Here is a 226908-nt window from a genome sequence, read left to right on the forward strand (position 1 = left end):
TATAGTCCTGATGCAAATATAATACTGTAGAGACAGCCACGTGCTTGCAAAGCATCTCTAAATTTACATTAACAGCAAAACATCATCCTGGTTCTTCAACCTACTGTTTTCTGTTCTTTTTGGCAGTCCCTTTGTCCTGGTTGTTCTGGACTTTTCAGGCTATACCCATGGGACAAATTCTCCAGTAACTTAGCGTCAGATTCTGATGCCCTTACTCATGTTGCTTCTTTCAATAAGATTTCATGAGTAGCAAGCTATTTTGCTACCTGTTTGAGTGAGAGTATATGAATCTGGCTCTTAGACCACAGACAATCTATTGCCAGACTGTAAATCAGCACATAGTTGGCTCTGTAATGCTGCTGTTCCCCAAGATTTATTGTTGAAGGTGGTAAGAGTGGTAGTGACGTTGGTTTGTGTCCCAGGATTTGAATCTGAATTCCCCCTACCACAACATTAAAAGGCGGTTCACATTAAAGATACTGATGTTGGCCCATCTCTTGTTCTGTCAGTAAAACTGTTACAATTTGTAAGGGCACAAGCAAGGTTAAGAACACTCAGTCACAGATTCCTACATGGCAATAAACATATTCATTTACAGGGAGATGTCAAAAGTTTGGATCCAAACATGGGTCACTAGACTTTCCTGAAAGGTGAGCAAAATCCCAACTCAAACGAAAAGATTCTTTAATTTATAATCGATAATTCCCAGCATTCCTCCCCTCTAAAGCCAGAGCTCGTATTTCAGTTCACAAGTTTCTAACTATGCATGGATTTCCAGATGTTACACTTTTAATATGCATACTGCACATGTATTAATATTTTCATTCACTACACAGGGATGCTTGGCCTTCAGTGAATTTATAATGAATTCATAGCCAAAGATGGAACTAGAATCTGGGGCTAACCTTCTCTCTCAGACCAGTATATAAATCCTGGTCAATGTATATGGTTGCTCTAGTTTTGCATTGATGTAAGCATGCAAGAAGAATTGGGCCCTGGACTACAGATTTCCTAGATAAATGCTCCATCAATTGAAAAAAGGAACAGTTAGTCTAACTCGGATAGGTTCAAGAGCAGTTGTCTAATACCAGATTTTGTCCCTCATTTGATTTAGGTCCACGGCAGCACCTGTCGCTGCAGTATGTGAATCTTGGCATTTAATCTGCTTCTCAAATGTCTTATTTATTTGAGGACTCCTTAGAAACATGTTTCAGTAAAAGCTATTCAATTTTGCAAGCTTCTAAAATGTTTTCCCCTCTTTTCTTTAGTGCCTTGTTATCAATTTTCGTCCCCTATCCTTACAAAACCATTGCTTTGTGGACCCAATCCTACTCCCATTGATTCCAATTTCAGCTGGCTGGAGCCCTGAATAGTAAACAACTTGCTTTTAGAAAAATATATAAAAAACATTAGCCCTACCCCATCTTAATACAGTACTATCTTTTTACCTTATTCCTTAGGAAACCATCTGGTCTTCTGTGTTGTGTCTAAATTGTCAAATACTAAAACAGCTGATACCAGCCTAAACCAATACTCAGATCTGCTTTGTCTTTGTCTGAGATCCGGGCACTCCATGAATTTTAGATTTCTGACTTTGTTTTCCATAAAGAGATATTTCTTAGATTGTAAATTGTAGTCTCATAGCCTGCTTCATAGCAGGTATATTAAACTAGGCTCTTCTGTCACCCACTCTTCTCTTCCTTCTTTCCCTCACTTCTTTGGTTCCCCACATCATCCCTATGTCCGATGAAGAGCTCATTGTTGAGAGGAGTGATTGTGACATCACCCTCAGGGGGTCCATATCATCATCAAAAATATTGTAAGTCAGAGTGAAAGGGGGGGAGGAGAAGAGCGAAGATAAAAAGGGAAAAAGAGAAGAACATTTTATCAAATTAAAAATTGTAGTTACTTTCCCAGGAGCTGTTAAAATTGAAGTTAGCCACATGACCAGAGCAAGATAACGTGTACATAACAAAATGCTCCCCTACAGTGATACTAAACTTATCTCATTTCACTCCCATGTGGCTCATATTTCAGAACAATATATGTTTTAGCACAGTCAAATGTAAAGTCATACATCTAGGAACTGAGAATGTAGCCCATATATAGAGGATGGGGGACATTATCCTGGGAAACAGTAACTCTAAAAAAGATTTGGGAGTCGTGGTGGATAATCAGCTGAACGTGAACTCCCAGTGTGACACTGTGACCAAAAGGACTAATGCAAACCGTGAATGCATAAAGTGGGGAATCTCGAGTAGAGGGTATTTGTATTTGGCACTGGTGCTACTGCTGCTGGCATATTATGTCCAGTTTTGAAGTCCACAATTCAAGAAATATGTTGAAAAATTGGAGATGGTTGAGAGAAGAGTCACGGGAGTGGTAAAGGATTAGAAAACATGCTTTATAGTGATAGAATTAAGGAGCTCAATCTATGTGGCTTAACCAAGAGAATGTTAAGGGATGAGTTGATCACAGTTTAAAATTACCTATATAGAAAACAAATATTTGATAATAGCTTTTTCAATCTAGCAGATAAAAGTGTAACAAGATCCAGTGACGGCAAATTGAAGCTAAACAAATTCAGATTGGAAATAGGGTATATATTTTAACAGTGCAGGTAATTAATCATTGGAAAAATTTACCGAGGGTTGTGGTGGATTCTGTATCACTAATAATTTTTAAATTAAGATTGGATGTATTTCTAAAAGATATGCTGTAACTCAAAGAGAAATTATTTCAAGGAAGTTCTGTGGCTTGTGTTACACAGGAGGTCAGGCTAGACAATCACAGTGGTCTTCTGGCCTTAGAATCTAGGATAACCAGATTTGATTTAGTACTGTATGATGAGGGATTTTCCTTTCCTTTCTTTGCCTTTGCAAAATAGTTCCACAAAAATTATCTATAAGGAAGCTAATGGGCTACTTGAGAAGTTACCTGCTCAGAAAGTTACATGACTTGAAGTTACGGGTTCTCAAAGGAAAGATTCTGAATCTTCCCCCAGCTCTGCCACTCAGCTTAGAATGTAATGCAAACCTCATTGAATCATTTATCTCTAGCATCCTGAAGGAGGTTTCACATCAAGAAATGTCTTTAAAAACATTGTGCTCCAGCATATTTGATTGCTGGAACAGGAAAATATAGTCAAATTTTTACTTCTGTGGTCCACAAATGACCAAAGGGAATGTTTAAATTAGAGATGAAAAATCAACACTGATGTAATTCCACTTGCATCAGTGGAGTTGCACCACGGATTAACTGAGTCTCAGCACTGTAAGTAATAATGGCCAAGTTACACAAGTGGAAGCTGAACACTTACAAATGCTTTCTGAGACTTGATAAAAGTCAAAGCATTGCATTGCTCTGCATTGTTCTCTTCAACCATAGCCCAATATTCCTGAGCTCATAATTCCAGTGGTATGCCTGCTCAGACAAAACACCTATTGACATCTACAGAGGTTTTCAAGAAAGCAAGATCAGATTCACTGGGTATATATCTAACAATGTCATCTCAGTCCTCTTTTAGGAAACAATGTGGCATCTTCAACAAATGCTATCCTGGCCAAACAAAGTAAAGAAAGTTTCTTTCACAGGTGTTAACCCCACGCATGAAAAGTGAAGCATATGCCTGGATATACTACATTTTGAAAGCACAGCATAGCAAATCAAAAGTAAAACAACATTTATACTGTTCATTAAACAAGCTACAAGAAAACAGTACAAACCTTTGTTTGTGGGCCTTCAGGATTAGACAAAGAGCCACTATACTTCGAGGAGTATAATATTTGCTTTACTCTTCCCATGTCTCCTCCCAACTCTTGAATAGTGGGTTTAATCCTGGAGGGCAAGTAACATTTGTTAACTGACTCCCCTGAGAACCTTGCTGCTTTTATCTCTCTCATGCCCACAATTTCACTGGGCAGCTCTGCGACTGGCACTGAATTAGCCTACCCAGCCGCTTCTAATATTTTGTTTAGCTGACTGACAAATAGTTTCTGGACTTGTGCATGGTTTGTTCACTATTTTAAATCATCATTATGTAAAACAATACCCCTTTTCAACACATTTTAGTAGTAGGCAAGAGTTTAACAGCAGTAGCCAATTTAAGATAACACGTAGGTCTTTTGTATATTCAACCTTTTCTGTTGCAATCGGCTGTGCATTCTTAAGGATCTAGTAGTGCTCCCGCTGAAGTCAATGGTAAAACTCCGATGGGACTTTCAAATGACGTCTCTGAGTTTTACAATGTAAGACTCCGAGCCTGTTGTGCCTTTTGCTCTAACACTAGTATCATAGAATCATAGAATCATAGAATATCAGGGTTGGAAGGGACCCCAGAAGGTCATCTAGTCCAACCCCCTGCTCAAAGCAGGACCAAGTCCCAGTTAAATCATCCCAGCCAGGGCTTTGTCAAGCCTGACCTTAAAAACCTCTAAGGAAGGAGATTCTACCACCTCCCTAGGTAACGCATTCCAGTGTTTCACCACCCTCTTAGTGAAAAAGTTTTTCCTAATATCCAATCTAAACCTCCCCCATTGCAACTTGAGACCATTACTCCTCGTTCTGTCATCTGCTACCATTGAGAACAGTCTAGAGCCATCCTCTTTGAAACCCCCTTTCAGGTAGTTGAAAGCAGCTATCAAATCCCCCCTCATTCTTCTCTTCTGCAGACTAAACAATCCCAGCTCCCTCAGCCTCTCCTCATAAGTCATGTGCTCTAGACCCCTAATCATTTTTGTTGCCCTTCGTTGTACTCTTTCCAATTTATCCACATCCTTCCTGTAGTGTGGGGCCCAAAACTGGACACAGTACTCCAGATGAGGCCTCACCAGTGTCGAATAGAGGGGAACGATCACGTCCCTCGATCTGCTCGCTATGCCCCTACTTATACAACCCAAAATGCCATTGGCCTTCTTGGCAACAAGGGCACACTGCTGACTCATATCCAGCTTCTCGTCCACTGTCACCCCTAGGTCCTTTTCCGCAGAACTGCTGCCGAGCCATTCGGTCCCTAGTCTGTAGCGGTGCATTGGATTCTTCCATCCTAAGTGCAGGACCCTGCATTTATCCTTATTGAACCTCATTAGATTTCTTTTGGCCCAATCTTCCAATTTGTCTAGGTCCTTCTGTATCCTATCCCTCCCCTCCAGCGTATCTACCACTCCTCCCAGTTTAGTATCATCCGCAAATTTGCTGAGAGTGCAATCCACACCATCCTCCAGATCATTTATGAAGATATTGAACAAAACGGGCCCCAGGACCGACCCCTGGGGCACTCCACTTGACACCGGCTGCCAACTAGACATGGAGCCATTGATCACTACCCGTTGAGCCCGACAATCTAGCCAGCTTTCTACCCACCTTATAGTGCATTCATCCAGCCCATACTTCCTTAACTTGCTGACAAGAATGCTGTGGGAGACCGTGTCAAAAGCTTTGCTAAAGTCAAGAAACAATACATCCACTGCTTTCCCTTCATCCACAGAACCAGTAATCTCATCATAAAAGGCGATTAGATTAGTCAGGCATGACCTTCCCTTGGTGAATCCATGCTGACTGTTCCTGATCACTTTCCTCTCCTCTAAGTGCTTCAGGATTGATTCTTTGAGGACCTGCTCCATGATTTTTCCAGGGACTGAGGTGAGGCTGACCGGCCTGTAGTTCCCAGGATCCTCCTTCTTCCCTTTTTTAAAGATGGGCACTACATTAGCCTTTTTCCAGTCATCCGGGACTTCCCCCGTTCGCCACGAGTTTTCAAAGATAATGGCCAAGGGCTCTGCAATCACAGCCGCCAATTCCCTCAGCACTCTCGGATGCAATTCGTCCGGCCCCATGGACTTGTGCACGTCCAGCTTTTCTAAATAGTCCCTAACCACCTCTATCTCTACAGAGGGCTGGCCATCTCTTCCCCATTTTGTGTTGCCCAGCACAGCAGTCTGGGAGCTGACCTTGTTAGTGAAAACAGAGGCAAAAAAAGCATTGAGTACATTAGCTTTTTCCACATCCTCTGTCACTAGCTTGCCTCCCTCATTCAGTAAGGGGCCCACATTTTCCTTGGCTTTCTTCTTGTTGCCAACATACCTGAAGAAACCCTTCTTGTTACTCTTGACATCTCTTGCTAGCTGCAGCTCCAGGTGCGATTTGGCCCTCCTGATATCTTTCCTACATGCCCGAGCAATATTTTTATACTCTTCCCTGGTCATATGTCCAACCTTCCACTTCTTGTAAGCTTCTTTTTTATGTTTAAGATCCGCTAGGATTTCACCATTAAGCCAAGCTGGTCGCCTGCCATATTTACTATTCTTTCGACTCATCGGGATGGTTTGTCCCTGTAACCTCAACAGGGATTCCTTGAAATACAGCCAGCTCTCCTGGACTCCCTTCCCTTTCATGTTAGTCCCCCAGGGGATCCTGGCCATCTGTTCCCTGAGGGAGTCAAAGTCTGCTTTCCTGAAGTCCAGGGTCCGTATCCTGCTGCTTACCTTTCTTCCCTGCGTCAGGATCCTGAACTCAACCAACTCATGGTCACTGCCTCCCAGATTCCCATCCACTTTTGCTTCCCCCACTAATTCTACCCGGTTTGTGAGCAGCAGGTCAAGAAAAGCGCTCCCCCTAGTTGGCTCCCCTAGCACTTGCACCAGGAAATTGTCCCCTACGCTTTCCAAAAACTTCCTGGATTGTCTATGCACCGCTGTATTGCTCTCCCAGCAGATATCAGGAAAATTAAAGTCACCCATGAGAATCAGGGCATGCGATCTAGTAGCTTCCGTGAGTTGCCGGAAGAAAGCCTCATCCACCTCATCCCCCTGGTCCGGTGGTCTATAGCAGACTCCCACCATGACATCACTCTTGACAATACTCTAAGTATTCCTTAGCTTCTTAATACAATCGAGAACACAGACATGCATGCTAAGTGTAGTAGTATCTAGGAAAGTGACTTAGCTCTGTCCATTGCTTGCCCATGTCTGGGTGAAGCAGGCTTTCTTCTTTTACAAGAGACATCTAATGAGCTTGTCAGGTATATTGCACAGGAGCTACTTGTGGTAGGATCGGTAGTGTAGACAGGACACAGGTGCTTTTACCATCCTGCCGTCTAAGGGGTAGGAAAGGGCAGCAGGATTACTGGGCCTCTTGAAGATTCCTAGGGTTTGTGAAGAGACCTGAGGGAGGGATGACAAACCCTTGTCCAGGGAAGAATTTAGAGATGTGACTTTCATACAGTTTTCCTCAACCTCAGCCCTCTTTTACGACTTTTACTGTGAGAATGGGGGCAGTCTGGCCCTCTGTCAGTTATGCATGGTTTCACCTTTCCCTCACTCAAAAACATCTGAAGAAATTTTGCTCAATCAAAAATAAATAAATAAATAAATAGCCGTGCATACCCCTCAGGTCATGAGACTAAACATGAGAGATTTCAACTCCAAAGAAAAGTCTGCTTCATCCCTGCCCCAGCACAGGGGGAAAGATTAGGTAGCTTGAAGCATCCTTCTTCAGAGAATGTGGGGATCAATGCACCCACTGGTATAGGCTAGAGCAATCCTCACCCTTGCTTCAGTGGGGGTTTGCAGAGGCACAGAATATCCAGGTTGCAGGTCTGCTCTGGCCACAGCCTCTCCTACCCCACATCTCCTATAGTCTGGCACCATTCCCATATTTTTCCCCTAAGCCCAGGGATGATATGGAGGTTGTACTGAGCTGTCAGAACTGGCTTTTGCAGCTGGGTATAGATTAAAAGTTATTCTAGTCCAATATCTTGTCATTGACAGTGTCAGAACCAGATGTTTCAGACACTGGTGCAAGAAACCCTGCATTAGAGAGTTTGGGGATACCGTAGAACCCCTATTTTACAAACTAATTGGGGTTTGAGGAGTTTATAAAAATCAAAAATTTCATAATGCTGAACATCTCAAAATTACAGCAGTTCTGGTACATAAATTGCCGGATGGTGAACGTTATTGCTTTCTTTTTGTCCTTCAAACCATTGCCAAGCGATTTCCAAAGCACTGAGGGTATCAGAATGTGTAGGTATGTAGACTTCTTCTTTATCAATCTCACTTTCTTTGTGTGATCTTTTTTTCCCAATTGGGAAAAATGGTTCGTATAACTGGTTGTTCGTAAGACTTGTGTCTGTAAAATCAAGATTGCTCTGTAATTTGCCTCAGTGAAATCCGGCAGCAGTGTGTTCTACAGGCTACTTATAGATTGATAGATTCATAGATACTAAGGTCAGACGGGACCATTCTGATCATCTAGTCTGACCTCCTGCACAACGCAGGCCACAGAATCTCACCCACCCACTCCTACGAAAAACCTCACCTATGTCTGAGCTATTGAAGTCCTCAAATCGTGGTTTAAAGACTTCAAGGAGCAGAGAAGCCTCTCTCAAGTGACCCGTGCTACAGAGGAAGGTGAAAAACCTCCAGGGCCTCTTCCAATCTGCCTTGGAGGAAAATTCCTTCCCGACCCCAAATATGGTGATCAGCGAAACCCTGAGCATATGGGCAAGATTCACCAGCCAGATACTACAGAAAATTCTTTCCTGGGTAACTTAGATCCCATCCATCTAATATCCCATCTCAGGGGATTAGGCCTATTTACCCTGAATATTTAAAGATCAATTAATTACCAAAATCACATTATCCCATCATACCATCTCCTCCATAAACTTATCGAGTAGAATCTTAAAGCCAGATAGATCTTTTGCCCCCACTGCTTCCCTGGGAAGGCTATTCCAAAACTTCACTCCTCTGATGGTTAGAAACCTTTGTCTAATTTCAAGTCTAAACTTCCTGGTGACCAGTTTATACCCATTTGTTCTTGTGTCCACATTGGTGCTGAGCTTAAATAATTCCTCTCCCTCTCCGGTATTTATCCCTCTGATATATTTATAGAGAGCAATCAAATCTCCCCTCAACCTTCTTTTAGTTAGGCTAAACAAGCCAAGCTCCTTAAGTCTCCTTTCATAAGACAAGTTTTCCATTCCTCGGATCATCCTAGTAGCCCTTCTCTGTACCTGCTCCAGTTTGAATTCATCCTTTTTAAACATGGGAGACCAGAACTGCACACAGTATTCCAGGTGAGGTCTCACTAGTGCCTTGTATAACGGTACTAAAACCTCCTTATCCCTACTGGAAATACCTCTCCTGATGCATCCCAAAAAAGCATTAGCTTTTTTCACAGCCATATCACATTGGCAGCTCATAGTCATCCTATGATCAACCAATACTCCAAGATCCTTCTCCTCTTCCGTTACTTCTAATTGATGCATCCCCAACTTATAACTAAAATTCTTGTTATTAATCCATAAATGCATAACCTTACACTTCTCACTATTAAATTTCATCCTATTACTATTACTCCAGTTTACAAGGTTATCCAGATCCTCCTGTATAATATCCCGATCCTTCTCTGAATTGGCAATACCTCCCAGCTTTGTATCATCTGCAAACTTTATTAGCACACTCCCACTTTTTGTGCCGAGGTCAGTAATAAAAAGATTAAATAAGATTGGTCGCAAAACTGATCCCTGAGGAACTCCACTGGTAACCTCCCTCCAGCCTGATAGTTCGCCTTTCAGTAGGACCCGTTGTAGTCTTCCCTTTAACCAATTCCTTATCCACCTTTTGATGTTCATATTGATCCCCATCTTTTCCAAGTTAACTAATAATTCCCCATGTGGCATGGTATCAAACGCCTTACTGAAATCTAGGTAAATTAGATCCACTGCGTTTCCTTTGTCTAAAAAATCTGTTACTTTCTCAAAGAAGGATATCAGGTTGGTTTGGCACGATCTACCTTTTGTAAAATCATGTTGTATTTTGTCCCATTTACCATTGACTTCAATGTCCTTAACTAATTTCTCCTTCAAAATTTTTTCCAGGACCTTGCATACTACAGATGTCAAACTAACTGGCCTGTAGTTACCCGGATCACTTTTTTTTCCTTTCTTAAAAATAGGAACTATATTAGCAATTCTCCAATCATTCGGTACAACTCCTGAGTTTACAGATTCATTAAAAATTCTTGCTAATGGGCTTGCAATTTCAGGTGCCAATTGTGTGAAAATGTATTAGCATGAAAAAGGATCTTAGGCCTAAATATTTGATCTTCTCTTTTTGGTCCTGCCTGAGATCAAACCTAGCTTTATCTTACTGTTACTGAGGTCATATGTTTTAGAAAACCTATGATTATTGAATAAGATAATTATCAGAATTATGCTGCACTCCTAGAAACAAGTCTACACATGGTTCAGACACAGAATTAGGTCATCCAAATCTCAGACATGGAACAATAGGAGGAGTCAACAGCTCTTCACCAATTCTGAGGAATCAACTAAAAGACAACTAAAGACCTTTTCTAATTTGTTCTCGTCCAGACATGTTTAATCTCCCTCTTTAGCTTGGAGAGTTGCTTAGTTTCTAATAGTCACTGGTGACTTCAAGTTATATCTACAGAACAAAGTTCCCTGAATTTACCCATGCAGTTCAGCAACTGGAGAAAAGGTGATTGGATAGAATGTACTGGGACACTGTCTACCTACTCTATCTAGTCTAAAAAGCAGAGATGGGGCAAGCCAGACTTGGCTTTGTAATTGCAGAAAAGCCATTGTCATGTTTTGATTTTGGAAATCCAACTGTTGATGCTAGACCCACAGATTATAGGAATATAGAGAACTTTACCCTTTCATAGTTTTTCTTGTTCACATGTGACTAGAATTGAGCTTGCTGGGGCATGAGGGATTTTCATCCCACTGGAAATTCCAAAATTTCAGCATTTGAATTGGGACAAAGTTGAAATATCAAGTTTTTTTTCACAGAACAAAACTTTCAGAAAAATTTTAATTTGGAAATATTTGATGCACTATGCCTCTAGGTCAGGGTGGGAGACTGTGTTGCACCATACGAAATGTAATCTGGCCAGGAAGCCTGGCCCACAGGAAAGAAGGGGCCATTGTATATTCAAACAACTCCTATAAGGCAATGTGCCGCCATAGAGAAATGCATTTTAATGCTGAACGGATTCTAAGTGAAATGTTTTGGGTCAGTTCAGCAAACTGAAATATTTCAATTAGGTCAAACTGACCCAAAACAAAATATGCTATATCAGTTTTCCCAGGGGAAATTTAAAAAAAAAAACCTGCAACATACAATTTTTTTCGTAGAAAATTTCAATTTTGCAGAAACTGCATTTTCCATCAAAAAATAATTCTAATGAAAAATTCCCAACCAGCTCTATCTGTGATCATAATATTGATACAATACCTCCTCTTTGTAATACTTGCCCATCTCCTAGGAACGTGATAAAAATAAGATTAAAAACACATAAGCCCCATCATTCACATTCTGACTATGCCTGTGAGAGCAAAGAGCCAACTACACTCACCACAGACAAAGACATAACTGCACCCAGAACCCTAAGATCAATATTGCAAACAACTCAGTAACAGCTGGCAGTAAACCAGCACCAGCATTCTAAACATGTACACAGGGCAGAGTGATTGGGGAAACTCAGTTGCTTTGATGTGGATAAGCTTTAGACAATTAGCCCACTAGTCCTTGCAGCCCTTCATCCAAACAAAATCCCCTTCATCTCCAACCTGCTCCATAACAGATCCATCTTCTCTCCTCAGCAAGCTCCTGTCCCCTCTAGTTCATTGGCATAAACAGCAAATCTGCTCCTTCATTGGGAAACTTTTAGGGACATATCACCTCTTGCCAAGAGGGCCTCTTGATCTTTTTTCTGTCTCACAACAAATAATTCCCCACTCATCCAGCTAGCTCTCAGGCCCCCAACTTCCTAGAGCCCTGTCCAGAGTCTCCAAAGTCAGAATGGGAGAAGAGAAACCTCTCTTAAAAGACCCCATCTCCTCAGGTGAGAGGGAAGAAGAGGTCTTCACAGCTGGGGACACATCCTGAGGGAGAGAGGAAGAAAGAAAAGAAAGCCCAGCCCAGAGACCTTATCTCCAGGTTATGATGGGAGAAAAGAGTGGAAGAGGACTTAGACTCTCAATCCCACAGTGTATTAATTTAGTGGGAGTGGGAGGCACTAGGAGCAGAGTGGGGGAGCTGATGGGGAGCTGCTGACATATTACATTGGTAAATTCTGGCTCCTTCTTAGGCTCAGGCCACCCCTCATTTACCCTATGAAATAATTGGAAGCTTATCAGAGACTTGTTTCCATTCCTGCTGCCCTTCCCTTGGTTCACATGTAAATCTACCAGCTAGGAACAAGCTTAAGCTTTGTCCTTAAGCACCTTGATTTTAGTTATAGAAGAAAGATAAACTTGTTTTAATATTACTTGCTTAGTACTGCCAGTGTGATCAGCACTGTACATCACATATAAATAAAGTTAGTCTCTATCCTGAAGAGCTAACAATCTAAAAATGTTTGAGCCAGATTCTTAGTTCATGCAAATCAGCATAGCTCCACTGACACAAGTGGAGTTCTGCTGATTTACATCAGCTGAGGATCTGGCCCATTATTTTGAATATTTTGTACAGGTTATTTTAAAAATGCATGTTTCTGTATTTAACACCACATAGATAAAACAATAGAAAAACAAGAAACAGATGCAGAAGTATCTAGCTCTAGAGCACCAGAATAACACAAAGGCCTTCTCAGAAAACAGAGAAAGAAAATACAATTAATAGAATAAACAAACAAAATCCTATCCACAGGTCGCTCAGAATCATGTCAGCATACATGACTGCCTCTGAGCTACACTTTCTGGACATCCAGGTTTTCCCCATCACACTCACAATCTGCAATATGGTCATAACAAAACAAAGCTTCCTAGGTACTCAGAATGGTGATAGCAGATGTCAGTCCCCTACAACCATAGATGACAGCCCAGCTCCTTCTCAGAGTTTTCATTGAAATATTCTCTGGTGTGGATGGAATCATGTAATCCAATGACTGCACAGGGACCTGGGCCAAATTACAATTTGACTCATTTAGTTCTGTTTACCTTAACTCCCCTTATAAATCCAATTGTATATTGTGTTCTTCCCTTCCTGTTCCAAGACATTGGGTAGGGTTGTGGTGTGCTTTTAAGCAGATGACATGTCTCATTCCAGAAGCAGAATACTTTAATGTACAGAGTGATTTTTATGTGTCAAATGTTTTGAGATCCTCTGTTTCCTAGAGCAGAGTGAGGTTTCCTAATCTCCTATGATTTCATTTTAATGCAACATTTAGAAGACAGCTATTCTTAAAAGACCACTGCTTCCCTTCTGTTCCATTTTTCTATATATGTCCAGTAGTACACAGGACAAAAGGTGAGGAATCTAGCTATATGGAACAACAATGATACCAAAGAAAGAGGAAATCAAAATCTAACTCAGACAAACCATACATTCAAAATGTGTTCCAATACTACATAATTATAGAAAAGTAGGGCTGGAACAGACCTCAAGAAGTCATCAAGTTCAGCCCCCTGTGCTAAGGCAGGAACAATTAAACTTTGACCATCCCTGACAGATGTTTGTCCAGCCTGTTCTTAAACACCTCCAACAACGAGGATTCCACAATCTCCCTTGGAAGCCTATTCCGGAGTTTATCTACATTTATAGTTAGGAAGTTTTTCTAACCAAATCTCCCTTGCTGCAGATTAAACCCATTACTTCCTATCCTACCTACAGTGGACATGGAGAACAATTAATCAGCCCTTCGCATATTTGAAGACTATTATCAGGTATGCCCGCCTGCAGTCTTCTTTTCTCAAGACTAAACATGCCCAGGTTTTTTTAACCTTTTATCATTTTTGTAGCTCTCCTCTCCAGTTTGTGAACACAGTAGTCCATTTGAGGCCTCACCGGTGCCGAGTAGAGCAGGACAATTCCCTCCTGTGTCTTACCTACAACACTCTGTTAATACACTCCAGAATGATGATAGCCGTTTTTGCAACAGCATCATATTGTTGACTGATCTTCAATTTGTGATCCACTGTAACCCCTAGATCCTTTTCTGTGGTACTACAACCTAGCTAGTTATTCCCTATTTTGTAGTTGCATTTGATTTTTCCTTTCTAAGTAAAGTACTTTGCATTTGTCTTTATTGAATTTATCTTGTTGAATTCAAACCAATTCTCCAATTTACCAGGGTCATTTTTAATTCTAATCCTGTCCTGCAAAGTGCTTGCAACCCCTCCCAGCTTTATGTCATCTGCATATTTTATGCTTTGCACTCCATTATCCAAGTCAATAATGAAAATATTGAATAGTACTGGAGCCAGGACTGACCCCTGTGGGACCTCACTAGATATTCTCTCCCAGTTTGACAGCAAACCATTGATAACTACACTTGGAGTACTGTATTTGAGTGTGCATAATAGCAGAAATAAATTCTCCACTCTTATAGAACAAACAAATATGGGCAGTGATGAGCTGCTAAAAGCTGAAGAACCGGTTCCTTCAGTCACTCCTGGTCTTCATCAGCACTTCGGCTGCAGGTCTTTCAGTCGCTCCAGCTCTTCGGCGGCACTGAAGGACCCGCCACCGAAGTGCCGCCAAAGACCCGGAGCGAGTGAAGGACCTGCCGCCAAAGACTCGGAGCGCCGCCGGGTGAGTAAAAATTTAAAAGGGATTCTCAGGGGAGCCTCCTCAGCTGAGAGCTCAGGCGGGCCGGACAGCACGGTCCTGCGGGCCAGAGTTTGCCCACTCCTTTAACAACCATTTCTAAACCGGCTTCAAAATTTAACAACTGGTTCACGCGGACTGGTGCAAACCGGCTCCAGCTCACCACTGAATATGGGTACATATCACAAATGCAGGTGAGATTGTGTTGGAAAGTTTGGAATCTTATCTGGCTGCAGAGCCACATTTTTCCAGAAACTTACTTCACTTTTGGGGTGAAGAGGTTAGATCTGGAGCATTGATTCAGACTTTCTTTAGTTACCTGTAAACTGATTTCCAGAAGCTACAGTATCGTCTGAGCTTCTGTCTAGCATCTGAGCTCTTTTCCTGACTTGTTCTGCAGGAGTTTTGGATTTCCAGGTCATTGCTTTGTTTACCTAGCTCATCCACTGAGATAAAGGTCCAAATCTAACCCATTCCAGCTGGGTCCACCTTCAGCTCTCTTTCTGTCTGTTCCAGTCATCAACCTGTCAACAGCATCTTCATTCCATTGTCAATCCCAGATTAAACATATAGGGCTAAATCATCAACTGGTGTAAATTGGCATCACTCCATTGAAATCCTGACCCCAATCTGTCCTGTCTAAACAAAAAGGCTGCTGGGCTGTACAAGCCATCTGGTCTGCACAGAAGGTGCATCGTGAGACAAAGATGAGTCAGCCACAACACCCGAGAGCAGAGTTGTTCCCTAGTAGGTCTGGGTCATGACCAGATTTCAGACAGTCCTGCCTCTAAGCTTCCTGCCCCTCCACCACAGTGAGAGTGTTTCCCAGCAGCATTTTATTTTTCTTAAGAAATATATTCTAAAGACACTGACAGAATTCTTCCGTTGTTGCCTCAATCTTCCTCTTTTAACGCATCGCTCCTTGTAATGGCAATGCAATGGTGGCCCTAACCACGTCTGTGAAGTGGAACTCTCCCCACATCATCCCTGTTCAATGGTTCTTGTGTCTGATTCTATTCTCCTCTCTCAAGGCAAGTTCTTCAAAGTTTCCCTGCTGCTGCCATTTTCCCCTCCCCTGCTAGTGCAACCACATTAGGGGGTCACCCATTTCTGCACAACCTCACCAACCAGCAGGGAGGTGTTGGTATCTCCTGCAGACAGCTATGTTGAGATATGGGGTATTGGGATAATGGAAGCTGGAGCAGGAGCTGAAAGTGGCCCTGTGCATCTTACCGCAGATTGAGCCACACAAGGCCCAACGCCAGCCCCACCTGTAGGTACTACAGTTAAAATAAATACCGGTAACAACTGAAATCACACTCACGTTCAAGTTACGAGTCCAGACGTTTCGGATCCAGCCAGGATCCCTCATCAGTGGAATCTAAAAGAAAATAAACAAAGAGAAATGGTGAGAAATAAAACTTAACAATTAAAATGGGTTGGCACATCCGTGCATTAACGAACTCCCTTTGGAGTCTCTCTGTTGTAATATACATCTCCTCTTGCTTCTTTCATGGGGTGTAAGACACTTATCTTGCCATCATGTCCATTATAACCTTTTAGCTACATTGAAAACAAGTTTCAAAAACTTCTGCTTTTTTCCCTAGCTCTAGAAGTCCATTTTTGCAACCAGTGTACAATGTCACTGTGCCACGCAAGTCAGAGTGCCTGGGAGCACTGGACTTCTGGCCTGATCAGACACCCTACTCTTTTGTAGGGTGCCCTGGCCAGTGCAAAGGGTAGAGGCTGGACTGTGAACCCATATGCTTTGCTTTTCCATCCCGTTTGAGGACAATAGGGAACAGATTCGTTCCTCCAGCCCAGCCCACATTCACTGCCCTGGTGGAATATAGGGGCCACTAATGCACCCCAAGGGGCCAAGGAAGAATTCCCCCAAAGCAGGCACAGCATAGGACTGCCATAGGTATTTCAGTCCCCTTGGAGCAGCCCAGAAACCAGAGGGTGCAAAGGTGATGTAAAGCCATCTCTGTCCCTCTTTCCCCCAGAGTTGCACCTTGTGTTCTGGGCCTCCAGGAGGCGCAGCATAGAATTGAACCTTAGGACTGTGTCTAGCCCCAGCACGGGAATACAAGAGAGTGGGAAAGGTTCCTGGCACCCTATCTCACCACCCCCACTCCCACACACACCATCTAGGCATCCATCCATGGCATTTAGCCCTACACGTCCTAAAGATCAAATGCAAAAATGTTGTTAATGTTTATTCAGCTGGTGTGCTGGATTGCGACTTATTCCACAGTTCATAGTTTTCTACCTGTCTTGGTCCACTGTTCATTGTCTTGGCAGGTTGGCACATGTAATAAAAAAAAAAACCAAGGAAAGAACTCACATATAGTCCTTCAGGGCTCTGATCAGCGTAAACATTAGAGTGGTTCCATAAACTTAGCCCCTGATCCTACAAGGATTGATGTATTCACTTAACTTTATGGACTGTGGGTGACATCCTGACCCCATTGGTGGCAGTGGCAAAACTATGATGGCACGTCTCATACTGTGTAAAGTTAAGCAGATATGGTAGCATTTGCAGACTCAGAGTCTTAGGGCTGCAAACAGCACCTGTAGCTTGGGCTTCTTCTGCAGGAGTAATATTTTTATATTAGTGTAGAAAATAATAATTTCATGCATAAAGCAAACTACAGCAAAACATGATCAAATGAATTAATACATAGTCAAAATATTTAAAAGCCTCCCATTTTGAAAGAGATTAATAGAAATGAGGGAATCCACTAAAAAAAGAAGGGAAAAGGGACTGGAAGGAAAGGCACTAATCATATGGGATCCATAAATATGGTGTTAACTAAAGCTGAGCAAATCCTTAAAAAGATTTTCCATCAATATTAATTCAAAATCAAACATAGCTGAGTTTGCAGCCTTTGTGTGTTCTGCAAACATTCAAATTCGCAAGCTTCCGAGGCATGAATGCTTACAAAAAAAATTAATATTACCCTTTAGTAACATTATCTCTTTATACAACACCCAAAAGTGTGCTAGGAACCTTCCAGAGCAAATAAAAAGGCATGATGTGATTCCTGTCCTAAAGAACCTAATTTGGACATGCCTACGCAAGTAAAAACAACAATAGGGGGAATCAGAGACAGAAGAACAAGAGTCATAGTAAAAGTTTACCCAATTCTGGGTAGGTGCCATTCTTAAAGATTCCATTAAACATGTATGTGTATTACAAACACATTATAGATAGATACATATATTTGGATAACACAGCCTGTGGGTGACCGGGAGCAGGGGAAGTGAAGCAGAAGCTGTTGGAAGGGAGGTAGTCCATTTGCAGTTTCTGGGGACACTGAGCAAAGGGGAAGGGTTTGGGCTGTGGGTAAGACCCTAACCAGGAGAGCAGGGGACCTGACACTTCCCCTCCCCCACTCCCTGCTGTGGGGGATGGTGGCTACAACAATGCCCCAAACTGAAGGTGGGGGGTGGGGCGGAGGAAGAGGCCCAGGGACAGCTGATCAGGTGCACCAGAAAGAGGCATCTGAGACACACCATGCCCTCTCCCCCTTGGGCCCTCAGCTGGGACCTGATGGAGTGGTAGAGTCTGGATCCCTCTTCCTTCCCCTCCCCCTCCATTTGGGGAACAACGGACTGCAGTTTGACTGCTGGGCCCACTGATCATCAGGCAAGCCCATCCCAGGATTTTGTGGGTGGAAAGACAAGCCACGGCCTGCCCACTAGACCTGCTGGCCTCCAGGTGAACCCTGCTCCACATAGAAAGTGAGTTTTAGAAGTGATCTGAGTGATGAGAAGGTGGTGGCTTGGCAAATAGCTCTTTGGTTTGTATAATACTACCTTGCACTTCCAGAGGAACCGTTTATTTAAGGATTACAACATGATGTTCACACATCAATGTACTGAACCCCAGAACATGTGCGTGAGGTCAGTAAGTAGTATTAACCTCATTTTCCATGTGATGAAACTGAAGCACAGAGAGATTAAGTAATTTACCCAAGGCTACAAAGAAAGTCTGTTTCAGAACTAGAAGCAGATCTCTCAACAACCAGTCCCTGCACCTTAACTATAAAGCCTGCCTTCTCTTCCTGATGCTGTGAAAAACACTATACAAGATGATAGGAAAGAGATGTTTTTTTAAACAGCATGTAAAGATTAAAAGACCCAGCACAGCATCTAATACAAAAGTCAGGAAATTAAAAAAAACATGTATTATAGACAATAGAAGACGAAGCTATAAATCCCATTCTTGATTTGGCTGATGATGCTTTTGAATGAATGGAGAATACTAATATAAGTAGTTTTAGTGAACTTCATAATTGCCCCCTGTGAGAGGGGGAGTTCAGACTTGGTCTGGTGGAGCTCTGTCTCTCTTTGAGAGGTATTGGCAGGGAGGCCATGCCCTGTGTCCTTCTACTGCCTTTTCTGGACAAAGTTTCTGCCATCTCTCTTAATGTTCTTTCCCTCCCCTTTGCTACAGTTCTTTTTTCCTTCTCAAGCTTTTTCTTTTCTGGGTTTTTTAAGTGATTTTGGGATGTTACTTTCTTTTCACTCTTGTTTCGTAGCTCTCCCTGCCCTATTTCCCCACGCTCCAGAAGGTTACATGCTATGCGAGGTTGTGGATCAGTTTGTGCCTACATAGGGCTAGGCTACAAGGCTCATGCCACTGAACTGAGTTCTGCAAAAGCTGAGAAGTTTTGGGGTGACAGATTGCCACCTACACATGTATTCCACTCCAGAGAAGTTGCTTGCACGACTGAGTGCATTGGGGCTCGGGTGAGATCAGGGAGGGAAGGCCGGTGGCTTGCACAGGGCTGCTTGCTTCTTGACCGAGAACCCAGGAACATGTATACAAGGGTTGTTTCCTGAGTCATGCATATTTATCCACCCCTACTGTCCTCTTTCTCTGCCCTGAAGCTACTGGACTAGTCTGGGGCCTAAATAGCTTAAAAACACTGTTCAGTTGAGTATAATTATTTTTAAAATAAGAAAATGTCTGTACTTATTAATGGGTTAGCACTTTTTACCAGCAGTAATGTTAAAAAAATTGTTCTTAATAAGTTAGACAAGCCATGAAATAAACACATTTCAGAACCCCTGTAGCAGGAATTGCCACTGGCAAACATAATTGTTCATTAGTAGAAGCCAACAGTATGTTGCAATCAAGTGAGGTAATTATACAATAGTACCAACTGCCTTCCAATTCAAATCCTATGAAAAACATGAAGTAGGCACAGTCCTGAAAACATTCTGTGTATACAGATGTATCAATCACGTGGCAGTCTGGAATCCCCGCCTCTAGTTTAAGGGCACAGTTCAATACCAGATGACAATCCATTTAAAAGTCCAAGCAAATAATGTAACTTTCAGATATGAAGATCATGTAGCTTAATATTGTGGTGGAGTATTATTTGATATCTAGGACCAAAGATTTAATCAAACATAGAAAATGCTTGGCTTATATCCCAACCAACTTACATTTCAAAAGCAACACTAAAGCAAAGATTTTTTTTTTAATTATTATTATTCAGCACCACCACTAGTGGGGAAATTTCACATCTGCGAAGTGGAATCTTGTTGGCTCCCCTCTTTGTCAAGATATAAACCCACCACCTAGCTTTCAATAGGCTGAGAAAATGAAATAGATAGAAGTAAGAATGATTTTAAAAAAGATATGATGCATCAGATTCTGTCTTCAGCTACACCAGAGTAAATCCATGGTAATTCTCTTGATTTCAGACAAGAAAGAGTGATTTTGTGCTTAAGGCAGCAAAATGGGACACAAGAGATCAGGGTTCTGTTTCCAGCTCCTCCTCTGAATTCCTCTGTGACCAGGGGCTTGCCACAATCTCTCCATTTTTCAGTTCCCGACCTGTGAAATGGCAATAACTCTCCCCTATCAATTGGTATGTTGTGAGGATAAATTGATTAATGGACATGAGAGAAATCTATAAATAAATTCTGTGGAGTATGAGAGGTGTGACAAAGCAGAATTTGTCCTGGTGGCCCTCATCCTGCCATACACTACAACGGTGCAGCTGAATGGCTTTAACACCCAGTCCTATGTAAAGAATATTGCAGTAATCCAATCTCCAGGTGCCAAAGTCAAGGATAACTGTAGTGCAGTCCTTGTTCAAAAGGAAAGTCTACAGATAGGCAGATATGGTGGTGTGGGGCAGGAACCCTTGACCTCTGTTCTTCCATGGGGATCCAACAACATTCCTTCTAGTCATTGTTTTCAAAGCAGATTTACATCAGAAGAGTGTTATAGGAGGGGGAAAATAAGAGTAGGAAGGATGCTATATGTAACATAGGTGATGTCCTGCTAATGCCATATAGCGTGCAGGAAACTACCAATATTTAATACATCCCTACATATTTTCATAGCAATAAAATCAGATACCTAGTTCTTTTAAGTGTGTCCATCTACTAGTAGTTCCCTGCCCTTAGGCCAGATTTTAATTCATTTTGTCAACCTTCCTCCTCTTTCATGAATCACTCATATAGAAAATGATCAAATGGCTCGCTAAAACGTCCGTGAATGACACATCTGTTCGTGTGTGATAGTCAGCATTTCCTCATCCTCCCCAAGTCATTTTGGTTATACAGTGATTTTGAAGATGTAGCTAAATTGTCAGGCTTAACACCTTCCCTGCTACGTCCATCTGCTTGTTTCTTGGCTGCCATTTTAAACAGTGGTGTCAATAGAATGCTACTACATACCAGGTATACAGGGCAGCACAGGAAATGAGTGAGCCGGATGTACTGTACAAATACCTGGTACTATAGCATTTAAAATCTTTATAAACCTTTTGCCCATGGCACACCTGTCTGTCAATAACTTTAAAAACAATTTTACAACTTTCCAGCTCTCAGGGATCCTTCCCCCCCTCCCCCCAACATGCGCACACTCATACGCCTCCATTCACACACATGTACACAAAATGCAGCTATCCCTTCCTGGAAACTTTGGGGAGTACAGAGAAGAAAGAGCTGCAGAGCCACTGGCAAGAGTGAGGATTAGCCAGTGGAAGGCAGGAAGAACTCCCACAGCAGAGCCGATCTGAGGAAGAGAGACATAGCAACCTTGGTGAGGTGGAGTAGGGTGAAAATGACAATAACTACATGAAACAGATCATCTCAGAAAAGGTTATTTTCTTCAAGTCAGTTGGTGCAAATAAGTGAACAGGGCTGTTTCTAAACACAGTAATCGTCAAACCTTTTATATACAGGTTCTGGACTAGAACCTCCACAGGTGTAAGTTGGTGTAACACTACTGAAGTCAACAGAACCATACCAATTTACACCAGCAGAGGATCTGACCTTATGTAGCCAATCTGGAGAATACATTTATTTTCCCTGTGCTATTTTATAAACAGTGTGGACCAAATTCATCCCTGCTGCAATTCCCCTGGCATCAGTGCAGTTGCACCAGGGGGTGAATTTAAGCCAGTGCCTTTAAGATTGTAGAAGGAAAAAAAGACATATTGAGAAATATCAGGTGACTTAGGGACATACACTCTGGTCAAACAGACCAAACAGCTGAGCTAAACCTTGATCAGTGTTTATGTTTACAAGCTTGAGAGGTTTGTGACATCCCCAACCACCATAGCATCCTGATGTAACAAAAGAATTCATCACTGTAATGCCGATACTTAGTTGTACTCTTCTTGAAATAACACAGTGCACTGTTTGTTTATATATTCAGTCTCTAGTAAATTTTATCATAGGCAAACCACAAATGCCTTATTGACGCTTGCTGGGGCATGTAAAATAAGAAAAGGGGCATTTCTCTATATCCATCTGTTTTTCATGTAAATCTGGGCACGGGTTTTAGCGCTTGCTGAGTCTGTGCATGGGGTTGGGAGCAAAACAGCAGGAGGCTTTGTTTCACACAAGGGAAACATGAACAAGCCTTTAACTTTGTGAATGGAGCCCTTTGCCATTTTGTCGATTGCACCTGTTTCCATAGTGCTGTATAAACATTCTGGAGGCACGTATGAGGTAATGGGCCAGATTTGAGATAGGAATAATGGGGGTGGGACAAGCTGCTGGAACACTTTGTCTGTTTGCTGGTTGAATTTTAAAAAGACAGTTTTCCTATTTGTTTTCTATTCACTTTGGTCTGGTAGTGATGTTCCCTCTGGCCTGTCAGTAGAGCACCTGTTTAGCTGGCCCCGGATATGACAGTTCATACGGTATAATAGTAACCACAGTTTCTTATGCCTCCCCACCTCCCAACCAGGGAATGGATGCAGTAGATCGTAGGTTGTAGACATCCTGCCATGCCCCTTCCCTCCTGGCCCGTCTATAGACCCTTAATAGTGTTCCCATGTATCTCACACTCTTGTCCTGTTTCTCCCAAGACTACAGCAAATCCCTACTTGGTGTCCTAATTGCAGTTTATCATCTTCATGTTTGCAACAAACCATTTATAGGGTATGTATTTCTCAACTGACTATAGTTTGTTCCATTCAGTAGAGGACAGTGGTTCACATAAGCTATCCAGCCACACTGTAGTCCTCTGTCCACACAAAACTGCATGAGGGATTTTGAGACCACAGAATGTAGTTACCCAAATTAGAATCTAGCTAAGAAACCAAATGTCAAAGTGTTAAGCAATTCCCAATTATCATTCACATTTTTCTGGTTAAATTCTTCTTCCCATTTGATTTGGCTCACAATTATTTTCAGCTTTGTGAAAGTGGCCCCTTTTTAAAACACTGAGTATGTATGTAACTTGTATGGAATTTATTATGTTTGCACATTATAAATGTGATCAAGACTCAAGCCATTATTTTTTAGTTCTCTAATCAGTTCCTCTTTATCTGTTGCGACAAGATCTAACATAAAATTCCCCCACGTTGGATGCAACACCTTCTGAGTTGGGAAATTCTCATCTACAATATTTAGAAATTCCAAGGATGTTTTAGTGCTGGCAGCATGAGACCACCAGCCTATGTCATTCAAATATAAATTCCCCTTGATCATGAAGCTTCTTTTCCTACACATTATAGATAGGTGTACAAGGACCCCATCATCTGGTTCTGAGTGTGATTTGGTGATCTAGTGAAGTGTGTAAAAGAAGGTGAATATTTACTGAGGGTAGCATGAGCAGATGTAGTTTGGAGCTAGGGAGCAATATTTTATAAGGAAACATACATGATTTTTTTTTCTTAACAAAATCTCAGACTAGGAAATCTCAGATTGAAAAATATTCTTTCGGGAGATGTGGTGAAAACCCTACCAGCTAAAACATTTAAAATTAGACTAGAGAAAGTATGTACATATACTGTAGGAAATAATGCTGCACTAGCCAGGGGATGGGCTAAATGACCTAATAGGCCTTTCCAGCCTTAATTTCTGATTCAACTGTTTCAGATATCAGTGCAATGTAGTGACTGTATGATGTCTCTGGATACTGACACTGAGTAATTCAGTACTTTTCTGACAACAGATGCAATAAACAAAATGATTCATTCATGAAATAATCAGGTCATTTAAAACTATGCTAATAATTAATCCCTCCCTATTTATTTAGGAACAAAGGGTGCAGCTCTCAAGTCCTTCTGCTTTTCCATTGATGCCATCTGGGACAACCTTCCTTTCCTTCTTTCACTCCCACCTCCACTGCCTTTCCCATGCCACCCCTTATTCACAGACTGTTAGATTCAGAAGAACTCAGGAAACGGATGCATATTTTCAGGAAACATCAGGCATCCGATGAAGTGAGCTGTAGCTCACGAAAGCTTATGCTCAAAGAAATTTGTTAGTCTGTAAGGTGCCACAAGTACTCCTTTTCTTTTTGCGAATACAGACTAACGTGGCTGCTACTCTAAAACCTATCAGGCAAGAAGCTACATGCTATTAGTAGTTCCCTGCCTTTAGTGCAGATTTTAATTCGTTTTGCCATGTCATGGAGCTTTCTCAACCATCTATTGTGTGATGCAAGCTTTGTAAAGCACTTGCCACTGCATCAAACCGCAAGCCTAATTTTTGTTAATATCTTTTTTCATTTGGAATTAACCTGTTTGTTTCACTAGCTTTTGATTTCTGAGCTATTTAACTGTATCGAAAATCTAAAGTTTTACAATCAAGCTTTTGGTAATTAGAGAAATTTAAAATATTAGCCACTTTGAACAATTTAAGTGTCATATTTAAGCGACTGTGACTAAAAATTGTTTGATCAACTGTCTTCAAACTTTCCAATGCCCTCTGTCCCGCAAATGTTTAGTATAACTTGAAAGTAATCACAAAAATACCTATTCCATGCAAAGTTAGCATGGTAATGAATATAGGGCTTTTATTGGAACTCTGGGAGCAAACTTAACTATGGAATTGTTACTGAGTGGTCCATATTCACGGTAATTTTTATTGCTCTATAACTCAAAATTAGCTTGAACAATTTTCTATAGACTTTTCTGAAAAAAATCACAGTTGAGGTACCATTCTGAGAAAAATCCATTGGTACAAACACAGGCAGACTAACTGAATAAATCAAACAAACATGCAAATTTGGACTTAGAATCCTCTACATAGTGTAGAGCTAAGAAAAAACATTGTCACGATGGTGAAGTTTAGGACTCTTATGTTCTCACTATGCTGCAACTAGACACCAGAAGGCAAACTGCTTATAAGTACAGTATAACTGCTGTAAATAGATACATTAATTGTTAATTACTTTGCTTAATTAATCCTATTTTTCTGCAATAGAGTGTGTGCAGAAGTATTTAGAACTTGACTGTGTGGAAAGTTTGGAAGGGTAGGAACAAGCCATTTTTGGAGCTAGAGAGAAACAAAAAAATGTTAGACGCGTGAAAGTATCAAATCAGAGTGGTAGCATTAAAATGAGTTTATTAATGTTTGCAAGGTGCTTTGAGTTCCTTGGATGAAAGGTACTATAGAGATGTAAGTATTGTTCATTATTTAAATACTCTATAAATAATACTAGATTATTAAAATCAAATCTCAACATTTTGAAAAGGAGAGTACAAGAGTTATAAAAAATATGGGGTGAGAACCTAGGAAAACTTAAAAACTTGAAAATAAACCCAGCCAAAGTCAAGAAGCAGGGACGAGGAGGAAGCCCACAGTCTAATGAGAGTTCCAGCTCATGTGATGTATTTCTTTCACTACAGTTGTGCACTGTGCAGTGCTATTTCTGAGAAAAGGGAGGTGATCGATATGATCCAATCAAAATACACTACAGCTCTGCTGACTATTAAAACATACATTCACAACAACAGGAAGACCTCTGCCCTCGTTTGCTAAAGTTTTCAGCCAACAGTATTTCAGCTCATTGACGAGTGGTGACACAAATTTAGTATTTGCACACATGAATATGTTTTGGAAATCTTTAAAAACATGTCAATAAAATGACTGTTTGGGGAAGAATATAATAAGTGAAGCAAAAGAAAAACAGGTGCAAATTCTGTGGTCTTTACTTGCTTAGTGTGTGTGTGTGTATGTATCAAAAAATCTAATTGTAAATTAGGCAAAAAAAAAAACAGGCTACGTCTACACTGCACTGCAGGACAGATCATGGGGGTTTGGAAAGGAGTGCATACAGAAATGCTTGTCTGTAACTCCCAGGTGTGGACACTGCAGGTGTGAACTAAAAGATTCCTAGTTCCTGTTAATATAGTTCTACTTGAAGAGGACTATGGTGCCACAAATTAAGATGCTTTTAGTTGACTCCCTCATTGTCCACATGGGGGAGTTACAGAACAGCACTTTGGTGTACACTGCTATTTACACCCCCGGTAGTCTGAACTGTCGGGCAGTGTAGACAAGCCCATAGAGTTTTATTTGTTGTTCAAGTGCCTAGTCTAGTCTATTTTAAATGATCGACCTCCTATCATTTCTCTTGTCAGGCTTTTCCACACTTTCCAGCCCAATATTTTCCTTCAGTAACCTGAGTCCCCTGCATCATGGGTCATTGGTCGGTCCATATCACTTACACTGGTATTCATCTTTGACATCAATCACCATCTAGTGTTGTGTCCACACTTGTCTTTTGGGGAAATATCCCACCATTGATTTACCAGAGTTGCAGCTCCACAGGTGGTCATGCCAGCAGGAGATTTTGAGAACAGCAGCATTGACAATTTGGTATTTCTACCACCTTGCTACCTACAGCTGTTCAATGTGGGCTTAGTAGTAACAAAAAACAAAACAAAACACAATGCTGAGTGGTACCTTGTCTACTCTAGAGCTCCTGTTGCTGATTGAGCCACAACAAAGGTGGTGAAACAGTGCCAGAGTTTAAATAGTTGGTGTACTTAAGGCCAAATTGTGTCACATGGGATATCTGGCTTTAGGAATGTCTTTTGGCTTTTCATTCCCTAGGCTTGGCTGCACCATGGAAATGAAAGGTCTGGACTCCTGAACTGGAAGTGTATTGTAGCTACCGGTGAAGTGGCTTTGATGACAAGACCAGAGACCTACCTTCTTTGCCAGAGGACACTGCCACAACTTCCACTGTGGGTGTGGGGGGAGAAAGCGGGGGGGTTTGCATGCATAATGAAGTCACAAAGGCCTTCAGGACTCCTTCTGAATCAGCTTTCATTGAGGGATTTGCAATTTAAGGGAACACCCATTCTCAGAGGAATACAGGAGTAAACAGCTCAGTGAAAAAACAAACACTTCTTAATACTCAAGCAAATATGATCTATTTTAAAACTAGCTCGGAGGACCAAGAGGCTTAAAAAAAGGAGCCTGCACAGTGACAGCAAAAATATTTGCTTAATCCAAGCTGTAGCATATTTTTCTCATTTTGCTCTTTCCTTGTGTAATGCCTGTAATGTAATCCTCCTATGTGAAGAAATTCCCGCAGAAGGCAAACACAGAGATCGAGTGGCTCACGGCTTTATTTCCAACTGACAAAAGAGGACCATACTTTTGCACCCCTTATTATTATGATGATTCCAAAGATTTCATGATGTTGACCAAAAGTGCTATCAATTCAGTGGAAACGGACAAAATGTTTCAACTGTGCTGAAATTTGTTATTGTTGAAACAAGTCTGACCATTCACAATGTCACTAGTGCTCATAATACAAAATATCCAATGTATTTTTGTAAAGAATTGAACATAAAGAGCTTGATTCTCTGCTTCTACCAGTGTATAGCTCCAATTCAGTGAGGTGCCCAACTTTAACTATATTGGTAGTCCTATTAACTTCAACAGGGGTATTCATATGCTTAAAGTATAAGGAGGTAGCCGTGTTAGTCTGTATTCACAAAAACAACAAGGAATCCAGTGGCACCTTAAAGACTGACAGATTTATTTGGGCATAAGCTTTCGCGGGTAATAAACCACTTCTTCGGATGCATCTAAAGTAGTGGCTTTTTTACCCATGAAAGCTTATGCCCAAATATATCTGTCAGTCTTTAAGGTGCCACCGGATTCCTTGTTGTTCATGTGCTTAAAGTCAGGCACACATTTAAGCACCTTGCTGAAGCAGAGTTTAAGCAGAAGTAACTCCATTACAGGCAATGGAATGACACTGGCGTAAAAGTGGTATAAGTGAGCAGAGCATCAGAGCTGGAGATTGGCTTCAGTGCTTTGGCCAATGAAGGAACCATCGAAGACTAAGCTGCAGTAGAGATGTGTAGAAACACTGATTGTGGAACATCTGATGGGGCTTTGTCCGAAGTGGTCTCCCAGGATTCAGGAAGGCAGAATACTCAATCCACACAACAGCCTCAGAGCACCAGTCATCCCCATCGACACTGTATCCACCCACCCAAGCCCTGTGGGGGCATGAGGTGTCAGCCTCGGTCTTGGATCAACCAGCTCAGCTTTTCCCTCCCTCAGTCCTCCCTTCACAGTCATATTCATGGTCCCTTAGCCCCTAGAGGAGGGGTGTCCTTCCATGAAGACTCCCTACATTTCCCACTCAGGTCAGGGCAGGCTCTTCCAGGCCTGTGGAGGTGTGGCAGGATTAAGTGAATCAGAATGGGGATTTATACACTATTACATGAATACCGGTGCCACCCATAACACTGCCTGAGCAATCTGTGACAGACATACTTCTGGCCCAGCTTGTGACATGTCTTTTGTAATATCCCACTACTTCCTTTTCCGGAAGTTATGTCCCCTTTGCATTTCCCTGCTCTGCATGTCTCCTCCTAGGCCAATGCACACTCCCAAGGTGTGGGAGTGCTGCCCGTATGACACCGAGCCGGCCCCCTCTGAATAGCACTACAGCATGGAGTGGCGTGAAGGTGACAAACCGGGCAAACACAACATGAAAGTCAGTGCAGATAGTCAAAATGCAGTTGGTTTATCCTAATTATTAGAGCGCATCATTAGTGTGTTGCTTACAGAAGAAAAAAACAACCAGTGAGGCTTATGTTCTATTTTATTGTTATTTATTATTTGTATTACCATAGCTCCTACGAGCCCCAGTCAGGGGCCAGGAGCCAGTGGGATAGGCACAGAACAAAGAGACTGTCCCTAGATCTCCCTTCTGTGTAAGTGTACGGTTCCCACTGTCCAAGGAAGCTGGACAGACACACTGAGAGATGTTAGCACCCAAATGACTGCTGCTGGTCAAGCGATTCACTGGCCGCACTGAGTCAGCAGTTTTACTAGCCAACTCCAGGGATCCCTGGTGTGATAAGAATTGGGCAGTCATTCAGTTACACAGCCTGACCCCTGAGATACGTAGAGTGCTGAAGTTGAAAAGTTCACTTGATCCCGTGTGTTCATGCCTGGAATGTACTGTCCCCTTGCAGTGAGTCAGTGAAGCTGTCAGGTGACATGTGCTCACTGGCACTGGGTGGGTTCTGGTTACACTCAGGCTGATTCAAATGAGAAAATAAGTCCACCTTCAAAAACAGAAAACAAACCACCCACATTACTGAGCAAGTCGTGTCTGTGTTTCTCAATAGTTATAAACTGACATCATCAGTTTAAAGAGAGTAACAGCTCCACTGATGCGAAAGAACATTGCAATAGGGTTCTAACGAGTTAACTTCATTTAGTGCCCGGGCAGGTGGTGCCACTTTAATAGCACATGATGCTGCTTCAGAAGATTAAAGTAGATGCCTTGGTGTTGACAAAAAATGAGGGGATGGGGATGGGGGTCATCATTAAACTCATTGGGCCAGAACAAAGGGTGCCCTGGGATAGTGCAGCACATCTTTGGTGGAAAAAAAGATGTGGTTTTCCATCACCTTTCTGCCCCCCAGTTCCTACAACTATCAGGAGATGGTTCAGTCCAGGGCACACCTTAGAGCATCCTCAGGAACCTTCTAAATTACACTGGCTTGTAATGGCCCCTGAGGAGCCATTATGCTGGGAGGGTTCACCGGAGCACAGCAAGTGTACTCTAGCCACCTCCAACACCTCCCTTACACCTGGGAGGTTTGGGCAGGTTTAGCAAAGACCCAGCTAAGCCAGCTTTGTGTCACTCATGGATTCTTCCATGCCAGGAGAAGCTCCAGCTGCCCATTTAGGACTGGCATGAAAGGATGATCAGGCCAAAGATCAGACCCATTACTAAAGCTGATAAACATGACAAATGATTTACAGGAAATCAGACATGCACAGTACAGCTGAATAGAACATAGCAAAGGGGCTGATAAAAAGCTATTTTGTAAGGGCAGGGGGAGGTATGTGAGAGCAAATACTCCCTTCTGCTTCCTCAGCAAACAGGAGCACAAAAGCACTAGGCGCATGCTAGTAGTCTTAGACCTTGTCTACACTACAAAGTTTTGTCAGCAAAAGCTGCCTTTTGCAGACAAAACTGCGGAGGTATACACACTAGAAAGCTACTTTTAGTGGCAAAACTCAGCTGTTTTACCAACAAAATAAAGCCACCTCAACGAGAGGCATAAAGTTAAAGCGACAAAGCGTCAGTTTAGAAACACTGCTGTTTGTTTTGTCAATAGAACTGGCTTCCCCCACAATGCCCGCCGTGACCACTCTGCTCACTGTTTTGATCTCTGCTGCCCTGCAAGCATGCGCCCCTCCCCATCAAAGCCCCGGGAATTGTCTGACAGCTGAGCCTGCTGTTCCGTTTGGAGAACAAAGGGCAACTCATTGGAAAGCTCCTGTTCTGCCCTGCACTAGGAACACTGGGGCAAGCAGACTGCCGCTGCAAGGAGCAGCGTGTGCATGTTGGGGTGGCTGGGGGATGACACTCTGTGCTGCTTTGACATTCCTCAGCATGGAGAGCTCAGAGCTGCTCCCCACAGCTGAGGAGGCTGTGGGAGAACTCGCAGGGAATCACAGAACCATAGGCAGGCAGGCAGAGTAGGCTGCTTTGGGAGAGACTGCTGTGCCAAGCAGAGCCGGGGGCTGATGTGGGGGGATGTCCCCCTTCCCCTGCCTCAAGATAGGTCAGTCAACCTGCTGTCTCCCCAGAACCAGACACACCACTCGCCTCTCCCTCACACACTTGAGTTAAAAAAAGGGGCTGGCAATCTACTAGGATGTCCCTGGAATGATGGGATTGAGAAACCTGCATCATGTGATGCTGTACCTGCCCCATGAGGCATTGCAAACCCTTCCCAAAGCACCCTGCAGCCAGTTGCGTAGTGGGATAGCTACCACAGTGTACTGCTCTCTGTGTCGCTGCAAGAGCTGCTAGTGTAGATGCGCTCTACCAACACAAGGAACTAGTGTGGACATGCAATAGCGGTTTTTATTAAAGCGCTTTCATTGAAGTGGCATAACTTTTACCAACAAAACTTGTAGTGTAGACAAGGCTTTACTCTAAATCCCACACAAACAACCACAATAACAAGTGCAATATCTGAATAATAGAGTAGACTAGATACTGGGCTCTGTGGTTGGGGAATTGGTACAAGGGATGGCTGCATTGACTGTATCAACTTCTGCAACTCCTCGGGGATATATTGATAACTGATTTCAGTTAGAACTGGCTTCACCAGCTTAATTTATTTCATTTCCCCAACTGCATCATAAAAAACCCATTTAGGGCCCTATCCAATTCACATTGCTTTGAATAGGAGTTGGATCAGACTCCTTACAGGGGATCACTGGGACTAACCACAGCTGGGGAAAGCAGGGGAGAATGGCTCTTTCCAGACCCAAGCTGCCATGTGAGCCAGGCATCAGGTCCTGTCTCTGACCTTTGGCAGATCACTGATAAAGTTTGCAAATGACACAAAAATTGGGGGAGTGGTAAATAGTGAAGAGGACAGGTCACTGACACAGAGCAATCTGGATCTCTTGATAAACTGGGTGCAAGCAAAAGCTGTGCATTGTAATATGGTGAACTGTAAATGTATACATCTGGGAACAAAGCACATAGGCCATACTTATAAGATGGGGCAAGCAATGACTCAGAAAAGGATTTGAGGGCCATGGTGGATAATCAACTGAACATGAGCTTCCAGTGCAACACTGTGGCCAAAAAAGGTAATGCCATCCTGGGATGCATCAGCTGGAGAAGCTTGAGTAGGAGTAGAAAGGTTATATATCTCTGTATTTGGCATTGGTGCAATCACTACTGGAATACTGTCTCCAGTTCTGATGTCCACAATTCAACAGTGATGTTGATAAACTGGAGAGGATTCAGAGAAGAGCCATGTGAATGATTAAAGGGTTAGAAAACATGCCTTATATGATTGATTCAAGGAGATCAATCTATATAGTTTAACAGGGAGAAGGTTAATGGGGGACTTGATTGCAGGCTATACATACCTACATGGGGAACATATACTTGATAATGGGCTCTTCAATTTAGCAGGGAAAGGTATAACGTGATCCAATGGCTGGAACTTGAAGTTAGACAAATTCAGACTGGGAATAAGGCATAATTTTTAACAGTGAGGGTAATTAACCATTTGAATAATTTATCAAGGGTCATGATGGATTCTCCATCACTAACCATTTTAAAAGATCTGTTCTAGGAATTTTGGTGGGGGGTGCGAGGTGTGGGGGAGTCCTATGGCCTGTGTTACACAGGAGGTCAGACCAGATAATCACAATGGTCCCTACTGGCCTTGAAATCTGTGACTCTTGAGATCCACAGGTTTCCGGGACACAGCAGCATTCCACTTCTGACAAAAGCCAGGCTAAAGGAACATGTCACCTACAAACTCTTTTCCGCTTTGTTTCAAGTTGCCCAGCCAATCTCTGCATGCCACAGCCAGCATGAAACATGATCCTGTGGAGAATGGAGGTGATGTGTAGGGACAGTAAGTGACATTACTAACATAGTGTGCCCATAGTCAAAGTACTCCTGGGGGAATTCTATACCACTGCACACATGTAGAAATCATGTTTCAGAGTAGCAGCCGTGTTAGTCTGTATTCGCAAAAAAGAAAAGGAGTACTTGTGGCACTTTAGCGACTAACAAATCTCACAAAAGCTTATGCTCAAATAAATTTGTTAGTCTCTATGTAGAAATCATGTCCCCTTTCTGAGCGGGGAACAAAGGGAAGCTGCAAGAGCAGTCACACACCCCTCCCCAGTGGTGTGGGTGTGTAGTTTTGGGCACCCAAAGCAGCTGGCAGAGAGGTAAATCAGTGGTGGGGGGCTGGGGATGCCCCAGCCAATGCCAGGTCAGACCCACCCTCCCCATCTGCCTAACTCCTGTGCATCCCCCCAAAGCACACCTCTTTGCACCCAGAACTCCCAACCAAGTTCCATGCACCCAGGTCCCACCACCAAACCACCGAAAATAAATACAAATTGGGAAACATATCAAAACCTATTTACCAGATTCTTAATGGGCTTTATCAGTTTCATGCTACTGCAGGGCTTCATGACAGCTGAGATGCATGATATGGCGCGTGGCTGGTACACCACGACAGAACAGAAACAAATAATCAAATAGCAGATTGTGACCTTTCCCAGCAACCTAAACATTCTAGATCATGAATCTAATTGGAGAACAGAAAGAAACACTCTTATGAACAAGTGGCCAATGTACTGTATGACCAAACCCAGAAAATGTGCTAGAAATATGACTATTGCATAACAATATGTGGTTAAATGACTTGGGCCCTGATCTAGCAAAGCAATTTAGCATGTGCTTAACTTTAAGCATGTGAGCAGTCCCATTGACTTGAACAGGCCTACTTAGATGCTTAAAAGGTAAGCAGATGCTTAAGTGTTTGTGGAATTAAGACTCAAGTCACTGAATCATGTACTGTGTAAGGACTGCAGAATTTACTAGTTCTCTTCTGTATATTTGTAACCTGCTTTTCTCTCCCCTTTCCGAAAAAAAAAAAAAAAAAGGAAAACAGGAAAATATAAAAACACTCTTTGGCATTAATGGGACCAGGATTTGCCTCTCCATGCACACAAACAGCTCCAAGCCTTTTCATTTGTAAATTTATCTCAGTCACCAGCACTGCTATGAAATTCTTTCCTGAGTAGGCCGTGACCACATGTCCACCTTTCCCTGTCCATACTAGGCTACGCTTTCCATGGGAGTGTACGCATTCACCCCTCTGCAGAGGACTAGCGCAAGGCCAATGCACTAGTTAAGTGCTCCTCAATCGTATTTTGAGGGCTTAATTGGGAGTCAAATGTTCCACAGATCTTATCTGGGCCCTTAGCGACATGTTCCTGATCTGTCTCTCCACCCACCCTCAAATCCACTCACTGGCTTCTTCTCTTTTTCTGCTTCAGATTCAAGGTCCCCATCATCACTTTTTAAGCCTCTATTCTACACTGTCCCTGCCTGCATTTCCTCCTATACCTTCTCTCAGACTCTACCTTCTGTCCGAAGCCTCCATCTTTAACACTGCTTTTCTCCCAGAAACACAGTTAGGCTCCTATTCAGCAAAGCATGAGCTCACCTTTAAACATGTGAGTTGTCCCATTGACTCCAGTGGGATTACCAAGTCTCAGAGTCAAACACTTGCTTAAGTACTTTGTTAAACTGGGTCCTCAGTCCACAAACCTGACCAGGCTCAGTGTGCCTGTAAAAATGTTCCTTTCTCCTAAAGCTGCCCCCCTGCATAAAACACTGAATATCTAAAACTGACTATTCTGTTCCCCTTCTCTGTTAACCTATCACCCATTGGGCAAGTGGTGTCAGCCAGAAATTAGAAACCTGATCTAGTCTTCTTCTTGCAGTCATAAATATTGGTACAGTATGTCTGCCAAACTTCTATTAATAAACCACCTCTCTCTCTCTCTCTCTCTCTGCCACTGGGTTATTCTATGATAAAAGGCCAGCCCCCTCCTCCTCCTCTTCCTTCTTCTTTATACTTCACAGATTCTCAGGGACTGCTTTCAACACTCTGCTAGCTCCTAATCTATTGAAATGTGTCCATCATACCCACTCTCTAAACCAATATACATCAGAGGAGGAGAAATGTTGAAATCAAGGGCATTACTCACATGAATAAGGGTTACGGGATCAAGCTCCTTTGAAATGTAATGCTGTGGGCAGAATATGTACAAACAAGCAAAAACATTGTAAGATTTGATATCAACAGGAATTGACCTATGTACACACAACAACAGAAAGAAGGTGACGGTGTATATTACAGGAAAAATACATCAACAGTAAATTGTTAATCAAATAATTCCTAATCTAAGTCAGCTATTATAAAAAGACTTACCAAGATCTCACAGAAACTTAGAACCCTCTGGAAATTTCTTCTAGGTTTCTTTCAAGCTCAATGTGCGAGAATGTTCTATGCTCTCCTTTTAATCTTCCAAGTACTCTCAAGGAGAGACTTCAAAAACAGAATAATCAAGTTGTCCCTTTTCACTCCTGTCACCGCTCACCAAGTCTTAGCACCAATAACCTTCTCAGTGAGTCCCCAGCTCCACATTGAACTTGAGAGCAGTTAGACTCGCAAATGAGTAAAGCATGCAGTACACACACACACGCGCGCGCGCGTGTGTGCTGCTGCAGAGATGCTTTGTGGACATCTCTTCAGGTTCTATTCTACCAGCTGTAGTGTTCCTACATCACAAATCTAACACAGGAGTGCTGGATGAAAGCAGAGTGGGCAGTGAATTTGAAAATAAGATAATTTCTTTTTCACTCTTCCTTTTGCTTTATCCTAATGTTATTTTTTATACTTTTCCAAAGGGGATGGGAGTTATTTTGCAATATACAGTATATTTAATCATCATCATCCATAGCTCTTATATAGCTCTTTGCATCGGTAGGTCTCAAAGCACCTTACAAAGGAGGGCAGCATCATTATCCCCATTTTACAGATGGGGAAACTGAGGCAAGAGAGATAGCTGACCTGACCAAGTTCAACCAATGGTTGAACCAGAATAGAACCCAGGTCTCCTGAAACCCAGTCCAGCATGATGCCCACTAGGCCACATTGCTATTGTTTACGTATCTGTGGTACCTGAAAAGCATCTCTCTAATATACACACAAATGAAAAGCTTTAAAAAAAAAAGCTTTGTAAGTGCTCGGTCATTTTTTGTCCAAACAAAAATGTTCCATGAATAACAAGTAGAACTGACTTTCCAGGAAAGATCCAGGCGGACATCCTTAAGACAGGATGACTTGAAAGCAGAAGTTGGCAGAGCAAGAGTGAGTTAAAAGTTTACCTGAAGTGAGAGCCCCTCACTGTCTAGCTAGCTATCTTAGCTACTTACATGGCTCCCATCACTGTTGCATCAAGTGTCTCACAATTTTTAATGTGCTTATCTGCACCACATACCTGTAAGGTAGAGGAGTGCTATTATTCTGTTTTACAGATGAGGAACTGCTGTACAGAGAGACTAAGGGCCAGACTTTCAAAGACCCGTAGGTGGGATTCACAAAGGTATTTTGACACCTAATTCTCATTGAAATCAAGGCTAGTTTAGTTGCCCAACCTGCTTAGATGATTTGAAAATCCCACTAGGTGGCTAACTACATATTTAGTTGTCTAGGGACCTTTAAAAATCTTGCCCTAAGTGACTATTAGTTCCTGCAGAGAATTTTCCCAAATAATAATAAGATATTAGTAATAAATAATAAGGTATTAATAAAATTAAATATACAGGAGAAGGCAGGAAAAGTGGCAATACTTTTATTTTATAGTTTTATTACTGTTTTGACAAAAACTTCACAATTGGAGCTTGAATTTGTGTGTACAAATTCATCTTTAGAACCCTGCATCTGATTCTTGACAGCATAACTTCTCAGAAATTATTACTTAACAGGGTATTTCACAACCTGTAGTAGCTTGCTACTTCAGCAAGTGCAAGGTTTTACTACACAGAGTTAGCAAACTAGGCCTCAATCCCGCAAAGAGAACAGTGTAGAGGGAACCTGGCATCTGTGCAGAGTCCCACTGATTTCAGTGTGGCTCTCTTTCTGGTCACACGTCTGTCCCCATAATTCACCTAACAGGATCAGAGCTCAAGTGTGGAAGTTGTATATCTGTTATATAGAGACACTGATATTAAGACTTGGTGAGATTGTTTTGTACCCTCAGTGTTTTTACTATGAATGAAACACTCATATCCCAAAACATAAATGGGATTCTACTCTGCCTATCTTCTAACATGGTTAGAAGCTGTGCTCCATGGGGGGGGTCTGCAGATTTTGTCTAAGATTTCCAAAGGTGTCTGCACCTCCGTTCAAAAATGTTTAGGGTCCGCAAATGAAAAAAGGTTGAAAACCACTGTACTAACAAAAAAGAAGATAAATTGACATCAGCCAGAAATCATACATGTAGCCACTGGAGGTCACTTTTGTTTCAGCTATATCGAGCTTTAGAGCACTTGTTTTATCAAAAGAGAATTAAAAAGTCAGAAGGGTGCATATGGAACTTTATCAGGCAACGTTCATTTAATTCCAGGCCATTTTGTGAACCACACATTTGGTTTCTTGTGAATCATTTTTATAAAAAGGCTATTTTCATCAAAACCATTCCAGATTTCAGAGGTTTGAAACATAAATTAATTTTTGCTTGAAAGCCATTTTGAAATTTAAAAAATTAATAAATCATATTTTAAATTCAAACATAGGAACAGTTTAGATAAGTGGTTTTCAACTTTTTTCATTTGTGGACCCCCTAAAAATGTCAAATTGTGGTGTGGACACCTTTGGAAGTCTGCAGACCCCTAGAGGAGTCCATACTCTACAGTTTGAAAGCCACTGTTTTATGGTAACAACAACCTTTTGCAGATCCCATACACATAGTCTGCAGCCCCCCAGGGGTCTGCGGACCACAGGTTGAAAACCACTGGTTTAGAGTGAAAATGAATCTATGTAAAAATTGCTATGTGCTTTTCATGAAACTGGATCATTATTGAAAATCATTAACAAAATATTAAAATCTCATGCTTGGTTTGTGCATCAAATATTGTGTGCACATCTACCATTTAACTCAAAGGCTACAAGTGCAAGACTGATGCTGCAAATGGGGAAGAGAGGAGAAAAAGTAAAACAGTAACACAGTGTCTACCAAAATAAGGGTCAGATCCTGCAAAATCATACCCCTACCAGTAGTCATTATTCATGTGATGAGTCTAATTGACTTCAAGGAGATTACTCACATGAGTAAAGTTCTGCTGGACCAGTCTCTACCATTTGGTTCTTTTTCTCTTCTTTGATTTTTATTTATTCAGGACCTCATGAATAAACAATATCTCCACTACAAAAAAAAAAACGAGGGGCCCTTGTGGCACCTTAGAGACTTAGGCCTTGTCTACACTACGAAATTAGGTCGATTTTATAGAAGTCAATTTTTAGAAACCAATTTTATACAGTCGATTTCGTATGTCCACACTAAGCACATTAAGTCGGCGGAGTGTGTCCTCACTACCATGGCTAGCATCGACTTACAGAGCGGTGTACTGTGGGTAGCTATCCGACAGTTCCCACAGTCTCCGCTGCCCATTGGAATTCTGGGTTAAGCTCCCAATGCCTGATGGGGCAAAAACATTGTCGCGTGTGGTTTGGGGTACATGTCATCAGGCCCCTCTCCCTCTCTCCCTCCGTGAACTGCAACTTCAGACAATCGTTTTGTGCCTTTTTTCCGGGGTTACCCGTGTAGACGCCATACCACGGCAAGCCTGGAGCCTGCTTATTTCACCATCATCGTACATCTTCTGGGTGCTGCTGGCAGACGCAGTACTGCATTGCTACACAGCAGCAGCTCCTTGCCTTTTCAGAAGATGGTGCAGTAGGACTGACAGCCATCATATGTCTCCTCGGTGCTCCTGGAAGACCTCAGTGAGGTCGATCGGGGCGCCTGGACAGACATGGCTATCCTCCTCTTAGAGCACTGAATGGGAGCCAGAGACTCCAGGTCATTCTCTTTTTTAAGTTTCGTCTCATGGAGATTCAGTCCTGCTTGGAATGTCATGCGAGCTTCTGCCTCAGGCTGCTCTCCCAGCTGGCAGCGCCACATGGTCGCACCTACCCCAGCCAACCCCTTGCTCCCATGGCTCATGAAGCCTGGACAGTAGTAAGGAGCAGTTCAGCTATAGGCTGAGCAAGTGCAGAATGGTGGCAGTATGTGCCTTTGGACGTTTAAAAGTTCACTGGTACTGTTTGCTGACTACATCAGACCTCAGTGCAACCAACATTCCCATTGTTTTGCTGCTTGCTGTGTGCTCCATAATATCTGTGAGAGTAAGAGGGAGACATTTCTGGTAGGGTGGGAGGTTGAGGCAAATCACCTAGCGTCTGATTTTGAGCAGCCAGACACCAGGGCGATTAGAAGAGCACAGCAAGGCGCGCTGCGCATCAGAGAAGCTTTGAAAACCAGTTTCATGACTGGCCAGGCTTCGGTGTGACAGTTGTGTGTGTTTCTCCTTGATGCAAACCCACCCCCTTTGTTGATTTTAATTTCCTATAAGCCAACCACCCTTTGAAATAAATTAACTATTGTTTTGAAACCAGGCATTCTTTCTTTATTAATTGAAAAAAAGGGAGATAACTGACAAAGTAACCTGGGTGGGGTGGGGGAGGAAGGAAGGACAAGGCCACATTGCTTATTGTAGTCACATTACAAATCAAACTGTATGACAGCCTTCTGTTGCTTGGGCCATCCTCTGGAGTGGAGTGGCTGGGTGCCCGGAGCCCTCCCCCTCCCCACTGCGTTCTTGGACATCTGGGTGAGGAGACTACGGAACATGGGGAGGAGGATAGGCAGTTATATAGCGGATGCAGAGGGGGTCTGTGCTCTTGTTGGCTTTCCTGCAGCTCCAACAGACACTTCATCATGTCCGTTTGCTCCCCCATTAGCCTCAGCATCATATCCTGCCTCCGCTCTTCATGCTCGCTTAATTCTTTCCTGGCCTCTGCCACTGAATACCTCCATGCATTAAGCTGTGCCCTATCAGTGCAGGAGGACTGCATGATTTCGGAAAACATGTCATCACGAGCGTGTTTTTTTCACCTTCTAATCTGCGATAACCTCAGGGACAGAGATGATAGGGAGAGCATAGAAACATTCTACACTCTACGATTCTGGGGGGCTGCATGGTCACCTGTGCTGCTGAGTGCTGCTGAATTCGCCACGCTGATCAAACAGAAAATGAAATTCAAGAGTTCCCAGGGCTTTTCTTATGTACTGGCTAGTGCATCGAAGTTCAAAGTGCTGTCCAGAGCGGTCACAATGGAGCACTCTGGGATAGCTCCTGGAAGCCAATACCGTCTATTTGCCTCCACACTACCCCAAATTGACCTAGCAAGGTCAAGTTTAGTGCTACTTCCCTCATCAGGGAGGAGTACAAAAGTTGATTTTAAGAGCCTTTTAGGTCGACAGAATGGGGTTGGTTGTGTGGATGCAGTCATTTTTAAAGCAACCTAACGTGGCTAAATTCGACCTAACTCCGTAGTGTAGACCAGGCCTAACAAATTTATTTGGGCATAAGCTTTCATGGGCTATAACCCACTTCATCAAATGCATGGAGTGGAGAATACAGTAGGCAGGTATAAATACACAGCACCTGAAAAGATGGGAATTGCCTTTCTGAGTGGGGGGGTCAGTGGAGGACCGGCTTAAGCCCCCACCCAGTAAACTGGGAAAATTACACACCATCCCTGGGCACCTCTGAGAAGCAATACTTCCCCACTCACAAACATAGAGTCTGAGTATATAAAAAAATTTTAATAAAAGGAGGGAAGTAACTCAGCGTTAATTTGGGAAAACCCACAAACAGGGTTCATAAACATAAACCATGAGCAAAAACCCACCCCCAAGTAAGTTGGGCAGTGTCTTTTTCCCTCAGGTTCTTAAGTTCAGCAACCCAAAAGTCCCTTTAACATACCCGTCCCTTCTCTGCACCCCATTCATAATTGCTGTCCTTGGTCAGTGCAGACCCAGAGTTAAGAGGTGCATCTGCAGAGCTCACCTCCCACCCTGGGTAGAGGTAAGGAGGCACCTTACTTGCTCCACTGACTGGGCACTCGACTGCTGGCTACTCGCTGTGCCTCTCCACCAGCCACCCTGCTGGCCGCTCCCTGAGCCTCTCCAGCCACTGCTGTGACCTCTGCTCATCAGTCTCTTAGTGATTTACAGCTCTTTTTTTTTGTTGTTGTTGCGACGGTTGGGTAGGGGCCCCATACTCCCCGCTCCGGGGAGCGGGCCAGCAGCCCCCCCCAAGGGGCTGCAGTTGGAGCAGCAGCAGCACCCAAGCCGGGGGAGTCCAGCAGCTAGCCAGCAACCAGGTAGCAGAAAAGGGGGGGGATGGTGTCTGGCCCAGCCAGGGGAGCAGCTAGAGCAGCAACAGCAGTAGCCATATTGGGATCCAGGAAGTGGGCGGGCGAAGCCCGTCCACTGCTAAAGGATCCTGCCCCCCAGCCTAAGAGGGGGGTCCACAGGACCTAGAAAGCCAAATAATTATGGGGGACAACTAATGAACAATGGGGATAGGGGTGCGGTTAAAGAGTCAAACGAAGGGAACCGGATGGGGACACCGAGCAGAGAACCGCGGACAGCGCCCACTGCTCCTCGAAGGTGTCAAGGGAGTCAGCAGACGCCGCCCAGAGGAACTCTGCCCGGATGCGTGAACAGACGGAGGATCGGAAATAGGCCCCACAGTCACAGGAGACTCCATCGGCCAACCTCCTCACTCTGGTTTTGTAGATGGCCATTTTAGCCAGGGCCAGGAGGAGGTTGACCAGGAGGTCCCGTGACTTGGTGGGGCCACGGACAGGGAGTGCGTAGATAAGAAGGTGAGGGGAAAAGTGCAACCAAAATCTTAACAAAATATTCGTGAGGAGCCAGAATAGGGGCTACAGCCTGGCGCACTCTAGGTAAATGTGCGCTAGGGTTTCCCTCACGCCGCAAAAGGAGCAGGTGTCCGGGATCGGGGTGAACCGTGCCAAGTACACACCCGTGCTCACGGCCCCGTGAAGGAGACACCAACTGATATCCCTGGCGGGTCTCGGGACCAAGGTGGAATAGAGGCTGGCCAACCGGGACTCCTCACTCTCTAGGAGTGGCAGGAGGTCCCGCCACTTTGTGTCAGGGCGGGACGCGAGGGTGAGGACGTGAAGAGTGTGGAGCACGAGCGTGTATAGATGTTTCCTTGGCACGGTCTGAAAATGGACCGGCTGCAGCTCATGTAGCCGGCTCACGGTGAAGGGGCGGGAGGACTAGTCGGGTCCATGGAGCAGGGGCCCTGATGAAAAGGTCCAGAGGGCCTGGCATGGACGGTGGGTGGGGCATGCTCTTTGCAGGCTGAAACACTGCCCCATCTCAAGTGATTTCAGCTCTGATTGAACAACAAAATTAAAACAACAAAAGAAGCTCCTAATGAAGCCTATTTAGCTCTTTCTTTGATCATTAAGGAGAAACAAATTAAACCAGACCAGGGAAGGGAGGGTTTGCAATCCTCCTGGTTGGGACACCTGTCCCCACCCCTCTTACCTTCACTGGCTTAACGAGGTCTTTTCAGCTGAAAGTGACACCCCCTCATTTGGGACAGGTTAAGCACAGTCTTGCTTCCCTGTATTCCTACAATAATTACAACATTTTGGTAACAGTATTTCACTACCCCTGCATTCAGTACTAAAGTGATTTGTAACCCAGCACCAGACAAAGTTGATTACTTTGAGCAAAACACTGCTCTATTTGCTGGATATTTAAGCATAGCAGGAGCAAATTGTATTTACATAAACACACCCAAAGTCTCTCTCTCTCTCAGCTAGCTGTCAGGGAAAAATTCATTCCCTGCTTACAGAGATAAAACTTTCTCCGATTCTCTAAAAGTTTCATTGATATGTTGGAAAAAAAGTGCCAGGGGAAAATTGACAAGGGTAGCAGATATACCTCTCAGAAGGAGTGTGTGTCGAATCCCTGCCACTTCCTTTCTCTTTCTTCATTTTGTAGATGTGTTGCATGTAGACTGTAAGCTCTTTGAGACAGAGAATAGATCTATTTGTATCTCTGTAAAATCCCAATCCAGTGGAAACCATTGCATTGACTACAATGTGGAAAAGACCCTAAAGCAGCATGCAAAGTTTTGGTGCTCTATAAATACTGATTAAAACATCACGTTGCAAGGCCTTCCTGAAAGCAGATGTCTCTATAAACATCTAAATAAATGCATCTATAAAATACTTCCTTGCCTTCCTCACAGAGTCCTGAGATTGTGCTTGTAAAATGCTTGTGTGGTATACTCAGCTATTGCTAGTGATCAAATCTACCTCCAGTGCCCAGCTACAGTGACTATAACCTCCTGCTACTCAGTAACCACTGAAAAGGTTCTCCTTTAGCTCAAGGGGTAATAAAGGCCTGTGGTTTGGTAATGAACATTCTTGCACCACTGCCAGCCAAGGTGGCTTTACAGATAAAGCTGCAGTTTGTTAAGCTGTTTGTTACGCAGTGATGACTCAAAGTGTGGTAACTGGGTTCTTTAGTAAAGTATTATGAAAGTATTATGAAAGAGACTGACACAACTTTGACACCCGTTCTGCCCCAACACCTTATGAGCCAAACAAAGAAAAAATTAATAAAATATAAAAACAAAACCAACCCCACTGCCCCACCCCCAAACAGAGCTTTTACCCATCAAAGAGCCAGAGACTCTGGGACATCCACTAGGGACTGTGCTGTTGATTTTATGTGCAGGGTGCTCAGATACTACAGTGATGGGCAACAGGATAAAACCCTGAAGCCAGATCTACACTACACACTTATATTGGTAGAACTACATCGCTCATGGGTATGAAAAATCCACCCCCGTGAGCGACACAGTGAGACCGATTGAACCCCCGTTGTAGAGAGCTCTATGTCAATGGGAGAGCTTCTCCCACTGACATAGCTACTGCTTCTCATGCAGGTGATTAACTACGCTGACCCGAGAGGCTCTCCTCTCAGGATAGGTGCATCTTCACTTAAACACTGCATTGGCACAGCTGCATCGATGCAGCTTCACTGAGGCACCATTTTAAGTGTAGACCTGCCCTAAGAGAGTCAGAGAATTACATTAAGGTTTGTAAAAAGAAAAGGAGTACTTGTGGCACCTTAGAGACTAACAAATTTATTAGAGCATAAGCTTTCGTGAGCTACAGCTCACTTCATCGGATGCATTTGGTGGAAAAACAGAGGGGAGATTGATATACACACACAGAGAACATGAAACAATGGGTTTATCATACACACTGTAAGGAGAGTGATCACTTAAGATAAGCCATCACCAGCAGCGGGGGGGGGGAAGGAGGAAAACCTTTCATGGTGACAAGCAAGGTAGGCTATTTCCAGCAGTTAACAAGAATATCTGAGGAACAGTGGGGGGGTGGGATGGGGTGGGGTGGGGGGGAAATAACATGGGGAAATAGTTTTACTTTGTGTAATGATTCATCCATTCTCAGTCTCTATTCAAACCTAAGTTAATTGTATCCAGTTTGCAAATTAATTCCAATTCAGCAGTCTCTCCTTGGAGTCTGTTTTTGAACCTTTTTTGTTGAAGGATAGCCATTCTTAGGTCTGTAATCGAGTGACCAGAGAGATTGAAGTGTTCTCCAACTGGTTTTTGAATGTTATAATTCTTGACGTCTGATTTGTGTCCATTCATTCTTTTACGTAGAGACTGTCCAGTTTGACCAATGTACATGGCAGAGGGGCATTGCTGGCACATGATGGCATATATCACATTGGTAGATGCGCAGGTGAACGAGCCTCTGATAGTGTGGCTGATGTGATTAGGCCCTATGATGGTGTCCCCTGAATAGATATGTGGACACAGTTGCCAACGGGCTTTGTTGCAAGGATAGGTTCCTGGGTTGGTGGTTCTGTTGTGTGGTTGCTGGTGAGTATTTGCTTCAGGTTGGGGGGCTATCTGTAAGCAAGAACTGGCCTGTCTCCCAAGATCTGTGAGAGTGATGAGTCGTCCTTCAGGACAGGTTGTAGATCCTTGATGATGCGTTGGAGAGGTTTTAGTTGGGGGCTGAAGGTGATGGCTAGTGGCGTTCTGTTATTTATTTATTCTGTTATTAAGGTTTGTATTGCATAGGAAATGGAAATGAATAGCTTCAATTTTCAAAGATATGCAAACAGTTACATTAAATGAAAGAGAAAATTTTCTACATGCATTTCTTTCACACCTGCACCCGTAAGTATTATATGTTGATCTTCACAAAAGTTATAGGCAATTCACTTCTGAAGATTGGTTGTTGCTACCAAAATCCCTTTGACAAATCTAGGCCTTTAACACTTCATGTTTTGAGCAGAACTCTCAAATGTGACAACTGTTCATGTCCTTGGTGTTTCAGAAACTGGCCAGGAGGTTCATGTTGCACTGAAGGCACTTATGACATTCAGTGCCTTGCAAAAGACATCTTCTTTACCTCCAAGATGCTTGTAGATTACAGTGATTTTTTGTAAGAGAAAACCTGGTACATTTCCATCCCCTTGCAGTTCTCTCTTTTCCTATTCAAGTTTTGATCACTTCTCAGCCAAGCAATTCATTTTTCCACAGCTTTCATCTTCATTTGCAATATATTTTATAAAGTTTCCTATACCTCAGCCCAAGAAAATCACAGGGACAACACAGAAATCTACAGAGCCTGAATTCAGTGCCTAGGCTCCTATCCAAAGAATGGGGAGAGATAGGTGCCTTCAACTACGACAAACTAAGCATGCCAGACAGGGAGCCACCTAATCTAGCCAATAGGAGATGCTGACCAGACAAGTAAATATTACTTTATTTAGGTCACAGATTAAAACCAAACCAAATCAGTAATGATCAAAAATGGTCATATGGTGGTTGTTCACTGGAGTGAGAGCGGTATGGTATCCTTCCAGTTTGCAAGTTTGGTCAGGTGCCCACATCACGGAAAACACCACCAATTGGCACTAAGGGCTTGTCTACATGGGGAAGTATTCCAAAATAGCGATTGCTGCATAGCTATTCCACACTAACTCCTCATATGGACACTGTTAATGCAGAATAAGAATGTCCGGAGTACCTTTACTGAGCTTTACATTCACAGCCTAGCTTAAGTCCCAGTAGCTTCCCCAGGTAGACAAATCCCAACACCCTTGAGGCCAATTTCAACAGGTGCTCAGATGCCATAGGAAAGAGCATATTATAAAAATCCTAAATAGAATAGGCAAGAGGCTAGCTATTGACTGGGTGTAGAGATTAACTAACCTAGACACCTGGGAAGTGTAGGAATCTTACACTGCCTTTCCCCATGTTCTGTCCATACTGCAGATAGATAGAGAATTTCAGTCCCTACTGCCATCTGTCTGGCATCATTCCCTTGAGAGTTTCCACCCAATTCAGAAGAAAAGATTTTTTTGTGGTGGATGGGTTTCATTTCTGAAGTTCAGATTTTGACTCAGCTGTGTCCAAACTGTGCATTCCCTCTTCTCTCAGACCTCACAGAGCAGCAGCAGGGCTACCCCCAAACCCTAGTCCAGCAGAGCTAAGGACAGAAAGGTGACACAGACAGAAGTTCTATTACTTTTCTCTACCCCTTCCAACTCTGTGGGTGGTTGGTCCTGGGGTCAGCTGCTGGCTGCAGAGATCTGGTAGCACAGCTGCAGCAAATCCTTCCTTATGGTCAGGAGTTGAGGGCAGTGGGAAGGATGTCAGCAGACACCATTAGGGACCTCGTAATGATTTCCTCCCCTGTCCACAGGAGGAAGGGAATGGTTGACCCTATATCAGTTTTTTCCCTCTCTCTACACTATGCGCATTTTGCAGTTCAACATATAGTCGTCTGCTGCATTATAAACCCAAATCCAAAGGCCTGTTAATGGCCATGTAAACACAGCTGTTGGACTTACCTGGGGTTTTATTAAAAAAATGTAAGATATGCCAGAATCATAGGCTGAATAATTGTGTTGCAACTTAGTCTTCTAGTTCTATTGCCACTGAGTCTGAATTTGAGTAGTTTGAAAGCAGGGATCCTTGATTAATCAGGGAGCCCATATAATACATTAGCATAAAGGCAAACATCATTTAGGATTTTCTCCTGAAACAATGTTCGTTGTAACTGATACAAAATAATCAAAGAGGGCAAAGAGACAGAACTAGTTATGCAAGATTCTAATCCATAGTCCATCCTTCCTACTTATCCTATTACTGAACAACAATGGTGGTTTGTTAAGCTCTTAACTAGATTTCCATTATAAAAATGAGTGATGGTTCTATTTCAATTCCTAGACTATGCTCAGAGACATGTTATATGCGCTCCTTCCATTGATGCATTAAGGGACATAATTTGTCTCTGTTTTATGAGATTATTTCTCCATTCCTCTCCCCCAAAAGGAAAATTATGTATTACCTCGCTCTACATTCCTCAGGTAAAAATAATCCCTTTGCATGAAATTTTATGTGTGTGATCTCTGCAGTGAATCAGAGGAAGCATTTTTGAGGGTATTTCTAAAAGGGAGAGAATTTTCACTTTTGGGAGATTATTTTTATAAAATACTATATTTCAAAATAAAAAATAACTTGTCCTAGACACACCAAATGTGCATTATTATTCTGTCCTCTGTTAGAATGAGCATCTTTCAATATTTGGGGGAAGGTTTGATCATGGAGTTATTTACTGTGAACTTCTGAATCTTTCAAATACATGAGTTCTCTTATGGATGCTAAGGTCTCTATAGTCTTCGGCATCTCCTAAGAGATCTCTACAGTTAAACTAGTCACCATACTCCTATTGAGTGTAAGCACTTCAATAAATTAGTGGAGGCAAAATTCCTGCACTCTTTAAAGTTCTCAGTAGAACTTCAGGTTTAAGAACTTCAAGAAGGCAACAGTAGTTCCTTTGAATGAACTACAGTGCATCTGTTGCAAGCAGAAGTTCAAAATATGCACAGTTGTCAACTCGGTGCAGAATAAACAGTTCCGTGTAGCAATATTTGTGATATTTTTCCTTGACAATTAAGAAAATGCGAAGGAAATTCCAAGACAATAACTTTATCTTAAGTTAAGTTTGTAAATACATACCATTTCAGAAATCAGCCTTGGTAGAACATTGGCGTTATACATTAAAATTAAAAGCCAGGACATTTTTAAATTTAAAGATTAACAAAATTAACCCTTCTTTAAAATCTGGAAATTCAGAGTTATGTTTCTACAAAAAAGTTGAAACTGACTTTAGAGCATTGACCATCTTCTCATTATACAACAACCAGCAATGCTTTATTCAGCCAACAGGTTCTCAAAGTGAACAGTACATGCACAGCATTGCTTGCCCTGAAGTCTCCAATGTGTGGATCCGCAGCATGATTAAGCAACACACCCTCCCCCCTTTTCAAATATGTTTGTAAATGTTTGTAGGTGGAAATAGAAATGAAAATCAAATCATCACTTAAATACTTACACTACTGTAGAAAAGTGGAGTAGATGCTCGTTCTACTCTGTCTGCTATTTGGGGTTTTATACCATAGTTAGTAAAACTCTTCTACTGCTTTAAAATGTTGTGTATGTAGACTTATATCATAAGGCCTTACCCAAGACCAGGAAGATTCTGCAGGGGTTCCTCTGTGTCCTGCGTCGCTGGACGACATCTTGAGATAATCATTTTCCTCCATTCCCAGGGAATTCTTTACCCAGGAGTGCTAAAACTGGGATTTGCTTTGGTCATAAACAAAAATGCTGCGTTCAAGTAATAGTTGTTGACAACAAAGATCCAGAGAAAATAATTTCTCAGTGCTCATGTTTGCTTGCTAATTTTACCTGCTCAAGTTCTTGGAACCGCAGCCAGAGCAAGAAACATGAGCCCAATAAGCTAGTGTACATTTTCCTTTCAACTGACTCCTCAAGTATTCCAATTAAGTCACAAGCTTCAGTGGAACGAAGGCGGCTTTACAGACACAAAACACCTTCCAGCTGGATGGTTTCTTTCTTATTTTGAAAGGGTTTTTTCTGGGCAGGCAATTTTCTGAGCTCCTCTAACTGTGAACAAAACTCCATGCAATTTGCATTCTGCAGGCATTTTAATGCATTAGACATGTCTTTAAAATTGGCTCTTACCGGCATAACCCAATCATGCCCTCCTACACAACCCCAGAACTCCACAGCTTAAATGTGGTTAGATGGGTGTAACTGAAGATAGACTTTGGACCTTAATGCATGCCTGTCTATTTGATTTTGTTGAGTGGATGCACAAGTGTTTCTTTGTCAGAGCTAAGTTTAAAGAGAAATACAACTTCTTAAACCACTGGTTTTGAGTATGCCCAGCTGGGGAGTGTGCATTTTCACAAACACTTAATGTAGTCCTCCTTTTGAATCCAGATAGCCTTTCTCCTGTCTTACAGCTTCAAACTCTGCTACTTCCAGTCCAGCAGCTGAACTCTTTTGCAAGTCCTACCACTCAGAAACTTGATAGCAAATTAAAGATCTCTCCTGGTTTCATGCCAATAGTTTCAGTGTAATTTATAAAAATATCTTCCAACTACAATATGCAACCACTGAACCAAGCACTAAGCTTCTATTGTAGAAGCACCAAACCAATCAGGAGTAGAAAAATGTTAAACTCAATTTTCTCAGCTATAGAAGTAGTAATAAGAAGGACATAAGTACTTCAAGTACAGCAGCTTTTCCTAGCTTTGGTGATTCATAATATCAGACCCTAGAATCACATTGTTCAGATTACACTCTTGCATTTCTATTATATTCTGTGTTTAAAAAAGGCCTAAAAGGATTTTCTCCAAAGAAAGTTTTTTCCTGTTTGCGCTTTACTTGAGAAATATCAGGAATGTCACTTCAAGTTTTGCTGGTGCTCTGAATGTTGATTGTGAGCTTTCTTAATTGAAGATGCAATGGTGTTTCTAATCTTTAGCAAACACAATGTTTCTGTCAAGAGTTTCAGAGATTTGAGATAAATAGCTGTTAAAAACAAAAAGTTCAACAGTTTGAATAAAAATAATTTACACTCTTAATTACGTTTCATTTGTTTGATGTCTCTGATGTTTTAAAACTACTAGTTCCCCATATAGAGCCTCATTTTCTGCTCCCTTGTACCTTGGGTTATCATTTGCATTTGTGAAGAGGGATACAGTATACTTCCATTCTGATTTGATACCATTTTGTACCCACTGTTCAGAGCTGGAAAAGAGCAAGGCCCTTTTTATCAGGAAAAGCAGCATAGTCAAGGCCTGAATTCCTAATATTAAAAACTAACGGGGTTGGGGGGAAGGAGCTATATTTAGTTCTTCTTTATACATGAATTTATAATTATTGCAAATCCATTGTTGTTCTTTCATAGATATCTTTAAGAGTGTGACCTAAATCAAATGACTATCAGACTCAGCCTGTCTAACTTAAGACAAAATTCTCCAAGATTTCGGGGAGATATTACCTATGTATGGGTGACTAGAGGCCAAAGCTAACCTACTCCCATTGAAATAAAGGGAAGTTCTGCCACTGACTTCAAGAGGAACAGGATCGGTCTCTTGGCCCTTTACGTTTATTCGACACAGTGACAGCTGGAATTCCTTGTCTCACAAGCTCAGCGGCTGTCTGTTGAGTGAAGCATGCTAAGATGATTTTTGGGTATGTCATGAGGGCTGCTTTTAAATCTGCTAGTCTGACCCCTTCTGGTTTGAGCTTTATTAATGTCACTGTATAAAGTGAAATAAAATCGTGATTGAATTAACTGAGCCCAGGATCGATGCATTGGCGACTTCATTTATCTTTCCATTCAGTTGTATAAGTTCACTTGCTAGTTATAGCAAGCTATTACAAGATACTCCTAGAGTCAATCATGAACAAACTACCGGCACCACCAGGGAAATGCTAAATGCAATGACAGCCTCAGCTCTCTGGATGGAGAGGGCACGGAACTTCCCAACTTCTCCATAGCAAGCATTTCTCTGTAGATTATAGCCCTAGGGTGAGGTAGCTCCTTTCACTAACCAAATACTCTCTGTGACTGTTGCTTGGGCTTTGCTCAAGAGAGCGTCCAAAGGAGTGGATTCCACCTCCAAAGAGTTCTTGTAAGATCCAACCCTTGAGGAGGACCAACAAGATACAACCTGAGTCTCTCTGCTGCAGTCCTCCCAACTTTGCCCATCATCCTGGAAGATCGGTAGGGGGCAGATACCCACCTCTCCTCCAATGCCCTACACCCTGATCTTCCTGCTGGGACAGTCCGCTGTCCATCCACAGGTGCTGAAGAGCCTCCTGCATGGCACCATGAACTACCACCTGGTCAGCTGTCCAATATCCTCCTGCTGAGGATCAGCAGCCCCACACTGCTCTATAACTCTGTGTCCACTACCCTGGGTTTATAGAGACCTGGTCTGCCATTTTCTCCAGGACATCTGTTCCTATGCCACAATGCTGAACACCGCCAGCCTGAACTATGAGAGATACTGTCCATCTGCTGTCCCATTTGGACCAGGAATATCATGTCTAGAAAGAGGACCAAAAGGCTGTTCTGGCTCTCCTCTCTGGGCTTAGCCCTCCCCCTGTGGCTTTCATAATGGGAGAAAGACACAAATGGTAGAGTCTGTGCCCTCCTCGCTAGTGTGAACTGCTCTGGTACCCAACACCATTCTGAAAAACTTCATCCAGACCTGGGACACACTATTTGCATAGTGGTAGTACCTAGAGTCCCCAGCTGAAACTAGGGTCTCATTGTGCTCTCCATGCACACAGTCCCTACCACAATCTAAGTCGATAAGACAGACAAAGGGTGGAAGAGGAAATGGGGTGAAGTGACTTGCTCAAAGTGATAGAACACATCAGTGGTAGAGTCAGGAATAAAACCTAGGTCACCAGGCCACACTGCCTCACAGGCCATACATGCAGTGATCCCTCCCTCACTACATTACAGGGATGGGGGGTACTCAGCATAGACCTAGTGCCTGCCTGTACAAGACAGCATTGCTACAGTCTACACCAGCTTTAACTCTGTGTTCCAAAGGACAGTCCAAAGCATCAGGCTCTACCCTCTAATTGTTAACCTTTGTGTATAAATCTGTTGTTTCTATGGCATTGGCTGTGTTGGCAAGATTGTGTAGCTGGTTATGTGTAAATAGGTATGCTGCATAGTGTCCTCAAGTGTTCCCTTCAATAATAAATCAGGAGCAGCGGCACAGATGCAGTGGCACAGGAACCAGCAAACAGAGCTGAAAATAGACAGCTTGAGGGAAGAGTGTGTGCGTGTTCTGGTGCTCGTTTGGTTTTGGTTTTGCTTGCTAGTGTAGATGGGAAGGCTATGACAGATACTATGGCAGTGGTGGGAGTAAACCAAGGAATGGAAGGGACAATGAAGATGACTGGATGTGGAACCTGAAAAGAACTTCATTTGAATGAAGTGCCACCTGATGGAGCAGATGGAAGAAAAGATCTGAGGTTTAGAGATGCAGGTGGAAACTATGGTTGAGTTTCGAAAGGGATTTGAGCTGATCATGGAGGGAAGGGAAGAAGAAGCTGAAGGGAAAAGTCAAGACTTTCAGATGGAAGCTGTAGTGAAGAACTCAGAGGGGAAACTGCTGGGTGAGGAAAGTGGCCAGTAGACACATCTGACTATGAGAACCAGGCAGAGGAAAAGACGGGCTAATGAAGTAGAAAGAGCTCAGGAACAGGTTTGCTGAAAATGAAGGAGGGGTACAGCAGGCAGTTCCTGAAGGTGGGAGGACAAGAGAGAAGAGCAGCTAGTCCTTAAGAAGAAGGGAAGAGTCAGTGGAGGTACCCAGAGTTCAGAACCGCAGGAGAATGCAGAATGACTCTCAGGAGATGGTAAAGGAGAACAAAAGACTAGAGGACTTGCAGCCAGAAAGAACAAGAGGAAGGCCAGAGAATCACACCAACACCAAGAGAAAAGGCAGAACTGTGTGATTGATGACTCCCCACTAAGAAGCACAGACAGGCCTGTCACAAGAGCTGATCCGGTGAACAGAAGGGTCTGGGAGCTAAAATACGGGATGTGGACCTGAGGCTGAAGAGGATCCTAATGGGAGCATGAAATAATCTACTGATTGTCCTTCACATCGGAACAAATGATACAGCTAGATTCTCTGGAATGTATCAAGGGAGACTATGCCAGGCTGGGGAAGATGCTTAAGGAAATGGAGACTCAGATGATCTTCAGTGGGTTCTACCTGTCCCTACACAGGGAGAATGAAGGCGAGACAAGATTATGATGACCAACAGATGGCTCAGGCTCTGGTGCTATAAAGAAGGCTTTGGGATGTTGGACCACTGGGAGGCATTCATGGACAGAGGACAGTTCTCATGGGATGGCCTCCACCTGAGTAGGGAGGAAAACAGCCATCTGCGATGGAGAAGAGTTGATTAAAAGAGCTTTAAATAGGAACTCGGGGGAGACGGTTGGGAGATGCTCATGTAACCACCACCCCTGATTCTAACACTGAGTAGGAGAAAAATCAAGAAGGAGGATACAGCAATGGAGAAAGAAACAACAGTGGGTAGGAGAATGGCTAATGTCAAGCAGGTATTTGAACTTGGGTCTCCCTGCCTCGGAGGTTGCCCTAACCACTAGGGTAGTCTCAGTTTCTCAAGTTGAAGCTGTTCCACTGGGTTTAAATACTAACCATTGGGCTAGAGAGTGAATGAGTCTACTGCCAGCCCATTACAGCACTAACCCAGTGTTCCAGACCCATTGCTCCAGTGATGAAGCATGCTAGCTTTTGTGGATCCCATTCTTAGGTGTCTAACTCTCCCCAAGCATTGTGAGGTGAGCCTGGGGGCCTAACTCAGAGCTGTGGATTCCATTGGGCAGCAGGGCACCTAAAGTTAGGCATAGAAACATGGAGTATTGAAGCACCTATTATCCCCTGGGGAATCTCACCCATAGTGATCAGATACAGGAACACCATAAACTTCCTCTTCATCACACAGGCCAAACAATCCTGTCCTTCATGAGCTCCTGCCCTCTTTTCAGGGTCTCGCCCCTTTCTTTCTTTCTGCAGGGGCTTTCAATAGCCATTTCCTCCTAATGCAGAGAGGTATTAGCTGATGACACCCAAGGGACCCAACTGAGGTGTAGGGGAACCTGACCCCTCCAGTGTCCAGGCCACACAGCAGAGCAGCCATCAGCTCCATTAGTCCACTCCACTGTTTGCCCAGGTGCTTCTGCATATCCTCTTTCTCAGGCCTCTTTTCCAGGTTTCTGCTGGACTCTTCAAGTTTTTCCCAGTTTCTGGGCACTACGAGTTTATGTTGAATCTAGCAGAGTTCAATCGAATTAACCCTGCATCCGTCCACACAATGAAGCCATTTTTTTCAACAGAAAGGGCTCTAAAATCCGATTTCTGTACTCTTCCCCGACGAGGGGATTAGCGCTGAAATCGACATCACCATTTCAAATTAGGGTTAGTGTGGACGCAATTCGAAGATATTGGCCTCCAGAAGCTATCCCACAGTGCACCATTGTGACAGCTTTGGACAGCACTCTGAACTCTGATGCACTGGCCAGGTGTACAGGAAAAGCCCCAGGAATTTTGGAATTTCATTTCCTGTTTGGCCGGGTGAGCTCATCAGCACAGGTAACCATGCAGTCCCAGAATTGAAAAAGAGCTCCAGCATGGACCAAGTAGGGAGGTATTGGATCTGATCGCAGTATGGGGAGAGGAATCCGTGCTATCAGAACTACGTTCCAAAAAGACGAAATGCCAAAACATTTCAAAAAATCTCCGAGGCCATGAGGGACAGAGGCTACAGCAGGGAAGCAACACAGTGCTGCGGGAAACTTAAGGAGCTCAGACAAGCATACCAGAAAACCAAAGAATCAAATGGATGCTCCAGGACAGAGCCCCTGACATGCAGCTTCTACGCTGAGCTGCGTGCAATTCGAGGAGGGGCCGCCATCTCTACCTCACCCTTGTCCATGGACTCCGAAGATGGGGTACTCTCCTCCATGCCTGAGGATTTTGCGGACAGGGAAGATGAGGAGGACAAGGATGAGCTTGAGGAGAGCACACAGCACACCGTTCTCCCCGACAGCCAGGATCTTTTTATCACCCTGACTGAAATACTTTCCCAACCCAACCAAGCCGGAGAAGGGACCTCTGGTGAGTGTACCTTTTTAAATATAATACATGTTTTAAAAGCAAACATTTTTAATGATTAATGAGCCCTGCGGATTTGGGATGCATTCGTGACCAGTACAGCTACTGGAAAGTCTGTTAACATGTCTGGGGATGGAGCGGAAATCCTCCAGGGACATTCCATGAAGCTCTCCTGGAGGTACTCTAAATGCCTTTGCAGAAGGTTTCTGGGGAGAGCAGCCTTATTCTGTCCTCCGTGGTAGGACACTTTACCATGCCATGCTAGTAGCAAGTAATCTGGTATCATTGCATGACAAAGTCTGGCAGCGTATGGTCCCGGTGTTTGCTGGCATTCAAGCAACATCTGTTCTTTATCTCTCTGTGTTATCCTCAGGAGAGTGATATCGTTCATGGTAACCTAGCTGAAATACAGGAATTTAATTAAGGGGACATTCAGAGGTTGCCATTCCTACTGGGCTGTTTGCCTGTGGCTGAAAAGAAATCCTACCCACAGTTAGCCACGCGGTGGGGGGGGCATTGGCACTGAGCTGTTAGCGTTTGGCTAGCAGGGATCTTCCCTGATACCAGCCATGCGGTGGGGGGAGGGGTAAAGCGATCATCCCAGAGAATTAGTTTGGTTTCTGCTGCTGCATGTTAACACGAAAACCGCAGCACTAAATGGCCAACTCAACGAGCTTTGCTTGGTATGGGAAAGGAGGGTGCTGCTGTTATGAAGGTTTCAGAAGCTGAAAGACTATGGCCGCCTGCAAGCCGAATTCTGTTGCCCAGCACTGCATGTGTGATCTCTAACACCAAAGCCAGACACTCAATATAAGATGCAAAATACGACCTTGTACTAAAAACACATGTGCTATGTAATGTGAATAGTGTTGTTCACCGTGAAAGAGTATAGCCATTGTTCTGTAAAATGTATCTTTTTAAATACTTCACTCCCTTTTTTTCCTCCAGCAGCTGCAAATGTTTCAAGCCTCTCTCCTCTGCCCCAAAGGCTTTCTCACATAAGGCGGCGAAAAAAATGCAAGCGCGATGAAATGTTCTCTGAGCTCATGCAGTCGTCTGGCACCGACAGAGCTCAGCAGAATGTGAGGAGGGACACAATAGCAGAGTACAGGAAAAAAAGAAAAGGAGTACTTGTGGCACCTTAGAGACTAACAAATTTATTTGAGCATAAGTCAAATTTGTTAGTCTCTAAGGTGCCACAAGTACTCCTTTTCTTTTTTGCGAATACAGACTAACACGGCTGCTACTCTGAAACTTGTTATTATGCAGAGTACAGGAAAGCGGCCGAGGAACGTGAGGAGATGTGGTGGCAGGAAGATCAGAGGAGGCCTGAGGCATTGCTGGGGCTAATGTGGGATCAAACGGACATGCTCCAGCATCTGGTGGAGGTTTAGGAACGGCAGCAGGATCACAGACTGCTGCTGCAGCCCCTATTTAACCGCCCTGACTTAACCGCCCGGGATATGTGGTCCATCTATAGCCCCACCACAATTAGGGAATCCCTCCTCCCCAAGGTCCATCGCCTCCTCACCCAGATGCCCAAGAACGCCGGGGGTGGGAGGCTCCAGGCACCCAACCACTCCACCCCAGTGGACAGCCCAAGCAACAGAAGGCTGTCATTCAACAAGTTTTGAAGTGGCCTTTTCCTTCCCTCCTACCCTCCTCTCACACCCCACCTGGGCTACCTTGTGAGTTATCTCCCTATTTTTATAATCAATTAATAAATACATGGTTTTTAAATTATAGTGACTTTATTTCCTTTTCAAGCAAGCTGTGATCGAAGGGGAGAGGGTGGGTGGCTTACAGGGAATTTAGAGGCAACCAAGGGGGCAGGTTTTCATCAAGGAGAAACAAAGAGAAGTGTCACATGGTACCCTGGCCAGTTATGAAACTGATTTTCAAAGCTTCTCTAATGCGCAGTGCTTCCTGCTGTGCTTCTAATTGCCCTGGTGTCTGGCTGTGCGTATTCAGCGGCCAGGTGATTTGCCTCAACCTCCCACCCCACCATAAAGGTCTCCCCCTTACTCTCACAGAAATTGTGGCGCACACAGCGAGCAGCAATAACAATGGGAATATTGTTTTTGCTGAGGTCTGAGAGAGTCAGTAAACTGTGCCACCAACCCTTTAAACGCCCAAAGGCACAGTCTACCACCATTCTGCACTTGCTCAGCCTATAGTTGAACAGCTTCTTACTACTGTCCAGGGTGCCTGTGTACAGCTTCATGAGCCACAGCATTAAGGGGTAGGCTGGGTCCCCAAGGATAACTATAGGCATTTCAACATCCCCAACAGTTATTTGCTGGTCTGGGAAGTAAATCCTTTCCTGCAGCCGTTTAAACAGACCAGAGTTCCTGAAGACATGAGCGTCATGAACCTTTCCCGGCCATCCCATGTTGATGTTGGTGAAACGTCCCTTGTGATCAACCAGTGCTTGCAGCACTATTTAAAATTATCCCTTGTGGTTTATGTACTGGCTGCCAAGGTGGTCTGGTCCCAAGATAGGGATATGCGGTCCGTCTATAGCTCTACCACAGTTAGGGAATCCCACTGCAGCAAAGCCATCTACTATGACCTACACATTTCTGACAATCACTATCTTTGATCGTAGCAGCTCAATGAGCCATCACAGCAACCCCTACAGTAGATTTGCCCACTCCAAATTGATTACCAACTGACCGGTAGCTGTCTGGCTTTGCAAGCTTCCATAGGGCTATTGCCACTCGATTGTGAACTGTGAGGGCTGCTCTCATCTTGGTATTCTTGTGCTTCAGGGCAGGGGAAAGCAAGTCACAAAGTTCCATGAAAGTGCCCTTACGCATGCGAAAGTTTAGGAGCCACTGGAAATCATCCCAAACCTGCAACATTATGCAGTCCCAACACCCTGTGCTTTTTTCCGGGGCCCATAATCGGCGTTCCACGGCATGAGCCTGCCCCATTAACACCATGATCTCCAAATTGCCGTGGACCACGGTTTTAGAGAAATCTGTGTTCATGTCCTCATCACTCTTGTCACCGCGCTGCCATCACCTCCTCGCCTGGTTTTTCAGGTGCTGGTTCTGCATAAACTGCACGATAATGCGAGAGGTGTTTACAATGGTCATAACTGCTGTGGTGAGCTGAACAGGCTCCATGCTTGCCATGCTATGGCGTCTGCTCGAGCAATCCAGGGAAAAGGGCGCGAAATGATTGTCTGCCGTTGCTTTCACGGAAGGAGGGAGGGTTGACTGACAACATTTACCCATAATCACCTGCGACAAATTTTTGGCCCCATCAGGCATTGGGAGCTCAGCCCAGAATTCCAATGGGCAGCGGGGACTGTGGGATAGCTACCCACAGTGCACCATTCAGAATGTCGACGCTTGCCACGATACTGTGGATGCACACCGCCGAATTAATGTGCTTAGTGAGGATGCATGCATGCGACTTTATACAATCTTTTCCCAAAAATCGACTTCTGTAAAATCGAAGTACTTTCATAGTGTAGATATGGCCTTAGTAGCTTCTTTCCCACAGCCACTAAGTTGGCCCACTCAGACAGCACCTGCTTGCCCTGCACTTTACCCTTGCTGAAAGAAGGCTGATGCTTTATATCCCAGTGGGAAGTCACAAGGCCATGTCAGTTATGTGCTCCACCTGGGGACAATGACACCCAGACTCCCTGGCCTTAAAAGGACAGCAACCCATAGCAGAAAGGCTGGTAGTGCCTGTAAGCTTAGGTATTGCACCAAGTAGAAAGCACTCAGCACAAAATTTCCACAGGCTGCACCTAGTTCTTTTATCTCAGCATCTCTGAATGGACTCACCAGCTCCCTCCTTCAACGGGATGCTCTACTCACCGCAGTTATAGCACCTCCTTCTGGCCATTCTGGGAAAGAGCTCACCAGATCTACACTTCTATTGAAAATCTTCCAATCCTGGACTCATGAAGCAAATTCACACCCATAGAGAATACCCATAGGGACTAGCACTCAGAGACGAGCAAAGGCTGACTACTAAGCACAGACGATTAGCGCTTAGTTGGGCTTTGCTTGGACAGAACTGATTGTACCATGCCAAGTATACAGCATACAACACCATCCAGGCATAACCTACATGTGCAGGCAACCAGTTTTAAGTTTGCTTTATTTAGAGGTTGTATTGTACTTTTCTGTCTCACAGATATTTGTTGAAATGTCTGCGCTCAGGGTCAGATCAAAAGGTTTGACTATTGCTAGTGTAAGAAAAAGAAAAAGAAAGAAAGAAAGAAATCATTTAGGGATTTGCTAAACACTATTGCATTTCTTTATAACCTTTGTTTTTAAAGACTCTGCCCAGTATATTCATGGCAGGAAATGCCAAACAGATGGTCAACTATACAAGGAAAACTGAATATATAATGCAAGCCCTTATGAAAACACAGAGCTGAAAAACTTTTCATTCCAATGCAGTTAGTACTTAATGGCGTCTTTTCAGATTATGCATGGTATCACTGCATATTTAATATCATCATTTGGAGAAAATGCAGGTTTGGAAGACTTGTGAAGTAGATTTTATGACTAAAAACCCAAGATACAGAGATTGCATTTACAGAAAGTTGATTTTGATTCATATTTTTGAACTGTTTTCAAAGCTTGTTTTACGTTTGTATGTCATGAGTTCCCTGCATCCATAATCCTGGATCTATCCCCAAAGTCCTGAACTGTTGAAAGCTTGTAAACAGCACAACGTTTCCTCTTGGTGCATGCAGGGCAATCCTAAATCTTATTAGCTTCCTTTTGCCAATGCAATTTTCCCCTGTGAGTGTGAGCATTTGACAGTGGCCATAGATTCATAGATACTAAGGTCAGAAGGGACCATTCTGATCATCTAGTCCAACCTCCATACATCACCCAGACACCTGTCCATGCATTACATATTTTATTTATAAAGGATGAGTAAGACTTTAATATTACAACCCTTTAAAAAGTTTAAGTTAACTAATCGAATGGAGGGAATTGCACAGGAAATACTATTTACAAAGAATAAAATAAAACTAAAAAGAAAGTTCTTACTCCAAAAGAAGCACAATGAAATATACAAGCATATCACTTTCTACCAAAACAATTGTGTAAACATTATCCTAAATCTCTCACAATCACTTAATTTATTTTTATTCCCTGAAAATAAATCTAAGTCAGCTCTTTGGCACAGATTATTAGTGTCTTAGTTACAATACCTCAAATGTGTTATAGCCACTTAATGCTACTCCACGAGCACAAAATGGTCCTATAGTTGGTGTAGCCAGTCAAGAGAGGATTAACATATTATAAAGGGTTTTCTGGTGACATTTGTGCCACCTTTCATGCCTACACTTGGCATAGGGTATCTAGGCCAAGCCAAGGATCAGAGCCACTGACTCCATAAGGATAAACATGAAGTTCTGGGATTGCAGCTTTGGGGAGTATGTCTATAAATATAACCAGGTGTTTTCAGCATGCACTCTACATTTTAACAGTCCAGGGTGCTAAATACTAAACTGCATGATGCATTTTCTAAACATCCTCTTAGATTTCTACATATACTCAGCAAAGATGCCACCTGACTGCCCAGCTTTTTTGAAGTGCCTTAGCAAGAGAGCATTCTAGGAGGGTATTTGGAATTTGGACTTCAGTGCTATACACATCTCCTGTCTGAATTGCCTGGTGGCCTGCGTTGAAGTCTTAAGCCAGTGCAACAAATTCATCTGTAACTAAAAGCAACTGTTCATTTAGCTCAAAATTATTTATCTCAAAGTTTGGTTGCTGTTAATCTTTCCCTTAATCCTCTTCAGCTATTTTAGACTTTGTCCCAGATTCTCAAGTGTTCTGGAATAAATGTTCACATCTCCTTCTTTTGTAAGTCTACTTTCAAAGTGCTCTTTCTTGACCAACCAAACACAGGTACCTTAATTACACCTACCCCGCCACCCCCCCAAATCCTGTATGATAAAATTATTCAGTGTGACACTCACACCATAGTTATGGTTGCAACCAGTTCCCATTACATAAAAAATGTATTTTATACCTCTAGGTATAAAAAGCCTCTTTGTATCAATCAGTAGCAATCTATTACCAGAATGTAAAATTTCCTGTAAAATCCGAAATTTGGTCTGATGTCTTGTGCTGACTTCTAGATAAATAAGACTTAAAAAGAACGAAGTCTACTTCTAAATGTACATTCCCTATTTCTCTACATTTACATTCCCTAATTGTACAAAACTGTTTCTAAACATCTTAATTTTGAAACATTTTGTGTGTTTTCTGTTTTGACAGAAATGTGATCTCTCTTCTTATCCAGAAATGTTTCCACCATGTGAAGTAATAAGTTGGTACCTCTTTCCCAGGTATCAGGAATTACTTCTACTGGGTAATTAAATTAGAAGAGTCACTTCCAATTCTTGGCGATAAAAACACACATTAGTTGATTAAATATAATTTTAATAAAAATATTTCAAAATTGCTCAGCTGATGGCTCCTCAGGAAACATATGCTTGAATGTTTCAGAGCACAGAGCCTCTCAAATGGCTTTTTTTTTTTTTGGAGCACTGAGAACTCAGCCTCTTGTACTACCTCTTCTCATTAGACAGTTAAGGAAGCCTGCTCATTTTCTATCAGATATGTCGTCCAGTCAGAAAGAAAAGTGGTCTGTCCTCTTTGGCGTTGGCAGTTTGGAATTCATCCCTCAGTCGGAACTGCCATTCATCTTCTAGTTCTAGCCGGACAACAGTCTGGCGAAGAGAATTGCGGTCTTGGCAAATAACACACAAGGTGGCACCTACATGAATGGTTAAAACAAACAATTATGAGTGTTTTGTTTTATTCTCTAAATCATCAATCTGGTCCTGCAAGCTCTCAATTGTCTTCAATGGGAGTTCTATGCCTGGAAGAGAGAGGAAGGATGTTTCAGTGCTTAGGTGCTAGTCTGGGACTTAGGAAACCCACATTTAATTCCTTGCTCTGTCAGAGACTTCCTGTGTGACCACAGGCAACTTACTTAGCCTTTCAGTTCCCCATCTTTCCGATGGCAATAACAATACTTCTGTACCTCACAGGGATGTTGTGAGGATAAATACGTTAAAGACTGTAAGGTGCTTAGACATTATGATAATGGGATCCATCTAGTACTTCAGATAGACCACGATCCAGCCTTAGGGCTGCTCTTCACTGCAGGGAGATTGATGCTGTTGCGATCGATGCAGCAGGGATTGATTTAGCGGGTCTAGTGAAGACCTGATAAATCAATGGCAGAGCGCTCTCTGGTCGACTCTCTGGTACTCCAGCTCTCTGAGACGAGTAAGGGAAGTCGACCGAAGAGCGTCTCCATCGACGCAGCACAGTGAAGACACCGGGATTAGTCGACCTAAGCTATGTTGACTCCAGCTATGTTATTTACACAGCTGGAGTAGCGGTAACTTAGGTCAACTTACTCCCGTAGTGAAGACAAGCCTTTACATTTGTGACAGTTCCATAGGCCAGATTTTGATACCCTTATTCACACTAAGAAGTATCTTATTGATTGCAGTGGGACTACAAGGTCCTAATTCAGCAAAGCACCTAAATCTTAAAAGAGATTGAGGTGGCTGGATACTTAAGCATGTGCTTAAGTGCTATGCTCTGCAGGAATGGTCCAGACACCGTGGGGGGAAAAGGTCTAAACCCCAAAGAATAAGTAACTGAATCAATGGATTCTATTACTGTACTATAAAAGTATATTGAGTAAAATCTCAAATGAAAGCTAGTGAAACGCTGGTCATGATCTATGTGCGGATGGTGTGTAAACAGTTATGTATGTGTGCTGGAAATACATTACTAGAATATGTTTTGGGGGCTGACATGATAAAAGGAATGTCCTACACAAAGGAACATTGTTTTGTGTGTGTCTCCAATGTCAGCTGAGCAAGGTGAGGCCGGAGACAATGAAAGTTACACTTACACACAAGCCAACAGAGGGAAGGGTTGTCAACAAGAAAGGACAAACAGCAGGGGAGAAGGACTTTATCAGGGGATACTCTTCAGAATGATACATTTCTAAGGTTTACTGGACTATAAAATGAAGGAGAGTGAACCCTTTAGTTATCTACCACTTAAGGGAAAAAGGGGACAGCACTCTCTGATTCTGTGAACATTGGATCTTCCTACCAGAAGGGCTGGAGATGGAAACCTAACTGACCTTCACTCCTAAAGTTTCCATCTCTAGCCCTGTTCCTCCAGGTCAAGATTAAGGCCTTGTCCATGCTGCAGAATTCAGTCTTCAGTAGCCAACCACCACTGCAAAGGCGAAACCACTATACTCTGTCACTTATATCAGTCTAGCATACCCCTGCTTGAAACTGGATTAAGCTGTACTGATCCAAATGGTAGTTTATAACAGCTTTGCCTGTCCACAGATCTGCAACAATGCAGCAGCGCCAGTGGCTGGCCACTGATGGCTGCAACTGGGACAAATCCCCAGAGTAGATAAGGCCTACAACACACTGGCAGCGTAGCATGGGAGACACTGGCAATACAACTGCTTGTTTGTAGATAGAGGACATCAGTCTCCAGTGCCATCAGTCTGGAACCTTGAAGACTAAATTGATTCATTTGGTTATTATTTGTTATTAATATTAAACAACCCATCCTTTCCCCCCAAGATATACTGAGTAGAATCTTATGGGTAAGATTTTGAAAATTAGAGGGTCACAACTGTAAACATACAGTGTTGCATGTCTATTGCATACACACAAGTACCCAGTCTGTGAACATGCACTGAGTATTTATGAATATACATTAGGCAACTCAATGGTATGGATGCACCAGTGCCTGCCTAATTTCAAAAATTTATAGAACTGATCATACTTGTATGACGATGTAGGTATTAATCTGCTGTAGTGCTGGATTGGTGTGATCCCAAATGGGGAGAGATGGACCTGGTTGATGTACAAAGGCAAAACATTATTTAGTTTCTGCCCAATGGTGGATTTGGCAACCCCAAACCAGACAAACACTGCAATTTGTAATAATCATTCTGCAGCTCACCTTTCAGGAAATGAAACTTTTTCAAAAAGCTAGCTACAACGAAGGAGTCACAGAGGTAAAGCAGGAGTCCACTAAACATCAAACCAGAGCAACTGATGTTCAGAGAGTGAGGTCGGGAACTTACGTAGCAAACTGCAATCTGATTGAAGGAAAGAGGAATCAGAAATTAATTTTCCTCAGACTTCAAAGTAGTGTTGCTTCTTAGGGCTTTGCACAGAGGTGTGAATGTCTGAAACAGTTTAAAATTTAGCAATCCTTCCTAAATATAGGAATGGTCTTTGTGATCAACTATTTGTGAGCATCCCCACTGCCCGCAAATAAAAATCCCTCCGCTGAAAAAAAAAAGTTCTGTATACAGAACTAGGTAGACCTGGCAGGATTTACATGCCTCAACAACTGTCTCTCCCCTTAAAAACAAATCTGAGACATGCCTTGCACATTTGTACACACACACACACACACACACACACCCCTGTATGGTCCAATACAGCAAACACTTTCGGAGGTTCATAATTTTACTCAAGTGTCAATGGAACTACTTATGTGAGTAAAATTACGTATGTCCGTAAGTGTATACAGGATTGAGTCCTAATGTTTTCCCTAGAGATTGGAAGCTTCTCGTTTTCCAAAACTCTCTGCTCACTCAGACTTCTCAGGCCGGTTAAGAACCTTGGAGATTCGCTGAGACGTTTAAAGGTTTGTTGCTCTCCCCCAATAAAGAAATTTTCCACATAGGACTTTGTGTCCAGGGTACTTCAGCTTATCACAAGTCAGCCAGAAAGGAACTTTAAGGACTTGGAGCATTTGGGGGTGGAGCGAGTTCTGAAGTCTGTTACAGAGCTGACTCGGGGAGGAAGATGAATTGGCAGGTCTACCAAGTTTGAACTTCATGTATTTTTCCAGTTGGATGGGAAGGCAAAAACAAATAAATCAAAACACTACCAAAAAACCTGCTAGCATCATTCATACTTGATTTGCATTTGAGTCCAAGTGTGTATCTTGGTTTTAGAGAGGGCACAGTCCAAGCACAGGGACTGGGAGCCAGGAACTCCTCAGTTCTAATCTGAGCTCTTGTGTGGAGAATTCACTTCTTGGCTTCAGTTTCCCCATTAATAAACTAGAGCTAACAAAATGTGCACTGTAGCTTACAGGGATGTTCTGAGGACAGGTCAATTTTGTAAAATGCTATGTAGGAGGGAAGAGCTATATAAATGGCCAAGTTATTATATTAAGTTGAGGAAACACTGATGGAAAAAAAAATTCTGAGGCACTGGTAATTGAGACCTGAATAGAAAGCACAGACTAAATTACTATAACTATTCCTTACTACAACTGTAGGATTGTTCTCTGTGTACTTTATTTTTAGTTGCATATACATTCATAGCTTCTGATCATTCATTTTCTTTTTTGTAATTTACAAATTGATTTTTTTAAATATCACAACGATTTAACATTATACTGTTCAGAAGCCACGTAAAAATCCCAAAGGAATATATCAGAGAACTAGGACAACACTTGTGTTAAATATGGGCTGGCCTAAACTGCAGAGCTACTTGAAGATCATTTTGTTCAGTACCTGTGGTCCTAAGTTAAGATAACAATCCACAGATAGCACTGGATGGCTATAATTCTTCAGTGAAAGAGGAAAGAAGCGATGGCTGTGGTACTGGAGATATTTTTCAAGCAGCAGTTGAGCAGGTGCTGCCAGGAAGGTATGCTTGCTGTCAGGAGCACAGATATACTGAGCAGGTGTTGTTGAAACTGGAGTTTCAGGTACCTACATGGAAAAACATTGTGATATCGATAAATCCTGATCAGCCAAACCCCAATCATCTGAATTTTGGGTTGTACAAAATGCATCTCTGTCCCAAAAACCCAAAATGCATATAACGACCAAAAATTGGTTATCCAAAACTCCTATTACCCAAAGCTTTCAGATATCCATGGAAAATTGGAGTTTAATTATATTTAATTAGCTTTTTGGATTCTGCTTTGACTCAAAAAGTTCTTCCTGAACATGAAATGGTGTAAAGAGGAGTTATTAAGTAATACTTTACAACCGTTCTACATCAAATTCATAGTGAAAGGCTTTCTTGTTTGAAAAAAAAAAAGATGGTTTAAGATGTTACACAGGAAGATGACTGACTAGAGGTTAGGGTACATTTATGCTTTTGGAATGATGAGTTCCAAGAGTTTCATGTTAAAAAAAAAAATCTAAAGGCACACATAACCCATCTCTGGCAATGGAGTGTACATCAACAAACCTCAGCTCTCTAAATTAAAGGTTAATGACTGCACAAACAAATAACTAACAACAACAAAACGTAATTCTCAACTTTTACCTTAGACTTAATATGGAAGGACCTATGTCCTCCTACTGCAATTTGCTTCTTCATGATACTGAAGCGATTGAACCGACAGATCAGAAGACCGGCACTGTGGGCACGCAGGTTGAAATCAACATCATCGCACATAAATCTAGCAGGAGTGGAAACCAGAGCTATTAATAAACACTGCTTGTTATTGAACATTAGCAGACATATAGGCACTCAGATACTACAGTGAGGCAGGTTGTACAAGCAGAAAGGAGGATGATCCCACCACAAACAAGGTCAGTGTAAAGGTTTCCATGGACTTCAAAGGACATGGATTAGGCCCTAGATGAGATACACAGAGGTACAGGTCTCTGACCGTATATTTCTCCTCTGTAAAAAGGAGCATGTAACTGTTGAAATTTTCAGCATCCCTCTGTAGAAATGCTATCAGTCTACATCAGTGAGATCAAGCATTTAAAAGCCAACAGCATTGCAAAGAGCCACACTTAAGCAATATGGGCCAAATTAATCCATGTCTTAAGATTTCATTATGTTGGATTTGGCCCGTTTCAAATTAGAGATGGAACCGAATGGAAACTATCAATCTTGGTCTGAATTCAGACCAGAGTTGGCAGCTCAAACTTCTAAAATGGGCCACACCCAAGTACCCTCATCTTTGGGTAATCTGGATTCTATTCCCGATTGTAAATACACATGATCTACAAAAGAACTGGAATTACTTTTAGAAGTATGAGGATCTGATCCAGGATTTGGATCTGTGCTTTTGGTTTTACACATCTCTTCTCAGAAGTCAGAAAATCCCTATGTAACAGGCATTTTGTAAAATAGATTTACTGCATAATTTCCCCAATACTAATTTTCCCTACTGTTATTCATGCCTTCTTGTCAACTGTGTGAAATGGGCCACTCTCATTACCACTTCAAAAGTTATTTTTCCTCCCTTGGTATCCTGCTGTCAATTGAATTGTCTTGTTAGACTAACCTCACGTTTGGTAAGTCAATTCACATCTTTTCATGTATTTATACCTGCTCCTGTGTTTTCTACTCCATGCATCCAATGAAGTGGGTTCTAGCCCATGAAAGCTTATGCCCAAATAAATTTGTTAGTCTCTAAGGTGCCACAAGGACTCTTCGTTGTTTTTGCATTCACGAAAACAGCAAAATAAAGATTACAGGAGGACTGATTCTATTTACAGCTCAGCGAGTAATCTGCCATTTAAAGCTATCAGTTTTTTAAATTATGGCTCTGTTGATGCATACTCTGTTGATTGATACTCACATGTGTCTCCGCTATCTCTGGCTGACTGTGTCTCTTTTTTATTCAAAATGCCATGTTTTCTCACTACCAATTCATTCTTGGAATGTCACACAATATTGCCCAAGCCTTAACAGAGAGCTTCCTGAAGAACTACGTGAGTCACCAATGATTAAATACCCACAGGTTAAGTATTGCTAGTGTAAACTGGCATAAAACCTTATTCTTGACATTTTTGCATCACTCTATGCATTAATATTACTCTGCTTTATTGCATTGTTGGGTCCAGTACTATTCAACATTTTAATTAACGATTTAGATAATGGAGAGCTGATAACACCAAGCTGAGGGAGGTTGAAAGCACTTTGTAAAACAGGATTAGAATTCAAAACAACCTTGACAAATTAGAGAATTGGTCTGAAATCAACAAGATAAAATTCAATAAAGACAGCATGAAAGTACTAACACTTAGGAAGGAAAAATCAAATGCACAACTACAAAATGGGGAGAAACTGTCTAGCTGGTAATACTGCTGAAAAGGATCTGGACTTCATAAATTGAATATGAACCAACAATGTGATGCAGTTACTAATATCATTCTGGGGTGTATTAACAGGAGTGTCTTATGGAAGACAATGGATGTAATTATCCCACTCTACTCAGCACTGGTGAGGCCTCAGTTGGAGTACTGTGTCCAATTCTGGGCCCTACACTCGAGGAAAGATGTGGATAAACTGAAGAAAATCCAGAGGAAAGCAACAAGAAATGATAAAAGGTTTAGAGACACTGATCTGTGAGGAAGGGTTAAAAAAAACTAGGCATGTTTAGTCTTGAGAAACAAAGACTGAGGGGAGGCCTGATAACAGTCTTCAAATATGTTAAGGGCTGTTATAAAGAGGAGGTGATCAATTATTCTCTATGTCCACAGAAAGTAGGACAAGAAATAATGGGCTTAATCAGTAGCAAGGGAGATTTAGGTTAGATATTAGGGGAAATGTTCTAACTATAAGAGTAGGTAAGCTCCGGAATAGGCTTCCAAGGGAGGTTGTGGAATTTCCATCACTGGAGGTTTTTAAGAACCCCTATCAGAGCTAGACTAGATGACTTCTTGAGGTCCCTTCCAGCTCTACATTTATTCGATTCTATGATTATTGTTTTCTTAGATTAGCACTCAGCTTTCCATTCAAAAACTGCCTCAAATGGTAACACTCTGTGTGAAAATGTACTATGCCCTCACATGCTAAACAGCCTGATAATACAGCTGTATACCAGGAGATACATGTGGATAAGTTTCTAGTACTCTTGAAAAGTGCCAGTGACAGACTTGAAGATTTAAGTCACCTGTTTATCCATAGAATAGTTAAAGCAGAGATGCTTCTCCACAAATATGCCTCAATCTAGATTTGGAAAGATCACTTCTAGAGGTGACAGTCTCTTATCCTATTCAGCCCTGTGCCCCTTTTACAATTAGTGGCAAATGTGCTGGTGATTTTGTGATGTGAACACTTGTCCTCTAGGAACTGGACTAAGTTCACTATTTCATATGGGTTAATGAACATCTGTCAAGTGGTATCTGTAGTGAATGGAGCTTTAAGAACCACAGTGACTATGCTTGGCACTTTTAAGGTCTGGAACATTCTGTGTGGCACAGTTAAAAAAAATGGGGCAGAAGGTGGGTTGGAGATTGAACCCAAGAATGGAGTGGGTTGGATGCAGCTTCTCCCTAAAGGCCCTCCATCAGTGTTAGAGGGATTTGTTTTTGTTGTTTTTCTTATTATTGTTCTCATCCAATTAAAGTTATTGTATTTAATTAAAGAGTATGCCTAGCTTATGTGGAGAGAGAGAACAGTCCTTTTTAGCCACTTCTTACCTGGGCTGGATTTGAACCAGCAACTTAGATGTAAACTTTATCTCTAGTCTATTAGCAGTCTCCTGAGAAATCCAGCTCGAGTGAGAGAGAGCTTAGCCAGAGTGAAGGCTGCATGATTTGGTCCTTACTCTACATTGGAGGCGCCTATGGATTCACTCACCTGTTCTGGTTATATTGGACATTCTGAGTCAGATCCACATTCAGCATGACAAAGTCATGTACATGACAACAGGAGAATGGTTCCCTGATCTCACCACTATTTGTTTTACTAGACCATTTCCTCATCCCAATCAAGGCGTAGTGAGTGACATTAGGGGTTGCTTCAATGTGTTGCAGAATTTGCTTCAAGGAAACGTTCCTTTCAGTCCATGTATATTCACTACAGTAGGTTGGAAAAAATGTTTCAAATTCAAAGTGTACAAAAAATAATCAGCATCCAGCTCATCTGAGCAGTATCTTACAAAAGTTATAAATATGAGCATATTAACCAGGCAGCAGTGATGCTAGACCTACCTCTTCATCTTCAGTTCTAATCACAATCTGAAACTACCTAAAGTTCATTTAGCTTGGGTTGACTTTATAGGTTTGAAACTCAGCCTGGATTTCTCAATATGTTCATTAAGGTTTGTAAATGTTTTAAGTTAACCTGACTCTTGCTCCAAGTGATCCTGGGAAGATTTGTTTACCATATGCCCATTACAAAACCACATGGAACTTCTCAGTTTTGATTGAGCTTTGCTTTTGTTTTGGGATTTGACATAAAATTAAGCATACAAATTGAAACAGAAAAAAAGATTTCTCCAAATCCCTGTACAGCAAAGCTGCTGAGTTTAGCACAGCTCTGGTAATAAATAAAAATGGCCCAATCGAGTACTGTTTCAAAAAGCTAAGAGACTTGTTTTATCATTTGCAAAGCGAAATAAAGTAGAAGTCACATAGGCTGGGACTATCAAAAGAGCCAAAGTGAGGTAGGTGGCCAGCTTCCCCGGAATTTCAATTAATTCCCTTAGTTCCTTCAAAAATCTTACCCAGAATGCTACCCATGTGCCTCTATGGATGCGTGACCTTGATGAGGGTAGCAGCAAATGGGACAGACCCAGCAGCAAGGGAGGGAGATCCTTGCTGAGACACACTCGGTAGGTCCTCCCTCCTGGTAGTCTCTGGCACAAAATGGCCAGTCAGGAGGAGGGATGCTGAGTGGCTTGCATCCCCCAGCTCAAGCACCATGTGGAGTCTCTTTTGGCCCTGTTCCACCCTACCCACCCAGAACTAGGAACGGGAATCCGGCTAGCAGATGCTGTGGGTCTAGCCATTCGGCCATTGGGGGTAAGAAAGGATTTTTCTCCCATAGGGCCAATTGGCAGAGGGCAAGGGAGTTTTTCATCTTCTCGGCACCTTTGAGGTTAAATAGTAGGGCTGTCAAACGATTAAAAAAATTAATCACACAATTAATCGCACTGTTAAACAATAATAGAATACCATTTATTTAAATATTGTTGGATGTTTTCTACATTTCCAAATATATTGATTTGAATTACAACACAGAATACAAAGTCTACAGTGCTCACTTTATATGTATTTTTGATTACAAGTATTTGCACTGTAAAAAAACAAAAGAAATCGTATTTTTCAATTCACCTAATACAAGTACTATAGTGCAATCTCTTTATCATGAAAATTGAACTTATAAACATAGAATTACGTACAAAAAAACTGCATTCAAAAATAAAACTATGTAAAATTTTAGATCCTGCAAGTCCATTCAGTCCTAATTCTAGTTCAGCCAATCGTTCAGGCAAACAAGTTTGTTTACATTTGCAGGAGATAATGCTCCTGCTTGTTGTTTACAATGTTACCTGAAAGTGAGAACAGGCATTCTCATGGCACTGTTATAGCTGGCGTTGCAAGATATTTACATGCCAGATGTGCTAAAAATTCATATGTCCCTTCATGCTTCAACCACCATTCCAGGGGAGGTGCGTCCATGCTGATGATGTATTCTGCTCGATAACAATCCAAAGTAGTGCGGACTGACGCATATTCACTTTCATCGTCTGAGTCAGATGCCACCAGCAGAAAGCTGATTTTCTTTTTTGGTGATTCCAGTTCTGTAGTTTCCGCATCAGAGTGTTGCTCTTTTAAGAATTCTGAAAGCATGCTCCACACCTCATTCCTCTCAGATTTTGGAAGGAACTTCAGATTCTTAAACCTTGGGTCGAGTGCTGTAGCAATCTTTAGAAATCTCACATTGGAACCTTCTTTGCGTTTTGTCAAATCTGCAGTGAAAGTGTTCTTAAAATGAACAACATGTGCTGAGTCATCATCTGAGATTGCTATAACATGAAATATATGGCAGAATGCAGGTAAAACAGAGCAGGGGACATATAATTCTCCCCCAAGGACTTCAGTCACAAATTTAATTAATGCATTATTTTTTAACAAGCATCATCAGCATGGAAGCATGTCTTCTGGAATGGTGGCCAAAGCATGAAGGCGCATATGAATGTTTAGCAAATCTGGCACGTAAATACCTTGTAATGCCGGCTACAAGAGTACCAAGCAAATGCCTGTTCTCACTTTCTGGTGACATTGTAAATAAGAAGAGGGCAGCACTATCTCCTGTAAATGTAAACAGACTTGTTTGTCTTAGTGATTGGCTGAACAAGAAGTAGGACTGAGTGGACTTGTAGGCTGTGAAGTTTTAGATTGTTTTGTTTTTGAGTGCAGCTATGTAACCAAAAAAAAAAAAATCAACATTTGTAAGTTGCACTTCCACTACAGAGACATTGCACTACAGTACTTGTATGAGGTGAATAGAAAAATTCTATTTCTTTTGTTTATCATTTTTACAGTGCAAATATTTGTAATAAAAATAATATACATTTTGATTTCAATTACAACACAGAATACAATATATATGAGCATTTAGAAAAATATCCAAAATATTTAATAAATTTCTATTGGTATTCTATTGTTTAACAGTGTGATTAAAACTGTGATTAATCACAATTAATTTGTTTAAGTTAATCACGTGAGTTAACTACGATTAAACGACAGCCCTATTAAGTAGGAATGTGCTTAGTCCCTAACTGAGGCACAGGGCTGCACTGTTAATTTGTCTCAACTTGTGGCCAGTTTCCAGTGTGGTTAAAAGGATACCGCGCACGGTTCCCAGAGGTAAAAGACCTTGGATTGTCCTGATGGGCCGTGGGCTCATAGGATAGGGGGAGATCTTGTAACCCTTGTGGGCTGAGGCCCGACATCCCCACCCTTTTGCATCCTCTGTCCCCCTCATGGGTGCGGAAGGGGGTAGGACTCAGAGAGAGCTGAGTCCTGGGCGGGTGTAGTTGAGGAGAGCCTAGCCTCAATGATGGGTTTTATGGTAGAAGACCTGTAACCCCTGCACTGGAGCTATTTAATGCCTGGTATAGGAGAGTGTGGATGATGGGCAGGTAGTGCCCCTCCCCTGTGGTAAAGAAAAATAAAAGTTCTAGCCTGCTGCTTAAAATCCATCCATGTGTGTCTGCAGTCATTGCACCACTGTATCCGGATCAACTGTACATGTGATTGCCATCTCCCTTGGCCAACACAACTGGGGCTGAACCACAGAACTCCAGAGCCAAAAGCATGAGTCACTCCAGCTTGAACTGAAGTGCCGAGCTGTATGGCTGAAGCTCTAGACTGGGCACAGATGAGCACTACCCTTCGGGTAACATGCAACAAATATATAAAGAAATATTTCTCTGTCCCCAGGCAAATATTATACCCTACTTGTTACAAAGTGTAAAAGCCTTGCTGTTTCCATGATGTCATTTCAACAAGATGAGCTCAGTCATACGTAATGAGAGTTTAAAAGTGATCAACTGAAAAAATCATGTTCCTTAATTATGGGGTTTTACCTCTTTCTGTCTCCTGAACAATCGATTTCTACTGCATTCCACATAACACAGGAATCATCCGAAATGACAATGAATGGCCAGATATCCTGGGGTTTAATCCCCAGTTCTTCTTGCCGATTTCGTTCTAGTTCCAGATTATGATAAGACAGTTCTTTTATTAGAAAGTGCGCAGCTCCTGAAACCAAAAACAGCATAAACAAGAGGAAAATTCTGGGATGGGAGGTAGTGGTAGTGGCAGGGGCAGGAGTTGTTTGTTGATAAGTGACAACCTTTCAAATGTTCATGGAGCACAGTGTGGCTTGCTCACTCTGAACGTTTGTGATTAAAGCATTCCAGAGTCAATTTGTCACCATCCCATACCAAATGCAACTGAGTTAACAGGTGTGGGTGTTGCGTCAGGCTGCTAAGGCCACATGGGACACCACTGAGGAAATTAATAAGATGAGTTTGATTTCTGTGGTGGGAATTTATGTGATGCCTTTAAACTGCGAGGGACAGATTTACCTCCACTGACACCTCCTGGCACCAGCCACTGCACGTGGGGATGGACCCACCTAAGTGACAGCAGCCATAATTCCCTCTGTCTTTCCACCTTGGGGGTCCCACCAGAGCTGACTCTGGGTGCTCTATAGAAACTCTTCTGGCAGACGCTACCTAAGAAATTCACAGGATCGGTGCATTATTAGGCACCATATCCACTCCTCATTCCTGGCCAGCACCAAACTCATTTAGGGCTACGGTAGTCAGCTATGAGTCCTGCTCAAGTTCCATTGCCTTGAGATGCTGCAATTCCTCCCACGGACAAATGTCCCATGGCCAAGGATCTTTTGCTGCATGTTGCACCTGGGAGAAAATGCCCCAGAGTCACATGTCTACTTCACTAATGTTAGCATTATAGGGTTAAGTATGAATGACTTATCAGGTGTTAATTGATTTTGCATTTACTTGGGGTACAATACAGAGAATTACCTATCACAGTAAAGAAGGAGGGTATGGTTTCTGAAGCACAATATGGATGGTGAGATATTTTGTTGCAAGAGATCACTTATGACAAACGTCTCGGTGGGGGTTTCTGTACAATAACATACGTGTTTTACCTTCTTTTTCCCCCCCTAGTACCTACCTACTCCAGCACTGTTGAAAATACTCGGCAGCACTAGCATGATGTGGTTCGGCCAGTATTTTTTATATACGGCCATTTCATATTCCTTGACAACTAGAACATGCAAATGGCTGGCACCATCCATTGCATGATACAGGTTGAAAAGTCCATGTTCATGACGCCCAGTTGTGGGAGTAAAAGTGGGGCTTTTTATGTAATCCTGACTCTGTAAAGTAAATACAAAAATGAAGGATGAGCCTCTGTATTATGCTGAATATTATTTAAACAAAGAAGGCCAGATCCTCAGGTGGTGTAAGTCAGTGACTTCAATAGTGCTTTGCTGATTTACACTAGATGAGAAACTGGCCTAATATCTAAATAAAAGAGAAATTGGGAATTTTTATAAGAGTTGGAAGAGAACAACTTCTGTCAGGTGACAAAGAAAAGGGCCTTGATCACTTGATTGGCTGGTAAGGGAGGGATAGATACATATAGCCCCAGATGGGATTGCTAAATTTTGATCTACCAGGGATATAGGATCCTCGGTGGCTTGATAGGCCCTGAGGAAGAAAAAAAAAAGTAAAGAATAGAAGAATAAAAAGCAACCAAACATTAAGAGAAGTGAAAGAATAATGAGAAAAAGACTAAGATAAAACTTTACACAGCTATAGTGACCTACATCCAACGATCTCATAGCGCTTTGCAAACATGCATTAAATCTTACAGCAGCACACCCTATAAAATAGGTAAGTATTATACAATTTTTACAGATGAAAAAACAGAGAAATTAAGTGATTTGCCAGGGCAGATCAGAGGCAGGGATGGGAATAGAATCTGTGGAGACTTGACACCTAGTTCCAATGAAATAACCACTAGTAAATTGAGGATGCTTCTGTGGCACACAGTAAATTGGGATAATTTTGTATTCTCATAAACTGAAAAACACAACTCTCTCTCTCAGATAAAAGGTGTTGCGTAACTTCAAGTTTGATTGCAGTCTAGCAGATGTATATTAAAAAATATGCTCCTACCTATCTAGGCATAAGCTGCCAAAAGTGAAGGATGCAGTGTGGATCAATAACTGTTGTTTGTGAACAGCTTACCTTCTGCACCATAAAATCTTGGCTGCTACTACTATTCCACAAATTGCTCCAATAGTCTAAAGACTATACTTCATTGAATCATCAGAGATTGTTCAGGGCTTGCAGGGGTCATTATAAAGGCTCATATCAGAGACAAGACAGACTTGTCAGATTGATAACTTCTGCAGCTGTCTTCCCTGAAGCTACCATGAGGTTCTGTACAGTCACTACAGAGATTCTTTCAAAACTCTCCTTTATGTCATCTGGTGGAACCACTTATGCAGGACAGGACAGGCAAGCCAGTGATAAATTGCTTCCTCTTACTTAGCCATAGGCTAAACAAAAACATGTACATTTTATTCTCAAAGCTGAGACCATCCTCTCTTCAGTGTCTTTATCCAGAACCCTGAGATCTTCTGAGTCACTGCACAACAATCTCCAATTGTCATAGTCCCAGCTCACAAACTGGTGACCAGCCTTGATTATGAGTAAGGCTATGATTATGTCATGGAGATTGCAGAAATCATGAAAACTGACTTCCAGCGACCTCTGTGACATTGGGGACCCCCACAGCTGACCAGCTGCTGCCAGCAGTGACGGACCCTGCAGCAACCCAGCCTCAATGTGGGTTGGGGGACCTTCTCACAGCTGCTGGGCAGCTGTGGGTGGCAGGACCTCCTGCAACTGACTGTTCGCCACTGGTGGCAGCAACCCCTCAGCTGGCAGGGGTCCCTCCTGTAGTGACTCAGCTGCTGTGAGCAGCTGCCCCCCCACCCTGCCACCGCAGCTCCCAGCCACCGGGGATGGCGGCAGAGGGACCCCAGAGCTGTTCAGTGGCCGTGAGCGGTAGGATACTTCCTGCAGCTCCTGGTCATGGGCAGCGGTGGCAGAGGTACCCCGGAGCTGCTCAGTGGCCAGGGGCAGAGGACCCCCCACAGCTCCCCAGCCTCTGCCGCTGGTAGGGGCCTCCCACAGCTCCCAGCCCCGCAGGGCACAGGGTGGACATGTCCAGCTCTAGCCCCACAGGGAAGCAGGGGGACCTCTCCCAGCCACTGGGCAATGGGATCCCTGTAGCTCCCAGCCACTGCAAGGGGGACAGAGTGCTGGATCTTCCTCCCTCCCTATTTTGTCAGAGATGTTTTTAGTAAAAGTCAGGGGCAGGTCATGGCTTCCAAGATTTTGTTTATTGTCCGTGACCTGTCCCTGACTTTTACTAAAAATATCCATGACAAAAATCATAGCCTTAATTATGAGCAAAGCAAGTATTTGATTGGGACCTTGCATTCCAAGCCATTTCTGTAGCTTGTCTCCCTCTCCAGCAAGGACACCCAGGGAGAAGAAAACAACTCACTGCCAAACCATTCTCACCATCTCCTGGCAGCAGGACCAGTAGTGAAGCCAAAGTATGAGCTGATCTTACAGATCTTTAGATCAGCCCTGTCTATGCCCCATATGTGAGTATAAATATAATTATCCATCTACCTTATCTGTGACAAGCGGTAACCTCATGCTTTCCAGCTGTCTTCCTGGTTGACTAAAGACAAAATGGTGCTCCTTTGACTTGGGGATGATAAAATGCAGCTGGATCTCCTCTCCAAGCATGGAATAGGAAAAGGCAAAAGCATGCAGGGTGGACTCATAAAGCTGAGGGGGACAAAATGACAAATCTGATTGTTAGATTCTAATTTGGCTTCCCAAGAGAGCACAGAACAGGTCATGGACATCACTAAGTCAGCACCAAACCAGAAGGAAACCACACAGGGCACTGGGATACTTTTTACCTCACAACTCATATTAATACGAATCAGTGACATTTGGCTCAAGCCCAACATATTCACTAAACAAACAATTTACCCAGATCCCTGGCCTGAAGCCATCAATTTGCTCTTTGTCTCATCAATGGTAGCAAGGCTCGTGGGCCACCCTCAGTAATGCCATGTGCTATACAATAGCTGCAGCACTTGTATTGCTGATGCCTTTTTCGTCCATTCTAATGAGCAATGAACTGGAGGGTTTGTCTGAATAATCAGAGACCACATGATGTGTATAAAATGCTCCCTGCAGCAGTCAACTTACTACCTTCAGCAACTGCTCTGCCCCCGAGCAAGTGTTAATAAACCCTCGGGGAAGGTTTACTGGGAAATCAATGATCATTTATAGTGGTTAGTGTAGAATGTTGACTATAGCATTTCGTAGGTCAGTTGGAATGGTCCAAGGAACAGATGTTCAAAAAAGTCCACAGAGTGAAACTGTTGACCTCCATGACCTTTGCTGACACCACCAGTTATGAATTTGGGTACTCAAAGAATACTGGAACATATTCACAATGCGCTTTTGTCCTGCACTGCTGCCACTATCAAAAATTAATTATCACTAAGATAAAACATTTTGTCTGGACAAAGATCCCAAAACTGCAATCCAATCCACTGTGCCTGAGCAGGGCTCCACTGACTTCACTGGTGCTCAGTGCAAGTGCAAAGATCCAACTGCAGTTTCAGGGCCCAAAATTGACACACAAGTTCTCTATGGAAATGCTTATAGAGCAAATATGCAGCTTGGGTACCAGTACTGATACTATAAAGTATTTTACAGTATTTTAAAGTAATTTACAGATCCGCTACAGATTTATTATCCTAAATACAAATTAGGCACGACTTACCTGATACCTGGGATTGAAGCCCATATATTGATGGCACTGTTCACAGTGATGGTATGTATTGTATGCTGCATACTTAGATAATCTCATTCGAGTTGTCTGACGGCGCATATACATGTCCTCCTGTTTTCTGCCCATTGATCTGTCTGTAAATTTTAAAAAATGGACTGTATTCATTTTAAGTATATTCTAGGGCCTATTATATCCCCCTGTGGTGAATAAACTGTTCATGTAATCGTCATAAGCCTGCAGAGACAGTGGTCACACCAAACAAAATAGATATTCAGCCTGAGCGTAGAAGATTTTATTAGGTGTGTATCGAAGGGGAGAGAAATAACTGTAGATTTAAGTGCTTTGTCGTGATAGTTTGTGCTCATTTATAATAACACAGAGGTGCAGGTAAAGCAAAATTATTATTGTTATGACTACTATCTGCTGAGTGCTGACTTGTGCTGGACACAGAAAAAACAGAGAGGAAGACACCATCTCTGCTTTCACAGAGTGAAGTTTAAAATGCGCTCTGCAACTTATTTCTTTTATGTGACATTTTTAAGAACATGTTCTAGCATGTAACTGTTCAGGGACTGGATGATGGGGTGGGATTAGTAATGGGATATCAGGTGGAAGGACAGTCTTGTGGTTAATGTAATGGACTGGGGCTTGGGTTCTGTTTCTGACACTGTCACACACTTATTGTGAGACACTGGGCAAGTCACCTTCAAGTGCTCTAGTTTTTAGATGCCCAAACTGTGCTGAGCACCCGCAGCTACAGCTGAAACTCAGGCCCAACGTGCCTCAAAATAGAGGCACCTAAAATCAAAGGCCATTTTTGGAAATGTTGGTGCTAATATCTCTGGACCAGATTTACAAAGGTATTAAGACATGTACAGATGCATATAGGTACCTTGTGAGATGTACAAAAGTCAGTCGGAGTCTGGTGCCTAGCCCACTTAAGCACTTTTGTAAATCCCACTTGGTGCCTATATGCATCTTTGGGCATAAAATTATCTTTGAAAATCTGGCCCTCTGTGCCTCAGCTCCACATCAGCAACATGGGGACAATGAAATTACCACACAGGTATCAGGAGGGTAAATTAATTAGTGCAAGCATGTACAATCCACAGTTGTTATGTGGGTTGGGCCGATAGAAAAGCCTGTCAATTCAATAAAAATAAGAGAGAACCTTTCACCTCTCACTCACAGCTTTAAATCCAGCTCAGGTTTGCCAGGACAGGCAGTTGCTATCATGTGACTGATGTCAGAAACCAAATGAGAGAGTGTCCAGTGACACTGTGAAGTGGACTTTCATCTAGTGGGTCCTGAACTGAGACACCACATCGTTCCACACAGCCCACAAGCAGCCATCAAATGGATCACTATTTCACTGGACCACATTCAAACTGGTGGCCTACAGTCCAATCCTAACTTTAGCCAGGGCAGAACACGTTTTTGGGCCCACTCCCCTAGCAGTGGAACAACAACAACAACAAAAAAAGCCGGCCAATCAGGAGTGGAGGGAAAAAACAGCCGAGTGCCACAGCAGTTTGGCACCCCAGAAGCTGGTGCCTGGGCAACTACCCTGCTTGCCCACTCCTAGAGCCAGCCCTGCACACATGTGTAGTCTTATTGAAACATAATGGGATAACTCAAGTGAGTACATTTACTCAGATACATACGTGCTTGTAAGATCAGGGCCTTACTAGAGAAAGGCTACATAGCTTCCATACCACAAAACACTCACACTGCTCATCCTTATGTGTTGTTCCTTATCTGGTAAACTTTTAATCCTTTTTCAATTTAACCCTCATGTTAAAACTATAAACAATATAGCTCTGTAAACTGTAATTACATATCGACAAAATCCTGGCCCCATTGGAATCACGGGGAGTCTTGCCATTTGCTTCAATAGGGCCAGGATTCCATCCATACTGTCTATAGTTGGTGTAAGTAAATAAATAAATACATGCATCTCTCTCTGTTATATTTTAAATTCTGACCGTCACTGTTCATATTCTGAAGCCTTGTACAAATCAGACTTGCATCTTCATATTTCGGATCATGAATAGTGTAGTCAAAAGGTATCTTCTTAAATGTCTCCAAATCAGGCCACATGTCTCCTGGCTGGTGATAACATTGATCTGATTCTTCTTGGAGTTCTATAATGGAAAAAAAACCTCAAAACATGCAGTTTACAATAAATGGAATGATGTCTACAGTTTTACAGAATGCTTTTTTAAAGAGATGTGTGAAATCAATTGAAAGGTTCAAATGATTGCATAGAAAGATACCCCAACCTAAAGCAAGTCTATGCTATTCATATAGTTTAGAAGGTTATTAAGTATTATTATTGTACTATTATTTCTTTTACTATTTTAAGGCAACAACATCTGTGAAGCTATTTTCTGCAGAAAAACTGATCAATTACTCAACATTCCTCGCCCCTCAATGCACTTCTGCCAAAACAGAGCAAAAGCATCTGTCAGAAGCCATCTGGAATCATATATGCAGAGATAATAAAAGCACCACAGCAAGGATTTTGCTGGTAAAATGGACCAGTCAGCAGGAGTCTCTTCACTGACTTCAATACACTTTGGAGATGGAGTTTTCAGTTAAGGGAATTTGGTTTGTTCTCTCCTGCACTAGTAAGGACTCCAAGATGTTTGGGAGCAGACCCTAAGCTGTTGCACTGTCATAGTTCCACAGAAGTGACTGGAGCTATAATCATTTACACCAGCTGAGGAGCTGCTGCTTGGAAACTAGAAGTGAATAGGAAACTCAAGCAGACCTATTTGCACAGGATGAAATTCCTCCCCACGCAGAGGGCCAGCCAGCATACAATGTATGATCCTCTTCGATTCTATGTAAACACTCAAAACAAGAATTTAAATGAGACTTACGTGAGGCAAAAGCTTTGTACTGCTTCTCTGCACAGGGGAAAATTTTACCCCCCAGAGTAAAAAAAACATCAAATAAATCACCGTAGAAAGTGATTGATCAAAGTAAATAGCAGAGCCTTGGAGATGTCTAGAATTACATCTGGAGAAAGAGGGGAATGAGGAATATGCTGAAAAAACTGGAAGTTGAAAATAGGATCAACTACTGGAAAGCAGGAATGTATGTATGGTCTTTTCTCATTCATATGATGTCTTGTTTACCTAAAATGGACAATATAGTGACAGTATTGCTGATGGTTATAAATCTGTCAATGTTTCCAACTAAACTCCTTTTTTGCATTTGACCAAAAAATAATCACTCCAGGCTTAAAGTCAGTATATTGTTTCTCAGCATGAGATGAACTATTTTTAACATATATAAATGCTGCTGCCAACTTTCTAAGAAAAACAGAGATGTGTTAAGAGGAGGAGTGAGCTCTAAATAGAGAGAAATTAGCTAATCACAGGATTCTAAATCAGAAGTTAAAATCCTTAACTCCTTAATTTAAGAACTCTAAATGGATTGCATAATGTAAATAAACTACAACGTGAAGGTGAAAAGCACACGATAAACTAATCAACAATTGGTCCAATTAACAATGTGATATAAAAAAACCCCAGAAGCAAATGTCTCTTCATCAACAACTTACTAATATTGATTTCTTCCTCATCATAAACATCCACTTCCGTCAGTCTAATCAGCATTCTGGACAAGATACTGAGGAACTGAAGATAGGCTCCTGTTTTTCCTATCTGTAACAAACATATAAATCAGAAACTAAACAGATGTTTAACATGAATGCCATTCTTTCATTATTTGGAAACTTGGAATTGTAATGACTACTGTAATCTAATTTAAAAGTAGGTCAAAGTCCAACTCTTAAGTTCTGTTGCATGTACGTTCCTGTTCCTGTACATTTACAAGTTTATATGGGGATGATTAATGACTCAGCTTACACAGTAATGCAACTTTTATGCAGGAAATTAACATTCAAAATATACCTTACGTAATACCCTCGGGATATAGGCATACAAATTAAAAAAAAAAAAAAACCTCACCACAAGCAACTTCTCTCCCCTGAACTATACTCCCTACAATGGGCAGGAAAACACATTTTTAATAATCCAAACAAGTACATTACATGAAAATCTGCCAGGGAAAAGCACAATAACACTAAAGCTTTACCTCATCCCTTCCAAGCCTGTGCATTCATGGATTGACATATTGAGGCAACTTTCTATACTGAAGAATGAAACAGGTCCATAGGACGGAGTGCATCATACCCTCATAGTTTCTCTTTTCAGTTAGATATGATATGCAAAATAATGTAGTATTTCACCTCCCAGGCTAAAAATGTTATTTTCCCTGTGCTTATGTGATCTGTTTTTTAAATTATATCAGAGATCTAACACTTTTCTTTTTTTAACCAAACCAGAGAAGATAATAGTTCTTCTCTCCACTATGCAGACATGCATTGCTGTGCTTTTGTACAATTTACTTTTGCACCTGATTTTACAAAGGGATGGGCCAATTACTCTCTGGCAGGAGATAGTTTAACCAATGAATTGTTCTATCATCTTGCATGTGAACTTTACTGGACATAATGTTACTTAAATAAATAAATAAATAAATAAATAAATAAGCAAGCAAGCAAGCACCTAAACATGGTAATTGACAAACACTGGGCCCTTGACATTAATGTGGCTCAGAAAGAAATGTCCATCTTGCAGGGATAGAGCAGCTTTCATAAATTCTATTTGCACTTTGCCTTCTTTCTTTGTAATTCAACATTAAAAATTACACTGAAGACAACTTGATAATCATAAAGAGTGAGGCTCAGGCTAACAAATTAATTATAATCCTGATCCTACTTCTATTGAAACTGTACAGTTTATTTCAATGGGAGAGCATGAGGCCTGACAATAAACTAACAGCAGTGCGGATCCTGCTTTCCTGATGTACCCAAGAATCCAGCTGCCATGAAATAACTATACTGGAGATTTGAGGAATGTCAGAAATGTAGGATTGAGTCTAATGAGAGTTGTATTATTTTAAACAGTTTATGGAATAAACGTTCATTTCACTTTACATTTGAGAGAAGGAGGCTTTGAAGCTGAAACAAGACAAAGGTAACATTTGTTCTCTTTAAAGATGACAAACAGTAAACTGGTACCTGCACTTCCGACTAAATCAGATTTCTCTCAGAACAGTTGTTAACCTAGGAACTGATCCAAAGGCCATTGAATTCAATGGGAATTTTTTTATTGACTTCAGTGGGTTTTAGATCAGGATCTTACAGTTGAAAGTAATAGCTATATTATAGTGACTACCTGGGTCCATTTATTTGTGAATCAACTAAACAAAAATTTCATATCTTGGAAATGATCCCTCATCTAATATTTCATGCAAATGTATAATTGATTGTGCTTAGTTCCAGAAGAGTATAGTACCTATATCGTCTCCCATGTTTGGGATTACCTCTGTGTGTCTTTGTCAGAGCTTTCATTTCATCTGAAGTGACACTTGGATTTCCATTAAGATCATCAGTAATCTGTCAAAATTGGGTGAATTTGACAGAGTCTCAGTTTGAGAATAATTTTATAGACAGTTTGACAGCAATAAGATGACTCTGTAGCTCAGACATATGCCCCTCATAGCTGAAATAGGCAGGATCTCGTTACCAAGTTCATTTTGAAAGAACACAAACTTCCTTAATAGGACAACAGCTTTCCATTCATTAAGTCAACTGTTAGCTCCAGAAAGCAAAATTTTAAAGCTAATGGATTTGCAGCATGACTTTCTCAGTAAATGGAGCTGCCCGCAACACTTGTTGCTGATAACTTTAGTTTTTACATCTAGCCTCCCTATGACTCTAAGTAAATAAAATACCAAATGGGGTAACTTTGCCTATAAGAAAGCAGAGGTATTGTATGACTATCAATAACCTCCAAAATGTGGCAGTGCCCAGTGCCTTGTTAGATGAGATGTTTTGGGTTCCATACAATCTTTTATCCACCTTGATGTAGAACACTTACTCTGTTTCTTTTTCTGTCTACACAAAGTAGAAGGAGTGCAGTCTGATGCAGACAGAACAGACAAGGTCTTGGAAGAAAAAGGCTCAAGAAGGGAAGAAGCAAAAATATCAAGCTTTTAGATCATTTATGAAAACCGAGATGTGTGGCACCAGCAACCATTCACTGGTCTGATTTCTGCTTGACATTTGCCATGATTTGGGGCATGAAAAACTAGGGATACATTTACATTCCAACCTTTTAATCAGAATGCCATGTGACAGTATTTACTACTTATGACGACAACATTTAGGAATGAATCTGAGTTGCGGTTTTCCTTGCAAGATGCTCAATGGTGGGAGGATTCAATTTTTGTGTACTAAAGAGACACATTTATAAAGTACAATACCTGCTTAAGGGGAAAGGCAGTCCTGAGATCTTAGCCAGGATATTATTCTTTCCATGGATATCTATGGTAAAATGAAAGCAGGTGGTCCTTCTGTCCAGCAATCAGAGGGTGAGATTCCAGTCAGCAAAATGGTTTAAGTGCTACCATGTTGATTTGTAGAAGAGACATTCAAAGTGCTGTTATAACATGTACCATAATGGGATCCCCTTTTTCCACTGGTTTCAGACACTGCACAGCAAGATGATTGACAGGAATGGCTCTCAGATACCAACTCCTGTGGTACAAGCCATCTGATTGACCACTTTCTTATCATCTCTACTACTAAAAATGTGCTTCCATATCTTCACATTTGAAAAAATATGGCAAATGGAAAAAAACACTTCTATATTTTTTTCTAATCCAGTTTCCAGGTGAGAGAGTTCTGAACAGACCACAGGAGTGGTTCTCAAATTGTGGTCTGTGAAACACTTGTGGTTCACAGAAAACACGCTGATGGTCCACAGATGATGCTGGCTCTTCTTGTTTCCACCTGTTACGTTGCACTAAAAGACAGCTAACAATAGATACATTAAATACTTTCCTAATATTATTTTTGCATGTGAGCAACAAGCTCTAGAAATCTGAGATGTTATCTGTGCGTGGTAGGGCAGGCGGTGTAAGCTGTCATGGATGGGAGGTTGCCCTGAAGACAATCTTTCTTTTAGGCTAACAAATTTATTTGAGCATAAGCTTTCATGAGCTACAGTTCACTTCATCGGATACATTCCGAAAGCTTATGCTTATAAATTTGTTAATCTCTAAGGTGCCACAAGTACTCCTTTTCTTTTTGTGAATACAGACTAACACGGCTGCTACTCTGAAACCTTTCTTTTAGGCTGTGGTTCACACAACCAAAGCATTTGAGAACCCTGTATCTCAGAGAGTCGTTCACAGGACTTAGACTACTTCCACACTTATAGAAAGTGCTGTTTTCAGGGTACAAAAACACAACAAAGAAACCCAGCAATAGCACCAAACCTCTTACATGTAATTTGGGAACATAAAAGAAACTTATTTCTTCAAAAAAAACAACACCCCAAATTTCAGTGAATTTGGCGGTCATGGATGGTATTATATTTGAGCACCCTGGATGATGAATTTATATCCACAGAACTGGTAAACTTTTTCACAGTAGTGCATATTTATCCATACTGCCCAACCAGTGTCTTAATATTGTTCTAGAGAGATCACCCCAGGGATGAAGCAGCAATACTATCTCCATGCTTTTTCACTCTTTGCCCTCTGCTAAGACTCCCAACAAGAAAGATAATTGTTTATGTGGGTTTCTTAATGTGGACAGTTGTCTACTGAAAAATGGACTGAGTCTACCAACTCCTTTCACGTGAAAGGAACTCTTGACAATGGACACGAAGATAAAAAAAAATTTCTAGGGCAAGTTGACTTCTTTCCCTCATTAATTTCCAAAACCATTCCCATGGAATCTGAAAGGTAGTCAGCGTAGATAATTTCCAATTTACACAAGACTTTATGCTATTAACCTACAAATAAATCTTGAGACCATCCAACCCAGAATGTTATCCAAGAATGCATTCAAGTGGAATCAAAAGACTATAAATAGCTTGTTGAAAACCCTTTGGGACAAAGATAAAATTGAATAAGGACAATCTAGAAGTGCAGGTCACCAACCACAGACCTTGGGAAGAATCCATACTAAGGTTTGACTGTGGCATGTCATAGAAGCATGCAGCCTTCAGGACCACATGCTAGAGGGTCTTCTTACCTCAGAGCTAAAAAAATGGTGCAAAAGGATGTATTAATGAAAAAAAATTCAGTGAGTTTCTTTGAGTGCCATAGGCTGAGAATCTAAGGTGGGTGATGGGTGGGAAACAAGACTTCTTAGAAACCTGAAGGAAGTACCAGGAATAGTACTCTGGAGACCTTTTAAAGTAATGGTCCAGTGGTTCCATAGAATGGGGTGAGTGTTCCAGATTTAGTAGGTTTGGAACTTGGAGCACCTTCTCTCCTTCCTTTTATCCTTAGATTTGTCTTTCTGGATATAATGCAGGAACTCTAAGAAATGCAGAGGCACCCTGCATTCACTAAGGATTTGGGTTCACCAGATAGGGTGAGAGAATTTCTCCCCATATTTCATTCAAAAGAAGCAAAATAAAAGGCTGCTGAGAAAAATAAGTATTGGAGTTAGCTAATGGCAAGTCTGTTTTGCCCCTTTTATTCCTGTGTATATATTCAGACCACTGGTTGATGTTCTTACATGCAGTTTTTATCATTAGTTTATTATTGGTATTGTGGTATCAACCGAAGACCTCAGTGGAGATTGGAGCCTCATACATAGTGCTAGGGGCTGTACATATCTTGACTGGAAAGTAACCATATAGAAAACATTTTAGCCAACCTTGGAGGTGTTATGTATATGAGGGGAAGGAGGAGAATTCCTGAATGCTAAACATTTCAGCAGTGATACTTATAGTTTTGGTTCACTAGAGTGCTTAATTTTTCTTAAATTGACTTTTTATGTTGTATGGTAAGATAACAACAACTTTCTAGTGTCTGAAAGGATTGTGTCCACCAATTCAGAGATCTTCCTCCAGCTTAATACTCTGGCTGAATTATTATTTATATGCTTAGAATGGCATGTCTAATAGGTGATCTCTATCGGCTATTATGAACTCTGGCTTTCTGTGGTTTTAGTCAGTGGGTTAATGTTACAAAAACTGGAAATCTAAGTCTTTGACTTAGTTTGGATTTGTCTCTGAAGAGCTCAGACAAGACATTATGGTGCCAAAATCTTCTACTGATTCCTGTTAATGCAGTAGGTAGCATAACTCCTCATATAGTGCAATGGTTATGAAACAAGCCCATGAGCAGAAAAAACTTCTGGAAAGAAAACGGTTTATTTCTAAAGTGAGACAGGAGCTCACATTTGCTATATGTTTTCTTTCACCTTTCCATTAGAATAGACAACATACTACCATACATTAAGCCAAAAACAACCAACATACTTTAACTGTTTTGGGGGTTTTTAGAATATATTCCCTTTAGTATGTTTGGGGTTTAGACATTAAATGGAGATAAGCAGCCCAGCCGTGTTCCCCAACATACCAAAATGAGAATATACCCCTAAAAATGAAACATTTAATAAAATGAAACATTTAATTCCTGATTTCCTCCGTAAAACATTCAGTATGAAACAGGTGTGTAATCAGGAAGAACTGGTGAGTATGCAATAAATAAACGCATGGAGAATATTTTTAGGACCTGATCCAACTCTCATTAAATTCAATTGGAAATTGTAGGTCAGAATCTTTGTTCTGGAGACAGTCAGAGAAGAGATGGAGTTGTAGAACAGACAGTGTTCTTCTGAGGTGAAATTCAACTCTGTGCAGAGAGCCAACCTGAGTCCTATGTACCACTTAATCCCTCAAAATCAGGCTTGCACTTCTGCCCCAAGAAGCAGACAAATGAATAAATAAGAAGACTATATTTTCTGCATATACTTGGCCAATGACACATAGCATGTGTGTGTTAAGGGCCAAGTTCTGTCCTCAGATGAATACAGGACTTGTTGAGAACCACAAGCATACATCTGTGGGCAGAAATCAGTTATTGTACGGCCAAATTAATGCCATAGTAATATGAACTACTACATATGGGTTATTTTGTATCTTTATTGTAGCTTTGGGAACCATAACTTTGAACTTCTTGATTTTTAGGCATGCAAAATTCCAACCAAAATTACATCAATGTATGTTTTTCTTGGATGTGGAAACCTACTAGCTATCTGTTGCACAATATATCAGTTTTTACCTTGTCTGTGTTTACCACACATTCATCTCTTTTGAACACTTATTATCTTAATCCATAGCAAACACTGAGAGTTTTGAACATGGAGATAGAAAGCAGTAAAGAGATGTTCTTCAGTGATCCATCTGATACCCTCTATACATTTATAGCAGCATTTGCAAGTGCCTACATACTCAAATAGATAAGAGTCAATTTGTACTCTTACTTACCCCAGTGTGACACCATCTATTTCAATGCATTGCACCTATTAAACTGGGAGCAGAATGTGGTCTTTTCTGTACTGAGACCTCTGCAATACACATGTACAGAAGAGCGAGTGGAAGATTGAACTCTGGCTTTCTCTGGTTTTAGTCAGTGAGTGAATGTTACAAAAACTGGAAATCTAAGTCTTTGCCTTAGTTTGGATTTATTTCTAATTTCTGAGGGCTGTATGCAATATTCTCTCTGTGGCTATGCTGTTTCCCACATGCCTGGCATGTTGCATAAAACTTCAGTGGAACATCAGAACATTTAGTATCTAGTATGTGCATTGAATTGAAGAGACACCATGCTCATAGCCACATTCTAAATATTTTTAGGGCACTTAAGAGAAAAAGGCTCCCTGAGGTCTTTATCTACTTCCAAGTGTCCTTACAAAGTCATTTGAAAACTTGGACCAGAAGTTCAGCTGTCTCTGTTGAAGTGGATCAGTCCCTCTTGTATTTGCAACAACTTCTATTTCTCTCCAAACCATGATGGTAGTGGCTGAATCTGCCAATTTCACACCCTAATCAGCTTGACCATAAGAAACTGACCCTGTGTGGCTATTCAAACTTTATTTAAAATTTAACTCCTATTAGTCTGTAACAAGCTGCAAGGGACAGCATGGTGTGTAAAATGTATTTTCAAAGAAAAAAAGACCATCATTTCCTTAAAACACAACACTAATTGTATAAAGATTGACAACAAAAAAAGATATCACTACAACTTAATTGTCCTTGCCTCAGGTTAACAGTGAGGAGAGGAAGATTATTTAACTAAGGTGGATACAGTAATAAAAACATATAAAAGAGGTTATTTTTCACCAGTAAAAAAAATCAATTAGGTATGAATAATAATCTCATTAACCTAGCGCTTAATGAGATGAAGACAAAATTAATCCAAATAAAACAATAATAATACCCTATTCTTATTACACACCTGAGGTGGCCCACTCAGCAGCAGCCTCCTTGGGTGAAAGGTGTCCATTCTGCCCTCATTTCTATTATTGTAGTCCATATGGATTGGCTTGGGAACTGTCCACTGGCGATAGTATAGAGACTGTTCTGTGCAGGTCATCATTTTACTCATGACAGGGCGGAAAGAACTCGCCCACATCACAGAATGATAAGGCAAGAGGGAAGAGGACTTGGGAAGTCCGCTGCTGTCAGTAGAAGTAATAATGTCATACACCAGCTTAGGCAGGAAAACAATGGGGGGCTGTTTTGATGCTTTAGTCATGGAGCACTGAGATGTCTGCAGGATGAAGGAGTTGTGAGTAGGTGCAGAGGAAGAGGAAGAAGAGGAGAAAGGTGATGATGATGAGTTGATGGAAATGTGGGCACTTTTTATGTTCTGTTTTGAATCCAGCTGTTCAGCTGCAACTGGCAAGTGCTTGCTGATCACCATTTGCGCCCCCTTTTCTACCTTCTGCCTTTGCCTTTCACAGTTCTGTGTGTTCTCTTCAGTACTGCTGCTTAGGACTAGGTGGGGTGACTTTGCTACGTCCCCTGGTGTTGCTAAAGGAGGAGATGATTCCATGCAGAATGCTGCACCTAAAAACAAAATCTGTATTTCAACATGGGATAATGTGATTCTTCAGCAACTACCTTGAAGCACAACATTTCTATTACACTTTTCATTGTCAAACCACAGTAAACAATATATAATGCAGACATCAAAAGCTGTGAGTCCAGGCCTGCTCCTGTTGGGCCAAATTGTGTTCACCTCACTCACAGAGGTAGTCTTATTGAAACTAATGGGAGTATTTGTGTGAATAAGCCCATGCGAATTTGGAATACTAAAATCCATGGCAAAGTTCCCACTGATTTCAGCACTGAGCCTTATGGTTGTTAAATTTTCCATTTCTTCAAGAAATGTTTAAAAAAAAATGTTTTTTAATTTATTTGTCACAGGTTATTCCCCTCCCTCCTCCCAACTATAACAGTTTTAATGTAGGCATGATTTTGATCCTAAATGTTCTACCAGAATTCCATTAACATTACACTTATCAGCCTCCTGGAAAGTGAGGCCCTGATCCTGAGAGTTGCTGAGCACCCGCAACTCTCAAAGATTTCAAAAGGGAGATGCAAATGCCGAGGCACTGATCTCCATAGCACTTATTGGACTCTCCCCTCAAGCAACAAAAAAAAGAGAAAAGAAAAAAGTGATTGTCAGCACTGATATAAACAAACAATCTCATAAAGTCAAGTAGACTTCAACCATCTAATTCAGGGCATGCACCAATTTCCAAGAAAACTGTTATACAATTCACACTCTGAAACCAGAGTTCCCATAAACCTACTGCCTAAATGCCCATGACATCATACAGGAACTCCACAGATTATGCCTACCAAAGATAGATGCAATCTCCATGAGACATGGATCAACAAAGTTGGGGAGTGTTCACAATAAAATTCACAGATCATGCTCCCTAACACCAGACCGTACTCCACAACACCCTCTGTCATGACTAGCTATGAGGGACCTGCTAAGTGTGAACTCCATAGTTTCTGGGAGATCCAAAAGTCATGAGCAATAGTTACATACTATGGTTCCTTTCTTGACTTTCTATTTTTCCACAACACGTATGAGGGACACTCACTTGCTTTGTCGCCATGAAACAGGAAGAGACAGCCCAACTGCATACTCCAAAACAGCCCATATATTAGAATAACAGCAATGGTAAAAATGTCACCAACACTGTGAATACATTTTGGACCTAGTACTACTGTGACAACATGCCAAAGACCCATATCCATGTGCAAGAACTGGCCAAAGAGATTTTCTTTAGCAAACAGATTCAGGCCAACAAAGCCACAAATGGCATCCTAGGGCAGCGCAGAAGAGATCAGCAGCCTGACTTTGAAGAACAGTATACATGTCAAAAAGTAAAAATATTCGGGGGCGGGGGCTTATCCAAACCTTTTGGTGCTTTTCCATTTGTAATGGCAACTGTGCCTTGTGGCAAAAGAATTCACAGTCAGAACACTCATATAGCTGTGGTGAGAACAATAATTATTTGGAAATAACTGGAAACATTTAATTTTACAGCTAATGCAACATAACATGTTTGGTGACGTTTCATGAAATTGTGACCCTCCATATAAACATTTATGTATTTTTACTGAAGTATGATACAATGCATATTGCACATTTTTGTTCTGTTCCATTAGTCTCTGCCTATAAAAAAAATCATCATACAAATTTAAATTTTTTAGTAGCTCCTGACATTGCTTCAAAAACTTTTACTACTGGGGGAATTCTGCACGACTGCACACATGCCAAATTCATGTTCCCCCACAGCTTTTTTTCTTGCCACAGAATACTGTAAAACATTCTGCCAGGAAGCCACTGCAATTATACCTTTTGCCTACCAGGGGCTGTTGTGGCATCAGAACAGAGGGCAGACAGCTCATGAGCCAGAACAGTCAGCCACAGAGAGGTTGAGAGCAGAAGCTGATTTTCTCACAGTGACATACGTGGCGTTCAGAAGAGCTATTGGGAGGGACAGACTAGGGTAGGGGCACAAGATCTAGTGGGGTGACAGCATTGAGCCAGGACTGAATGGGAGTGGGCTGCCACTGTAGGGACATATGGGGACTGGGGGAAGCAGGGTGCAGGGAAAGACAGGGACAGGGCAGATATGCCTGAATGAATGAGAAAGGCTAGGGGTCAGCCACGGACTGCATGGGAGAGGGTCCCCAACTCCCTAACAATCCCTTTCCCCACCCCCACCCCTGCAAAAAAAAAAAACCCTGTTCCATACTTCTCCCACCCACATCCAACAACCCTCTAGGTTCACTCCCCGACTGCCAGAAATTAATTCCCTTTCCCTCAGCTCCTCCATTACTCCTGACTCCCCCAAGCCTTTGTACTGTTTCTGAGTGGCGTGGGAAATACATTTCTGTACTATAGTTTAAATTAATTATTACTCAAAGTTCTGTATTAATATGCCTAGTAAGGAATCTATTTTCAAAAAAACATCTTCCTGAATCTGTATGGTTACAAACACACTTGCTGACAGGTATTTTGAAATAAATTACCAAAATAATTGAAACTGGCATGATTATATTGACAAATAAAATATGCAGATTTTTAAAATATTGTGTGCAGAATTTGTAATATTTTTGTTGCAGAATTCCCCAAAAGTAAAACTTTAATGGTCTATTCTTAAACCAGTTTTCAGATTAGGAAGAAATAATACATATTCAATGTATAGGGCAAAGTATTGACAAAACACAAACATTTCTAAAAGGAACACTCTACACTCAAATATTTGTGAGCACACATTCTAGTGCCCCCCAAAAAAGTTCATGAACATTTTTTCAGGCAAAATTTAGGAAGGTCCTTTGAAAATACAGAGCCAAGTCCTCAGCTGGTGTGAGTTGTCATGAGTCCACTGATTTCAAATGGAGCTCTGACAATTTGCACCAGCTGAGGATCTGCATCTTGGTACCCGTCATAAAAATATTAAAGAACATATCTGTTGATATGGTACTATTGTATAATACAATGACCCTACTCAGAGATCTGTACAATGGCCTATGCATTCATGGATCAAGCATGAGGCAATCTCTTTATTTTTGATCTCAGAAGTATGATTCTTGAAAGCTCAGATTTTTTTTAAATTTAATTGTTAGCAAGTTCATTAAAACAGTTTTTGCCAAAAACCTAATGATTTGTGTCTTTTATTCTTCATTTGCCAGGCTAAATGAATTGCTGCTTTTACAGCCTAAATACCACTTGAGAAAGATTATCATAAAGTCTTACTTGAAGCTTTTGAAGAGAGAGATGAAGATGCAGAGTCATGGGAGTGTGATCTCTCTCTTTTGACAGGACTTCTCTTTTCTGAAGTGGAGCCTGTTTCACAAGAAGAGGGAGGATAGAGGAAAATTAAAATTCTAAAGACCAATTCTCAGCTATGGCCAAAGTGCATAAAGGGAAGGGATGCTGGGCAAAAGTGGCTTAAAACTCATCTAGGTGCCTGGATTCAGGTGCTGTTCTGAGTGTGACCATTTTTCCTAGGCTATGGTGGAGCAGCCTAAGGGCTGTTCTAACTTTGGCTGAGTTGCAACAGCCTCTGAGAGTCAAAAATGCAGCCAAGAGCTGGCATAGTGTAGATGTATCTCAGCCCCATTCCCTCTTTGCTAGTCATGCCTCCTCTTCTTTGCTATCCCAGCAGCATGGAGGATGTGTGACACAGTAGCTCCTACGTTGGTACTATCAGGTGACCACCCTTAAAATGGGATGTGAAACCAGCTTCAGGATCAGACTGTACCTTTCTCTTTGATAGCAATATAATTTCATCCCCCTCTCAAAGCTGCTGGTCACAATACATCTTTCTGTTAATTTTGGCCCCTATTCTGCCACCCTTATTCAGCTGAGCAGTCCCTTCAATGTGACCTTGAGAAATCACTTATCCTCTCTGTGCTTCAGTGCTCCCATCTGTAAAATGGGTAAAATAATGACTTTTCAAGGGTTCTGAAGTTCAACTAATTAATGTTAATAAAATTCTTTGCATTCGCAGTTGTAAGACACAATATATAGTAAGTACAAATAACATTATTTGATAAGTTTAATTCCAAAAGTACACAAACCACCACTGTAAATTCAAATGTCTCCCAATCTTTTACAGCACCCCGTGCTACTAATTGCTGTAAACTCATGTATTTATTGTTCCATTCCTTTTGACAGTTTGTTTTGCACTCTTAAAGGCTAATGTCCATCCCACTAGCTGAAATTTATGGTATTAGTATTTAATACACAATTGCTGTTTGAATACATTTTAAGAAAAATGGCACTACACAGGTTCATTTACCTTCTGTCACTATTTCTTCATCTTCATTATCAGTACTGCTCAGTTTCTCTGGGTCACTCTCCAACACATCATTCACGACCACCTTCTCCACGTGAATTTCAGAGCTAACAAAGTATGCTGCCAAGCCAAGCTCTTGCTCCAAGGCTGTCCTTACTAAGCAAGAGGAATTTATTAAACGTAGGTCACAATATCTCAGTGATCTGGAATGAAACCAAAAGATACTATGAAAACTTAATGTATTCCACACCTTTATTTCTTTTGCAAACACAATCAATGAAGAATTTTGTTATTGCCTACTTAACTGATGTGTGAGATAGAACAAAATTATATGAATTGGTCACTGTCTTTCAGTAAATTCAGCACTATATTGTTTCATTATTATTATTACTTGAAGCAGTATAATCTAATGCATTAGGCATAAATTTAGGAGACAGATTCTTCAGAGTTCTAATCCTGGCTCTGACACTTACTTTCTCTCTACTCTAGAGATATCACTTAATATATTTGGGCTAATTCATAAGCAGGCGCAACACTGATGTTGATGGAAGTTGCACCTGCCCTACACCAAGGGTTAGTGGGATCTTTTTGTGTCTTGGTTTCCTCATCTATAAAACAGGAATAATTGGGAATGTTATGAAAATGAAAGACCGTACCCCACAGCTCAGCCTCACAACCATTACCACCATCCTACTACACCACAAATGTTCCACTTTTTTGATATAGAAATTACCAAAAATCATCCTGTCACTCAAATTTCACCAGCCTTTGCACCCGCAAAGGATTATGGGACACAGCAGGTCACAGAATGATTTTTCAGCCATTTGAAGGGTGCAGAGAAAAAGGAAGTTGTGAACCATTGGGAATGAACAAACGTCATGGAAATATTTGTCAGTATTTCCTTCCTACCTTGGCAAGGCTTCCCCTTGAGGGTCCATTCCACTAAATATTAATATGCATGGCAGACCTTCTAATTCCAAATAGGTCTGTGGCCTCCACTCCACATCTTCAATTTTCTGCCATATCTGTCGAAGAATATAAAAAACATTGTTGGGCATATTTATATGCTACAATTAAGAATGAAGAAACAAATGATTTATTGTCTATTGTATGGACCTAATTCTGCAGATATTCCACAAGAGAAATCATTGCAGGATCAGGCCCTAAATTGAAAGGTCCTGAGTTGCAAAATGCTTTTATCTTCTTTCAGAAGTTTTATATCAATAATAAATGGCCCCATAATATGACTATATTTCAGAACTCTAATGAATTGTTACCATAAGTGGCTAAATATAGATCCAAATGCTCCTCCAAGAAACATGAGAAACCATTGTGAAGATGTATAGCTTGATTTTCAAAGACAGAAAACAGAGTTACTCACTCTAAAGGTTTTCCTTTGTTGGTCCAGTCTTCTAACCACAGCTGTCAGTTTCCCTTTGATAATCATGCCCATTGGATGATACCTTTATTCACACTGATTAGTACCTAGTCGATGAGATTTCTTGATGAGTAAGGTACTACTCAATGGGAGCAAGGGTATTACTATCTGGTCCTTATTTATTCATTAAACACCAACAGCATATGCAGTGCTGCACAAAACACCTAAGACAACATGGCATGTGATTCTGAATTCACTTATATCAGCTTTACAGAATGGAATTATTCCTGATTTATAGCAGAATGAGTTCAAAATCAGGCCCTCTTCCTCAGCTTTGTAGAGTAAGTAACTAAGTAGATAGACAACATGAATCAGACTCAGAATGTAAGAAAAGTCCTAACTTAGAGAATACAAATATTTTTGTTTTAATATGTGGTGATAGCATTTGTACTCAGTGGGGTAGTGTCTGTGGACTTCAACATGTGTGATGCTTGAGGTCAGACTATGTGATTATAGTGGTCCTTTCTCGCCTTAAAAATCTATTAATCTATTATTTCCAGCATTTTCATATTCAAAATCACATAAGGTCCAAAAAACATTAGGCACCATGCTTGGAAAATCTGGACCAGTCAGAAACCTGTGGGTAGGTGTACTGATTCAAAGCCTTTATGCGTGGGAGGCTGTGCAATTCAATTCCAAACTTGTCACTGAGGTTTGCTCACAAGGGGAAACCTCATTGCTCTGGTAAAGGTTTTTCCAAACCAAAAGTAGCTTTCATTTTCACTTGGTCTTTTACCACCACTCTGATTCATTGATGCCACAGTCCAGTGCAATGAAGCTGACTGGGGCTGAAGCTGTTGGGAGTTCTAATCACATTTGTAAAGGCCCTCCTGAGCAGCCATCAGAAGCTGGCTATAGGAATGACAGATGGATGTGTCTGATAGATAGGAGTCAGACTCTTTAGGGAATTTTAATTTTGCTGGGAAATAGCTATCTCCATCACTAACATCCAAATCTCATGCCAATAAAACCTTTATATCACCCCCCACCACTGAAAGGACTGTTCCTCAGAGATTCTTTTCAGGCAATGTCATTCTGCAAGTTACCTTTAGTTGTTCCACAAAGTGCTTCCCTATGGTGATTCCAGAATTAGGATTTCCCAAGATGATTTCAAAATTATCTGCGAGGGATAGTCTTTCCCTTACGTGATAAAGTCGTTCATACGCCACAGCAGCCAATGGAATGCAAGGAATTCTTAACACCACCATGAAGCCATGACCACTCGGGCATTGCCTTGAAGAGTTTATAAGGTTTTGGGTGATTTCCAGAGTTTCAACTGAGGTGTAATTCTTCATCTGAGACAGACCACTTACTGCCATCATAGCTGCAGAGTAATGCTGTACAAGGACAAATGTCCTTATCACTGCACTGTGTAATCTGGGAAACCTGAAATAAATTGTGAAGCATTAAAATCCTAGAATTAAAGTGAGAATGCTACCCTTGTAAAAATTATTAAAACTCAAAATTTAATCCAGGTGAAAAATCATGCCCAATACACAGTAGAACCGCATTGACCCACTGCTAATCTGCAGATCCTGTAATTCCAAGACCAATAGTGCAATTTCTCCACTTCTCAGTACAGATGTAATAGCTAAGTGGGGTAGTGAAGTTATATTATCTCATGTTATTATTAAGACTTCATCACATTTGAAAAACATACTACTGGATTTTTGGTAGAGTACTATGTATAAATCAAAACTAAAATGCACTTGTCATATAAATGAACAAAGTACTCCTCATAGAGCATTATCCCTGCTTTTTACTCATGTTTACTCATGAAAGATCTGACTCAACTACTACTAAAATCAATAGAAAGAGCTGGATTTAGCCCTAATACAAACAGATTCTCCCAGTCATTAGAACAATTTTGCAAAGTTCTGCTTGCTCAATCTTTTATTCCTTGCACACCCTAACACCTCCAAGGAGTCCTACTGGACTTTTGTGCATGCAAAAAATATACCTAAATAACAATTGCTATATACTTGGAGTAACTACATTTTTAATCTGACTCCCTCCACAGGGAGCAAATCAACTAGCTGACATCATTTTTTCAAGCTCTGATGATGTTCTATAGCATTCTCCCTAACTGAGTCTTTCGTTGATTTAACCCCATGAGCCAAAGTGAAATCTCACCTGCTCTTTGTGATCCAACTAAAATATTTACTAATGTTATATGTTAAGATCAGTTTTTTGATAGTCAGCCAAATTCAGAATGGAATCACACTCCCAGTATTGACTGAAAAACTCCTGAGCCTAAGCACAGAAATTATACTGCAATTCAGAATGCAAACTCCTGATGGTTACAACGCAGGCATTTAAACCCACGACTTTTGACCATTAAGGCAGTTGTACTATATTTCAGATATTCCCATACAATTTGGTCTGTTAGTTCACATATAAAACTAATGAAGCTAATGAAGTTAGTTACTGTAAGAGCAGGGAAGCAGTCAGAAAGTATTGGCTGGGGGTTAGTTAATTTCTAACATTTCACTTTGAACACAAGATTTGCTTGTAATATTATTTCTGTAGTGCCTAAAGGCCCCAACCAAGACTCAGGTCTCACTGTGCTAGAAGGCGTGCACATAGCAAGAGAGCGCCCCTGTCCTGAATAGCTTCCAGTCTAAATAACGACAACTGACAAAGGGTAGAAGCAGAAAAGAAGGTAAAGGACACAAAACAGGTCAGTGACAAAGCCATGAACAGAAATAACCCTGACTTGCAGCCCAGTATCTCACCCACTGGACCATGCTACCTCTCAAATTTCATAATGCTTTAAACCAAAGAATGTACTGTACCTTTTTCCTAAAGCCATGACCATAGCTTCAAAAGAGCTGTCATAGCGAAGCAATGGAAGGCTGTGTCCAGAAAGGGTGGATTCAATGAATTCTGACAACCCAAAATATTTCTTGTTTTCATGGTATAGATCTATTCCCTAAAGTAAATAAGCAACAGACAATTTAAGGATAAAAACTTATATATAAATTATAAATAATTCATCAATCTACCATCACTACATATAGACATTCTTTATATCTTGTACATACACACACAAAAATCCACATACATACACACACACACACATTAATACTCACAATAGGTCATTCTCAAAAGGTTTAAATTGGTGTCATTCCACTGACTTCAGTGAAGCTTACTTACAATTAACTCAAGCTGAGGATCTGGGTAGATTAATATGTATTTTTATCTTGCGCACAGTAGAAAGACTGCACAGTTCTGAACTACTGGACACATCATCTTTCCACACATCAGTAAAAGTATGAGCCAAAAAAAAAAAGTCTGGAGAAAAAAAATCTTGAAAAAAATGTCAGAAAAACAGCTAGGGAACTTTTCTGATAGTATAATGCACTCTCACTGGTCCACCTTGCACACACGGACTGCATTCTGGTTATTCCCATGTAGAGAATATGAATGAAGCCTAAGATAGAGGTATCAAAAGCATGGAAAACCACAGTGAGATGGAATGCAATGATCTCTTGGTAAGGTGAAGATTTAATAAAAAAAACTTTTAGGAGCCTCCTGCTTTCTCAGAATTCAAAAACAATGAAGATTAGAACCTATGATTGTAAGTACCACTTTGTAAGAAGCAGGCAGAGGCCTTCAGTGGAGGTAGCACTCATGATCTTTGCAGCTTCCTCTGAGCACTCAGGATCACACACTCCCAATATTATAATCCACTTATTATTGTTAACAAATATTTGCATAAAGTTAATGAATGCTTAATACAGCTGGCAGTTACAGCTCTGTCCTAAATAGACTGGGGATCAGAATGACACTGTAGACTTCTTCCACCCAATAAGGTATCGAAGCCCTCCAGAGAGAAAGGCATGGCCCAGAGACCTGGATGATGACATCAGTGCTCATGGAGATGGAACAAAATGCTCCTCAGGATCTGGTCTACAAATAAACACCTTCATTTCTTTTAGGCATAGGCAAGTGAGGTATAAAAACGTGACATACCTTAGTGGTGTGAGTAGCTCACCAAAAATGAGTGGGGGTGGGGGAGAAAATTTGGATCACTACAAAAAGCACAGGGCCCCCCATTCTCAGTAGCTAAAGATCCAAAGCCACATACATTTACAGTTACCAGATGTCCTGAGTGGTTTTATTGCAACTGGCGGCTTCAACAAATTTCAGTGGATTCCTAGGACATCTGGTTGCCTCAGGGTCATCTGTCTGCCATAGCTATGCCATGTTGCAATGCAGCATAGCAATGCCACACATGCCAATTCAGGTAGCTTACCCTGTTCTCTCCTGCCAGCCACCTCTAATTGGGAGCAGATAGAAATAGGTTTCCCCTGAGAGGAGGAAAGAAAAAGGGCCTGACAGTAGGGGAAGGATATCAAGGGCTCTTCTTTAAGCAGCTCCTGAACTAGTGCTTCTCTTCAGGCTGCTCTTTCCATGAGCCATCAAAAACTGTGGTGGAGGGTAAGGAGACTGGGAGGGGAGAAACAGTGAGGTGAGGATTGGAAGGGGACGGACTATATGGAAGAGAAAAGGCATGGAGGATAGACTGAAAAGGGACTGATAGATACTGGGGAAAGGAAGGGGAGAAATGGAAGGAAGGTGAGTGGCAGAAGGGGAACAAAAAAGGGGAAGAGATGAAAGAAAAAGAGAGATACATCTAGAGAGTGAATGAGGAAGAGGAGAGAGAGGAGTGATGCAGACATCATTATTCATCATTTCGCTTACAAAAACACGTGGTCTCCAGTGTTTTTCAGAACATGTAAATGTAAAATAGTTACTGAATGAACCCAATATCCTGAAAACATCCATCTTACATTGCTGTACGACGAAGGCCAGTGGATTTCATTGTACGGGCTGATGTGAGTATGCTGTGTCTGCAGAGCATAGGGGAATGAAGTCACATGGAGTGTCAAAATGTTTGGAGCCTCTTTCACCTCTCTGCAGTTCAACAATCTATCAACGAGTCCCACAGATGGTTCCGCCTGAGGATAAAGGCTGTGAACAGCGCTGCAAAAAGAAACGCCAAACTCTCCAAAGTGATTTGTATAAATGTATACTTGTGACAAATTCATGCGTGTCATCACTGTACTGGACAAGTACTGGACACGAAAGCACAGTGAACCACCCACAAGAAATTTGGTACTGGATTCTTTGGCCTTACTTTGCTCTCTTTGCACACCACTCCTGTGACACAAAGGAAGGGGGAAGCAAGCCGCATATCTCCTGAGCTGGAAACTCCCTGGCACGGTGGATTACACTGCAAGCTAGGGGATGTGATCGCAGATGTCCCTCAGCCCCCAGCGTACTGCACGAGGAGATTGAGAAGGGGCTGGCACCACAGCAGTTGCCAACAGCCATGTGGTCCTCTGGGGACTGTTGTCAGGTGCCATCCTCTTTATAACAGCCCTTAATGTGTTTAAAGACCTTGAAAACCTATCAGGTCCCACCTAGTCTCCTTTTCTCAAGGCTAAACATGTCCAGTGTTTTTAACCTTTCCTCAGAAGCCAAGTTTTCTAAATTTTTAATTATTTTTGTCCACATCTTTTGTCCACATCTTTCTCAAGTGTGGCACCCAAAACTGGACACGATGCTCCATCTGAGGCCTCACCAGTGCTGAGTAGAGCAGGACAGTTACCTCCTCTGTCTTATATACAACACTCCTGTTATATGCCCAAAAGTGGTATTTGCCTTTTTTGTGACTGTGCCACACTGTTGACTCATATTGAATTTGTGATCCACTATAAACCTGCAGTTCCTTTTCAGCAGTACTACTGCCTACCCAGTTATTCCCAATTTGATTTTTCCTTCTTAAGTGAAGTACTTTGCACTTGCTTTTATTAAATTTCGTTCTGTTGATTTCAGACCAATTTTCCAATTTGTCAAGATCATTTTGAATTCTAAACTTGTCTTGATAAGTGCTTGCAACCCCTCCCAGCTTGGTATCATCTGAAAATTTTATGAGCATACTCTCCACTCCATTGTCTAAGTTATTCATCAAAATATTGACTAGTACTGGACTCAGGACAGACCTCTGGGGAACCTCACTATATAGGTCCTCCCAATTTGACAGCAAACCATTGATAACTTTTCTTTGAGTATAGTTTTTCAACTACTTGCACATCAACCTTACAGATTTCAGAGTAGCAGCCGTGTTAGTCTGTATTCGCAAAAAGAAAAGGAGTACCCGTGGCATCTTAGAGACTAATAAATTTATTAGAGCATAAGCTTTCGTGAGCTACAGCTCACTTCATCGGATGCATCCGATGAAGTGAGCTGTAGCTCACGAAAGCTTATGCTCTAATAAATTTGTTAGTCTCTAAGGTGCCACGGGTACTCCTTTTCTATCAACCTTACAGTAATTTCATCTAGACCCATTTCCCTAGTTTACCTTTAAGAATGTCATGTCGGATTGTGTCAAAAGCCTTACTAAAATTAAGATATATCAAGGCTACAGCTTCCCCCCATCCACTAAGCCAGTAACCCTGTCAACAAATACATGGGAGATGTCGATAAAACAGAACAAATGTGACAACCATATAATACCACCAGGAAGACCCTTTCATGATGCATTTGTTCTTGACAAATCCATATTGGCTCTTATGATCCTATTATCCTCTAGGTGCATACAAATTGCTTGTTTAATAATTTGCTCTAGTATCTTTCCAGGTATCAACATTAGACTGACTGGTCTATAATTCCCAGGATCATCTTTGTTCCTCCTTTTAAAGGTAAGTGCAATGTCTTCCTTCCTCTAGTCCTCTGGGATCTCACCCATCCTCCAATAAATTATGATTGGTATAATAAGCTGGTAGGGAAACTGAATTTCACTTTTGTGAAAAATTTTAATGTTTTGGAAAAATGTTTATCTTGAATCAGGTCAAACTGTCAAAACCTTGACATTCCTGCCAGAAGTGAAATGCCATCTTTTTTATTTTAGAAACATCGACACATTCCTGCAGTGAGAGCATTTTGGTGTTTCTGAAATGCAGTATGCCCCCTGATTCTCAAGGCCCCCCTCCAGGCATGTTGCTGAAGAGCTGGGAGCCTGGGTTCCCCCAGGAGCTGGGGGTGTGGGTGGGTGACCTGGCAGAAACCACAGAACATTTTGATTTTGACAAAATTGGCATTTTTCAACTGAAAAAAACATACCGTCAGAAAAGTTTCCAACTTGCTCTAGTAATAAGCAGCTAGCACATCATACCAACTGCCCAGCCACTGTGGAGTTTCTGCAGGCACTGCAGCAGAGGGGCATTTGAAGGAGAGATGTGAAGGTGGATATTGTGGTGCCTTTGCACATATTTACACAGAGCTCCTCCAATACATAAGGGATAGCCTGAAAGAATGCATGAAGGTACTTGTGGGAAAATGTAACTGATGGACAACAAAGGCTGGCATTGATGGCTCAATAAAGCATAAGAGATGATAGGCAGGGTACAGCTAGATCACCAAGGGCCTTAAAAGGAAGCATTTATGTTTGATGCATAGAAAGGGGAAGCCAGTGGAGGGATACATACAGGGGGTGACATAGATGAAGCAATGATCCAAGAATACAAACAATAACAATAATTAATAATAATCTCTCTAAAAATGGCCTAAGAATGAAGCTGTTCTTACCTTACAAGATCCCAGTGTGCATGATCATGGATTAGTACAAACAGTGTATGTGGATTCTGCATAGAGTTTTGCAAAAAGATTTTAAATTTAGTCTGGGCCTCAGCATCCAGCTTCACAACATACTGTTCCATCCTCTGCTTTGTAAGGTGCTCCTTTTCTAAGCCAAGTTCTAATAAAACACCTAAAGAAATGGAACAGGGGTCAGTCCTTCCAAACCCAAATGCAGCTAACAATTGCCTGTACGTATATAAAATAAATCTAGCTAATAATGAGCACCTGAATGCCAGAGGTGAAACAGTGTCTGCTGATATGTCACTTCAGAGGGAGGAACACAAATCAGAAAATCAACTTTCTCAAAGGAACCCAAATCAAGATTTTGAGTGCTGGAGTCAGCAATTGAGCAAACGTGAGACAGCAATTTCTGAGCCACCGCTAGCTGGAATGGACGAATCTGATGCCGTTCAACATTATAACCTGGAAAGAGGGAAAAATCTGTTCAGCTGAATGACTGCAGCCTAATCTTATACAAACTCTCCCTAAAGTCTGGCAATCTTTGAAGAAGCTTGCTTATTGAGTTAGGACTCTGCTTTCATGAAAGCTAAAGGGGCATCCAAGAAACCTTTGTGAAATTGGGTATTTGCATAATTGTGGACCACCCTCATTTAATCCTATGAATGTCAAACTCCTCAGGGCTGAAGCTCAGTTGCTGCAGTTTAAGGTCCAGACCTTAAGGTCCAGAGACTAGGAGATCCACAGGAAGGAAGTGGAACTTCCATCCATGCAAACCTGGAGGACCAAAACAAGAGGAGTTTCTATTAACCTGAATTTGGGACTCTACAAAGGGATACGGCTCTGCCCACATGGATCCAACTGCAGGATCAGGGCCTTAGTTTGTCTTGAAGGAGAGACATTCTGCTCTGCTACATCTTCAGACACCTTCATTACTTACTCGTGCACACAGCTGCTCCAGTTATATCCAATGCTGTTGGCTTAGTCACTGAAGCAGAAAGAGATGAAGACCTCTGGCCTTGGTTTTCTTGATAAAACTTGTCCAGCAGAACCTCAATGTCACCATCTACCACATTGAAAGGACAGTGGATATTAGTATCCATGGTACACAATTAAACTCTTCTCTGAATGGTTCCCACAGTCATAACAGAACCAAACCAACACCCAGGGCAAAGAAACTATGGGCCAATTTCTCCTCTCACTTGTACCATTGTAAATCAGGACTAACCTAATTGAAGTCAATGGAATTACACCAATAGAAAATGGATGTAAGAGACAGGAGAACCAGGCCCTATGTTAATGGAACCCAGGTCAATTATATACCTGTGTCATCCCAAAGGAAAGGGATAAGCAGGTCCCAGCCATAGTGGAAGGGGTAAATTTAAAAATAAAAGAATGTCATTAGATAAGATTCCCTGCAAAGCACAAGACTTAATACAATGTTAAATTTAAAAAAAATCAGACAATCCCTAGCTCTTTTATACAGTGTTTTAATCTGAAGATATGAATGTGCTTAACAAACGGTGTCAGTATCATTAAACACACTTTACAGATGGGAAAACTGAGGCAGGGAGTGGTGAAGTGACTTGTCCAAGGTTATCCAGCAGCACAACTGGAAATAGAACCCAGGTCTTAAAAGTCCCAGTCTAGAGCTTTATCCGTAGTCCACCCTTCCTCCGTATTTAGGCAGTGTAGCCAACTGGATAGAGAGCCATAGTAAACTAAAAAATGGAATACTCAGAAACGAGGGAGCACAAGAGAAGTAAGGTTGTATACTCAATCTTAACTCTGCCATCTTGGATTTATGTCTTAAAATATGGTCTCTTTTTATATTATTGTAATTTATTTGTTAAATAAAATAAAATACAATGCAAACCTGAATTGCTTATAAAACCTTACTTTTAGTTCAGTCACTGCAGACTTAGTTTGATTTCTAAATCTCAGTAAGTGATGTTTACAAAACAAGTTCTGCAGCCCATGTAAGCCTGCAATATGGGCTTCTCTAGCTATGCATAATGCAGAAAACAGACACATATTTTACTGAATAGTGCCACTGTATATCCAGCCACATAGGGATCTTCCTTACAACCTGTTCAGTCTTGTTGAAAGATATACAGGGCACAGAGTTAGCACTGAGTGCTCAGTTTGCTCAGCACTTGTGCAGGGACACATTAGTACACCCGGAGTGAACTGAGCAGGGTCAGGCTCTAGATTCTTAACGCAATCTAGTGAGTGAACATGATGTGCATGGCTGCTATTCGGAGGATTTTCAGTTATTCTTACTGCCCAAGGAAAAGAAGCACCTGAGTGCTTGTGAGAGTCATACTTAATAGAAAATGGGGGCAGAGGCAACCGACATAGAAATGTGTCTGACAGTTCTAAGAAAACAGAATCACTCTCAAATGGCTAGTTGATGGCTTATGACTAGAGCTAGGTGAAACTTTTTTGGCAAAGAGTAAATTTGCTAAGAAATGCATTTTCGGGGCACTGAAACTATTCACAGATTCAGGTCAAATTTGGCAAATAGTTTTGGCCAAAAAAAAACAAAAAAAAACCCTAACTTTTTTTTAAAAAGTCAAAACAGTTCATTCTGACCATTTCGAAACAAAACATATTTGACTTTTTGTTTCAAAATGACATTTTGAAATTTAGCTATATTTATTTTTTAAAAAGAAAAAGGAGAAAAAACACCAAAAATGAAACAAAGGAAAAACCAAACCCATTCAATTTTATTTTGGGGTTGTTTTTTTTCATTTTGAGTGTTTTTCAATTCAAAATTATGTTTTGCTTGTTTGGCTATTTTTTGGTTTTTGTTTCAATGACAAAACCCAAAAAAAATCATTTCAAACCTTTTTTTTTTTTTTTTTGTTAGATCCCCAAACCAAAACCCCTCATACACTCAGCTCTGCTCATTATGTATGCTGGGCACACTGTTCTTGCCAGCTCCCCTGCCTGCAGCACCAGCACCCCTCTGTTTACTTCACCTTACTGGATTGCAAGTGGAAAGGAGCCATGATCAGCAGCCCTACTGGTGGCTCAGTACTACTCTCTCTTTCATTTTAGAGGGCTCAAGATTGAGTGCATGCTGAGGTGTGGAAGGGGAGTACTCAAATTCTCCTCTTAATCTGAGCATGTTCATTGGTATCAACGGAAATTATGTGCATGCATCAAACACATTCACCCATCAATGTGTCTGTCCTGCGCAGTCAGAAATAGAACACAACTATACATTCATGTATTTTTAGTCAAATATAGGCATTTATAAACTGATGTATTACAGGAGAATTTCATAAGGAGAGACCAAATGTGCTTTCCCAGATCTTCCTTGTCTCATTTGTACGTATTCTTATTATATACCCTGCTCCTGAAAAGTGATGAACTCCTGCAATTCCTACTGACTTATAAGGATCAGGCTCTTAGAACTGTGTCTATTTATGGCATGTTATGTACCTGGACAAAGGGTGCTAAAAAAAGAGCCCAATGTTTCCACTTTCCCAGTAACTAGTTGATAGTTAACTTCTTTCTGATACTCTGCTGGGGTAAGCATGCTCTCAGACAGTACTCGTGCCTGGTATTTCCCTAAAAGACAAAAAAATAAGCTCCATTCAAATTAAAATAAAAATTCTCTACTTAATTGATAAAATAACCCAAACAATACCTATCGAAAAGCATATTCCCCCAAAACAAAAGTAACAGAAATCAGCATCTTTCTCTCCCACCTCCGCAAACAAACAGTCTTATGCTCCCCCTCTATTTGTCTTTTGTCTCGGGAAGTATGTTTCCAAAGCAATATATGGAAAAGACTGTACAAAAACAGTCTTGGACTGGTCATTCATCCGAGCCATACTGCTTTCAAAATGAACCCTTAGATCTTAGTTATTTCATAGACATTCAAACCCATTATTCTGAGTAAAGCTGCAGAGTGCCAAGAATTCTTGCCAATATTATCAGCATAGCCTATATAGAACTTCAGCTGTCTTTGGGAGAACACAAACAAAAATCTTCCTTGTGAAACTTAGATCATGCTCAAACCTTTCCTTAGTGGAGATATTCCAGTCAAACACAGAAGTTGGACTGTATAACTACATTTTCTATGTGGCTTTGACCCAACCTCAAAATTTGCATATGCACTGGTGTGCATGCGCAAAACCCTCTTTTGCATCCACCAACAGGCAAAGCATGTTAGCAAGTAGCATGGGTAAGGCCACCCATATACAAGCAAGGGTGTGCAAGGGCATGCAAGCAAGTTAACCCAACTAACTTTTCAGAACAGATAATGATGGAGTTTTCCAGGTTTGTCTCAAGATTTTTTGCTAGAGATCTCACCTGTTACCGCAATGCAGGAATCTAATGCTCTGTTTCTGCAAGCACATATGATCACCACATAGTTCGTCTTCACTAGCTTCCCTTCAATGAGCAGCTTAAACATTTCTGAAAGTCCCTCTGCCAGAGAGTAACTGCACTCGATGATACGGACGCTGTCATTGCAAGAGCTGGCAGCCAGCCCAGCTAGCCAGGGAAGCTGGGCCGCCGTCATTGGTGCAATCTGGCTGGGAACCAGAGGGAAAGCCTGTGGAATGGCCTGTTGATACTGACGGATTTCAGAGTGGTGCGACTCCCGCCACGAGCGCATGAATATCTGTTCCAAATCCTCAATCAAAGGGACCTGATCTGGAGCTAAAGAAACATCAGCATTATAGGCCCATTATAAATCACTTGCAAATGATGTCGACCTAAAAATAAAGCCCCTCCCCTCTGAAAAAATACAGCAAATTAAAATCCTTTGAGGACTGATTTTGCTCTGGTTTTACACACACAACTCCACTGTCTTCACAGGTGTTACACATAGTTTATAGCAGAATCAGGCCCTTTGCCCCATATGAAAGATTTAGGACCAGATACTGGTCCACAATGCAGCCCCTTTGTGTCACCATGTAAAGCTTCCCTAACTAGGAGCAGAACAGTCCCTCAGCACTGGGGAATCCCTAATTGGCTAAGAGCACTCTCTGCCAACTCTACACCTCACTCTTCCAGAGTCCCACCAGTGTAAGGGATGTATCAGAGCATGGCTTGATGGGGAAGGGAGGGCATGGCTAGTGTTTGAGAGATGTTACGCTCAGTGTAAGTTAAAACAACCCTCAGTGTAGTTTAAAGTCAGGCCTCAGCAGCCCTAACAGTCAGCGTGAGCAAATCTGCCATATAGCCACTTTTGTTCCATCCTTGGTTCCTACACAGAGCAGAGGTCTGGATCATTTCAGCACGTCTCAGTATTTGGCCCTATATTTTTTTTAAGACCCAGCAATCAGCTCTTTCACTACAGCAGGAGCTCCTTTAATTAATCTAAAAAGCACCTCATCTAAGAAAACTTAGTCTTTACTTACCAATGGCAAAATGTAATAATTCTAGTCCAAGATTCTACACAGGTGAAAAAAACTCACCTAGTTGAACAAGGTAGTAGACGGTTAGTAAAAGCTGCATTTCCTCTGAAATAGGCTGTATTGTAGAGGCACCGTATTGTTCATAAGCCCTAGATATGGACTGTGAATTTCTGTAGCAGGTGTACAGAAGAGGGCTGATATTAATGTCATTAAGGTTCCCACAAAGATAAGGAAAGTTTCCATGACCTGTAATATAAACAATATTTGCACTTGTCAGATAAACTTAATTTAATAATTCACTATGCAGCCATCAAACAAGTTACTAACACTTTAAATGGTAACAGCTCGAATAATATTTCAGTGCTCGGGGAAGTCAGCAAGAGAGATTAAAAGCAGTAGGTGAAGTCATGTGTAACACCCTGGCTACATGTGTTGTGTACCCATAATGACTAGTTCTATTCTAGATTGCTGCTATACTGTGCTCATCACTGCAGAAGCCAAGTGCCTTGCACGAGCACATTAAGCAATGTAAATAACATCGGTCATGTGTGCTGTGGTTCATTCTCTCATTCTCGTCCCAGGGGAACAACTGTGTGTGGAGTGGTTTGTTTTGGTAGGGTTTTCTCATTGGTTGGTTTTTGTTGGGGGAGGGTTTATCGGGTTTTTTGGTACAGGCTGTTTTGTGTTTAGTTAGAGAAGGACAATCAAAGTGCACCTTGCACTTGGAGCAGAACGTGGTGAGGTTTGTGATGATCCTTAGTTCCTGTGGGAGTTCATTCCACAGTCGCAGATCAGCCTCCAACAAAGCTCTATCACCTGCACAGATGAGCTTTACCCTAGTTCCCCTGTACCAGATGAGCAGAGAAGTCAACCATGGTCTTCATCCCAGAGCTTTAGGCGATCTTTTAGATATGCTGGGCACAAGCCACTGAGCACCTTAAAGATAAGGACTGAGAATGTTCCACATAGAGAATAAGAAATGAAGGTGATTACCAGCTAATGGAGGTAGCTCAAGTGGTAGAGGCCTGCATTTTAGAGGCTGAAAGTCCTAGGTTCTATCCCTACTCAGGGAAGCAGAGTTGTTACAAAGTGAAGTCCCATATGCAGAACAGAACTCCTGCTGATTTCAGATGCTCAGAATGAGCCACCCCGAGAGAAGAAGAGTATTGCACATTGACTTAGGGCTTGTCTACACAGTGTGGGTATGCAACACGCTAGTGTGCACTTACTGTGCGGACCCTTGTGCATGCTCAGTGTGTGCTGATGTAGTCCCATTTGAAACAGTACTGCATCAATGCACACTAGAGAACTTTCAGTGTGTGCCAGCAGGGTCTACATGGACAGTTAGTGTGTGACACACTGGTGCGCGCTAGATTTTGCATCCCAGCTGGTGTGTGCTAGCTCTCTGGCTATGTCTACACAGCAATTAAACACCTGCAGCTGCCCCATGTCATCTGGCTGTAGCTACAGGACTGTTTAACTGCAATGTAAACATTCAGGCTCCCGCTGGAGCCCAAACTCTGGGACTCTGCAAGGGGGTAAGGTCCCAGAGCCCGGGTTCCAGCCCGAGCCCGAACCCAAACATCTACACAGTAATTTTTAGTCCTGCAGCCCAAGCCGCACAAGCCCAAGTCAGCTGACCTGGGCCAGCCATGACCATGCCATGAGTCTTTTATTCCAGTATAGATGTGCCCTAGGTGTATCATGGCTGCGCCACAAACAAGATAATACTCTACTATTTAGCCAGCGTTTTATATGAACACACTGTGCAAGCTTTACATCTGTCCCTCACAATGCACTATAGCTGCAATGCTTTCTAATACTTCCCCCATCCCAACCCAGACAAAGACAACAGGTGTTCCTAAAGTACCTGATAGAACTGTGATGTAGAGAAGGTCTACTTTAGCCTAGATTGAGATGTAAACACTGAGGACCCATCACAAATTTAAATCTACAAAGGCCAATGCACTAATTTACGGCTTTACACTCCTTAATTGTTGACCAATCTTGTTCCTATAGTAGTAAATGGGAATTAAGCATTTGATTTGCATGGGAGCAGGATTACAATCTTAAACTCTTTGGAGCTTTGCTTTTGTTTGTTTGTTTGTTTTTTTGTTTGTTTGTTTTAGGGGTTTTGGAGGGGAGGGTGACTCGTTGGGTTTTTGGGTTATTTCTTGTAATTATCAAGTTAATTAGTTAATGTTTGCACATATAAAATGCTACATAAGTTTGCTCTCCAAATACATTAAATTGCCTTTAAGCCTGTGTCCAGTGTGTTTAAAGTTTCTTCCCTGAATTCTAAAAGCAGGCCCATATCTTTGCATGTCTCTTACACACATGGATAGATTTTTTACCTTTAAATATAACTGGTTTTGCTTTACATATTTTCAGCAAGTTATCAGGAACAGAAACTGGTTCTCCAGAGCCTACCATTGGAGAACAGACTGGTCCCACCAGAGTAGAATGTGTCAAACACGATAGGCCTCCCACATCTAAGAATTAATTCATAATGTTACTACAATCAAGTAATAATCATATTGATGCAAATAAATTCACAACATTGTTTTTCTTGATGAAGAGTATTAAACACCAAAATAAATCAATGTTCCATTCTTTTTACAATTACAAAACAAATGACTCATGAAATGCTAATAAAGCCTGTATTTATTATGTTAGCTTCCTTGAAGTAATAATTACATTTCCAAGCCCTTGAGTATCACACGTGTCTAAAGATTGCAAAATGAGCATGAAAAACAACATGCTGGCACAAATTCAATAATATGAACAGGTGTGGCTTTATCAACAACAAACATGTATGATCTGCATTTTTCCCCTATAGTAACATATTCAGATATTCAGATATTCCAAGGGAATGTTCTTGCTATATAGGTATTGAGAGGGAAATTAAAATTCACCAAAATGTATCATTTTTTTCAGTGTCCCATTTTTGACAGCAATCATACTCCAAACAACAGGAGGTAAAAAAACTATTTTAAGGAAAGCTAGTAGATTACAAGACTGATTTCAATGGCAGTTAGATGCTGAGGCACTTTTGAAAATCATCTGAGGCACCTAGGTGGATCTTTAGGATCCTAAATACCTTGTGAAATCTCACCCCTCACTCATTATCTTTCAGACAAAACAATTCAGCCAACTTACCATTTTTATTTCTATTTGGAATCTGCAGGTTGGGCTGCAAGTTCCAAGTTTCAGTAGATGATGGCGACTCTGGAGACCATCCTTTGTGGCGCTTTTTAGGAGGCCCTGAATTTGTTAAAGTGCCTGGGTAATATTAATATATGAGAAAATTATTAATATGAAAAATGGAGAAATATTTTTAACTTGTTAAATCACACGCATGACAGTCCAATATGATTTTTCATAGACCAGCCCTATAATTATTGTACTAGATTGCATCAAACATGCACACAGACTCACTAGTCTGTATATGGCCTTTATTTTACTGTGCTATGTTACACCTTAATAATTTCAACTCTCCAGAGCAGGGACCTGTGATTCATTGCATCCGATGAAGTGGGTTTTAGCCCATGAAAGCTCATTTCCAAATAAATTTGTTAGTCTCTAAGGTGCCACAAGTACTCCTTGTTTTTATTATAGCATAGTTCATCTATTTTACAGCACTGTGAGTTCTGGGAAAATGATACTAGTATAGCATTGACTAATATGTTCTTACCCTGGAAGCCAAGAACATATAAGTTTTATTCCTTGCATGTCCAGATACAAGACTCAAAATGAGCAGATTTAGCAATTAGGAGACATTGGATAAAATTTACACAAGTACATTCAGGGAGCTAGGAATCTCAATCCCACTGAAACATAATGGTACTTAAGAGCTTTTAAAAACATTTGTGGCACCTTAGAGACTAACAAATTTATTAGAGCATAATAATAATAATAATAATAATAACAATAATAATCCGATGAAGTGAGCTGTAGCTCACGAAAGCTTATGCTCTAATACATTTGTTAGTCTCTAAGGTGCCACAAATACTCCTTTTCTTTTTGCGAATACAGACTAACACGGCTCCTACTCTGAAACCTTTAAAAACATTACCCACCATCATTATTTTTGCCACCCACACTGGCTATCAGCTCGATTTCTTTGATATTCAAGGTTGGCAGCTGAAGAGACTCAGCAGCTGGCTCCTGCACCTTGGTTTGTACTACCAATTACCATGCTGAGCCACATTTCTGCTGAAGTTCCTGGTCTTTGATTTCTTGTGTTTTCCTGGACATTTCTGCAATTTTCCAGAATTGTGAATTTGCACTGTTACCAATTGGTATTTCTGACCAGTGGGTATTAAGAGTCTTCTAGGTTTTGCTCAGAACCTTGCAGGACTGAGCTCTTAATCTCGCCCTACCTTAATATGCAAAGGTACCAGTACATCTATTCGCACTGTCAAGGCTATCTTGACAACAGAATGGTTATTCCCATGTACACTTCAAAACCTGAGTTTGAGTCTTACAGATTAAAAAAGGTTATGTTTTCTTTGTAAAAGATACTATACAAAAATAAACTACAATATATGTGCAGAACTAGCATGCCTTCAGATCTAGAATAAAATTATTCACTTGAAGATTCATCATAGAGCTAGTATCTACCAAAAAGATAGCCTTTTGTCCTTTATATTTTCCCCACTTGAGGGCAATATATGGCCATTTGTTCTACTTTCAATTACTTATCTTTGCAACATAATCCACAGCAGAAGGCACAATTTCAAGAAGAGCAAATCAATATAATGTATTCATTTTTTGCAAATCCCCAAATCCTCCAGGTCTCACATGGGTTATGTAATTCCCTGACATCTGATGGGTTTTTTTGTGAAATGAGAAGGTGAGATCAGTCCATTTTCTAATAAGCAAGTGCCCATCCACTTAGAGAGGCAAAGCGGTCAAGGACTGAGTGGGCATAGAAACTGAACCAGGATGAGGCATGCTGGCAGTGCAATTCAGTGAAGATTACCTAAAATGAACCTATAATCTGACTTTGGCTATGATATGGCTATTCAGAATTTTCCTGCCCAAATGCAGCTCCAATGTGCTCGTGAAGAAAAGGTTGGAAATCACAGATCAGACAGAAACATGCTGGATAACCATTTAAAAACAATATTTAAACAAAGAGTAATGTGAATAGTGTCTTAAAATTTGGTATTTCCCAATGTGGACTGCATCATTTGATAAGTAGCTTCTAATTGGTCAGAATAAAGCTTTCCTGGATCATTGAATTGATATATAAAACTTGTTCTGGAGTGACTATAAGAAACTGACACAGACAAATCCTTCCAAGAGTCTGGACACCAAATAAGGCTGCTTTCTTTTCAAACTAAAATAAGAGTAAAATGAAGTAAAAAAAAATAAATTACTGTTCTGACTTCTACAGAAGCTGTGTCAGAAAATACATACAACACACCTTGAAAGTTAATAAGGAACAAGAGATTTGATTAACACAATGACTCTTAGGGGAATATTCTGATCCAGGAACAGAAGAATTTATGCCAAATAGAGTACTCCAATTTCTCCTCAGGTAACCAAATCAGAATATACAATTTAGATCAGTTAAACACAAAGTTCAAAGGTACCTAAGACTGATGGTCTTGTCAGAGCTGGCAGGTTATTTTTCACCAGCTGTTGTTTGGGAGAATCTTTGCCATTGTAAACAGTTGAACCTAATGCTGCTGTTGATGGGAGGTGATCAGATATTGAGCCTGCCACAAAAAAAGAAGTTATTTTCAATAAATGATTAGAGAGGCAGATCCTCAGATGGTGTAACGAACTGATCAATTGGTCTCTGATTTCAATGAAGCTAGGAGAATTTACATCAGCTGAGGAACCCCTCATTGTGTTTACAGCACTCAACACAGTGAGCCCAATTTGGATCTCATATCAGTTTTACACTAGTGGAACTCCACTGACTTCACTGGAGTTACTTGGGGTTTACATGGATGAGGTCCCAATCCTGCAATCAGATCCATACATTCAGCCCATCAGCATGAAGACACCGGCTTCCATGGGAAGCTCATTGCAGGAACGGGCCTTAATGAAAATAATCTAGCATTGTATCAATACAAATAAACTCAAACAAAATTTGGAGTTTACATTTTTTTCCAAACATCTTTTTATTTATCAGGAGTTGACAGTGTCACATTAATAAATAGGTAGATTTGACTAACCCTAACTCTGTTTATAATTACTTTTACTTTTTCTACATTCATCTTTTGAAAATATATATACACATCAGTGATGTCCTAGGGGGATTAATGGTTTGCTCTCAATAGACACCAGGTTTCAAAATCTCAGCTATTTAATATATTTGGAGTTCAGGCTCCTCTCTGATAGAAAGAATAAAAATGTCAGTGGAGTTGCTGAAGTTCTCAAAATACAAATACCCATCACACTCACAAGACACTGGACAGCTGATTTCATTAGGAGGAAATTCAGAGAGATTATTTCACCGTTCATCAGTAAACACCTACCTATTCACCCCAGGAAATGGAAAAGCAAAACCTTCAGAAAGAAAATATTTTTAACCATAAAAGATAACAGTTATTTTTTTAAAAATATGAAAATCTAACCTTAATTTGTCTGAAATATAAAAAATAAACCAATGTCTTTACTAGCAAAAGAAAAAAACAGCTTTTAACCTAACTTCCATATAATCTCTGCAATAAAGAGGATTCCCACTCATATCATAAAATAGACTGGATCAGAGGAACAAACTGAAATAAACAAACTGATTTCCAAAGCATTTGTGGCTAGATAAGCAACAGCTGCAAAATGGTAAAGCCCACTTTCACCACCTTACAACAGATGGATCTCAAAGATTTGGCTTAAACATTTTCTGAACATTAAGTTATTTGTCAACTCTTCATCAATTACTTTGAAAAACCGCTTGTAATGAAAAAGCCTTCAAAGAACCATTAACTTTCTTTTTTCAGAGTGATGACATTATTATAACAGTTACTTGATTTAGTTAACTCAGACATCTGCATTTTATTCATTTTGTGTTATGTGTTTCCATTTACACACACACACACACAAATAAGAATATTTAGTAACCCAAAGGGTTTCTCTTCTCCAAGTTACCTGTTTGTTGAGTCCCAGCCGGAGCATTTGGGTTTGGTGCTGGAACAAGCTCACTTGTGGTGGTTAGCGTGGGGCCCGAACTCTCTGGCAGTTGGAACAAAGTGCTTGAACAAGGACCGGATGAAGCCTGTCGGCCTCTGAACTCTAAGAAAACAAGACCCTTCCACTGAGAAGCGATACAAGAGCTTTATCTTTGCAAATTTAAATTGAGAGTTTAAAACATGAACTAATTTGAATCAGTTGTTATGATATTTGGAAAGCGGGCACTAACAGTTTGTCAAACATGCCATCTTTTTATTAGTCAATTGCTTTCTACAGCTGCTCTTTAGTAATCACCTAGCTTTAAAGACTCCTTTGTTTATCTATCTATCTCAGGTTTTTCTCAGACGCCAATCTCTGTGTTATCTAAGCTCTGCAGATGAGAACCAGAGCTCCAACAAGACAGCTTCATTATCTCACCTGCCCCTTTCCAGCAGATTACAGATCCTTTGGTAAGAGCTCCTTGTGCATTCCTGACCAGATAATACTTTAAGTGTTTCTGTTTCTTGGGCTGAGTGGTCAGTTTAAGATTGATGTGATTGGAAAATTCAGTAAAGTAGCAGAACCCCTTCTTGCCACAGCCAACACAATTGCCAGAGAAACCTGATAAAATAAACAATACAAAAGATCTGGTAAGATAGGTGACAGTAACATGTGGACACATCACTTCCCATGGGATGGTGAGCATTTGTTGTAAATAATTCATCTGATACAGGGGTGGCCAACCTGTGGCTCCGGAGCCACATGCAGCTCTTCAGAAGTTAATATGTGGCTCCTTGTGACTCTGAGGCTGGAGCTACAGGCACCAACTTTCCAACATGCTGAGGGTGCTCCCTGCTCAACCCCTGGCTCTGCCACAGGCCCTACCCCCACTCCACCCCTTCCCGTCCCCTCCCCTGAGCCTGCCATGCCCTCGCTCTTCCCCCCCTTCCCCACCTCAGAGCCTCCTGCACCCCACAAAACAGCTGATGGGAAGGGAGCGGGAGGCGCTGATCGGTGGGGTTGCCGATGGGTGGGGGGTGCTGGGAGCAGCAGGGGAGCTGATGCGGGGCTGCTGACATATTACTGTGGCTCTTTGGCAATGTACATTGGTAAATTCTGGCTCCTTCTCAGGCTCAGGTTGGCCACCCCGATCTGATACAAACATTTTCTTACTAAAAAAATTATGTCAAACCCTCCAAATTGCACTTGGCCATCAAGTTTCCTAAATTAAGCTTCACAGTTAGTTAATACATACCTTGTTTTCATTGCCTATGGTTATATTTTTCATTTCAGACCACTTTCAAAAAATTTCAGATACCTTTATACCCAGGTCATAGGAATGAAAACAGGCATTCTAAGCTTGGTCTACACTACACAGCTTTTAGCGACATGGCTGTGTTGCTAAAAGTCAGGCAGTGTAAATGCTGTTTGACGGCATTTTTGCTGATAAAATGCTTCCACCCCCTATGAGCGGGGTTCGCATTGTCAACAGGAGAGCGCTCCTGCCGACAACAAGTCGTTTACAGTGCCACTTGCTGTGGCAAAACTTTTGTCTTTTGGGGGGAGGGGCTTTTTAAAGCACCTATGAATGACAAAAGTTGTGTCGTTCAATTGGCAATGTAGACAAAGCCTTAGACTATTAAGGCCCTGACTAGAAAGCACTTAAGCATGTGTTTAAATCTATCCCTATGCAAGACAACACTGAGCAAGTGCTTAACTTTAAACGTGTATTAAGCACATTTCTAAAGTGCTTTCCTTATTAGGATTGCTCTCCTGAGTCAGGGACTTCGGGAGGAAATACAGCAAATCCCTCGGGGTTGCTGACTTAAGTCAGCCTTCCCAAATTCGAGGGCTAGTCTGCGTGAGCAATCTGCAATATCACAAAATTTGTTTTAAAAACTATTATTCATCTGAATGATATTAAGGTGCTTGGGGCTGCACGGAGCATGAAGGAGACATGCTCCCTCCTTGTGCCAAAGAGCTCACGGCTTGATGGGATAGCTACTCCACTCATGGAACTCCCAGGGACTTTGTGCCATTCACTTAAATGGGAATTCCTCACATTGAGAGACCGTAGGATTGAGCCCCAAGGAGTAGGTGTTGTGCTCTATTTGTTATTTAAATATATAAAAGCACTCCTTAAGGGGCAGACTGACACTGATAGGTTAATCTGTACTGTGGTCTGGGACAGCCATATTTTTCTTGCTATTTTGTAATGTATTTATATAGGAATCATCATAATGGATCAGACCAGCGCTCCACATAGGCTAGTCCCCTGTGCAAGAAATGGGCAGTTATGGAATAATCAGTTCCTATAGACATTTCTTTCTACTCCCTCATCAATTAATATATGGCTTACACCCTGAAGAATAGAAGTTTTCCTTTCCTTTAATCCTATCTAATGCACATGTGGATGTGTCATCATCCACATAAAGGTCTAATCCATTTTTGAATTCTAGGATCTTTACCAGGAAAATCATGGGAAAACTCTCATATGAAGATTGAGAAGAAACTCTCATATGAAGCCTGAAAAGATTGTGATTGTTTACCTTAGAAAGGAGACAAACAGAAAAGGATGTGATAAATGGACAAAGAATCGAGAAGGTAGATCATGACCTTCTGTTTCCTGTCTAATATTACAAGGAAAAGGGGACATTCAGTGAAATTGAAAGATGGCAAATTAAAAACCAGTACAAGGAAATTCTTTTTCATTAAATGGGTGATTAAACTGTGGAACTCATTAATACAGGATGCCGCTGAGGCTAAGAACTTAGCAAGATTCAGAAAAGGGGGCTGGACATTTATATAGATAACAAGAATATTCAGAATTATCATAGTTAACACTAACACATTTTGGAAAGGATATTAAACCTCATACTTCAAGGCTTAAGCCAAACCCTACCTATCAGGGTTAGGAAGACACCTAATGTAGAGAGCAGATTATTCCACATCTGTCTAATATGAGGTTGCGTGTATCTTCCTCTCAAACATCTGGTACTGGCCACTGTTGGAGACAGGATGGTGAACTACATGGAGCCCAGGTCTGATTTAGTATTGAAATGTTCATGGTCCAATATATTGCAGCAATGAATTCCACAGATTCATTACTCATATGTTAAAACTACTTTCTTTTATCAGTTTTAAATTTCTTACTCTTCATTTTCACTGAATGTCCTTGTTTTCTGGGTTATCAGAAAGTAAATAAGAATGGTTTTACTTTCCACCATTTGTTATTTTGAATCCTCCTATCATTTCCATCTTATTCACCTCTCCTGTAAATTAAAGAGTCACAATCTTGCTAAATTCTCTCTATACTGAAGTTTTTTGATACCTATAATGATTTTCTTGGCCCACGTCTGAACTCCTTCGGTTTCTGCTTTATTTATGTTGAGGTAGGTGCCCACATATGAACCCATTATTCCAGATGAGGATGTACTATCAATTTATATAGCAGCATTATAATATTTTCTGGTATTATTTTCTACCCCAGTCTTTATAGATCTCCACTTTTTTTGGCCACTGCTGCCCATTGAGAAGGGGCCTTCAGAGCTGTCCACAAGTCAGCCCATATCTTTCTTACTCACCCATCCTGTCTGTTAAGAGGTTCAGGGAGGAGTTTAAGACACAACCCCTCCTGCAGCCCCTTGTGGAGTGGCACAGCACTGCACCAAATCTCCTTACAAGGCTACAATTTTGCCTGATCCTGAACCCACTGAAGTCAATAGCAAAACTTTCCTTGGCTTCAATGGATGCAAGACAAGGCTCCCTGTTCAGTAGGTGATAATAGGGAAGGTTATGTTAATATTTTAAGTCACATATTTCATACAAACTAATTTTTCAAATTAACTGCCAACATTTTTGTTTTACTGAGATAAGGAAAACTAAAAGCAAGCCACTGAAATATAATGCTCTATAAACACTTGTTCAGAAGGAGACTACAAGGAAAAGTATTGTTTGCTCTGCTTACAAATCTGATTATCCTTCTCATTAGCTTCGTAATGGCTCAGCAGAATGCATTAAAGGCCAGAATTCATCCTTTGTTGGTCTGGTATCTAAGAGTACTAGGTCTTTTTGCTGGGGATATGTTAGAGTGTATTGAAATATGACTGTTACATCTCAGGTTCTGGTATATAGTTTAGTAAAGGTCACTATGACTTATAACACTAGGACAAATTAGCACTCTGCATAAGCCTCCATGTTAAACCAGGTATCACAAAACCATCTGTCTAACATCACACAAATATCAACAGTAACAGAAGAAAACCTTCAGTTACCTCAGTAATTAAAGGCAACAGTAAAAGGAACCAAAAATAAAACCTAGTGATTAAAGTTTTACAGGTTTCAGAGGTGCAGCTGTGTTACTCTGTATTTGTAAAAAGAAAAGGAGTACTTGTGGCACCTTAGAGTTTGTTAGTCTCTGAGGTGCCACAAGTACTCCTTTTCTTAAAGCTGTACAGTGTTACATGTGTTCTAACCAGATTCAGAGTTCATGAAAGGGGCATAAACTGGAGAATGAAATCCCTGTTCATCCACAGAACACAGAAAGCGTGGCCAGCAGCAGTGAACTTCTTCCTACACTGACACCTACCCAGATGGTTTTTTTAAGCCTGACCATAGAAGGGACCATTTCCTATGGCAAGACAGTGTTGTCTGTGCCTGTTCTAGCCTTTATCTATTTGCTGAGACCGACTACCAGGTTGCCAAAACTGGTGATAGAAACAGCTGTCCAGGAAGAAGCAGGTCATGGAGCACGAAATCTTTTCACGTGCACCACAGAGCCACTTGGATCAGTTACCATGATACAGTGCCTGCTCTGTGGTACACTTGAAAAGATTTCATGCTCCATGACCAGCTTCCTACTAAGCTTCCTAAGTGACTCACTTACATCAGTGACCACAACTTGGACCAGACTCAAACTAGCAGAGACTGCACTGAAAGGTTCCATAGCCCTTAAAGGCCCCCTGAGCAATATCATTTAGCCATGTGAGATTAATTAGGAAACCTAATCTTCACTTATGGCTCATCTACACTTAAATGCTACAGCGGTGCAGCTGCAGCTGTGCAGTTGCACCGCTGTAGTGCTTCAGTGTAGAGACTACCTATGCCTGCAGGAGCGATTCTCCCATCAAGATAAGTGACACACCTTCCCAAGAGGCAGTAGCTAGGTTGACGGAAGAATTCCTTTGTCAACCTAGCGCTGTCTACATCACACACTGGTGGAGTTGCTGTCTACACTAACCATTACAACTTTCCCCCCTCTAGTTAAATACGAGTTTAAAAACAGTAACTCCTTGGAACCCAGATAGTCTGCCATCCATGCAGGTTTCTGTGTTAGTCTGCCCACTAAAGGCCTATATTCCATCACCAACACTTCATTCATAGTTGGATCTAGATTATCAGTGACTGCAGGGTTCATGTCCTCTATTTGTTGTACACAGACCGTCTGCTGAAGACAGCATGTGCTAAGGTCCCAAGAATATCTCAGCAATTCCTCCTACACAACTGGCTTCCCATTATGAGCCATAAGAACCTGCTGGGGGTACTTCCAAATCCTGTTCTGCATCCTTCTGGAATAATTGTTCGGTATCCTTAGTGTTTTCCTTCCCCTTTCTTTCAATGAATGTGCACCAGTTTTTGATGCAAAGTGACAAGGTCTTGCTTTTTTGTACCAGTAAGGATAAGCTGTTTAGTTTCTTAATCACTATGTAACATCCCCTCCAAAAAGGAGTACTTTGGAGATTTTTTCCAGACTGTTTTTTCCAGTTGCAGAGCTACACCTTCTCTCCTTTCTGAGTGGGCACATAATTTTCCTTTTTCCTGGCATCTTGTGTTTGACATGCTTGCTTCCAACTCATCTGTTCCTCCACCTTCTGGAATGTTGTCCTTGAGTCACTGATATAAGACTCTGCCACATCACCCAGTAGTAGTAGCAGGGGGTCTTGCCAGTTCTTGCAGCCTGAACATCAAGTCATAGGGAAGCATGAGTGTGCAGAATAACCTCATAGAAGAGTAATGGATAGGTGACTGCATGCTTGTATTCTATGCAAAGATAACAAAAGGTGATTTAGTATCCCAGTCTCATTGGTCTTTGCTGACAAACTGCCAGTGGTGCACTTTCTCCACACTCCCATTACTAGCAGGGTGGGCAACACCAGTCCTGACCTTGGTTATCTGGAGTTGTCAAAAAACCTCCTGTAACAGCCATGATTCAAATTCCTTCTCCTGATCACTTTAGATGCAGTTTGGTGGGCCAAACTGCAACACTACATGTTTCATCAATTCATCAGTAACAGTCTCAGTCCTTTTATCCTTCAGCGGTCATGCCACAGCATACTTTGAGAAGGTGTCAGACACTATCAGCAAATACCAATTTCCAGCTGGTGTTTCTGACAGAGGGCCTTTCCAATTCAGTCTGTATGAACACCTAGGGCCTGGTGGGTTGGTGTGCTCCTAAAGGAATTCTGCCTCTTCTTGCCGGCGCTTTCCTTTCCTGACAGATAAACCGGGAAAGTAACTAGTCCTTAACATCTGCAGCCACACCCAGCCAAAATATCTGCCAGATACACAGCTCAGTGTTTTTTCATATCCCAGATGATCTAGTTTGGTTCTCTGTAAGCTTGCTAGAAAAACAATCCTGTTACCATCACACACTAACTAGTTGGTAGCTGGATCAATGGATAATCGTTCCTGAACTGCGAAGATTTCCCCAGTCTAGGTCTCCTTCAGTAAATAAAATGGTTACTTACCTATAGTAACTTTTATTCTTTGAGATTCATTGTGCACATATACATTCAACTGCATATGTGTTCCTCTGCAGGAGTAATGTGCGCCCAAGACACTTGAGCCAGAGACTTTTGCCAGCGGTACCACTAGGCGGCACATGCACCCCAGCTCTCCTGGTGTGCTGAGCCAGGGCCATAAAAGGTCATGTCTGTCACCTCCCTCTCCACTCCTTCTTGCTACTTGTGAAATGATTGTCCGAAGCAGCAGAGAAGATGGGGCAGTCACTGAATGCATATGTGCACAACAGATCTCAAAAAACAAGTTACTCTAGGTAAGAAGCCCATTTTTCTTCTTGAAGTGATTGTGAACATATACATTCTATTGCAGGTGATGCCGTAGCTGCTCCCTTACTGATGCAGGGACTTTGGATGATCTGAACAGAGACTGCAATTCCTACTTGCCCAAGCTACCATCGTCCCAAGAGGCCAGAGTGATGGCATAATGTCAACAAAAGATATGTACAGATGACCATCGTTTTTGATGGTAGACATAAATGTTTCTTAGGTCCAATGAATCACACAGGGCTCCAGCACATTTATGTGTAGAGACACCTCCTAGGGTGACTACAGATCTTGCGCACAAAGTCAATCAAGGTGGGACCCCCAGCCTTTGGTAGACACATCTGTAACCAGAGTCAAAGCTGGCTCAGGAGACAGAAAAAGCAACTCTTTGCACACATTGTGAGGGTCCAGCCACAGTCCAGGGTTTCAAGCACTCATGCAGCCTCATAAATGAGCATGTCCAGAGGATGCCTAGTCAGAAGATCAACCAAATGAAGGCAGGCCCATAGACAATGAAGGTGAAGTCTGGCATGCAGAGTTACATATGCATACAAGGCCATGTGGCCCAGCACTTGTAGACAGGAATGCACTGCTGTAACTGTGTTGGATTTTAGGCCTTCAGACAAAGTGGACTGAAATCTGACCACCAGAAGACAGTCCATCACAGTTACGGCATTGAGGTCTGCTCCTATGAATGTTATACACTCTATCAGCTGCAACTTTGATTTGTCTAAACTTAGTTTCAGGCTCAGATGAGAGAACAGCTGTCTGATAACGAGGATGCTGCTGTTGACTTGGATGCTTGAGCTCCACCTACTCGCCAAATGTGTAGGTAAGAGAAAATCTGGACACCTAAGTGGCACAAGTGGGCCACTACTACCACCTTGCATTTTATGAAGACCTTTGAGGCCAGTGACAGACCAAAGGAGAGCACCATGTACTGGTAGTGGATGTCTCTTGCTATAAAGCAAAGGTACTTTCTGCAGCCGGGATGTATTGCCATGTGGAAGTATCTGTCCTGAAAACGGAGGGCAGCATACCAATCTCTTGTTGTCTGCAGTGGCTGATGATTAATAGTCATCAGTTTAACCCCTGCAGTACAAATCTTCTTCCCTTTCAAGACTGGCTGTTCACCATAGATCAGACTTATTCCAGCTCTTAAGTCCCTACCCAGAGCATTGTGGTTTTCCAGTTGCTGCTATTAGTTGTAATAGTCACAGGGATTTATTGGAACGTTGCAAGTAACAACTCCAGCACACATAGCCAGACTTCCTCCTAAACCCCTCAGATCACATAACACCACATACTAACATACAAGACAACAACTTAATGCTAAGGTAATATAACACCACCTAATGTTGTCGACACTAATCATTTCAGTATGCATGAGAGAGCTGACGAGTGTCTCAGATGCATCTAATATTGACCACTCGCTTTGAAAGGGACTCGGAGGCTGCACATTTTAGAACTTCTTTTATTTGAAAAGCCTTTTAAAAATCAAAACTGTCTCCTTTCACTACCATTCACCAGCTTCTCTGCACTCTCCTGAAATCTCCCTGCTTCAAGTTCCCTCCAACACAGCTATCCATATCATGTCCCCCTATTGTTACTCTACTTTCCTTGACAGTCAGCTTTGTCCATTTATTTTTCATTAGCATATTTCAGCTATAACTTGAGAACTACAACACAGCATGACTTTATGTCAACTATTAAGAGCACCTAAGAAATCCTTTATCAGTCAGATATGGATTAGAAGAGGGTTGTAGTGGAGCTGAGAACATTCAACTAACTGGGAGCCCTTATCTGACTGATAAGAGATCCTGAGAGGATCTCATTTTGTTTTCAAGAGTTGATATTTCGCTCAGATCATGGTGAAATAAAGATGCCATCCAGCACTTCTATCATCATCATATGGCTAATTCACAGGTTTAAAAAGCATCATTCTGACCTTATTCATAACCCAATATATGGCAACAGGGATTCTGCAGGATGAGAACTCAGACATTTCACTATTTCCTTCCTCTTCACATGCCACATTTACATGCCAGTGTCTGGAAGCAGCAATTTATAGGAAAGACAGATAGTTTCATAAATAAACTAAATCAAATAGGCTTCCATACATTATAGAAAGAACAAAGGTCAGGGGATTCAGGGCAGCTGTCCTAATTTATCTATGTCATAAGGTTGATTTCACAAGAGAACAAGAGATCAATTCATAGAGTATAGGGGATAAAAGCCTTTCACGTCCAGGTCAGCAGTTCAAATCCACCTACATCAATAGTGACTGAAGGTTGTTACCATCTGAAAAATCTTCAGCAGTCTATATGAAATGGATTTGGATGAATCTGTCCACAACCTAGCAGACAAGTACACTCAGCTGTCAGTTAGTTAAAGTAGAGAGGCAAAGGACTGACAGAGCATGAAGACTGACCTGCCTTCTTACTGTACAATTACTGACTCTCTGGGTCAGGACTGAGGCTCATCAGTAGGACAGTTTGGAAAAGTTTGTTTGCACCGACCTGATTAGGCTGCCCCTGCTCAGTGGTTAAATAGAGCAGTGGTTCCCAAACCTTTTAATAAGGTGACCCACCAACTGCATTGTGTCTTTTTGTCTGCGACCCACCATTCCATGTATGCACACTCTACCCCAGCACCACGATCCTAATCCCAGCCCAATCTGAAGGGGCTTTCAGTTCAATTTCATCTGAAGTCTGAAGCAAGGTTTGTTTTTATAAGACCAGGCAAGAGTGCTCGGTCCTGCTTGGTATTATAATGAGCTTGGTATACACCCTGTGCATTTCATCCAATGAAGTAATAACAATACAATACTTCACACTGGAACCTTTCATCCACAACCAGACTTAAAATTATTCTGTCCCCAGCCAGTGACTAAACGACTTCTTACTCCTAGCAATGGAAGAGGGGATGATCTGTGCAGCTGTTTTCCGTCTCTGGGAGGAAGATGGTAGGAGACACTAAATGCATAGTTTGTCCTCACAGTCTCACTTCAAGGCATGAAAAGTGGGGGAAATAAACAAAAAACCTTTTTTGCTGGGGGGGGGAATGTATTAGCTGCATTTGTTGGGGAAACAATGACCCCAATCACAACACTGCCTTCTCCATTAGTTTCTAGCAGATCTCCAGGAACAAGGAAAAGGCTTCTTAACGGCAAAATACTGAGTTCCTTGCAGGGCTGTGAGGCAAGGAATCTAATTCTGATTAATAAAGATAAGCTGGTGCAATGACTAAGAGCTTCTCAGGGTACGAATTAATGCTCCTTTGCTATTACACACAAATGGTTGTGCTTGAAGCAGACACCCACACATTTCCAAGAAGGGGGCCTTTCCAGTGGAAAATTAGATGTAATTCATTCTCAAATACAAATGGCACATGAATCGCACGAACAGCTATCCTTGAGAGTAATACAACCTTTTACCATAATCAATAAACCAACCCTATACATGCCCCAGAGGCATGTCAACAGCCTGTCATGGAGACAAGACTAGGAATCAACAGATAACGTCAGGAAACTATGAGATGCTCCTCGGGTATATTTTCCTTCTGAGCCTACAAATGCCCCACAGGCATATCCACAAACTGATATGGAGCCAGCTCAAGAATAGCCTGGAAACCACTAAGACATTTCTTGGGTGTGTTTTCCTTACAAATAAATTACTTTTGGATAATCTACAATAGGGAACAATACCCTCCCCCTTGACACAAACACCACTGACTTAAGAAAGAAAATGGGGTGTCTCATGGGTTACAAACATTGCACCTGATCCTGTGGGTGCTCAGCACCTCTTAGAAAGTGCCCTCAGTTCCAATAGACTCTCAGTAAGTACTCTGCGTTTTGGAAAATCGAGCCTGTTACCTCTATAGTTACTAAAGATTTTGGGGCATCATTTTCCATTTTGTTTATAAATACACATACCCACAGTTTTGCAAAGGAAAATGGTCTCAAACCCAGACTTTCGGGAATAATTAAACTGTTCCCTTCTTTCAGAGCCATCAAATAAAAAGAGGGGGTGGATCACTTGATGATTACCTGGTCTGTTCACTCCCTCTAAAGCACCTGGCTTTGCCCACTGTCAGAAGATAGGATACTGGACTAGATGGACCATTGGTCTGACCCAGTATGGCTGTTCTTATGTTCCTATGTTCTTATGTTCCTTTCAATAAAGTCCTTTGCAGATGTCAGCTTGAATTTAGTGCAAGACAAGGTGGTAAACATCTTAGTCCAGCATACAATGAATTGAAAACAAGCTCAGTTGTCACAGACAATACCTTTGATTTGTCAATAAAACGGTTTGGCTTGTGACACTGTGTGCCGGATTCTAATTTCACTTACCCTGGTATAATTCCATTGACTGTAACAGAGTTAATCCTGGTTTACACCAGCATACATAGGTATGTTTACACAGCAGCTGGGAGCAAGCCTAGATATACTCTTGCTAGCAGAACTCGAGCTAGCATGCTAAAAATAGCAGTGTGGACATTGCAGCTTGGGCTGGAGCTTGGGCTCTCAAGTCCACCTAACCCCCTATGTTTGAGAGCCCATGCTGCAGCCCAAGACACGTGCTAGCTCGAGTCCTGATAGACAAGACTGTCTACCCAGGCTAAGAGGCTCATTCCCAGTGGCAATGAAGACATAGCTAGTGAGAACAGAACTAAGCAATCTTTATTTTCCTAAATATGGTTAGTGTACTGTTGTTCCACCACTGTGCTACCCTGCTGACAATAAACTGCACCCTATTCTTTATCAGATTATAGGATTCAGGAGTGTTCCTTTGCTTGCAAATTCTGTGGTCTGAATCAGGATCTTAAATATGTAGCTCCTTTTTGGTTGAAGTTTATTCCAGACTTTCCAGGGGTATTCTACAGCAATTAATTATGTTTCACAAAAGCAAAGTGTTTGCTTCATTGGTTTTCATGTGTGATAAAATTATCAAAAATAAGCATATAAATAGCTTACAGGCAACTAATATAGCATCGAATGTGCAAACTGAGAACACAAGTAGCACAAAAAATGTTGAGTAAATATCAGATGCTCCTTATTGTCCTTTTCTGTTCTTGTTTAGCATGCAATTAACAAATATACTACTTCCTCTGTGCTTACAGCCTAGGGAATTTAAGTTGTTGATAGTGGTAGCAGTGAATGAATTGAGTGGTACAACATTCCTGTCTGTATCTTTAAAATGACAACACTTGGCTGATTTACAACCCCCTTAATTCCTTTACAATCACTGTTCAATTGTATTGTGGCCAATCCGAGTCAGTAAGATCCCAGGCCGAAAGACATTACTGTACATGGAGTTACATTATGTACCTTCACACTATGCTGTTATCCCAACCGCCTTTCAGTCTTATTCAAATTGAGATAGCAACCGAGATCACATCCGAACCTTTGGGGTTGGTAAAAGTGAACTTGCGAGGATTATTTCTTGATCAACAAAAAGGTTCACAGACCCAGCAACAACTTTCTTTCTTTCATTCTTTTAATAATTAAAGCTCAGTGTTGCACAGAAGAAGCACAGCACCATTTGAGATAAAATGCTACATGTCAAACTTGAAAATGCATGACCACCAAAACCCATAATTTTCTTGTAGTTTTAAAATCACTGCACCTAATTACACAAACAACTTCCATTTTTATCATGTTCATAATTAGTTCATTCATCCATATGATTTCAGATGTTGGAGGCTTTTAAATACTACTGTCAATGGTAATACTGGGCCTGAACCAAAGGAAAGACTCTCATTGACTTCAGTGGGCTTTGAATCAGGCCCATAACTTATCAGAAGGGCTGTGACCCCTACCAGCCGGATACCAGAACCTAATTACAGTTCAGGGGCCAAACACCTCAACTGATGAATAACAAAATTCCTGTGTTTTCCCCACTATCATGTCATGAAATATTTTCTGCCTTAAGGACAGACACACAATATTGTCTGCTAATGTGTCAAATCAAAACTTTGACTTGTAACTCTTATTTTTATGTATACATACATACGTGCTGCAGTAGCATCCAAAGTCCTCAACTGGGAACAGAAGAGCCCTGTTGTGCTAGGGACTGTCCAAATACATTTGAAGACTTGAGCCCTGCCCAAAAGGGATCAGAATCTAAAGAAGAGTTATGAATTTCTGTGGCTCAAACGACCAACAGCAATTACACTGCAGAATCTTACGATTCACTCCAGGTAGCTGCCACAATGGTTCACTAAGAATAACTGCATCTGAGAAGGGGAGTGGTACATATCAGTGTTTAGAAAGGTAGCAGACAGACAGCAGTGCAGAAATAGCTCATTTATTGAAGGTTTCAGAGTAGCAGCCGTGTTAGTCTGTATTCGCAAAAAGAAAAGGAGTACTTGTGGCACCTTAGAGACTAACAAATTTATTAGAGCATAAGCTTTCGTGAGCTACAGCTCACTTCATCGGATGCATCCGATGAAGTGAGCTGTAGCTCACGAAAGCTTATGCTCTAATAAATTTGTTAGTCTCTAAGGTGCCACAAGTACTCCTTTTCTTTTTATTGAAGGTGTAGTTCAGGCAACTGTAATTCAAACTGGCCTGACAATGACTTTAACCTTCAGCTGAAGGCATAGCATTCTCTCAGGATAAAAGGAAATGCAGCATTTGTACTGGAGTAGCTCACACTGTACTCTTTCCAGTGCAAACACAGCCAGCTCTAAAAGGTTATCTTGCTGTGAGCAATCAGGGAGGACTATTGTCTACAAGTGATGGAAATAAGATCTACCACATTCACTTTGCAACAAGAGTAAATATGACTGTAGTCCAAAACAGCATCTACTTAGTGTGAGCAAGGACACTTACCTAACAGGGCATTATGCCCATTGTCATCTGGCAAGAATCTTTTATCTACGGCACACACTAAAAGGTGATCAGGCAGATTTGGTGATTTAGCACCAACAAGTAAAAACCCCGAAGGCACCTCGATTTGATCATTGGAAATGGACACCAGCCTCAAGTCTTTACCAGCCTGGCAGAAACCTAGAAAAAACAAATGCAACATATTTCTGAGGTCAAAGGTCATTTTGCTTAATTCTTCACAATTTCCTTATTGAACAAACTGCAACTTTTCTTTTTATTTAAAAAAAAAATGTAAACCACATCAAGTTTCACTTCAGTGTCAATATTTTTCCGGCTACTGGGCGAGCTATAAACAAAAGCTAGAAATATAATGAATAAATAAAAATTTGGAAATGTAAAAATAAAGTTTTCTGCAGCAACAGAAACACATGTTGCACAACATATATATTTTATGGAACTGTATATATTTAACAACATAAAAAAGATTATATTAAGCTGTATGTTTAACAAGAGACATTAGCACTTGGCGTCTGGGCAGTTTTACAGTTTTTATACAGTCTTTTCCCTCTTGTTTGTGTGGGTCTTTCTCCCAGCCACAGGAGAGGGCAGAAGAATTTTGTTTTAAATGGGAAAATATGGTGATAAAACCACAAAAGTTGGCAGAGCACTCAGAAGCAGGTGTAATATCTGAAACTACTTTAAACTCGAGTTTTTTTAAAACTGGTTAGATTTCAAGTTGCTGGCTAGTCCTCTCCTTTATCCTGACATAGAAGTGCTCCTTTGAAAGATTCAGCAAAGACACACAAAAGCGTATGATCAAGCAAGTTTCTAGTTTTGTCTAAGAGGTAACAAACTGTGATAGCCCCACAATTTCTATATACCTAATTTTGATGAGCCACTTGAAGGTGCTTTGTATGATGTTCGGACTCATCCGACACTCTTTATTGGGACCCCAGTTCCCACTGATACCAATGGGAGCTTTGCCTGAATAGGCCACTGGATCAGTTGCCAAACTTTGAGTCTTGTGAATTTCTTACCATCAGTAGTGCAGCAGCCTTCAGGAGGAGGCTTCATCTGATAAGAGAGAGGAGGGCTACTTGATTCTGAACTTTCTTCTTCCTCTTCCTCTTCTTCCTCTTCATTATCCACTCTGCTGCCTGCTACAAAAGTATCACAGGACAAATTACATTTAGAGAATAGATAACTGTGGCAATAGCTGATCCTGGGAATGAGCAGTGTCCCAGTTACAGCAAGCACCACAGAAAAGTAGGATTCCCTTGTCTTTGCAAGGATCTGCAGTGTTGCCAAGTCTCACAATGTTTGGTGTTTTTCTTAAAACTGCAGGTCCTGGAATCCTGTGATTATGTGAAAAGAAAAGGAGTACTTGTGGCACCTTAGAGACTAACAAATTTATTAGAGCATAAGCTTTCGTGAGCTACAGCTCACTTCATCGGATGAAGTGAGCTGTAGCTCACGAAAGCTTATGCTCTAATAAATTTGTTAGTCTCTAAGGTGCCACAAGTACTCCTTTTCTTTTTGCGAATACAGACTAACACGGCTGCTACTCTGAAACCTGTGATTATGTGAGAATTTCAACTTTCATTTAAAAAAAAAAGTTTGGCAGTTGTGATTGTGGAGAAAAGCTTTAAAATGTGACCTGAGTGCACTTAAATCTCAGAAAACGGAAGGCAAATAAAAACAAACCCCCAGATTTTTATTTTTAAAATCTTATGATTTTGAAGTCAGTCTCATGATTTTGGGCGGCCTGACTCATGACATTTGAACCCTGGAGGTTGTCAATAATAGAACTCCGTCCTCATAAAAGCTCCCTTGACCTTTGTTTTTAATATTTACACCAAAAGAAATCCATACATCTAATTGCTTTGAGATGCTCTCACAAAGCAACAGATCAAATGCAGATTATTAATAGTTAAGTGCTGACTTTATACTTGATGCTGTACAAGAAACAGAACAAAAAATAGTTCCGTGCCCCAAAGATCTTAAATAGATGAACAATACAAAACCCACTGGGATGAGAAAAGAATGTCTGTTCCAAAGGTCAAAGTCAATGGGAGTCATTCCATTGATTTCAGTGGACTTTTGGATAAGGCCCTGGAAATCCCATGGGAGAGGTCAGCCACAGAGCGGTTTTCTCCATGACCCTCCTTCCCCACTTTGTCCCCTCCTTAAATAATGGCTCCAGGGTTGGCATTTGTGAGTTTTGCAGAATAAGTGAGTTTTAAGGAGGGCTCTGAAAGAGGAGAGGTTAGATTTTGCAAGCTTGACCCTGAAAGGTGTCAAGCACTCTGGCCTCAAGACAGCAAAGTATTTAAGTATATGCTTACCTTTACTCACATAAATAGCAAGATTGATCCCCTGGTGAACAGGAATAAAGGCAGAGTGGTACGCACAGGGAATAACATGGGAGAAGGCACAAAGACAAGAGGTAAAGAGGGGACAAAGGGAGAAGTGAAGCAGCCTTTGTCACTGGAATGCAGAGACAGGAGTAACAAAATGAGGGAGCAGAGATTTAGGCAGGGGAGAACTGTGCAGGCTTTCAGATTAAGAATGAAAGGAATCCAAAAGCAAATGGGCAGCTATACAACGTGAGTGACAGCTCCATTTTGCACTAACAGGCATAGTTCAGGAGTTTGGTCTTTATTTTCAAGCATATTGCAAATCATTGTTATGAGTCAAAATCCGATTTTAAATGAGTGTAAAAAAACTGCTTCCCACATTAAGCCCCATGTTTATGTGGATGAGCTCTTAGGGTATGTCTACACTACAAAGAAAAACCCACAGCACTGTGTCTCAGAGCCCGGCTCAATTGACTTGGGCTTCTGGGGCTTGGGCTGCAGGGCTAAAAATAGCAGTGTAGGCATTTGGGCTCAGGTTGGAGTCCTGGCTCTGAGACCTGGTAAGTGGGAAGGGTCTCAGAGTCAGGACTCCAACCTGAGACCAAATGCCTACACTGCTATTTTTAGCCCCGCAGCCCAAACCCCAGAAGCCAGAGTCAGTTCATCTGAGCTCTGAGATTGGGTGCCTTGGATCTTTTGTTGCAGTGTAGACATCACCCACACAGAGCGCAGGAGACTTTAATGGTCTACCCTCACACACAGTTGTCAGCATTATAAAAAGCTGTACATTTTGAGTATCTGCAGTCTACACAATATAATTCCATTTTTTTACAAAATAGTCTACAGAAGGTAAAAGTTGCACAATGAAGCACTTGTAAGTTAGGAAATGACAATGCTACAAATAGACATAACATTAGCTCTATACCCCTTGTGTGTTACAGGGCCGGATCTTTGGCTGATGTAAACTAGCATAGCTCCATTAAGTCAACAGAGCTATACTGATGGACACCAGCTGAATTACATGATCAGATAATATTTCACAACTAGTGCAATGTATCAGACTGCTATTGCTACCACCTTTATAGAATTCTTTCTACAGCCTCATTGCATTTTTCAATTTTTTCTGCTTACATTATTTTCAGTCATTGTGATCCAGTGCATCTTTATTGATTGAAATGTTACATGGTAGATTCTTCTCTTACTAAGTATTCTTTTAAAAAAATAATTTAAGCCCCAATCCTGCAAACACTTAAACGTGTGTGTAATTTTACTCATGAGTAATGTAATGTACGTGTGCAAGTCATTGGGATCAAGGCTTAAATCAATGGCCATACCACTTATTTTCAGCCAGCAACATAGACTTCCTTAGGTGCCGGTTAACTGCAAAGATAATTTAACTGCAAACCTAGAGCCAGACTGTGATACCCTTATTAATGTTGAATAGCACCTTACTCCACAAACTGTCCCACTGACATTGAGTGGGGCACTAGTCAATGTGAGCAAGGGCATCATACTCCTGACCCCCCTTGGATGGTCTGTATATGCCAATTAATTTTACTATTACTATTTTATTGCGCTTAAGTCCCAGTCCTACTCCCATTGAGATCAACTGCCATTGATGTCGATGTGCAGGATTCAGAAGCTAACTTGTCATATGATCAGTGGTGCAAGTGGAATCCATTTTTTACCAGTTCGCGGCCCTCCCCCCCAGGGGGGAGCACGTGACCTCCTCATGTGACTCCTCCCAGCCTGGGGCCCCCATGCTCTACCTCCCCAGCCCTTCCACATAGGGTCTCCTCCATCTGTACAGCAGCCCCACCGGAGGACAGTGGCCGGGAGCGGTACAGCTGCGCCGGGGGAGCTGCCGGCATGGGGCCACCTAGTGGCCCCACATTCTGCTCCTCCTCTTTCCGGTAACCCATAGCAGCTATAAATATCTTGCTGGTACAGCGTACCGGACCAGACCACTCTACTTGCACTGCTGCATATGATGTACAAGACGTGTTTCCTGTACACTTTTAAAATGAATTACTTTAATGGGCTCTGCCTGTGTGGGCATACACAGAGTAGCATATAGCACTAAAAGATGCTACACATATGTATCTACAGCTGCAGAAAAAATGTATGAAATAGCATATTATTTGAGAAACAGTATGTAAGTATAGAATTACAGACTGTGAATCTGATTCTCCTCTCCCGTGCACCACATGCAGTCATTTCCACCCCTGCAAAGTGGGCATGAAATGCTACCACATCAGAATGGAGAATCAGGCCCTGTATCCACACTAAGGGGCAGAGTAAAGATTGCTCTTGCAGCCTTAACAGTATCAGTTTTTTGACTACTGAGTGCTCAGCTGTACACTTTACCTTAACATTCAATCAGCATATAGCCAGATGCTCCCCTGCTGCAAATCAGTGCAGGTCAATGGAATTATGCCAGTTTTTATCAGCCTATAGTTCTTTATTGAGTTTTAGTTGTTTTTAAAGAAGAAAGGATTAAAAATACATTTTGCAATGTGAGATCACTTGACTAGATACTGCTGGAAATCCTTAACCCACACACCTTATAGGGGCTGTCTGCTGGGGCCCTTCTCCTGCACACCTTAAGTAGGCTGCAGGCACAAGACCCTCTCTTGTGCATCTTAGGAACTAAGTTGATTTTGCCTTATGAGACACACAGTACCCTAGACATCTCCAGTAAAAGGCAGCAAAAGATCTGATGCCAGTTGAGCCACCTCAAGGTGAGGCCACATGTCCCATATCCACAGACAGAAAGCATTAATGAGAAAGGAAGAGTTCACATTATAAGATCGTCCCCACCAATCTCAAAATGGAAAAAAATATACAGGGCTAGATCATTAGCTGGTGTAAAATGGCACAACTCCACTGCCTTCAATGAGCCCATACAGATTTACACTGCAGAGAATCTGGCCCCCAATCTTTTAAGATGCAACAGAGAAGAATGCCCATACTGTAACAGACACAGACTAGCTACAGCTCAAAAATGCCCCCAATAGTCAGGGCAGAGCCTACAAGAAATCTAAACTAGCACCAGCCAAACACCCTCCGTATCTACTATAGCCATCAAGCCATCCTAGGAAGTGCCTGTATGTCACTTTACTACACATTTGGAGGAGGGTTCTCCAAGCTCCAAAAGCCACAAAAAGAAGAAAACTTTAAAAGCTAGTCATTAGAAAGGCAAGATTAAAGGTGAGAGGTCACATCAGACTCTCCAGGCATTTTGACAACCCAGCAAGCTGACAGCAGGATCATTTGAAGAGAATCAGTATTTAAAGAATATTTTCAGGCCATTTCAAAAGCTGAATGAGCCAATACAGGAGAAGAGAGAGAATGCATCACTACATGGGCAAAGATAAAAAAGATTGACAAACAGTGTTGATGGACCCATGGAGCTTTTATTTTATTTAATATATAGTCCTCAAAATGATTATGGACATGATGATTAAGGAAGGCAAACGGATCTATATAAAACAGTAACAGCAACAAACTAAAACAACAGTTGTCTAGAGAATGTCTAAACAAAGTTTTAGGATACAGAAAAAATGTTTTAAAAGCAACTGTTTTTCTGAATAACATAGTATTGTAATAGTAGCAAGGGTTATCCCCTGTTCTATCTTGTGTTATCAAAATGATCTGCAAAAACTGAAATTAAAAAGGTTGTAATTTAAACATAGTGATATTTGAAAAGATAGTTTAAAAATCTACAGGTTGAAAAGAGACCTTAATTTTAGCTGGTTTACTTTGTGCATATTTGGCACAGATTTTTAAGTTCAGAAGGGACCATTATGATCATTCAGTTGATTTCCCACATAAAACAGGCTATAATCTCTTTCACATTTATAGGATTTTAGGTGTAAATTGTAATATATAATCATAAATTGTAATAACACTAGTCCTAGTTTTACTGTGTAGGCACTTTTCCCTATTATTTGTGAAGGTCTTTCACACAGCAACAGGGGAGAGAAAAACATTTTAAATAGGAAAATTATATGAACCACAAAAATTGGTTTGTGGGAATTAGGGGTTGGAGTAGAACCTGAAATTACTTTCAACTCATTTATTTTTAAATTAACTATATTTCAAGTTCACAGTGTCGCTTATAAATTAACAATTTTAAAATAAGAACAACAACAGCAGGAACAAAAAACCTGACTGATGTCAAAGTGGTTGATTTGCTGCCAAGTGGTATGGTGAACAGGGCAAATAACACCAAAAAAAATGCAAACTGTGAGCTGCAAGATAACTTCAGAAAAACACTCTTCAAATATGGCAAGAAGCAATAGCAACTTGTGAGGCCATTAGTGCCAAACAGGATACCAGGGCCATTCTGTTTAGAGACAATTCTGCATCTGTATTTTTGTCATTTTATGCCTACCCGACTTAGCTGGCAGTGTAGAGAATGTTGAGTCAGAACTCTTGGGTTCTATTCCTTGTTCTGCCACTCACTGTATTACCTTGGGTGAATCACTTAATGCATGGTTCCCTCCATGCTTGTATAATGCTGACAGACCCGGTCGTCAGCAGGCAGGATCGAACCTGGGACCTCTGAAGCTTAGTGTATGAGCCTCTACTGCAGTGGTCCCCAACCTTTTCTCTCATGACCCCCCTTACCAGTAATAGAATGTGTCTGTGTCCCTCCCCCGCCCAGGCCGGGAGCAGAGCCACAGCCGGAGCCAGGAGCCGAGGTGTGGCTGGAGTGGGTCCTGGGGCCAAGAGCGGGTGCCGATGGCTGAGCCATGTCTGGAAGCAGGTACGCAGTTGGGCCGGGAACTGAAGCAGGGCCACAGCTGCAGCGAGAGGCTGAGGCCAGGCTGGAGCAGAGCTGGGGGCAGAATGAGGCTGGATGGTGCTCCCTTCCCACCTCCCTAGTGGGGGCTGGCCCAGGCACTGCCACATCCCCCCCCCAGACATTCCTCCATGCCCCCCTAGGGGCCGTGCCCCATAGTTTGGGAAACAATGCTCTACCACATGAGATAAAAGTCACATGGCACGAAGCCAAGGCTGTAGCAGACTCATTAGTCTTTAGATGGTCTAGGTGCCACAAGAGGGGGACAGAGCCCCACACCAAGTAGGCATGGGTTACACTTTGAAAACACTGGCTTGGGGGGCGGGAAACACTAGGACCACAAATAAAATGCACCACAACAGACCTCTGTGTCAAGGAGTCAGGGAATTGGGAGGATACAGATAGTAGGGGGGCCAAGAGCTTGTGTCGTGGCGAAGTGCCTCCACAAGGATGGCCCATTGTTTCAAGGTCATTGCCCTCCACCCCTCAGATCTTAGGGCTTCATGGTTCCTAGAGGAGGAAACTCCTGTTTGTTCTGGAGGTGGGGCTGGAGCAGGATGTAAGATTTGAGATTGCAACGTCAACCATTTTATGCAACAACCCAGAAAAAGCTCTGTATGGATTGCCTAATAGAGTTTCCATCCTCTGATATTTTCATGAAAGGGAATGCTCTAGGCAAAGATTTGTGAGGTTTAATTAATTGAGGCCTGATTCTGTTGACATTGACCAGAAAAAAAAAAACCGATCAGGCTAGGAAGGTCCTTTAAGAACCTTGAATGAAAGGAGCTACAGAAGTGTGAAAACTGCACCTTTGTCCCTGAACAATGCATCTGCTCTTGAAGCATCTTTCCCAGCTGATGTCATAATCCACTTTGTGACATCACAGTTAGTTGCCATGAAAACATTTATGAAATTCCCAATAGAAGATAATCACTGCATGTGGGGAATAAGCAGCAGGAGCAGATGGACACTCAGAGATTATATTTTCATGCAAATGTCCGTAGCAGGACCGGCTCTAGGCACCAGCAAAGCAATCACGTGCTTGGGGCGGCACATTTCCAGGGGTGGCATTCCAGCCATCCTTTTTTTTTTTCCGTCTTGGGCAGTTGCGCTCTCTGAGCTTGGGGTGGCAAATTTTTTGCTTGGGGTGGCAAAAAACCTAGAGCCAGCCCTGGTCCTTAGTTAGCAGTAAAGAAAGGAGGGAGAAAACTAAACGTGTATGAGATATAAGCAGATCTGTTTCTAAACAGAATGTTTTTCAACATTTTCAGTGAGATATTGGCAAGTGTTTAATCTTTTCAAAATGATTTAATTTGTTTTCAGTGGCTGGATTGATTTTTTTTTTAGAATACTTATTACAAACTATATTATACTTTACACATTTTACATTCCATATGTGTCTACATCATCTTTTGCAGGCTACAAAAGAACACACGCACACGCAGGAAACAAATGCAACATTACTCCAGTAGTTAGTTGAAAGAGAGGATATATGTGTGCCAGCAGGATAATGTTGCCTGCACATTGTCAGACCCACTGAGAACAAACACAATTTAGCACCTAAGTAGACTTGATGTTACATATTAGGTGACTTGTTTTTCTAATTAATTTGGTTGTCAGATTTACACATTTCATCTAAACTATTCCACCTCCAGAGAGAAAAATGAATGAATAAAAGAAAGAGACAAGGTGGGTGAAGTAATATTTTTATTGGACCATAGACCTCTGTGTAGCCTGAAAGCTTGTCTCTTTCCCCAAGAGAAGTTGGTCCAATAAAAGATATTACCTCACCCACTTTATTTCTTTACTATCCTGGGACCATGACAGGTACAGCAACATTGTAAACATGAGTAAAAGAGAGACCAACAAATCAGCTCAGCAAAGATATAAATAAATCAGAGAAATCCAAGACATTAAACATCAGTCCAGAGGCCATGAGCAGGATTTACCATAGAACACTAGGTAACAGCTTAAGCCAATACCTTGAAAAATGGAGATCAAGTTAAAAACACCGTCACGCCAAAATTAATCATAACATCTTCTTAGCGTACTTAATAGGAAGGCTGCAAATATTTTTGCTGCTTTCATTCATAATCAAAATTATTTTTAGCACCTCTTATTTGTAAATCTGTTGTATTTTTGCAACTGTGTAACATGGTAGAATTTTCTATTCTATAAAGGTAAACTACCAGATAAAGCTCTGATCCTCCAAAGATTTCTGCCCGTGTTTAGTGGTTGAACTCATAGTGCTTCCAATTATGTATGTCCATAAGTGTTTGCAAAAATAAAGCCTTACTTTGTAAAAACAAGGAGCATTCCATAATTATTCTCTTCAAATAGTTCTTTTTTCTAATTTGCATTAGATTTGGGGGAAGGAGGAGGATGCACAGAACATAAAGCAGCCAAACAATACTTTTGCATCTCTCTATATTTAATTTGAAACTTTCATGCTGATTACTGGATGAATAAGGAATGGATTCATAGTTCCATGTGAACAGAAATATAAATGCCAAGATTTCCTACCTTCTAGTGATGAAAGTTGCTGCTCGGCTTCCAAATACAGCTGAGAAAAGATTGGTCTGGGGACTAAGCTGTTTGAGCGGAGAGAGGCCTCAATAGAATTATGCAATACTTCTTCGAACCTGGTTGTCTTGAGCTGCCCGGCGTAAGAATTTCCCATCTTCTTATTCAAAAAAAGAAGAAATAAACCACGTTTCAATTTTAGTTCACAGAGCTAGGAGATCACATTGTGTGGAAGGCAAACCACAACATTGCTCATGAAAGAGGAGCACTGCATTGTCTACACTAAAAGGCAGAAAAAAAGAAAACTGACAGCAGCAGCCCACTAAACAGATCCTGCTGGTAAATTACAGGAAGTTATCTAAGTAACAGCATTCTGTAATTCAACAGAAAGGCAGCAAGGTCTGACACCTTTTTGAAGATGTTGCTAGAAATCTGATTCTTGTAATTCCCTAATTTAACAAACTGTACAGCAATTCAGGAGATGCATTTGCAGTAGTCAGTAATCTTATCTGTCAAACAATCTTTGTGTTTTCTATATCTCAAACAGAATACACTTTAAAGGGTCTTGTGGATAACAGTTATGTATATGTGTATTGATAAGTTAATGGCCCATCATAACACATGCCTAAAATTCACGGTTAGAGCTGTTTAACTATTCTTTTAGAACAGGTTTCAGAGTAGCAGCCATGTTAGTCTGTATTCGCAAAAAGAAAAGGAGTACGTGTGGCACCTTAGAGACTAAAAAAATTTATTTGAGCATAAGCTTCCGTGAGCTACATCCGATGCATCTGATGAATGCATCCGATGAAGTGAGCTGTAGCTCATGAAAGCTTATGCTCAAATACATTTGTTAGTCTCTAAGGTGCCACAAGTATTCTTTTAGAAGTGTTCTCTCCAAGCAAAATCGTGTTGCTTATAACTAAAACCCAGTCTAAAAGGATGGCTGAAAGTATCGTTAGCATCTTTTCCCCACTAACAGGAGATTTATTAATACATTGAGACAATATATTTCCTTCTAAACAAGCACAAGTGTTTTTAGAACAAGAGTCAGATAAGTTATCCATTTGATTCGGTATTTAATTGCATTTATTATTAGTAAAGCCACATGATTTGTTCAGTTTGTAGTTTACTGAACCATAATAGTCTAATCCAGTGGAATATTCTAGTAGTTTACTTTCCACATACTCACTTACTGCCTGCTTTCCACTGTGAACACAATTAATTGGTCTAACGCAAAGCCATGTCAGCTTTTTTTTTTTCTACTACAAAGTAGCTCTTGCCCTGGGCCCCACGAACTTTCCCTCCTCAAGTAACTGTGAATTGAAAGCATGAAATGCTTCCTGTTTGTGACAGTAATTCCTAACCACTGAACAGTCCCGTCCCCACACTGGATACTGCTTGGGAAATAAGCCCATTTGGGAAGTAGCCTCCAGGAATCACTCAATCAAGAGAAAAATTACTTTGAACAAGCTAAGCCACCTACCACTCTCTTTCTAAACAAAAATGTGTCTTTAGTGAGCCGCTGTCTGTGTGTGACAGTACATGGCACAGTGTGATATTATATACTTTATTGTGTATTTACATTGCCCACCCCAGTAAAACTATATACAACAATTAGGCAAGCACAAAGAATCAATAAGGAAAGTGTTTAACATGTAACATAAGCATGCAGTACACAGAAAACAAACAGTGCCGACATCTCTCTCACACACATCCCTTAAGAATTTGTTAGTCTCTAAGGTGCCACAAGTACTCCTTTTCTTTTTGCAAATACAGACTAACACGGCTGCTACTCTGAAACCTATCCCTTAAGTACACTCACTGACATTATCAGATGAAAACAGAACTAAAGAGAGGAGACTTCAGTTTGTTGTGAGGGTCCACAAAGACACAATGGTATCAGGTAAGCTGCAGAGCTTCCAGACTACGTTCAGGACTTAAATAAGGGTCAGGCACATCCCCCTTCCTCTGCTAAAAACAGAAGGCCAACTCCCAGCTTGAGTAGGCAGTGTTCTCCCCAGGACTCCATCCCCCCCTCCCCACATCCCCTAGGCCTCCCTTTCCTGCTGGACTGGCACAATGAGACTACTCTCTCCAGTTGCAAGCTATTTTAACCTCGGGCTACACCAGACACAACTGCAGACAGTGAGGAAACACTGCCACTGCCAGTGTTGTCCTGGTGTTATCTCAAACCACAGGGGTACAAAAGGAAACCAAGGTGGATTCATAAAATGAATTATATTAAACATTTACTACTTAAAGGTATAAGACATCTGTCATTAATGGAGCTACCAAAAGACGAATGCTAATTCCAGTCCATCCCCCAAGCCTCATAGTTGAAGGTGTAGTTACATACATCTACGTAACACACTTAAAAAAACAACATGGAAATAATGAAACATCTGCTAACAACGTTATCACTTTGCTCGTGTGCTGAACCCTACTCTCACATCCAGAAGCAAAATATTCTCTGACTAAATTATAAACATTTCTGGGTAGGGTCTCTTTTCATGGTGAAAGGGCCGGCACCATTTGAGTGCTATATGACTGATTGTAGCACTCCCACAATCCTGCATAACAAATGCTTTCTTCCGGAAAAAGATGTGGTCAGCCAGTTTGCTCCCAACATTTAGCCACCATAAGGAAGTTAAATGCCATTCAGCAATCATCCATTTTATAAACATCTTTTCTATAGAGAGTGTTAGTAAATAAACAGGTTTCAGAGTAGCAGCCGTGTTAGTCTGTATTCGCAAAAAGAAAAGGAGTACTTGTGGCACCTTAGAGACTAACAAATTTATTAGAGCATAAGCTTTCGTGAGCTACAGCTCACTCACGAAAGCTTATGCTCTAATAAATTTGTTAGTCTCTAAGGTGCCACAAGTACTCCTTTTCTTTTTGCGAATACAGACTAACACGGCTGCTATGGCACCTTAGAGACTAACAAATTTATTAGAGCATAAGCTTTCGTGAGCTACAGCTCACTCACGAAAGCTTATGCTCTAATAAATTTGTTAGTCTCTAAGGTGCCACAAGTACTCCTTTTCTTTTTGCGAATACAGACTAACACGGCTGCTACTCTGAAACCTGTCATTATGCAAGGCACTGAATTTAGCCGTATAGAGTGGAAATCTGCCAAATGCATCCGATGAAGTGAGCTGTAGCTCACGAAAGCTTATGCTCTAATAAATTTGTTAGTCTCTAAGGTGCCACAAGTACTCCTTTTCTTTTTAGTAAATAAACGAGACCATTAGACTTAAATTCCAAGATCCGTAAGACCTGATTATGTCCACATAGGAAAATGTTATTGATGCACAGCTCAGTCCTGCTCTCACTGAAGTGACTAATAAAGAGTCCTTGACTAGAGTGGGAGCAGGACTGACACTTTCTCAGCAAGGACTAGATTGTGACTACCTACAATGTGGCCAAGTTGGGCTTTAGAGCTACCTTGATCTTGCCTGTGTGCCCTGTCCTGAGTTCAGGGCTTTGCTCTGGATGCTGCTCCCTAAGAGTAAGTGCAAACAGGGCTGGAGAGCGGATGAAGTCTTGGCTCTGACCCTCCCATCCACATGCTCATCAGCAGAGCTGGCTGGGCATGCTGGGGGAAATATGCTGCACTTCAATAAATTACTCCTCCCCCTACCCAAAGCAAGCATGGAAAGAGGGAAGAATTGTGTCCCTTTGAGAGCAGCACATGCAGCCCCCTTACTAAGGGCTAAGAGCAGAAACACAGTCTAACCCTAACAGACCAAAGCCTGCTCAGTTTACTCCCACCCACTGACAGGATCCTGTTGTTCAGGTGGAGGGCTGCCCAGAGGCTATTTTCTGCCTTTACATGTCTGACAGAGCACAATGAAAGAGCACAAAGCTAAAGGTGCCCATATACTACAGTATTAGAAAGAGATGAATTGCTTTACTGAAGAAACACCTATCATGACTAGATGGATCAAGGACCTACAAACTCTTTTACCTCTGGGAAATCCTATTTAAAACATGTGAAACATAAGAAGGTTTTGAATTCACATGAAATCCTTTACAAGACCCCCACTGTATAAGAATGACCTAGAAATGTAACATGTAGATACAATTCAAACGCAATACTGGAATGTTACCTATCTGCCCCAGAAATGTCCTAAACAAAGAGAAACAAAGGGCTGTTTGCTTTACTGAGGGTCTGTACCTCCTTGTGTGACTCTATACCCATGTTTTCTTTGTTTTTAAGGACACACTGTTTTCTAAATTTTATGTTTTTACAGCATCATATGCTTCAGTGATATTTGCATCTAGTTCTTATAGGTGGGAACATATTCTATAGGAAATTTTCAAGGTTCTTCCAGTTTATAAACTCTGCCCCACTCAAAAAACACCTGTTACTCTATTATCTTTTCTTTCTTTGGAATAGAAATATGTGTATTGTTAAGTGGAATGTAAAAATATGTGTTCATAGCAAGTCAGCCAATGGAAAGAGCAGAAATTCCATCTCCAGGTCTGTGAATATTTCAGATACCACCATCACAGACACAAGTAAATTAAGTGATCAGGGAAAGTGAAGCCATTTTAAACTATTGGGTTATGGGTCTAATTCTCCTCTCATTTATACTTGTGTAAATCAGGCCTAACTCCAAAAAAGTCAATGAGTTACATTAAAGTAAAAATGATATAGGTGAGAAAAAATCAAGCATTATTTTTCTACATTAACAGTGATTTTTAGCTTGAGTATTTCTGAAAGAACCTTCAGCCACTCACATTCCACCTAAGCCCAAAACACTTCTATGTGGTACCAGTCACTGACAATTTCATTCCTAATGAAGGACCTAGTCCTTTATTAATATCTCACATTCCAAATATGAAAATTAGGACACATGTGGTCTTAACTGGCTAGTCTGAATTTTTATAAAAGTTAACAGGTTTCAAATGCAAAAAATGGGAAGCCCCTAAAAAAGTAAGCTCTTTCTAACATTGCATTGGTTAATAATTAGTAGTAAAAATATACTATTGGTTAGGGCCATAACGAGGGGATTTTCAAAAGTATATAAGAAATAATAATATTTCACCCCCAAAATCTAAGTGCTAAGATGTTTTGGTGATGGGGGCCATATGAACCCATTCTCCTTATTCTTATTCTCCTTTGTAAATCTAACTCAATTTTATAGATGGTGAAAGTGAGAGCTCAAAGAGGTGAAGTGACATGCTCAAGGTGGCACAGCAGAACAGTGACAGGACTAGAACTCAAGTCTCCTGATTCCCAACCCTGTAACTTACCAACTGAACCATATCGATATTGGTAAGGTTACCATTTGCAGTATGCTACTACTAAGTCTCTGAATATCTGCCTACTCAAACACAGTTTAAAATCAGAGCCTTGATCTAGGGTTGCCAGGTGTCCAGTTTTCGACCAGAATGCCCGGTCGAAAAGGGATCCTGGCAGCTCCGGTCAGCAGCACAGCAGAACTAAGGCAGGCTCCCTGCCTGTCATGGCTCCATGTGGCTCCTGGAAGCAGTGGCATGTCCCTGCCTCTGCTCCTATGCATAGGGGCAGTCAGGAGGTGCCACACGCTGCTTCTGCCCCAAGCACTGGCTCTGCAGCTCCCATTGGCTGGGAATCACGGCCAATGGGAGCTGCATAGGCTGCAACTGCGGACGGGTGGCACCTGGAGCCTCCTGGCTGTGCCTCCATGTAGGAGCCGGAGAGGGACATATGTCAAGCAGCTTCTGGAAGCAGTGGCAAGTGCCGCCTGGAGCCTGCACCCCTGACCACCTCCAGAGCCCCAACACCTGCCCCAGCCCTGATCCCCCTCCTGCCCTCTGAACCCCTTGATCCCAGCCCAGAGCCCCCCCTGCACTCTAAACCCCTCAGTCCCAGCCCAGAGCCCCCTCCTTCACCCCAAACTCCTCATCCCTGGCCCCACCCCAGAGCTTGCACCCCCAACCAAAGTCCTCACCCCCTCTCGCAACCCAACCCACTGCCTCAGCCTACAGCCCCCTCCTGCACCCTGAACTCCTCATTTCTGGCCCCACCCCGGAGCCCGCACCCCAATCCCTTGAGCCAGTCCAGTGAAAATGAGCAAGTGAGTGAGGGTGGGGAGAGCAAGCACCAGAGGGAGGGGGGATGGAGTGAGCAGTGGGGGTGGCCTCAGAGGAGGGGTGGGACAGGGCTGGGGACTCGGAGGAGGGGCGGGGCATGGTGTGGGGCAAGGGTATTCGGTTTTGTGGGAGTAGAAAGTTGGCAACCCTACCTTGATCACATACTCTTTGGGGTTCCCTGGCACCCAGACCCAAACTCACAATCTTCAAATAATATGTTCTGAAAGCTTATACCACTGACCCTATATTGTGAGGCTCTATTCCACAGGAGTTTGACCCTGGAATCAAAATGACACTACCCCAGATTTCATAGCAGCATTCAGCTTTTCTACACATATGACATTCATGGATTGCTGCAGGTGGATAGAGCTGGGGAGTCCTTGAATGCTGTTTGGTCAAATGCAGTTATACATTCAGGACGTGGAGCACACTGTGTAAGCTACCGGCAGAAGGAATGGACTTTCTTTTCTACCCACTTCCCAACATCAAACACTGTTGCAGAAGCTTTCACGCTAACACTAAACCTGCCATTTCAGCAGAATGAGCCCTCCCAGCTGCTTGAGAGAGGGCTTTTAATGCCAATATAAGCAAGCTATGGAAGGGTTGTTTCCTACTAGCTGTAGGATGACTGACATTCCTCCCAACCATCAAGACCAGCCATTTCTTTTAAACTTGGGAGGCTGTACCCCACCCACCCAGAATGTGGTACCTGAGTTGTCAAATGCTGGCTCCTGGCTCCAGGCACTGATCACAGTAAGCCTATTTTCCTGGTCCACTGGACTTGGCATTTACAGCCCAGATTTATGTCTCTCTCTCTTGGCTACAAGTGGGTGGCACAGGCAGAAGTTTCAAATGCCTGTGAAATTCCAAGCAACAATCGGAGACAGTGACCAGATCAATTGAGAGGGCTAATGCAGCAGCAGGATAGCCCAATATCCTGGCTACTGATAAAGAGTTTCTCTTTGATTTATCACATTGTCAGTCACCATGGAGAGGATACAGAGGAAAAATACCATCCACTGCTGCTTAAATCCATGATAAACAGGAGACTAGGATCACACAGACACATCAGCATCAAAGCAATAGATGTTGCCTCCAACAAAGCAGTTTAGGACAATATAATGGGATCTCTCAGAAAATGCTGCCTTGCACGTTAAAGATAACTGGCACAGTAAACAAGAAAAGAGCCATCCTAAAAATGGAAAGCGGTAGCAAGAGGTCTATGTGAATCCAGAGAGATCAGCACTCAGCCTCTAACCACAGAATAAGCAAAATTCCTACAGCAAGGGGTGTTTGTGCAATATGGAAGGAGAAGGATGGCCACCTTGACTCAGGATTACTATTCCAGTGTATCAGGGAAGAGACTCAAGGTCAAGTTCAATTGCCAGGTTTGGTCTTTACACCCAGACCTTGAAAAATGAAGCCACTTGCATTACTCTGAAGTGGCCCTTTCCCCAGGGTTGCAAAGTCAGTTCCTTCTCAGTCAGGAAGCCAGAGGATTAATCATGGTAGAATATGGGGGAATCTATAGCAAAAGGAGATCCAGTCAAAGTAAAAGGATTCAGCTAGAACTCCCGCGTTTAATAAGATCAACCAAAGTGCAAACCTCACACAAAAATTGGCTGCAAGTTTGTATAGCATCCAGCATTACAGGGCTCCAATTCTACCATAATGTACTACCACAACATAAATATTTACATTATTTCTATTCCTTCTATTTGGAGATTTTGGAATAAGGACTTTAGGAAAGAAGGTACAGTGCCAGGCCTGGGCCAAGAAATGTATATTTAGTAGAATTCATATAGTACAGTAAATGCAGCTATTATTGAGAAGGAGACAGTCAATATAAATTAGAAATTATGAATGACACAAAACTGATAAGGGAAACTAAAGAAATCAGGGAAAAATTATGGGTAGCAGGGCTAAGGACAATAAGGAGGAGGATTTTAAGTATATTAGAAACAAAAGATATCCGAACAATGGTATAGACCCATTAGTAGAGGTGGTAAAATTATAATAATGATGTAGAAAAGGCAGAAGTGTTCAATAAATATTTATTCTGTATTTTGAAAGAAACAGGATGATGAATTCATATCACAAGGATGATGAGTCAATTAGTAACTAAGGAGATTGTTAAACGACATCTACTAGGGATAAACATTTTTAAATCAACAGGCCTAGATTACTTGCGCTCAAGAGTCCTAAAAGAGTTAGCTGTGGAGACCTTCAAACTAACACTGGCTCTGAGTCTTCACGTTAACATTGGATACTTTTCTGGAAGTGGTGCTTTAGTGCAACATAAGTTATTGGGGTCAATACGGGACTAACATAGTGAAATGTAATGGCCTTTGATGCACAGGTGGTCAGAGTTGATGATCCAATGGTCCCTTAGGGCCTTAAGCTATGAATTTATGAACAAATATATTAATTCTATTTTGGGAAGATTAGGTTCAAAAGTGTATTACCACAATAATGGATCTCTTGGACAGGAATATGTGCATGAGCTTTTTTGGTTCTAACAGGCCCACAAGTCCCAGGACAACCAAGTAGAAGCAGTCTCTCCCCACCTTCTACCTTCCCACTATACCCCCAGTCTTCGCTGTTTTTTCCAGTCTCCCCCATTTGCTAACTTTTTCATCCTCCCTCCCTCGCGTGGGTTTTTTTTGTTTTTTGTTTTTACACTGTTCATTAGTCTAACCAAATGGCTGAGGCAGACGTGAAATGACTAGTGAAAGCAAGCCAGCGATTAAAGCAGCAAGGACCCAGGATCAAAATGGTAAAGCAATCAGTACAACAATGATGCAAATCCTAAATGACAAGTATTTCAAAATAATATGCAGAGACACATGTAGCCCTCAATATCCGCATGTGCAAGGAACCAGTATGATCAGTATGATCTCCAAGCACTCAATAGTCATGACTCAGGACCCCCAAAATAAAGAGGCTGGCTTAAAAATCATGAAATTTTAAACATAATAAATGTTGGGTTCTTATTTGCCTTCTGTTCTTGGCACCTTTAGGGTGTGCATTTTAAGATTCTCTCTGAAACTCCAATGGCTAGCTTACTTTTTTTTTAACGTAGTAAGATGAGAGTTTTAGGTATTCATATAAACTGAGGAGCTGGAGCTTTTAAAAGACACTTCAGCTTGTGAGAGTTGGAAATGCTACGACATGGGCAGACATAGCTTGGCTTGTGTGGAAAGGGAGATGTGCTGCTTCCATGGTACCATCCCCCTTTTCTTGGAGTCTGAAGAGAAGGCTTTGTAGGAGGAGGATTATTGGGTAGGGAAAGTAACCAGGAGTGTAGAGACTAATGTTCTATGCACATTCTCTCTCCTGGCAACCCACCAAGGAATCCACAGAAAGGTGATTGCACCTGTTGGCTGTGTGCAGTCTTATTCTGGACTGGAAAAGGGGAGAGGAAGGAGAGCCCCCAAAACCATTAGCCCAGTGGCTATAGCACTCCCTAAGGAAGTGGGAGATGGCAGTCCAATTCCCTCCTCTGCCTGATGAGAAGGGATTTGAACTTGGGCTTCTCATCTCTCAGGTGAGCGCCTGGACTATGGGATAGTCTGATGTAGAAATCTCTCCTGTTGAAGCTGCTTCACTGTGTATAAATGATTAAATATGCATTGGACAAGAGAGAGAATGACTCTCTAGTCCAGGGGTCAGGGCACTGACCTGAAATCAGGAACCCTTGTTCAAATCCCTTCTTCTCATTAGGCAGAGCGGGGAATTGTACCAGGGTCTCACACATCCCAGATGAGTTCCAGACCACTGGCTCCCCCCACCTCCCTTTTATGTGTGTGTTTGAGCAAGCCTATAGGATAGGGTCCCACATGTGAGATAGGTGTGGGAAATGTTTAGTTTCACCTGGTAGGATAATCCCCATTGAAGCTTTAGCATGAGAGAGGTGCTAGCTGTCAGACCTAGGCAGCTGTGCTCATGCCCAGAGGCAGAAACTTCAAGTTGCCTAGGTACCTAATGTTGTAAATGTAGGTGCTGAAGGACTTCAGGTGTCAGCTCAGCAGGGGTTTTGAGGATTTGGGATTTCGGAGCCTAAAGTGGGAGTTAGGCACCTAAGTCCTTTGGTGGATCTGGGGCCTACTGCCTGGAGAAAGTGGGGTTGTGGAAAAAAGGCCAGTGGAGTCTGCCTCTATTTAAGTAGGTTTCAGAGTAGCAGCCGTGTTAGTCTGTATTCGCAAAAAGAAAAGGAGTACTTGTGGCACCTTAGAGACTAACAAATTTATTAGAGCATAAGCTTTCGTGAGCTACAGCTCACTCCAAGAAATATGGGAGAGAAAGGGGAAAATATGTGGTTACCAAATGGAAAATAAAAGAAACAGTCAGGAAAGAAATGGTATTTTGGTATTTAAGAATAATACAAATGAGAGAAAAAAATTAATATCTGACAAGCGTAATTGACACTATCCTTTTAAAACACACTTATGCACTCAGGAAGTTTACCCAGGGACTGCAGTTCTATAATACTGCCACAGTTAATCCCAATAAGTTTAATAAATTAGAGAGAGGGACAGTGTCTAGAAATGTTTTTTCATTTCACACCCTTTCTATTCTGGAAGTCAAATATGAACATCTAACAGACCCATTAGTTACAACACTACATCTCATAGGTAGTGGTTTGCTTATGCAAAATAACTGAGTTAGCTCAACTGTGGCTAGCCATCCACATCACTAAAAAAACCCTACAAATGGTTCTAATTGGTTCCCGTTTGACTCTCAATGACACCAAAGTGGGCACTTTCACTCCCAGGGGCTGTCCTTTAAGTCAGGACTGAGACACAATGGCAGGCCAGTGTGAGGAAGTGGTTTGTCCACTTCCTTTGCTGTACTTGCCCCATGGATAAATGATGGGAGCTGTTCTCTGGGCATGCCCATCAGCACCTTTCATGAGCACAGATTTATACACAAGTGAAGAAAAAGGAGTTGAAAAGAACAGAACTAGACTTTGGTTGTTAAGCAAAATTCTGGTGTAAGCTGCATAGATATGTTGATTTAACAAACCTCACATTAAAGATTGCATGCTCATAAAATTATATTCATATGACTAGAAATACTACAGCCATGTACAAAACCATATCAGTTCTCTTCAGAGAAAAGGAAGCTGTCACTGGCGTACCACAAAATTGTCATTCACTGTAGTGCTCTATGGTATGGTTTTGCTTATATAGGGCTATGCACATCTACAGTAGAACTGGCTAGAATATTTCTGCCAAAGTGAAATTTTGGCAAAACATGCTGGTTCATTGAAGTTATATCAGTTTCCGTGAAACTTTTGTCAGGAATGTTTTTACAGAGAGGGAAGCCAGGTGGTCAGGGTACTGTCTTAGGATATGGGAGACTCAGCCTGATTTGCAATTATCTGGGATGAAAACCTCTGCTCTGAATCAGATAGAGCAGGGACTTGAACCTGACTCTCCCACAACGTAGGCTAATGTCCTAACCCAGCTTCATCCTTTTCACAAAATCATTCAAAATATTTTTTTTTCATTCCATTGCAGAATGAAAACAAATTTTGAAACTGTGAAGGTTGTCAGCAGACGGAGTTGTCATACCCTAGTCAGCTGTAATCTATACAAAGAAACTATAGTGCTAATTGTAGTCATGTATTATGCAGGTTTAAACCCAAATCTCTAAATGTAGCAACTTGTTCCAAAAGGCTAATGGAATCTCACCACGAAAAGATCTCCTTTTTCACTTAGGAGTCAGGTTATGGCAATTTGCTAATCCCCACCTCAGCATTACAATTTTAAAAGCAACATTAAAGCTTTAACTTCAAACACAGTTATCCTAGCTAGAACTCCCACAGTACTGTACCCTTTTCTGTAATCATATCTTAGAATTCATACCTCTCCAATGGAATTAGATCAGAAATTGCTTCCTAATAGCACCAGTTTGGAAAGTATCTCATCACTGACCACAGAGGTTGATGATTAAGGCTGATGGCAGGAAACAGAAAATAATCCTACCCCTCTGTCCAGCTAAAAACAGTTTTGCTTCTGTTTCCATAAAAAGATATATACTGTAAGAGGACTGGTCTGATCTCTGAGCTGCCACTTTCTTTGCTGTTCTTTTTATTTTTATCTCATTTGTTATTTTGATCCTGAAAATTAGTTCAATATGAAGACTGGATTTCTTCTGCACTGAAAGTGATCCGATAATGATTTCCTCTGCTGACTGATGTTTCCAGGCAACAGAATCTCCGAGTAAGAATTCAGAATGTGATTTGCCAAGCTTTCAAATATACCATGCAGAAGAGCTCAAAAGGGGGAAGAGGACCACCAGGCTTTCTGGCAATTTTGGATTAAAAATAAAACTATTTCAAATCCAGTCTTTGAAATTAGTGTCCTTGCCCAGGGTGAGAAAAATAAGGAGTTTTTTTCTTTAACATTGGCACCCTTCACAGAGATTAATATACATACTTTTGCAATAAATATATAACTGTTCCTGCTAGGGTTTTACTAATGAAAAATTTATCTGCTCATTGTTGCCTAACTGCCCTCTGTGCCTTTGAAAATCACCTCAAAAGATCCATACCAAAGTGGAAAACCTGCTAGTAAAGCAATGCTGCCACTCTCTGACAGACAACATATCAAACAATTCACCAGAGACCAACGGCTCATTTTGTGCCATACAAGCAATTTTCTTTTTCATTTTTGGCCACTGAAACAGTAAAAATTTCAGCCCAAAAATCAAAATATTTTGGGCTTTGGTTGAAAATTTTCACCTGGAAAAAATCAGTTATTTTGAAGGGGCTAATTTTTCACTGTAACCCACAAAATTCCTGCAGGAAGTTTTGACAAAAACGAAAAATGTTTCATCTACATTTTCTAAAGGAATAAACCACCATTTCCTGACCAGCACTATAAATAACCAATACAAAAAGCTCAACTAAGATATTGCACAAATCCACCAAGTAATAAATCAGTGAAAGAATATGATCATTTATTAGTTTTAGTGGTCCAGCCTGAGGCATTATTGGCAGTTCAGTGCACAGAAATTGGCAGTGCTACAGCTTGTGGTGTTCTATTTCTGTGGAGAAATAGAGAACTCCAATTTACAACCAGACTGCTTTCATTAATTAAGCATGAACAACAGTTCCCCTTTTAAGACTTAGTTTTGGCCCTTTTTAAAACTTACTTTATAAAGTAAGTAACAAACTGCTTTGAGCTGGAAGTTCCTCATGGCTAGACCCAAGCCAGAGCCGAAATTTATTTGAAAAATATGAAGCTAGAAATACAAGTCATTTTGAGTTATGATGTTTGGAAATTTTGATATTTATTCAGTTTTGAAAAAAAAAAGTTATGTTTTTGACCTCTTCTAGTTTGTAATATATCTTGCCATACAAAGTTCAAATGGGTCTAAATCACAAATCTTTATTGAGATCTCATATATTAAACTACTTTCACAAAGTTTACTTTCTAAATATAACAGTTATTCAAAAATCCTCATGGGGAACTCTGTCGGGGGGATTATAATTAATTTTAGATGTCTGGGAAAAGTTGTAAATTCAGTCTCCAGAAGAACCATGCTCATAACCTCTCTAAATCTCACACTTTACATATCACAGAAGGGGGAAGCTCATTAGCCAAGTCTGAATTATTTGCGTCTTGACAGTGGTTCTCACAGAGGTTACAAGATTCTTTAATTAAGGTGTTGCATAATTTGAGGGGAGGTATAGAATAGAGGAAGAAGATCTAGGCCAGTAAAAAGATTTTAGGGGAACCTTAACTGAACATTTATTGATGTTTGGGTATTTAACTTCTGTTTGTTTCTTAACTATAACCTTCTGACAACATTGTTAGTTTTCATTGGAAACCTACTCTCAGTCCTAACTCTGGTTTAAGGGTTTGTTTTTGTTTTTTGTCTAGGAACGTATAGCCAACCATATATTTCATTATTTAATCCCTTGCTAGCCCAGCAGCAGGTCTAGGATCCGCTTCTTGAAAAGCATGTGTAGACCTGGAGGACAGTCTAGCATTGCGATAATACTGCAGACTAAGCCTAATATATGATGTGGCAATAAATACATTTAGGCAATAGCATTGCATCCTGTAGATGCTCTGACATTCCTCCCTGCAGGAAACAATGTATTCTAATGCAGATTTGATTTTCCTGCAGGATCTCAAACTTTGCAGGTGTTACACTGGAGAGAAAAAAATCACTAATCAGCAGTTTCAACTGTAGTTCAATTTCAGAGTAGCAGCCGTGTTAGTCTGTATTCGCAAAAAGAAAAGGAGTACTTGTGGCACCTTAGAGACTAACAAATTTATTTGAGCATAAGCTTTCGTGAGCTACAGCTCACTTCATCAAATGAAGTGAGCTGTACCTCACGAAAGCTTATGCTCAAATAAATTTGTTAGTCTTGAAGGTGTCACAAGTACTTCTTTTCTTTTTGTAGTTCAATTGACATGCTTTACTCCTCTCCCAGCCTAGATCCCGGACCCTGTTGCCAGTCAAGCAGCTCTGCTCTGTCCCTAGTTCGACTTTCAGTGTTGCTTTGATCAGCTTCTGGTTTTTGATTACAGCAACTCTTTCAGAGACCACTTTTAAACTCCCTTAAAAAGAATTACATGTATAAAGACACATGAGTTGGTTGAGAAGCAGGAAGGAACAAACCAGAGCTAGGAGATGATGGCTGAAGTAGCACGTAGGAGCTGAGTGGAAAATGTTCCCATGATAATACTGGCCCAGATCATACCTCTCCCAGCTCCATGCACATAGTGGCCCCTATGTGCATGGATCATCTTGCTCCTGGATAAAAGAGGAGCTCAGCCGCCTCTAGATACTGCCCCAAACACACCTATTCTGGGCTTCACAGAGGATACTTCAAAGGTCTGAGGAGGCACTGGTGACCGGGCAGGCCACAGAGAACTGGGCAAACTTGGGGTGCACATTGTCCCCCACCAGCCCCATGGAGATTCTTAGGAAAAGGTAACACAGCCTGGGATATACTATCTTTCCTGCAGAGTGCTGCCTACACACCCTAGTACCATGTTTCACAGTGGAATACTAAAAAACTCCATGTGGACAGCCTCAGAGATTTCCTCAGTCTGAGCCACATTTTTATACAGTCCTACACGGAGAAGACTCAATACATGTTAAAAGTTCGAGCAGAAGAGAGTCTAAAAGATCTTGGATCCTGTTTGTGATGAAGCTGCTGAAGAGTTATAACAAATAGTAAAATCTCTAAATATTATTTCATTGCAAGATAAAATCCACCACCATCAAGGCACCGATTCATTTACAAAATAATTTCTATTTATAATTTATTTTAAAACTGTACTACATCAGAAAAAAAAACATGTAATCACAGTGTTTAGAACAATGCATCTTTGGTTAAAGGTACACCACTAAGATGAAACCTCAGTCTTTTCACAAACAAGTTGAAAGTAGTTTTAGGCATCTGTCCAAGTTCCCTGTTTTAAACCCAGCTTTTATAGATTTAAAATAATCATTTTCTACTTTATTTAAATGTCTATCTTGTTTCTGTGGGAAAGAGACAATTACCCAACAGGAGAAACTGACCGACACAGAGGACACACATAGTGCAGACAAATGCATAAAGTTAAAAAAAAACAAAAACCCTGAGACATGGACAATTTTAAACTCTTTCAATTACAGCATTTTAAAATGCTATTTGTAACACAAAATGACATAGAAGTGTGAATAATAATAATAATATTAACAGTGGTAAAATTAATATTTTGATGGAATCCCTATAGCATCACAAAATGCTCATCATGAATATATTACTGATACAGATAAAAATAAATAAGTTTGCACATAGCAAAATGCACTGTACCTTAAAGAAAGTTATGCTTCCTGATTTCACCCAGTGAGTTAATCTCAAAATTTCACATTTTGATTGCAATCCCAGAGGATTTACACCTGTGGTAATTGCTAGTAACTTTCTTCATGGATTCAGAGTAGCAGCCGTGTTGGTCTGTATTTGCAAAAAGAAAAGGAGCATTTGTGGCACCTTAGAGACTAACAAATTTATTTGAGCATAAGCTTTCGTGAGCTACAGCTCACTTCATCGGATGCATTCAGTGGAAAATACAGTGGGGAGATTTATAACCTTTCCTTTCCTTTTCTTCATGGAGTTTTCTTTCCTTTGATTTAGGAGAATCTGCTGCTTTGGAGTATAGGTTAGGAGCACTTAAGGCTTCTGAGTCAGTGCAGTGCGCAACTGAACATTCAGTCAGGTCGTCATGACATGAACATTCTTCTGTCCCAGTAGAACACAGGAAGGTTTCAAAGCTATCTGCTCTGTAGCTACGACAAAAACAAAATAATCAGACTCTCATACAACCTATCAAGCTGTTCTATAATTTGTGTGCCCTCTGTGCTAGATGATAAATGGTATGACTTTATGTCTTATTAACACTGAAGTATTTTGCTAGGTCATGTTGCTCCCAGCCAGGTACATATCAATCTGTCGGCCTAAAGCAATATTAACATCAACAGATTTTTTTTAAAGAAATAGGAACGCCCTTTTGCATTATGCAGATAGAAAAACACTTGAAGAGAACAAAAGATTTTTGTTTGTACAGGACTCTATTATGTTAACAGAAGGAAAGATTAACAGGAGAATGAAAGTTAAATATGTTGCTACATTGTCTGTGTGTCATCTAAATAAAATGGATAGGAAATTAAACAGTAAATAGGTATATGGAAAACCTTTTATGTTCATCATATTGCTGGATGCACAAAGAAGCAACTACAGTATTACATTTAAAGGGACCACTGTATTACATGTAAAGGGACCACTTGTCAGGGTGAAAATCATATTTATGAAATATTGACTTATATTACTTGTAATATATCACCAAAGATGATCAAAACTGAAACTGTTTTAAAAATCTACTTTATTTCTCCCTATGGCTCCAGTTTAATGAAGTACTTAAGCATATGCTTAATTTTATTCATGTTTAAGTCCCATTGAAAACAGTGACCCTAACTGAAGTCAATAGGACTTAGTACATGCTTACGTGAATTGTGACTCTGCAAACTTTAGTTTTTGCATTTCTCCTACACTGAACAATGACAACAGATTAGATGGTGTCATTTTTGTTTATAGTCCATTTCTATTCAGCTTCATATTCAGGTTCTCATAGACAAACACAATACTGCAATATTTGGTTTGTAAAGACCAGAAGTAAATCTTTAGGAGGTATATACATATGTTTGTGTGAAAAAAATAGAGAGATTTCCACTGGAATTTTTAAAAAATGGAACATCTTTTCTGTTGTACTTAATATTTGTAAAATACTGTTATGAGCTAGTGGAAACCTTGTTAAGGGTTGAGTTAAAACCTTGATTTTGATGGAGAATAAGAATAAATTAGTCACAAGCTCTCACCTAAGACAAAAGGGTTATGTGCACCTGTCCAGGAGCTTTGGACTTTAAGGGCAGAAGGATTTCTGCTGAGTATTGTTTTGGGTAAGGGGATATGGGAGTGGGTGAAGGCAGAAGACAGAACCACAGACAGCATGAAAAAGCAAAGTAGAAGCTTGTAAGCATGGTGTGAGTGTGAGAGAAACCTAGAGAGAGGTTCTGGGTTGGAGGTGCTGGATGAAAAGGAGCTTGGGCCTGTAAGATAAGAGACTACTCCTTTTGCCATTGGTTCCCCCTGTATTCAGAGAAGGAGGACTTGGTACAATCCTTGTAAGCTCCATCATCTATTTCTATTCCCACCAGAAACATCCCGAGGGCCCCAAGCTTTGACTAGCTGCTTGGGTCCAAAAATTTTAGGCTCAATCACCTGCACTGTGCTAAAATATGAGAATATAAAAGTGAAACTGAACAGATAAAGGTAACCTGATGACACTGAATAGGCTGTTAGTTGTTCAAGTTGACAGAAATCCAAAAAAGTAAACAAACAGCGTAAGTACCAAAAGGAAAATTCAGTTTTGAAATATTCACTTCTAATAATCTAAGCTGCTAACAGTAACATAAGTGAGGAAATCTGTACTTTAAAATGGTGGGGCCAGATTGGTGGGTTACATGGGGCACAATCATATATTTTCCATGAGATAACTGCCCTCCTTGCATTTACCCCCATCAGACTACTTCCAAAAGGGGGGTAGCAGAAGGGACTTGTCCTTTCTACACTGGGCATCTCCAGAAGGCATAGTGCCTTGCCCCAGAGTTTCTGGTGGGGCAGTTCAACCCCATACTATTCTGATGCAGATCAGTGCCTAAAAGGCACAATAAAGTCCTTAACTTTTACCCTGATAACATCTCTTGAAATCGTTACACACAGTTACTTAGATGTCCAAGTATACAATTTCACCCACAAATCAGGTATTTAGATATATTAAATTATTGTTACATACAGTTACTGTTACACAAAGTTATTAAGTTGTTATACACTGAATATTTGGACATCTAAGTAACTATTTCACCTACAAATCAGATATTTAGATATCTAAATTACAGTAGAACCTCCATTTTTATGAACACCACCCTTATGGATGACCAATTTTGCAAACCATTTTTCCCCCAACAGGATGATTAGGGAGAAAGGGAGGAGAAAAACAAAACAAAAATCACACAACTAGAGGATATTAATGAAGAACAAGTCAGTATTCCCTCACAATCCAATGCCTTCAATGCATTAGAAGTTGCTTTGCAGTGGTCTGAAGGACAAAAAGAAAGTGATGCAGTACACCAGACTCATTTATGCTTTGAACCTACTGTAATTTTGAAATGCTCATTTTTATGAGCCTTTTGATTTTATTAACTCCTCAATCCCCAATTAGTTCATAAAATAGAAATTCTACCATTCATAAATGTGCTTGAAATTGTTTTGGGGCATAAAACTGAAGGATTTATTAAAGTCAAGCAAAAAAATCAAGATCTTAAAGTCAAATTCTGGCCATGTTTATGGCCATGAAACCTCAATTAATTCAATAGGTTAAATGGATATAATCAAGGACACAATATGGCCTCTACTATGCCTGCAAAAGTTCAACTTGTTCCTAAGTTTCCTCTGTTTTAGTCAAGTCACCTCTTCGGACATTCTTCTCTTTCATACACCAAGAATCTCAAGTAGCAAGAGGAGGGATAAATGCCATAGCTTCTAATCCAAACAGATTTAGGTTATCATAACACAGCTTGCTATTACAGATGCTTCTTTTTAACACCTTTGAAGTTTCTTAAGCACCTCAGCACTGTTTTTCCCTTTAATGTTTATTGTGTTTCAATTTTGATTCTGCACAAGGCGAGTCCCTGCACCAGCAAGTCCTTGGATATGAACATCATATTCATGAAGACAAATATATAGTGATTTTACTGGCCATTTCTGATGTGAAAACTTCTTGATACCAGTAGAAGCACAATCAGATCAACCCATTATCATCTGTATGTCCTGACCGGGGGCTCCTTCCTCTGACGTGCTGAACATCAGGGCCTGATCCACCAAAGCAAGTAGTCCAATTCAGCAAAGCATTTAAGCACATGCTTAAGTGCCATTGGGACTTAAACACATGGTTAAGTGCTTTGCTGAATAGAGATGGACTTTAGCACACGTTTAAAGTTAAGTATGTGTGCAAGCGTTTTATTGAATCAGGACCTCAATGCAAACAGTATCATAAAAACTTTATGCTGCATTTTTACCATTTGTGTTACCCCCACAAAAAATGGTACTTGATAATGGACTCCATTTACACCTTCAGAAGAGCTTTTTGCAAGTTAATAGTATCAGATGTGTTTTCTGTCCCTTAGAAGACAAGTTCTAATCAGAAGCTTCACCTTTATTTTTAGAACTTTCAAAGCCACCCCAAAATGTCCAGTGAGATTCTCCATTTAACCTTTATAACATGACTCTCCTTTATGTACCATTACTCCTGTAATTCAACAACACACCCAAAGATACCATCCAAGTAAGAAATAATACTCTCCTGTTATAATATAGCTATTACCTTCCAGCTATTTATAATTATTGGTACTTGTTGCCAAGATCATTTATTATACAATATGTTGGTTTTGGGCCAAAGTATATTTCTAGATTGATAGCTGACTTTTGCACATAAAGGAGAATGCGTTATCTATATTTTAAAGTTACTGCTTGGTTACACTATATACAATACTACCCAAAGCCTATACTGGGATCAAAATATTGTACAGACTTTAATTTCATTCTATTTTAGCATATAGGACAAATTGCTTTCATATTATATCATCATTTTTCTGTCTTAAGAATATGGCTGATAAAGTGTGAGTCTGAGTGCATTCATGTGCATATTGGTGGTGGGTCGTCGGTAAAAATGGAGGTACCCATTCTATCCAATCCATCCAATCCAGTTACCCAGCTGTAAAATGAGGGAAATTGTACTTTCCTACCTCACAGGGGTGCAATGAGAATAACTATGTTAAAGATCATTTCATGCTTCAGACACTACGATAATGGAGGGCATAGAAAATAGGGAACTGAATCTATCAAATCTAAATTTCTAATTAGGTTATGGATGAACACTAACTATTAGACAACCCTCCTCCCACACAAAATTAGAGTACAGGCCCAGCAGTCAGGAGCTCTAGTCCGAGCTGTGTGAATTGCTGTGTGACCTTCAGACAGTTATTCAACTTCTTTGATCAATAGTTTCTGCAAAACGGGAATAAAAAAAACACTTAGTGACCTCATATGAATGTTGTGAATCACTATTTGTAAAGCGATTGGAGACCCTCTGAAAGTATATTATAAAAGCCACATAGTACATTCTCACAGTAAGAGTATATTACTTTTCTGTATTTAAACCACCTGACAGTGTTAGTTGCACCCCAATCTTTGTGGGTCAGGACAGATGCATGATGCTAGCACTCTGTTTCTCTAGACTACTGAAAAGTAAGAAGGACTTTATTAAAATTTTGTGAAATCTCATCATAGATATTTGTAATAAATATATATATATAAAGTTTTATAAAGCAATTTGGCACTCCAGTGCCACATGAAAAAGGGCACAAAGAAAATACGGGCTGTTACGTACTTACTAAAAAACAGTGAAGCCAATAAACTGGTATCTGTTGCAAAACTCTTTAAACACCCACTGCAGAGGACTCCAACATTGAAAAAATTATAACAAACAGGGTCATTCTGACCTAAAAGCAACCAAAAGACTTATAATTATTGTACCAGACAATGGTGAATCATACTTAAGCAAACCTCCTATTCCTTTTCAATAGAATGCATTATTAATCAGACACATTGTTTTATAACCAATTCAACTATGCCAAGGAAAAAAAAGTTCACTTTTGTCCCATACAATATTGGGACACTTGAGATAGTAACAATCATTTTTTCCAACTACCAATATTACATGAAGTGACTTCTGTTAATACTCTAAATCACCAGTTCTCAAACTGTGGGCCGGGCCCCTAAAGTGGGCTGCGACACTGTTTTAATGGGATCGCCAGGGCTGGCGTCTGACTTGCTGGGGCCTGAGGCTGAAGCTGTAATCCGAGGTGGTGGGGCTCTGGTTACAGGCTCCCAACCTGGGGATGAAGCCCTTGGGGCTTCGGCTTTGGCCCCTCTGCCCGGGGCCTCGGAAGGCTCAGGCTTCGGTCTTCCCCCTCCTCCCCCCAGGGTTATGTGGCAATTTTGTCAGAAGGGGATCATGGTGCAGTGAAGTTTGAGAACCCCTGCTCTAAATCATTAAAACAAACCAAAAAAATCAAAGCTTTTTCAGTCATACTGTTCACAGGCAAATAAATACAGAAATCAAAACTAATGTAAATGCCCAAATAGCACATTAAAAAAAAAAGGCCTGCAGAATTATCAATATTCTTATAGCAGTTAATGTTTCTGACTTTGTCCCACCAAGTTTTCTGGAAAGTGAATTTCCTGACTGCTGAATTGGAATTAATTTGCAAACTGGATACAATTAATTTAGGCTTGAATAGAGACTGGGAGCGGATGGGTCATTACACAAAGTAAAACTATTTCCCCATGTTTATTCCACCCCCCCAACTGTTCCTCAGACATTCTTGTCAATTGCTGGAAATGGCCCACCTTGATTATCACTACAAAAAGTTCTCCCCCCACCCCCTGGCTCTCCTGCTGGTAATAGCTCACCTTAAGTGATCACTCTGGTTACAGTGTGTATGGTAACACCCATTGTTTCATGTTCTCTATGTATATAAATCTCCCCACTGTATTTTCCACTGAATTAATCCGACGAAGTGAGCTGTAGCTCACGAAAACTTATGCTCAAATAAATTTGTTAGCCTCTAAGGTGCCACAAGTCCTCCTTTTCTTTTTGTGAATTCCCTTTGTCTCTCTTCTGTGTTATTCCCCGCAAAAACGGGAACCTCCCATTTATTTTAGTATCTGTTTAAGCAAAAACCAACTGTTAGGCAGGAAGCTAGTCTCAACTTCAACCATGAATGTTAGAAACCATTAGGAAAGGGACAGATAATAAGACAGCAAATATGATGCCACTATATAAATCCAGGGTATGCCCATACCTGGAATACTGCTTGCCCCATCTCAAAATATACATATGTTAGAACTGGGGGGGGGGGGAAACTGAGAAGGACAACAGAAATGATTAAGGATGTGGACCAGCTTCCATATGAGGAGCGATTAAAAAGGCTGGGACTGTTCATCTTAGGGAAGACATGACTGAGGCTATGACAGGGGTCTATAAAATCATGAATGGTGTCGAGAAAGCAGATAATGAAACTGTTATTTACCCCTTCACATAACACACAAACCAGGGCTCACCCAAAGAAATGAATAGGCAGCAGGTTTAAAACAAAAAAAAGGAAGTATTTCTTTACGTAACATACAGCCAGCCTGTGGAACTCACTGCCAGGAGATGTTGTGAAGGCCAAAAGCATAAGTGGTTCATAAAAGAATTAGATGAGTTCATGGAGGATAGCTCCATCAATGGCTATTAGCGGCAATGATCAGGGATGCAACCCCATGCTCTGGGTGTCCCTAAACCTCTGACTGCTAGAAACTGGGACTGGATGACAGGGGATGGATCGCTCGATAAATTGCCCTGTTCTGTTCATTCCCTCTGAAGCATTTGGCACCAGCCATTGTCAGACGACAAGATACTTGGCTAGATAGAGCACTGGTCTGACACAGTATGGCCATTCTTATGTTCTTACTAAATATAGTGTTGCTAACATCCCACTATTATCTATTATAAGTACTTGCAAGGCCCCTATTACTGTAATAAACTGAGCACTTCACAATCTTTAATGTATTTATCCTCACAACTCCCCTATGAAGTGAGGAAGATCAAGGGGAAGCCCCAAAGCTTTGTCAGAATAAAAATGACCAGACCAATATGAAGGCAGTTATGAGCACAGGGCAGGGTTATAGATCAACAAGTGAAGCAAGTAGATAGGATAAGAGTGGACCCTTGAAAATATCAGTGCCATTGTGCAGCACTCAAAGGATTAAATGACAAATCCTCCTCTACATGCAAGGAAGGCCATTCCTACTGTTGGGAAACTGAAGCTTCTTTTTCATGCACCAAGAAGCTCAACTAATGAGTGGAGGCATAAGTGTCACAGATTCTAATCCAAATTGATTTAGGGTATTAAAACAACTTTCCTCTTTTTAATAGATAGAAGTTTCTTTCACACCTGAACATAGTTTTTAATCTCTTTCATTTATCTTTTTTAAAATCACATTTTTCTTCAATTCATTTTCTGATATTTGGCCAATTATATTCAAAAAATTAAGTGCTTAACTTTTTAAAAGTGACTAGTGATTTTGGGTACTGAAACTGAAACACCTCACCACGGCCTGATTTTCAGAAGTAGGAGCTCAGCACTTTCTGCAAACCAGGCCTCTTGAATGTGTCTCCGGTTGGGTGCCAAAAATTTAAACACCTTCCATCCTAATCTGAGGTACTTACATGGCCCACTTACCACAGTATCTGAACACCTCACAGTCTTTAATGTGTTTATCTTCACAACACCTTTGTAAGGTAGGCAAGAGCTGTTACTCCCATTTTACAGATGGGGAATGTGGGCACAAAGACACTAAATAATTTGCCCAATGTCATACAGGAAGTCTGCGGCAATGTAGAGAATGAAACGCAGATCTCCTGACTCCCAAGATAATGTACTAACCACTGGACCATCCTTCCTCTGTCTAAATTTTATGTTAAATATTTATTTAAAATGCCAATTTACTTGAAATGACTGTAGTTTTGTTGAAAAAATACTAACTTTCCCATGCCCTATTTGAAAACAACAAATATAGGACCACAAAAAAAAATCTGACAAAAAATCTTCATTCAGCTCTACCCACAAACTGCAGTAGCTGGGCAACACCATTACACTTCCAGGGTGGCACAGGGTGAAATCTTGGCCCCATTTAAATATATTGCTAACACACCCATCAACCTCAATGGATTTCACCCACAGTTCCTAAATTATAGTGAGCTCCAAATACAGATGAATCCATTGAGGAGAATTAAACATATATTTATTAAATGAGGCTGTGTTCACAAAATAACAATGTTTCAGCCAAATGGCTTTCACAAGATATATTCCACAGGCAACAAAGTTGATTGAAATCAGCTTCCTGTTCTCCTGCCATTTACATTTACCATTTCCTAATTAATTTCAATATGCATACTTCCTAATGGTCAGATCCTACTGAAGTCAGTGGGAGCCTTCCCCTTGATCTCAATGGGCTTTGAGTCAAACCTCTAGATGATGCCAACCCTTTTATGAATTACTTCATTTTTTTGCTGGCATTCCTACCTATTTTAATTAATTAAAATAACATTTACATAATACTTTTCAGTTAAAGTTTAATACATGCATAATAAAAATGTAAGACAAGAATCTCCTCTACAATCCCCTTCGTAGTTGCTACATAATGGGTGCTCATTCTTCTAGTCTGCCAATCTCTTAGTTATCAGTTGGAGTTCCCCAGGCTGATGCAAGTATAGGCTTGATCCTACAAATGCTTACACGTGGGATTACTCACATATCTAAGTGCTTACAATATTACATATAATCAAAAAATAAAACCCCCAAAGCTTTGTCAGAATAAAAATGACCAGACCAATAAGAAGGCAGTTATGAGCACAGGGCAGGGTTATAGATAAACAAGTGAAGCAAGTAGATAGGATAAGAGTGGACCCTTGAAAATATCAGTGCCATTGTGCATCACTCAAAAGATTAAATGACAAATCCTCCTCTACATGCAAGGAAGGCCCTGAAAGCAGGGGCAACTCTACCAATTTTGCCGTCCCAAGCATTCGCCGTCAAATTGCCGCCGCCGCAACAGGGGCGGAGCTGCCGCCAAATTGCCGCTGCACCCAGAAGAGCAGCGGAGCTACCGCTGAATTGATGCTGTGGGACATGGAATGCCGCCCCAAGTACCTGCTTGGAAAGCAGCAGAACTGACACCGCTCCACTGGCATGTGGAAGGCTAAGAGGGAGAGGAGGGACACAGGATTCAGGAAGCACACACAAGGAGAATTTTGTTTTTAAAAGTTATCCCATTGTAAAAACTGTACAATTTATAAATTCAAATCAAACATGGGAGATTTCAGTGCTCCAGGTGAATGCTTTGGAAAGCTGGAAGGACATGAACACAAGGGAGTAAAATGGAAACTGAATTGCAACCAGATTTAAGGCCAGATTTTGAGGGCTCAGACACACACAGAGTAGTGTGTAGTAGTGAATAGTATCTTACTCTTTATTTAAATCAACAAGACCATTCCTGAAGCAAGGACAACTCAGTGAGAGTAAAGGGCTCGCAGCCTGGTGATCCTTAATGGAGAGACTTTTAAAGTCTCTCTCTCTCTCTTTTTTTTTTTTAATTTTTTTTAGGAAAAAAAGGACAACGGGAGATTTGTGTCCTTTCTTTCTTCTCTTTGATTTGTAAAGTCCTAGAAGGGATGTGGGGGAGGAAGTTTCCTCCTTGCTGTCTGCAATAGAAATGTAGGTCTCATCCAGCTGTTTTTCCTGGAAGACTCTATGGACAACAGCAGCATTAGTGGGATTATGATATCAGAGATCTCATGCAATGGAAGCTGATTAAGTGAAAGAGGAACTCGTTTTTTATTCAGATTTTTCAAACCAGTTTGCTTTTGTTCACTTCCATTTCACTCAAAATGCTCAATTTTTTTTTGAAAGATTCCCCCACCTACTCCCTTTCACATATGGGCTGAAAAAGCTCAAAATCCACATCTGAGACTTCCAACCAGAAAAAAAACCAAGGAACATCAGACCTAACATTGTTTTTACTTTAGAGCTATCAGCAAACAGGAAAAAACAAACTTTAAAAAGTTATGCCTTCTTTGTATATGTAAGCAGGGGAATAGTCCCGCTATTGTGGGGAACTTTCTTGGCTTCTGCACTACCCCGGTGAAGTGGGCTAGCGAAAGGATCTGAGTCCTCGTTCCCAGTTCCTTTACCCGGTGGCCTCCCTGCCCTTGAGGACTCCCCTTCCACTCTCCTGTCTGGCAGAGTCCTTGTAACCCCAACAAGGCTGGGCTCAGGATTCCTGGGGGGCTCGACCCCCAACCCTGCTGTGGTCACCTAGCACAGGGGCTAGGGTGTCGCCACTCTGGGGTACTTTCTCTGCACTGGGCGTTTCTCTGACCCACTGACCATTACATACAAGTTAAAGCAAATGCAAGTTATTTAATCAACAATTAATTTCAAAAAGAATAAGGAAAAACGGGAAAGGTTAAAGGAAACACATCACCCCGCTCTGTGGCAGGGAACATCATAAACAGTGTCTCTGGAATGTCAGGGCAGTTCACAGTCTGTTCCTTGGAAGTCCCAGGCCTTCTTCCCAGGCCCTGGCTCTGCTGCAGGGATGCTGTGGGTTGGACACTTGCTCTGGTGGTGGCCATATGCTCTCAGACTCTAAGTGGTAGGACCCTTCCTCCCAGTGTTGTCCCCGCCCTGTCAAGGTTATGATCCAAGCCTGGCCTGCAGAGCCTCTTGGCTGAGGCGTCTCCCTGTGCTGGGCCCGCTGCCCAGGGTCCCCCTCGCTTTCCCCAGCTGCTCACCACACCCAGCTCCAGACCGCTCTGTCTTTGCACTGCTGCTGCTGCTGCTCTGCCTCCAGCTCCCTGGGCTGCTTCTTTGGCCCCTCTGCCTCTGGTTGCTACAGCTCTGCTCCAAGAACAGGTCTGCTCTGCAGGCTGCTTCTGTGACTCTGCTCCCAGCACCGACCTGCTTCGTGGGCTGCTTTTCTTACCTCTCTGACTCTGGTTGCTGCAGCTCTGCTCCCAGGGCAAATCGGCTCTCTCTGAGCTGTGCCTCTGGCTTTGGGGCTGCAGCTCTGCTCCCAGGACAGGGTCTGCTTTCTCTGGGCTGCTTTTCTGGTCCTTCTGGATCTGGCACAGCTCAGCTCCCCAGCTCAGCTTGGGCCCCTGCTTTCTCCTTAGCTCAGCCCCACTTTGTCTGACCCAAGCAATTCCAGCTCACATGGAGGATGGGACCTCCCTGACCTCCTGACTCCCTGATTAGTCTGCCCACCCTGTCATTTAGGTTGACCTGGAGCGTTGGCCTCTCCCCATTGTTCCTGGGGACTATCAGTCTCAGGGTCCTGATTCCCCATCGATCCTTCCCCCTTTTTAGTACCGGGAGCTAGCAACTAAAACACCCCCACTGAATGTTAGTAAGGGGGCAACAGTCCCCTTACATATAGCAAAGGAATCAACAATGCACAAACCCGATTTGTTTGCTTTTTATTTTCTTCTCATCTCAAAGCATTTTTGCGGACACAGGGAGCAGTACAGCATCACCATTCATTCTTGTCCGTGGCTTGTTCCTCCATTAAAACCAGCCTGATCAAGTCCCCACATACCATGTGCCGCCATCTAGTTGGTGATCAGCCACTAAGTCTGACTGACCTTGGTTATACGTGCATTGGTTTGTTTTTTTCATCCTATCATTTGTTTGTCTTCTGCAGGGTCCCCAACATCATAATCTTTTCTATTGCAGTCAATCCTGTATGCTGATTTCACATCCTTCTCTCTTTCTAATGTCTTCATTTGTCTTAAAATCATACCACTTTTTATCTGCCAACTTGCGAAGAACTCTCATCTCTACTACCTCCAGCCTTCTGATGTCTGTATTTTATTTTAGCTCAACTTTAACTCTAGAAGCTCGCACTGGAGCCACTAAATAATGATTTATGATGCTATCGGGAAGCTATTTCCCTAAGAGAATTAGTACATCTTAAACCATGATAATAAAATTAGCTAAGGTAATGCCTATTTTATTGCACTGTAGCACTACTGATTCTCTGTTCTTCATAGTTAAAACAATTTGTTCAGGGGGTTATTTATAAATCTACACCTTGACTAAAATAAAAAGAAGGAAAAAATAAACTTCCTTGGGGCTGAAACTCACCATTCGCAAGAGAATTTCTTGTATCACCCTTTCAAAGAATCTACCTGCAGTCAAAGCTCTATCATGCAGGTATATCCAAGTCTGAATTCTGTTATTGGTCTTTCACTCGTACAGACCCAATTTAACTTCTGCTGACTTCAACAAGGGTTGGATCAGACCCTAAACCAGCAGGAGGCAGCTCAGAAAGGATGCTCAAAACTCCTGCAGGGAAGGAGTCTTTGTGCAATGACTGGGTCTGGGGAGGAAGCATTACTCTGAATTGTTACACTTCCTGTCCGCCCCCTGGGTTATGCTGTCTCCACAAATTTCCCAGTAGGAAGAAGAATATGAATACATCTTTTGAAGGGCCTGTGCTGTGTCCTGTAAGACAGGAGCTCTCAAGGGGTAGGGTTTTCAAAGCAGAATATGTGGTGCATCGGGAAGCTGCCAGGTCAAAGTTTCAAACCCCAGCTGCCTTGGTTCTGAATCATGATTCATTAAAGAGCTCCATTGTATGAGAAAAGCTACAGAAAGAAGCCAAAGGGTGGGGGGAGGTTGAAAAATGTTTGAGGGAATTAAATTCCACCTCTCTCTTCCACCAAAAATCTCCAGAAAAAAAAATGTGCTTCTGCTGTTTGACAAAGAAAGAAATAATCAGTTGCTTGACATTATTTTGTTCTTTAGAAAATTAAAAGCAAAAGTGCCTGCTCCTTTAAATGTTGTTTTTGTCTACTTTTTACAACCGCATTACAAATGGCCAAAGCATTCTAGAATGTGTTTAGCCATCCATGCACTATCTATAGCCATTATACACACCAGTGTATTATGTGAACTCAGATGTCTTTTACAGTGTTTTAGGGGAATATTTTCTCGCAGGTCAAGACCCCCGATCCTACAACTGAATCCACACGTGTAGACCCAAGCTCCCACAGGGGTTCTATCTCACAGGGATCCTCTGCAGAGAATTCATTGTGTGATTGGGATCTAAATATAGGTTAGTTTCCCATTTTTTCCTACTGTTTTATTGTTGACTTTTCGTCCCCTTAAAATATTTTTTTAACTCATTGGGTGCCACGTTACTAAATTTTGATTCAATGTTTTGTTCTGACATTTGTGTACAGTTAAAATGGTTCTGTCTGATTAGCTGGTCGGGGTCTAATGCAAGAGCACTGGGAAGCCACTTAAGGCCTGATTTACTAAGATTATGTCTACTCTACAAGCACTACAGTGGCACAACTGCAGCGCTACAGCTTCACCAGTGTAGTGTAGATGCTTCTTATATCGATGGCAGGGGTTTTTTATTCAATATGGTTAATCCACCTCTCCAAAAGGTGGTAGCTAAGTTGGTGGACCTTCAATGGTCAACAGAATCAACCTGGATTTGCACCAGCAGAACTGACAGCAGAATGTGACCCAATATTTGTGCCTCCATTGAGGCTCCGTCTGCTCATAAAGTCTGAGAGGTGCAGGCCTGGTCTACACTTAAGACTTGGATAAACCTAACTACATTGCTCAGCGCTGTGAAAAATGTTGTGCCCTGAGCACCATAACTAGGTTGACCTAATCCCCAGTCTAGACACAGCTAGGTCAATGGAAGAATTCTTCCCCCCATTAAGCTACCACCACCTTTTGGAGAGATGGATTAACTACATTGAATAGAAAACCCCTTCCATCAATATAAGAAGAATCTACAGTACACTGGTACAGCTTTAGGGCTACATCTGTGCCACTGTAGTGTTTTTGGGGGAGACATTACCTTAGACCCATGCTGCTTCATCCTTAGAAACTGAGGGCTCTGTAAACCTCCCAGTTTCTCTCAGCCTGGAAAGCAAGACACTAGGACAGGAAAGGGAACCACAAGCTTGGACCCTAATTACCTGGTTTTAGTCTCTCCTTCTTCCCTCTATTCCTACTCTCTTTACAGTTCCTGCATTGTCATACAGCCATCAAGTTTAAGGTCAAAAGGACCACCAGATTATCTAGCGTCACCTCCTGCACATCACAAGCCACTAAACCCCATCCAATTAACATATGCATTGAATCCAATAATCTGGATTAGACTACAGTATTACAGTCCTCCAGAGACTAAACTATTGTGTGTCACAGGCAGAGAATAAGAGGGACCGAGATGCATCAAAGTCTGAGACCCCTGCAATGACAGGAAATTGATTTCATGAGATATACCAGATGAACCTAGCAAGAAACCTGCAACCAATTCTACAGAGAAAGGTGGAAAAAAATCCATCTGATCCTCCTTCCACACAGTGGTAAGCATCAGCCAGAAGAATTTAACTTAAATACTCCCTTTTCCAGTGTGCTGAGCACATGGCATCTGTAGTTCTCTCAGCAAAGGGGGAAAAAATGAGCTAGATATCCACGCACTGACTAACTGCAGGGCAGTGACTTGTGGGCCTAATTCTGAGAGGTACTAAACAATCATAACTTCAGTTGTGGAACTCACTGCCAGGGGCTGTTGTGAAAGCCAACAGGATAATTAAGTTAAAAAAAGAATTAGGTAAGTTCATGGAGGATAGGTACATCAGTGGCTATAGGACAAGACGGTCAGGGACATCGCCTCACGCTCTGGGTGTCTCTAAACCTCTGACTGCCAGAAACTGGGACAGGATGACAGGAAAGGGATCACTCGATAAATTGCCCTGTATGGTTCGTTCCCTCTGAAGCATCTGGCACCGGCCACGGTTGGAAGATAGATGGGATAGATGGAGCATTGGGGTCTGACCCAGTGTGGCCATTCTTATGCTTTCAATGGGAGTCGCAAACACCCAGCATAACAGCACCTCTCAGAATCAGGCCCTGAAGCATGCAATGGGATTTCTCTTTTTAGCTGATTTTCTTCAAGAGCAAGGAAGACCAAACATCTATTTGCAGAGTGTAATATGACCACTTACTCCACCCTTACACATTGGTTCAGATGCCATGGAGAGAGGTAACTATAGGGAGCCAGTTGTGGCCTGGTTCAGGAATGCTTGGACCTGGAGTAAAGTAGAGCAGGAGGAGCCTGCTTAATGCTGCTAGTTCTGGCGAAGGATCATGCCTACCTAAGCTCAACTCCCCCACCCCTGCCCTTTCAACAGGCTAGGGTAAGTGCCCTACAAAGATTCTCACAGTGTTGTCAACTTTCATGATTTTATCATGAGTTTCATTATATTTGTTGTTTTTCATAAAGCCCCAACTCCTGGAGTCAGGTGATTATGGGAGTGTCTCAGCTTTCATTTAAAAAGAAAGTTTCTTGCCCTTGTCACTGTGCAGAAAAGTTTGAAAACATGAACACTAAAAGGGTAAAAAACAAAAGACAAAAAGACCCCAAATTAATTATTTTTAAAACCTCATAATTGTTGAGCCTATCACAATTTTAGGAGGCCTGACTCATGATTGTTGAAAGATTGGGGGTGATAATATTGTTCCTTTTACATGTGGGAGTGTCTCTGCTGGGAATACTTGGCTGGTTTAAGGCCATTTTGCTATTTACACAGCTTACAAATGGCATAAAATGCTCTTACTAGACTGGAGAATCTGACTCTGTGTGTATTCATTACACACTAAAATGTACACACAAGGCATTTAGTTGGAAGAACAATGGACATTGGTAAACTTTAGATTCTTTTTCTTACTTTCTCATCCTGAGGTTGCAACAATTAACACAGCTGCTTTGACCTGGATATTTACTCTAAAAATCAAAATGACTCAAATACAAAATAAAAATATTACATGATGAACAGTTTTCCAACATGCCTTTTTCACTGTACTTATCAAGTAAAAACTCAACAGAGCAAAAACACTTCCATCTAAGTGAAAACATTTTCATGTCATTTTCCTCTATGCAGTTTGACTCCTCAAAATTTCACTTTTCACAAAGATTGAGTGCCAAAATGTGGAGGCACAGTTTTTGCAAAATGGTATGTGAAGTCTATTTTTAGCTTGGTATTTTGCACATCCAAAATTTGGTGCTATAGTACCATGGCAGCCATATCTGTCAAAATGGACTTTTGAAGAGAAAACAGAAAAGTAACATAAATATGCACACACATTAACTATAAAATGACATGAGCACAATTTTACCCCTTCATCTCAAATTTCACCAAAAGTGGATTTCAGATACAAAGTTGGTAGGATAAGTCTGGGATCAACGTAAAATTATTATGAAGAATTAAAAGTGAATTGGACAAGAAGTTCCTGAATTATGACCTTCTAAAAAATAAGTTCTAATATTTTTTCCAATTTCATAGCAGGAAAACAGCTTGAGAGAAATAAAATATCATTTACACTCACTATTATGACATTTTCCCCCATTTGATATTCTCTCTTATAGAATCATAGAAGTGTAGGACTGGAAGGGACCTCAATAGTCCCCTGTATTGAGTCAGGACTAAGTATTAGCTAACCATCCCTGCCAGGTGTTTGTCTAACCTATTCTTAAAATCCTCCAATGACAAAGATGCCACCAACTGCCCAGTTTGTTTCAGTGCTTAACCACCATTACAGTTAGGAAGTTTTTCCTAATGTCAAACCTAAGTTTCCCTTGCTGCAATTTAAGCGCATTATTTCTTGTCCTGTTCTCAGTGGATAAAGAGAACAATTGAACACACTCCTCTTTATAACAAACTTTTACATAGTAGAAGACTGTTATCATGTCCACCCTCAGTATTCTCTTCTCCAGACTAAATAAACCCATTTTTTTCCCCAATCTTTCCTCACTGGCACATGTTTTCTAGATCTTTAATCTTTTTTGTTACTCTCCTCTGGATTTTCTCAAATTTTTCCACATCTTTCCTGAAGTGTGGTGCCCAGAACTAAAAACAGTACACCAGCTGAGGCCTTATCAGTGCTGAGAAGAGTGGAAGAATTACTTTCTCATTTCTTGCTTACAACACTCCTGCTAAGACATCTTAGAATGATGTTCACTTTTTTTGCAACTGTATTACATTGTTGACTCATATTTAGTTTATAATCCACTATAACCCCCAGATCCTTTTCTTCAGTACTCCTTCCTAGGCAGTCTTTTCCTATTTTGTATTTGAGCAATTCATTATTTCTTCCTAAATGTAGCACAGTGCTCTTGTTCTGGTTTGAAGAAAATGAGAAAATCACATTGCATAAATAGGGGAATCTCGAGTAAGAGCACACAGGTTATTTTACCTCTATACCATTGCTGGAATACTGTGTCCAGTTCTGGTGACCACAATTTAAGAAGGATGTTGATGGACTGGAGAGGGTTCAGAGAAGAGTCACAAGAATGATTAAAGGATTAGAAAACGTGCCTTTTAGCAGTAGACTTGAAGAACTCAATCAATTTAGCTTAACAAAGAGAAGGTTAAGGGGTGTCCTGGTCACAGTCTATAAATATCTACAAAAGGAACAAATATTTAATAATGGGCTCTTCAATCTATCAAAGAAAGGTATAACAAGATCCAATGGCTGGAAGTTGAAGTTAGACAAATTCACACTGGAAATAACACATACATTTTTAACAATGAGTGTAATTAAGCATTGGAACAATTTCCCAAGGGTCATGATGGATTCTCTATCACTCACAAGTTTTAGATCAAGAAAGGATGTTTTTCTAAAAGATCTGCTCTAGGAATTATTTAAGAAAAGTTCTCTTGCCTGCATTATACAGGCAGTCAGACTAGATGATCATAACATTCCCTTCTGGCCTTGGAATCTATGTGAAAAGCGGCTTATTTCAATTTAGCTTAATCCTTAAAAAGGTACATCTAAATCAAAATATGTCACATTTGACTAGAGCGTCTATGAGCTACAGTAATACAAATAATTAATAGTAACAACCTGATCCAAAATAAAAATATCTGCACCTGAATTTGGACCACTTTAACTCAATTGGTTTGAAAAACACACTTTTAGTTAAACTGGTGCAAGTTTTTATGTAGACAAGGCATCAGCGGATACCACAGATTCCCAAGAGGGAAGCCAATCAAGGGTGCATATGACTTTAAACCAGAATGATGGGTAGCTGGAGTGGAGGAAGCAAGTCTGGGGCTGAGGGAATAATGGCTTTTGTTGAGGGCTATTGTTTTCATGGTTTAGCAGTAGATTTGCTATAGTGGGGCTGGTTTAACTACAAGGAGGAGCACAGTGGAAAGCAGCCTCACCATAACAAAATGTATGCTTTGAAGGACTGCTGTGTTTGGCAATCCAAACATGCAAAAGGTCAGACAATGAAAAGGCTAAGGCCCCACAGCAACATTCAATCAGCTACGTTAAACAAAAGGTTTAGAGTATTTTGGGTTATTGTTTATGCTGTTACATACAGGAAAAATAGAAACAACTGTGGAACTTAATGATCAGCCATTCAGACATTATTATGAGAAGGGACAGAGTAGACTGAGCAGAAGACAGTCCAATGCAAGATCCAGATCAAGCAAAGCAGCTCCAGCAAAGCCCAAATGGTTAGTCTTGACCTATTTTTAAACTACTTCTAAAACTATACACTGACTTCAGTTTCTTTAGTTGAGCTACTCAAGTGACTGAGAAGCTGCAGGATCAGGCTCCTATTTTATTAAGGAAAATGATGCACTCACAAAGTGTGTAACTTCAAATTTCCTCTAAGTGAATTATTATTCCTTAATGAAGTTTTTACCAAACACAGAAAGCATTAGTCTCTGCAAACTAAGTACATGTACCATGTGAAATTTTGAAATAATGCACACAAAAAAGTCCAGACAGTTATTTTTAAAAACAGAATATATATCTTCTGATGCTCAGATAACTGAAACTATCTGAACAGATTTAAAAAAAAAACCCACCACATTTGGGCATACACCAAGCATAAGAAATTCAGCCCAAAAAGAAAAAAGAAAATGATAAATGTATTGCATTAATGATGGGTTTACAATGGTAGGGCTCTTTCAGATCTAATATACCATCGTTAAAAATGCACTATGGGCAATGGAGTTATGACATTTTACACCAGATGAGGATGTGGCACAGTATCTCATTATTTACAATGTGATTTTTTATTCCATTACTACATTCAGTTGCTTAGTTCTTTCTGTTATGTTTTTGTACTAAGCTAGGCAAGTTTTCATGCTATTACATTTTTAACACTCAGCAGTATGTCCTCATTATGGGAAAACGGTCTCTTAGGAACAAGAAAGAAGATTTTTAAGAAGAGCATACTTCTTGCAATCAGATTAAAGAATGGAACAGCATTCTGAACAGACAGCATGTACAGTACAGCATGCTGCAGCTTGATACCACAGCTCCACATCTTATATGACTCCCATGTTAGGAACAGTAATAACCAGAGGAATCAGGTTTTTAACAGGAGCAAAATTCTTTTCTGAAAAGGGATGACTATCCCACATCTGCCAACATTTATTTATCATGCAAATGTGCATGCTGTTTCTGAAGTACCCCCAACCTAGTACACAAGTCACTTATTCAGTATCACTAAAAGATTTATAAAAGATTATTCTAGGTTTTTGCTACACATTATTTTGTGCAGAACCTTTCAGGAGAAATTTTCCAACTCTGTGGTGTAATGGGAAAAGCAGAGCTGTGTGTCCAGAGGTTTAAGCACAAGATTAGAAAGAGGGAAATGTGGAATTCTAATTCCAGCTCTGAAAGTGATTATTTACCTTCTGTAACTACATCTGTCCTCTTTAGCATCTCCCAATGTAAAATATAGGTAGTGATACTTATTTGCCTAGGCTATTGCAAACTCCATGGAAGTCATGCAGAAATGGTTTTGGCCCAGTGCTTGGAAAAACTTTGGACCTGAAACCTGCTATACAAATATGAAATACTACTAGTGATGGCCTTCAAGAAACAACGCCAAATTAAAACTTCATTTTGGAAGGACATGGATAAAATGCCTTAAGTGTGCCCAAGGTGTGTGGATTACATGGATCATATAGCTATACCACACTACATGATTATTCTCTAGAAAAAGTTCTGCTATGTAGCAAAACCTATTGAAGAGTGCAGTAGTGAGCATAATCACTAGAGCTGGTCTCTATCTATACCCTGTTTAGTACCACATTAACTTTGGCCACACCAAAGTATGAGGTAAACCCTGGCACCACAAAGTACACAGCTTACTTCCTTTCAAGGATAGCAATGTCTGGAACTGTGGGCCAGATTCTCTCCTGTGCCAAGATCCACTCAGTGCAGGACAAAGATGGCAGCTACCAAGGAGCTGGTTACAGCAACTTGATTCTTAAGCTGCCCCAGCCATGGGCGCTCTCTACTTGTGACAGCTGGCTGTGGTCCTAGCTTAAGGGACCAGAGATCAGCTGAGAATTGTCGTGGGGGAGCAGATCACGGCTGACCCAATCACATTCACTATGGCAGGAGGGAGAAGGTTATGCAAGGAGCTGGCTGTGGTAGTTTTACCCCACTTGTGAACTCCTTCTCCTTTGGGGGATTTTGTAACTAGCCAGATTAAACTCAGGCAACGCAAAAGGAACAGAAACGGAATGAGGATCTAGACCACTGTGTTCAGGCAGAGCCCACTATAGTTAGTGAAAGGACATCTGCATTCTAGGTTTTCAACCCTTTTCCAGAGCTATCACTTCAATGTTGCAATAAGAGAAGAAACAACAAATCTGGAATATATTTAGGAGCAGTGGTGCTATGACTGACCCTTCCATATGCTAAAAGAGACGGGGACAAAATATCACAACAGCGAGAAGCAGATAGAAAGGGAAATCAATTTATAGTTGCTGCCTTTCAGCAGCCGTGGAGGAAAAATGATGCTTTGAACTAGTGAACTAGTGTGCGCAGAAAATGGTATATAGATAGAAAGAACTATCTCTATAGTGAAGGATATGAAGGATCAGTTTAAGGCATAGAAACAAAGAGGCCCTGCCTAGGATCCCAGACCCTGGAGCCATGTGATTACATAGAAAAGAAATCTCTGGCTGTTGTGGTTGCAAAGAAAGAACCTGAAAATGTGGCCTGCACTTAACCAAAACAGAGGCATCTGCTTAAGCCTGCAGATAGAGCTGTTGTTTTAGCCTGAGAAGGGTGAACTTCCCTATCCATTTTAGATGGATGTTAACTCCAAGATCCAATGCTCTAGAAGGCCCTGCTAATGACACCTCAATAGAGGAGTCTTTGTGGCAGTAGCAGATGAGCACAGGGCATACTCCCCACCTACTCAAACAAACATACCCTGGCTGCTGGAGTTAGTACTGGGGGGCCCTTACTGATACCCCGTCTCTCTAGTGTGAAGAGGGAACCTCTGCTGCTATTCCTAATGAGAGAAGATGACCCCATTCTGTTGTTCCTGCTTCTTTAGGTGGGATGGAAGCCCCGTCACTGCTACTGCAAGTGTGGGGTGGGAGACCAGGGACCTGGTTTCCAATCAAAGTCTCCCTCACTTTGCAAACGTACAGTAGAAATCCCTTTAGCCACTACCTAATGTCAGCCACTTGAAATGTGGAACAGGGCAGATGCCAATCTAGTTAAAGCAGCTGGAATAATTTAATATCCCAATTGAAGTTTAGCAAAAACATCAGAGCAAACACACTTAACTTTTGCCCAAAAAAGTGCCATAGGATTGTCACACTGTTGTGAGTGATGAAGAAATGGAAGATGGTAAATAATAAAATCGTAATACCAGGTTCTTAAATAGCAATTTTCACCAGTAGATCTCAAAGCACTTTACAAAGCATTGTACCATTATACATTGGTACCGTCTGTACCGTTGTACCGTCTGTACTATTGTATCGTCTGTACCATTATCCCCGTTTTTACAGATAGTAAAACTGCAGCACAGGGAGTTGTATTGACTAGCCCAAGGTCACCCAGCAGGCCGGTGGCAGAACTGGCAATAGAACCCACGTCTCCTGAGTCAACGAGTCTTATTTCCTGTCTTGGGGAGCAACACACAGTGTTTGAGTGACTTTCATTGGAATATACAGCTACAGCATATAGACTCAGAAATGTACGGCTGGAACAGACCTACCAAGGTCATCTAGCACACTAGAGCACACGCACACTGTTCTGGGCCAAGGTGCTCGAAACACCACAGGTCTGGCAGGAGTACTCTGAGAAAAATGAGGCTTACACACAGCTGTGAGTTATTGGCTTTTCTGAAGGTTAGTGACCCACCCGCAACGGGGACTCCAAGCATTGCAGTCACGAAGGCGGGGAACCCTGCACACCAGAGCTCTGCCTGGGACGGAGTCCAATGGAGGGCCAGACAGTCAGTGTTAATAAGCACTACACAAAAACAGCTCATGAATATAGAATTAGGTACTTCCCAAAGGGAGGCTTTCTGCTACCTGGCGAAGGGCCATGCAAAGCAGCTGTGTCCTTCAGTAAGTATGTCCTACAGTAACCTCTGGGCTCGAGAAAGCGGAAATTCCCTAGCTAGGCCGTAATAAAGTCTTCTGCAGTCCCTTACACTCCTCCCCTCGCTTTCCCAAGTGATGTCAAGGACCATGAGGATACAGTGAGGAGGGGAAACCATGCACAGCACTGGGAGACTAGGCCACGGCCACAAAGGCAGCAAAAATACAAGCCAAGAAGACGGAACGAATACATAGATGGGTCTACATGTTGCACGGCCAGAGGGGCTCGTCAGGCATAGCGCAGGAATTGCTGCCAGAGCACTGCTCCCCACAGGGGCCGGCCTGTGAGTTCCCAATCCTTCGCCTCCCACGCAGTTATCCAGCTCCGGAGGCCCTTGTATAATACCCAGCTGTCCATATCTATCAACGCCAACACGTGTTGGACTCCTCCCCTCGGCCAGCGAATCGCTAGGGGTACATAGGGGCATCGGTCCCCCACCTCCCTCCCATGTGTGGTCGCTGCGACACATGGAACGGAGGACCTGCCATGCCCTCAATATGGGCGCGGCAGCTTCCACTCGGCTGGCGGAGCAGAGGGCTCCATTGGCTTGGTACGCTCCACACTCTTCTCCCCTTTTCCTCCGGCACTACGTTTGGTAGGGGGAAGCTGCATCCACCGCTTATATAAATCCGCCATTGGCTTTCCATTGATTTCCTCATGAGAGACACCAGCCTGCAAGAGATCTAGCCACAAGGTCTTCCGGGGCACCCGCAACTCCCCTTTCTCCTGTCCCCCACTTTGCTGCCCCTTCGCAGCCCGTATGGCTCTTGGCCTAGCACGCGCCAAGGCGGCCTCCAGTTGCATAAGGGTGGCTGCCAAGTCTCCCACACGCCCATTCTCTGCCATGACGCCTGCGAGGAGGGAAGGTTTTAACTCATCAGGGGCCAGGCGTAACACTGTGGCTTTAATCGATTTTGTCACCAGTACATCGTCCGGCCCCATCTCCCCACCTTTGGAGACAGCCCAGGCCATTCCCAATTGACGGAGAGCTTGCACCCCTTCCAGAACAGTCTTCCAGGGGCGCGCCTGTGCCTCCAACTCCCCCGCCGAGGGGTAGGCCGCCTCCACTGCAACCGCCAGCCAGAGGTACAATGAGGGGCTTTTGACTTCTTGTCCCCCAGCCTGTGGCCCCGGCGGGTTCACCAATTGTGCATGTACCTGAGAGTCTTGCGATAGGACCTCCAACTGTTGAAATTCATAAGAAAACCATGTTACCTGCATTGTCCCAGACCCTCACAAACCACTGCAGGACGTTCTCCCTGGGCTCCTGGCGAAACATCTTCACAATGTCCTGCAACTCACTCGTCTTAATCGTGCGGAGAACTTCTGGTTGTAGGGCACCTCCTTGCACCCGCAGCTCCCGGACCGGGTGTACCAGAGCCACGGCAGGGGACTCCTCCTCCCCCTCGCCCGAGGATGAGGAGTCCCAAATAGATTCATAGATACTAAGGTCAGAAGGGACCATTCTGATCATCTAGTCCGACCTCCTGCACAGCACAGGCCACAGAATCTCACCCACCCACTCCTATGAAAAACCTCACCTATGTATGAGCTATTGAAGTCCTTAAATCATGGTTCAAAGACTTCAAGGAGCAGAGAAGCCTTCCTCAAGTCAACCATGCCCCATGCTACAGAGGAAGGCAAAAAACCTCCAGGGCCTCTCCAATCTGCCCTGGAGGAAAACTCCTTCCCGACCCCAAATATGGCAATCAGCTAAACCCTGAGCATATGGGCAAGATTCACCAGCCAGATACTACAGAAAATTCTATCCTGGGTAACTCAGATCCCATCCATCTAATATCCCATCTCAGGGGATTTGGCCTATTTACCCTGAATATTTAAAGATCAATTACTTACCAAAATCCCATTATCCCATCATACCATCTCCTCCATAAACTTATCAAGTAGAATCTTAAAACCAGATAGATCTTTTGCCCCCACTGCTTCCCTTGGAAGGCTATTCCAAAACTTCACTCCTCTGATGGTTAAAAACCTTCATCTGATTTCAAGTCTAAACTTCCTGGTGGCCAGTTTATACCCATCTGTTCTTGTGTCCACATTGGTGCTGAGGTTAAATAATTCCTCTCCCTCTCCTGTATTTATCCCTCTGATATATTTATAGAGAGCAATCATATCTCCCCTCAACCTTCTTTTAGTTAGGCTAAACAAGCCAAGCTCCTTAAGTCTCCTTTCATAAGACAAGTTTTCCATTCCTCGGATCATCCTAGTAGCCCTTCTCTGTATCTGCTCCAGTTTGAATTCAAATGTTCCCATCCAAAGTCTCGGGGTCCCAGGAGGGGGCAGCGGTCACCGCGCGCACCTGGGCGCCTTTTATTCGCTACCCGGGCAACCAACACTTCACAACGTCGTGTCAGCTCCTGGGCGCACTCCCGCCCAGGACTTCTTGAGCCCCGGCCTGGGCCTCCACCTGCGCCGTGCATTCCTGAGTCTTCCCTTGCAGTGCCCGCTGTAAGTGGAGCACCTCCTCGTCCTAGGCCCAGACGGTGGTCAGCAGGAGCCACCCTAGCTCCATCGCCCGCCTCTCCGCCCCAGAGTGCTGGTTCGCTCGTAACTGTTGTAACCCCTCTACCAGCTGCACGGGCGTAACCCCCGCAGCCTGTTGAAACTCTGGCCAATCCGCCGGGGCAGCCCACCCGGCCATAACCCACGCTACCGGCCCTCAGCGCTCCATCGGGGGCCATCCTGGTATGCGCTGAAGGGACAGCGACGGCTTCCCCACTTCCCCTACCTTCAGCCAAAGCGGCATCGCTTCTCAGAGTACCCTGCTCACTGCGCCAGATGTTCTGGGCCACAGTGCTTGAAGCACCACAGGTCCGGCAGGAGTACTCTGAGAAAAACGAGGCTTACACACAGCTGTGAGTTATTGGCTTTATTGAAGCTTAGTGACCCACCCGCAACGGGGACTCCAAGTGTTGCAGTCACAAAGGCGGAGAACCCAGCACACCGGAGCTCTGCCTGGGACGGAGTCCAACAGAGGGGCAGACAGTGAGCGTTAATAAGCACTACACAAAAACAGTTCATGAATATAGAATTAGGTACTTCCCAAAGGGAGGCTTTCCGCTACCTGGCGAAGGGCCATGCAAAGCAGCTGTGTCCTTCAGTAAGTATGTCCTACAGTAACCTCTCGGCTCGAGAAAGCGGAAATTCCCTAGCTAGGCCATAACAAAGTCTTCCGCAGTCCCTTACGTACACACACACACACACACAAACACACACCTGTGCTGGGGTAGGACCAAGTAAACCTAGACTGTCTCTGATAGTGTTTGTCTAACCTGTTCTTAAAAACCTCCAGTGAGGGGAGCCCCACAACATCTCTTGGAAGCCTATTCCAGTTCTTAATTATCCTTCTAGTTAGAAAGGTTTTTCTAATAACTAAGGGCATGTCTACACTGGCAGAGTTACAGTGCAGGCAGTTACAGCACCACTCAGAAAGCGATGAAGGGAAACCGTTGTTAGGTGTTCACACTGTCAGCTGCCTGCGCAATAGTGTGTTCACGCTTGCGGCACTTGCAGCGGTATTCGGAGCAGTGCACTCTCGGCAGCTATCCCACAGAGCACCTCTTTCTCATAGAATCATAGAATCATAGAATATCAGGGTTGGAAGGGACCCCAGAAGGTCATCTAGTCCAACCCCCTGCTCAAAGCAGGACCAAGTCCTAGTTAAATCATCCCAGCCAGGGCTTTGTCAAGCCTGACCTTAAAAACCTCTAAGGAAGGAGATTCTACCACCTCCCTAGGTAACGCATTCCAGTGTTTCACCACCCTCTTAGTGAAAAAGTTTTTCCTAATATCCAATCTAAACCTCCCCCATTGCAACTTGAGACCATTACTCCTCGTTCTGTCATCTGCTACCATTGAAGGTACCATTCTCTTTTGTGGGCGCAGCACCAGAGCGGTGGTTTGCCTTCCACATCTTGTGGTAGGTGTTCCATAGCTCCTTCACTTTGACCCTGCACTGCAATGCATCCCGGTCATGGCCCCTTTCTGTCATGCATCATGAAATCTGTCCATAGGTATCATAATTCGTACGGCCAGTCGCAGTGCTATAATCGACCACAGTGTCTACACTGGCACCACAGCACTGTAGCCCTGGCGCAGAAAGCTGTACGCCTCTCGTCAGGGTGTTTTTTTAAAGCACTACAACTGTGCAGTTTCAGCGCACTAAGTGGCTTGGCAGTGTGTACACCTTGGGAATTACAGCGCAGAAAGCTGCTTTACTGCGCAGAAACTTGAAAGTGTAGACGGGGCCTAACCTAAATCTCCCCTGCTGCAGTTTAAAGCCCATTACTTCTTGTCCTACCTTCATGGGAGATGGAGAACAATTGATCACCATCCTCTATATAACAGCTCTTCACATATTTGAAGACTGTGGTCAGGTCCCCCCTCAGTCTTCATTTCTTAATACTAAACAAACAGTTTTTAAACTTTTCCTCTGATGTCAGATTTTCTGTGTGTGTATATATTATACACACACTTGTGTGCTGGAGCTATTGATCAAATATCACTGGATAATATGATATTTGTTTATATAGGGACCAATGTTTCAGTGATTAATATTCGATGCTCTAGATGCAAGGTCAGACAAATGACCCTAAGAAATTGTCTCTATTTATTGAAACAAGGAAAAAGGAAAACTATTTACTAATAAATAGCCAATTTAACAGGTAACATTGCTTTAGTACTGTAGCATCAAAACCATTTCACAAAAAGGGCCAGATTCCTTTTTAATGATGACCTGTGGGCCCCCAATATAAACTTAGGAGCCACTCTCAATGCACAGCAAAATTCCCCCTAGCGATAAGAAGTTTGCACAGAGATCAAGGGTGAAATATGGCCTTTATGCAGCTCCTGAACTTTTAGTCATTCCTATTTATTAATTGTTCAGACTTTATGATGCATTCAACTTCATGAAGTGGGAAACTGGTCCCTTTGAGTATGTCTGTGCTGCATTTGGGACGTCTGACTCCCAGCGCGGGTAGACAGATGCATGCTACTTAGCTTGAGCTAGCTCACTAAAAATAGCAGCGTAGATGTTGCTGCAATGGGGTAGCAACTTGGGCTAGCCAAGCAAGTCCAAGGCTGCCTGACCCCCTAGGTCCGACTTCAGGAGATTAGCCTGAGCCTCTGCCCATGCAACCATGTCCACACTGCTATTATTAGTGTGCTAGCTCAAGAAGAGCTAGCGCTAATCTATCTCCCTGAGCTAGGAATCAAACCTCCCAGCTGCAGTGTACATAGGCCCTATAGGTCCACCACAAGTTTTGCCCTCTGTCTCTATTCACCATCCTCCTTTCTCTTTGTGTGTCTCATCCAAATAAATTTCCTTTCCAGCAGCAATTCTCCTCATGAGATTCACTCCCCACTTCTTCCTCATTCCATATGCTGAAATGAGCAGCAGTGAAATGGTTAATGGCAATATTTAGTCATCATTAGGCTTTAGTACTAGTACCACAATGAGATTAATGAGGTTGGGGGGGAAAGTTATATTTCCAGGTTAGCTGCACACTCAGAAATACAGTACTGCATTGTTTATATATTCACTTCAGTTATGGAAAGTTATTTGGGCAGCTATGAAAACTAGAAACTTAGTTTTATTTTTAAATGAAAACACAGATTCTGAATATGTAGAGCCCTACCAAATTCACAGCCATGAAAAACGCATCACAGACCGTTAAATCTGGTGTCCCCTTGTGAAATCTGGTCTTTTTTGTGCTTTTATCCTATAATATACCGATATCACAGGGGAAACCAGAGTTTCTCAAATTGGGGGTCCTCCTGACCCAAAAGGGAGTTACAGGGGGTCACAGGTTATTTTAGGGGGGATTGTGGTATTGCCACCTTTACTTCTGCACTGCTGCGTTCTTAGCTGGGTGGCTGGAGAGTGGTGGCTGCTGACTGAGGGCCCAGCTCTGCAGGCAGCAGCTTAGAAATAAGGGTGGCAGGACCAAACCATGCCATCCTTACTTCTGTGCTAATGATGATGGTGGCTCTGCCTTCTGAGCTGGGCTCCCAGACAGTAGCCACTGCTCTCCAGCTTAGGGTCCCTCCTGGTTTTGCTGGGAGTCTTCTGGAATCAGGCCCTATCTCCTGGAGGCTACTGAAGCCAAACCAGGAGATTTTAGGTGCTACAAGTCCGGCGGTGCAGCATGGCTAAGGCAGGCTCCCTGCCTGCCCTGGCCCCACGTCACTCCCAGAAGCAGCCAGCATGTCCCTGTGGCTCCTGAGGGGATGGGGAGGCTAGGGGATCTCTGCGCACAGCCCCCACCCTGAGCACCGACTCTGTAGCTCCCATTAACCGGGAACTGCAGCCAATGGGAGCTACACTTGCAGGCACTAGCAGTGCAGAGCCCCCTTTTACCCTGTCCCCTGCACTTCCAGGAGCAGCCACTTCCTGGAGTGGCCAGCCACTTCCAGGAGCGGCGCAGGGCCAGGGCAGGCAGGAAGCCTGCCTTAGCCCTGCTGCGCCACCGACTGGGAGCCACCCAAGGTAAGTGCCTCCCACCGGATCCTGCATCCCTTCCTGCACCCCAACTCCCTACCCCAACCCAGAGCCCCCTCCTGCACCCAAACTCCCTCCCAGAGCCTCCACCCCTCCTGCACCCCAATCCCTTGTTCCAGCTCTGAGTCCCCTCCAGCATCCAAACTCCCTCCCAGAGCTTTCACCCTCCCCCCCAACCTCCCTGCCCCAGGCTCATCCCACATCCCAACCCACTGCCCCAGCTCAGTGAAAGTGAGTGAGGGTGGAGGAGAGCGAGCGAGCAAGGGAGGGAAGGAGAGGGGATGGAGTGAGTAGGGTGGGGCCTCGGGGAAGGGGCAGGGCAGGGGCTGGTCAAGGATATTTGGGTTTTTGTGATTGGACAGTTGGCAACCCTACTCCAGCGAGCCAGCTCTGAAGGCAGTGCCACCGCCTACAGCAGTAAGGGTAGCAGTACCACAACCCTCCTACTATAAAACTTTGTGACACCTCCACAACTCCTTTTTGGGTCAGGACCCCTAAAATGAGAACACTGAAATTTCAGATTTAAATAGCTGAAATCATGAAATTTACTATTTTTTAAATTCTATGACCATGAAATTGACCCAAATGGACTGTGAATTTGGTAGAGCCCTATGAATATGTGATGTAAGCTAAATAAATACATCAGCTGGCTGAACCTCTGACACATCTGCCTTAGTTAAATCACCAATGTTTGTTCAATGCTAGCTATTAATTGTACAAGGCAATTCAGCCTTGAGATTCAGCGCACATCTAAATTCTAAACAAGATAAGAGCCTCTATAATCACAAAATGCCTTCTCTTAATATAATTCTTTCAAACCTGCTGTCAGGATTTTTTCCTAGATTATTAAACAATTTATTTGAAGATCACTTTGCTTTAATTTACATTGATCTCTCAAGCATCTGGCCATTTAAGTGATAACAAACCTCAATAGGAAAAAAAACTAATTTAAAGGTAAGTACCCCTTGTGTCACAGAGCTGGAGAGTTTTGCAGTTCTGCTGTAGGATTTTCAGTTGACATCAAGTTGCAACCCCACCTAGCTGTAGGTTTATGTTGTCCAGAATCTTTTGCTTTTCACCCTCTCTCTTTGGAGATTATCCTATTTTCTATGAGCTCCTCCATACTGAAGGAAAGGTTCGTTGTGCCTTCTGGCAGATTTGGTTGGAATTTAAGATCTTTAGCTTGGACCTCAGGTTTTCCTCAAAGGTTTCTTCTTAGACTGTTGGGAAAAACAAATCTTTTGAAAAGGAGAGAGGTATAATTTTAGCTAGTATTTTCAAATCCAAGCTTAGTTTCTTCTAACCACACTATCTAAAGCAGCCATTTTCTACAGATGGTAGAGTCCAGCAGTGGATTTTAGTTCATCAAAACACACTGATAATTAATATGCATTTGTGTAGCAATGAAGTGATGTGAAGAGTCATGGGGAGTCAAATGTGAAAACCTGATAAGCATGTAAGAGGAGGAATCGCATAGCACGCTAACATAGCTATACTTTTAATACCATTTTGAAGACAGTTTATGCCACACCTGATCCATTCTGTAATCAGTTTGAAGGCATTCTTATAGCATTCCTTGAAGAATGTGAGCCATTTCTATCTAGGTACGCACATGGCGACATCTTTGTGGTATCTGAACCTCACAAATATCAATCATCCTCAAAATACTCCTGTGTGGGAGAAAATAATTATCCTTATTTTATAAATGGGGAGTGGAGGTATAGGGAAATATGCAGGATCTGCTCAGTGTGGCAGAGCTCAGTACTGAACTCAGATCCAGTCCAGTTCCTTTGCCATAATACCACCTTTCTCCCATAAGGCCTTAATGTAGCTGATCTTAGAAAACAAAGATTATTTCATAAAACCGTTTTGCAAAGCAACCTCTCTCTGTATGTACAAGTATTAGTAACATTCAGTCTGAAGTACTGTTAAAGCAAATGCAAGGGGATAATATCCAAATTAAAAAACCCATGACTAAATTCTAATAGTTCTGTGTACACAGTATGTAATAAAAATATGGATTGTGGAATAGTATGTATTAGTACTAAAGAGTTCATATGTCCCCAAAAATGAAGAATATCACACTTGCCAGGGTCTATCATGGCCTGATTTACAAAAATATATTGTTTTATCAGATTCATTAAGCTCTATTTTAATGCTGCTGATATTCAAAGTGAGGAGTATGGCCCCAATTCAGCAAGGAACTTAAGCACAATAAAGTCAATGGGCCTACTCATATACTTAAAATTAGTCACATACTTAAATACCTTGCTGAACTGGGGCTGGTAATGTGAGGCATTTTTCCTTAGTTTAACAAATATCGTTATCATCATCTCAAAAAATCTGAGCCCAGGGAAATGAGTCTCTGTAGATAGGATATATTATTGTCAACAAAGTATGTATTAGGAGTAAGTGTCATTAACTTAGCCCATAAATGAATAAAAACAATACATCTATGGATTAGAGCATCACACTAGTCACACATTATGCTCTCCTGTTTCAGGCATCCTCTTGCCTCCATACGAAAGAAGTTACTATGATGTTAATGTTGATACTTTGCCATCTATAGAAAACCTTATCATGCAATCTTTAATGTGCTACACAATAAAGGACAATGCAATTTCCTATCCTCTGCATTAACTGGAAAAAATAATTCCAAAAGGACCTTTAGATCAATAATGAGGGATAAACACAATTACCCAATTGACAAATAGCTTAAATAATTAAAGAAAACACCTATCTGTGAGCTAGATTGTGGTTCAGCCTGAGTGCCAGCTCAAGAGAGTTTGGGGGCATAAGGCTGAGGGAAGCAGGCTCTGCAGAGCCCCTGTGTTCATAACCCACCTCACCTGAGTGGATGGGAAGGGTGGGAAATAGGCAGAGCACTGACTCTGCTCCTCTGACTCATCCTGGAGAGCATATATTGCAACAGGGATAGACCTGTCAGAGCCAAGAGTAAAAACTGAGGTTCTTGATTCCCAGGGCCCTATTCATTCGACCATTCTGCCTCTCAAGGTTGAGATTAGAACAGAGTTATCATGGGAGGGCCTCCACACAGAGTGAGGCTCTCCTTCCAGACCAGTAACTTCAGCAAAACAAAACATGATGCCCACCTTTTAAAAGAAGAATGTTTCTAGTTTTTTGGCAGAAGTTTTAGAGAAGATGGCACTAGCAGAACAACAGCATCTTTGTTTAGTTTAGGTGTTTGGGGTTTTTTCTAAGTAAGATTGCAAGATAGTAACAGGTGATGGGACTGAAGGGAAAGGACTAAGCCTAAAATCCTAGGGTATAAAATTCTGAAGAAGTGTCCGGCTGAGATAATCAAAGGTAGAGGCATTGCCAAGACCAGGCTTTTGTAAGCCAGGCTCCCATGTTTGCCATGATGCTCTGGGAGTCTTCACAGGAAAAGTCTGGATTTTCCTGTTTATTGATTTTCTTCCCCACCCCCATATAAAATGTGTATTCATGACATACATATTCTGTATTCTGCTGAGGAACTACCAAAAGAGCAATCCATAGATCAGACATGATATTTGTATCACCTCTGATGAAAATCTGAATCCTGCCTATTTAAGCATCAGCTAACACAAGGTAAAGGCCCAAGTCCTACAAATGCTTACACACATGCTTCATTTTATGAACATGATTAATGCCTCTCCATTCAATAGGACTATTCTCTTGTGTAAATCTGAACATATTCATGTTTGCAGGACATAGATCCAACTGAGAACTAAGTGCTACAACAGGAGAAAATGAACAGAAGATAAAGTAGAATACTAAATAACATGCAACTCCATTTTCCTCAACTTTTTCTGAAAGTATCCTGTACAATATATATTTTATATAGAGAGATATAGACAGACACCTACTGGTATTCATGAGCTTGGCACCTTTCCTCCCAAATGACACATTCTGGCAAAGTGGTGAACAAGTAGTTACTTTGGAATGTTACTGTAGCACTAAAGAAAAAACACAAACATTCTAGCTTCCCTTTGATCACTCATGCATGTTAGCATCTCAGGCTCTTCACTCTTGCTTTACTAGCCTAGGATATAAATGATTAATGGTGAATTGTGTATCAATCCAAAACATTATTTTCAATTTACACCTCAATCCAAGTGAGTAATGTTACCCCAGCACACTGCTACTGAGGATTTTGTTATATAAAACTGAATTTAAGTTTAATTTTTTAACCTACAATAGTGATATTAGGCTCATGTATTGTTTTAGTGCAAGTTCACGCCTATCTACATTTCAAAGCTTTCTCTTCACAATTCCAAAATTACTTTGGGTCTGAAACTTGTTCTTACATCAAGAAAAAATGTACACATAAAATTGTTTTATTTCAGATCTTCAAAAACATGCTTACCCTTAATTTCTTAGCTTTACTCAAACAAAATGCAGCTTTGTCGGTCATCCATTTCATGGAGGAATAACACTGCACTTTTTTGTTAAGCAGTTTAAATTAAACATAGTTTAGCTTTACTTTTATAAGTTTAAATTATTTCTTGTCTTAGATAAATAAGTAATGCACACTGAATTCAAATTAGGTTTACTGTATATTTGCATTACTGTCTTCTCTGAATGCTTTTGAGATTACAATAACATGGCTATTCTTTGATATGTGACCAAATTTATCTTCAAAGTTCTCAATCTTGCTCTAAGTCTATCATGATAACAGTGTAAAAATGACAAGTACAACTTTCAAAAGTGCCTAAATGACTTAAAAAATGTATATGACAACTCAGCTCTATTACAGAACGTCTATAAGCAATAGTGCTATTCTGTAAATGATCCCTACATTACTTTAAACATAAATTATCCTAAGCTATATTTTTGTAACTTTGCGATTCCCATTTTGAATTTTACACCCATTTAAAAATACACTTGCAGCCTGACAAGTTATTACAGTTATTGTTCAATGCTAGCTGTTAATTGTTTGACACAAAAATGTGGCAGTATCCTTTGGTAATAACTGCCTATCTGTGATGGGCAATAATTTTAAAACCTTCCGAGGGACAGATCCACAACCATAAATTCTATTGCTTTAGGCCTTGGTCCTGCAAAGGCTTAGCATATGCTTAAGTTTGAGTATTGAATTTAATGGAACTATTGACTGTGCATAAAGATATGCATGAGCCAGATCCAACATCCATTGAAGTAAATGGAGGGACTTCCACTGAGTTCACTGGGGATGGATCAGGGCTATGAACATCAGACTTTTCAGGATTGGGTCTTTAAATAGTACTGCTCAGGGAAGAAATACAGAAGACCTAGGGAGTAAACAAAATATAGCAAAGTCCAATGTACAGATGCAGACCAAACAGATCAGAAAAGGATCTGAATATCAGAATAGTCAGCTTTTATCTTTTTTCATGTTTTCAGGGCAAAGCTTTCAAAAAGCATATTACAGCTGACTATTTTAACAATGTTGTTTATTTACCAAAAATGTTTACTTTAAAAATCAACATTTTAGCACAAAGGAACAGTTAACAATGGTTACTCTTTAATCAGCGTAACAGAAGCATGAATAGGAAATAGCTGGAATATGTCTGGCACGGTTTGCTTTTGTACCGCCATTAGTTTCCATGGGAAGCATGGTCCCCTGAGAAACAATGGCAAAGTTCCTTCAAACATTCAAGGGAAAGGCTCAAGCCTGAAATGCATCAAATACCAGCTCCTGCTGCCTCCCCCCCTTTTTTTTAAATAAAGATCTAGGTACATCCCATACATAAGTGTGACAGGCTTTTTGGGAGCATTAAAAGGAAGGTCCTAGTCCCTTGTTTTATTTCTCAAGAAACAGTTCTTCCAAATACCCCACAACAGGCAAAAATGAAATTCTTTAAAGAATAAGATCTTCCCACTGTTTCTGCAAAAAATGTGATCAACAAACATGAAAGCTGCTTCCTGAATGTATGATGCATAATGTATAGGTTTGACCAATATACATTTCTAGAAACTAACAGATTGTTATACTGGCTAATGCAAATGTTATTGATCTGCTCTCTTGCTGAATTAATAGCACTAGTATGGGCCAACTCGCTTTCTTAGCTTTCTCAATGTTTTCCTGAAAAGAGGCCCATTACATGGCAGGGGGCAAAGGACAGGGCTAGATAACACTGTTTAGACATTTCTTTGATGTCCAAAGGCATCATCCCCAACAACTGACCAATGAAAACAAAAGAGCACTCAGGCTGCTGGAAATCCCAGCCATCCTTCTCACCACCTTTTGATTTCCCAAGGATTCTATACTCTGACCTCTGCACTCAGACACAAAGATCTCATTTGAAGGATGGTCAGCCACATCAAAAATTCTCTCCAAATTCAGCCAATAAGCTTGGGATTTCTTTCGTTTTCCATAATACCTTTGTGTTCTAATGTACCAGCTGGAATGAATCTAATTTATAAAGGGGGGGGGGGGAACAAAGGGGAGAACTTGTTTTAAGAAATCATTCTCAAAAATCCAGCTTTATTCTTGAAGCCACCATTCTAAATTAATTTATGCAAGAGTAATTATTTCCTTCTTGCAGACACAGACAGTCACTAAAGCCTTCCTTCAGTTCATAATTCTTTTGCATTCTATTTTATTTTCCCCAGTAATTAATAATGAGTCAGTCAAATTGGCAGATGTCACTTGTTATACTTATAAAAGTCCTGGGACTGTAAGGCACCTTTTAAGTTACCCTGCAGACTGTAAATACTTGTGGGGAAAAACAAATGGAAAAAATAATGAAGTCCACAAAAAACAACAAATAATTAAGGTCTCATTTTTGCAAACCCTTACACATATGAGTAGTCCTAACAAAGACTAGTAGGGGATTTATCCAGCTCCCACTGAAGTCAGTAGAGTTTTTCTATTGACTTCAGTAAACATTGGATCGGCCATAAGGGGGTAAAATTTGGGGGGGTCTGGTCTTACACTGTTTTTTGAAAGTTCTTCAAGTAACTACCTATATTTGGGATTATGAAGGGAATTTTGCAAGTTATAGGACATTATCTTAATAATAGAAGGTGAAATCCTGGCCCCACTGAAATCAGTGGCAAAACTCACATTGACTTCAATAGGGCCAGGATTTATCATAGAATTAGAATTATAGAAGATTAGGGTTGAAGAGACCTCAGGAGGTCATCTAGTCCAAATCCCTGCTCAAAGCAGGACCAACCCCAGCTAAATCATCCCAGCCAGGACTTTGTCAAACTAGGCCTTAAAAACCTCTAAGGATGGAGATTACACCATCGCACTAGGTAACCCATTCCAGTGCTTCACCACCCTCCTCATGAAATAGCTTTTCCTAATATCCAACTTAGACTTTCCCACTGCAACTTGAGACCATTGCTCCTTGTTCCGTCATCTGCCACCACTGAGAATAGCCTAGCTCCATCCTCTTTCGAACTCCCCTTCAGGTAGTTGAAGGCTGCTATCAAATCCCCCCTCACTCTTCTCTTCTGCAGTCTAAATAACCTCAGTTCCCTCAGCCTCTCCTCGTAAGTCATGTGCCCCAGCCTCCTAATAATTTCCGTTACCCTCCGCTGGACTCTCTCCAATTTGTCCACATCCCTTCTATGGGCGGGGGGGGGGGTGGGGTGGACGGGACCAAAACTGGACACAATACTCCAGATGTGGCCGCACCAAATGCCAAATAGAGGGGAATAATCATTTCCCTTGATCTGCTGGCAATCCTACTAATATAGCCCAATATGCCATTGGCCTTCTTGGCAACAAGGGCACACTGCTGACTCAGATCCAGCTTCTCATTCACTGTAATCCCCAGGTCCTTTTCTCCAGAACTTCTGCTTAGCCAGTCGGTCCCCAGCCAGTAGCGGTGCATGGGAGTCTTGCTTCCTAAGTGCAGGACTCTGCACTTGGCCTTGTTTAACCTCACCAGATTTCTTTTGGCCCAATCCTCTAATTTGTCTAGGTCACTCCAGACCCTATCCCTACCCTTCAGCGTATCTACCTCTCCCCATAGCTTAGTGACATCCGCAAACTTGCTAAGGGTGCAATCTATCCCATCATCCAGATCATTGGACAAAAACGGCTCTAAGACCAGCCCCTGGGCACTCTGCTTGATACCGGCTGCCAACTAGACATCGAGCCATTGATCACTACCCACTGAGGTATGCACCACCTTGCAGGAGGAGCTCAGCATCTGGGAAGATTGGTCCCACTTTGGGCTCAATGTCAGGCATGTAAGTTAAGTTCCACTTACAGAGCTGAATTCACTATTCAGTACTTTTTTTTCCCCTCTCATGTTCAGTTACAATGTGTCTGATTCTCCTTTCATCTACACCAGTTTTAAATTGGCATAACTTTACTATTTTCATCAGAATCATGAGTAGCAGTACATGGATTTTGTTCTGCACCACTGAAGTTAAGTTTGCAACTGATTTCAATGAAGTCAGGATCAAGACAATAAGTGAGAAGAGAACCAAACCGTAAGGAAACAGTTGCTAACATATTAAGACAATACATATGCAGATAATGTATATTTGCTACATGTTAGCTGTCTCCTGCAAATTCTTACACTTGAGTACATCATGTGAATTGTTCATGACCCTTGGAAGAGTTAGATTCCATAAAACCAAAACATATAACGCATGAATCAGGGAGATGTGTATGTTGCACAGTTTCAAGGGAAATCAAATTTACACCACAAAACAAGCCAATTCTAAAGTATCTAAACTAAGCAATAAATGTAAACAAGATAACAAATTAGGAAAAAATAAACTATAAACAATGCATACAAAAATTATGTTTGAAGCTTTAGTTTTCAGGATATTCATGAGGACCTTAGACTTCAAGATTCCATGTGCATCTACCATTTCTAATCTGAAGTTAGGAAAAGTATCTTGGCAATGTCAGACAGTGAAATGTCAATGGAATCAGTTTGGCAGTGTTATAACAGAGCAATGATCTCCAAACTACCAAAGTGTACTTCAGGGTACCCACAGATGTGGAGCCAGTTACTGGTCATGTGAAGCAAGTATGTATCTATATATTTATTTGTATTAAAAACAATAAAATGACAACCATCCAATGCTCTAGGCACCCTAACATCATTAATACAGTAAAATCCCATCAGCATTAAAGTAACCATATCAACAGGAACTCAGCCAGCCAGACACCTGCAGAAACTCTTTTCTGTACCCTGCATCATGGTCGGAAGCACAATCCCAGCCCTATCCAAAAACTTTGTCTAGGTGTACTGTAATTTAAATCATAAACAGTAATAATAAAGTCATTCTCACAACAAGATAAACATGCTGAGGTTTTGTGTGTGTGTGTAGGTGTGTGTATATATATAATCATATATCTATATATATTGGGAAGAAGTTAAGCTACAGTAGAGGTATCTTTTCTCCCACTCAGACTATCCTCATCATACACCCCTGAACTTCATCTTCAATCAGGTTGCATGGCTCTGACTGAAGACAGAACTGGCCCATAGTTTGATGGATTAAAAAGTTTAAAACATTTTAAATAAACTTTAAAATAAATAAAGTATCCTCAAACAGGATGCTACCCTATCAAAAGATGTTGCATAGATATTTTTTCAAATCAGCATTTTTTCAAATCTTATTTTATACATAAATTACATGTTAATGACAGCGCAACTTAATGCCTTTATAAATTCCCCCTTCCCCAACATTTTAAAAATAACTTCCGACAATCAAGCTGTCTGGAGGGGCTCATGAATGCGGTGCCAACCTCAGGGAAGACTGTTACAAATTAGGGCATAAACCCCAAATTGGTTGTGTCCTATAATTAGATTTTACCAACCAAGTATCAAGTGTGAATTCCTCAAGCACTGTACCAGCCTTAACACAGAGTCAGACAGTGCCCCTGGGCCACTGCAGTCTATCTCGCTACCCAGGCACACCTGCCTTTGTGATAGATGGCTCCTTACACCAAAAAAAAAAAATCACAATAATATTCAGGTTACTGTCAGTCCCAAAGGACCAGTCACTTACTCCAGGTCAGCTGCACCTCAGATCACAAACCAAGACAATGCTTGTAGTGAATCCTGTAATAAACTAACTAAAGATTTATTAGCTAAGAAAAGGAAACAAGTTATTTACAAGGTTAAAGCAGGCAAATATACACACACAAATAAGTTACAGTCTTAGGTTCCAAAAAGTAATAGAAGCTGCTGTAATATGCAAGCTCTATATGTCCCTTAGGGCTAATCAAAGCTAAGCAGCTGGGGATCCCTTGCTTATGCTTAGAAACATTGCCATCTCCAAATTCCAAGCAGCATAATGACACAGTTCCTTTTTATTAGGGATTATTATTCCCTGCTCCCAGAGTTCAAACTGTGATGGGAAAAAGGTTTGTCACATCCCCTCTTTGTGGGTATGGGGGGGAACAATCAATAAAGTCTTTTGTCCATTGATGTTCCACAATATTCATCAGGTGTCTATAGGCCTTCATTTGTTGGTCAGGAGATGACACTTGTTATAGTAAACTAGTATTTCACACTTGGTAATGCTTCTCTCCTGACTGTGGGGGTTTCTGGTTTCATAGCAAACGCTTTTATTTACAAAGCAAACATTTAAATATTACCTTATAACATGAGATACAGATATTATAAGTGAGATTAATGCATGCAGAACAAGTATTTCATAAAGTCCAAACACTAAATACATTCTTATAAACCTTAAGATCTATTTTGACAATGTTAACACAAAGCCAGACTGGTTTCCAGCTATGCATTTCTCAGTGTTCAGTGAGGCCTGGGGGCCTTGGCATGAGCTGGCAACTGGTCTGCCAGGATCACAATTATATTTTATACTCTAAAAAGTAGTTTTGCTTATACTGCATGCTTTAAAGCCAATCCAAACAAACATATTATCTACCCAGTCTCACAGAGTGTCCACATAATTTAGATGTTTATCTGATAATAATGCGACTCAATTCACAACAGGAAAGGAGTGTGATTTGAATGACTGTGAACTTCATCACCTTCAGACACTTTCACTTCTTCACTTTCCCACAATAGAAATGAAGCAAAAGCTACCAAACAGTGGGGCGGGGAAAGGGAGGAAACAGATCTTTATTTTTAAAAACTTTGACCTTATAGGGTGCTCAGACACCATGGGTACGTCTACACCACAAAAAATACCCATGGCAACAAATCTCAGAGTCCAGGTCAACAGACTCATGCTCACACAGTGAGGCTAAAAATAGCACTGTAGACATTTGGGCTCTGAAACCCAGTAAGGGGGGAGGGTCTTGGAACTAAGGCTCCAGCCCGAGGCAAACCATCTACACTGCTATTTTTAGCCCCAAAGACTGAGCCCCACAAACCTGAGTCAGTTGACCTGGGTTCTGAGACTTGCTGCTATGGTTGTTTTTTCGTTTGCTTTGAGGGGTTTTGTGTTGACGAAAGCAAGACAAGGGCCTATTAGAGTCAGTGAAAAGACTCCATTGACTTCAGTGGGCTTTGAATCAGACCCCCAGCCCCCATACATCCACACAGCAGTGGACTCTGAATCAGAATGGTACTTTGAGAGATTGTGTGATGGAATCTATATACCCTGTATGGGTCAGGAAAGAGTTAATGAGCTGCTGTGGCCCAATCAGCCAGGTGTCAGGCATGGACAGAGGAATCACAAGGGGCAACCCCAGTGTAACTGGGAGAGCAGACCTCCAGCTCTTGCTCAGGAAAAAGCCTGGCTAGGGCCAGGAATTGACTAGAGATTGCTGCCGGCCAGAGTCTCCCTGAGGAAAGGTAGGCCTGACATGGGATAGTCATTCTGATTTGCTTCCAGTGACTTACCTGTCGTTGCTGATTAAGACTGCAGCAGGCTGTGACTTATCTACACCTAACTAGAGACACAGTAGTGGGTTATTGTGAGTCCAGGAGCAATCCTGTCACAGTTTGTCTACAAGATACAGTTGCACCAATGATAGGTTTCAGAGTAGCAGCCGTGTTAGTCTGTATCCACAAAAAGAAAAGGAGTACTTATGGCACCTTAGAGACTAACAAATTTCTTTGAGCATAAGCTTTCGTGAGCTACAGCTCACTCATTGGACATTCGATGAAGTGAGCTGTAGGTCACGAAAGCTTATGCTCAAAGAAATTTGTTAGTCTCTAAGGTGCCATAAGTACTCTTTCTAGTTGCACCAATGTAAATGTAAATCAATATAGTTAAACTGGTGCAAAAAAGGTCACGTGGACACTCATTTCAAAAATGACTTATTTTGGTTTAGCTTAAGTCAATTTGGAACCAAACTAAAATAAAATTCTTATATCACAATAGGTGTGCTCACATGCTCTTGCATCAGTTTAATTCTATCTGTTTCAAAGCAATTCAAGTTATACCAGTGCAACTTTCTTGTTTAGGCACGACCTATGCTCCATTGTTCCAAGTTACACAGTGAAACCTGCATGTCACTGAGGGTCTGATCCAACTCCTATTGAAGTCAAAGGTAATCTTTAATAGGAGTTGCACTGAGCCCTTTAAATCTGTGTCTAAGACCTCCCCTACCCCCTAAACTACCAGTTCTCAAAGTGGGTCACAAGGACTGGCTTAGACTTGCTGGGGCTTGGGGCTGAAGCCTGAGGCCTACTGCCTGGAGCTGAAGCCGAAGCCTGAGGGATTCAGCCCTGGGCAGCGGGGCTCAGGTTACAGGCCCCTTGGCTGGGGCTGAAGCCCTTGGGCTTCAACTTTGAGCTCTTCCCTGCCCAGGGCAGTGTGGCTCGGGCTTTGGCTCCCCCACCCCAGGGCAGTGGGAATCAGGTGGACTCAGGCTTCAGTCCCCCATCCTGGGGTCATGTAGTAATTTTTGTTGTCCAAAGGGGGTCGGGGTGCAATTAAGTTTGAGAACCCCTGCCCTAAACAACCAAGATCTCTTCAGCACACCTTACAAACAAGCCAGGATCCCAGCTGGAGATGCCACTGGAGACCTAATCAGAGATGCTATTGAAAATCCAGCTGGAGAAACAATGTCAAAGCTGCAGAGGGGACTCAGATGGAAAGTATTAAATCATCATTGTGGCAAATCCAGAGAAGTGCTTTGATGCTGCACTACCAATGGGGGGAGGGATAGCTCAGTGGTTTGAGCATTGGCCTGCTAAACCCAGGGTTGTGAGTTCAATGCCTGAGGGGGCCATTTAGGGATCAGGGCAAAAATTGGGGATTGGTCCTGTTTTGAGCAGGAGGTTGGACTAGATGACCTCCTGAGGTCCCTTCCAACCCTGATATTCTGTGATCTTAAGTGATTAAGTGAGTTCCTTAAGGTGGTCTGGCTGGATATTCAGTTTATAGCATAGAAATGTAGGACTGGAGGGACCTCAAGAGGTTATCTAGTCCAGTCACCTGCACTAAGAGAGGACTAGCTAAACCTTGACCATCACTGAAAGCAATTTGTCTAATCTGTTCTTAAAAAACATCAATGATGAGGATTCCATAACCTCCTTTGGAAGCCTATTCCAGAGTTTAACTATCCTTATAGGAAGTTTTTCCAAATATATAGCCTAAATCTCTCTTTGTTGCAGATGAAGCCAATTACTTCTTGTGCTACCTTCATTGGGCATTGTGACACTTCCTGGGTTGTACCCAGAGTTGTGAGGCATCTCTCTATCACCTGCCCTTAGCATAAGGAAGTCTGCCACGGGTCAGCTCTCCAACTCCACCAGCCATGGGCAACAATGCATTCCTCTCTAGCCAAGGACGTTGAAGCCTTTCCAAAAGTGGGGGGCCCCACCCCACCTTTTCCCCCAGAGGCCCCACCTCCAGCCAAGCTGGAAGCCAGAGTGGGGCCAGGCAGCCCCTGTATCCCCACCCCCCTGGACCTTTTGCCTAGGGCCAGTGAAGGAACCCAGGCTTCCCACAGCTGCCCATGCAGCTCTCCCCGACTCACCTCCAGCTGGAGGGTAGGGCCTTGGAGCCGCAGCCCAGCCATGATAAGACCCATGTGGGCAGCTGTGTTAAGCTGGCATGGAGGCATGGACCTCCACCTGCCCTGGGCCGTGTGGGGAGCCCAGGAGGCAAGGACACAGGCTGGGGGCTGTAAAAGGAAATCATGCCTCACCAATCCATTCGAATTCTTTCAGGGTATCAGCAAAAACGAGGACAAGGACGATCCAATTGATATAGTGTATTTGGACTTTCACAAGGCCTTTGACAAGATCTCTCACCAAAAGCTCATAAGCAAAGTAAGCTGTCATGGGATAAGAGGGAAGGACCTCTCACAGATTGGTAACTGGTTAAAAGATAGGAAACAAAGGGTTGGAATAAATTGTCAGTATTCAGAATGGAGAGAAGTAAATAGTGGTGTCCCCAAGGATCTGTACTAGGAGCAGTGATGTTCAATATATTCATAAATGATCTGGAAAAAGGGGTAAACAGTGAGGTGGCAAAGTTTACAGAGGATACAAAATTATTCAAGATAGTTAAGTCCAAAACTGACTGTGAAGAGTTACAAAGGGATCTCACAAAACTGGACAACAAAATAGCAGATGATATTCCATGCTGATACACGCAAAGTAATGCACATTGGAAAACATGATCCCAATTATACATAACAAAAAAGTTAAGTTCGCCCCCCCATGGGGGGTGCAGAGGAACACGGGGGGGGGGGGTGGCAACACAAGGTGCCAGGCAGCAGGCGCCTGGGGCTCTGCTCCAGTGGATCTCAGGGGGTGTCAGCCCTAGCCAGAGGTAGCACAGGGCTTGGGCGCTCAGCTCTAGCCCCAGCTGTGGGCGATGGGGAGGGGTAGCTCTGGCGAGCCCTGGGAGTTGAGGGCATCTCGGGCTCAGGAAAGCTCCAGCGATCCCGTTTTTACTTTAGGAAATATGGTCATGCTGTGTATTGCTCCCTGTTAGAATCAAGTCTAAAATGGCTGTCCCCCTGGTTACTTCCTCCACCTTCTGAAACAAAAAGTTATGTCCAATTTCAAGAACTTTTTGAACATTCTGTGTTCGGCCGTATTACTTTTCCAACAAATGTCTCGGTAGCTGAAGTCCCCCATTACTGTTAGGTAACAATGTGATGGCTGGATATGTTGCAATATTCCTTGGTACACAGGCTTCTTAATTTGATCTTCAATTCTAATAATATGTTCATAGTAAGAAAGCTGCCAAAACTGATCCACAACTCAGAGAGGGGTTGCTGGGTGCAGCTTCAAATATCCTAATTTCTGATTGTGTCCTGGAGCTGATGAAGATTCTGAGAATCAAAAACATCAATCAGCCACCACTCTTCAGCCTTTTTTAGCCCCCATGTTTCACTGCCATACATCAGAATCGGTATAATCTCAGTTCTATAGATCTGCCACTTCATAGTTAGCTTGGTGTCAAGACTTCCCCACAGAGGCTGCTGAAGGACCTGCAACATGGAAGCAATTCCTGCTATACAAATGTCCACATCTTTCAAACATCCTCCAGCACTGTCTATGAAATTGCCCAAATATTTTCAGTTGCCACCAGTGTGATGTCCCTTCCAGACAGGTTGACATTGAGCTGGTTGTAATCTAAAGCTGGAGGCAGCTCAATGGTAATGGCCAGGGACATAGATTTATCCAGATTAATAACCAGACCAATATGAGCTGCATCTTGCCTAACTAGATCATATGTATTAAGAGCTACATTTCAATTCTGTCCCACTCATGCCTTTTATGGTGGATTTGGAAACCTTTATAAAAAAAATCCCATGCCCAGACACCAAAACTCAGCACTCCCCCCACTACTTCCAAATTGCTTGATGTTTCCATTCCCTGCCCCCCACCTATGCAGCACTAAGCACGATTTCCAGGTGGCTGAGAAATAAAATTAAGACAAACACATTGCATCTGAGGCAGTTTTACTATGGTGAAAGAAAAAGCAAGAGGTATACCAATCAAAAAGGTCCCACTTATAGTCATTAGCAACACATGTGAAGTGACTGAGCTATACCCAAAGATGGCATGGAAGGTCATAACCAGGATGCTGGATTGTTGGATCTGTCATGAGATAGGGATAAGCTGTGTTTGAAGCTTCTTCTTGCCATCTAGTACACCACCTGGTGGTGTTATTGAGGTTCCTTAAGGGAATTGTCCAAACAGGATGCCTTGAGCTGATATGATGTCTCAGTGGATTAAACACATCTTTAAATCGGTAGATGGTGCATGTCTTGCTTTTTAAGGAGCAGATTCTGCAAGGTAACTTGTAGCCTGATGTCAGGAGAGGCAATGTTGGACAGAACTGGCAGCCAGGCCTGATTGGTCGGTCTCATGGTATCTGTTATACATGTGGTTTCAGTCAGGTGAGTGTCTACTAGTCCTGTGTGAGAAGAGCTGAGTCACACAAGGGGGCAGTACTCCGCTGCAGAACAGATCTAGGCAAACCCAGAGCTTCTTAGTGTCTGAGCATTAGTTCCCCAGGTATAACCAGCAAGTTTGCTGATCTGGTTGCTTCTTGTTTTTTTCAATAAAGTCTTGGTAACGTGTTCCTTGAAAGTGAAAGTACAGTCCAGTGTAACACCTAGGCACACAGGCTTTGGGTTGTGGCTCAGCCTATGCCTATTCAGAAAAACACTGTGCTATTTGTTGGCCTGTGTGGAGAACAGGTATATTTATTTGGAAGTTATCTTTTTGGTACTAGGTTTAAGTCTTGCATCTTTTGCATCTATTTTGTGTCGCCATTCAGTTCTTCCAGGTGACTGAAATCCTGGTCATGTACTGCCAGATAGATGCCATCTGCACAGATAAAGTGCCTGGCAGAGGTGTTGGGAAGATCATTTGTGAAGAGCTTGAAAAGCGTTGGTGCTAGAACTAAGCCTTGAGGTAAACCATTGTTTTGAGACATAGGGGAGCTGGTTTTTCATCCAGGTGAGACTTGGAACCAGCAGCCTCTGAACAGTTCCACAGCCACTACTACCCACTTCAGTACGACCATTGACAATTTGTACAGTACACCTGTATGCATCATACACAGCAATAAAATACTGCACCTGTCTTCTATCTGATCTGGAACCCATTCTCAATGCAAGTAGTAAGTGTCAGCACTTGATCACAGGTGCTGCAGTTTGGTCTGAAACCTGCTTGATCTACACTCACAATATCATCAACAGTGGAAGGAATTCTTTGAGAGAGAAGCATTTTGAGTAATTTCTACATGCAGCCTATCAAAAAGATAGAGTGGTCACTTGTTCAAAGTTGACAGTCTCTCTCAGGGTTTGGCAAGGCTGTTACTTTTGATCTACACCAGATTTTAGGTATTTTATTCTCCTTGATGACTCTAGCTAGACATTGTCTGCTAATTTATCCCAGGTTCTTCAGGAATTTGGGAGAGATTATCAAACCCATAGGCTTTACCTGTTTTCAGTGTTTTAATTGCCCTTTTTATTTCAACTGTGGTGAAAGGCTGAAGATCCTCTTAAGTTTCAGGTATGCGCTCTTCGTATCGACACACCATTTTTTTCTTCACTTCTTCAAACTCTTTGTCCTTATCTGCCTTTGTGACATATATCAGGTGGGTAGCAATGCTATTTGGAGAAACTGGGTGATGGTGCTGTGCTGAAGGTGGCTGAGCAGCAGCAAGTTTTCTGATTAGCACCAGCTTTTTGGGTGGATCCTAATGTGTTTAGTTCTGTGGTAGCACGCTGTGTTTAGTTCCACGATGGCCTGCTCCCATCTTGCTCTTCTGTTCAAGTTGTCTTAAAATATGCATGGCAATGTACTTCCTTCAAATTGCTTGAGGGGTTCTGCACATTCCTCATCAGGACAGGAAATGCAGATCTTATAACAACCTCTTGAAATTGATTTCATGGCACCTTTGTGGATGGCTTTTGTGACCCACATATAAACATTGAGATACTGTGGAGGATACAAATAATACAGGGGTCTTTGAATTGTGTAAAGCTGGGCCGATTTATTTTCTTATCATTCCAGTGAGGATTTTTATTGATACTCAAAATAGCTATGGTTACTCCAACTTTGGTAGAGATCAGACAATATGGACTATTTAGGAAGTTTTCCAATACATTGTTTATAGCTTGAAGTAGATGATTGCCCATGCTGGTGGTCTATGTGAAGTCAGGGGAGTAATCTTGCTTCCATCTGGCAGAATGAAAAGTACCCCTTTGTTCTGGGTCATGGATGAGATAAAGATCATAGAGTAAGGCTCATTTCAAAAGGTCAACTCCATTTTCACCTGGCTCTCTATCCAATGGTGGTGTGGTAGCTATTAAAATCTCCAACATAGATGGCAGATTGTGGGAGCTTAGGAAGAATACTTGGGATAGGTTAGGGTTGGTTGAGGGTTTGTACACATTTGCAACACTGAAATGACTGACTCTCAGGGCTGGTCTACACTACAAACTTAAGTCAATGGAACCCGCATTAAGTCAATGTAATAATGTATGCAACTACACTACCGAGTCCCTTCCACTGACCTACGTCGCCTGTAAAGTCGACTTTTCCACCTCTGTGAGAGGCGAAGCGCTTGATTCCACATCTATGGGTTGACATAGGGATAGTGTAGACACTGTGTTGTGTAATTCGAATGAATTGGCCTCCAGGAGGTGTCCCACAGTGCTCTGCTGTGACTGCTCTGGAGAGCACTTACAACTCTACTGCATGTCAGCCAGGTACACAGGAAACAGCCACTCCCCTGTTAAAGCCATGGGAACTTTTGAATTTTCATTTCCTATTTGATCAACGTGAACAGCTCGCCAGCACAGCTGATCATGGAGACTCAAGGCTGCAAAGGCACTCCAACATGGAGTACACAGGAGGTGGTGGATTTTATTGCAGTGTGGGGAGAAGAGTCTGTGCAGGCACAGCTCTAATCCAGCAGAAGAAATGCTCACATCTATACCAAGATCACACGAGAAATGGGGGAGAAGGGCTACCCCAGGGACATGCAGCAGTGCCATGTGAAAATAAAGGAGCTTCATCAAGCGTACCAGAAGACAAGGGAGGTGAACAGTCGCTCTGGTTCTGCCCCAGAGCCATGCCGCTTTTATGAGCTGCATGTGATTGTTCGTGGCGACCCCACCACTGCCCCAAAACACAGCATGGATACCACCCAGGAATCCCGGGTGACCTTGGGCAACAACAAAGAGGACATTGTTGAGAAGGAGGATGAGAATGGAAGGCAGGCAAGTGAAAGATCTATTCTCCCCAACAGCCAAGAACTGATTTTAACCTTTGGTCCAATCCCTTCACAGGACCAGTTGGTGGCCGAGTATGATGCCGGGGAAGGCACCTCTAGTGAGTACACATTTCCAAATAACTGTAGGGGTTACATGTTGTTTTTTATGTTTAATCTGAACAAAAAAGGTTTAGTGGGTGTCGGTGGCCACTCCAGCTACGCAGAGGGTGCTCCCCAAAAAAGATTGTTTATGTGCACAGGGATGGCCCAGGAATCCTCCATGGAGATCTCTAGGAAGCTTTCATGGAGGTACTCTGCAATCCTTTGCAGAAAGTTTCAGGGAAAGGTTGCCTTATTTCTTCTACCAAATGTAGGACACTTTCCCGCGCCTCCACTATTAACTATGCTGGCCTCATTGCAGCACAGAGCATAGCAGCATAAGGACCAGGTCTGTACCCAGACACTTGGCAGCATCTGCTCCTTTGCCACCCTTGTTACCCTCCGGAGAGTGATATCTCATAGGGTCACCTAGGGGAAACGGAGGAAGTTTTCAATGCTAGCCCTTAAACCGCAAACAATTCAACAATCTGCCCCCCTTTGGTGAAAACTGGATCACACAGCCAGACTTTCCCTAATGTGCCGTTGCTGTGGTTAGAAGCAGCATTGAAAAAAAGGGGATGTGGCTTCCTGTTTGTCTCCCTTCCCCACAACCTGGTCCTGCCTTTGTAAAAACCAAACCATTTGGGGGCTTTATACTAGTGCCTGTCCTCAGCAACCTGGATGGTGCTTAGGAGAAAGAGGGCATTTTTCAAGTGCCAAACTGTGCTCCCAAGGGTGTCTTCACAAAATCAGCAGCACAAGACCTCTCGCCCATGCCTCGTGACCTTACTCACCATGGCTGGAGCAGCAAACCGACCCTTGCAATAGCCAGCGGTTGTGATTATGTTGTGGCTGGCATTGAAGTGTATTAAGGGGGTTTTTTAAATAAAAAAATCAACTTTACACCAGAAACAATGCATGCACTGTCAATGGTACCCTTGTGCTTTGCATTCTTTGCAGCTGAAACTTGCCTGTCAGCGCATCCTCCAGACCGGGACAGAGACTTTCCCAGATTAGAAGGCAGAAAAAGAAGACTCGGGAGAACATGTTCAATGAGTTAATGCATGTCTCTGAGACTGAAAAGATGGAGCTCAGAGCATGTAGGATTTCACTGTCCAAGAACCTGGCAATGGACAGGGAGGACAGGAGAACATGCAGGGAAGAGAAGCGTGCCACACAGGATGAAATGCTGCAGATTCTGAAGGAGCAATCAGACATGTAGAAGTGTCTGGTTGATCTTCAAGAAAGGCAGCTGGGTGGTAGACTCCATCTATAGCCTTTCTGCCATCATCGCCCAGTTCTCAATCCTCCTTCTATGAGGTGGGGGAGTTCAGTATCCCTTGCACTCAACACTAGGGGAGGTTAGAAAGAACAGAAGATACTCGTTCCCAGACCTTGAACTGTTATTGCAGTGCATCAGTAAGCAAGCTGTCCTTGTTTCTCCCCTCACACTGCTATCTTATTTTTCTTTGCTGTCTGTGTGTGTTTGTGAGCATAATAAAATGAAATGTACTGAGGAGAAAAGGTTCTTTATTCATTCCACACACAGTGGTTGGTGAGGGTGGAGTTTACAGGGGAGAAAATGCAATGGATAGGATAGTTTGGTAAGGAACAACACAGATAAGTGTCACAATACTCTTGCTCATTGCCGAAACTGGTTTTCAAAGCCTCACAGAGACACAGAGCCCGTCAGTGTGCTCTTCTTATTATCCTAGTATCTGGCTGCTCAAAATTGGCTGCCAGGTGATCTGCCTCAACCCCCCACCCTGGCAGAAACTTTTCTCCCTTTGTTTCACAGATATTATGGAGCACACAGCAGGCAGCAATAACAATGGGGATACTGCTTTCACTGAGGTCTAACCTAGTAAGCAAACACTGCCAGCGACCTTTTAAACATCCAAGGCACATTCCACCACCATTCTGCACTTGCTCAGTCTATGGTTGAACTGGTCCTTACTGTTGTCCAGTCTGCTGGTATATGGCTTCATGAGCCCTGGGAGCAAGGGTAGGCTGGATTTCCCAGGATCACAATTGGCATATCAACATCATCAATGGTTATTTTGCATTCTGGAAAGAAAGTCCCTGCTTGCAGGTTGTTGAACAGACCTGTGTTCCTAAAGATGCACATATGCATCTTTCCTGACTATCCCATGTTGATGTCAGTGAAATGGCCCCTGTGATCCACCAGCACTTGCAACACCATTGAAAAGTATCCCTTTCGGTTTCTGTACTCTTTGGCAAGGTTGTCTGGTGTCAAGATAGAGATATACGTTCTGTCTATTGCCCCACCACAGTTAGGGAACCCTATCACAGCAAAACCATCCCTATGTCCTGCACATTGTCCAGAGTCACTACCCTTCTTGGCAAAAGCCTGTTAATAGCCTTGCAAACTTGGATCACAACAGATCCCACAGTAGATCTACCCACTCCAAGTTGATGCCCCACTGACCAGTAGCAGTCTAGTGTTGCAAGCTTCCACAGAGCTATCGCCACTCATTTCTCCACTGTCAGAGCAATTCTCATTTTATTGCTGCACTTCAGAGCTGGGGAAAGCTCTGCACACAATTCCTGGAAAGTGGCCTTACACATTTGAAAGTTCTGCAGCCACTGCTTGTCATCCCATAGCTGCATAACAATCCAGTCCTACCAGTCAGTGTTTGTTTCCTGGGACCAGAAACAGCACTCAACCGTGTTCAAGTAATGCATGACTGTCGCCAGCAACTGCAAATTGTTTCGCTCTATGGCTTGCAGCAGGGCTGCTTGCATGACATTGCATTGCTCTGCACGGTGGCTCCTATCTCGGCTGTGGAAATACTGCAGGATAAGGCACGAGGTGTTTGTAATGCTCACAAGAGTGGACAGCTGAGCGGGCTCCATGCTTGTTGTGCTATGGCATCTGCACGGCTAACCCAGGCTTTCGAAAAAAAAGGCACATAAAAAAAGTCTTGGTTTGTTTGATGTTCATTTCAGGGAGGGAGGAAGTAAGTTAAGTGCATCATGGGAGGTGAATGCCTTGTTCCTATAACCAGCCATGACAATGTTATGATCCCATAAGGCATTGCAAGCCCTACCCAAAATTCCATTTGGCTACGTGCACTGTGGCATAGCTACCCACAGTGCAGTGCTCTGTGAGTCGATGCAAGCGCTGCTAGTGAGGATGCATTCTGCTGACACGATGAGCGTACTGTGGACACGCAAGATGGACCTGCTTAAATCGGAAGCTCGATGTCAACTTACAGAAAGTTGATTTAACTTTGTAGTGTAGATACAGACATATCACAGAAGTTTGAATTAGATGGCAGAGGTTTTGTGTCAGCAAGATCTCCTCTAACGTAAGTAGAAAAGCCATGTTTTCAATGCAGAGAGCAACTCACAGGGTCATAGCCTTGATGTTAAGGTAACTGGCAGAAAGGGAGCTGGCATGTGTCTCTTGAAGGCACATTACATCCATGTTATATTTGGAGGCTAGGGACTGAAGCAGCTCAGAGACCTTCAACATCCAGCTGAAGGATTTTCAAGGATAGGCCAATGTCAAAAGTTTTTTAATTATGGTTAATATTGCTGAGGTTGCTTGAGAGTCCATGCTGGACAGAATCAGAAAGTTTTGGCCTGCTATTTGCAGCTTTGTTTTCCCCAGCTGAAGCAAGTTATCTATGCGGTATACAACAGGAACATAGTTGCATTATTCCATGGTGGCTATAATACTGGTAGAATAACTACTTCTTTGACTTCTCTGTTCTCCTAGCACATGGTATGGTTCACAGAGGGGTGAGCTGGGAGAAAGGTCAAGGGAGGTTTGCTGACCTCATGAATGGCTCCCAACAGAGGAAGAGAGGGAAGGAATCATGTTGCGAAACAAGGAATATGCCAAGAAGCTGTGATGATTGTGTATAGACCAACTGGACACAGAAAGGGAGATGCAGAAATGTTGGACATGATGCTAAAGCAGACAAGTTTGCAGAACATTCTTGCACTGTGCTCATGTGTAATACCCCAACCTAACCCCTGCCCTGCAGTCTATTGAGAACACAGGATGTAGGCAGATCCCTTTCACTTCCCCAATTGCAAGCAACAGAGTTCTCATGCCATTCCACCCTCCAAGGCAAAGAGCATAAGAATGGCCATATTGGGTCAGACCAATGGTCCATCTAGCTCAGTATCCTGTCTTCTGACAGTGGCCAATGCCAGGTGTTTCAGAGGGAATGAACAGAACAGGCAATCATCAAGTGATTCATCCCATCGTCCACCGTCAGCTTCTAGCAATCAGATGCTAGGGACACCCAGGGCCTGGGGTTGCAACCCTGAACATCTTGGCTAATAGCCGTTGATGGACCTATCCTCCATGAAGTTATCTAGTTCTTTTTTTTTAACATTATAGTTTTGGCTTTCACATCATCCCCTGGCAATGAGTTCCACAGATTGATTGTGTGTTGTGTGAAGAAGTACTTCCTTTTGTTTGTTTTAAACCTGATGCCTATTATTTTTACTGGGTGCCCCCTGGCTCTTGTATTATGTGAAGGAATAAATAATACATCCTTATTCACTTTCTCCACACTAGCCATGATTTTATCATTTCACCTCTTAGTCATCTTTTTTCCAAGCTGAAATGTCCTAATCTTTTTAATCGCTCCTCATATGGAAGCTGTTCCATATCCTTCATCATTTTTGTTGGCCTTCTCTGCACCTTTTCCAATTCTAATAAATCCTTTTTGAGATGGAGTCACCAGAACTGCATGCAATATTGAAGGTATGGTGTACCATGGATTTATACAGTGGCATTATGATATTTTCTTACTTATTATCTATCCCTTTCCTAGTGGTTCCTAACATTCTATTCACTTATAGAGTGAGTGGATCTTTTCAGAGAGCTATCCATAGTGACTCGAAGATCTCTTTCTTGAGTGGTAAGAGCTAATTTAGTCCCAATCATTTTGTATGTAAAGTTGGGATTATGTTTTCCAATGGGCATTACTTTGCATTTATCAACATTAAATTTCATCTGCCATTTTGTTGGAAGATGAAGAAAACTGCTACAATCCCCCACACACATTTTGGTGATTTTGTCTGCACAAAAGTGTGGTCAGCCTGTACTTTGGCTATTTCAGCACTGTTTTAGTTTACAAATTTGCACTGTCTTGTGTGTCAAATCAAAGTTTATTATTTACAGCTGCACTCATTAAGGTCCAGCTCTCCCTAATAACATCCTTTCCTAATAACTAAACTAAACTAAACAGGGAACAAGATTTTTACCCAGAGTAGCTTTCTAACCCTTCCTAATCCTTAAATTTAGCATAATTCCTATGGCCACAGATGGGAGAAGAATCAGGATAGAGGATGAATATTAAAACTGACATGGAAGCCTACAACAGTCTTGGGATAAGGAACAAATAGCCAGTTGGCAGTCAGTGTAATCAATTCATCTCAAATTTAAGAAAGCCATTTTATTAGTCATACTTAGAGATTACCTGAATTAATTCATGAAAGATAAACTATGCCAGAATTCCTTGCACTGATTTATCACAGATGAACTTTCATTCAAGAAGGAAAGACTACATTTTGATTTTCCCATTAGAGTTGTTTTTGTAACTTTCTCTAGCTACCATGGCTGGCATGGTCACGTGGAGTTACAGCTACTGATTAGAATGGAAAGTATCAGAAATAGTTCAATGGCTACACAAGCCTTAGCAGCAATGTGTGAGAGCGAGAATAAAAAATAATCACAGTAAAAGGGAAAATGAAACATAAAAGACCAATCCTACAACCTTTATTCAAGAAGGGCCAGATTCTGAAACCCATACTCACACTAATTAACACTTTACTCCACAAAACACTCTAATGACTGGAGTGGTAATATTCATGGAGCAAGATACAACTCAAAATGAATTAGATCCATAATGGTTGTAGGATCAGGATCATAAAGTATACAAAATGGAAATGTATAAATAATATTAAAATGGAATTTTGCTTCAACGAATTAAAAAAATATTAGATAGGAAGGGTTTTTTGTTTTGTTTTTTTAGCTTGATGTATCTAGTCTTCTTGTAAATGAAGTTACTTATATGGGCCCAGATTGTGGTTTTAGGCATATGCTTATCTGTAAGTCTACTGAAGTCCAGCACACAGATTAAGCATGTGCATAAAGCTTTGTAGGACTAAGACCAAACAGCCCATTGCAGCAATCCTAATTCATGCAAGTAACCTTTACTCACACAAGAAAACACATTTAACTCAAAGAGATTGCAGACAAGAGCGAGGTTTGTAGAATCAAGTCCTTGGTTTGTGGAAATTCTGTTTTGAGATAATTTTGCTTAGAGATTCTATAAATGACATACTGAGACAAGTTACTATACTGTACAATTGTCACATTTCTAATTTTTTTAAAAATTTGGGCAAGAACTACTTAACCAACATTAGATTCAGATCAAACATAGAACCTGTTCATAAACAAAACTAAATAGCTAACATCTGGAGGAAGCACACTAACATATATTCAGCCATATTAATCAATCACAGCAAGTTCTCCCCCTGCTCCCCAGTAACCCAGCAGCAAAAATATCATCCAACTATCAAAATGACTAAATCTTAGGGCCTGATCCTGCAAAAACTTACACGTGAGTAACTTTACCCATACAGCAATCCCATTGAACTCAACTGTGTGATCAGTTATTGGTGTGCTTGTTTGCAGGAACAGTACCTTAGGTATCATTTTAAAGAAAGAGCACGATAAAGACCAAAGCAGCCAGCCCACCAAACCTTGTAGTCTGATTCCAGCTACAATCATGGTAATCACAATGGGCCTGATTTCCTCATGGAGTTCCACTATGGTTGTTCACTATGGGGGCTGGTTTGCCCTTACAGAATAGGCTGTGGGATCAGTGAAAGGCCACGGTACTATACAGGTGCTGTGCCTCATGCTTCAGAAACTGTGACCCTAGTCCCTGTCTTCAAAGAAGCTGCACTATCAGGGGCTCACACATGGCTGCAGCTACACTGAGGTTCCCTCTTCAAGGAGAAGGCTCCATTGGAGAGCCTTTCCTTTGTACGTTACATTGGATACAGGAGGCATAATGTGTATCCTGTTTCATTTACGAATGAAGCTGAATGCAGGTTAAGTTAAATAAGACAAACTTTATTAAACTCTGTGCACTGCTCTGTCCATGTGGCTGCGTTACTTCCAACCTAACACCCTGCATTCCCTGCTTTTCTGGTGTCCCATCAATAACAATCCCTCCAGGGAATATAGGCCCTCTGACACCAGTTCCATTGATCACGATACATCTTCCTAATTTTACAAACATTTTAATATAAACATTAAAAACAAATAATTGACAACCAGATATCCACTCTACGTCCCTTCAGCCAGAGTTGTTTGCACATAGTCAAGTTGGAGGCTAGTCTTTACCACTGACTTAGCCTGTTACTTAACCTGTCTTTGAGATAGTTTGGTCTCCTCAACAGGCAACCACACTGGAAATGACCACTCTGTCTCCCTGTCTCCTGAATCTAGCAAACTATCTCTCTGTGAAGTCTCCTCCCTTCCTGTGGGGTTGGCCTCCAGATGGTTCTGTCTCTCCGTTTTGTGAGGATCTCTGTAGGTTCTTGCTGGGTGTTGAGTCTACACAAGTTTCTCCTGTTCCAAATTAGGGAGTCTCTCAAGTCCCCAAAGTTGCACATAGCAGCCAGTGTGCATAAGCAGAAACACAAGGGTATCTCCCTCTCCTTCAAACTGGTATCTAGAAAAACTGTTCCATTTTTGTTCTGCTTTTTAGGAGCAACAGGTCCTAGGACTGCTGTGGGGCTTGAGGCAGTGGTGAGCTTTAGAATGGTGCAGACCTCTCTGCTTTGTTCCCCAATAAAATAATAGTTTTAACTTTCCTGCAGTTGTCATCCTCCTGCATGGCCAGGACCTATACACTCACACTCCTGCTTCCACCAGGTCCATTGCTGGGCTAGGTTTGTGCAAAATCTGGGGCTTCAGACCAAATCCATGGCTTCACTCTGCCAGCTGCTGCACTTCAGAGAACTCACAACTCATGTACTGCCACCACTTTTCATTCACAATGAGTGAAGCTGAATGCATGTTAAGCTGAGCAAGTGAAACTTTATTAAACTCCGTGGACTGCTCTGTCCACATGCCTGAGCTGGTTCCAGCCTAACTGCACCTATTATCTCAGTGTCCCATCCATAGGATTCCCTCCAGGAAACATGGTCCCTCTGAATCCATTTTCACGGACCACGACACACATCCTTCCTGGGCCTGTCACCTTCTCACTCAGTCTCTCACCATTCACGTCTCCATGGAACAACAGGAGATCTGCATTTAGATCTGCGGACACAATTCCCTCCAAGGAGAACACCATGTTCTGCTTTTACACAGCAAGTAATAATGATAAACAAAGAATGGGAATATGGCAGAATGAGGGATACAACAGTGAAAGGCTATACAATAGCAACATATGCCTTTGTTGGTGGTGGTGGTGGCGGTTTTTATTTTGTAAAAAGCAATGACCAGAAATGAGTCTGGGGAGAGTTTAGCATATTTGAACTTGCAGAATTTTCGCTGCATTGTCCCCTCAAGAGGGAGCAGTGAGTAGCTTTGCAGAGGTGACAGGAGCACTGACCACACCTCATGTTACATCTGTCTCTCTACATATGTCTTTACAAGAACACTCATCTCTGTGATATCTAAACACTTATGGCCTGAACCAAAGCCCGGTGACATCAACAGAAAGATATCAGTGGGCTTTGGATCAGGTCTTTTATGAAAATGTCTCTCACAACAGTTTATTAACCACAAACTTTTTCTTTAGAAATAAGGCTGGGCACACATCACATTTTAATCACAATAAACAACATTTCTATTGTCTCTACAAGTGAAAACAACAGTAATACAAAGGTAACTTAATTTTTAAAAAAGAAAAAGGAGTACTTGTGGCACCTTAGAGACTAACAAATTTATTTGAGCATAAGCTTTCATGAGCTACAGCTCACTTCATCGGATACATTCAGTGGAAAATACAGTGGGGAGATATTCTCTATGTTTTGAATCTAATAACCCTGTAAGGTATTTACCATCCTGATTTTACAGAGGTGATTCTTTTTACTTTTTCTTCTATTAAAATTCTTCTTTTAAGAAACTGAATGCTTTTTCATTGTTCTTAAGATCCAAGGGTTTGGGTCTGTGGTCACCTGTGCAAATTGGTGAGGATTTTTATCAAACCTTCCCCAGGAAAGGGGGTGTAATGTTTGGGAGGATTTTGGGGGGAAAGACATTTCCAAACAGACACTTTTCTAATAATATAATACCGGTTAGACGTTTGGTGGTGGCAGCGAAAGTCCAAGGGCAAAAGGTAAAATAGTTTGTACCCTGGGGAAGTTTTATCCTAAGCTGGTAAAAGTAAGCTTAGGAGGTTTTCATGTAGGTCCCCACATCTGTACCCTAGAGTTCAGAGTGGGGAAGGAACCTTGACATGTATGAAAATGTTTTATTTACTGTTATTATAAGTAACACCTAAAATGATTAGGATTAAGACACCTAAGTAACATGTAAGATTAAATCTATTTTTATTTTTATCCAGATTATTTACTTATGCATATGATAGGACTTTGTGTATGGTCAGTTTGACCTTTATTTTGTGCAGAGCTGTCATACAGAAAGAGGGGGAGGAGAGACATTTAAAAATAACACAGGAAAATGATCACCAAATCACAAAAATGATACTTTAAACTTATTTTTAAATAGACTAGATTTCCAGTTGACAGAGTCAGATTCAGCTCTCTAAACTCTCTCTGTGAGCCTCATCCAAATCCCATTGAAGTTGGTGGAAATACTCCTTGAATCAGGCACTGTTTCAATAAATCATAAATTATGGTGTGTTCAATAACATATATAATAGAAATTAGACTGTAAATTAACTGCTTCTTTAGAGACATTGAATCTGCACATAATGTATGTCATGGCAGAATCTGGCCTATTATTCTTATTGACAAACCTACTTTAGGAGCGTGGAGGTTCTGCAGGCACAGGGGGAAAGGAGAGAAATGCTGTGGAGCTGATGCTTCCTTTTTCCTCCCACAAAACCCAGAATCCACACATTTCACTCCCCTCTCTTTGTGAAAACAGAGGAAGAGCATTGGCCTAGACCCAGAATCTTCTTATTAAAGGGCTTTAAAAATCAACAGGCGTAGCTTAAAAAACAATCTGCCACTTTACTGGTAGCCATTTTTAAAAGTGAATTTTAATATAAGGATGAACTCCTTAAGGAAAACATTAAAATTACTCTTTGGTATCTTTAAAGGCCTTCTTGATGACAATTCCCTTCCTACTCATTGTTTTATGAACACGCATTCAAATATTGTCTATAATTTTTCCTTCATTTACACATACTGTATAATTACACAAAGCATCTAACATTGCCATAGATTGCTTTTACAACTGTTAATACAGTTTTAAGAGGTTAAAGTATTGCTATCATATAAAGTTCTGCCAGTATTCATGGTTTTTTTTAAATATTACATTTTCTGTAAGACACTCCATGTCCAAATGCCAGTTCCCCTTTATTATTTTTTGAAAAAACATGTAATTGGTAATGTTACTACTTAAATAGATTGCTGACTTTCTTTATTCAGCACATGAACACAAACATGGAAACAATAAGACAGTATTATGCTTATGGCAGAAGAACAGTGTTTACACAAAGCAAAAAGAAAAAAAAATGTATTTGTCAGAACTTCTCTGGATGTTAGTAGAAGGAACTGCGGTCACTGCAAAATATGACTTTTGGCTAACAAAGATTTGAGTTTCTTTTGCAAAGGGTTGCATCTCCCATCCCAGTTTTAGATTTTAAAAGCCTATATTCCACAATAAATATTTGTAGTAGAAGCTTTGAATAGTTAGCAACAGTCTAACACAATCTAAGACAGACAAAGCAAGGAATTTTTATTTTGAGTAAAATTTGTGGTTCTTTTTTATCTATACACACAGATATACACACACTAAGGCTTTTTATAAATACTGATGGTGATGATTATTCACAGGAAATAACAGCACAACTGAAAAACAAGCAAATGCTTTATTTTGTATTAAGGTAACAAAGGAGTGACAGATCACATACCATTCACTGTTCAGACTTGTGTTCACTAGAAGAATCACAAACAATAGAAATTAAAGAATTTCTCCCCACCCCCAAAATAAATATGCTCACTATCCCTACTATATTTATGGATTTTTCAGTATTTCCTTTATAAGAAAGCATAATTTTTGGGAGTTCATCACTGAGTGATAAGTTTGCCCTGGACTAAAATGGGATATCAAAATCCCAGTAGTCTTTTTTCTAAGGTTTTTTTCTGTCCAGGATTTCAAATGGTTGTATTTAAACTGTATGCATACACAAACATGCACACAGCAAACAACAACAAAATTTAATTAAATGTAGTTTACTAGTTTTTGGAAGTGTTTTGGCAATAATAATTGGAAACTTTTCTAAATGAAAACCTTTTTATGCCATTAGCCTCTATTATGGAATATGTTCTGATTTTTAAAAGAAACCCAACACCACCAAAAAAATTGTAAATGGCTAATTCATAAGAGGAGGTGACTTTTCACATAATTTTAACACTATTCATGTAATACTAAGTCAAGATTATTTATTGTTATGAAATATTATAATATCTCAAAGATTATGAATTATAATGTCAAAAAATTAACTTCCTTAATGAGATGTTAAACACACAAATAGACAATAGATCTAAGGTCAAGTTAAAAGAAAAAAAAAATCTTCAGAAGGGTATATACTCTTTACACAATAAATGGAATACAGGTATTTATAACTGAACAACAACAAAACAAATGAACCCATATGGTAACATTGTCTCCAGCTGAAATCCACAAAGCAAGGAAGTTCAGAGAAATGAGTAAAATTCCATCCTTAACACATTCTATTCTGCTTATGTATTTATGGACTCTCCCATCAGAGACTGATTTCATACCACAGGCCTGATCCGAAACACACCAAGCCAATGGAATGACTTCCATTGACTTCCAGGAGCTTTGGATCAGGTCCACCTGAGCTGCAACAACAATAAAATCGTCTTTGTGGAGCACTGTTCACACAAAGCCAAATTGCACAGCTAACTGCAGTCTAACTAAGTAATGTCACATTAAGTCCAAGTAAAAACAAATAGAACTTACATGTTGGTTGCAGGTTTCAGACATGTCCTTAATGCTATCTTAGTATTTTTTACGCATGTATCACGGTTATACCCTTCAAAAGTCAGGACACTCAATTTCTAAAAAATCCAAGCTGTAGTTAACTGGCAATCAACTTAAAAGCAATTTTGTATACAGCAATTTTTATTTTGTTAGAAAAGCAGTTCACCTTCTATAAACCTCCAAAAAATGAATTAATAAAGGTTTGGACACTGGAAAAGAGGCAGAATAGTGTTCACAAAACAAGGGAGGGCTTTAAACAAAAAAAACAAAAAAAAAAAAACAAAAAAAGGTGTATCTTAAAAAAAGTCCTGATCTTGTTCTCCAAGTGAAATCATGGCAAAACTCCCACTGACTTCAATGAAGCAGGATCAAGCCCAAAGTCATCCACATATTTATTGTTTTAAAGGGATAATAAAACTTTGAGTCCTGAAATGACAATTAATACAGTCATAAAAGCTAGTGAAAGAAAAGCCCCATTGTTGTGAATTATGTGTCTTGTCTCTTCTCCTGGCCTCTGTGTTCACAGATTACAGGAAAGATCTGACAGTGAAACAAAGCAACATTAAGCCTGAAACTTATACTTACACAGTTATCAATGGATTTACATTGCTGTAAGTGAAATCAGAATCAGTACAACCCTCCCGAGGTTTCGCAAGACAAGGGAAAGTGATGACTCCATCATTCTAGACTCATATCTAAGTCAACCTACTACAGTTATGCCACCTTTAATTGCCACATTTCTCCCATTCCTGGGTTACAAAATGAGGCCACTTGTTGGTTTCAACCTTTCCCTAAAACCTTGGAGTGAAGAGGGGGCAGAGGAACTATCAAGGGGCACAAAGATTCCAGGTTCACTATTTTTTTATTCTCATTGCAGTGTTTCATAATGAAAATGGAAATAAAATCCCCAAATAACCTTATTCATAAGACACAAAACAACGTTGCAAGGACTCCCTTGCAATTGCCTAGTTCCTAATAGGATTCAGGACATTTCTGTACAAACGCCTACATTATTATTATTATTACTTGCTTCCAGTAGTGTCCACAATGTGCTAGGTTCTGTACAAACACCAAACAAGTGATGGTCTCTGCCTGAAGAGCTTAGCCTTACATCCAGAAAAAAAGCAAAACAAAAAGCAAGGCAGAGCATAAGGGAAATGGGAACAAGGTCTCCCATATGTAGGTACTCTTATTTCCACTGCCTTCATCCAAGCCCCTGTCTACAAAGAAGCTGACAATAGTTCAGGTTCCTGCTTTACAAATTTGTCCCTTGTATTTCAGGTGCCATAGCATTTGCCCTAATAGTGCAACTGTCCCCACCATCTCTCCTCCTCCTCCTGTTTGGGGGGCTGGGCCACAAGCGCCTCAATCCTGGATATTCCCAGCTTGTTTTTTTTATTACCTGAATCCCTCTCCCCTCTTACTCTGTTACTGCTGCCCACACTTCCTCACTTCTCTTGTTAGGGAGCTACCAGTTACTCTCCCCTGCACCCTTATTCCTAGGTGCTGTTACTCTCTTCCCTATGCTGCTACTGCTGCTTTCCCTTCTGTTGAGCAGACTGTACAAGATTTGCAAGCTGAAGGGGACCTTACCTCTGAGACCTTCTTTGTTGCTCTGCCTGTTCTGTGACCACGTTGGGAGCAGGGGATGATGGATATTAGGGAAGTCAGAGCCTCCCCTTGCTGTTAGCAACGTAGTCTGGAGAGAAAGATAGAGATGCTGCTCTCTCCCCCCCTTCCCTCCCCTCCCAGTCTCAGCCTCCTCCTCCTCCTGCTGCTGCCCCCTCCTTCCCATCCACAAACTCAAGCTCTGTATGCACTCCAACTCAACAAGCCATCTCTCACCATCAGCTACCCTGGGGCTCAAGATCACAAGCCAGCCCCCTTTCCTCCCCAGTGCCTTGCATCCTCACCCCTGCTTCCCACTGCATATGGTATCTTCCCAACTAGTCCTGCCTTATTTAGATTTAGGATCTGGGCAATTTCAGCAGCTGCAGGAGGCAAAGAGTTATGAGGGGGAGAAGGTGTGCAAGAGAAAACAGAGACTTGAGAAAATCTTCTGAAGAACTGGCAGCCTTTGTTCAGACCTGATTTGTGTGTGTGTGTTTGTGTGTGTGTGTGTGTGAGTGAGAGAGAGATCTATCCCATTCACCCTAGACAAAACTTGTCACTTGGAAATTATTTTCAAACTTCTGTACAAATGGTATCTATTTAGAGTGAGAGCCGTGGACATCTAGTTTCACACAAATCCAATTTGCATATTATTTATGCTGTATGTTTACCTTTGCCATTTTTGAAAAAAGTTACTAACCTTTTTCCTTGCAAAGATACACTTGAAAATCTAAACCAATATAAACTGACGATGCAAACAATTCCCTAAGATTAAAAATCTGTTATTCATTTTTTCCCCTAAAGATCACAAGTTATTCACAAAAAGAAAAGGAGTATTTGTGGCACCTTAGAGACTAACAAATTTATTTGAGCATAAGCTTTCGTGAGCTACAGCATCCGATGAAGTGACCTGTAGCTCACGAAAGCTTATGCTCAAATAAATTTGTTAGTCTCTAAGGTGCCACAAGTACTCGTTTTCTTTTTGTGAACAGACTAACACAGCTGCTACTCTGAAACAAGTTATTCACAGTCCTCTTACTGACACTCAGCACTAGCTTTAAGGTCCAGAAAACACAGTAATAACTCCTCTAATTTCTTGTCCCTACATTGAATATGTGCTCTCTCAGCCTGTTGTCATTTTTCCCAGTTTCAATGTGTAGCAGCTACTTCAACTGACCAGTGTGAGGTTTACAAAAAAATCTGGATAAAAACATTGGGTTATTTCCTTCACTGCTCTGCTCCAGTCAGACATGATGAAGATGTAGAGTTATGTGTCATCAGAATACTGAAGATATCTCATGTTTCCTGAATAACTCTCTCATTGGCCTCATATACATGTTGAACAGAAGAGCTCTCTATGGCATACTGCAGAAGACAGCCTTTGGGGAAGAGAAAATTGTTCACAGCTACCTTCTGGGTCCTCACAGAAATATATACCAGAGTTGCTCTAGAGAGAGTCCATCCACCCCTGCCATAGCAACATCCATCTCTGCGAGCAAATCAGTAAAGTCTATCAAATAGATCATAAATTTGTTGACAGATTTAAAAAACAAAAATCAGCATGAACTCTTTATCTTAATTCAGTGCTGGCAAGAGATCATCAGCTAATACAAACAGTTATAAAAAAACTGAGGCCTACAACCGGATTGACTAAAGTCAAGGAAATCAGAGTTGAAGAAATGGCCACAGTTGCCGTCACAGCTGTCTCAATGATTTTCCCCAGAAATGGGAGATTGGATATCGAGTAACTAATCTGATAGCCTCAAGGGTTGGTTTCTTCAGCCGTGGCCTTGCAGTAGCTTCTTTACAAGCCTCTGGTATCCTGTCCTCCTGAAGGAAACATCACTAATATTAGGACTGTCAAGCAATTAAAAAAATTAATCATGATTAATCACAGTGTTAAACAATAATAGAACACCATTTATTTAAATATTTTTGGATGTTTTCTACAGTTTCAAATATATTGATTTCAATTATAACACAGAATACAAAGTGTACAGAGCTCACTTTATATTTATTTTTATTACAAATATTTGCACTGTAAAATACCAAAATAAGTAGTATTTTTCAATTCACTTAATACAAGTACTGTAGTGCAATCTCTTTACCATGAAAGTTGAACTTACAAATGTAGAATTATGTGCAAAAAATAACTGCATTCAAAAATAAAACAATGTAAAACTTTAGAACCTACAAGTCCACTCAGTCCTATTTCTTGTTCAGCCAATCACTCAAACAAAGAAGTTTGTTTACATTTGCAGGAGATAATGCTGCCCTCTTCTTGTTCACAATGTCACCTGAAAGTGAGAACAGGTGTTCTCATGGCACTATTGTAGCTGGCATCGCAAGATATTTACATGAGAGATGCGCTAAAGATTCATATGTCCCTTGATGCTTCAACCACCATTCCAGAGGACATGACAGGTTCTGCTCGATAACAATCCAAAGTACTGCAGAACAACTCATGTTCATTTTCATCATCTGAGTGAGATGCTACCAGCAGAAGGTTGATTTTCTTTTTTGCTATCTCGGGTTTTGTAGTTTCCGCATCGGAGTGTTGCACTTTTAAGACTTCTGAAAGCATGCTCCATACCTCGTCCCTCTCAGATTCTGGAAGGTGCTTCAGATTCTTAAATCTTGGATCAAGTGCTGTAGCTATCTTTAGAAATGTCACATTGGTACCTTCTTTGCGTTTTGTCAAATCTGCCTTGAAAGTGTTCTTAAAATGAACATGTGCTGAGTCATCATCCGAGACTACTATAAGATGAAATATATGGCAGAATGTGGTGAAATAGAACCAGAGTCATATAATTCTCCCCCAAGGAGTTCAGTCACAAATTTAATTAATGCGTTTTTTTTAACGAGCGTCATCAACATGGAAGCATATCCTCTGGAATGGTGGCCAAAGCATGAAGGGGCATATGAATGTTTAGCATATCTGGCACGTAAATAACTTGCAATGCTGGCTACAAAAGTCCCATGCAAACACCTGTTTGTAGGTCATTTGTAAACCATATTTACTTGCAAGGATATAGCAAATAGATAGGACATTTATGGGGGCACCAAATCAGAAGTAGAGGACAAAAGATCATTAAAAAGTCCTATCAAACCATCAACAGATTTGTCAGTGGGATGAATAATACTTTACCTCAAGGCTGTCTGAAAGCCTGTTGGATCTGTCAACTTCCAATGTCAGATTATCAAGACGGGTTCCAAATCCCATCAGAATAAGTACATCCCAAACCCAAACTGACAAAGACAATGGTCATTCTATGACGAAGGGGTAATTTCCATTCCCAACTCAAGCAGTAGAACTAAAGTGTGCCAGGCTTATGAGTGGAGCTTGCAGCCACCTAAGACAGCCCCCTGGTTGTCATGGCAGCCATGAAATTCTGAGCCAATCTAAATGAATCATCATCTGTATGAACAATTAGCCTTGACAGCTCCAGCACCAGCAGGGAACCTGAGCAACACAGCTAAGACATCAGCGTTAGAATAGGATAACTTATCAAGTCTAAAGCCTTCCTACTTCACAGTCCCATCCTGCCCTAACCCAGAGATAGGGCAGTTTTTTCTAAAAGTTCATGTATATTTTTTCATATGCTTCAAATGTTAGAGTAACAGGGAAATCTTGCCTTTTTTAAAATCTATTCTTATATGAATCAGTATTTTCCATTATTGATAGTGAACAATCAGCCAACTAACAAAATCATCCAAACCACAGGACTTGGTGATGGAGGACTCAACTACACAGATATCTGTTGGGAAAATAACACTGCAGGGCACAGATTATCCAACAAGTTCTTGGAATGTATTGGAGACAATTTTTTATTTCAGAAGGTGGAGAAAACTACTGGGAGAGAGACTGTTCTACATTTGATTTTGACAAATAGGGAGGAACTGGTTGAGAATTTGAAAGTAGAAGGCAGCTTAGGTGAAAGTGATCATGAAGTAGTAGAGTTCATAATTCAAAGGAATGGTAGGAGGGAAAATAGCGCAATAAGAAGGCAGACTTCAGCAAACTCAGAGAGTTGGTAGGTAAGATTCCCTGGGAAGCAAGTCTAAAGGGGAAAACTGTTCAAGACATTTTTCAGAGACATTATTAAGGGCACAAGAGCAAACTATCCCAGTGTGTAGGAAAGATAGGAAATGTGGCAAGAAACTACTCTGGCTTAACCAGGAAATCTTCAATGATCTGAAACACAAAAAGAGAGTCCTACAGAAAGTGGAAACTAGGTCAAATTACAAAGGATGAATATACACAAATAAAATAAGTATGTTTTAATTAGAAAGTCCAAGGTACAAAATGAGATTAAACTAGCTAGAGACATAAAAGGTAACAAGAAAAAAGAATATACAAATTCATTAGGAGCAAGAGAAAGACCAACAGGGTATACCTGTTACTCAGTGAGGGGGAAAAAACAATAACAGAAAATGTAGAAATAGCAGAAGTGCTAGATGTGTTTTTTGTTTCAGTTTTAACCAAAAAGGTTAGTAGCAGCTGAACGTCTAACATAGTGAATGCCAGTAAAAATGAGGTAGGATCAGAGGCTAAAATAGGGAAAGAACAAGTTAAAAATTACTTAGACAAGTTTTATGTCTTCAAGTCACCAGTGCCTGATGAAATACATCCTAGAATACTCAAGGAAGTGACTGAGGAGATACCTGAGCCATTAGCAATTATCCTCAGAAAGTCATTGAAGACTGGAGAGATTCCAGAGGACTAGAAAAGGGAAAATATAGTGCCAATCTAAAAAAAAGGGAAATAAGGACAATCCAGAGAATTACAGACCAGTCATCTTAACTTCAGTACCCAGAAAGATAATGGAGCAAATAATTAAGCAATTTACAAATACCTAGAAGATAATAAGATGATAAGTAACAGTCAGCATGTATTTGTCAAGAACAAATCATGTCAAACCGAATAGCTTTCTCTGATAGGATAACAAGCCTTGAGGATAGGGGGGAAGCAGTAGATGTGGTATATCTTGACTTTAGTAAGGGTTTTGATACTGTCTCACATGACTTTCTCATAAACAAACTAGGGAAATACAACCTAGATGGAGCTACCATAAGCTGGCTGCATAACTATGTGGAAAACCGTTCTCAGAGAATAGTTATCAGTGGTTCACAGTCAAGCTGGAAGGGAATATCAAGTGAGTCCCGCTGGTATCAGTTCTGGTTCTGTTCGATATCTTCATCAATGGTTTTGATAATGGCATGGAGAGTACACTTGTAAAGTTTGCAGACGATACCAAACTGGGAGGATTTGCAAGTGCTTCGGAAGATAGGATTAAAATTCAAAATGATCTGGACAAACTGGAGAAATGGTCTGAAGTAAATAGAATGAAATTCAATAAGGACAAATGCAAAGTACTACGCTTAGGAAGGAACAATCAATTGCACATATAAAAACGGGAAATAACTGCCTAGGAAGGAGTACTGCAGAAAGGGATCTGGGGATCACAGTGGATCGCAAGCTAAATATGAGTCAACAGTAAACACTGTTGCAAAAAAAGCAAACATCATTCTCAGATGCGTAAGCAGGAGTGATGTAAGCAAGACTTGAGAAGTAATTCTTCCACTTTACTCCGCACTGATATGGCCTCTACTGGAGTACTGTGTCCAGTTCTAGGCGCCACATTTCAGGAAAAATGTGGACAAATTGGAGAAAGTCCAGAGAAGAGCAACAAAAATGATTAAAAGTCTAGAAAACATGATCTGTGAGGGAAGATTGAAAAAATTGGGTTTGTTTAGTCTGGAGAAGAGAAGACTGGGAGGGGACATGATCACAGTTTTCAAGTACATAAAAGACTGTTACAAGGAGGAGGGAAAAAAAAACTGTTCTCCTCAACCTCTAAGGATAGAACAAGCAATGGGCTTAAATTGCAGCAAGGGTAATTTAGGTTGGACATTACAAAAAACTTCTTAACTGTCAGGGTAGTTAAGCACTGGAATAAATTGCCTAGGGAGGTTGTGGAATCTGTATCTGTAGCGGGGTAGTCACCCCGCTTCAGCCCTGAAGGGGTTAAAGCAGTCCTGGAGAGGGCTGCGGCTGGGGAAAAGGAGTTAAAACAGCCAAGCTAGGCTGATTGGAGTAGCAGCCACAGCTGTGGCCAGCTCAATCAGGGCCCAGCTGGCCCTTATAAGAGGGCTGGGGGCCAGGAAAAGAGGAGTCTTGCTCTAGCCCTGGAGTGGGAAGGGCTAGCTGCCTGGAAGCAAGGTGAGTAGGGCAGCTCCAGCTTGCAGGCCTTGATAAAGGCCCAGAAAGGTACTGGGGCTGCAGAGGGGCAGCTTGGGAATAGGCAGAGGCAGCTGGTCCTAATCCCTTGCCACTGATGAGTGGCCATTACACTGCAGTCTGCCCCAGTGCGTGGGGGTTAGATGATGACTGGCAATAGCCACTGAGGCAAAGTGGGTTTAGAGGGTTGGGAGTTTCCCTGGGAGGGGAGATGCAGAGAGTGGGGGTACTGCTGGGGCAGAACCCCAGGGTAAAGGACACTGGGATCCGGGAGGGACATGGGGCTGTGGCAAGCAAGACACTGGCCTGGAGAGGGTGCTCCAAAGGCTGGAAAGAGCTAATTCCTGGGGTGACCAGCAAGAGGTGCTGCAGCGGTGAGTCATCGCCTTGCTACAGTATCATTGGAGATTTTTAAGAGTAGGTTGGACAAATACCTGTCAGGGATGGTCCAAATAATGCTCAGTCCTGCCATGAGTGCAGGTAACTGGACTAGATGACCCCTCGAGGTTCCTTCCAAACTACAATTCTATGATTGCAGTGGGGTACACTAGTCCACAAATCCTTCACAGTGGAAAAATGATTGAGTGTCTTCCAAAAATAGAGAAATATTGGCAGAACAAAATGATGAGAAAGCAAAGATCAGATGATTTAAATATGTGCTGAAAATGACAGACATCTGAAGTCTGTATTCCAAAATGAGTAAACAACTGTTTTAAATGTTCCTTTAGCGGGGCCTGCCAGTAGACAGTCTTACTGATGTCAGTGGACACTGAATCAGGCTCTAGGTGACCTGAAGAAGTAACTGCTGGTATCCTAAATATTAGAAGTCACTAGATACTGAAGTCTCCAGAAATACAGTCTATGAAACCTAACCACTACTTATTATTACTATATGTACCAGACAAGAAACAGTATGTCCATCCATTTAAAACATGTGACTGTCCCAGCCATCAGAGGAAAGAAATGAGTATCTTGAATAGAAATGCTAGTATTCACAAAAACTTTGTCCCGTTTATTATGACTAGATGCTGCATGATCTCTTTAAAAATCTCTGCTATGATGCAAAATTACTGCATTTGACCGTATAGACAGCTATAGCTCTCCTGGTGACCATATCAAGGGAACCTGTTAGAGACTTTAACAGCGGACATTAATAGCCTTATGTGGGATGGATCTGCAACAGATTCAAAGCTCAAAGCCCAACTGGTGGTACCATGTCAGCTCCAAGATTTCTCAGTATTTAAAAGACTTTACTCTCTCCAGGAACCTAAGGATATAATGAAAGAAAGAACTTGACCTATCAATGTTGATCACATATAAAGGATCAGTTTTGCCAACTTCTAGAGATCAAAAATAAGTTGGACCTCCTCACGATATCAAAAATGTCAGATCCCAAAAAACCATGACATTTTAAAATAAGCAAAACATTGTTTTTAATCAGTCTCTTGACCTTTTTAACTCCTCTCTACTTCTCCACCAATGTCTGATATAATTTCAGGTTGAAAAGTCAACCTTTAATGCACACAATGCATGACTCTCTCTGGCATTTGCCTCTCCTCACCCCTGAAGACAGGGGAACTGCCATTCATTTCCTATTACTGTTTGACTCCCCTTCCTTCCCACCACCTTTCTTCCCTTAAGATTCTCCCCTTGCCTGGACCTATCAGCAGCACCTTCCTGATTACCCCCACACACACACTCTGGTGCGCCTGAGGGCTTCTCTCTTTCCCTGGACCCAGCAGCAGCGCCTTCCCGACTTCCATTCTGACTTCACTTTGTCTTCTGCCTGGATCCACAGTGGAGAAGTCCTAAGGCAGCTAGAAGAGGAAAACATTGCAGCTACGTTTGGGGTCCTGGAGACAACAGCAGCTTTACCCCAGATCCTCTCTCTGCTGGACCATATATTGAAGGCAGGGCTCAGTCAGAGCAGGTCTCTATCCTTAGCCCTGAGACTCTCACACAGAGCTCCGCCCACTTTGAAAATTGCAGTATCAGAGGAACTTCTCCTGCAGATGTCAAATCCCATGACATGCCACCAATTTGAAAGAGTTAGCAACACTTTCTTCCCCTGGCTGCTCAGAGGGGGGGCTCCCATTACTGGCTGAGGGAGCTGCCATTATATCCCCTCCATCTCCCACCCCAAAGAGCCCCATCACTGTCCTCTGCACCTCCCTCCCATTCCCCTACAACACTTCTGTCTCCTGCTCCCCCTCACTTTCCCTATCCATTTTTCAGTGTCCCTGCTACTCCTCATTGTCCCATCTAGCCTTCTGAACCATAGAATGGCAGCCACTTTGCCCATTGACTTGGCTTCAATCTCACTGAAAACAGTGGGAGGTGGCAGCAAACTTTTATTAAGGGCAGCTTCACTTCCACATGCAACTAGACCTGCAGTTCTGAAACTGTGGGTCAGGGTTGCCAGGGCTGGTATTAGACTTGCTGAGACCCAGGGACGAAGCCAAAACCCGAGCCTCACCGCTTGGAGTCTGATTTTGGAGTTAAATATATAGAGCCAAATCCAGCACGCCTCACTTAAGCAATAGTCCCAGTGACATCAACAGAAGATTTGTCTGAGTAAAGGCTGCATAAGGGCTGCAGGATTTGGTTCATTTATTTTATCAAAAAAGTAATACTTGGACTTGGTAATGCACTAAATAACATTTTTACTGCTTGGAAAAAAAACTAGTGAGCAACTGTATTAAAAGTATCATTCAAATCTACAGATAATTTACCAGAATCTGCTCCTATTAGAGAGCCCTCTTAGTATTATGACTTGTCCTAAAACTTGGCACATAATTTAACAAGAATAAAATCAAGGGCATAGAAAGTGCATAGTTTCTTAAACAGTGTGACTGTGCAGTATCAAATTTCTCCAGT

The 226908-nt window shown here is 41.7% G+C and overlaps 1 protein-coding gene and 1 long non-coding RNA gene across 3 annotated transcripts in view; one reads left to right on the top strand and one right to left on the bottom strand.

Annotated features, from left to right (window-relative positions):
• Positions 1-59801: 59801 nt before the first annotated feature.
• On the bottom strand, positions 59802-217883 carry GREB1 (growth regulating estrogen receptor binding 1). 2 transcript variants are annotated; one of them, XM_038397262.2, is made up of 33 exons: positions 217773-217883; positions 139492-139648; positions 130842-130964; positions 129808-129984; positions 116347-116529; positions 115888-116031; positions 114384-114509; positions 111943-112065; positions 111138-111275; positions 108844-109029; positions 107732-108082; positions 106856-106984; positions 104346-104471; positions 103673-103870; positions 103397-103577; positions 100597-100789; positions 98596-98732; positions 96847-97186; positions 95272-95387; positions 94366-94565; positions 93318-93407; positions 89487-90100; positions 81715-81817; positions 80129-80287; positions 78135-78277; positions 76958-77119; positions 74415-74619; positions 73292-73466; positions 69553-69771; positions 66274-66409; positions 65508-65708; positions 63932-64070; positions 59802-61688 (listed from the first exon to the last, which is right to left on the bottom strand). In XM_038397262.2, the coding sequence occupies exons 2-33, from the start codon at positions 139646-139648 to the stop codon at positions 61525-61527; spliced, it is 5838 nt and encodes a 1945-aa protein (XP_038253190.1). In that variant the 5' UTR covers positions 217773-217883; the 3' UTR covers positions 59802-61524. The 2 variants fall into 2 exon arrangements, with proteins under 2 accessions (XP_038253190.1, XP_038253189.1); XM_038397261.2 differs by lacking the exon at positions 217773-217883 and adding an exon at positions 155399-155508 and having other exon boundaries at positions 59819-61688.
• A 6077-nt stretch (positions 217884-223960) lies between these two features.
• The window catches only part of LOC119853792, a 7567-nt gene continuing 4619 nt past the window's right edge, over positions 223961-226908 (top strand). The window contains exon 1 of the long non-coding RNA XR_005292217.1: positions 223961-224013. This is a non-coding gene — a long non-coding RNA (uncharacterized LOC119853792). The remainder of the gene's footprint in view (positions 224014-226908) is intronic.

Source organism: Dermochelys coriacea, chromosome 3 (assembly GCF_009764565.3).
Source record: "Dermochelys coriacea isolate rDerCor1 chromosome 3, rDerCor1.pri.v4, whole genome shotgun sequence".
NCBI classification, from domain to species: domain Eukaryota; kingdom Metazoa; phylum Chordata; order Testudines; family Dermochelyidae; genus Dermochelys; species Dermochelys coriacea.

What these genes read in the sequence shown, in the direction of transcription:
- GREB1 (XM_038397262.2), bottom strand. Translation starts at nt 139,648, where the DNA reads ATGGGAAATTCTTACGCCGGGCAGCTCAAGACAACCAGGTTCGAAGAA. An exon ending in AATCTGCTGGAAAGGGGCAG is followed by an intron (nt 116,032 to 116,346) that starts GTGAGATAATGA and finishes TTGTTTTCTTAG; the next exon opens with AGTTCAGAGGCCGACAGGCT. An exon ending in TGCTGAGTGGGCCACCTCAG is followed by an intron (nt 81,818 to 89,486) that starts GTGTGTAATAAG and finishes TGTTTGTTACAG; the next exon opens with ATAGGAAAAACAGGAGCCTA.